The sequence below is a fragment of the Sparus aurata genome, chromosome 22, assembly GCF_900880675.1.
Source record: "Sparus aurata chromosome 22, fSpaAur1.1, whole genome shotgun sequence".
In the NCBI taxonomy this organism is placed as follows: domain Eukaryota; kingdom Metazoa; phylum Chordata; class Actinopteri; order Spariformes; family Sparidae; genus Sparus; species Sparus aurata.
In genome coordinates, this window is record NC_044208.1 from 7,826,534 (window position 1) to 8,052,647 (window position 226,114).

Consider the following 226,114-nt stretch of genomic DNA (forward strand, 5'->3'; position numbering starts at 1 on the left):
TCCCATAATTATTTACAAAACAAAAAACTGATGATATTATTTAGGAGTTTGTTAAATTGATTTTTATCGAATGCTTCATTTCTTGGTGTGCCGTCTGTAGCGTCATCTTTATAATGCCGTGCAGAGAGACTTTGTTCAAACCTTCATCTAGCTTCAATTCTTCACTTCCCTTTTTACATTATTGATCAAATAATCTACAATAAAAAAAATAGAAAAATACCTGCTCTATGTGTTAAAACAAGTTAATATTAAAGACTCTGAGTAAAAAAACAGAGACATACACACATACTTTAGTTTAGTTGTTTTTTTCTTTTTGGTTGCTGGTGTGTATGCTGCTTACCTTAGGTTCTCTGTAAAAGTGTGTATATATGTATGTAGATATATATATATATATATATATATATATACATACATACATATAGGCTGTATTTTTTACTCTTTCATACTGATTTTAAGTTGTTCTAAAGTGCTTTATTTATTTATGTTCTGTATTTTATTTCATTTTTTTTATAATAATAATTATGATATAGCCTATATATAATATAGAATCATTTTTACATCAGGTGTCTTGGTTCTATTACTACATCTTATCGTCTCAAAATCGTTTAACTGTTTACATATTGTGTTGAATGATCAGCTTCTCTGTGCTCTGTAAAGCAGGACAGCACTAATCTGTACAGAAGGTTATGTTGATGGGTGACCTGTGATATACAGCTTGACTGACGGATTATTTCAAATAAAATCCATTAATGAAATTAAAGTTCAGCCGCAGAGGGAAAAGCTTTTGAGGTCGAAAGGATACGGAGGAAATAACATCTGTTTATGATTGAACAAGACAAGATGTCTGATGCAAATCTGTAAGAACGTGAGACATTTTTATTATTCTGTTTCTTTCATGAGAAGTAACTCTAGTAAAACATTTTGTTCTTCCCGGCTTACTGGTTACTGGCAACTTTTTTAAACAAAACATTTCTACAAACGTATCAGAATATGGCTTCTCTTAGCTCTCTTAAACTGGACTGAATACAAAGAAGTGATCCAAAAATGTCAAATTATTAACTGTTAAATTAGTGTTCATCTGACATAAACGTCTCTCTTTACAGCACTGTCTGGCCCTGATGGGCACTCTGCCAAAATGGAGGATTGGACCAGTATGAGAGCGTTTCCCTCTGGACTCAATGGAGTGGAGAAAACCAACAATGAGACCGACCTCAAATATCCACAGCAGGTAAACGGCTTAAACGCTAAGAAAACACCCATTTCTGTTTCCAGTTTTAGATAACGAAGTTAGGCTGCTGAAACTTGTAAAAAGCGTTCTGACTTCACAGTCTAGTCAAACACAAGAAAGTCTTACCTAAGGCGAGTTAAAACAAGAAGACAGCGCAGAAAACGTAAAAACACAAAACGATGACGCGAGTCATCACAAGTAAAAGATAAGGTCAGGTGAGGTGAGATCACAGAAAAAGAAAGCTGGAAAATAGAGGGAGATAAATAAAATAAAAAACGACATCACTTCAGAGGAATTGAGAACATTTAAAAAAAAAAAAAAAACATTATGAGCAGTAAAAAGAATAAAGGATGATAAATGGATTAAAAAGAAACAAACAAAGCAGTGAAGGAGGGAAGAAAACAAGAAAGACATCACATGAGAGGAATTTAAAACAGACACATAAGGGCAGTTAAAAGAATAGAAAGACAGACAAATGAAAAAAACTGGTTAAAGGGTGACTTTGCGTAAAAGGAAATGTTTAAAAGTGGGGTTTAAAGGTTGATTTAAAAGATAATGTTAAAATTAATATATTGATTTATCGATAATTAGATCATTAAAACAGGCACTCATAATTTACTGACAAATTAAAGCGGGGATTTATAAATAAATAAATTGGTACAGTTAATGTAAAAGACAACAACAGCTGAATCCACGAACACTTTTTTATTTTTTAAGGAAAATTATATGTATGGTTTTAATTCCACTATTTAATGTACCGCCTGGTATTTTTATATTTACCAGCTGTGTTTTTATTTTGTGGCACACTGCGGCATGCATGTGTGATGGAAGCAGAGCTCTGATTGGCTGTGATCGAGGCCCTCTTCCTGTTTTCAAGCTGCTTTAATTGTAAGCTTCAAACAGCTGCAGACTGTTAATAAGAAGTCAGCAGCAGCACTGCTACAAGATGACACATGAAGTGTTCTTCCTCTTCTGATATCAGAGGAGCTTCAATGTATTAATCTGTAAAATAAAGTTTGCTTGTGGTGAGTTTAATTCATGGTTGCTATGGTTACCTGCAGTTTAACATACCGTAGTTCTTGTATTTGGTCTTTGGCAAATGGAGCGCCCCGTATTTTCTTTACATTGCATTTACATTTACGCCATTGAGGAGATGCTTTTGTCCAAAGCGACTTCATACATTGATGGCGGTGTCTGCCATGCATGGTCCCGACCAACACATCAGGAGCTGTTTGACGTTCAGTATCTTGCCCAAAGGGACATGCTGACTAAGGGAATTGAACCTTCCGATAACAACACACTGGCCCTGAGCCACAGCCACCCATTGCCACTGGTCTGCGATTCAACAAGCCTCCTCTTCTTTGTCTGAATGTACTCTTCATCATCAGCGCTCATCTCATCATCATTGGCCACCTTGTCAACCTGAGCAGTCATTTCTGCAGCCAGCAGCAGCTTGAAGTCAAAGTGCTGCATCCTCTCCTTCTCTGGATGCCCAGAGACTTGTTGGTCTGACCTGTACTCGATCCAGATGTTTGTGGCAGACAGGTCAAACAAATGCACGACTGTATGGATGGTACATTTTTCTTGTGTGGCTTGACATTGGGTAAAATCTGATCATGCAGTCGCAAATCAACCCCACCCATGTTTCTGTTGTACTCAGTCACAACAGCAGGATTACGCACAGTAACACGGCACCTGTCTTTCGATGACCATCTCATGCAGCTGTCCAGGTGCACTACCCCATGGACACTGGAGGCCACCAGATCTGCCTTACTGTCCTGCCACTTTGTCCCGGCAACCTCTGATGGTTTTCTAACAATCATTTCGGATGTATCTCTTCCTTGGTGTCATCCGACACCTTTGACTTGCACAGGTGCATTGTCCCTGTTCCCAGGAGACCTTTTGTTTCAACATATCCAGTACGTTGACAGAGATGAAGTACCTGTCAAAGTACAGGTGTGTTCCACTTGGAAGAGACTATGCTATCTGAGCGACTACATTCCCTCTGATTCCCAGCTTCTGATCAGTGAACGTATTCCGACCCTTGTAGACTTGAGAATCCAGCACCAGACCGCTGGGACTGACAAGAATAAAGGCTGCAGTTCAGTGGGATTTGGTTTCCCTGACACAAACTGCCTGCGAAGGGAATCATCTGCTCATCAACACAAGCCTTCCCTGGTCTCGGCAGATTGAGGCAGCCTTGTTGCACTCTGTTTAAGATAGGTCTCAACTTTCAGAGGGCGTCATTCTTTTTCTCCTCATCAGAGACATCAAGTTGGAACTTTGATGGACTGCCTCATATTGAAGAATCTGCCTTGACTCATTGAATTGGCTACAACTGGGATCCTCATCTTCATCCGGATCCTAGGGTATCTTAGACATGCCATGTACACAGATATGCGATATGAGAGAAGGTTTTCAGCTTCTCTGGAGTGGTTTTAAGTCCGTCTCCAGAGATGAGCCCCTCCTGCTGGTTTGTGTTCTCTGACTTGATTTTTAAAAAACCGTCTACAGTATATACTGTTAGAAGTAATCAGAGGGCCCCCAGTCTTGGTGGTTGCCAGGGTTGTCCTGCAAAGTGATATAATGGGCTGTGGGTGTCACCGTTTGGTGCCTGCTCAGACCCCTTACAAGTCCTCTTCTGAGCTTTCACCTTCCTGCTCTATTGTCTGGCCCTCCTCCACCTCAGCTCCTGACAGTCTGACTCCCCTTCCACAGTCTGACTCCACAAGTGAAAGCCTCACTCAGCCCTCTGTTTCCTGAAGTATGGACATCGGTAAGACACTTATATTGAAGGAACAATTTGATTATTAGAACCAGAAAAAACAAATCTGTAGAAAATGGATCATTTACCCCTGTTGTTGCCATAAAATGTGGAAGCTGCGATGACAGCTATTTTGAAAAGAAAGTGCATGTGCCCTGTTAGCCACACCGCCACAACTGTGTTATCACTGTTCATTCAATTAGTACTTAATGGGAGTGACAGCAGATAGAAATGATGCCAGGCTGCCTGCCCGACTGGATCATCAGTCAGCTTTCGTTTTCTCAGGAGATTTCGTGACCAGTGGCCAACAGAATGACATCGTGAAAGCAACTTTCTAAGGACCTAAACACAGAGGGTTTCATTATTCTTTAGCCACTACACTGTGAAATCATCATTTTCTTGTAAATCATACAATAAAGCAAAAAACTTTTCTTTCCACATTGGTCAGTCTGTCTAATTCTTAGTTTCAGCATATTGTGTCTCAAACACCTGCTGGCCAGATGTTTGTAAAAGTTTCGGAGAACATTCATGATCCTCAGAGGATGAATCCTAAAGATGTTTGTGACCTCTCTGACTTTTTATCTGGAGCCACCAGTTGGTCAAACTTAGGCTTTTTAAATATTCTACCTGCTATTTCTGAAAAACCTTCTTTATTGAATGAAACCCTGTTTTTTTAATGATTGAACAACCTTTTCTTTCTTTCTCGTCCTCAGTCTCCATCCAGTCTGCCCGGTTACGTCTCAGCTTGTGCGTATTCTCCACCGAACCAGTACGGTGTTTACGGAGGTCCATCAGCCAACTACATGAGCACCGGGCACCACTGGCAGCCCCAGTCCCCCAATATCACTCCCACGCTCACTCCCAGTTTGACTCAGAGTCCGGCTCGTCCCGGTACTGCTGCTCCACTGGAGGCTGCAGACTTTCACACAGCAGCATGCTTTAAACTTCAACAAAGAGAAGGTGAGTTAAACGCTGTTCAAACTGATCCAGATGTTTTGTTTCCATTATGATGACCACCATTATTTAGATGGAAAACAATGCATCTTTCTGACACTGTATATCCAGAGGACTCAACCTCCGTGTTTCTTCACCCACAAATTCCCAATTTTCCCTGCAGCCCACTGTTGATATTCCCAGTTGTATTTCAGTCTTTTTAAGGTTGGATGCTGGAGGGAAAGTTGACTTTGTGGCCTGACTGAAAATTACAAATCTAAAAAACTGTCATTCAGAAAGCCGCAGTACCTCCATCCTGTGTTTTAAGCTATAAAAACACATCTGGCTTTATTTGTGTTGCTTTATTTTCTGCTAAATGCTGCGTTTCTCGACTCAACGACCGCCAATGTTTGTGTTTTTAAGAAACGCTGCTGGTCGTGCTGAGATTTAAATGGTCCCAAATTATACAGAAGAAACAGCTCCAAGTTTTTTTTTTTCAAAAAGTCACATTTTATCTTTAGTTTGTACATTGTATTAGCTTTAAATACAGGTGATTTAATGGACCATATCTGCTGTGTTTTTAGTAATAAATTGTAGACTGAAACAAGGCTGAATTCTTGTGTCACTAAAGTCATATAAATGATTACATTTCAGGTTTTTTACAGACTCAAGTTGGTCTCTAAACAGTCGTAATCTTACCTGGGAAAGTTCAAAATAATGATCACAAATCTGATCTCCGACCAGCAGCTTCAGACCTCATCGCAGCTGCTTATAAACACACAGCAGCAGGCAGAACCAGTTCTTCATGAACAAACAAACAGATAACGATCAGCTCTTAAGTGAATAGAGTCAAACATTCTAACTGATAGATATCGCTACGAAACTCCTGCAGGCGATCACTGACATTAAGACATTTATTCTGAATTATTTGATTCGATCTTTAAAGGGCCAATGTGCCATATTAGTAGCAAAAATTAACACACATTACCCACAGATCGCAAATAAACAGCAGTACTGTCAATATGAAGTGTATTTATTGTGCTTCACAGATTTCTACTGAAATGAGAATGCTAATCAGCTAGCCCAGGCCGCCCCGGTCCAAAGCTCATGTGTAAACCCAATTCTTACATATAGCACCTTTAAAGATACAAAAAAAATACATTAATATCCGATGGCAGTTCTAGGCAGTTTTAATAGGGGGGACAGGTTGGGGCCAACTTTTTTGTTAGAGGGGCACATACAACCCAGGAAAAGAAGACAAATCCCTCATTCAGACAGGGGATAAATGGGACTTAAAGCAGTGTTTACAATTTCAACAATTTTGATTGGGTAGTAAACTGCTGAGACAGCTTTATTTCCACCTTTCCCTTCACTACAAAATCGTTGCAAGAAATCTGTCATTGTATTATTGATGCAGACTCCCTGTCGGGGGGGCCAGACTCAGAGTCACAGGGGCACTGGCCCCTGTCGCCCCCCCCGCCCAGAACCGCCACTGATAATATCTTTATAAAGCCAGCTTCTGAAATTGTGGTTTCATGTTGTTGATGTATTATGGTCAAAGGTTTTTACAGAGGAAATATTAGATATGTCTTATCACTCCATAAATCGCCAATCAACAGGCATTCATTTTGCCATGTTATTTAGGAATAACTGTGAGTGATATAAGAACAAGCACCTCTGTAAACCTTCCGAATGTAGATAAGAATAAACTGGTCTGGTGTGTGTACAGTGAGTGCTGCTGAAGTGGAGATTTCTGCCTTAGAGTCTGTGTTAAGTAGACAGAAAATTAATAGGGTAAAGATTTCAACTAACAGACATCAGCATTACCACTTTGACTATCTTACTCTCTCAAACAACCGCCTTATATTTATATAATTATATGATGTTCATCAGATTCTTATTTATATATAGCTCTTTTTGGATTGTTTCTCCTTAACAACAGCGAGTGCCGTGGCATTTTCGTTGTGCTGCTTTTGTTTTGCGCAGCAGTACAATGACAACAAAGTGCCTTGAATCTTGAATATTAAATATGCACTGATTTGCATTACTCGCGCACGTCCAGAAGAGAAATCTGAACTGAAACTTAAACGAGGAAAACGAACGTAAAATGGCAACATTTAATTCTGCCCACTGGGCTGCAAGAGAAGAAGATTCATTTCTGATTCGTGTACTTGAAATGAAGAGTTAACCTGTTTTGTTTTGATGAAATAATTCAGGTGCTGATACGAGAGTGATGATCCTGATGGCGATGAATCATTCTCTTTGTGTTGTTTTCTCTGCAGAGGACAGGAAACCTCAGAGTCCTCTGTACAAACATCACCACGCTGCTCACAGACTGTCTTCAGCCTCATGACGTCAACGAGGAAGCACAGCACGAAGAAGAAGATCGGATGCTGAGGGATCGAATGTCAGCTTTTAGGTTTCTGAAGAGACTCGTGATGAAGTAACTAACCTGCTTCCGACCTGAAGGAGAAATCTCCTCAGGGTGTTACAGCTCATCCATCATGAACTCCTTTTCGGGACACTATTTCGTGATTTATTGCTGTTTCTCGGGACGAGCAGCACACCGACATGTGGTGAAAGAAAATACACCAAAGGCAGCCAGAAATGTAAAGTAAACAACCAAATGAAGTCTGTTTTTTTTTAGATATTTTTTTTTAACCCCGAATAGAAAAAATTTCCGCTCCTACAAACACAGTTTAAAAAGAATAATTCTGCATTTTAGGAAATATGCTTCTTCTCTTTCTTGCCAAGGGTGATATTGATATTTTTCTTGTGTATGTGCTAGGCAATGTTTTGTGGGCAGGTGAGATTCTTTTAGCCCAGATGTCAGAGTAAAATGTTGGCTTTATACATTTCTGCAATCCACACATACGTTCAACATTGTTCATGTTATTGGAATCAGATCGACATTTCTTCCGTGTCATTATCGCCTTCAGATCACATGTACGAGTGTATTTGTGGTGACAGAACCAGCTATTTTAAGGCAAAACAATCAGTTTCTAACCCTAACCAAGTGCTGTTTGTGCCTGAACCTAACCGGACCATATACACAGCGCTGTGACAAGAGGGAAATTGGAAACTGAACCCTAAACAAACCCACGTTGCAGCAGAAAAGGAATGTTAAGTTTCAAGATACCTGTGGTTTGCAGAAGTGCACATTACCAACATTTCCTCTGGTGATTGAGTTGAGATTTTGTTGTTGCTCCCAGTCTTTGTGCTACGCTAAGCTAACCCGTTGCCAGCTGTTGTTTCAGCATTAATCTTCTCATCTAACTCGCCACCAAAAAGCAAATACGTGTATTTCCCCATCTGTTCAAACTGTTGCATGCCGCTCCACCTTTTTCCATGATTCCGTCTTGAATTGGAATATCTTTAAAGTGCATCGGAGCTGCATGATCTTGTAAACTATATCGGTAAAGCTGTAAGTATATTTTTCTATGAGTGTGCTTTAATAAAGACGTAATGCAATAGAAGCTGTATGTCAGTGGTTCAGAGAGCATAAACGCGGACGGTTTTCCAGATGTTGGAGCCGAGCGGAGAAGAATAACAGATGGCTGAATACGATATAAAAATATATTTGTAACCTAAACTTCAGCTATTAAATATCCACAGTCTTTGTAGGATCCTGTATGTGTCCATGACAAACACAGACTGGACTGTTTGGACATGTAAACACACTGAAGGTAATCCAACGGTTCACAGAACCATCCAAATAACACATCTATTTTTGAACCAATTTACGTATAAGGATCTGAATACTTCACCACGGTTGTGTTAATGATAAGCTGAACAAGAAACCCTCCAGTTTTGGACTCATTATCTGTTAAAGCTTCCTGCAGGTGAGGAGAAAAGGTGTAAGGTGATCCACCAGCAAACAGCTCAGAGTTAAACAGAGACCGTCTGTTAAAACCTGAACAATCCGATTCATGCCGAGACTGACAGAGCAAACATCGGCCCTTTGTTTAAAACTCTCTCTTTAAGAAGCCCGTGAGTCTTTTAGGAAGCCAGCTAAGTCCTCGTTCTCTCCTCAGTGGGTCAGCAGCTTTCTGTCCACAAACATCTGGACTCTCAGGGATGGACGGTAAAGGAAGAGTCTGGTTCTCTGGTGTATTTTCGGTTGTTTTTTTTTTCCATCGTTCCTCTAAGCAGACTAAGATCAGGGAACGCAGTGATGAAACAGGATCAGACAAATCGTGACATTAACAGCTGAATTAGAGTCTACTTGTGCCGCGCCTCGCTTTGTGTTTACACAGGTTGGCAGCTGTGATGATGTTTTGTAATGTGACATGATTCCATCTTTCTGCCTAGTTGGTCTTCACACTCCCCCGTTTATCTCTGTCAGGTCAAACGTGTTTGTACTACCACGTCGCTCCCGCACACGAAGGAAGAAAGAAAGAAAGAAAGAATGACAGAAAGAAAGAAAGAAAGAAAGAAAGAACGAAAGAACGAAAGAACGAAAGACCAGACATAGTTCATATACCCAAAGTAACAAAAAAAACGCACCTCATTCACTCTGACCTATTTGACTGTGGAGCCTTCCCTAAAATCAGAATGTCAGTAACGTCCTGCTGACGGGGGACGAACATGGCAGAATCAGTCAGTGATCAACAGACGTGTTTCCCTCCTCATCATCGCTGATTTCATCTCTTCAGCTGTTAATCATACCTCTCAGATTCGTGACTAAACGCCTGGCTGCCGTGGTGTCAGTGTACCATGGCGTTATACAAAGCGCGTCTCTGGCTAATTACTGCAACGCCACCTCTGCTTTGTGTTGTAACCAGGTATAAATCATGACGGATTAACTTGTCATACACAGAATCTCGCTTTTTTTTTTTCCTTTTTCTTTCCTCTGAGGTGAATTTCCCCTCCTGAACGACTTTGACTGAATTGTGACATGTCCTATTATCCAGCTGTCATCACTATACAAAACCACTGTCTGGTCTCTTTTATTGGATTTGTCTGGAAAATATTCTGTTTATATGAACTCATGAACTGATTATTAAGGCCAGTTTATTAGGTACACTTTGCTGAAATGTATACAGTCTAATACATTTGGACCGTACTGACTTACAAAGTAGACGTGAAGGGCCACAAATTGGGCAGTTCATTGGAGGCCGACTGATGATTGTGAACTGACCTCGGCACAGTGTGCTGCTGCCGCCACCATGCAGTCTTTCAAAAAATTCACCATCAGAGAAAGGCTCGCTCTGTTTTGCTAGCTTGTAAAACAGCACGTAGCAAACTCCCGTTGTTGAAACTGATTAATAGAGGAGTCAATTCAACTGTTTTGAATTATATAGAGATGTTTCTGCTTTTTTGATAAATCAAACCTAATCACCAGAATAATTGTTGACTAAGTAAGTTTCTACAACTTTACGTTTGGTTGAATTTTTTTCATTTTTCATTTTCTCTTTGTCACAACACTGTGCTTATGTCCTAGTTAGGTTCATGATCAAAAACCACTTGGTCAGGGTTAGAAAGCATATCACGGGTTGGCTTCAAATATCTGTTATGATCATGACCATGATCACATATTTAGATGGTTTGACTTCCAGTGAAAAATAACCGATTTTGGTCGCCTATAAAATTGTTGGAAATGTCTCTAGGTGTCCTTGAAAATATCCAGTGGTGTGACTCGAACTGTGGTCAGCTGTTTGGCAGCCATGTTGGCTGTTCAAAATCACGATTTCCTAGCAAAGTGTTTGACATTTTTACTGAAAAATGACTGAAATGACCAAAATAGCGGTTGGAAATAACATTTTCATTTAGTCTACTACTTGATTAATCAACTAACATTGCAGCTTTACTTCTCTCTGTTGGCTGTTGCATAAGAAAAGTGTTCAATAATTCTGGGAAACCTGTTCAAAAAAACCATTAGACATCATTCGGTGTTTCTGTTGTGAACAGCTTCAGGGTGCAGTGAACTTTGTGAAATTAAAAGACGCAGAAAGATTTCCTTCTTGAGGTGCTGCAGAGGACACAAGATGTACGTCTGATAAAAGCAGTGAACTCACCCACCCTGACATTCTAAACACAACTGGCTCATGGTCCAGATCAGAGATGGTTCCCACAGATCTCACCTCGATGTCCTCCTGCCGCCGTCTGATAACATCTCTGGTGAATGGCTGCTTGCGTTCGGGCTGTTGACAGACAGACGGAACAGGTTCCCGCTGAATGGATAATCACAAATACCATCTGAACTGTTCGACTGCCGTCCATGTTGCCACACACCCTGCAGACTGCCAGCTTTAACTTCGCACACTCTGATTGGAGGGTTCACTGCTGCCACCCAGGCACTGCTGGCAGGCCGACACGTCAGCTCAGCTTTGTGTTGCTGTGAAGGTTTTGTGTTGCGGCCGATGGCGGCTGCTGATTGTGCCACCTGAGTGAGTTGTTGATCTTCGTTGGAGGTCTGACGGGTGTCGAGAAATTTTGCCGGGAACAGTGAGCATCCATCCTGTGTGAGGAAACACTGAGATTGAACCAGGATATAAGCCCGTTAAATAAAGTGTATGTTCACAATGGACCGATGATTTTAAGGACGTAATGAAATGCACTCTTTGACCTCTCTTTAAATGTTTTTAATAATGCCAGCCAGCTGACTGATATTCTACTAGGTTACAGCTCTCTTGTGGTGATATATCATCAAAACTCACATCCCATCTGGTGTTTAAAAATACAGTTTCAATGTGTCTTCGTACTCTTTTCAAAATTCAGTAACATCTTGTCTGAATGTTCAGCTCAAATGACGACTTCCTGTTTTAAACCAGGGACCCTTCATGGATCCATCCCTTCCGATCTCCAGATCTCCTGCCCGTGCTGTTCTGATCCGTTAATGCTGCCTTCAGATCTAAAGGAAGGCTCTGAGCTTACACACATCAGCAGAAACTCTCGCAATGTTTGACCTGAGGATTAACACCGAGAGGCTTTTAAAATAGTTGAGCAGAGAGGGAGGAGGAGGTAAAAATCTCGGGTTTCACAGTGAGAGGGAGGTTTCCCCTGGTACCTGAAGGCATCACGCTGCAGATACGTTGCCTATGTCCTGTTATCCTTCAAGCCTTTCGTTAAGAATATAGTTTGTTTGATAGTTTTATCACTGTAGAGAATATTATATAAAAAAGATCAACAGAGAATCATCAGTGCACTCGTCTTGTATGTCGAACTTTCATTTTTTCAACAAAAACTACTTTTTTCACCTGCACAGGTTTCGTCTTTAAAAGAGCAGTGAAGCATCTCAGGCTGCCTCACCAGGCCTGTTGAAACTGGTCAGGACAACATGAAAAAGGAGTAGAATTTACTTTTTATGTCAAGTCTTGTTATTTTTGCAGCTTTGAGAGCGCGATCAGGACCAACTCTGTTGACTCGGAGGCATCTGTGATGCTTAGAAAAGTAATCTGACTTTAACTTCATCGATCACTGCAGAATATGTTCTTCACTCTTTTCTTCTTGGAAAATATATTTCTATAAACTAAAGAGAATAGTTTTACTTAGCTGAACTACTTCCTACGGAAGAAATTGTCTCTATATGAGCAAGACTATCCATCTAAAGTAAAGTACAGCCCTAAACATGTTTGGTTAAAGTGTAAAGCCCTCTATTGACTAAAGTAACTATGCACCTTGTTCACTGTTGAATGAAGTTGTTATTGCTGTAACCGTGAGTCCCCCAACTTCAACCAATTTTGAGTTATGTTTCTACTTTCATTCATAATACAGCCACACTGGCATGTTACCAAAACTGTTACCAGGTGTAGAGATGGTAATTAAAACCTGCTTCAATCCACACGTGACCTGTTCCTGTAGATTCCAGGGCTAGACTGCATGTTTCCCAAATACCATGAAGGAATAAAAGTGCAATAACATGTCTAAAGCTCAGATCTAAAGTCTATTGAAACACTAAGGCACTCAGGCGGGCAGTATCTGAAAAACAAAAGTGTCCTGCTTTGAAAGGTCCAGCAAAGTGAGAAAGAGTAAAGAGTCTGTCCAATCAGTCCTGAGAGCTCCAATCAAACAGGAAGTGAAAACGCCTGTGCAGTACTACAGTTGATTCAGGGCATGTGGGGAATAGGACAGTATGAACATGGTGGAAACCTGATTAATAAGAATATGATAACGTAATAAAACCCATTCTGATATGCGCTCCAGTTCAGAAGGTGGCAGTAATGCACCTAGGAGCTGTTTGTACCAAGCAGTGATCTTTGTAGTAAATTTGGAGGAAATAATCAGATGACAACCACAACAAAGGTTGGACAGCAGCCATTTTAAAAGACAAACACACTGCTTGCCAGAAAGACTCAAACTGTGAGTAGGTCAGACTTTATTCAATATAAAATGATGTGTTAGTTAGCTCATTAAGGCTTGATGAGAGCTACATCAGCACTGTTTCTTTACTTAAGTACAGTCTGACAATGGAATCATGCAAGTCAAGTACAAGTACCTCAAAATTGTGTTTACTGGGCTAGATGTACTTAGTTACTTTCCAAAACTCGTTGTTGACCACAGAATTATGGTTTTTACAAAACACTCTTCACACACGATCAACTTCCAGATCTTTCAGCCCCATCTTTAGCTTCCACCAGTTCTTCATTGATCTACAGTGTTCCATATTTATGTCATGAGATGACAACTGAACAAATTCCGTCCAGTGACAGCCAAGATATGTTGCCGAAAGCTCCAGAAAAACAGGTGCTTATCCAAAACGTTTTTGTCATCCAGCAAACAGTATACATGTAAGTTTTCATGTTACAAAGTAAAGAAATCTATGTCCAGTGAGCTCTGAATGGTCTGAACAGGTGGCTTCTGGAGAAACTAGTCGGCTGCAAAGTCTGAAAAAGATGGAAAACAAAATTTTCCTCATCACGACTCAGATTAACTGAAAACGGCTAAAAAAACGTTTAAAACCTGAATTAAAGGATGAGTTACTGGTGATTACCCTCGGTTAGGTTGGTAGGTGGTCTGCCGTTGACTACTGTTAACAGTTTCCCCTCCATGTGACCTTTAATGGTGCCCGTGACCCCGCCGTGACGTCCCAGGGGTCACCAGGGGAAGGAAACAGATGTCACAGGCCTTTCTTTATGAGGATCTTCATGTACCAATCCCTCAGCTCCCGTTTAACATCGACTGTTTGTTTTCAGAAGATTTTTATTTTTCCGAGCTGTAAAGACATCAGCCGAGGGAATCTGGTGTGGCCGGCAGAGGAGGAGAAGGGACAAAAACACCATCTCTGTTTCCTGCTTTTTTATCAATGTGGAGTAAAAGTAACATTTTCTTTCTTTCCTTTTTTTTTTGTTGTTGTTGTTGTCTGTTCTTTGTCTCTTTGGTTTGTGTTTTATATATTTGATGGAAAACCCTAATAAAAAATTCTTAAAGAAAAAAAAAAAAAAAGCGAGTGATGCAGGGCCATTGCAGGAGGGGTGCAAAGCCCTGATCACTGATACAACTTTACAACAAAATTAGCTTTTTTTTAAACACAGATAAACTATGCATACCTACGAACTACAGTACAAGACACAGAGCTTTTCTAGCTAATAAACTCATATTTGTTCATGTTGCGATTTTACATTTATTCATGTTCAATTCATTTTTGTTATGCTGCCAGGGACGGACTGGCCATTGGGCAATGTGGGCAAATGCCACTGCGGCCGCCTGGTGATGCGGCCACCAGGCTGCATCAATAGGCAAATAGACAAATGAATAAATAGGCTAAATAAATAAATAAATAAATAAAGCTGAGCAGCTGTGTCAAAAGGCGGCCGCAAATCAATAAATAAATCAATAAAAAATTTTAAAAAATGAAGCGGAGCTGAAGGCGGCCACAAAAAACAGGGAAAAAAGCAACAAACAAACAAAAAGGCCTGTTAACTCTGACAAATAATAGGCCTACTAAACTAAATAATAATAATAATTACATGTTTTGTCACTATTTAAATGGATGATCTAATCACTATTTACATGCCACATACGAGTCTCTATATCACAGTCATGGTTACCTTCTACAGTTGCAAACTTTTATATCACTCTGCATTGTTTTGTAGCGAAATGTCTTATTCAGATGTTCAAAAACGTGCATGGTTTGAAATAAAACAAATCTACCTACATTTTTTTATTTGAATAGTTGTTTGCAAAAGTTAAAATAAAGCAATGCCTTCTGGGAATTTCAAGACTGAATCGAGTGGACCGTCTGAGTTGTTGGAAGTTGGAAGTTGGAAGTTGACTGAGTTTAAGCTAAGCAAAAAAATGAATCGAGGTATCAAGCGACACAAGGTGGGAGCGGAGAAAAATAGAGAAACCTCAGAGAGCACTGTTGGTTGACGGTGAAAAATACTGCAAACCGACTGATTTGTTAGCACTAGCGCTAATACTGCCAAGACAGTGAGGAATATGAGCAAGAGGAGGATGAAGAGTCAGACATGGATGACTGCGTGACGGTAAGACACGTTTGTATTACGGAGCGGCTGGCTCTGATGATTTATTAATGTGTTTTATGTATTGCGGTGTAGTTGTTTATAGCTTGGGAATTTACGTTTACTATCACCGGGGCTATCAAAAGTGCCTGTTCTTTACGTGCGTCAAAAATTGCGCATGCGCGAGCGCACCCCCTTTCCGTGGGCCGCTGATGGGTGAAAATGCCAGGGCCGTTTTTTGTTCCCAGTCCGTCACTGTATGCTGCTATCATCTGGTAAGGTTTATTCACGTAAAACACTTTGTAAGTCTCGGGGGGAAAAAGGTTCTGTTGCCACAAACATGACTGGAAAATGTCCGGATGTATTGTTACTGATATCCGGTGGTTTCATGCCTAATGTTGAAACACTGTCTTGAACAGTGGTTTCTGGCTTGGCAGCTTTTTCACTATCGCCACCCCCTGCACCTCCTGACAGGAAAGTCACCCCGTAAAACTATAATTGACACATGGAAAGAAACATATTGTTAAAAGTTTAATATGATATGTATGGCATGTACAAATGTTAACGTATCCAACTGGGTTAAATGTTCAGCAATGTTTATCTCTTCTCATCACTTTGACGTAAAAGCAAAGAAAATAATTCTCCGGAAGTTTTCTGACAGTCGTGTTGGTACGTCGAATATGGCAGCAGTGTGACACATCCTGCCACGTTCTATAAATAAATGCCTCACCGAAGGCTGAATAGAATTAATTACATGATGTCACTTTTCTTACTTTCGTGACAGCAGTGAGATTTGATCTTCTTCTCCATCATCCTTTCAGACTGGTCGAATAACAAGCCCACACAGTCCGTCCTGAGACATTAATACATGCAAATAACTCTTCATTTCGTTCTGCTTTGAAAAGCTGCGCTCTCCTGATGCCCACAGCCGTCCGGACAGTTATGAGAGTACAGTCTGACAGTTGGGAAATGTTTGTCCAGTTCTTCTGAGGTAATGAAGGATGCCGTAGTTGTTTGCTTTGGAGCTCATCCTGCTCCAAGCACCAACTGTACGATGGTACAGTAAATCTCAGGTGATCAGTATTGTATTTTACCCGCACTTAAAACCCGGTCTGCTCTCCCTGGTCATTAATTGCTGTCACCTTGATCTTAAGTCCGGAAAAACAATAAAAATTCCCCATCTGCACCAAAGCGGCACAGTGGCTCTCATTAGCAGAAATAAAACAGATGAATGTGAAAGCGATTGTACAGTATTCTCCACTACATTAACATCTTGTCTGCTGACAGAAAACTGCCTTTAATCAACCATAAATGGAAAATCCTAATGTTCCTGCCCCTTTCTGGCTTTACAAGGTTAAATAAAAGACTTACGGACAATATAACTCACGTAATTTTATTTCATACAGTATTAAGATTAATACGTGACTCCTGAGAAGCATGATGGACTTGTCAGCAGCTACTTGTAACCATAATCTTAAATATAATCAAGATAATGTACTGATTTTATTCAAAGGCCTACGATGAATGACAGGCGTCTACTGTAAAAGCAAACGGCACTAACATTTCTTATGATTCAAACCACAACGATGGGAAAATAACTCTTAATTCTATCAAATAACACACTTATAACAACACTGTTTTCAGATCATCTCATTTGTCTTTGTAACCTGTCTGTAATGGAACATTTCGCCCTTGTTATATCTCGGTTAATACGTTTTGAACCTGTTTACGACCAGCGTGCAGGTGAACCTGACTCCTGGAGGCTCCGCAGGGTGGAGAGCAGCAGTAAAACCTCCGGTCCGACGTTTAAAGAGACGGCTGATCAACAGCAGATGAGGACGAGGGCGCTCCGATGCAACGTAGCATGTCGCTGGTTTTTATAAAGGGCGAGTGAAGCCCAGAGACACGGCGCCGTTGATCTCATAAATCAGCAGGTCAGTAACTTAACTCTGGACCTGGAGGGGGGTGAATGTCTAATGCATATACAGTGCATTGTGATGACGTGAGCTCGAAGAGTCGCGGGGCAAAACACGACTGAAAACAAGAAAATAACTTGTGTTGCATTCCGTCCATCAACATGAACAGAGGCGCCGACCATCTCTCCAACCTGAATGTCCGGAACACTGGTTTGTAGACTGCCGTTATGAAGCCTCGAGTTTGGCATTATAGCTGTCGCCATCTTGCATTTTTGTAGGCAGAAAGGATCATATTTGGGCAAGAGGGTGTAGCTGGGGAGGATAAGCTGATTGGATCTGACTGAGAACCCTGGGACACACCATGGTAGAAACTTGTCAATCACAAGGTAGCCACGCCCCAAATCATACCCTGCTTTATCGTATATTTCACACCACACAGGACCAAAATGTACTAACTGGACATCAGGCTGTGTTGTAGGAGACTTTAAACTAGAGATTGATACTATAAACTTATCAGGAAACTGTTTACCGAGGTCATAAATCAAGTGAGGAGTAGGGACCTTGTCTCATAAGCTTACATACAATCTGACTTCTTCTTGAGGCTAGTAGAGTCGCCCCCTGCTGGACATTAGGAAGAATTCAGGTTTACGGCGCTTCTTCGTCTGTTTCGTCAAACCTCTGTCCGTAATCTATACAGTCAATGATTTAAAGTTTATTTATAAAAGTGAATAAAATTGCTGCGGTTTTGCTGTTTATTTATATTCAGAAATAAGTTTTAGTTGGAGAAGGCAGTTTGGATGTCTCCTTACATGATGCACTTCTGGTCTGTGATGGTTTTTACTGCAGACCGAGTCCGCGATTAGTCAGATTTGCCCTTTATTATTGCAGTGAAACCAGTGATTCATCAGGAATGTTAAATGTCTTCTGTAAAAGTAGTTAATACGACATCTTGCTGAGCTCTGACTTAACCTTTTGCGTTTTATCAGAGCGCAGCCGGGACATGAAACAACCTTCACCTTTAACTCAGCCATCAGCCCTCAGGACGGATTCATCCACAGATATGTTTCTTCATTTGTTAAACACATTGCGATCACTGTAGAGAGACGTGTAATGGAGAAACGTGGACGGACCACCCACCCTGCCGCTGCTGAAACACGGTCCACAGAGGGCAGTTACTCTGTTTCCACAGGTCACTCGTGTCCGACTTGTTAAATTTGTGAACCGGGAGGAGGACGGTGTATTTATGTGTTTGTGCACTCAAACTAGCAGCTTGACGACGAGATATTTGCTGTACAGGAGAGAAAAAAAAAAGAGCTTCTTCATGTCCTCATCAACTATTTAAGTTAGAGCTCGTTGGTTTAACTCCAGAGCTGCGTCTTGCGGACCGACAGCGGAGGCTCATAAATTTCCTCGGAGATGAGTTACTGCAGCTCGGGGACGCTCGGGTGTTTTGGACGGGGGGGCTGGCATGTGAGAAAAGGCCAAGATAATCACGCCATCCCTCGTGGAAAATGTCCAACCACGCGGAGAGATAGTCCCACCGAGGGTTTTCTGACATTCTCAGCCACGTGACGTGAGCCTGAATTCGAGGAGAGGAGAAAGGTTTACGTGCTGCAACTCGCAGCTAAATACACCCAAATTCTGATGATTCACATCCGATCAATGTGAATTTAAAATCTGCACGCAATCACATCTCTACCATCCCTGTTCAGACCAGGGAATTGACTCAAATTATGACATAAACAGGGCTTGTACTTTGGCGCTATAAATGGGATTTTGTTGACGTTTTCTAAAACGTAGGTTTGGTTTCAGACGTTGGGGGTAGGGGTGGGCGGATTGATCCAAATATCGATAGTATCGATACAGAGGTGAGTACTGGTATCGGATCGATACTAGCGTGATGAGATCGATATTTTTGTTGTAGTTTTTCTTCTATAAATTCAGCAAATCACTCGTATTTCTTCACAGAGTTTGTGTGAGCGCAGCGCTCCTCTTTACTTCTCTCACTCCGCTCACTCAGGTTCACTGTAACTGGAACTCAAAAATATATACTTATATTGATATAGAGCCTACCTCAAACCTGAAGTTTGAATATGGCAGAATGTAATAACCTCTTTGTGTATCTGTTGAAGGAACATCAGTATTTCTATTTAGGCTACATATAGATAGGTTATAGATTTAATTAAGTTAAATATAATTTTCTTATTTGGCTAAAATCTTTGTCCTGTGTTTATCGTTATCATAATCATGATCAGAATTTTCAAGTGAAAAGTATCAGTATCGGTATTGGTATCGGCAATACTGGCCCTGTAATTACTTGGTATCAGATCGATACCAAAATTTACAGTATCGCCCACCCCTAGTTGGGGGGTGCAACAGGCATGTTGTGTGGGAACAGTGATGTTGATAGGTATGAGGATGTGTGCTGTTTACCACCTCCTTTATTTAAAAATTTCACGCAGTAACATTTCCTCAAAGTGTATTTTAAGTTTTCCCCAAACTGCAGATCTACACATGAAAAATCCAAAAAAGAGTTGTGCAGTGTTGGACGATGACATACAAACATGAAAAAGACCAGTAAAGTGTTGCAGTGTATGTGTGTATTTTTAACACTCAGTGGAAGAATCAAATTGTTAAATCTGTGACGTGGAGTTAATTTACGATCACCTCACTGTCTGGGCTGTGCACAGAAACAGCGAGTGGACTTGAAGATTATTCAGTCAAATATTTTTTGCATCTGGGTTTGTAGCTGTCAGGGTACAAACAATGATAGACGACTGTGGTATACCTGAGACCGATTATCTCTCCATGCTCTCAGATGTCTCTTAATTTCAAGCCAAATGCTTTAAATCTTTGGTCAAACATGACGAGTGTAAAACATAAAATATAATCAGCAATTAATGATAATCATTTGATCATTTGAGTTGAGAAATATTGTCGGAAAGTAAATATCTTTGGGTTTGGACTGTTGATCCCTCAAAGCTGGTCATTTAAAAACGCCACAGGACATTGAGACAAGCCATACCCCACACTATAAACTGTAAGATAAAACTTGTTGTCCGACAGAGTGTCTGTTTCATGAATGGATAATATGGGACACTCTGGTACCGATGCAAACTCTGCTGTTTGTGCACTCTTCAACACTTTTCTGCTTCCTGGTGTTCTCCTGATGTTGGAAACCTGCTCCAGTCCAGATTTTGATTTGCGTCGCTCTCTAAAAGAAGTCATTTGTTGGCAGGCAAAATCTGACAGCAATTCGAGCAACTACACCAGACGGAGATGAAGAAGCTGTGAAAACAAGATGGCTGCCAAACCCGCCTTGCGCTCGTTGCATCAGCGGTTGTGGTCCTCCGGGGGCTCTGGGTCCATGTCCAGGGGTGAGAGGGGGGGGAGGCCCAGACAGTGACAGATCTGAAGGAGTGGGACTCCTCATCCCTGTGTTTTGTCTACGGTCCTCCTCCTGTACAGTCACAATGGACCGGCGGGTCTTAGTTTGACGTCGGAGGGCGGGGGTGTAGTGTCAGGCCTCGGAGACCGACGGTGCGCCGTGAGGCCGAGATCAAAGACGGCCAATCGCTGGCTGGGCTGCTTCACTGTACACAACAGGCAGAAGTAATAACACACATGGGTGGAGCTGACTGCATGACATCATGGTGGAATCTTTCTGTTCTTCTCTGCTGCAAAAACAACGCAGAGGCCTGTAACGCAGGTTTAAGGACGTCGTCAGATGACTTCTAACAGAGGGCCAAGAAACCATAAAGACACCAAAAGAGATTTTCAGTTCAGCCTGATTTTAATAATCCGATGCTTATTGTTTTTCTCAATCAAGACAATTCTAGCAAATGAAAAGAAGTTAAAGAAACCACTCAAAACCACAGCGGCTCTTTAAAAGAAAAGAGGAATGGCTAAAAGTAGATGAATACACACAGACGCAGTGTTTAAAGTGCCTGATGTGAAAATATTAAAGGTTCTGTAAACAGACAGCAGGAAGTTCTGTGAGACTGCAGTTTGAGTCAACATCTCGATGGATACCTGCTTGTCTTTAGTGTCTGAAATGATTTCGCACACAGTCAAACAGTGTCAGAATCGCCTGCGGAGTGCTGCCACCTAGTGCCAAAACACATACACTGCTCAACATTAGTAAGGGAGACCGGGATATGGATGCACGTATGCAGGTCAAATGAAATGTGTCGCATTAAGGGGCAAAAGTATTCACAAAATGCCAAATAAAAATTCACATATGTCACAGAAGAGACAATCAAGTGAAACAGCAAAATATCCCGCTATCTCTAACTAGTTTTGATTAGTGTATTTACATGAGGGTTAAACATGTGGGATCTGGGCCTTTTTAAAACATTTCCAGGGAGATACAGATAAAAAAAAAAGTTTGTGCTCTTGTCTCCAGGCTACCTACAACCTCTTACCGTGTACCTTCATACACTATATGTCCTAGTATAAGTACCCTGTAAGTATTTTATTGATCTCATGTATACTTTATATTTACATTGTAATTTGTGGCCTATAGTCTGAATATTAATGAATTTCTTTTAAAATTCTCATATTTAAACTGAAGGAGGAGCATTTTACTGTACTCGCCTTTAATCAATGGCTCTGCTTTGAACTAGATATTTTTTAATGTCATTGTCATAATCTCAAAATCACAAGTCTCTTGTCTTCATAGGTGTACACTCGGGACATTGGGAACATGTCCGCCACAATTTTTGAAATAGGAAAAGTTGTCTCCATCACTTTATAAAAATAAGATGGGACATACCTTTATTAATCCCCTGCTGGAGTCTTCTGAAATGTTCTTTACCATGCATCAGGAAATATTAACTAACAAATGATGGTTCTCACCATCAGCACCTTCAGTTTAAACTGGCTGTGGCTGATTCTGGTGCAAAGTTATCCCAAAATCTTAACCCAGGACTTCGACTATAAACTGAACTAACAACGGTGTGCATGAAAAGTGCTTGTTCATTAGATATTAGATGTCATCAGCATATACTGTATAATCAGAATGTAATACATTTGGTGGACTGATTAGCTAGCTGGTGAGAATGGCCTATGGTTAGCACACATAGATGATTGCATCTTATTTGCCGGATTCTAAGGTGCATAAAATGATAGTGACTCAAATGTGTTAATAATGTGAATAATTGTCTCCTCCCTTTTTCATAGGAGCCCTCATAAATGCCTGAAAGTGCATACGTTGAGCACCCTTTAAAAGTGTTTTTTAACATGAGCCTGTATGTTCCCACCACTTTTCAACACAAACTGGTGCACTTGATTATCTTGTTGTCTCAAGAAAATGACATTAAATAAAATAATCCAGGACAAGGCCATCCTCTGCTCCCATACACTGTTCATTCCTCTCTCAGACACATAACTCACGGTAATAAAAAAGGACATTTAACTCTGATTTATGACCTTCACATTCATTCTAAATCTGTCAGAGGCACCTGCAGTAGAAGCGAGCAAACGTCTTGTGAGGGCTGAGCATTATCTTGCTTCACATTCAGCCGAAACGATCCAGCTGGGAGTTAGATGGACGAAGTAAAAATAGTTGAAAAGAAAAACGTTCATGCGCTCCTCCCGGACGACTCTTCCACAGCTGAAAACACCGACTGTGTTTATGTTTGACATCCATCATCTGTTTGAGACACTTTAAGCCCATCAGAGGGCCGATCGGCCAAAGATAGACGGACAGGAAGAGTCACTTTGGAAGCTTCTAATACTACAGTTCATGCATGTTCTGCACACAGAGCAGTAATCTTCTACACAGAAGCTGTAATGGACGCAGAACATGGAGTAAAGATAGAAGCCTGTGAGTCACATTTTGGTAGTAAAAGTCTTTTATTTTGAGTAAGGTTTGGTCACAGCAAATATGTTATGGTAAAACCAACTTTTCCAATTAAAATGGACATTGTGTGTGGATTTCACTAGAGCTTCCACTCTAAATCCTGTGCATGTTTCATTTATGACACTTAATAGAAAGTATGCATGACAGTTAAAACACCTGCATTTCTTTTGCACCACATAAATTTAAATTTATGTAGATATAGAACAGAAATTCCAACTCAGAAAGGCAACATTTACATTAGGGCTGTCAAATGATTCAACATTTTTAATCGTATTAATCACAGGGTAGCTGTAGTTTAATTACAATTAATCACCATTCGTAAACATGTCTGGAAAATTCCTATTTTCTCTGTATATTGTTGTGGGTGTGGAAAGATAAATGACAGAAGGCCGATATATACATTGAACACTTGTTTTTTTTATTTTGTGCTCATAGATAGTGTCGTCTATTTTTTTTATGCTTAAAGTTCCCATCGAGAGGGCCAACAGGTTTTCTAGGTTCTTTGACCATCTTGTTCTGCTCTCCATCAGCCATAACGTGAGAGTGACGACTAGTGAAGAGAAGGCGGAATTGTGGGATATATGGTGCGGTTCTTTCAGTGCACGTGTCAAAAAAATGTATGCATTTATTTCACAAATTAAAGTGAAACTCTCGCCAAAAAGCAACCAAGGCTTTATTTGTGACTGTATATGAGTCAAACCTTCGTGTAAAAGCATTATTATGACAAAAGAGGCACTTTTAAGATTTACCGTACTTTCGTTTTCGGGCAAGCTAATTTTCAATGGAGTGCAGGGGCACTCCTACACTAGCATAAAAATCGCTATTTTTAAAACACTAAAAAGGCTCGACACAACATGAAACTTTGCCCGTAGTATCACCAGGATCTCTACACGTGAACACGAGCACTGAGAACATTGTTTGTGTACAGAGTTTACTAAAAAGAGAGTTTAATGTGAGTTGTCCAAAAACCTTCTTTTCAGTAAACTCTGTGTACACAAACAATGTTCTCAATGCTCGTGTTCATGTGTAGAGACTCTGGTGATACTACGGGCAAAGTTTCATGTTGTGTCGAGCCTTCTTAGTGTTTTAAAAATAGCGATTTTGATGCTAGCGTAAAAGTGCCCTCGCACCCCATTGAAAATTAGCTTGCCCAAAAACGAAACGACGGTAAATCTTAAAAGCGCCTCTTTCGTCGCAATTATGCTTTTACGCAAAGGTTTGACTCATATACAGTCGCAAATAAAGCCTAGGTTACTTTTTGGCGAGTTTCCCTTTAATAATTCCACATTAACACATTTATTTTGATAGCCATATTTTAATTTTTACTTTATATATTTCCATAACTGAATAGACAAACTGTCAACAGAGTGTCATACGATCCCCTCAACGCTGCTTGAAGCAACAAAGATGCCTTCTATGGTCCTGCAAATATAAACAAAGTTAATGAATTAGATTGTGCTGTCATTTGAAGACAGTTTGTTTATTCAGTTTATCATTTGTGATTAAAGTCTGATTAAAAGAAAACTTAAATTCTGCTGAACATTCATCTTATGCTTCAGCTTCGCGGTCAGCTATAGATACGTGACGGCGGCCTGTAAGGAAAATTCTGAGTTCGTACTCGGTCAGAACCAGACGGCACAGTCCAGTCATCTACACAAATATCCTCGCCTTGACCACATGGCGATACCTCCCACTGTATGTTTTCCTTGGCCGTCGAGCACACCGCGGGTGCAATACATTGCACGTTCCCTCTGGAACTATTTAACATATTGACTCCAAAGCTCACAAATTCAGTAACCAAGTGGAATTTTCCGGACCCGAAAGCTGGACCCTTGAACAGACTCTGACCTCAAGAGACCTGAGGAGTATTTTATTCCAGTTCACATCATTGTTTCTGTCCAGTTCGTGGTGAACTGGGCCCAGAATAATGTAAACTGGAGCGTCGCTAACCCTGATTTAGTGATGATTTACAATGAAAACATGCATATAAGAGTAATCAAAAATAATGGACTGAACAATGGGGCGGTGAGGATAAAACCCTGAGGGGAAACAGTTGGGTATGTCTTGTTTTTAATCATTTAGAGGATTCACTGTGTCATCTGTGACAAAAAAGAGTCACAAGAGTAAATTTTGATATTTTTTGTTTGTTTGTTGTGTCGTTTGAGTTATTGGTATTGTTAAGGTCCATATTATAGTCAAAATAACTTTTCTCATTGGTGCAGTAAGAGAAGTTGGACCGGGTCCAAGATGGTGGCCAATTCATTGAAAAGTGAAAGTCGCTAACCTTATGCCAAAAAAAGATTTTGTTTTGTGTCAAGTAGTCCTTGCTTCTCCTCTGTATAGGTGGCCATTTTAGGACATCTCAGACTCTGCTTGTCAGGCTAAACTCTACATTGTCAAACTCTGGATGGGACCATCATCTGTCTAAGATGGACTTTGTCTGAGTGAAATTCTTAAAATTTAGGGGAGTGCAAACGTTAGTATGCTTCTTGCTAATATGTGGTAGCATTCAGCTAGCACAAGGTTTGATCTCTTCCTGTTTGAATGGCATTTTCAACCAGTAAAGATCCAGTCACACTGCAAACAGAAAAAAAAATGGATTTAGTTGAATGGAATCATCTTATTTAAAGTCAATACGTGCAAATTTGTTTTGTTCAATTCAACTTTGGTGAATTTTGACAGTACTGACCTACTGTATGAGGCAACAGAGAAGAGGAGTGTACGAAATGGCAAAAAGCATTGTTGCTATAGTGTTGCACCATCAGCTTTTATCTAACCTTCCTCCAAGTATAAACCACTCATCAAAAGAGACATGATACCTGAAAGTTTTTAACCAGTAGTCAATGGAAAAAGCAAAGGAATCCCCAAGTGGTGCCCGAGTCACACATAATCTGAAGGTGAAGATCTGTTCCAGAGGATGAGTGACCCCAAGAGGGGCAGCAGAAGACCAGGAGAGAGGCCGAAGAGGTCGGTGTGTTTACCCGCAAAACTACAACTAAAATATAACCAAAACCGCACCACCATAGCTACTGTGTAAGTTGATAAAGTCAAAATCAATAACTTCCGGGTCTCACATCAGCCATGTCCAGATTTTAGAACAAATGAACAAAGAACAAATGATACATGGATTATGGCAAATTAATATCTTGTAATTTAAGTTGAATTTTTATTATAAATTATGTGTGTGAGGAAAAGTTGACATTGACATTGACGTTGACATATTTTTTACATCTTTGCATTGCTAACATGACTTTTCTTTCTAGCCTGCTAAAGTGATAGCCTCAGCAGTTTCCAGATGCAGTTGCCTAACATTGTTGTTCTTATGATTTAGCCACTTGAGCACAACCATATGACTTTCACAAGTCCCCACATCGTAACAACAAGCCCAAAAGGTGCCATTTTAGGGCAGCATGCACCATGTAATTATGTTAATTTCTACTGTACATTTGCTTGAATTATTCCTTATTTTTTCTGTTTTAACTTTTTGTGTGTTTCGTGTTCTTTCTGTCGGGGTGTCCCTGTTAGGAACAACAGACTCCTGAACATTTTTATTTGGACCCAGAGAGTCGAATGATTCCTCACATGTGACTCAGGTGAACACTGGTGCGAATGATGTTAACCTCCATTATATTTAGATTTTCTGTACTGCACATATGGTCATGGCGGCTTAGCATGGCGAGACTGACGGCTTTACAGAAGCTTTATTCTCTCTGGCAGAAAATGACTTGCAGGCTTTTGGAACGTTAAGACTCGATTTGGAAGTCTGACACAGCAGCTGGTCGTCGTAACGAGCCGTCTCACCCGCGATCACTTCTCAGGGTTTCAGACTTAAAGGGATTTCTCTCCCAGATTCCCATTTGGACGGCAGACAGAAGCGTCATGCTGCTGAATGCAGAATGAGAGATGAAATCTAAGACTGAGGGTGTGATCTCTTTAAATGTATTCCTCACTGGCTTTCCAACCTCCTATTTTACTCATTCCCTTTTTAAAAACAGTATGATAATAATTAAATAGCTTTAGGGTCTAATTTAAAGAGAGCTTGTTAAGGGAAACATGCAAGTATCACATCAAGAATTTTCTAGGCACTCTGTGGAGTCTTCAGTAAACACAGTTATGTTTACACTCAGCGTTTCTTGCCAAAACATATTGTGGGTCTCCTTCACACTAAAAAAAAAATGTGTTGGAACAGTTTCTTTCACAGTCATTAAATAATATGTTAACACCCCTTGAAAATGCTTAATGTTGACCCCAAGTATTTTGACTTTTCAACTTGCTGCAGAGATGTACAGGTGTGCTCCAGGACAATGGGACGCCCCTGTGGGGTCGTCCTCATCAGAAAACTGTTACGACCCACAATGACGTTAACTGTTCAGAGGCGCCCGCCGGTGGCTGATGTAAATGTTGCAGAAGCAAAGGAGGAATTCAGGTGAGGTAGTATTTAGAGGATGGAGGGAAGGCTGCTGTTTGTCCAGTGTGAAACCAAAAGTCAACAGTGAGTTATTTGAACTTTGTAACATAGTTATGTCACGTATATGTGACGTAGGCCTAAATACATACATGACTTAAGTTTCACAAGTAAATTAAGCCAAACCAAATATTCCTAAACCTGACCAAGTAGTGTTCCTGCCCAAACCTAACCAAGCTCTGAGTGTATGATGAAAGTCCAGTATCTGTTGCTGGTTTGCTGCAATAGTCGTGTTGTTTTAGGAACGGTGCAGTTTTGGGAGTCACTGTAACTCAGCCCTTTCAGTTGTTAGGTTATGAGTTATGTGTTGTTAAAGATGCAACATAGGGCTGGGCAATATAAACAATATATACACCACTATCGTGACTGTACATCGCCTGAGATGTTGGATATCGTTATATCACAAAATGGCATATTATGTTGTCGTTTCCTGGTTTTAAATGTTGCATTACTTTACAATTAGGTAACTTTTGTAACTTACCACACTGTTCTACTTGTTTCAGTGCTTGCCTTTAGTCATTATATACACATGATTATTACTGATTATTATTTATCAACAAATGTGTTAATATTTCATACCAAGTACCAATCCCTACAATATTGATGTATTTGGTCAAAGCTATCATGATTTGAGGATTTATAAAGTTGTTTTGAAGCCATTTCAAAATATATTGTGTATCATGATACAGTGTAAAAATGCAGGGACATCACATGAAACGAGGTGAAACTGGCTTGAAATGAGAGGCCAGCATAATTAATACTGGCAGCTAAACACTGTTCTCCTGTATCTGCTGTACATGACACAGTGCTGTGCTTGTTGGCACACTCATCAATGGAATAGCATGAAACCGAGTGTTGTTCAGTAGAGCCTCCCTTCCATTTAATAGATTGCTCCCTCACCATTACTGCCCCTGTGGTTGGAGTCATGTTTGAATCATGTCTGCTACTACAGCATGAGATATGAACAAGGAATGTGAGTGCAACATCATAACATTGCTTCGTAGCACCACAAGTGTTCAAAACTCTACTTTTAATTCCCTAGTAGCGTACTTTAACTGATGTCTTTGGCCGCTTGGAGCAGTGGAAACAAGTTGTGAACACTAATATCGCAGCATTAACAGAGGCTTATTTACATATATAGCAGACTTTTCATTAGTAGGCATATATACATTTATGATGATAAAATCAAACATCTGGCCAAGTTCTGTCCACCACTTTGTCTTTCTTGTTTTCCTGCTGAATACCTTTTTACCACTAAAGGTTTCTAGAGAAAAAGAGGGGCCTTAAACTTCCGCTTAATTTCGACTTAATTGGAGAAAACCACAAGAGAATTAAAACGGCTTCAGTTTGTTGTTATACTAAAGTGAAACAACAGGGTAACAGAAACGTGTTCTGTGATCTTGTCTTTTAAATTGTGTTAGTGCATTTTGGGCTGTAGATGGCGCCACCTATCTATGCCTCAACCTGTTCATCACTTCATGAGGAAAAGCCTGTATGCCCTCTACTTCTGTTGAATAAGATAATGTCATTCTTCTTCCAGCACATACATCACTATTATCTCAGCACCTTTGTCTCTTAGAAAATGTTTGGACCTCAAGAGACCATCACAAACTGAAATACATTCGATGGCATAGAAGAAGCAGAACACATACAAGAACTTGAATTAAGTTGACCTCAATGCAACAATGAATGACAACAAACAATATATATGTATATATATATATATTTATATATGAGTCAATGTTCTGTAAACTGTAAACAAATATGTAAATAATGTAAAGGATTCAATATTTAGTGGGCACTGTAATAGATTATGTAAGCCTCCATGAGGTGGGTGGGGAGTTTAAACTGTAATTTAATTTAAATATAAAACTCATTAGAGAGCGTATGTAGAGATATTATGAATCATTTGGTGATTGTAGCAGGAAGCAGTCTGGACCTTTATGAAAAAAAAATGTGGATAATACAGCTTTTATCCTCCAATTTAGCATTTATTAGCACTTAATATATTATTTTTAACCCACTGAAAACTCATGGGTGTTTCATATGAGGAGATATTGTTGACAAATATAAGTGTTTATTGCTATTCCTTAAATCTGCTTTCAACTACTGTATATACTGTGTTTTAACCCTTCTATTCATATCCATGGCCTTTTATATGCTGCTTAGAAATGCGAATAATAATAAATAATAAATAAAGTGGGACTCTTTTTTTGTTTAGTATGGTATATGAAATAATACTATTATTATTATTATTATTATCATTATTATTATTAATGTGTAAACAAATGCCTCCCATCTGTAATCAAAATTCTAACTAAACTGTGACCAGACATCACTCCCAAAGTGGCTGACAGCTCTTAACAGGCAGATTAACAGTCAATTAACTCAATCAAAATAATGAAAATATTTTATGGTGGTAAAGGTTTGTTTACGTCTGGTTATAAACACAGCAGGATAACACATTTTCAGCTGTTATCCAAAGATAAACACAAAAATGATCACATTTACTTTTTGTCAATATGTCAAACTCCTCAATCTGTGAACACACCACAAGGTCAGAGTACTGTTGACTGGGACTTTAAAGTTCAGTGTGTGTGTGTGTGTGTGTGTGTGAGTGCGTGCATGTGTGTGTGTGTGTGTTTGTGTGTGTGCTGAATGATTTCCAGCAGCAGCAGATAAACAGACTGTTTGTTGTGGCTCAGTGAGTTGCGGCTCATCTGGAAATCCACTTTCCTTCTTCTTCAGCAAACAGCAGGGCGCTACGGTCCAAACTGCTGATGCTAGCATGCTAACGCTAACTAGCGTGCTTCTTCGCTGATGGAGGGAAGTTTCGTCTTTAAAAGGAAAAATCTGTCAATGCAGGTATTGATAACTAATTTGTGTGCTCGACGTGTTCATTTTGTAAACTGGTACGACTAAATCGTGACCTGAGCATGCTAAGGTTGGTGTTAATCTCAAAGCTAAGCACCTGAGCGCCTCCTCCAGCCGCATCATCTGGAGTCTTACTGACACGTCAGATTTATAAAAACTCTTCAGGGACATCGTGCAGAAAGCAGCTGGTTTCCTGTCATTTGAGATGACAGCTGCATAGATTTTTCTCCCTTTGATCCTTCGAAGATTTTGAGATTTTGAGGGTTAAACCTGAGAAGATGCTCGCTTATCGAGTCGCTGGCACACATTTTCTCCGAAAACTTACAAGAGCCGCCAATTTGAGCTTCACCTTTTGACATGAGCTTGAATTACGTCAGTTTTAATTTCTCAGTTTTGAGCAGGATGGAAAAAATTATCACCGGATTCCATTTGATTTCTGCTCATGTCTATCTTTAAAATGGGGATTTTAGTCTGCTGTTATATCTTTAGACCCTTTTTGGCTTCAAAGTTATGGAAATGAATTATAAGATATATTCAGCACAGTGGACACAACTTTTGTCCAACAACTAACCTTTTATAGATTAGTTTATTTTTTCCAAACAGATTCTGTCAGCATTTACCAACTGGTTATGACCAGTGTGGGATCTCTGCCATTATTTGTTTTCTTTGTAAAGTCACCAGATTTAGCTCAAATGGCTAGATTTGGTCTTGAATAATCTTGTTTTATTGCATGAAAGAGGATCCAAAGTTTCCACCAGACTCCATTTAAAAATTGGCAATTTGTGTTGTTGCTCTCAGTGAGAACTCATTTATAAGTCACAGGGAAACATTTGGAGTCCCATAGTCTGTTGTAAATTCGGGGGATTTGGAAGGAATAACATTTTGTTTCCCTCTCTTTAATGACACAAACTGCTGGATTTCTTTCATATTTAACCCCAGAGGATGCACATTTATCTTCTGTGCTCTCGTTTTCTTTGTTCAGGATTTTTGATAGCTCGCTCAGTGTTTGCCGCCTCGTTAACAAAGAGCCACTAATCTGCTGATAACACACGGCACAGATGTGTTTATCAGTCCGCTGTGTGCTTTACATTGAATGGATGTTAAGTGGAGGTCAGAGACGTGGCAGCAGGGATTTTAGCATGAGCTATATGTTTTAAGGTCTCTGAATGCAGAATGAGTTCTTTACCATGTTGAAATTTACTATTAGAAAAAAATTAAAGTTGTTATTATAGTGCCACTATGAAGTCAGTTGATATACTTATTGCTTTCTGTAGGTTTTTTTAGGTTTAGGTATAAAAACATCCTGGTTAGGGTTAGGATATCATTATGGTTTGGGGTTAAAGTTACTCCTTTGTTAGGTTTAGGGGACCTTTATCACCATAGTTGCGATACAAAATCACAGAGTCGCTATTCCTACACCTGCTACAGAGCTTTATCACTTGAACGTAAAAAACAAATACTGTTTTGGGGCATTTACTGACGTGACTAATGCTGTAGTGTTTCTAAGAAGGATGGTCTGTTCAATGGGTTTGTCACCTTTTGATAATGAATCAAAAATGTATCAAAATGAGCATAAAATTGCGGCGATCGAATTCAAATGCAGTATCAAAGATAACTGGATTAATCTAAACTGCTAACATTGCTAAAGATCATTGAGTTATCTTCTTACTTGAATTGTTAATTGTCGAATCAATGAAGTCTTTACATTTTGGGAACATTATTTGAAGTTATCCAACACGAACCTGCAAATAGCAGCGGGATACAATCAGACTGCTGCTGTAAGATACCGCGTTCTTTTCAAATAAAGAATGTGAAAATGTAAATAACAGTTATCAGGCTTATAAAAGCCTGAGTCTAACAAACTCGTAGCTGTCAGGGCAGATTTATTTCATTTTTTTAATCAAATAGTGAATTCGGAGAATCGTGATACCCCTTCAGTGTACCTCTGCATTATGGGAAGTGTAGGACATAGTCTCTTTGGAGCTTGACCCATACTAGGGTAACATCCTCATACCTGAATTACTGAAGAGGTCGACTGCCAGTGAATATCAAAACAACGTATATCGCTGATGTTCAGAAGCACCCTGAATGCTGCAGGAGGTTTTGGTACACTCACAGTATGGTTTCAGAAAACATTGTGGTTTGGCTTCAAATAAATACGTTAGTAATGTTACTTAAGTCACCGACATACCTACATTTCAAATGTTACTTCTGTTACGTAACCTACGTGACATAATTTTACTACGTTAGCAATTTGAAATAAATCATTATTGGTTTTCACTTTCACCGGGATACTAAAAACGATATCCTGACTGAGAATCACCCCGACGTCCTCCCTATGTGGACTTCACCTACTTCACCTGACTTCCTCCTTTCCTCCTAAGTACTACAGACGCTAAAGTTTGTGATCCAACAATTAACCTAAATATAAATAGCTGCTTTCAGTCGACCTATAAGATCATTTTTCCACCTGCATTAGGGACTACAAGCATGATATCTCAACCACTCTGTCTTGAGTGCACCGACCTTATGTAAGGGCAATACTGAGTTGCCCTTTGAGGTTGCTAATAAGATAAGAAAATGTACTTTTGAGATCTGGATGAAAAGACAGGAGGAGAAGAAGAAACTTCGGGATTCTAAATCCGGATTCATTAAGGGGTGATCGTCATTTTTGATGAGTGTATAAATGGAAAATTAAGAGCCGCGCGATGTTTTCAATTTATCCTTTGGTGAAATGTTTCACTTGATGGTAGTCCATGGTAACCATATACTGCAACATATCAAATTCTCCAGTTTCGCAACATTAAAGGAAAGTGAGCCAGGTCTACAAATCTCTAGATCTTTTTTTCATACTGAAATAAAAGGAATCTAGTGGCTTCTTGAGGTTAAAGTGTATTATTTGTAGGACATTGGCTCCTGCAATTCCTCGGTGTTGTCCTCTGCCACAATGTTTAGTTTCTTGTGTACCTGATTTTCTCTGAAAGAAAGACACAACTAAAATAATCTTTTGACGTAATCCTGAAACACTGTTGACTAAGAGCGAGCAAAACATCCACAATTTTTCCCTGAAATGATTTGAAACCATAAATAAAAGGCTGAAAACAGAGTTGGGCTCTTTCTGCTGCCCAATATTTGTCCACCTTGTGTAGTGGGAAAGCTTTAATAATCTCCAGTAAAACATTTCGGGGAGCGTTTGGTGATGGGTGGCCCGCCCCTCTGGCTTAAAGCAATTAATTCAGCTTTCTGACATCAAACTCTCAGCTCGACAGCTTGGAGCTGAAATAAAAAAATAAAAAAGGCAAGTTCTCCTGGGAACAGAGTAAAGATGGCAGGCTCCTTTCTCCACTGTTTGCTCAGTGGCTCTGAGAGCAATCTTCCCCCCAGCCTGAATGAAATGCGAGGGCACAAACAATGTGCCGGAGGAGAGAAAGGGCCGGCGGGGAATGAACAGTTTGGAGTATTTGCTCAGTGGAGGAGCCGCCACAAAGGCAGAGCCGAGGCGTTCCCATGAATCAAGGCGCCGTCTCAGGCGCCTTTTTGTTGTGGCGGGTCTGCGTCGCCAGTTATTAAACAACACTACATATAACTGGTTTCATGCCATTTAGAGGCTTTTCTCTGTAAAACTGTACAGTCAGGTGACCTGCTCTCACTTGTTTTATTTGGCTGGTTGACGTCGAGGCGGTTGGCTGAGTTTGGCGCTGCGCGTGGCGCTGCAGTTCAACTTTAAAACTGCGAAATATTCAGCCTGATATCCAGTGCTCATCGAGTGTCTCCACACTTCAAACGTGGGAGAATGAAGACGACATTTAGGCCAATAACTCTGACGTTTAGCCGTAGTTGACCGTTGCCCCGCCAATTTTTATCCTCAAACCCCCAGACTCAGAGCTCTCTGGGTGGCCGGCCTGGAGGTCTGAAAGGCATCCAGATTGACGCTTAAGCTCTTTTCACCTTAAGAAAGCGTCATTGTACATCTCCATGAATGGCAAACTGCTGTTTATCTAAGATGGACCCGATTTTTTTTTTAAGTATCTGCGGTTCAAAGACTTCTAGCTGCTGTGAGTCCACGAATTCACCGTTTGTTCTCATCACTCTGACGTATGAGCGCAGAACTATTGCACTTGGCGGGATTTTAATGTCAAAGTCCTGTGATCTTGAAGTATGGAGGTTTAATTCATTTTTAACTAAGGAATCAATATATACATATCCTTAAGTTTTTGGTTTCCTTAACTTTATTCCATAACTTTCAAATCTTGTAAGATCAAAATTAATCTTCAGATCTCAGATCAACTGAGACGGTCTGCTAACATTCTCCGTCTCCTCAACGTCTCAAACTGGCAATATTGCACACTCAGAAAAGGTAACATGATGTGTACAACATGTCCATGTAGGGAGAATCCAGGGAAGATGAATGGGTGTAACATAAGACTTTAACTGAGGAGACAGCCCTTTGTGTCCCTTGTGAAACTAAAAGAAAATGTTGCCTGCCATTCGTCAGATACAGATGCTTTGGGATTGTAGATTGGGTCGGCCACCATCACAAAACATCAGTATTTGATGAGTTCTGAATTTTTACAAATTGGACCTTTTTTCGCCTAAATACAACCAAACTGCAACTGTTCCACAGCGATCACCACCAGTTTTTCCTGATGTCTTATTGAGGGGCCAAAATGGGAGTGAATATTGGACTTTGAGTCATCGGATGGACACAAATACCTGCCTAAATTAATGCTAATGTTGCTCGGCATCCGCTGGATGCAGATAGCTTTTTGCAAACAGGTTAGCCATAACAGGTGATAAGGTATCTGTCAGTTAAAGCTTTCACTGCACTTCAAAAAATCGGTACTGTTGCTTTAAATACAGGTTAATGAACTTTGAGCACTATCCACATTACATTTTATTTTTGGTTTTAAGGTTTTTTTTCTATTCTCTATTTGCATATATCATAGAACATCACCCCAAAGGTACGGAGCTGTGCTTGTGGTCTGGTTAGGTTTAGGTAAACAAAAAACTAAATTGTTAGGGTCAGGAAAAGATCGTGTTTGGCTTAAAGTACTTGGTTTCGCCGCTACAAACACAACAGGAAAATGTTCTGACATCTTGTCAAAAATATCCAGTGGTTTCATGCTTACAAATTTTGAAACACTGTCTCAAACAGCGATCTTTTGCTGCTGTTACGTCACCATTCCATCCTTCACCCCACAAGAAATTCAGCTCATATATACATCATCTTAAAGTAATGACATATTGTACAAATCTCTATATGAGACATATGAAACGTAGAATTACAATGTATAAAAAGTACAATGCCGACATTTTGGGATTGACTAGCGAAGTACTTGTGTATGAAATGTTGAATAAACTTCAGCATATAAACTCTGCCCAACCGCTATTTCAAACACACAAAGTTAATATTACATTTTTCATGATTATGTCATTATTTTAAGTTGCTCAGCAGTTTTTCAAGGGTTTACTAGAGTTGTATTCAAATCCTACAATGCATCAAATCACAGTCAACATGAAAGCTTCTGGTGTTTGACTCATGGCCTCGTGTCTCTCCTGAAGCCAACACAAAACACCACAGATCCTCGGCGTCCACGCTGAGCCGCTGAACAAAGCGGAGCAGAGATGATGATTAACTGTATTAAAAAACCTGCTGCTGCCTCTGCAGACGGACGCAGCCTTGGGTTATCTGGCTGCTGCCACTCACTCTGCCTGGCCGAGGGGAAAGCTGCTTAGCAAACACAGGTGGCTGCAAGTCAGGGAGGACACACTCTGACACACACCAACCCACAACAACAAGGACATTTCCTGGAGACTGTAGGGTTTAACCGATGGTGGGCTTTGAAGGCTGATATCACATTTCAATTGAGACAGTTTGTTGGGAAATTTCATCCTGGATCATTTTCACAGGAAATATTTTTGTTTGTGAAGTGAGGGAAGTGCTTCAGTTTGGGGGAGTTTGGGGTAGATAGCTTTTGTTTTTTCCAAAGGTTTACCTTAAGGAAAGATTATGGTTTCGGTTAAACGTCGACAAACGCCTGTATGACATCAACACAAAAAGCTTTCCCACACTGAATGCTGTAACATATTCGTAAAAAAGTTTGATCATGCTGTAGTGTAGATACATTCATTATCAACATTTGAAAACTCACTAGATATGTTGATTTACAATATTATCTCAATGTGGTAATTAATACATGTAATACTGCCAGTCGAACATAATTAATACTACTCACTCCCACCCCAGTAATTCTCAAAAGGTGTTTGTTTTTGGCACTGTTGAGTAAACTTGCAGATAAAAACACATAAAATTAAGATTTACTTAAGATGGGAGCAGTGTCCCTGACTAAGTGGGATCAAATTATCTTGATTAATTAATCAGTACATGCAATACTGTCAACACGTTTTCTTCCAATTGTATAATATGAAAGTATGATTAATTGGAGACACATCAGGAAGTGATGAGATACTATAAATAAATGCTAAAACTGAAGCCGCACTAGCAGCTCTGTGTGCAGTGCTTTCAGCAGAGGGCTAATGTCAGCAGGAGTCATTCCTTTGTTCTCGGGGTTCTGTATTTCGCAGATGTATAAGGCACATATTGGGAACAAGACAAATGGTCTAGTGTTCTATGTTCCCTAGGTTCTTTGTCTCCAGGGTTAAGTTAGGGTTTTGAGTTTAACACAATAGGAGAGTTATTTTGTTTTAACAGAATATTGAGCTGGGGGAACATAGTACTTGGAAGAAGATAGAATTTGGGAATATAGGATCATTGGAAAATAGGACCTTAAGAGCTAGGACCCTCGGAACACAGGGACTCAGGACCCTAGGAATATATACGACCCAGGGAACTTAAGACCTTGGGACCTTAGTACCTCTGGAAAATAGGATCATAGAACCCTAAGAACATGAGACCTTATGGGAACTTTGAAGTTTGGGAACTTAGGACCTTGGGAACATAGGATCCCGGGAACATAGGTCCATAGAAAATAAGACCTTGGAAACATTGGATTTTGGGATCTTTAACCCTTTGAGCCTAGGACCCGGGTAACATAGGACCATAGGAACACAAAACCATAGGAATATAGGACCTGGGGAAACTAGGGCCTTGGGAAAATAGATACGCTGCTGCTTACATGCTGATGTGTAGCAGGAATGTTGACTATATTTCATCATTATGATTTAGCATGTTAGCATAATAACACTTGCTAATATCCACAGTTGAGGATAATTTCTATGGTGGCCCATGGTTGTTATTGTTCTTGGTCAGATTTTTGGAATAAACGGAGAACATGATTCATTTTTTGAGTTCTTTGTCTTTATCCTGTCTGTTGTTCTTCTTGTAGATTTACATGATAGTATCCATGACTTCAGTACTGATGACAGGCAGAGGACTGTTAAAATCTTACGTAAATAATCCTAATAATGCCAATTAATACTGCTCACTCCCATCCCAGTAATTCTCAGAAGGTGTTTGTTTTTGGCGCTGTTGAGTAACTTACCCAGAACTGCAGCTAAAAACACATAAAATTAGGACACAGATCAGGTGACAGAGTCCCTGACTCAGTTTTCCTGGATGTTGCCGTATCTGATAGCTGTCCAGCTCACATGACCTCACCTTGACCTCCAGCACCATCCCGTCACGTCTCTCTGACATCCTTAAATAAACCAAATAAAAACACTCCCTGCCCTTTTTAGGTGAGAAACGTCTGCTGGGTTTCACCCCGTCAGCAGTGTTTTTCTCCTTCTGGTGAGTTTGCTCCGGAAACCAATCGAGGGCCTGATAAAGCCGAGCGCAAATATGAGGAAGACGTTCATCAGCATGTGGAGGTTTACTCAGTGTACACATACTCTGATGGCAGCAGGAGAGGCTCGCCTGAGCTCTGCAGAGCAACCAGAGGTCTGAGGAGGACAGGGAGGCAGAGAGAGTAACAGCAGCACAGACTCAAGAAAAGTGTTGTAGACTGAGAGTGAAAAAATTATAAAAGAAAAAGTAAAGTTACACACCTTTATTAGTTATGGCAACCACCAGAGACCCAAATCCCAGCACACTGGTGATATTTGAAAACTGAAGTTAGAGGATAGTTTTTTAATGCAGACAAATCTTACAGAATTTCCACCACAATAATAACACTCAAAGGGTTCAAAGGAAGAAAGTTGTCACAGATATTGATAGCATAACCTCCAGAGGAATCTAATTTTATTTACTTTTTTTTTTTCACCAGAAGACTTTTAATTCAACTTTATGCCTAACAAACATGACAAAAGAGTTTCTTATCTCATTAAACAGCTGCAATAATAGTTTTGAAACCTGAATTGTTTGACTTTGACTTGTTCAAAGTTTCAAAAAGATCTATTCTTTTTTTCTGTGGTAATTCTAGGCTCACACTGTAAGACTGGGCTCATTTTTTATCTGTGTTGGAGTTAAAGATACAATATAATATGTACCATTTCTGCATCAAAATGGCAGAAACAACTAGACCTTTATTATATATTTTGTTGAGTTGTGTACTTACATTATTCTAAATGTTTCCAGGAACTAGAGAGATCTATAATGTTATTCAAGGTAAGGGTAGGTTGCATTTTGATCTCATGTCGCTATAACTTTCAGGAGAGAGTCAACCGCAAATGACGTCACATGTATAAAACTAAAACACAACATCATCTGTGAATATTTCTGCCTGAGTCCAACAGATCATCAGCAATGTTGGTTGTTTAACAATGAAGACAACAACTTTCATGATCCCACCCTACCTGTGTCTTTGTTATCTTTTGTGCGTTAAAGCATTTTGATGCTAGCCCAGTGTAGCCCACGTCAGCTGCCGCTTCTTTGGCATAGCATAGCGAGCCGTGAAGTGATCTCATGCATTTCAGTGCAGACTGAGGGAGATGTAGTGCATATATCGAAGAGATAAGCAGTGCAGTTGGTCTACACACAGTGATATATGGACGTATTTGTGTCCTTTGTTTTGTGAAGCCAACACAGCTTGAATTGTCTATATCCTCATTACAGTCCAAAAATGTCATTTGTCACCCTCAGTTGCCGTTTTGAGCTGAAATTGTGCCTGTTAGCATGTCAACAGTTTATCCTGTTAGCATGGTGACATTAGTATGTAACGCAGCATTAAGCAGGTAAGCTTGTTAGCATGCTAATGACGGCGTGTTCAGCATGAGTAATCTGGTGAATTCACACCGAAAATTATCCTGGTGCTGACATCTGATGAAAGGATGACGACCACACAGCGAGCCCCAATGATTTTTTTTAATCTCCTTATTATCAGCATATTAACATGAATAAAACTAGTACGGTTAAGGAAAACATTAAGCATCGTGTGTAATATTCTTAAGTCAGGATGAGTTTCTATTTAAAGGTATAGTACTTTGGTACAACCTGAACTCACCAAAGTCAAACTGATTCATCCATGAGGACAATTTCTTGGTCATTCGCTGAGATATTTCAGCTGGAGCCAAATTGGTGAGCAGACGTTACAGCCTCACTGTCTAAACATGGCGGAGGTGGAAAGGCTCGTGTTGTCAGAGACAAAAGATATGATTTTACTCAGCCTCCGCAAAATCAAGGAAAGTTCTGGATAATAAAATCACAACATGGTGTCAAGAGTGGAGATTAGAGACATTTAACATGAAAATGACGGTTGTGGTTATACATGTATTAAGAGCACCGGTGAGGAAAATTCATACAACACAAGCCAATTTTTGGTAATCAGTCTTATGTTTGGCAATATTGGCACGCATTTAAACACATATTTGTCAGACTACTGTTTGAGTTAAATGTTAAAAGGCTTCTTTATTTCTTGGAGGGTGTATGCAAAGCTCGAGTTAGGACATCCCTCATATGTATGCATGTGTGTGTATGTGTGGTAAAAGCTCCTTGTCCAAACACAGCACCGCTGGCTAAGCTCTGACCTCGAGCTGCTCGGCATGCAGCCTTCCCATTATTCTTGGTCAGAGAGAGGTCATTATTATTCATAACAGGCTGATTGCTTTCTTGAGCAAACAGAGACGCTCAGCGAGTCCAGAGAACCTCCTCACACCTCAACGCAGATCTGTGCCTTTGTTTTTGCCCTTCATTTTCCCTTCAGATGTCCTCGTGACTTACATTTGTCTCTCAGACAACACATATATACTGTGTATATTTAATCATCATGTCCCCGCTCTTAATTAAAGCTACATGATGTTTACACCAAGTGAAATATTCAAATTGTTGGCAGATATCTAATGGATGGCTTTATGGTCCCTTTGGTCCACACGTAACACGTAATCCAATAAATCATCCCTGCAAAATCACAGATAAGATAAAACTGAGCATTTCTTTATGTTGCACTTAAGGTTTGTTTAGGTTGAATTTTCAATTTTTCTATAATCACAGCACTTACAGTCTGGTTAGGTTTAAGCACAAATCCACTTGGTCAGGGTTAGGAAAACAATCAGAGATAAAGCGAGTGTCTGACTTCCAGTGAAAAATTGTTGGTTTTGGATGCCACAACAAGGGCTGGAAATGTCTGCTGGTTTCCTTAAAAAAACAATCAGTTTTATTAAAACATAAATAGCTGGAAATATCCCAAGGTGTCCTTAAAATATCCACTGGTGTGACTCCAACTGCGGTCGGTATCAGACTTTTTGAGCTCCTAAATATCAGTCTCAAAAATCCAGTATTAGTCAGGCTATAATTAGCATGCCGACTTAATAAACTAAGATGCTGTGCATGGTTAAAGGTCCAGTTTTGTTTAGGTCCATTTGTATTTAATTCCATTTACTCATCTAGTGGTGAGGTTGCAGATTAGAACCAACTGAAAACCCCTTGTCTCACCTTCGCCTGTGGGGGAAGGCGAGAACCACGAGAAGAAAAATAACAATCAGAACAACAACAACAACAACAAGAACGAGAAGAACACTGAGAAGAACAACGAGAACAAGAACAACATCAATGAGGAGAAGAACAACAAGAACGAAAACAAGAACAACAACAAGAACAAGAACAAAAACAACAACAATGGGGAGAACAACAACAATGAGAACAACAACAAGGAACAACAAGGGGAACAACAACAACTGGAACAACGAGAACAACAAAGAAGAAAAACAATGAGAAGAGAACAACAACAACGAGAACATCAACAATGAGCACGAGAAGAACAAGAGGAAGAACGAGATCAACAAGAACAACATGCTCAACAAGAAAAGGAATGACAGGAACAAGAAGAAGAACCAAAAAAAGAAGAACAAGAATAAGAACAAGTAGAACAGTACAACAACAAATAACACCAAAAAGAAGAAACGTGATGATTCTTAGTTTCAGGTGATGATACGCTAATAGATCCTATATCCCAGGTCCATTTACATTGTACTGGGTAATCATAGACACGTTAGCATTTGCCAGTGTGAGCATGTTGTCAGACTAGCATTAGCATTTAGCTCAGCCTCACAGAGCTGTGAGCATAGCTTTAGACTCTTAGTCTTGTTTGAAAGGGGAATAAACAAGCTTTAAGCTTTGTTGACTTACAACAGGCCCATTGTGGCTTTAAACCACCTAAACACAAAAACTCATGTCAGAAACACACACTCACATGTAACAGTTGGAGGCAACAAGAGTCATGCTCAGAGATGTTGGAGGTATTTATGTATGAAAAAACAGCACAGTGAGGAAACACGACAGAAGAACTTTTCTGTTTTTGATCCTGTGTTTTTACATCAGCATGTTCAGCCAAATACGCTGGTTGTAATGAGCGACATCTGACTGGATGTTAACGAGGTTTTCCTGCGAACACTCCACCCTCAGAGTTTGAAGTGTTTAATATTCAACATGAGCTGGTGTAGAGGCTTGTTTGACGGTCCTGCATTGATCTCTTGTGTGTAAAGTTAATGAACAACCTGACGTGTCTGCAGACATTATTTCTCATCAGTCTCATGAAAACCTGCTTCACCGCCAACACACAGAGTGTCTCTCAGCAGTAAAGACGTTGTTTTATGAGAGAGTCAGACTGAGCAGCAGGGAGGAGGAACATACCCGAACCGTTTAGGTCAACTTCAATTCCTGCAGCAATCAAACTCTTCTCTAAACTATTGTGTGGTGATGACGGGCCTTAGGGCAAGATTTTTGAGCACCACCGCTAACCTTGAGGCACACTTAGATTTATAGATAAGGGTGTCACAATGCAATTTCTTATGCACAAGAAAGGAAACCAACTTAATTCTGTGAGTAAGTCAGTTTGAAGCTGCTTTTGTTCCTGACGACGATGTTTTACTCATGACCTTCTGTAGAGTGTGAGACTGCAGGATTTAGGGAACTGTGATCCAAGGAGCTAGACCATGACAGGATATTATTAAGAAAATTCAGTTATAAAGTCGATTATTTACCAGAATCATAACAGTTACTGACTGGTGCAGTAGTAGTGTTAAAAACTATTCACAAGAATATTACAGGCTCCCTACATTTCCTCACAGTGCTCCATCACCTACATTTGCCCTGCACCACTGCATTGCTCTGACCCAGTGTTAGTGTTGTTGGGTTATTAACTTTTGATTTTATTTCACTAAAATGTGCTCGTTTCAGAAGTATTCTATTGCAGTGCGCTCAATTTTAACCAAAAACACGCACATTTTTTTTTAAATTTGCATATAGCATTAAAACAGTAAAGATACAGATATTATAAACACAAAACAATATCATAGCGCCTAAACGACTAGTGTCCCAATGTTTTAAAAGTAGCAACACTGTAAAAATATGCTGTAAATTTAAATGTAAATATCCTGTATACAAAGTTTTACCGAGAGCTATTAGCAAAAAAAGACTGTATAGGCCACAGAGTAGCGTAGACATTTGAATATTATACAACCATATAATCATATTTTCTTTTCATTATTAGATTATTCCTGATTTATTTATAAGTAAGCAGCATTTTACAGTACAACTATGATGATATGAATATTTCAGGTTGTTTGGGGTTTTATTACTCAATTGTTACAGTAACTGTCTGTGGGGGAAAATGTGTTGACACTATGAACATGGAAGCCCTTTCTTGATGTTTGTGAGCTACAATATTACGTAAAATGAATTTGGTACATTCATTTGTCTGAAATGACTCCCAACAAGTGCATTTAAATAACAGCATAATCATGAATCAAACTAATGAGCAGCTGAAACAAAGCTGTAGTAAGTGGACATGTTATTAATTTATCACAGGCCTATTTCCACCTTTTAATAAGTGATAATAATTTGACTTCAGTTAGGCCAGACCAGTGTCTAAATCTCTGATACAATAACAGTCTGTTTGTCTGTATATGAGAGATAAACATCAGTCAGTCAATGTGGATTGGCTCTTTGGTTATGGATGGATTGATCATCACTGAAGCATGCAGTTTACGTTTAATACTAATCTTTGTTTTTTTTTTTTGTTTTTTGTTTTTTTAAGGCTGATTAAAAGTGATTTCAACAAAATGACCAACTACTGGTCTGTCTAAACAGTCTGAAAAATAGGAAATATATATATATGTAATCGAAACATTTTAAAAGATTTGGGGGAAACATGTCTTATATTTTCACGTCTTTTTTTTTTTTTTTTAACAGTTATTTACCATAATATTTAATTCAATGGAATCAGTCATTTTAAGTTTTCAGATGTTTCAAATGTAAAAAGATTTTAAAAATCATTAACATAATATGTTAATGATTTTTAAAATCTGGGTTTTTTGTGATTTTTTGTTACTTCCCCTGTCCTGGTTAACTTTACTTATTTGATATATACTGAATGTTCCTGACATATTTCATCTTTTTTTTTTTTTTTGGTCAGTTCTTGTGTCAACAGTATTTATTTATTTATCCATTTATTTATTTGAATAGTAAATAAAAGAGTGTCTGCTCTGTGAGGCTGTACTTGAGCTGAATGCTAATGTCAGTATGCTAACAAGCTCACAATAACAACAGCAGGTATCTTTACCATGATCGCCATCTAAGTTTCGAGGGAAAAAGTATCCTTTTTGTGTCACATCAAACACTAGATGTTTTTCTAATATCTCTGACACTTAAACCACTTAACAGGGTGCTGATAAATATCCTCCTGTCCTCCCATATCTGTGAGCCGTGAGCTGTTATCTGCTGCTAAACATCTCGTCTGTCTGATGTTAATGTGCTGTAAGAGGAGAACAGTTCACCATGTCACTGTGTCATTGTTCTGGTTCTTATCTGCTGATTCATGAGTCTCTCTGTGACCTGCAGCTGATAATTAATCCATTTAGTGCTAATGATGAACTTTTAAAGAAAGACTCTACCTCCTATTATAGCTACAGTGTATTGAGCTTAAAACAGGTTTTCACCAGTGATGGAACTTGATTTATTTCACTTCACTACATTTTGGAGGCAAATGTTATCCCTCTTACGCCACTACATTTATTTGATATCTTTAGTTACTTTGCTGATTACTTTCTGCATCAGAGCCAAAGCAGAGCGTTTTAAAATTACTCCATCTGAATCAACAATCGGATAGAAAACACAAATTCCAGACAATCAGACAAACTTAAGTAGGCTATCAGAAACAATGTTGGCATTAAATGTGTCGAAAGTACGGATACAAGTCAATTACACATGTACTTCTACTTGACAGTTTACACTGCAGGTCGACTGATTTTTGAGACTGATATTCAGCATTTTTCTGATTGTGGGAATCAGTGGTTATAAATTTGATTTCTGATTTTCAAAAAGAAAAAGGAAAAAGGAACTACACTGGCGCCAATGCAGTCTGCAGAGTAACCAGTAACTAAAGTTATAAATGCATGCAGTGGAGATAAAAGTACAATATTTCCCTCCAAAATGTAGTGAAGTGTCAATCTGAAAATGGCAGTGATGAAATGTACATTTACTATTACTAGACTGCATTTATTTGATTACTTTAGTTCTTCGCACATTACATGCTGCATTAGAGCCAAAGTAGAGCATTCGTTACATTAACTTTTTTTATTTTAGATTTTTAAAAAAGCACTGATTCCAAAAATCTGAAAATCACTGAAAATCAGATCCAATAATCATTTGAGCCTTTCTATACATACACGTAGATGTGTGTATAATTAACTTTTACTTGCATGTTCGATACTTAAATACATTTAATATATATAATATAATTAATAATAATAATAGATAAGATTAATGTTTTACCTTTACCAAACAATGAAATTCATTATAAACCATTTATGAAAAAACTGTAAAGGTTTAGAACCATGAGTTAATGTTTATAGATGAACTACACAGTCTGTATTATTCATCTTTCTTGTTTCTTGTCTTGTTTTCATTTTATCTGTCACTGAATCACAGTTTGCCCTCAGCTCAAGATTGAATTTCCTTAATGTTACCATCATTGTTTATTAACTTATGACTAAACTTTAATTGGCAATAAATTGACCATTATTAACAATGGTTATAATCTAAAATATAGATTCAATGCCAGAAAGTTTTGACACTTGTTTTGAAGAAAGAAATATTATTCAGAAGATAAAGACCTTCATTGACTGATTTTTCTTCATGTGTTAACAAACTGACCTTAAAGAACAACACAATTTCATACTGTTTTACTTTGTTTATATGTGGCGGACCCTGCCACCTGTCTATAGCTTCAAACAGTGTTCTAGCTCCTTATTTTCCTCTGAGAACAGCTTGTTAAATCACTTGCAGAAAAAAAATAATATTTCCGCGTTTGTATTGTTACCTCATTAATATTGTGAGTATTAAAATTCGGAGTTCCCAAAACTACATAGTGCTCCTTTAAGTAGGCCTAGATTTAATATCGACAGCCTTCTTTAAGACTTTTGCTCAACCAGGGTGACTAAAGTAATAATTTAACACGATATCTCCACTTTTACTGAAATATTATTTTTGAGTAACACTGTTTTTATTGATAACTTATTTGCATGTGTGTGTTATTAATGTGGTTTTGGTTTGATGCAAACAAATAGATATCTTATTTTAGATAAAGAGCACATGCGTTAAGGCTCAAGAGAAATAAATAAAACATAAAAAGAGGTTTTCATATAAAGACTTTTATCTGTTGCACATGTACAAACACACAAATGACAAATGTAGAATCGTGAAAAAACATTTTTAAATCCTTCAGGCCTTCAACAAAAACACTTTAAGAGCCTCTTATAAATGTTTTTTTACATTATAAAGTCCTTTCAGGTGGAGTTCATGATGGGCCTGTGGGTGTACACGCCGCGGTAGTAGCTGGTGTCGGTGTGCGCCGGGTCCAGGCCGGTTTTGGCCGCCACCAGCGCCCCGGACACCGGGCAGCCGTAGCCTCCGTACGGCTCCAGTCTGTGGTGCTGCGGCTCGGACATGAGGTTGTTGATGGAGAACGGGTGGTTGAAGGAGTAGTGGTGGGGGTGGGGGTGGGCGGGGTAGTGGTCCGGCTTCAGGTGTGCGGCCTCGTGCAGCAGCAGCGGGTGGTGCTGGTGGTGGTGATGGGTGAACAGGTGCTGCGTGTGCGCGTGCGCGAGGGGAGAGGGCACGCGCACAGGGCTGGAGGGCTTGAGGTCGAGCCCGGCCGTCTTCACCTCTGAGGCCGGTGGAGGAGAGGAGGAGGGCGGGGAGTCAGGCCCGCTGCCGCTGCTGGTGCTCACCGAGCCCCCCTCGGAGCCCGGCTTCCCCGCCGCCTCCTTCTCACCTGCCCCGGGATGCTTCCCACACTTGAAGCGCTTCTGCCGCCGGAGGTAGCAGCCGTTCTCGAACATGTTCCCAGAGTCCGGGTGCAGGGCCCAGAAGGAGCCCTTCCCCGGTTTGTCCGGTAAGCGGGGCACCTTGATGAAGCAGTCGTTGAAGGAGAGCGAGTGTCGGATGGAGTTCTGCCAGCGCTGCTGGTTCTGCCGGTAGAACGGGAACAGATCCATGATCCACTGGTAGATCTCGTTCAGGGTCAGCATCTTGCTACCGGACTGCTGGATGGCCATGGTGATCAGGGAGATGTACGAGTACGGCGGCTTGGCGTGCGTGTAGCTCCTCCGGTACGGTTTGGGCTCCCTGGCTCGGAGGCCGCCGCAGGCCGGGCCGTACACCGGGCTCATCACCGGCATGCTGCCGTAGGGTGGCGGGCTAATGGAGCTCATGCTCGGCGGCAGCGCGGCGCCCAGGCCCGTTATCCCGGCCCCCGGGCTCTGAGACACCCCGGCGGGCATCGCCGAGTGGTTGACCCCCACAGGGTTCACGTAGTGCGCGTTCATGTGTCCGGTGCTGGTCATGCCAGGCGCGCTCATGTAGCTGTTCATAGAGTTCATTGAGAGACCGGAAGTCATGTTTCCTGCTGCAGAATAACACTGAAACACAGAAACAACACGAGGTCACACAACTGCTAATGCCCATTGTTTATAGGCTATAGCCTACATAGGCTATCTGTAGCTATATATACACACACTATGTTTTACAGGGATAATTGATGAGAAATTAATTAGATAATTAGCCTAAATTAAAATCACAGTTATAGGCCTATAAATAAATCAAACAAACCAACAGTAGGCTACAAACAAGAACAACGACCGGAAAATTAAATGAAATTTCCTTTTTAATCAACTTGAAAAATAAGATTTTACATAGATGCAAGTAGCTTAGCCTATTGATTATTTTCATTATGGATCTGCTGGTTATTTTTCGGATTATTTGATCAATTGTTTCGTCCAAAACACAAAGCTATTCACATTAACGATCTCATAAGAAAATAAAACGCATCAAATCCTTCCATCTGAGACGCTGTGAGGAGGAAACGTTTGATATATTAGTTTAGAAATTACTGAAATCATCAGGTTATCAAAACAGTTGATTGACAGATTATTTGTTTTTTCAACTCCAGCTTAAGGGCCTAATTGTAATACAGCCTCCCAAAAACAGACTTACATTTTCATGTGGCTCTTTAAACATTATGTTGCTCAAATAAAAAAAAACTTACTAGGTTTTAAATTATTTTGGTGCATTTTTTTCCATTCTCAAAGGACCAGCATCATCATAGTGATCACAGTGTCATACATGTTCTATATAGTTGAGTATTTAAGGCTGCCTTGTGCCTCCAACACCTCCTGTTGTTCACTGGTGTATTGTAAACTCCATGAATGATCTTAACATACAACTTGAGATTTAACATGTAATATATTCAATAAGGTAGAGTGAGTATTACTGTGTAGCCCCCACCATATGTTCAGCAGTTTTTATTTAGATTGAGCATTTCTAACAAACTCAGAACGTTTCCGGTAACCTATCTTTCCAGGACTCTTTCTTTAAATTATTAGGATATTACCGACCTTTCTCCTTATAGATATGAAAGTAAATACTGTTTAACTGCTCAGGGGACAAAAAGAGGAAAAGAAATAAAAGTATTGCATTTAAAATACTGCAATCTGACCAAAAATGTGCCTATAGAAAGAGTTATTACACTGTTATTTGGTTAATACTTTTTGTCTTTTATTCTAATTAATATTAATAATAACGAAATAGGCCTATATACATGCTGATTTTCCTCAACATTGATTATGATGCTCTGATGCTCTTTTCTTCCTGTCTTTTCTCAATATTTGCAGTCTTTGCTCGTCATAATGATGCTACACTACGTTTTATGACAGGAGTCATTGTGTGGCAATAACTAGGCTATATGACTGTAACCAAAAGTCAAATAATCCTTTTTTTTAAACAGAAAAAGTAAGGAGAAGGTGAAGTCAGTTGTTTCAAGAGCAAACAAAGTCTCAGTGACATGATTAAATGTCCGCCTGCACTGGAAATTGGAAGAATATTCTCAAGAACAATTAAAGACTCTTTGAAACTGCCTGCAACTTTCATTGTCAAATTAACATGTTGGTGTTGATTCTAGACGTTTTAAAACATTTACGACGCTTTTTGCTCTAAAATTCGGTTTTCCCATTATCACTGATTTCAATGCACTGCAGGAATTCAAGTTGCACAGGTTAATGGTAATACAATAATTTAAAAATCTATAAACATTAGCTAAACCAATAACAGATAGTGCGAAAAGTATAGCCTATTTTTAACTGCAAAATACAGCTTAAAAATGTCCTGTGAAGTCTATCTGTGGCTTTGGATTAAAACGCGGAGGCTTGTTAAATAAAACGGGCCTATGTTGCTCTGCGTTGTGTATGATAATGTAAGTTCAGCTGTTTATCTGCCTCTTCTGATAGATCCATTCTCCGCCTGCGGGCAGTAAGTTAACATTTCCTCAGGACTAATGTGGCGGTGATCGGGTCAGATCTCTGCGGGTGTAGGGTGCACGGACCTCGGTCTCTCCGTAGTAGCCGCTCCCGCTCCAGTCCGGATGTTCGTGTCCCTCCATTTTAACGGCGCTCAGCATCGTGCACGCTCCAACACGCACTCATCCAAACAGCTTCGCACGAGGCGGGAAAAACACACATGAAGCGCACCTGTCCTCCTCTGGCGGCAGGTACCGGCCGCTGGATCCTGGCTGCTTAGACCCGGGACTGACTCACACCTGAGCGGCGGCTGTGACCGACTGACCGGGACCGACTCTGCTCACTGAGCCGCTGGCACCTGCGCTCGAGCTGCTGCCGGAGCCAGCGTCCAATCAGATGGCTCCCTCGGCACTCCTCGAGCTCGCGATTTAAATATTCAGTCAACACCTCGGCACGAGCAGGAGGAAGTATCGGTTACTCTTATCACACTAAAAATACTCTGTTACAAGTTAGGTATGATCAGGAAAATGTAGCTTACTTAAAGTAGCTTATTAAATGAAAAGTACTCATACTGTGAGAAGTTAAGTACGATCAGGGAAAATTACTAAGTAAAAGTACTCATGTCACACTGTAAAAGTACTCTATTTCAAGTTAAGTATGATTTGGAAATGTATGTATCCTCAAGTGCTGTAAGTTTGAGTAATTCCATCTTCTGGTACTTTACTCCTCCATTCAGCTACATTTTGGAGGCAAATAATATAGCCTATGTTTCACTCCACAGCATTCATATGATAACCTTGGTTAGTTCCTAGTGACTTTGCAGACAACATGCTGCATCAGAGCCAAAGCAAGACATTTTAAAATTAATTTGAAAAAGAAACTGAACGCTGATATTGATCATCAGCCAGGCTGATAACTGGTTGACCCACATATCTGTGCAAATTACATGAACTTTTCAATGGTTGATATCAGATACTTTCACTCAAGCACTTTCACCAAAGTACTTCAACATGATATCTTTACTTTGGCTCGAGTATGACCTGAGGGTACTTTTACTACACTGGAAAATGGAAATAGTCAAGTAAAGGACAATCACTTCAAAACTGTACAACAGTTGAGTAAATGTACGCAGTTACATTTGAATGATTGTAATACATCTACTAAATAGCCTATATTTATGATTATAACTCAGTGTTAAGTATTACTACTCAGTGGAACCACTTATTTTATCAAAGTAAGAGCTCTGAGTGCTTCTTCTGTCACTAACGATCCAAACTATTCACTAACCACAGGCTGTAAATACGTTGAACAGGGTTTGATTTCATAAAAATCGTATCTTTTATAACTTCAACGTTCAAACCCATCGCACCCAGGGGTCCATTTAGAAGCTGTTTTTGAGTGTTTTGTTATTTTTACCATATTGCATGAATAAGATTATTGTCCGTTATTTTGTGGATTGACTTTTTTGGTGAATGTACTTTCCTTTAACTCTCCACTGTTGTCTTCACTGCTTTTCCCAGAAATGACTCTCAAACCCTCCCATGTCTCCTCCTGCTGCAGTGCCTTCTTGTCTCTTTTATACTCCAATAGATGTAGAAATTGATCTTTGTGTTGTTTTAAATAATTTTAAACTCATGAAAACGTCCCACAGTTTGGGCCTCCTTTTGTACAATGCTCTGTTCTAGACTGAGACTGTCTGGGATCTTCTTCCTCCTCCTCCTCCTCCTCCTCTTCTTCTTCTGCAGGTTTTACTGTTTGCGGTCGGACCAAGTGTATTTACCTGGTGATGAATCTGAAAAGACGAGCGGGCAGACGGTACACACAGCCGAGGTGAAGACACAAGAGACGTTGGACCACCATGCTCTCTGCACACACAGACCTGTCCTCCCTGTGTGGACGTCAAACATCCCAAATATTTTCACCTTTTGTGTCCAGTGAGAGACTGAGACTGTCGGGCAGGAGAGAGGGGGCTGAAATTCTTCGGTTTGAGGTCATCTGCTGGTGCGAAAATCTGCTGAAGTGACAAAAGTTAAGACTCTGTCTTTTAAAATAAGCAATAAACACAACAAATGTTACATAATTTTCTAAAAAATACACAAAATCCAAACTTTTCCTGTAGTTCTGATGCAGGAGAGGAAACCTGGACCCTCTACTAGTTATCTGTCTGTTCTAATAACTGAATCACAAGCATCTGTGCTGGTCCTGAGCAGTGGTGGATGCAACTAAGTACATTTACTCGAGTACTGTACTTAGGTGTAAATTGTTGTTCACCGTTACACCTCAGAGGCAAATAGTCACAATTCTGCCTCTGTAGTGGAGCAGAAATACAAAGTTGCATAAAATGGAAATGCATAAGTAAAAGTATAGTTATCTTGATGTAACTGAGTAAATGTATTCAGTTACTTTCCACTTCTCTCCGTGATGTCGATCACACCTAAAAATGTTATCAGATGACAAACACACAAAACTTTGTTGATGTTGATGAATCTGCTGCAGTTGAAGGCAACATGAGACATTTAATTAACGGTGGTGATTATCTAGATTAGTTGTTCAAACTCCAGAGAACACTGACCAATCCTCATTATGATCTGCAGACTCAGAACCTGAAATCATTCATTTTGTTGGCATTTTTGCTTGAAAAAGGGTGACATAATCGATGAATCGACTTGATTATTGTTGCACCAAAATAACAACTTAAGTATTTCCATTTTCTGCTGATTCACTACATTTAGATTAGATTAAATTAGATGTGGGCTTTATTTATCCCACAATGGGGAAATTCACTACAACAGCTCAAGATGCAACAAGTACAGGAAAAGAATCGGACATATACGCATTAAGTTAAATAGAAAATAAATAGAAAGATATTAGGAAAAAGTGGAGTGGAAAGTGATTGTTCAGGCAGTGCTGGAGTTATAGACAGTCTGATGGCTGTGGGGATAAATGATCTGCGGTGGGCAAAGATTTACTTTTACGCAACTATATTTACTCGATAACTTTAGCTACTTGTTACTTTGCAGATTACATGCCGCATCAGAGCCACATTTTTAAAGTAATGAATTTGATCAGCAATCAGATTTTTAAAAACACTGAATCTGACATCAGAAAAATGCTCAATATCAGATCTGATAATCAGTCCACCCAAAGGATGCAGTATATACAGACATGTCCATATATGTGCAAGTTACTTTTACTTGATACTTAACTACATTTAACATCAGATACTTTAAGTAAAAGTACTCAAGTACAATTTGTATGAGTGAATGTCACTGCTACCAAAGTACTATTTAATGCGATATCTTTACTTTTTCTCAGGTGTGAATTTTGGGTACCATTAAAAACATGGAGTAAAATGTAAAATGGTCATAGCTGGTTCTGTTTGCTTACCTTGCCTTTTTTTCTTGGCTGCTGAGGCTCATGGGTAATGTAGCTGTTCAAAACTAAAAGACAACAAACCAACAGTGTTGTTATATTTTATATGAATGACGTGTGTCAGAAACATTAAAGTTATCAGGCAGATTTCCCTTTCTTCTCTCCCACCGCCAAACTTGAACCTGCTGCAGTAAACTGATGTGTTTGTGACTCAGGCGACCAAATATTATCATAGTTTAGCATGTGCAGCTGCTGAGAGTCCTGAGAGAGCAGCACCTGTGAGACTCTCCACATGGTGCAGCAGGTGATCACTCACCTGAGAGAATACTGACTCTACAGGAAGGAAATTATTTTACAAAAACCCACATTTTTTTTCTTTCCCTCAGAAAAATACCCCCAAAACAGAGGGGTCTGCTTGTTAATTAGTATTTTCTTTGCATGTTTTATGAGTTATTTTCACGACATGATTTGGCTTCCTGTGCGTGATTTGCACTGAACAACAACTGCCCTCAGTGTGTTCATTAACCTGCAGACTTTGCTCAGGTGAATCTGCATCTTTTCTTCCAGTTATTGCAAGAAAAGTTTTCAAGTTTAAATGAACTTTCCTCTTACTTTCATCTGAAACCTCTGAGGGCTGCGGTACATTGTGCCCACGCTGACACCTGCTGGTGAGCTGCTGAAACTACAGCCGAACGGAATCTCAACGCAGTGTGAAAACAAGACAAGGGTGGATGTGCAGGGATGTGATCTTTTTGCAGGTGTGAGTTAATGCACCTGTTTGAAAATGACATGGGGAGACGTCTGTCGTTTCTTTAGGATGTTTTAAAAAACAGAAAGGTCCCAAATCACTATGTCGAAAGCAAAGCACTGAGACAAGAATATGCCTTTTATTCTTTTTTCTGTGTCTATTAATTTGTGTTGTTTATATTGTTATAATTGATGTTAGCTATGAATACACATACTTTATCTTTAATTGTTTGAAGTGTAGTGAAAAAAGCTGTTCAACTTTATATTGTAATTTTTTTTTTTAATTCATCTAATGGTACAGCCCTGTTACCTGGGCATGTAATAACCCAATAAATAGCATCGTTTCAGCAAAGTAATTAGAACCAACACATTCGTTCGTTTTTCATTCGGATTCCCTTCAATAACTGTTAACCATCTAACATTTTCGTTTTACATCGTTTTGTTTGTGTTGTCTTTCCTGTCCACACTATTTCAGCTTTGCTAAGTAAATGTTCTTTTTCTGTCAAGTAAAAGTAAAAGTAAAACATTTTTCAGTTGTAATAGTAAGGAGCCAGGAGTGGTTTATTGGTCATTAAAATGAAAATAAGACTTTATTACATGGAACGACTGATAAAAAGAAAAAGTAAATAAATGAATAATTCGTAATTTGTATTACTATTATTATTATTATTATTATTATTATTATTATTATTATTATTATTATTATAATAGCAGTAGCAGTCGTAGCAATAGTGTGAAGAGGCTATAACACGTTTTTTAACAACAGCATAGATCGCCTGTATGACTATAAGAACGCGCACAACACGCTACTTTTGTCGATTTCTTTGTACCAACCGAGCTTCCGTACTCCGGAAGTAGCGTCTGATAGCTGTGCTTGTATATCACAGATGGTACTACACAAGGGCAGAGGGGGATATTTGGCGTTATTTAACAACTTCTAGCGTTTAAATTTATTCATCAGACTGTTTGAGTTGATTTCTTTACCACGAATCTGAAGGTAAGTTTATTTTAGAGACTGAAGAGGCCGTGAGGGTCACTGTTGACTCAGGAAGGTTTAAAATGTTTGCTAACAAATTAGCCACGAGCCTGTAGCTCATGTTCATCATGTCCCTGCTGAAAAAAACAGCATAGAGCAGCACAGAGTCTATGCTGTTTTTTTTCAGCAGGGGTCTTTATGATGGGAAATAGATAAACGTTGTGTTAATTCATTGTTTTTCAAGTTACCTCGTGGTTGACGTGACTGTCATTAGAAATCATTGTTGCTCTGAATGCATGAAAATGTATTTGATGAATAAATTATTAGGACGACCGTTGAATAATGTTCCTTTTAGTAGTTTATCGGGAGCTTCAGTACTTTTAATGACAATAGTCATAGTTTTATGACTTGTAAAGTACTTAAATTTACTTAATTTAACTTTTAAGTTTCAAGTTGTTTTACTTAGGTTAAATCAAGGTTGAAACATTTAAGGACCACACATTGTATCAGTGAGACAGACTGTGTCTACGTGGGAGGCTGTGACATGCAGAGAATCACAATGAAAAAATCTTAAAGCAAAAATCACATCAGCAACAAAATACATCAAGTAATGTTGAAGGCTTGCACATTATAAGTTATTGTAGTAGAACTTAATTTCTGTTAAATTCTGTTGAAACTGGAAGTCAATAGAACGTAATGGAAATCTCCACAGTTAAATTCGGTAATAAGAAGTTTTTCCTCAATGAATTAGTTAATTGTGATCAAATGTGAGAAGATAGAGAAAACACAGCTTATTTTAAGTCAAGATGATATCTTGACATGGCTGACCAACGGGTAAAAAACTCAAATATATTCAGTAATATAAAACCAAACGGAAGAAAGCAGCTGGGACAAGTGACTGCTAAGAACAATTCATCTTCAAAAGTGATAAACAAAAGGTGATCCTTAAAATACCTTTAAACTTCTGTTAATTGACTAATCAATTAATCCACTAATTTGAGCCCCATTAAAATATATATATATATATATATATATATATATATTTATGGGATCTTTTTGGAATCTTTTTAAAATTGTGCACCGATTTTACTATCTGACTCTTCGCAAGTGGATAAAGACATCAAAAGACTCAAAGTTTCGAATAATCTGCAGGGCTCAGTTCGACTTAAATTGCAATGCCTCGTAGTCATTGATGTATTTCAGTGTGATGTATTCAGTGAAACAAATAGGACTGTTTTTGTTGGTGGGGATGAAGTTTTGTGTTTGTGTGTTGATCTGTCCTCAGATGCCTCCCAAACCTCTGGCGCCTCTGGCCAAGAAGCTGATGAAGGGAGTGATCGTTCTGGAGCTGGTGGGAGTCTTCGGGGCCTACGGTCTTTTTCACATGATGAACAACAGTCGAGGTAAAACACTGACAAAAACTATTGTCACACACAAACTGAACACCTCAACCTGTGCGGAGTGACTTTATATCCTCTAAAAAGTTCATGTTTAATTTCCTCCACCTGCAGACTTCAGGAACACCATGAACAGGAGGCTCCCATCAGTGTTAGAAGGTGAGCAGATCAAGATATTTATCCTCCACTGTGGATTTGTTTTTGACTAAATGTAGGGTTGCAAGCTGTTGGTGATGTTTGACATTTGATTTACTACAATTTACTGTTAGCAACTTTCATGAGCCTCAAAACTAGTAAATTATTAATTTCTCATCAGTCAATAAACCAGATTTAGTCACTAAATCTGCTTAGAAAAAGAGCCATATTTATTTTGTGTAGCAGCTCTGTTGTGAGTGAATACAGAGGTCAGTGTTATTTAAAAAGGATCTGATTGTAATCCACGACCTTCTGTAATGAACTCAAGATGCGTCCAACTTCTTCAGCTTCTTAAATGTGAATATATTCTGGTTTATTTCCTCTACTATGATGGTAAACTGAATTCTTTGTGTGTATAGTTAAAGCACAAAGATGTTCGTTATACAAATGTATCACAGTGAGACAAGTCAAAAAACGTTGAACGTGTTTAATTAATCACAACTGTTTGTCTGCAGTCTACATAATTAAACAAACTGCATCAGAAAATATCAATAACTTTAATTTCTGTTTGTTTTCATATAACACAGTAGCAGTATGAATATGAACTCTGTACAGAGTTAAAATAGAAAAAGAAAAATCTGTAATGTTATTAAATTGTACTGACAGAAACATGAAACGTCTTTAATTTTACAAAAAACAAACGAACCCGGCTCTTCTTCAGATCGTATTTTGTCCCGTTAACTACAGAAACTGTTTGTGTCTCTTCCATCAGCTGACTTGATCTGTAAACCAGTTCCTGCTGTGTTTCCTCCCAGTTTACTACCAGTCCAACGAGTGGGCGGGGGTCTACGGCATCCGAGAGGGGGACCACCAAGCCTGGTCTGCCAAACAGGACTGAAGCTGTCAGTCAGTAGAAGCTCACCGATGGTCTACTTCTTCCTCTTCTTGTTCCCGAAGGTCTTCCCTCCTCCTCCTCCTCCCGCCCCTGCTCGGCCGAACGTCTTCTTCTTCTTGAACATTGTCTTCTTCTTGCGCAGCGTCTTGACATCGCGGTCTTGCATCCAGTCGTCACGCTGGGCCTCCCACTTCAGCTGCTTCAGACCTGCATGGACAAACAATTACTTATTGTCAACAAATCCTATGAAAAGACAAATGTTATAGTTTCAGGACTATTTAACAGTAGAGCTCTGAGGGACAGAAGAAGAAGATGTCACACTTGCAAGTTGGTTTTGGTCTTTTAAGAAAACAAACTCATTCTGTGCCAATTCAGTTAGTTCATGTCAAGGATTTTCAAAAAGAAAGTTTTTAAAACTATCATTTTAATTATTTGTATTACTACTTTATAAATGCTATTACATTAATAGCACATTGCAAGAACCTACAGATAGACTCAAAATACTTTTTAAGTTTTGAATTGAGCTTAATTTCAGCATTTAGTGATTCCTTGTATGTGAATTCTGAACCTCACCAATCACTTATTTGTCACTAGATTGGGTTGAAATTTGTCCTGAACATCCAAGAGACCTTTAGGAAACATGGCAACGTGTATTCATTCAAATAGTTGTTGCTGAACGGTTACAGTAAACAAATTAATGACGGGCTGTCAATTTTTAAAATTCATATCTCTGCCGGTTTTCACAATTTTTTTGGTTCTGTGTAGTATTAATGTAGTTAGTATGTTTATATGTTATTTGGTCGTGCATACAAAATTGAGTGCCATAGATAAATGTAGCTTCAGAGCTGAAAAACCCACTTTGACATCACCTATATACAACAAACAAAGCCATTTCAAGCTGCTACTTGCAAATTTCCAGAACCCAATGATAAACAGGCTCAATAAGTATCAGACAGAAAACTCAAAGTCAACACAGTGTCAATATCTAATGGTTAAATAAACCCACTGAATGTGACATTACAGCCAGTAAAGATTTACAAAGAATTGGCTAATTTAAAAACATTATAAACAATGATGGAGTATTGTAACTTATTGACTAAATGACAGATGTTTTCTTCTGGTAAATCATGACTTCTTCCAGTTATTAGTTTGACGACTGTAAACATTCAGCAACAACTATTTTAATGGATATATGTAGTAAATGAGCTCAAAGGGCCAAATTTAAAAAACAACATCTTCAAGTTGTTTCATACATGAATTTTTTGATTTTCAGTGAGTTGGACATAAGAACAGTGGAGCAGGGAGGAGTAGAGTTGCTATAAATCTGACAGATTTTCTCTCCATGGAGAATTTTAAACCTGGCTGGTATCCAGCAAACTGAATAAAAAAAAACTTTGTGTTGACTTGGATTCATCTCGTCTTTTACTTCTAACATGACACCCAGAGCTTCCAGACTTCTACTGGAGACATTTCTACAAACATAAACCAGCGTTGTTGTAGACACATCTTTTGATTCTACTTTTTTTTTTAAACTTCCACAAAATGAACTGATTCTATTTATGTAGAACTTTTAATATAAAAATGCTATGAACGGTGCTGTTTTATACACTTTTAATTCTGTTTCTCTGCCTATCGCGTCTTTTCCCATTTCTCTGTATGTGACTGGTTCACCCAGGTGTTTCCTACCTGCTTTGTCCTTGTTGGCCATGGCGTTCAGTCCCAGGTTATCAAACTTGGAGCCGGCGTTTTCATCCAGCAGGGAACCAAACTGAAAACAACAACAATATTTAAAACAAATATCAAACGTCAACTAGAAAATCTGCATCAACACAATGAAATATGAAACAATTAGCTGATGAACTTAAACTATTTTCAACTGTTTTCAGAAAAGTGCTATAGAGTTGTAGTAATGAATGGACAACATTGGAATCTGTGATTGACATTTTTCATGAATAATCAATACTCAGTGAATAGTTAATGGCAGAAATGGAAAATAAAAGTTCATTTTTCCACAAGACTGGTGCAGAGACTCGGGGTACATTCATAGTTGAACCACTGAACTATTTTAGTAAGACCAGAAAAAAGTTGTCTTCTCATCGTCTCACCTCTTCAGCTGAAGCAAACATGGCCACATCTTTCTTTCCTTTCTTCTTCCCCTGTTTGGATCCTGTGAGACGGGGCAGTGATCAACACATCGACTTTAAAACCTGCGATAAAACTAACGCAGCAGCTGGAGCTTCGTCATTTTACATTACTCACAAAGCCTGGGAGCAGTCAGACTAAAGATAATTTAATTCTATGAGGGTCAGATAAATTATTAATAACTTGTAAGACTGACCTATAAATCCAGAGAAGTCGAGCTCCTCTGAGGATTTCCGCTTCTTTCCTTTCTTGGGGAGAGGAGTTATGTCTGGAGCGTCCATCTCATCGTCTGAACCTGCACAGAGAATCATGTTTTATTTCATTATTTTAAGCAGGAAAGTTTCATTCGTAAAAAAAATCTGTTGAAGTACACATGAGCTGATATATTCAGTAAAGTTATGTTTTAAAATCGATTGACAGGAATAGCTCCTTTTTTTTTTTTTTTACTGTCATTCTTTAGTCAATTTTGAAATAAAATAAAACAGCAGCAGCAAAGTTAAAGAACTAAATGAAAGAATTGTTTCTTTTAATTAATTAAAAGGCTCCTTTTGTGACTGCAACTGATTGTGTCACATTTTGTAGGTGAACTTTTACTCACCATCTTCGTCGTCGTCGTCGTCCTCCAGCTCTGGAACTGAAAGAAGACCAAAAAATTTATCAATTAATTAACAAAAAAGGGAGATATTTAATTTAGAGTTCAGGTCAAACAAACATCTTCTAACTGAGATCACAGGTTCAAACAGTTAAACAGCCAAGATCACTTAACACTCACACTGAGCATGTATGAGATACTGATCTTAATAACACGAGAGTATCAACATAGATACAATCTCAAAACAACAGAAATACAGGAACCAAAGTGACACATTGATGTTCCTTACCTTCATCATCATCCTCCTCATCATCGCCTCCATCAGGATCAATGAACATCCCTCCATCATCTTCCAGCTCGTCTCCAAAGTCTTCCTCGTCCATGCTGCCCAGAGACACCTCCTCGTCGTCCAGGTCGTCCATGTCCGAGTCGTCCATGTCTGACTCCGAGTCCTCTGCAGCTTTCTTTCCTTTTTTCTCCTTTACAGAACTGAGGAGACGTGGAGGAAAAGTGGCAGCCATTGAGTCACGATGTTGCTGAAATTAATCAGTCAACGAAACACAAATAAAGCTGAGAGGTGATCTGCTCACCCTGCAAAGTCCAGATTATCGTCTGCCATCTCAGTGAAGTACGAGTCTCCTTCACAGCTATCTGTTCAAAACAAGGACAAAAGAACAAGTTGTCACAAAAGATTTGTACGTACATTATTAAAATAATTAACTTTAGAGATTAAAACAGAAACCACAAGAAGAAAAACACATTATTCATTCATTCATAGAATTCATCTTGAGTAATAAATGAGTAGTAAGTAATTAAATTATTTTCAGGATATAAAATTTAAAGAATCATCACTTCAACTGTTAGAATTCCATCACCAACATGATACTGACAGACTGACTGATACTAACTGAAGAAGCAAACCGAACTACATTAACTAGAACCAGCTGACATGAAGCACATTGCTGGCGCCCTCTGCAGGCCTTTACACGAACCTGCTCTGACTGCACCGAGTGTCTCAACTCACCCAGTAATTTCTCAAACTCGTCATCGTCCACGTCCTCAACGCTCTCGTTGTCGCCGTCTGGTCGCGGCCGCTTGAGCTGCTTCTCCTGCTGCCGTTTCTTGAAGAAACTGTCAAGGGAATGAAAATCACAAACTTGAGACAGGTTTGGTCCAAAATATGTGAATCTGTGACAGAACGACGCGACGAAAAAAATCTCTAAACCAGAATTATTGTTTGTTTGCCTGATTTTACTGTTTGTTTTGTCATTTTTCCATTTATTCATTTACTTGACAATAAAATTATACTAAGTGTTCCTTATTGTCTTTTTTTGTATTGTATATAACATGCTTTGTAACTTATAAATAAATATATAAATAAATTATTATTATTATTATTATTATTATTATTATTATTATTATTATTGTTGTTAACATAGTGCAGGTGGTCACAGAGACTTCTCTTCTTGTCTCAAAACTCTCACCAAACACAAAAACTAGTTTTGTTCAGTGTGTGTGAAGACAAAAAAATACATTTAGCAATAAAAACGTAATTAGGTTAATAATGATAATAATGTCTCTACGGAAAGGTTTCAGACTCACCGATGGAAGAAGATTTGATCCACGGGGACCTGACTTTCTTCTTTAGACAGAAACTCCTCACCGTTCACTGACAGAGACAGAAAGAAGTTCATGTCACTGATGAGAAACTCACATTTTAAAAACAAAACAACCTAGAGATGTTGGAGATGTTTCACTTAATGATGAAATATTTGATGCATAAATCCTTTGAAACAAGAAAAAAAGCATGTTTTTTGTTGGGACTCACCTGGTAAAACGTTGGCAGGTAACTTCTTCATCGCTGCAGCAACTGTGTTTTCTAAGAAATACAAACATCAAAGCACAAATTCATTATCTTTTTTCATGACTCTACGGCCTTCTGATGTTTTGAAATGTTGTTAATTGTATGGTTTTCTTTCTTTGTATTTGGATGTTTGAATGTTGTTTTATTGAATGTTTTAAATTGATTTTTTTTTTTTATCCATTGTTTTTTTCTGATGTCCCTCTGTAAAGTGTCCTTGAGTGTCCTGAAAGGCGCTTTGTAAATAAAATGTATTATTATTATTATTATGACTGTAGTTGTAGATTCCAGAATATATAAAATCACAGTCTTCTTCTCTTTTAATGTGTCCTAGAATATGTTGTATGTTAACACAGATTCAGCAGGAATCATGGAATAAAATAAAGGCAGTATTTCTTACGTTTTCCCGTCAGCTGTTTGGGGTTTCTGAAGACGAATCGGTCCAAAAATCTGATGAGGGTGAAGTCCTGCAGAGGGTCACCCGAGTACTGGATCGACCCTCCCTGTGGAAACAACAAATAAGACTTGTGATGAGCAAACAACATGTTTTACAGAGAAAATAAACAGCGCATTTAGACCACCACAGAAGAAGAAGGCAGAGGACGAGTTTCAAACCAACTCCACAGGATTAAAACGCGTTTTACCTGCAGGATGGTTTTTGCAAACAGCGACACTGACGGATGGAAGTGCACGGCGAGCTGCAGGCGCAGAAACACAAGAAACATTCAAAATTTTAAAAAAGCTGTTTAGATGTATTCAGAAACTTTTATGAAGAGGTTCATAATGGAGGATTTAACTCAGAAAAATTATTTATGAAAACGTTATTTGTTTTTTCTATTCTTGTGAATGTTACCTAAAATCAACTTTTTGTTGAACAATGGATTGTCCCACAAATAACTGCGATAAACACTACAGTCATTTAATGCCTCTGATATAATGAGTAGAAAAGTACAATCTCTTTCATATAAAAGGTTTTAAATTGTATAATATCCAATGTCTTACATTTTAAACATTTTGTTGTTATTTTTACAGTTTTAAAAAAAAAAAAAACTTTGTAACGTTTGTCTGTTCTCACCATCTGTAGCTCCCATAAAGTGGTGTGGTCGGCGCCGCAGAATAACGGGTTTCTGTGCAGCGGGTCGTAGCTCTGCATGCTCTTCCCCCCTGGAAGTAAACAGGAAGTAAAAACAACATTTAATGGTCAAAAAGAACAACAACTTTTACCTTAAAATGAACTAATGAAACTAATGTTTACTGATGTTGTTCTACAGAATCTAAAGTTTCCAAATCTTGAAATGAAATATGAAAGTGCTCATCAGTAATTACACACAATCTGATAGTTCGCTCACATTTTCAAGATTTGCTAAAACTGTAATAAAAAAATGTATAAACACAGCAGAGATAGAATCTTGAGAATATTTTTGGGTTCTTGTAAAAATATATATCGTGATGTTATGTATAAAAACAAACACACACACACACACACACACACACAGCTGTCATCATGCTAAAATCAGTTTATCCCACCACATCTGTTGACTCCCATCACTACGACTGAACACACAACATGATAAGTGATAAGTGTCAGAGCAGCTCACAGACCTTCCAGGTTCTTGTGATGTACCCATGATGCAGTGGGCTTTGCCTCCTCTGTCACTGCACTCTGTGTCTCGGCTCCTTCCTCTAGTTTGTCTGTGTCCACAAAGCGCTCCTCTTCATCTTCCTCCTCATCCTCCTCTGCGAGGTCTTTGAAGTCTTCCTCTTCCCCGTCCTGAGTACCGACAGGGAAATTACACATTTATTGTACAATTTGAACAAAACTAGTATTTAAGAAAATATTTTAAAGATTTTCAGACATTGATAGTATATTTTATTTACGAAAGCCCACTTCTACCAGGATTACCTAAAAAAATTAGTAAATGTAAAGAATTCCAATGTATAGAACTATTCATTGGGGCATACGGGGAGAAAGAGAATGATCGTCCTAAATGATGCTGACTTGTTGCAGCCTTCTTACCCCGCCCTCCTGCAGCAGCATCTTCAGGCCGGGTTTGGCCTTCATCACCTCCGACACGAGGAAGAGCGCTCCGCAGGCGAAGCTGGCGTTCTGTTCGGCGCTGACGTGCAGCAGCCGCTTCACGAAGGCTTTGACCCGCCGCAGCACGATGTCGGCCTTCAGAGATTTGTACAGCAGGTTGAGGAACATGCTCTGTCTGCAGGACGACGACAGCCCGGGGTCCAGCAACTTCCTGCACAGACGAAGAAGAGAAGATAACATATTCATCCATTGTTTCATTCTAAATATAGATCCAAACTCTTTCTGTGCTCTTAGCTCCTTTCATTTTTATGACTTCTTCACCCCAGTCCTGAGGTGATTAATCGGTTATTGAAATACTAGGCAATTAATTTAATCGATTAATGAATCCACTACAGCTCTATCAGGATGAACTTTTATTTCAGTGTGACTTACAGAGGTGGTTCTGAATTGGATTACCTGGAAAACTGCAGTGATTATAGTGATTGGTAAAGGGACTGTCTGATGCAGTGCAGAGGGGGCTCTCACCTGTACAGAGCCACGTAGTATCTGTCAGAGATGGTCTGCTGAGAGTCCATCACCTGGAACAGCAGCATGAGCGCCTGCACAGCTGTGTTGAACTTCACCAGGTGAACTACTTTGAACAGCGTGTCCAGCTCCTCTTTCACCTTCTCGTCTCCGGTGCCGGCGTAGGGATACGCCCTGTTCACGCCCGACAGCAGCACGCTCAGCATCTTCGACTCAATGTCCTTCTTCTTGACGCAGGCGCGAAAGAACGTGAAGTAGATGGCGAGGAGTTTGGAGGCGAGCTCGGCCTCGTCGTGGCTCAGCTTCACCTGGCTGAGGAAGCAGACGGAGTAGTATTGCGCCTTCGGGCTGACGTTGGGGCGGAACATGAGCCGCTCCACCTCGCAGCACACCACCACCTTCATGTTGGGGTGCTTGTGCAGCAGCGTCTCCAGCAGGTACGACGCCTTGGCCGCTGTCTTGTACTCGGGGTCTCCCAGCTTGTTGACCACCTGGATGAGCAGCGCCCTCTCCTGCTCCGGCCGGTTGCACAGCATCTCGTGGGCGGTGGCCAGCGCCTTCGCCTTGGTGGCCGCCACCGTGTCGTGAGCCATCATGTCCAGAGCCTCCACGAACTCGGCCGTGTGGTGCTTCAGCTGGTGCTCAAAGTACCAGAGGATGAGGCGGCGGTCACGGGCGTCCCGGTTGCCGCTGGCCTTCTCCTCCAGCTCGTTGAACGGGTGCTGGGCGAAGGGGCGGAGCTTCCTGTTCTCCGGAAGCAGGTCAGACAGCAGCAGCTCTCGCAGGGTGTCCAGAGCCATCAGACCCATCCGCCGGCTGCCCTTCTTCTTCACCATGGACACCAGGTTCTCCATGTGCTCCAGCGTGTGCACAGGAGCGTCCTGGATCAGAACCGTCATAGCCGCCATCCTGTCAGCCAGCACGCCGGAGGAAACGACGGTCTTCATCCAGTTGGAGTTGGCTCCTTTCTGCAGGTTCTTCTTGCTCTTGTAGAGCGCCACGTCGGCCTCAAACAGTCGCTGGGCGAGCGTCTTGTACTGGGCCACCAGTGAGGGATCCTGCGGGGACGTGGAGCCCTCGGAGGAGTATTCCAGGTCGTACCACTTCCCTCCAGGTTTGATCAGCAGCACCTGTCGCTGCTGGAACTCAAACACATTCACATTCTGTTTTGCCTTTTTCACAGCGTTTTTCTGAGCGTCTTTTATCTTCTTCGCCTTCTGTTTGTCCTCCACTTCCTGTTTGTTGTTGCCTTTCTGCTGAGAGTTGGAAGTTTGTTCCTCCACTGAAGCCGTCTTGGCCTTGGCCATTTTACTTTCCTTTCCGGCGGCATCTGCAGCGTCGGCCTCAGGCTCATCTGCGACAATCTGTACTCCACTGAACGACCGGATGCCCAGTTTGGTGATGAATTTCTCCAGCTCGCCCTCCTCCAGGTCGTCTATCGCTCCTTTTTTCCCTCCGTCCACAATCTCATTGGAGTCGTCCAGAGCGGCTAGCATGACATAGTCAGCCTACAGAGAGTAATGACTTATTAATGGTTGCACAAGACATGAGACATTTACCTTAAATTTCTTGGTGGGCCAAACAAACAGTTTAATATACTACATTTACATTTGGTTGGACAAAACGTGCCATTTCAAGATGTCACCTTGGACATCGTCAATTTGTGACCTTTTATGGACTAAAAATGTACTTTTAGAAATGTTTTCCCTTAAATAAGTTCTCACAGATTATCAAGTCCCACAGGATTTCCAGATTTTTGTCTTTTCACTTGTTCCATTTTTGCTACAGTCAGAGCTGAAATGATGAAATGATTAGTTCTCCTCTTGGTCCAGCCTCTAACGTGTTTCATATGACGATGTTCTCTGTTGTATATTAATACAAATTTGCCTTTATCTCTGGGAACTTGTGCTGGGCAATCTTTCACTAGTTTCTAGCATTTAATAAACTAAAATATTCATATAATTTACTAGATTACAGGAAGATTTGTCAGTGGACACAGTCCTTCTTTGCAGCCATGGTTATGTATATGTACATGGGTTAGTCAACCCAGTTTAACTTTTGGAAAGATGTTACAGTAACATTGGCAGTTTACACTGACGTCACCTCATGTTTGATAGAAGTTTAACTAAATATCACATTAAAAAATATGTCTCCGTGGGTTTACGTTCGTTAAACCTCGAACACCTCCACGTTTATTAACTGAAGCTGTGCCTGTAGTGAGGTTGTATCTGCTAAACTCACCTGTGTTCCTCCCAGCCGTAAAACCTCCTCCAGGTTGAACTCTTCCTCTTTCTCCATCCTGTCTTCACCTCCAACTGCTGCCCCATCTTCATCTCCCTCCCCGCCGCCGTTTTCAGCCTCCATGTCGTTGTCTTCGGGCTGAAATGTCACTTTTGTGGTCGCTTTGGATTTCTTACGGTGCTTGTTTTTCGCTGCCATGCTTGCTGCAGCATGAGGAAGACGTGACCCGGATGTGGAAGGCGACGTCACGACGGCGCTTCCGGACTTCAAAAAACAAAAAATAATAATCAAACGTAGGCTTAAATAAAAAAACCAACATGAAAATTTATTTCAGATAGTTTTAATTTTTTATACAAATTGTACGCAGCTAATCTGTCTAACCAGAGTTTTACGTAACCAACTTTCGTCCAATCAGAGCGTTTGTCGTGCCTTCGAAGTGTCAAGTTCACTATGACACAGGAAATTCTCGAATGTCTTTCAAAACAAAATAGTACATGCCGCTAGAGGGGAGCGAGCATCTTTTGTAGCTGGAGGATGGACGCATTGTTTTCTGCATTGATGAATTCACCCACAAATTAAGGAAATACACGCACGTATTCAGACTGACTCAGATTTCTGTTACATTAATTTGAAAAACGATACATTTTGTTTTCACTTGGCTGTACAAACATAGCCAACACATTGCTTTATTTTGAAAGGTTAGCCGGAATGAGCATCATTAAATGCAGCGTGCCTAATGTTTATCACTTTGTCAGCGTTAGCATTACGTTCCGGCGCAAGGACTTTGTAGCTTTCAGCTGCTTTAAATGGCCGACAGACACAAATAAACATATTTATGTTTTAATCGTGTACACCCGAAACTGAGCCGTTATTTCGTGCCTCGGTTCCGTTCGTCATTGGCCGCCGACGTACTTGTACCTAACGTGGCTAATGCTAAGCGGCTAGCCGCTATCCTGTCAGAGAACTGAGCAGAGTGTGTCCATGTGGTTCAAGTTAGATTTGAATAACAATTGTGTTTAATTTCATACTATGATATCAGACTTAATATTAAAAGTACCATAGTTGTAGTCGTAGTTACATACGGCAGAATGAGGGCTTGTTTGGGTGCTAAAACACAGCAGCTTATCAGCAGAGTCTTCATTCATCCTGTTGGTCGATCGGCAGCAGGTGAGTGCAGACATGATCTGATCAATACTTTTGATTTAAACATGATTGAATTGAGATTAACAGATAAACATCCCTCACAGCTGTGCCCATATCACATCATTCAATGTATGGGATATTGGATCTATATTTTTGCTAAAGATGTGTTGTTTACCACATTTTAATTTTAGATTCTGAATTGTAAATCCCTGTGATATTTAAATCAAACGTTAAATCAGAGCTCAAGTCACATTTTGAAGGTGTAATTGAAAATCGGGGCACTTAAGAGTCACTTATTTATATGTAGGGACATGTGAACTCCTAATGTGCAATCTGTGTGCAATCAGTGTTTGCAAGTGACTGTACATCTCATTCAGAAAACGTTTTTATCATACAAAGTGTCTGTTTAATGTTTGTGTTTGGCAGTGCGATGGCGAGGAGCTCAGAGCAGACTCTTCTGCAGCCCATCAACAGATGAGAAGCCTCAGCCCTCCATGCTGAGACACCTGACCTCCAAAATAAAATCCACAGGTCCCGTTACAGTGGCCGAGTACATGAGAGAGGTGCTCACCAACCCTGTGACGGTAAGTAATCATCAGTCAGGGCTGTGTCGTCTCAGAGCTCTGACCTGCAGCCACTTTAATGTGTGTCCTCATGTCCTTGATTTTATTTTGGAGTAATACTGAAACACAGATTAAAGCGTAAATCTTTTTTTATCCCCCACTGTTATTATTGCTTTGGTCACTGGGGGGAGACATGTGTAGCGGCCTTAACTGGTCTCTGTCCATGGTGCTTCCCAGTTCGGGGTCCCTCATTCCAATTCTAAAAGATAAATTACTGTTTTTAACCGTTCCTTTATTTGTTTTAGCCTTAAATAGTTTCACACCTTTCGCTGCTGCTCACCGTCCTTCATTCATTCCGATTTGTCTCGTCTTTCAGGGTTATTATGTGAAGAACAACATGCTGGGACCTGAAGGGGATTTCATCACGTCACCAGAAATCAGTCAGATTTTCGGAGAGGTGAGGCTGAAAATTCCACCTTTTCAAAGACGTGCAGCTACATACAACACATACATTTACTGTTGACTGTATGAAGTGTTACTGTACATATGATAAAACCCCATCAACAAAGATATTCCTTAAATACGTTGAAAGCCTGGAAAACGTCAACTTAACATCTAGTTTTCTGTTTCTGAAAAACTTTTTTAAAGTTTTGAAAAGAAAAACGGCTTATTAAAACTGTCCAATCACAGTACCAGATTCATTTCTTTGCTTCATCAAGAATAAAAGCTCCCCAAAACAATTAATACTTATAAATTAATTAAAACAAACTAATATTCTTTGATTGAGAACTGACTGAATTAACTGCACTGATAAACTCTCAACGGTTTGTTTTCCTGCCGACTGAATAAACGGTTAATCATAAAACTGTTGTAGCCCCAGTTTTGCCTGTTTAGGCAACTGCATCCGGAAAATCCTTAAAAAAGTTAAAGTTAAGAAAACAGATTCATTTATTTTTTTTACATCTAGCTCATCAGAAACAGCACACTCCTCCTCAGTTAAGTCACAGAAAACCTGTGAACATGTTTTCTGGTTTGTTTCAGCTGGTCGGTGTGTGGATCCTCAGTGAGTGGATGGGAGCGGGTCAACCCAAACAGCTGCAGCTGGTCGAGCTCGGCCCGGGAAAAGGATCGCTGGCCAGCGACGTCCTCAGAGTATGAACTTTATTTACAGCAGCAGGACTGAAAATCATCAGATCAACAGTCTGTTACAGGGCTGAGAAGTGGGAGGGAATTTTACAAACACATTCGAAGTTTGAGGTTTATTACTTCCTGCTCTCCTGCCCACAAATTCCTCTTTTCAACAAAGTTAGCTCTGGTTCTTGAATCACTTATGTTCAAGGAATTTGAACATACCTAGTTTCATTCCAACAAATGTATTATTTGTCAAAATGCTCAGTACGGTTCAAAATTAGGTGCCCAAACCTGAAAACCATTCAGCTCTAAATGAATTCCTCTCTGCTGTGTCCTTACTGATGCAACATGAACATGTTCATAATAACATTATGATCATGTTCATCTGAAAAATGACGTTCTGTGTTGTTATTCTCTGCAGGTGTTCGGTCAGTTGCGCTCGGTGCTCGGCGGGGCCTCGGTGTCTCTCCATCTGGTCGAGGTGAGTCCGGCGCTCAGTCGCCTTCAGGCCCAGAATCTGACCGGGGACAGCAGCCAGGAGGCCGATGCCGAGGACGAGCCGGTTTACCGCAGCGGGGAAACTGCCGCGGGGCTGCCGGTGTCCTGGTACCGCCGCTTAGACGACGTCCCCACAGGTACAACAAAGAACAATCGAGTGGAATCAGGAATGCAGAGTGCTGCATCACCGGAAATCTAGGGCTGTGCAACACAACGATGTGGCATAAAATAACACATTTCAGTCAAGTGGATAACAATAGAATAACATTTCTTTCAACATTTTTGCATCCCAGGATCTATATTTAAATTACACGTTTTACCAACCAAGAGCACTCGAGGGTGGAGGAAGTTATCATGTGTCGCCGGCTTAAAAAGTTTAAGTAATGAGGAGAATTCTCTTACAATCACTTTCTCTCCTCTTCTTCTTCTTCTTCTTCTCACAGGCTTCAGCATCTTTGTCGCTCATGAATTCTTTGACGCTCTGCCGATCCACAAGTTTCAGGTTAGTTGGAGGCCTCCGTGGGTAGAATCCTGATGTGATTACAGATGTTTTTAAGATTTTCAGTTGACAACTGTGCTCAGTTTTTTTAGTCGAATCATCTCAGTATGCCTGGGTTGTAGACTAGTGGCCTGCCTTACTGTCAGTCACAGTGTGATTATATTATACTACCAGCAGGTGGCGCTCACATGAACTGAAAAAGTTTTACTCCTTTACAGAACGACAGTATCTCTAGAAATCTGAAATTGAAAAAGGTACCAGCAGAGTGATCAGAGGCTTCAGCTGCAGTTTATGAATTTATGGTCTTTTATTTAGATTGTGTCAACATGTATCACCTTCATGTTTGATTTAAGATAAGGTCAGATAAGACGTAACTTTACTGAGATCAGTTGTTTTCCTCCAGATATGACCTTCATTTAGGTAGGCTATTTTAAGACCTGTGATAAATGATTAGCTATGTAAAGAAGAAGTAAGCAGAACCCTCTCTCGGTTGTTCACAGCCAGCTGTTTACGTCTGTTTGTCTGTTCAGCGGACAGAGAAAGGCTGGAGGGAGGTGATGGTGGACATCGACCCGGACAAAGAGGACCAGCTGAGATTCGTCGTGGCGCCGTCTCCCACCCTGTCCTCGTCCACGCTCGTGCAGGTCAGCAGCACCCGAGGGTCTCGGTCATGTGACTCACCCGGAGGTGGTCGAGGGGTTTTAAAAGCGTCACAGCAGTCTTCCTCAGCAGATGGGAGTTACTCAGTGGTCGGGGGTGATTGATGTTTAGATTTCCATTTTTTTGGAGCAGATTTTACGTCTTCTCGTCTTGTTCCAAAAGACAAGAATGGAAGAAGAAGTCCTCAAACTCCACCAGTTTTACATCTGGTGTTTCTCAAAATTGACACAAGGACATTACATTTATATAGGAAGTAGTACAAAATGTGGAAAGTCCCTAAATCTAATCTTTTGCTAGGTTTGACCAGCAGTTTAAAACTTACGCTGGAGCAGCTGGAATCAGAGAATATTTGGCATTTTTTCCACAACAAATGATTAGCAAAGATATATTTTTATGTCTGTGGACTAACAGCATTGAATAATAATAATGATAATACACTTTATTCATGTGGCACTGAAGCTCCAAACACATGAAAAAAGACCAGAACTACTAATGTCGACTCTTTTTTTTTTTTTTTAAAGCAGAGGAGGTTTTTAACTACACTTGAGGACATTTATAAGAGTTGTATAGTTTGAACTTAGAAGTTAAGAATGAAGAGGCTCTGTGCAGTTTGGTGGAAATGAACTCCTCAGATAAACTCTGAGGTTTGTTTTACAGCCTCCATCTGGTTTTTATTGGCCACAGTTCCACCAGCTATACGTTCACAGCCTGTTTGATTTGGCTCTACTGGCTCACTTCAGACACTTTGAACATCCTGCCAGAGGCTGACATCATCATCATCATCATCGTCATCACCATCACCATCAGTCTGTTTGGATGAAGGAGCTGCTCTGAAATCAGAGTTCAGCCTTCCGAGTCATCAAACTACGAAGCTTTAAGAGAGCAGGGAAGAAGAAAAGAGCCATTCATTTCTTATTGAGGTCGTGTGTTTTAAAGTCGAAACACTTGGCCGTTCCAGCTGCCTTTTAGAGGTTTAAAGAGGCATTAGTGAGTGATGTGGCGACTATAAACAAGAGAAATATTCAGTCGAGCAGCGGTTGGTGATGATTAACCGAACATTTCTGGTTTTATTTAAGTGTATATTTCCAGATGACGAGTATGTACTTGGATATTTCCAGGAGCTGTTTGAATGTCCTCTTATTTGATGCCGTTTTGATGCAACATACGCGGGGGAAATCATTGAAGAAGAGACACAGAGGGCAGAAATAGACCAGAATGCACTGCAGCGACAGGGAAGAGTTGAATATGGAATACTGAATGAATTTAATTATTCTTCTGGACTAGAATATGATTCTCTGTCGCCCGTCTAAAACAGTTTTAACTTTCTGTGGTGATAGTTTAGATTTGTGGCTTGGATGCATGATGTCGGTGAGTCGGTCCTCACAGGTATCGAAAGATAATCTTGCGTTTGTGTGCGTCAGGCAGATGAGAGTCGGAGTCACGTGGAGGTGTGTGCAGAGGGCGGAGTCATCGTTCAGCAGCTGGCCCGGCGGATCGCAGAGGACGGCGGTGCGGCCCTGATCGCCGACTACGGACACGACGGAACCAAGACGGACACATTCAGAGTAAGACGGGACGTTTTTTCTTATAGGCGCACCTGCAGGATCTAATGCAGTCAGATACAACAAATCTGCTCATAAAACCTGTTTAAGAAGGTTGTAATGAAACAGCGTAGTGTTTGACTCAGAATTTTTATTTAGAATTATCATAGTTTTACGTGTTTCCTTCCCCTTTATAAACATGTAAGTCTTGATGAGGAACAATGTGAGACTTTGGACCTGAAAGGAGGACGCTGAGGACGCTTCTGGACATTTCGTCTCGTCCTCTCTTCAGTTGTGGTTGAAGGAAACAGATGTAGGAAGCAGTGAAGCCCGTCAGCTGCAGGCGGAGAGGAAGCCAGGGTCCACGGGCTCCTCTTCTGCCTCTGATGGTCTCATTTCCTCAGTATTGACAAAATAATTTAAAGGAACAGGTCACGCAAAAAATGGAAATGCAGTCATTATCTACTCACCTAAAGATGTCTGTGCATTATGAGCACATCCGTAATGGGAGAATCAGGATCGTTAAATCCCGAAAGGTTTAAACTGTCATCGTTTCAAGGAAAAATAGGGGAGTAACATTTAAAGAAACAGGTCATGCAAAAATGGAAATTAGGTCATCATCTCCTCCCCAACATGCTGATGAAAAGTCAGGTGAAGTTTGGTAGTCCACGAAGCATTCCTGAAGCTTCACAGCAAAACAGCGGTTGTGACTTGTGGCTCACAGAACTGAAGTGAACGGCACCTGATGGGAATCTGTTTTTTTTGGTCAGGGTTTTAAGGGTCACCAGCTCCACGACGTCTTGTCCTCCCCCGGCTCGGCCGACCTCACCGCTGACGTGGACTTCAGCTTCCTGCGGAGGATGGCCGAAAGCGACGTGGCCTGTCTGGGCCCCGTCACTCAGAGGACGTTCCTGAAAAACATGGGCATCGACTCCAGGATGCAGGTGAGACTGACGGGCTGACAGGTTCTCCAGAGAAAGCTCAGCATCACAGGAAGTATAATAGCGACAACCATCGATGTCATTTATTTTCAGAGTGTAGAAACGGGCGGTAGCGCTAAATACGAGTTAATGTGAGAGTCCGTCTGAGACTGACAGCTGAAAGTTTGACGACAGAGGACCAAGGTGGTTTTGTTGCCAGGTTTGGCTCCTGGCGACCTAGAGCCTAACGTTAGTCAGCTAATAGGGCCGCTAACGTTAGCCGGATGAATGAAAACGAGCAAGCGGGAAATGTGTAACGCATTCTGCAACAACTATTTAAATGAATACACGTTGCCATATAATCTATAGGATTTCTTAAATGTTCAGGTCAAATTTAAACATTTCGAAACACATTTTCAATCCCGTGCAAAATGAGCAGTCGCCGCTTTGAACACACATGCAGAGAATCACCAAAATGCAGAAATTGATGAAAAAAAATCAACAACTTAAACAGTATTTGGAGTACAGATATAGGATTTTGCACAGTCAAATGAATTAAATAGAAGTTTTTTCATAATTATTAAAAAAAAAAAAAAAAAAAAAAAAAAAAAACTCCATGACTTGAACTGAGGGCCTCGTGAACATTTATCTCCACCTTTTTCTCCACAGGTTCTGCTCAGGAACTGCAGCGACCCGTCCACCAGGAAGCAGCTGATCAGCAGCTACGACATGCTGACCAACCCCAGCAAGATGGGCGAGCGCTTCCACTTCTTCAGCCTGCTGCACCACAGCCGGCTGGCCAAACCCAAAAAAGTAGAGGGGCTGACGCTGGAGAAGAGGAGCCCGGCGCCGCTGCCTGTGGCCGGATTTACCAAGCTCAAGTTCTCCTGATGGGCTGAAACGAACTGGAAACCTCAAGTAGCAGTTCAGAAAAGACTGGAAATGCATCTGAACTCTCGACAAATATTATGGGATGTCTCTGAAGATCATGTTCATGAGACATTGAGCAAGAGAAAATAAGACTGTACCAGATTTTAATGTTGAACATTAAGTGCAATAAAAAGTCAGTTTCTCTTCAAGTCGACTGTAAATGAATTTGGATCGGAAAAAATGTTGTGCCGAAAAAAAGTGCCATTTTTATCTCCCAAATAACTAAATTCTGCATAATGAAGCTGTCGGTCATGAGATGCTGAGCCGCGGGAGAAACCTGCGACACCACTAAAGGTCAGAGGTCGTCCCCGTCAGGGCGATCTCTTCCCCGTCAGCCTCTGTCCACATCTTGAAGCAGTTGGCTGAGCTCACAGTTGTGCAGCAGCCACTCACAGCGGGCTGGCCGCTACTCCGGTAGCAATTAAAAGATTCAGTTACACATGTTTGGGGGGGGCACCGCTGCCAAGACAAGCGTCCGTCCTCCAGAGGAGCGGCGCAACGAGGCGATCGTGTTCAGGATTGGTAATTAAATGATCGTTTCCAAACATCCTGCTGCTGATCGTTATCAGCTCTCCCTCTGATTCTGAGGAGGGTCTGTCTGTTCTTTTTTCCTTTTAAGAGGTTTAATGGGTCTGACGCGAACATTTGGAACAAAGGAGGATTTTATTGAACTCCTCCTCCTTAAAGATGTTTAAAAGGTTTCTCACCTTGAAACTGCCACCAGGTTGACTGAAACTTTATTTCCTTTTAAATGTGACTGTAGCGTGTAAAAACTTACATTCACAAAACTAGTGGCAGGTTAACTGTTAAAACCTGGTGTAGCCAAATGAAATCCACGTGTCTGTTGTATATTAAACATAGTGAATTATTAACTACTCACCAAGACATTCTGCAGGATAAACAAAGAACCCGAAACCTGAGTATAAAGATTTGAAGGAAGTTTTCAGACTTCAAAGTTGCAAAAATAAGAGAACACTTGATTTTTCCTCAGCAGGGCTCCAAGCTAACTTTTTCACCACCAACATCATCAGAATGTTGTTTGTTAACTTTAATCATCTTTAGATGTTAGTTAAAAGCATTAACATTAATTACCTCCAAACTGTACTCTGTAGGTGAATTTGACATTTTACTGTAACTAACTGAAATTCACTCACCAGCATGAGACGAGGGGCTCAGTTGTAGTCAGGGCTCAAATCAGTTTGCCATTTGTTAAAAAATTATAAAACTCCCTTTTATCTCACAGACGGCGATGTCTGTTTAGCAGGTTTGCTTAATATACAGCAGCTGTCTTTTGTCATGAAGCCTCTAAATTCCAAATATACCCACAAAAATGCTAGAGTTCTATTAGAATGTGGAGGATGAGTTGAGGAGTCTGAGGGATGAAGCGGCTCTGTGGTCTGGTGGTCTGCAGCAGCAGACGCTCGTGTATCTGTTGGCAGACAGCAGCAGGGTGAGCAGACAGGCTGGGCTGGGTGACGACCTTTAGTATCCTCCGCTCTCTGCAGATATCTCACTTCAGCAATGTGAATTTCTAATGACTAATTGATTTAATATTAAAACCACAAACTCCTCTGTTGTTTCATCAGCACCTGAAGAAGGTGTTATGGTTAAGTTAAACACTGAATGAGACAGCCAGAATATAAAATGAGATTTTCTCCAAGGTAAACCATACGGCTTTAATATTTTTCCATCAAAGTCACTGACATGACACGACATTTCTTGCAAAAATATAAAAACGCGTGAAATAAATTCTCAGGATCAGCGTCACTCCTCAGCTCAGTCTTTTCTCAGGCAGCTTCCACAGAAAGACAAAGAGACAATAGCAGCTCGGTTCTCAGCTCGTCTTCATCCAAAGGTTAAGAAGAAATCACTCTCGAAATAACTCAGTAATGTGTTTGTCTGCAAAAATATTCCATGCAGCAGCCAGATGTCTGCTTTATAAAAAGAGCTTTGAGTCCTGAGTTTTAAGACATCATTTTGAACAGTTTTTCTGGTTTTAGGTGGCAACATGAGAAAGATTAGCATATCATTTTTCATTCTTGAATGTGATGGTGATTTTCTGACTTTTCCTTGCAAAAATGACAAGTGAAAGATTTAAAATACCTCTGAAACCTGACCAACAGTCTGAACGCTGTACAGAAGATAAACCTGCAGCTCTGTTCTTCGACTCAGATCTCATAAAGCAATCAAGAAGTTTACTTTTGCAGATGAACGAACAAAAAGTTATTATCAGTGAAATTCTCCTTAAGAGTTTCCCAATAGTGCAAAAACATCCCAACAATTAACGATGAAAACATAAAACATGAACATCATAATCACACACAATCGAGACATGATTGTTTCTTCTGGGTTCCAGTTAGCGTCACACAGGACGACTTTAACAAAATACCACATCTCGACAGCTTTAAAACATCTACAATGCAACGACGACTTCATAAAAATATCCTGTTTGGGAGAAAAAGTTTATAAAGTTTTTTTAATTCATTCTTTTTATATAGCCCTTCTGCGACTTGGCTGGCAGTGCAGACGTTTATTTCGTGTTGAATCCTGGGAAAAAGTTTCTAGAAATTTTGGCTCATTTTTAAAAATGTGAAAAATGTAAAATTGTCTGGACCTGAATAATCATCACAGTGTCCTCACAGCTGTCTGAGCGCCATGTCCTGATGATCAGCGGACATGTAATCTCATGCCACCTTAGGGAAGTCTCCCAGTCTCCACGGCGACAGTCTCCATGGACTCCAGATCGTCACGCTGACGAACTTCTCAATTCTGCCGCCTCCTCGTTGGAGGCGTTTACCCCCCTCGGCCTCTAGGGGTCCTCCTCCATGTCGTCCAGGTTGGGAGACATGATGAAGTGTTTGGGGTAGTGCAGGCCTCTCTCGTCGGCGTACTCCTCCCAGCGGGCGTCGTCGCTCTCGTGGGTGATGTAGCGCTCTCTTCGCCGCGTCTCAAACTCCCTGAGGTCCAGCCAGGTCTGGTAGTCCTGAAAGATGAAGAGAACAACAGGAGTCAGACTTAGTCAGCTTAAATTCTCAAACTTAAGACCGCTGAACACACATTTTCTCAATCATCCTCTTCCTGCGATCCATCCACTCCAACATGAACATAACATTTTCGGTCAAAGTTTAAACAGTTTTTTGTTCATTCCCGACAGATTTATAGTTTTGAAACTTTTAATATGCCTTTTCACATGGGTGCAGGTCCAAAACTAGCACTCGCCAAGCACCAGATGCAGGTAGAACCTCAGCGACACTGTTGGGTGAATGTTACAAAACAGTCATATGATTAAAAACTATGCTTAAAGTCTCCTCCATTTTTTTGCTGTTATTTACAGACATGCTTCGGTCTTCTCTGCTGTCTGTCCGTTTCACACACAGCTCAATTGGCCCTGAATGCACCTTGTAGACTCAGAAATGTACAGTGTACTTGGATGGCTGTGAAGGATGTTTGAAATGGGAACAGTTCTTTTTTTCTAATGTTTTGTAACAATTAGACTCTAAAACACTGAAAAAAAACCCCCACAAAAACTGACCTTTAAAAAAAAAATCAAATTCAGACATATTCACACTGTAAAGGAAAGCATCAGCTGGTCCCTTTACTACTAAATGTTTTCCTGCAGTAATTGCCTAAGTTCCTTTGTAATTTGTGGTATTAAGCTATATTAAAAGAGAAAGTCGACTTGATTGGAGAATTGTAGGAATGCCCTCATTTTACACATTCCCTCTCCTGTTGCAGTGTTTCTGGAGGTCCGTCAGAGTAGATTACCTGCAGCCAGGGGTGACTCAGCGATTTGTCCACGCTGTAGCGCTTCCTCATCTTCACCTGCAGCAGGTTATTAATGAGGTCTGTGGCTGAGAGGAACAACAAACACTCAGCGTTAAAATACACACAGGACACCTGCTCTGAATCATTCAGCCAGCGCACTCGTCTCTCATTTAGGTTTCATGAACCTTAAGGTCTTGAAATAAATGTACAAGTCATAATGTACTGAAGCATCTCCAGTCCTTTGCTGTAGAATTACAACAATATTAATCCACAGTCATGTTCCAGTTTCATTGTCAAAGGAGTGTGCAGCTGCAACATTTAAAAAGAAAATAGGTAGCCAATTTTCTTGATAATCATTACTTTCAATCAATCATTCTAGTAAACAAAGTCAAACATTTGCTGTTTTTTTTTTTCGTTCTTTCATTTCTGGCAGTAAATCACGTGTTTTGGGTTTTGGACTGCTGGTTTAATCAAAGAGGTAATTTGAAGACGTCACTTTGTGCCTTTGGGAAATTGTAATTTTTTCGTTTTAAACACAAAACAATTAATAAATAAATAAATAGGGATGTCCCGATCCGCAATTTTGAACGTGGACCTAAGGCAGATTCTTTTTTTTACATCAGAGATTTGCGGCAGAACTCAGACGCGTGTGTAACGTTACTCTGGCAAACCTGTGGATCAAATGTCCACAGAGCAGAAGTAACTATAAAAAACTGTATTAATGAGAAAGCGAAAGCAGTCCAGCGGCGACAAGTAACATCTGCAATATGACCGCTGCGCGAGGGGGTAACAAAAGAGCTGCATTTAATACTACTCATTTGGTACGATAAAATATTACAGAGAAGGTAATTAAATGAATCGCTCTGGATAACCAGCTCATCTCCATGGTAGAGGATCTGGGTTTTCTTCATCACCTGGTAGCTTCTGAATCCCCTGTATGCCCTACCATCTCAGCATTACATTACATTACATTGACTCCACTTTCAAGTTACAACGTGTGGGTATGCGCACTAGTTTGGTGGGTCTCATACAGCAGAGCATGTAAAATAGACATTTGAGGAGATGCTGAACGTGTGTGAAATAGACAAGCAGCGGGTCAATGTCATTTTACGTGACAACATAAGGAATATGAAAAAAGCAGTGGATGATATGGAGGTACCAAGCGTGGGCTGCGTGTCACACACACTTCAGCTGGCTGTACAGGAGGGTCTGCTGTCACAGTGCAGCTTCACACACTCACCTGCTAACACAAGGAAGGTGGAGGCCAATGTTGTAATAGCATATGCAGAATAAGAAAGAACCATCTGAAAGTATAGACTTTGTTTTAACAAAATAAAAAAACCTATTAAGGAACAGCTTGGATGCAGGTACTTTTTTTCTTAATGCAGCTGTATTATCCAGGAATATGTTAGTTAAGGCTAAGTATCGGTATCGGCATTTACTAGATATTAAAGGACTCGGATCGGGATCGGGGTAAAAAAAACCTGATCGGAACATCCCGATAAATTAATCATGAAATTGATCGGAAGGTGTCGAGAGCCAGAACCATCCCTTACCTTCCTCTGAGATCTCCTTCCAGGGGTTGGGTGGGTACATGAAGGCGGCGTTCTGGATCTGGTCGTTGATGTCCTCGTCTTCGTTGAAGGGAAACGTCCCGCTCAGACTGACATAGATGATGACGCCGACTGACCACATATCCAGAGATCGGTTGTAGCCTTTGCTGCGAAGCACCTCCGGAGCCAGATATGCTGGCGTGCCGACGACTGAGCGCCGGAACGACTTCTCGCCGATGATACGAGCGAAGCCAAAGTCGCAGAGTTTCACCTGGAGGACGAGAGAGGTGAATGTTGAAGTCCTGTCGAACATTTAAAGCTACAGAAAGAAAGCTGAAGACAGCGATCCATGAGTTATTCTCACCTGAGGGAAGGGTTCTGCTGAGGCCAGGAGGACGTTCTCAGGCTTCAGATCACAGTGGACAATGTTCTTGAAGTGAAGATGTCTGAGGGCCACCAGGATCTACAGGTACAACATGTACATGCTGAATTAAAGCAACATTATGAAACATTTTTACCTCAAATCCTCGACAGCTCACTGCTGATGAGTTGAGCTCCTTCAGGTTAGAGACACTACTGATCATATCGGTTCCTGCTCTCACTGACCTGCGTGACCAGGAACTTGGTGAGGCGTTCGGGCAGTCGGCTCCTCTCGCTCGATAAAATCATCTCCAACATGTCGCCGTGGAGCTTCTCCATGACGACAAACACCTGCTCAGGTGTCTCGAACATGCACTCCAGGTTTACGATGCCTGGGTGATGGAGGTTCTGTCAGACACAAGACAAGAACAACGACAACAGGTTAAACGTCGAAATATAGTTTTACTACATTTTTCTTTCAATGTTTTATTTAACTAACAAATAAAGAAAACTAAATACTGCACTACAACATGTATGATAAGAAGTAAAAGATGAACACGAGTTAGACTAGATCATATCTTGTAATATCACTTTATTCAATGCTGTGTGTCGCACCTGGAGGATGGCGACCTCGTTCCTCAGCTGGCTCTCCTGTTTGGTGGGAAACCTCATTTTGTCGATGATTTTGATCGCCACGTCCCTGCCCGTCTTTCTGTGTTTACCTGCAGAAGACGAGTGGAAGGGAGAACATTTTTAACCCTCTGCTGACCGAGAGAGATGTGGAGTCAGTAGGTAAAAGGTAAAACGTGATGATTAATGTTAAATGTAGATCTCCATTTTTTCCTGAATCTTCACAGTCATGTGACCGTGTCTCTGTCTCAAGTATAACACTTTTAGGCTGTTTCTGGTAAATTCCGGAGGGTGAGACAGCACAGACAGCAGCAAACACATTTTCATTAGTGCAGTAAGTGCAGTTTAGTTGAATTTTCCTGACTCACCTCCGTAGACGATGCCAAACTGTCCAGAGCCGAGGACCTCGTCAGCAAAGATCTGATACACTGAACTGATATCCTGAACAACAAAGAGATCAAATTAATCAGCAAATCATCTAATTTAACTTTTAACAAACAACGATTTCTACCAATAATAACAAATACTATCTTTGCCCAGATACATCGAGCTCAGCTACACTTTGAGGACTACTGACATAGCATACTAACGCGCTAACTGTACACACATTAACAAGCTAATGAGCTTAAGTTACATTCCAACTGTGAGCACAGTCGCATGCTATTGTTACCTTGTTACATGTGACATGATAAAACATTATTATCGTTGTTTATTTGAACTGTTTTTGGAGGTTACCCTGGTAACCCATGGTGCCCGTATGTTTTACATGACAACACTATGCACTGTGGATAATTCTGCAGAAATGCAGACTTTCAGAATTGGCCATGAAGGGCTTTAAAAGTCCGCCATAGAGCGCCATAGAGCCCTAATTCAAGACTACGAAAGGAGCCAATTTGCATTCACTGCTAAAACAAAGACTAAATTGTCATTCTCCCCTTGCACAACACAAATTCAATAATAAACAAAAGTAAACAAGAAGAAAGGGGAAGATTCAGTCTAAATCTTTCTTGGATATATTCTTAATGAAGTCTCTACCTCAATGTTTTTCAGGATTTAAATAACGGTTGAATTCATTTGTAGGACTCCAAAAGAGTCAAATCTGTTTGATTCAGACTCTTTAGTAAACTCAAATCTTTGTTATCTTTCCCTCCACTTTTTAAAATTCAACACATACCATGTTCGTTATGACATCTGTAATGTAAGAAGATGATCTGAGTGAGGACTTACCACATTCTCTTGTATCTGGGAGTTGGACACTGATATGCTGATTGATAATTCCTCTGAGGAGACACAAGACAATAAACACATTATATAAATGTTCAAGCCACACATACTGCAACTCATAAACCACACACACACACACATACATACGTGTAAACCCCCTCACTTACAGCAGAGACGTGTGAGGTTTTATTTTTCTAACCTTCAAATCATTAAAATCTCATTTCCTCTGTTTCCTTGTTTGTTAAGGAATGAAGTGACAGAGGAGATTTCCAGCTGAGATCAAACCAACACGTTTGTTTGTTCAACACATGATGAAAGAACTCGGAGGATGTTTCCATCTCCGAATCATTTTCCAGATTTCACTAAATTAAAACCTCTGTTTCCCATTTCCTCTCACAAACTGCTGCTAATGTTAATCCAGCCTGGCATTAAAAAGCCGAGGGCGCATTCTGTGTGCGAGTGAATTTCCACTGATGAGCTGATATTGATTTCAGATCGCAGGTCAGGGTTTGATCGGGTCATCCCCTCTGCGATCGATGGCAGCAGTCTGCTGCTGAGGAAGGCAGCCTGTTGATATTCAGGTCATCTGTTAGGTCATCATTCAGAGAGTTTATGTAACTTTATCGACAGAACTGTGGGAAGTCCTGATCTGTAGTTAAAACCCTTAAACAGCAGCGCCTTTATTGATCTAAATGGAAAAGGCTTTTATTTTGAAACAAGACATTACATCCCTGTTTGATATATATGATGAGATTTTGGTAAACATCTGCTTGCTGTTAATGAAAATGCAACACTTCTACCAACTACTTTCCCATTAAAAGGCTTTTACTTTGAAAAACATGCACTAAGTGTTTAATTTATTTTACAGGAGCCATGGGAACTAATTGTTTTTCTTTCTGAGGGTTGGATGAGAAGACTTAAGCACCATTCCAAGTGCTCTTTCAAGGTGGGAATCATGCACTGATATTTTACCTCATTGTAAAATATTGGGAGTGCATTGAGTGCATATCATGACGTTGTAATTACGCTACGCTACTACTCTGTTTGATCCAACTGACCAATAAGAGGTCTGCAGTGTTTCAACGCCACCTTTTAAAGTCAATAGTCAACATATTTCTCCCCACATATATAGGGCAGTTTCTTATTGGGTAGAAGGATAAATCCATGAAATATATCATTTATTTTGAAAAGACAACATTTTCTTGGAAGAGGAGACAAGAGCTAGTTTTCATTGTTAGTTAAGTCATTAAGAAGGTTTTAGTAGAAACGCAGACAAAACACATAATATTATGGTTGGCTTTGTGAACTAAAAACACACTTTTGAAAAAGGATACATATTGAATACAAATCAGCTGCAGTAAAATGTGTTTTCATGATCAGAGGCAGGATGGAGTGACACTGACAGTGACATAAATGCTATTCGTTACTTTATTCCCCCCTACAGTCAAATAACATTATTCTAATTTGACTGAAATAACAGACTGAAAAAACTTTGCTGTATGAATAAATCAGAACATGCTGACAGTGAACGCAGCATTGCGTGCCTGCAGATCACTGTAAATGGAGTTTATATAACTTTATTGACACTACTGTATCTGTATTAGAGCTTCGGTGGGTTTGATAATGTAGTTAAATGCTTTCCCTGCTTTGTTTAAAGTGCAGGTTTTTTTCATTTCCTGCCATACTCTTGATTTTATGTTACTCTGTTGTGAATTATTTCAATGTCATGGGTCCACTGTGAGACTGTTTGTCAGGGAGATGATAAAAAAGCAAAAAGCCTTGTTACATCATCTCTCCATTAACTTATTGATGTGTGTCGCCGTAATTTCATTGCAAAACAAAACGTCTATTTCTGGAAAGAACTTGAAGCTCAACGTTAATTACTCAACAGGTGGAAAACACGGCTGACTGCTTCCTCACAACTGTTTTATAATAATGAAGATATTCCATCAAAGTTAATGGTGATTTATTTTTATTTTGTTTTAATTCCATGAGCTCCATTTAGGCATTTAGTGGAGGAGATCTAATTTGGGGATTAAACTTAAAACTCTTATTTTCAGACAAAAAGACAGTTTAACCTGAGATGAATCAGAGCGGAAAATCCTCTGAAATCCCTTCAATCATGTTGAAATGTCAGCAGGCGGTCAGGCTGTGTGTGTGTGTGTGTGTGTGTGTGTGTGCGCGTGTGTAGGTGGAGGTGGTCGGGTTGTATAACAGTTGTCTCCTGAAACAATATTTGGAACCTTTTCACAGTTAAATCCAAACATCCATTAAAACATAAAAACACATCAGAGTCTAATCTGATTAGAGGAATGAATCCATTACTGTGTCAGAGGGTAAATGCATTCGGTTAAATTGCCAGAGTTGTGGGTTCAGTTCCTTGTGGAAGTTAATGGGTAGGGCTTTCTAATAAGCATGAAACAAAATCTGCGTTTTGTTAAACATTACGCATTAATACGGATCAAAGTACGTGTATGGAGAATGGAAGTTTATTTTTTTTAGTTGTGACCAGGCTCATTTTCCTAAATTCACCAAGGACACATCATTGGGAAGCTTACCATCTACTTGTGTACTTATATTTTATATTTTTCTGTCCTTTCAATTAATCCCATTGAAAGAACAAGACCAACAGCTACCATTCAGTAAATACACCGATGTAACAAATCTGCAGCTAAAATAGTCCCACAAAATGCACTATTTTCACCTGTTCAAGTAATACTTGAAGAAGGAAAATACTGAACCTTTGACCAAATAAAACTTTATATTTTTGAGTCTTTTCTTTAAAGACTTACATTTTAAATAGGAATCAACTGACCTTAATTTTAAGGCCACGGACGGAAAGTATTCTGAATGACAGAAAGTGTTGAGAAACCTACTAAGACTAGTATTATAACAGACATGTACATGGACACCAGACTCTATTATGTTTTTAAAACTCAGGCTAAGCCGATACTCTCAACAGATTGGTGGTACGCAGATGTCCGCATGCGACAATGCGTACACCCAAGGTTAGTTTTAGTGTTTTCATGGGATTTGTTACATGTCATACCCATCTTTCTCTCCCCTTATTCCCTGTTGGCCTCTGTACTATCATCTGTCCACTCAGGGATAAAGAATTAATGTTTAAAAATGAATAAAATGCGCAGAAGCCGAGGCTGTGGTAAACAAACAGTTTTTCATATCTGTGCTAGTGTTTCCCACACATAGACACCAAGGTATATTAACAGCCACCCAAGTATCTCTGGCGACCCATTTTATATTTTTTTTCTTGTTTCATCCAACACCATCCATGATCAATTAACTGGTGGACAAACCTTCCGTCTATTGACATTTACATAGAAAACGAAACAAAACAGAGAGAACTAGAGAAATTGTTTTAAACATCTTGGGCGATTTACACTGCCATTTAAAAGCCTTTTTCTTTGGCACTACATTCCACCTGTGTGTGGGAATAGAGACGATGTACTTTTGAGGGAATGTAGTGCCAAAGGGTAAAGGCTATTTGACGGCAATGTAAAGTGCCAAAAATGTTCAAACATAGCATACACTAAAACAGATATATGTATTTTAGGTAGGACAGGTAAGCCCTGCTTCCTGATGGTCATCTACTGCAGGTAATGCACTGACTAGGAATAAGTACCTCATACAACCCCACATCAAAAGACCTAAACTGTCCCTGTGTAAGTGCCTGGTTGTTGCAATGTCTTTCAATACTGTGTTGGTTTCTCTAGTTTCAATAGGCTACATAACTAACAACAGACTTCCTCCACATTCTGCAGTTACTGTATTTCTTTCTAAAAATCATAGGATATCTGGTGAAGATCAGTAAAATTCCCTTTGAGTCTTAACTATGTGATCATTTTTTAATATTTTAATTCGAAAGGGAACATGAAGTTGGACTAAAGTGGTAGCTTCTGATGGATACTCACTGTGATCCTTCGCCTGGCCCGGCCCGGTGCCGACGCTGGCTTTGGGCGTGACGGGCATCATCGCCTGTCGGATGGCCTTCTCCCAACTCTGGCCCACATCCCGCCCCACGCCGGACGCTGCCATGACGGGGTTGTGATACAGGCCGTTGTTATCCTCCCCGACGTAGAACACCATGTTGCCCGTGATCACCTCGAAGCAGTGAGGGTTGCTGCCCTGGGGGAGGTTGCTGAAGTCCTGCGCTGGCTCCACCTGGAGGATCTCAGACAGGGGGATCTCCTGGAGTGTGTTTAGATAAAAACACCTCATTAAAGATACATTTAAGATTCTTCTCACTGAACATACCACCACTTTCAGCTCAGAAACCCAGACATCTCTCTTCAAATTCTACTCTAAAACCATTTCAAAATAATTCCAGTCAACAAAAAGCATCTAAATGGTTTCGAAATGTTCCTCAGCTGGTATTTGCTCCCAGCTCCCTCCATCCTAAGACCTCTCCTCTCTCTGCTGAACTATGAGACGCTCTTTGGGTCCGAGTGTTTGAAACTTCCCTTCCTTCCTTCTCTGGCAGAGTTCACCCCCCTTCTCCCCCAAAAGCCACCCCACCCCTCCTAACAACCCAAACCCTGCCAGATCAAACACATAAAGGGAGAACGATCGGCCCCGTGGTGTCTTCATGCCCCTCAGTGTCAGCTGAACGTTTTGTGTTTTGCCAAGTCCTCCCCTCCCCTCCTCACCACTAACCACAGACTGCGTTCAGTGTCCATTCATCCTGCCGCTCTGATTAAAAGGCAGGACGTGCCTCGGCTGCTCTGGGCACGAGGCAGCGTGGCAACGAGCCAGACAGACGGCAGGGAAGCAACCCGAGGTTCCCGAAAAAAACCACCACAAATCTCCCCCTCTGCCTCGCCGTCCTCCCTCATCCCGTTCTTGCCTACTCTTCAAAAGAAGGTCTCAGCAGCTCTTTGTGGTAAAGGGCAACAGGTCGCTGGCAGACACGAGATGAAAGGAGGTGGAGCAGAAGAGAGGGAGATGATAGAGAATGAAAGAGCTGTGGCTGCACTGACCTGGATTCATGTCTGATCATTTGATATATCAAGGAAACAAATTTCTCCTCAGTGGATATTTAAAATTGGGACAAAAAAAAGCTGGAAAAGTCAGAGGAGAGGCCTTTTAAGTTTAAACTTTAACCTACTGCTTAGTTAGGTTAGGTTTCTGAACGGTTGGCAGGTAACCACTAAATCTGTAAAGCTCAAACAATACTTTCTTTCACATCCTTATTCTGTGAGGATCCCGTAAGCTGATTTCAGCATCATTTTATGATACCAAGGCACCTCATCAGGCAGGCATTGTGGTGAGTGTCTGAAACAAATCCTGATTGTTTGTTTACGTGTCACTATCAATTCATTGAATTTGGAGTCTCAAAGTTTATTCTTGACTCTGAAAACTGTAACTGACAAAACAATCTCACTACAAAACCCATTTAGTGTCTGAAAATGCTCGTATTCTAAAATCTACAAGAAGAAGGAAGATTGTTTAATACAATAAAAAAAATACTACTGTTACTGCTACTAAATGGATCTTATTGTGGAATCGTTACACAATTCAACCTCCAATTTTGAAGTCAATGGTATAGAACTTTTTCTTTTTTATTTCACTGTCACAGACCAAATATTTCTCTTCTGTTAGCATCACTGCGCCAAGCTCAGTCTGAAGACAAATGTTTTATTGTCACCACATTTATTATATTTTTCTTTTCTAAATATTCTTGTTAGAAGGTTACAACTTACTGCAAACAGACAGACCTGATAAGAATAATCACACCCAATACGCTGGATATAATTATACCTCACCGTGTGTTACTGTCTCATGAATGTTACTGTATGAACCCGACTCCCTACAGTCGTCTCTTCGCGTTGCTGCTTTGTTTGGCAGAGCAGCTGAAACCAGATCTGAGCTCAGCGGCTCTCCTACCTTGTAAAACTTGGCTCCGCTTTCATTTTGAAACAGAGTCAGACTCTTGCTGTCCAGCCTCCAGTAATGTCTCTTCCTCTGCAGACACAAAAGAAGTTCATCAGGACAAACACTTTCGAAATTCAAAAGCATTTTATTTTTATATATGTACATGTATGATTTCAGCCACAGGTGGACGGAGTTCTTCTTTCACAATTTGATATTTGTACTTGATTGAATTTATTTTATATTCTTATTTTATACTACTCCACTACATTTTGGATACAACTTTTTACTCAACTGCATTTCTTATATGTGACAGATATAGTTAAGATGTTATATCCAAACATGCAGTATTTTCTGATCAGTTTGTAAAATATAATGCATTGTTTTAGAATAAAATATGTTGACATATTCGGGTTACTGTATATTTGAATATCCATTAATTCAATATGTAGAGCCATATAAAAGAATATTGGGATGTTGAACTATTAAACAAACTATGGAATGTATCATTTATTTAACATACATTAAAAGTAAAAAAAAAAAAAAACGGCAAACAGTATGTAGTAGTAGTTAAAAGTAGCTCTACCTCATTCAGCCTCAACATTAAAGTACCATTTAGATATCAATGGATTAATAATAGAAGTCATTCTGCAAAGTGAGAACTTTCAAAACTTTGAAGTAAAATCAAACTCCAATTGTGATTCTATTTATGGTCTTCAACAATGTATTTACATTGATTGAATAGTTTTGTATAGTTGTTTTAAATATGAGTGTGCCATTCTCGCCCTGATTCACCGTGCCCACACGAGAACAAGGCACTCACCAGGTTGTCGCGGCTCGTGTAGTGGACCATCCAGCCCTCTTTAACCACTGTGGAGCTTTTCCTCTTGGTGTGTTTGATGGACTGAACCACACGCATCAGAGGGATGTTACTGCTGGTGGATGGGCTGCACGTCAACAAATAACACAGACACAGACATTTAGGGAATTCAACAATGTGCAATATTAACTTTAATAAGCTAACATTAGCCACCATAAGATACTGGTCGTAACAGAGCACGTAAACCAGTAGTAGTAAAATCTGTTGTATTGAACTGAGCAAGGTTGAGTTTTATGGTACTAAACTTTTCATCTGTCAAATGTTGCACAATGTCAATTCAAAATCAAAGCTTGGTTAAAAGCTATGAAGCTAATTAAAATACTTCAAATTATATTACATGATTTAGTGAAAAAAATCTAATATTTTATCTAATCCCAGCTAATATAAGTTTAAAAGCATATTGAAAAAAGCCTGGTGTGAGATTTAAGGGTTGAAACTGGCATTGGTATCCACTAAAAGTTTACACGATAGTAACATAAACTAACAGGCACATAATGTAATCTGTACGTGAAATCCAGAGGTTCAGCCCACCTGATGGCTCTGATCGTCTCGTCGTCCTTCTCGCTGTCCGTGCAGGGACCCTCGATGAAGAAGAGCTTGTCGTCAGGCGTGGACAGCTCGTCCTGCTCGTCCATGCTGTGACCGCCGTCACTGTTCACATCACAGTTGTCCACCTCCATCGTCGCCTCGGAGTCCGGACTGGGACTGACAGGTTCTGCAGAGACACAATGTAAAGAGGCTGAGTGCAACACTTACAACTAACTTTGAAGTGTCTTGCTTTTCATTTTATATTATGTGAAATGTCTTTTAGTAACATGAAATGCGCAATAAAGATAAAATTGAGATTTTTCTCAACATTTTCATCAAGCTGTTGTTTCTCTAATGGCCACTAGGTGTCAGCTACATAATACAAAATGTGGACAAAAACTTGCAACTGCATTGAAGTGAACAGGAAAACCCCATATTCTTGCTCCAGATTTGTTTTACAACAAAATGAGAGAGAAAGGAAAATACAAATACAACAATAGTAAAGAGCAGTGTGGAGTATGATATTAAACTTAAAACTTTTTTTTTTTCATATATATGTAACGATGACAATACCAGGTGGCGAGGCGTGTTGTCTGTACAAAGTAATTGTAAAACTAAGTTGAACACACTCACCTCCATTGAAGTCGACCTCCCCGAGGCAGTCTCGAGGTACTTTGGCTGCACATCTTTTATGGCAGTTAAATTTACAATCTGGAGTAGAAGAGAAACATAGAATTAAAAGAAAATACAATCAAACATTAATCTATTTTTTTTTTTAAATAATAGGTTGATCACTAATTTTGTCAATCATTCTCATCTGGTGACCACAGTGTAATACAGCTAATAGGTTTGGGCAATTGGACAAAATATATCAGCAATTGAGTCGATCGGCAGTTAAGTTTGTAGGCAATTTGTTGGGGCGATTTTTGTCTTTTTTGGGTTTTTTGGTAGTTTTAGTGTTCTACCTCAAGAACAAGCTAGCGCTTGCTGGAACATTTTAACACACTGCCCAACCCTCCAAGCTAATGAATCCATAAAAATAGTTATCTGGTAAGCTGACTTGTGTTTGTTGTCACCTTTACACTGCATCCCCTGGCGGAAGAGGCCTTTCAGCAGCCGTTTGCAGAACTGGCAGATGGTGGGACGGGTGTAGGTGTGGACAGAGAAGGTGTGAGGGACTTTGACCCGACCCAGGACCATCTTCTCCATCCAGATGGGGCGACCGCTCAGCAGAGAGTTGCGCTTTCCGGCACCCAGGAGAGGACGCTGCTTCGACCAGGAGGGAGGGTAAGGAAGAATGACGAGTTTATTTGATTTGTGTTCAGAAGTTAAGATGGCGAACAAACTCTCCAAAGATTACAGTGCAGCTGTTGTTAATTTCTGAATTACATTTGAAGACTTTTTGAATTAAAGACACCCAAGTTTTTTTTCTCCCCCTTTCCCTCTGAAGTGACTGATCGGAAACAAAGTGAACAATCAGGGTTCAGGTGGTTCAGCTGAGACATGAGATCTGCAGAGCTGTTCCCTCGTTGGGAAAGTAGAACACCGATGAAATCTTTTCTATCCACAAGAACAATGGCTGTCCTTGTACAACATGCTGCTAACAGGCCGCCGTGCCTGGCAAGAGCAGGAAGCATGTGACACAATGGGCCTGAATTAGTACAGAACAGTTTGATAATCCTCCTTCTCACATCATCAGTCTGATTGATCGTGTTTGGATAAACCCAGTGGCCTCGAATCAATGTCGAAATGATCGATGACGAGATTCTGACAAGACAGATGTGATAACATGTTTGTGTTATAGATCATAATCATGACCATTAACCCGGCGAGGCCTACCAGAGTGCACATGTTGTTTTTGTTTACATACATGAAATGCCGGAGGGGACGATGAAAATATTTTCACCTTGTTAACTTCTGCCTGTCTGATTTTCTTAAAACAAACATCCTCTTGTCTTCTGCCAGAAATGTAACATTAGTTCCTCTGAAGATGTTTAATTTGATTTTTTGTTGCAAAACAAGCTGAACACTGAGCCTGGTCAATATACTGGTTGGCCGATATTGGCCCTTCACAGATACTGAACATTGGTGTCTGCTTATATGTTGCTCGGTGTGTCCAAATACAAAAATCAAAACAATCTTTTTTTTTAGAGATTAAAGTGCAGAAATGTAAAAAGATTAGACATTCTCAATAGTTACTGTTCAGTGCACTGATGTAATTTAAATTTATAGTTTACTGTGGAAAAACTGGAAAATATCTTGCTTCTGTTACATATGTTTGTCACAACTGTTTGACAATGCAAAGGAAAATTGTATCTCCAACTATTTATTGATATTAAAATGTTTTTCTTCCTGATATAGGTATCGGCCTCAAAAAATAATTATCAGTCGGGCTCTTGTTTTTATCCTTTCCTATTGCATGTTTTGGGCGGTACAAAATGTTGTGAAAAAGACTGTAGACTTCAACGTGTCAAACCCAAACTATCACTGTGTTAAAATGCACAGTGTAACCAGATTACAGTCTATATTTTTACCTTACGTGATTTCTTAATTATGATGATGATTATATGGGGCAGAACAGCGGGTATTATACAGATAATTCTGCACTGTCGCCATTTTTCAACTAGCACGCGGCGAGTCAAACCAAGCCATGCCGATTTGTCTTTCCCGTCACCAGTTTAACCGAACTGAGTGGAGCCGAGCCGCGGCAGTGATGGATCTGCTCCAGAGTACGGCCAAGCCGTGACATCTCTCAACTGCAGCCAACCCTTAACAGGCACCCGTCTCCCCCTAAAATCGATACTGGACTCATGTCTGTGGCTGAAACCTAAGAGAGAGACGTTTTTAAAAGTCTGTTTGTTCAGCTGTCAGTTTCAGAGATTCGGTTAGAGGCTTCAAAAGTACTGAGTTTCTTTCATCTGTTCAGGAGTCATGTTTACTGTTCAGTTAATGCTGGTGTAAGCACAATGTTTCCTGTAATGCTGCTTCATAACAAAAGCTTTTAAATGATCAAATAACAAGGAGCTTTTTATTGACAAGTGTGTCATTGCTTTAAGACACACCTTCAAGCAGGTAGCCCAGCTGTGATGGAAATGCCGGGCTGCCGTGCCAAGTCAAGCAGCCAGACCGGCAGATGTGATGGAAAAATGGCACATGTAACTTCAGTGAGAGGGTAGGATCCCCGTGTTACTTACATCTTTACTACATTTTCAAGACAGAATATTATTTTGATGTAATGAGTTCTCCGACAGGGGTGTTGCACTCAGAAACTGTGTGTGTGTGTGTGTGGGGGGGGGGGGGGGGGGGGGTTGCAGTAATAAGTAAAACTACATAATGTTACTTTAATATCTGATGAAGCACTCAATGACAGCTCTCTATGCTTAACAGTTCTCCAGAAAATGATTGTAAGGACACATGTGGGAACAAATATCCTGTTAGAATAAGAAGACGTGCGTGTGACTCATCTGCATGTGTTGTCTTTTGTCTGGGTTTTCCTCTCAGTGCTCTGGTTTCCTCTCACAGTCCAAACATGTGAAGTCGGCTGAACTGGAAACTCTAAATTGCCTGTAGGTGTTTATATGTGTGTCAGAATGTACCCTGTCCCTCACCCCGTGCATGCTGGGGTCTGGCTGGATGGGCAACCCTTTACCGCTTCACCAGTTTAGAAATCAGATGAAAGAAAAACTTGGGATATTGAAAGAATATTTCACTGTGTGTGTGTTTGTGTATATATATTTATCTACATGTATTTGTGTATATATCATATATACACACATATAAACATATATACACATCTACACATATATACACATTTATACATCTATACACACACATATATATTCTATATTTCTATATTCTATGCTCGTTGTTGTTGCTGCTTTGGCCATTTAAGCATAAATCCTTGTTGAATTGAACTCTTTGAGGTTTCAGGGAACCACTTTCATCAAATCCATGACATTAACTGATTCCAAATTCACAACACACACACACACACACACACACACACACACGCACACACAAACACACACACACACACACATCTGTTCACTTCCCACTGACTCTGACACCCTTTAACGTGTCAAGATCCTTCAAATCGAGTATTTGTAAGAACATCGGTTCCTACTGGCTGTTGTTCAGAGGTTTTTTGTAGAAAATCAGGCACATGCTGTTAGTGAAGTGAAAGTCAATTTAAAGGTTTGATTTATTTCTGACAGATCGTGACAATGACGTGATGATAAAACACTTTCCACGCTTGCAGATCTACGTTGTGCAACCAGTGAGCCATTTCCAGTAGTTTCTCTCTCTCCTTCTCTCTTTCTGTCACACACACACACACACACACACAGACACACACACACACACAATCTCTCTCTTGCTCTCTCCGATGCCTGGAGGCAAACCACTGGATTTTCCATCCCGTTCAAACCAGCGAACAAAATGAGTCACAGTCAGAGCTGTACGCTAACTGGAACAGAGTCTTATCAGCGCCATCATCACGCTGTTATACACACACACACGCACACGCACACACACACACACACACGCTCACACACACACACACAGACACTCACACACACATTCACACACTCACACTCACTCAAATGAGAATCAAATCAGCTGCTGTTAAAATATTCCAGTAACAATACAGTAACTTCATGGTCATTTCATCAGCATTTTAAAGGGTCAGTTCACCCACATCACAAAAATACACCCGCTCCATGATCCATCAGTTTATCAGAGCACCATGTCAGTGTTTCATTATCAAATCCATTCCACTTGCTTGTTGATAAAATGTCCAAATCAACCATGTTTTCGCTGTTACCTTGCACACGTGCAGACTGACACAAACAAATGAGAGCGACACTAACGTTTACTAGTCAGTGATGTCTGAATGCCAGACAGCTGAGTCAAGGTGGGGTCACTCATGGTCACCGCCAAGCCTTGATTAAACTAGGTAGGAAGAAGGGAAACATGACAGGAAAGAGGAAAACAAGATGACAAATCAGACTAAACAAGAGGGAGAGAAAAAAAAAAAATCATCCCAGCAAAAATCGTCCTTCTCCTTAACACAAGAGGTTGGTTAACTGGCGTGAAAGACTGTAGGTGACGGTGGTGAACGTACCTCCTCCTGCGGTGTCTGGGTGAACTCAGTTGAAGGTGGACGAGCTACAGACATGACGGAGCCCGGCAGAGAGACGTTGGACAGCCGTCTCTTCCTGACCCCACTGCAGTTGTTGGGAATCTTGAACGCACACCGTTTGTGGTAGTTCAGTCCACATCCTGTAAAGAGAAAAAATTATTGTCACTGTCATGTCATTTCATTTGATTCTCCAGCTGTCAGGCTTTTGGTTTGTGGTGTTGTCTTTTGATATGATCAACCAGTCCGTTTGTCTCTGTCTCAGCAGTGGCTCAGTCAAGCCCAAGTTGTGCAGCCAAACTTTGCTTAAACTCAAACTATAAAGTTCCAAATCTTTAAGGTAAGGTAAGGTAAGGTAAGGTAAGGCTAAGGTAGGCAATACTGACACGCTAATGTTTACCATGTTCGCCATCTTAGTTTAGCCTGTTAGCATGCTAACATGCAGCAGCCTGCATGAAGGCACGGAGCTCTTTGCAACCACAGACACCACAGCAAGTTACACATCTGTTTACCCTCAGACAAAAGACAGATCAACGAAGCGAGTCTTATTTACACCTCTAGAGCAATAAACATTTATGAAACTGGTTAGCGAAGCCTGTTATCTTGCCATGTAATTACGACATTACATGACGCACTGGGGACCAAAGAAACATTTTCCCACAAACTTGCATTGTGAAAGAAGCAGCGGCAAAATGGTGTAAACATTTCTTTGAGCCTCACTAACCTCGTGAAATGACTCCTTTTATGATATAATTTCAGCTGCTCTGTCCAAAAACATTCAGACGAGCTGCAAGATTAAATATTTTAACTCCTATTCAAGTTAGCCGGGGGCTTAAACGGAAGTTTGCCAGCTCAGTTGGCGGAAGTCTCTAATGTGCGTGCTGTTTGGGGCTGCCAATAAGATCTGGGTAATTCTTATCCCACAAAGTCAAGCTTTTTTGGCTTCATGCACTACTTAACAGCTAGGAATGGACGGGGCCTCCAACACTGATAATGTAAAATTTGTTAGATCTCATTTAAATAGTAGTGAAAGTAATGAAAATATAACAATTCTTTCAGGTGATTACACACCAATAAAAAACATAATTGAGGATATTATATTCCATTTCTGACAATACATGCCCCTAAATCTTACATACTGGACCTTTAATCATGTCATATTACTACCAGTTCCTCTACTGTGACCTTTACCCAGCTGCCAGGAAAAAGAGCAGCGGCGCTTTTGCACCAGACAACTGCTCATTTGAAAAACAGGACCTTGATCGACATCGCTGACAACTTCTTACTTTATATTTGAACTTATGTAAGGATTAAACAAACCCGACACAACTTGTTAATAAAAATAATCAACTCCAAGCTTTAGCTGCACACCAACATGAGCATGAGAGGGATATCGATGTTCTCATCCAAGTCTTGGCAAGATAGCTAGTAAGTGCATTTCCTGAACCATTCTTTTAAGATTTGCAACTTAACCTGTTGACTTTTTCCTAAAGAAACTGGACGAGGACCCAGGTCTGAACCAAGGGCCTGAACCACCGTCTAAAATGGTCAGACAAGTCAAATCTCTCTGTAGAACTTTTCAGAATGCAGGTACGTGACTGTTAAAGAGTTCAGGATGTGGCTTCAGGATACAGAGTTTGTTTTAAAACTGATTAACACAAGTGACAAAAGTCCTTTTCTTCCATCAAGGTTTTCTCGTCCTTCGCTTCAACAGTCAAAGTGAGTGGGCAGATTCTTCTGTCAGAGCGAAAACTCAGCTTTTTAATCGTTTCAACCTCCAAAACAAGTTACATAAGAAGAGGCCGTGTTTCTGAGCTGACAGCAGCATCAAACGTCTCTTTTCTCCATTGGAATCACTACAGTTAAGATTCTCTGGTGCTCTGAGGTTTCCAAAGCTGAGATCAGGACATGAAAGACGTGAAAAATAGAGGCAGGAAGTCACAGAGTCAATGAAGACATCCTGCTGTACAGCCAGGTTTAAAAACCAGCGTGAAAATCTGTGTGTGTGTGTGTGTGTGTGTGTGTGTGTGTGTGTTGGACGTGGGACATGCCGTGAATCAAAGTGGATGCTGAACCCTCACGAGTCACTTCACACAGCCTTGGCGAGAACAAAACCTGATTAAATCTAATGAAACAATCATGACATCAGGCTGGATTTGTCCAAGGAGCTGAACTTTCGATCCCTTGGCTGGACGGAGGTAAGAAGAGTCGAATTTTATGTTTCACGATCAATTTTAAGTGCTTCATCGCTGTGTAGCAACAGTCACTGACGTGCAGCTTCCTACTCGTCTCTGTTATACTCGTTTAAAGTTTGTCTTACGTCATCACACACACACTCTCATAAATGTAATTGCGAGGAAGCCGGTCTGAATTGTTTTAAATGACCAGATATCCTGACAATCTGAGCAGCCTCTCACCTGTACGTATGTTTCTCTATTTCTAGTAGTTGCTACAGAGCTTTCAGGTGACGTCATTTGACCCGCTGAGTGTTTATGAAGTCTGTTCGAATCTGCCATGAACAAAAGTACCGACAGCTGAACACACAGAGATTTTTTTTTTTTTAAATGTCTTTTCCTCCTGTCTACCTCACAAAACAAAACACACGATTGAATGGGGGATGGAGGAAGTTCATCACAGGTTTGCGAGACATCACCGCAGCTCGCTCAGAAGCGGGGCAGGTGTGCTTTTCCCCTACCACAAAGAGGGTTTATCTCTCAAGTGTCAATGGAAAAGCCCCACAGCTGGTCAACAATATTCTTGTTCAAGCTGTTTACACAAAATGTATAAACTGAAACTGAGCTGCATGAGAATGAAAGCCACAGAACGCAATTATGTTCGTCCACCTGATTTGTAGCTCGATACTATACTCGATCTGTACACATTGAAACGCTTCAATCGCAGTCTGAATCTGGATGCATCTCGAATCAGCTCCGCCTCCAACACTTCGGTTTAATGTGCTTCAGGCTGAATAAAGTCATTTGATTCAGGATTGATGTGACTGCAGGTGTTAAGCACAGACTCATCATAACGCGACCCCGGGGGAGTTAAAATCCCCCCCTGGCCTCTTGCCGGCGTCTTGTTTCCACATTCTTACCTTCACATTTGAGGCCCTGTCTGACGAGCCCCCACAGCATCTCCCCACAGTCGTCGCAGAATGCCGGCGCCTTGTAGGAGTGCACGTACAGTGCGTGAGGTCGGATCTGGAAGTCCTCGGCTTTGGCGAGAGCTGAAATGAACAGACACAGAGGAGTACAAAAAAAGCAAGAGACGACACGGGACGCTTCCCAAGCTGCTACGACAGCCTTGTCGTTTATGATAATAAACAGTGTCATTGGGTTTTGGACTCTTGGTCGGACAAAAAAAAACTATTTGATTTGATTTGGTTTTATTTCATTTTACGTTATTTTGGGAAATAATCAGCAGATTACTGGATAATGAAAACAATCTCTGGCTGCAGCCCTCGCTCAAGCTCGTTTTCTCTTCGAGTCTGTTCTCCATCAGGCGTGAGTTATATGTTCTATTACCAGAGGCAGACATACTAACAGAGAAAAAAAAAAAACTCTTGAAGCTCTGCAGGGTTTTGCATCAGCAGCAGCAGGAGCAGGAGGAGGAGGAAGTGGTCGCGGGTTTGAGCCCGATGCGGTTCGAGGCTGCAACTTTGTTTTCTTCCTCCCGTGTAATTCAAACCTGCCGCTGCTCAGCGCCGCGGTGTTCAGCTGTGAAGGTGTCGGCTTTAGTTTTTACAACCCAACCCGTTGACACGACGAAGGAAATGACAATCCTATACACAATATTATGGTTGAAGCGTACGGGGTGACCTGGGGCGATGCCGCAGCGAAGGAAACGAAAACAAGGCGACCTCAGCGCTCTCGCTCTGAGGTGGATTAACGGAAGGAGGGGAAGCTGAGACTAAACAAACCTTCAAAATAAATAAATAAATAAATACATAAACTGCTTTAAGTTGACTTGAGACTTGAGAGGGTGTGCTGTCAAAGCGCAAAAAAAAAATAACTGTTAGACAATTTCATTTCCATCATCATCATTGTTATTAGTCTAATTCTACACGTTTGCTATTCATAAGCTTCACCTATATGAATGGTACCGGAGTAAACATCTCAAAGTGTCTAGAGTTAGCTTCTTACCGGAGAGCACCACCTCAACCAGGTCACCCTCGTGGATCTCGTCCGCCGAGGTCAGGCGCTGCAGGATGTTGTCCGAGTTCAGGTCGTGGCGGAAGAGCAGGATCTTGTCATACATGCCGAAAAATCCACATTCGGGGAACTGAGGAAGAGAAAGAGGTAGTCAGTGAGTCTTAGTGTACCGAGTGAGGTTAGTGCCATCAGTACTTCTAATGGTTCCACTTGAGCACAAACTTGGCAGCTACCTGTAAACGGTGTGACTACACTTCATGAACACATCCAAAAATGACAAGACAGGAGATATAGGAGAAGTAAAAGTATATGTAGGAATAGTACAGGAAAAAAATACATGAAGTTTAAAAATCGGCCAAATGTGAATGTTTTGTTTTGTTGTTTTTTGTTGTAATCCACCAAATGACATAACTGACAAATCAAAGTACTTCATCAGATCGCTTTGATCATCACCAAATAAAAAAGAAAAAACTTTCAATGAAACATTCCTGATCACTGATTGGCTGTGCTGCCCACGAAGACTTAATATGCCTTTAGATATTAAAATTGAGACATACTGTGGTATAGATAGACCCAGTGGTGATAGCGGTGGTGATAACCACTGTGCATCTCAGTGCCCATTACACTGTACTGTTTTGGCCACATCTAGGCTGTATATGTCATATCAAAAGATATTTCCGAGTTAAATAAACTAGCCTAAAATCACTCATCATAAATTTGCCTCAAAAGGCACATAACACCCCACTGCTGAAAACAAATAATCAGTTGACTTGATTCCTGATGCGCGGGTAAAAACAAAATCAAACATAAAAAAAGCCAAAAAAAACAAGAAAACGTATGTGTTTTTATCCTAATCCACGGCTCGTGAGCAAGGCACTTCTCCAACCTGCTGACCCTTGACCCCTCTTATGTTATGTCCTGATGACCAGTATGAGCAGAGTTTTCCACATGACCTCATCTCTGGTGTCAGCGCAGCCGAGTTAACCATTACCTAACCTTTTCACAAGAGGAACACATGATGTGTGATGAAACACATTCAGAGAAAAACCACAGCGGGAAACTTCTAGCGGACAAACTCCAACTTAAATCTGATTTTCTGGTTAAAACTCCAGCTTCTAAAACATGAAGATTTCCCAGCAGCCAGATCCTCTTTATAAAAGAGACCTTACAAACTGTGAAGGTCCGAGTCTGGGTCACTGCCCTCGTCAGGCGTCCTCTCTCGTTCTGTTAAAACTTCCACAGTGAAAGACTCAAATGTTTCAGTCTGAATGTGTGTAGTCTTTTTGCGTCTCTGTGTTTATTTAAGGTCTCTTTCTAGTCGTTTTTGGCGATTCTTTCGAGTCAATTTGTCTCTTTGTGGTCATTTTGGGTCCCTTTGTGGTAATTTTGAGTCTCTTCCTAGTCATTTGGAGTCTTTTCCTAGTCATTTTTGGTTCTCTTTCCAGTTGTTTTGGGTGTTTACTAGTGATTCTGCTTCCCTTTCTAGTCATTTTGCATCTCTCTCTAGTCTTTTCGGCGTCTCTTTTTTTATCTTTTTGGGCGTCTTTTCGAGTTGTTTCACATTTCTGTCTACTCCTTGTTATTAAAGTGTGTGTACTGGATTCAGAATTGAGCAGACTCTGCAGCCTGCAGACAGGCAGATGAAGCAGCTTCCTGCCCTGAGCTGATCTCTGCGTTAGCAGGATGTTAGCAGTGTGCAGGTAGCATGCAGCCTGGATCCCAGAGCACACACCGACAGCAGGAAGCCAGGTGACGAGGCAGAAGCTGCACGGATAGCAATGACTATACCACACGCACACACACACACACACACGCACACACACACACACACACACGCACGCACACACACACACACACACACACACACATCCATCATGAATTATGGCTAAGGTTCTGTCACTGACACCCAGCAGTCATTATCCACGTGGCTACACACCACTGCTCCAACAAATAGACAATAACAGATGGAAATACAGGGATCAGTCTGATCTTTAAGTGAGGACAGACAAGTCATAGTGTTGGTTTTATAATGGAAGAGTTCTCTCAGCATTCAAGGACAAGCTCAGTTCTGCTGGAACTGTCACAATATCCTTCTCCAAACTGAGGCACTTGAATGTATCATTAAAGCACAGACCCATGACGGCCCCCCCACTTAAGAACAGAGCACCCAGACTGAAGAGGTGTGCAAAAAACACACAACAACATCTCTGCGTGGTTGTTTTGCACCTCTTTTCTAGTCATTTTGCATCTCTTTGTAGAAGTTTTATGTCGTAGTCATTTTCCAGCTCTCTCCAGACGCTTTGCATCTCTCCCTAGTATTTTTGTGTCTCCTTGTGGTTGCTCCAAGTCTTTCTGTGGTCATTAGTCTTCTCTTGGGAGTCATTTTACATCTCTTCCGCGTAGTTTTGTGTTCATTTGTGCTCTTTCTACTAGTTGTGTGTTTCTTTATGGTTGTTCTGTGCCCATCTGTGGTGTTTTTGCTTTGCTTCCTAATCATTTTGCATGTATTTCTGGTCAACTTTGGGGTCATTCTGTGTGTGGGGTTGTTTTGTGTTTCTTTGTGGCCATTTTCTATCTGTGTCTTTTTGTGGTCATTCTCTATCTCTTTCTAGTCGCTTGGCATCACTTTATGCTCATTTTATGTCTTTTTGCATCTCTTTGTGTACCACTTTCTAGCCATTTTGCACCCGTAGTCATTTTTAGTCAACTTTGTACAACTCTTTCTGCTTGTTTTGTGTTTTTTTCCTTCCCTTTGTTGTCATCTTATGTCTCTAGTTACTTTGCCTCTGGCAAAACTAGCAAACCATTTACATCTTATCATCAAAGTAATTGATACGTTTGAATGAAGCCATTCCTGGAAACCTATCAGCAATCAACCTTTGTCCTATAATTAAATTCTATTTACGAAATAAGTACAGAAAATGCATCAGGACAAACAGCTCTGTGTCTGCCTGTCCTCTCATTCTCCAGCAGCTATGAAACCATGACAAAGCAGGAAGCTGAAAAAAAAAAAAAGGTCCTTCATGAGGACTGGGTGAGGTCTGAACCAGAAGTGAAAACACTTCTGTTCAGCTGCCATGACGACGCATTTGGGACTCCGTCCAATCACGTTAGAGGCAGTTGTCAGCTGCCACATTCTCTGAGGTGAGCAGAGAAATACACTAAGAGTTCTGTTAATGGACAAGAGTGTGTGTTTAATACACACTGATCCCCTCTTTATGGTTAATCCTCCATCAACCGGGCTTAACCTCCACACACGCACATGCATGCACACGCACAATCCCTTTCACATTCTCTAACTCAACTGCCTCACAGAACTAGAGCCATACTTCTGACGCCTCCAGAGTCTCGTTCTGGTCCTCGGGGTCGCAGAGGCCAAAACCTCCAGGCCCGGTCGTGACCTTTCACCCTGATGCAGGAGCTGGAGCAGGGGGCTGAGAGATGTCTGTGTTTCTAACTTTAGTTGTTTTTACTGACCCAAAAGCATATCCATCACCTCTTACCCTCCCTGATAATGGCATGAGTGCTGCAGAGATTAAGTGTTCATGGAGCCCTTTAATCCCGATTCTCAAAGGAAACATCCAGTCCACAAACGCACACAAAAAACACACAACTGCTTCATGAAGTTAATGTCATGATTTAATCTTCTTAATGCGCACATTTCTTGAATTACTTTCAGAACTTTAAATCTGGAATGTGACGTAATGTAAAGGGTGGACATGCGCCTCGAGTGACCACCTGTGATCAGATCTCACTGACCTCCTCTATATGCGAATAAATATGTATTATATGTATGTATCACTGGGACAAACAGACACTTTTTCACACAAAAAAGAAGGAAGATCATACATTACATTTGCAGATTTAACAAGAAGGCCCAAATAGTTAAGAATTTGTAAGAAAAAGCATTCAAAGTTCCTTACATTTATCCAACTCAACAACTCACCAAATTGAGCAATTTTATAAGGGAGTCTGGCAACAAAGAAGTGGTTATAGTTGACTGTATCTGTATCTAAACATGTTACCATCAATAATATGTTGTCTCCTTTCATAAATCTGCTGTAAATGGTAATGTCAGTGTGTTCAAACAGCTTCTAAATGTGTGCAGGTAACACAGGTTTTACAAGGAAAGAAACAACTTTTGTTTTGTATGTAGTGCCGAATCTACAAGAAAGCTCAACTAATTAAGAATTTAAAAAGTTTCAAAAAAGTTCATAGAGTTTTTTTTTTTTGTCATTATAAGATTTTTTTCAAGGGATCCTGGGGACTTTCTCCACGGGCAACAATGAATTAGCCTATATTGGTTACCGTTTACTGTATTTGTAAATCTGACATGTTTATTCTCAAAAAAGAGTTGTCTTCTTTCATAAAGAAGTTCAAACAGCTCCAAAATGTTGGCATGTAGGACGCCTTTTAGACACTGAGGAAGACAGGCAGGTGCAACAATGCTGCAACAGTTTTACAAGGAAAGAAACAACTTATTGTTTCTTATCTAACGCAGAATTTACAGTATATCTCCTTTCATAAATTTGGTATAGATGGCAAAATCCCGTGCAAAATGTCTGCAGATAAGATGCACTTTATTCGCGCAAGCAGAGAGGCTGATGCAGCGATGCTGTGACAAACTGACATTCAAAGCCAAATTTATGAGAAGGCACCAATGACTTAGAATTTGCTATAGACAGTGTTTCCAAAAGTTTACCAACTCTTTCAAAATTGAGCTATTTTTAACTCTCAAAATTGAGCAATTTCTTAAGGGAGTCTGGGGACTTTTTTCACCGATGAAGAAAGTTCCCAGACTCCCTTGAAAAGAGTGTTTTACAGTATTTGTAAAATTTGACACGCTGAATATGCAAGAAGGCTCGAATGATTTAGAGTTTGCCGTAGGTACTCTGTAAACTTTGATACATTTCTTTTCACTCCACAACTCTCTAAATCGCATGATTTGTTCAAGGACCCTGGTGATGTCGTGGTTACTACTTCAACGGCTGAATCACTTGATACCGACAGTGTGTTCACAACATCTGCTGCCAACATTGGCAGGTTAAGAGACCCCAAACATGTCATTTGCATTATTGTGAACCACATGGATATCGGAATGTGTGTCATCTATTCTGCTTTTTGATGTTTCTTCTCCTTTTTGTTTCAGAGAACAAAGTTGAGTAAGTAGTCCTTCAATCAAAGTCATAAGTGGCGCATACCGACTCTGTCCTGAATGTGTCTTGGGGGCATTCACACCTGTGCAGCTGTCCACTTGTGATCCCAACACCAGGTCTGAACAGCCTCTCCGTGACGTACAAATCAGCAGCTGATCATTTCATTTTTTCGCTAAACATCTGACGGCAGTTTATAACTTGAACCAGCGGCGATGAGAAGAGCGCAAACAGATTAAAACAGCCCTTCCCTTCCGCTGCAGAAAGCTAAGAGCCTTTCAGCTCCAATAAAACTCTTCAACTCTTTCGGCGTACACGTGCAATGAGCCTGCAGGGACGACGCTAAAAGGGACTGATGGGAAATATGAAGGTAAACAGCAGCGCGCCTGTTTTCCCTGCATCCGCTCGCTCTGTCACCTCGTTGAGGAAACAACAGGAAGCAGTGCCGAGTGGGTCAAGGTTGTCAGTGTGTGAGTGCGGGGGAGTTTCATTCATCCACTTTTTTAAAAAGCTCAAATCACTGCCGAACGTTATGAATGTAAAAACATTAACACCTGGATGTCAGAGTGTGAGGGTTCTATAATTAGCAGTAAACACAAAGCGCAGCCGAGGCTGAGAAGAGTCTCACTGATTTTGTCGGTATTTGATCATAAATCAAAGCACTGGACAAACGGTCATTCCACACAAACTCAGCCAGTTCATGTCAGGAATCTTCTAGAAAAATGTACTTAAAAACTAACTGATTAATTGACAAATTGATTAATCAACTAATGATTGCAGCTCTAGCGTCCTGATCTACCTCCAGAGAGAGAAGACAAGAGTTTATCAGCTCAGTGTTGCTGCATTAGGATGACACACACACACACTCAACACAGACAGTACTCGATGTTCCACATCTGTCACTATTACCACAATAACATACAGTACTTCCTCCTCGCATACCTCAGTGTGTGGCTGTGCGTGTTCGCGCGTGCACATGCGTATGTATGTTAAAGTGACCTCCGAGTTTCCTCTGGATTCATTCAGCTGCAACTCCACCATACAGAAAAAAAATCTTCTCAGAGTAGACTGTGATTTTGGACATGTGGCCACTCTGGCTTGTGCTCTGATGTTTCATTGATAGTTTATGTAGTCTTCTCTCAATTTAGGAAGAGTAGTTCTGGGTTCTGTGTGGCTCAAACAGAATTCCTCAATCTTTCTGTTCATTCTGGCCCCCAGACTCCCATCATGTTGGTATTATTTGTAAATAAACATTGATTTTCTTTTGTAAGCTTGTTGCGGCTCACAAGGAGGAGCCGACTGTTTTTGTTGTGTTCACTGCTCAAGAGAGCAAAGACAGTGTCGTGTGTCGTTACTGAGTTCATGCATGTTCCAGCAGAGCGCTCTTAAAGTCGCAGATATATAAAGCATCTGTTTTTCCAGTACACACTTTCTACAACCACTGTAAATGCAGTTATAAGAATATCTGAGTCAGAAACCGAGTCTGCCAAGTACCGAATGAGGACATGATTTCAGTTTGGTGAGTAAATCTCATAAGACTCTCCACCACATTCACAGTTTGTACGTAAAGTAATTAAAGTAATAAAAAAACTCTTCTGAGCATTCTCTGCAGTGTTCTGCTGTCTGACTGTATCAGAGTGTGTCACTCAGATGGACTTCATGACGCATTCAGGTGCACATCTTAAACTCTACATCGTTTGTCACAGCGAAGGATATATGCATCCACCAAGGACAATTTATTTAAAGCTAGACACAGCGTTGGCGTTCGAGCCCTGTTCATTCCTATAAACGCTGCTCAGTTGCAAAAGCTTGACTTCACAGGCAGGGAAATACTCGATCTTCCACCGACTGAGCCAGTTAACTTCTGGTTTAGCAAGTCCACCTTATAAACATGAAAATGCTAATGGCAATTGTCAGGACATAAAAGCCCCCGATAATGACTATGACAAAATGTTAGTGTTGGGCGAATGGACATTCAAAAAATGTATGATATTTCCCCCGATTGTGTGTCTAGCCTGTCCGTCAAAATACAAACAATGCCTCCCTGTCACTGACTGACAGGGCTTCCGAAAATCCAAGAAAACAAGGAGCAAGACAGCTGTTTTTGAAGAAAGCTCACAAGCCAACTTGTTGAGACAAACATCCTGCATGATAAATGACATATTTGGATTGTATTTCTAGAGAGAAGTGGGGAACTGCAGCGTGGGTCTCGTTAAGATGTGCATTCTCTCACCCAAACTGTTAACCTGGACAGATCGGAGGACGAGAGCAGGTCAGAGAAATTAAAGAGGAACTGTAACAGGATTTTAAAAACAAGATTTAGTTTCAGACGGAGGCTGTGAGTGACGTTCGGGATGGAGTTCAAAAAGTTAAGCCGGGATTATGAAAAGTTAAAAGAGCCGAAATAAGTGTCAGACAGACGCTGTTAATGGCTGTCAATGTAACATGTTGGATAAAAGAAAATTAGACCTCGCCATTCAACGATGAATCACATCTAAAACCCACATTAAAAAAGACAAATCCACCTGCCTGTACTAATGCATCATCATTGTCATTAATATAATCCCGTTTCAGTCGTCCTCAATGAGGTCTTACCACCTTTTGATCGCTATCTCTGATGATAACTTGCTGCTGCCAGGAAAATGATTCATCAAAGTTTCATCTTATCTGACCTTTTTAAAAAAGACATCATTTGTACACATAGAGAGAAGACTGGAATGTGGGAGTAAGACAGAAACAGGAATCTGATCATCTGATAAATCATCTGATTCATTCATTTCTCAACCTCCTTAAAGGATGTTTTGATAATCTATTTGCCAGAGCTGGGACCTAAAACGTGCAAAACTGACATTCCCGTAAGTCTGAGCTCTACATGTTGAGTGCTGATTAGCAAATCCCCACACAAGACTGATATACGCGCTGTATGGAGCCGTTTAATGTTTTTTGTAGTTCCCTACGTTTTAAAACAAGTCCTCAGCATGGGAGGGAGGAAATAATGACTGCATTTTCATTTTTGGGTGAACCTATCCTTTAAAAATACAATACAACAGGCGTTTGCTCTTGGTCCATCGCCTCAGTTTTAGGTTTCGCAAGGAGAAAAAAGTTCGGGCACCGCGGTTTCGGAGGTTTTAAAAATACTGATCCAGGTAGTGATTTATGTAACTGAGCAGAACGAAGATAGCAGTGGAAGAGAAAAGACGGAGAAAAAAAGATAGAAACTTATTCACGGTGTGTCCTTGTAACTCAAGCAGGATGTCAGCTACAAGACGAGGGCTGCTTTCAGCTGAAAGCTCAGATCTATAAATGATTCAGCCTGCAAAATGTGAATGTAACTTTATCCTCTCTATACATTTATTTACAAGGTTTCATCTCTGCCAGCGACCAACTGAATAAACTGATTATTTTTCCTTTGTGTCTTTTTGGTAAAATAATAAGTTCAAAGAATGATAACGGGGAAATGTAAGTGCACATTAATTCTTCTTCCACATTCTGGAGTTGATAGTTAAAGGTGGGTCAAGAGTCTATATAACAACACTGAAATCTCTCTCTCTCTCTCTCTCTGTCAATATCATTCATGTCTCTGCCTGAACCGCCGCCTGGCCTTGGTAACCGTGGAAACCGGCTGAGCAGAGAACTCATTGCCGCTTACGACGGACAGAGAAGCTGTTTTATGGTTTAAATGACGGTTCAGGGACCATTTTAATCACTTTTATTTATTTACAGTCTTTTATATCCCATCTCTGTATTTTTTAATCTTTGTGTTACAGAATTTGTTTAACTGAAGTCTTTCTTTAACTTGTTTACATCGTAATGATTAATTATACATTTTAATCTCATATCAGTTAAACTAAATAAAAAAAACATTTCTGAAAAACAGTCATTGTGATTAAATAATCCTCGTTTTTTTTCTCCGATGGAACCAAATGGTTTTTTATTAGCAGGTCCCCTTTCTAACATCTGCAAGAACTTTTACCTGTAATAACACAGTTATATCTTTCAAAAAGAAAGAAGAGACTCCAGGTTCATCGTTACCAGTCGAAACACTTGCCTGCGCTTTTTCACTAATTCTCAAACTTCAAAATTAACCAAGATGGCATTCTTTCCTTAATCACTTGGATTTACAAGAGTAATAATACATGAAAGTCCAGCTCAGTTTCTCTGATTGACTGCTGTTTTCTGGGAGATCAATTGAGTGAGCTTGAATGAAAACTATATCCCTCAACATTAGTACTCTACAACATGTGTTACTGTAAATTTCAGATTCAAAAGGAGTGCTAAAAGGAAACTTTTTTTTTTTTTACGTTTGTTTACTAATGTTGGACTTGGGGGTGACTTACTTGCCATCAGCAAAGCTAAAAACAGCCACAAAAAGTGATGTCATAACGCAGGTCATTCACAAGGTCGCAAATCACCAACAATACATCCCTAAAACAAAAAGTATCATATTGTGCAGGGAAGACAGAGAGCTAGACTATGCCAACACTTGCTGCAATATCTTTAATGCAGAAGACAAAGCTAACTAGGGCAACACCTCTAACCAGGTCAAACACAAAATGTATCTAAAAGCGTAGGATTTTACCGTGTTTGAAATCAACCTTATTAACAGAGAGTCCACCTCTCCTCGTCAAGCTGTAGTCCTGCGCTCTGTCAGCACAGGACAAAGTCCGCTGTTCTTAATCCTAAACACGCGCTTTCTTCTTCAATAATGATGACAATATCTCCTGCCATGGACAATACATGTTTCAGCAATGAAGCCGGAAAAAAGACGCTCAAAGAACAAAAATGGAGCTCAATTGGAAGGAGCTACCGACTGCAGCATCTTCATGTCGCCATAAAATTACAAATACAGCCGTTGCCACTGCTCGCTGGGTACGTTGTTGTTTGAGATAACTTTTTCACCGTCTTAGCTGATGTTTGCTTCACATTTTTCCAGGCATGACACACGGTGTTATTTTAAGATATTTACTTTTTTGTTATCACAAAAAGAATAAAGCTTCGCAAAAAGGAAGCACCAAGTACCATTACCACATTCCAGTTACTGGAGCCAGTATTGGTTCTAATACGAACGGTTCACGACCCCAGTGCTGGGAGATTTTTATTTGTGCCAAGAAGACAAAACATCAAATTTGAAGGTTTGTTTTAAAGCTGCATTCACTTATTTTTACCCACTTGAGGAGCTGTCCGCCACACCATCTTAATGTTCTATCACTTTATAAAGTTGTTCTATCTTGAGTGTTAGCAATCAGCTGACTAGTTCCACGTACAGCAGACACAGAGCAGCATGATCTTCCCTGTGAAGTCTATTCAGTTGTCTTTTTGCTCTGGATTGAAAATGAAAAATATCTAGCTCCTGAACTGCTTCATGTTTTTCTTTTACTTTCTTAACCAACTGGTAAACTCATTTATAATCCCCTAACTTTTTGCTGTCTGGTGGTAGGCAAGTGGTGTACAGCGTAAATAGCTGCCTGCTGCAGCTGGAAACAAGGTAAATGTGCCATTTAATCAAAACAATGAGCTGAAGTAGGCTGAAAATCTCCGCAGAGCTGCAGAGTTCGTGAGAACTCTCTGTAGGTTTGTCAGTTCCACTTATAAAACACACTGAGTCAATACTGATAGAAAAGGTTGAGTAAAAAGTTTCATTACACAATTCAGGATGGGACTGTGTGTTTGTAAGGTGGGGGTGGTCAATGTGGTGACCTACAAGGGAGGGGAACTTCCCTACTTCCTTACCACCGCCCCGACCCCACTAAACACACACACACACACACACACACACACACACACACACACACACACACACATTGACAGCAGTGGCGAGGTGACGTTAACAGCAGTAAATCAGACCTGTAGCTTCCATCCACCCACAGTAAAATCTCACAGCTCCGTGATGTGGACACAAAAGCAGGAACAAGAAAATTCCAGTGATGATGTCATTTTGTAGTTCCACCATGTCGTCCTACTGAAGGTTCCTGCTGCAAGTGTTAAAACTAGAAAGAAGCCGTGATATTCAAATGTTCTGTGTAACAACACTTTCTTTTGTTTTCTTTGAGTTTTTTTTTTTTTTATTTGTTTTCTTGTGTTTTTCTTTACTTGTTTTTGTTTTAATTTAGGATGTTTTTCTCTTTTAATTTATTCCTTTCTTTTCCCTTTTCTGTACAGAGAGTACATCTACTTAAGTACTGTGCTCAAGTTTCAGGCACTTGTGTTTCACTTGCATTTTTCTATTTTCTATTTTCTGTTTCTTTAAACTTCTTCTCCTCTACATTTCAGAGTGAAATATTTAGCAGCTTCAGTTACTTGCAGGATTAAAAGTTGTCCAGTTGCCTACAATATAGAGCTTAGAATTACCATGACCTGGATAACCAAAACCTTCACAAAATACTGATGACTTGCCACATTGTATTATTTTAAAAAAATGTTTAAAGGTTTCAATTCATGCATATGTACTTTTTTCTGGTGGAAAAGTACAAATGGATTTATTTACCCAGTAATTGGTACTCAGGGTGCACTCTCACTAGGCAATCTGTACGGTGCCCAAGAATGTTTGTCCCCCAAAGTCCTGTTTGTTTGACTAGTGTGAGCACTCCACACCATGCTCAAGCGCCCTGGCACGGTTGGAAGAGATGTGCTTCGGCACAGTACGGTTGCTCATGAGCAAGCACAAGCACGGGTGTGCAAAGTGTAAATGAAGTATAATCATGCGTATAACACCGCCTTGCACAATCAAGAAACCCAAGGAATGTGAGAGGGCCGTCTATGACGAAACAAAGCAGAGTAAGTCACAAGTTAAGTTCGTCATGTTCTCTGTGTTGTTCTGCATTGTGCTGCGACCACGTTACAATTTGATGACGTATGTAGAAGAGGTCACCTTGCCCAGGCTTGGTTCCGGCTATAGCAATGTGTGTGCAGGCCAGTGGTACGCCCTTAGGCAACTATTCTGATGATCTATCAAAAGAGATTAACCTGATTATGTTCATTTTAAACTGAATATACTGGTCAGTTTTATCACTAATGAGAGTCATATATCTAGCTGCAGCCATGATTGAGATGAACATTTACAGATAGCATGATGCAACAGCCAATCAAAAATGCCGATATTACATCACATCACTGTTCATTAGATTCATGACCAGCTACCACACCTGCAACTTGGAATCGAAAGAAAAACCACAAAATTGTGCAGTCAGTTAACCTCACCCTTACAAAGTTCAGCTTCGGTAGATCATTTCACTTCTTCTGAAGCACCTTTACGTGTGAACTTCTAAAAAAAAATAACAATGAAAATTATTTATGGTTTTGTGAGATATGTTTGCAACCGCTGACATCACCCTACCAGGTTTCTCAATCAGACACATTCATCTTAGCAGCACTTAGAAACCAACGGACCACCCCGTTGCTCCTCCAACAGAACACACAGCTGTGAAACAGGAAGTGAAGAGCGCTGACAAAGCAACACCAACCAGGAAGTGACATTCCCTGTGAAAAGACCTTTCCTCAGCCGGTGAAAACAGACAACAAGTGAAAGTATCTGACAACAAATCTGTCACGCAATTTGGTTCAGAGCCAAACATCTCAACTAACACTCCCAACAATCTATCAATCAACTCATCAATCAATAAATTACTGGAAGGATGTTAAAGTAAGAACAGTGGGAGTTATTGGAAGGATATGAGACAAGAGCATCATCTGGGTTTTTCTCTCTCTGTCATCATGCCCTGCAAAACAGGTGAATTCATTTGGTTTCCTGTTTGAGAGAGAATGTGGAGGGCTGGGAAATGCATGTGGTGCAGTAGAGACAGGTGGTGGGGTGGGGGGGGGTAAAACCAGTAGATGGTGAGAGATAAAGTGGAGCTGAGAACAGATGCCTGAGCTACATGAGAAGTCTGAGAAGCAGCAGTTTACAACAAAACTGATTGTAAAGACTGGTTCATGTGAATCTAGACAAAAATAACAACAAAATAATTGAAGCACACTGTGTTTCTTAAGTCATCATCAGAGGTTAGAGGTCAAAATAACAGAATAAATAATATAATAAAAACAGTTATATTTACCTTCTGGTCCACGATGGAGCAGACGAGCTCCCTGACAGCCGACAGCGAGTGGTCCCCGGGGTCGAGGGTGACCGTCTCCCTTGTGAGTCCAATCTGAAGCAGGAAGGAGACGCCATGGATGGAGCCTCGCGAGTTTGTGCGGCTGGGGGCTGTTTGGCTGCCATTGGACAGCCGGCTGCAGAGCGTGGCAGGCGGGCTGGGGGACGGCGACGGCGTGGGCGGGGCCGCATGATGAGGGAGGGCAGAGAAAGACCGGGGGGAGGCCGGCGGCGGCGGGCTGTTGTCGGCGGACATCGTCTGTTATCTGTGACGTCGTGCGGGCGGGAGAAACGACATCCAAAAGAGTCTGTCCGACTGCTCAAGTTTGTTCGTCAGCCGAGTGTTTTCTGTCCTGATTCACATTTCTCACCGCTTAAATCCTGTGAGAAAGGTTTCCTCTCACTCCTGAGCATTTCCGAGGTAGAGAGACACCCGGAAAATATATGAAGTTACAGCTCCTCCGAAGTTCAACTTTAAAAAGTTTTATCACACAGTTCAATCGTCAGGCCTCCTGCTGGGTGATGCTGCTGATCGTGTTTTGAGCAGAAAAACGCTCTGCAGGTCTGCGGTTTCTGCTAACTGTTGTCACCACAGGCATCTGTTGGGAATCAAAGACAGCATGGTAAAGAAGTATTCCAAAAAGTTTCTCTCTCCTTTTCTATATATTATAACTGTAGTAGAAATATTCAGCAGTAACTTCCCAAAGTTTTGCCACTAGGGGTCTCTCAATCAAAACAAATCAAAAGATATTAAGTAGTAGATGTAAATATATCTACGTGACAAAGTCATGTTTTAAAGTTTTATTCATGTTACGCTTAGTCTCCTCTGCTGACTTCCTTTCTGACTCTCTCCCGGAAGTTATAGCAATAGGCAACCAAATAAAAAGCACCGTTACCTTGAGTAAAATTACAGATTGCTAAGTGTTTGAACATTGTTGAAATATTTGGGATAATATACGTTACCAACTCGACAAAATAAAACAATGGTCTAGTTGTTTTAAGACATTTTAAAGCAGAATTGTTACGAATTATACCTTTAACAGACACATCATTTTTCAAAATGTTACTACGGTCACATGTCACGTTCCTTTAACATCTTGTGTATTAGTTTGGCATCCTTGTAATAACTTTCATAGTTATAGTTTAGTTATATGAAGATCAGAATATTATCACACACAACTTCACCGATACAAAGTGTCACCAGTGACATGTTGCGAAGCATAAAACGAAAAGCCATGAAAAAAGATAAAGGCAATATATCAGCTGAACATCAGTACTGGCAGCTACTCTCCTTGTTGACTGCTATTGGCCTGTTGGCAAACAAAATGACATTCAATGGCAGTGGTTGATCTTTTTCGGTCGCACATTCATGAGCTACTGGCTGGTGGCAACCCTGCCATATTTCCAAATGTACCAAATAGTTAAACTACAAAAACAACACCATTTATAAAATCAGAGAGCCAACAACTACAATCAACTATACTCAGATTGATGGCAGATATAACAGAGGAAAAATTGAATATAGCGATTTCTACGCTAAACAACTAACAAGTCACCAGGATCAGATGGACTTTGTTCTGAACGGTATAAAACCCTCATGTCCGCATTAAAACTAAGCCAAAAGAAAGTTACTTCCCTCCAACAGGAAAAAAAAGAGGCCACTATATCAGTTATACCCAGAAAGGAAAAGATAAATTAGACTGCGGTTCATGTAAACCAATTTCAGGTCTCAACATTGATTATAAATTATACTCATCAGTTCTTGCAAGAAGAGTCGAAGAAGTTCTTCCCTGCTCATCCATACAGACCAGACAGGATTTAAACAGGGCTGGTATGTCACCACTTTTCTTTGTACTTCATATCGAGCCGTTGGCCCATTTGGACCAGACAAACAGATAGCACCAAAGGAATTTACATAAATAATGCTGACCACAAGGTGCAGACAATGCTTTTGTATATTTAAATGAACTCTGTAAATCTCTTCCTGAACTATTCAAATTATTGGAATCATTTGGTAAATATGTGGGATACGAACTAAACATCCAAAAAACACAAATTCTGAAATCAAATTATGTTCCTCTCAGAGAACTTGAAGATCGGTTTCAAGTGTTGCAGGAAATTCTAAGGCATAAGGCATGTGAATCTAACAAAGGTACTATTTTCAGAATGTGTAAAGGTTTCCTGACAAAAAAACAAAAAACATGTGGTCCACAGACTCGATCAACAATCAATGGGGAAAAGAGAGAGACTCTGAGATAACAGAGAAGGAATGGCACAGCTACTGTCAACCACAATTGAAATGTACTAGCTCACACATATAGAGGGAGTTTGCATGGAAATGTTTAAGGAAGTTTTTTACAACGCCAAAGCTAAAAATTCGATACACGGGTGAAGACACCAACTCCTGGAGAGGCTGTGGGGGTCGGGATGCAAACCACTGGCACATATTTTGTGAATGCCCTGGGTTGAAACACGTGTGGTCAAAGGTGCATAAAACAATGGGAGTAATATTCCACATTTAGATACCTAATCACCTTGAAACATTATATAGGTAAAGCTGACTTTTTGGTGGGAACCATTTATAAGTGTTTATTTAGAATAACGATATTCTACACAGTTAATGAAAAAAACTGTTACGATGCAGGGGTACACTAATAGAAAGGATAGGGGCGATAAGATATAGAGAGAAGGAGATAGATATAGAGAGAGACACACAAAAAAAAAAAAAATAGAGATAGAGAGATAGAGATAAGAACACAAGAAGATATATGATAGTATATACACACATATATATATATAACATATATACAGAGAGAGATACTATGTACACACATATATACACAAGATAGATGTGGATATATATACAATATTATACACACATATATAGATATATATATATATAATATATATTATATACACATACCAATATACCTAATATATATATATATATATATATATATATAATATATATATATATATATTTTTTTTTATCTAAGGGGGGGGAAAACAGTAATTCAAAAAAAACCCCAAAAAAAGAGTACTGAGTTATTGATGGTTAAAAACCATATATATATATTGTATCAAGCAGGTACTTTTATTAGTTTCTGTAATCAGCAAAAAACTAGCAAAGTCACGAGTGTATGCAAAAAAGATGTTAAATTATTATTTTAAAAATCCTTGGTGTGTCCTGCACATATGGCAGAACTGACAACAAAGGTGACTTTAACCTAAAGATTAATATCAAAATACCCCCACACCATGTTTCTGTCAAATACATCATGCTGAATGGTGATGAACCTGGAGTTTAAAGACCACAGACTTGAACCCTTTTCCTTTGAATTAATCGAACTCAAACATAAACCCTGCCCCAACTAACACGGTCGCACGACTGCAATGGTTCACAGACACTGACCTCAGGGATCAATAATGGCTTCGGTCAAAAATCAGTTGTGTGCTATTGATCTTTCTGGATAATCAGCATTAGTTATCACGTCTATATCACTGCAGAGACTGTAGCACATCACTGCATACTATCATTTCAACAAATATCGTATAGTGAATTGAGAGCATTAACGCTGTAAAAAACAGTCTGATTCGTGAAACATCGTCTGAACGCAAATTAAAAGCTCAGGTCAACTAAATTACCTCCCAAAAATAGAGCAAAAAGAACATATTTTCTAATATTTTTAAGCTGATTTGGGTGAATGGATCATTTACATAGATAAGAACAGGGGGGAAGGCCATGTTATATTATATATCACACATACTGCAGCAAGTCTGAGCTTACCTGGACCTACCTAAATCATTCTAAGGGGATTTATTTAGTATTGCAAGAAGTTATCATCTGTTGATCGTGGTAAATTGAGCATGTAACTTTGATGACACAACTATAACCTCATGTGACTCATTATGAAGAACCTAAATCTAACTTTTACCCTGCTTCCCTCAAAACTACTATAAACTTTGAACTTTATAGGATTGTCAAAGTCATGTTTCGGCATGTTAATTCCCTGTGTTCGGTGGGGCGGTGGGGACAACAGGACAACAAATCGGATACTATCATGGATTAATACAATTTATCGATCAGTTGATTTTCACACATGTACCTTATCTCCATCTGACCACATCTGGATTCCGGCTCATTTTCAGCAGTAGATAAAACAATATGTGTGTATAACTGACTGTTTAAAGTTCCCCTTGAAGCAGCGGGCAGGTTGTTCATCCACACGTACAGAAAGTGAACTTAAAGGCATCATTACCTCGGTTTTCCTCTTCCATCGGTGCAGCAACCGAGCGACAGGAGAAAAGTGTCCGTTAAACTCATCCAGCGGCAGCTCGGACCGTTAAACAGCGGAATTAAACGAGCACCGTCCCGGTTGGTGCGCCGTCCTCAGTCCTCCAGGTCCCGGGGAGAGAAGTTAAGCTGCTGTATTAAACCTTGCGACTTTTTTGTCGTCTCGTTTCTCTCCAAACTTCTCTGACGAGCAGCGGTTCGACCGAGCAGCTCGAGCTTCATGCGGATCTGATTATCACAGCGACGATCTCACAAACTACAGCACCGGGAGGAGGAGCGACGGGGAGGAGCTCTCACTCTGACGGAATTTCAAGCGCCTGGACAACCACATAGCTAGAACAAGACAAACCCAATTTGAAAAACGGCCACCCCTGTGACATTGCAAAATGTATTCAAATATTGATTCAAGAATCATAAAGATATTAAATATTGTGGGAAAAAAATTCCTAGCTGTGGTCAAAAGTCAAGTGACAGGAGCAAATGTTTTAGTTTTAGCTGCCAAAGCCACAGCTAATGCTAACGCTCAGCTCACACTAGCCCCAACTCAGAGTTAGCTTTTAAAGATAATTATCTCACTCATTACATTTTTTTTGTGTGTGTGTGTGTGTGTGTGTGTGTGTGCTGTTTTAAACGTATTTCCTGAATATTTTAACTTTTATAACAATTTGGGGGGGAAATGACTACACTCAGTCATGATGCACCATAATAAATAGTTTTCTTAATCTCCCTAATCCCAAATATAGACCTTAGGCTAACGACAATGTTAAATGAAACAGCTCCCTTTACTGGATGAAAATATTTATTTTTTTTAAACTGGTAAGTGTAAATTCCTGTTTTTCAAAAGTCTTCAAGTATCTAAGCAACTTTTTTTTTTTTTTTTTTTTTAGTAAATGTAATGAGTTAGTTTCCGCTTAGTGTTAGCTGAACATAAGTAAACTCATACTGAGGCTAAGCTAACAAATGCTTATCTCTGTAACTCCAATGAATAAGCATGAGTCACTAGTTGGCACTTATTAACACTTGCTAGTTATCTACCTCTGGAAGAAATAAAAAGCAAAAAATTCCAATAGTAGTGTGAGGCAATGTAGAAAATACTACTAAAGAGCACAGGGCATTTACAGAATATTTCTACCTTGTGAGTACAAAAACAAATACATTTTATTCCCTCATATGTACCTCAGAGTGACTGCTCTTTTCAGCTCTAGACAATCATTATCTGGTCCTTTCCATTAAATGTAATCATTAGTTGAATCTGTGGCGCCATCTACTGATGGATACACTACATTACACAAAGAGTTATTCAGGTGACCCAAAGCCTCATACTGTTTTGAAAATTAAAAAAAAGAAAAGAAAAGAAAAGAAAAATGACAAGTAAGGAAAAAAGAACAGAAAAGGAATGAAAAGAAAAGAAAAGATAGAGAGAAGAAAAGAAAAGAAAGCAACCTCGCTAAATGTACCCATTTTTACTGGAGAGTGCTATTGTGTTACTGTAAACAAAGCACAACAAAAAATATTCTAACTTAAGTAATGTTTCATTTATAAGGAAAACATGGACAACTGTTCCATTGAAGATCTACTTTCTACTGAGTTATTTTGCTCAGAGCGAGGTCCTTTCTGGCTCTTCAGCTCCCCCATGCTTCAACAACTCCACCAGGCCTTTTCCTTAGTCACTGTGTATGATAATACATATTGTTCAGTCGGAGGCACCTTCATCTGCACCTAGCAGCACTGCAGCCAGCTCCGGGTAAACACTGAGGATCTGTTACCAAGGTGCTACCCTCCTCTGACAGGAATCTTGACGACAGACCTCTCACATACCAGCAGGAGCACAACGAAACAGAAGGTCAAAGGTCACACAAGGGTCCTTTGTTTTGCCCCTTAAAAATCAAGAGCATTAATTACAATCTTTTATGATCGTTTTCGCGTGGAGACTGAAGTAATCAATGGATCTTAATGCATTGTTTGGTGCTTGGTTTGCCTGGTTATCATCGTGAAAACACTCTTTCAGTACATCCATAGTAAATAAAATATAATCCTAGATTGATTAACAAAATTTCCTGCCAAATTTGAGAGCAATTCCTTTTGATTTAGTAGTTTTAATTGCAAGTCCCTGTGTCCATGACATTTTCACTGAATAATTAGAAAGAAAGCAGTCCTACATGTATTCATTTTAGTGTTTATCTAGTGTTTGGGCCTGCTTTTGCTGATTTGTGTCAAAGGAGGGCGATGTTTCTCTAAAATTGGCTGTAGTGGATCCATGTAGACTGAAAGCAACAGATTTAGGATTTCTTCATATCAGGAAATCATTAAAGCGGTTTAAAACTGCAAGCGTTCAGTAATGATGACATTGGAAGTATTTGTAAGTTTATAAAGACCCAAGTTTTTTATGTTAAAGCCACAGAGAAAGAGCTGGGAATAACAACTTTCCAGTTATTACAGACACTCCTCTTATTAAGTGGAAAGATGTTAAGAAAGCTAACAGAACAAACATACTAATACATGTTTACAGTTTTTTTTTATTCATGAATGTGACTGTAACATATGGTTGATTACATTAACAATACTGCTACTTTTTTTTTCTTTTCACAATAGTTTCCCTAAAACAGAAAGACCAAAACTTTGACTTTCTACACAAAGTAAACTTCCTCTTATTTATCATCCATACACTCCTCTAATCTCCGTCTCCTTAGGTTAAATAAAGATTTATTAGACCCTCCACCACGCTGGGCAGCTTTACAAACTGAATCCAACAGAAAGCCCCGCCCACAACATCTATTTTTTATAATGCTGCATTCAGTGGCTGTTAGACATTTACTTTCTTACATTTGCTACTTTTGAAAGTCAAACGTGAACACAGGGATGTGTCACATCATTGATTATTGTTTTTTTTTTTTTTTTTTATTTCTTGAGTTTAAGGGGGTTTTTTTTGTTAAAGGAGTTTTCCCTCTAAATAACAAAAAAAAATCTTTCATCATGTCAGTGACTGTTTTAATCATCACTTGATGATTTGTTAACCCATTTTACATTTGATGTCCATTTTATCCATTTATTTCATCCCTAAACCAGCCTATGGCACTGATCCTCTACAAGGTGTCGCAGGACACATTATTCTGAGTTTCCTCTCTTCTTTGCTTTTTGTCTTCGGTAAATTTCATGATAATTTTAAACGTTTGCTGTAATTTCAAAGACCACAAGCCAAAACATGCGAACCACAAATCTATGGCAATATATATCAAAATATGTAAAAAAACAAAAAAAAAGGTTTGTTGTTGTCACAGAAAGCCAATGTGTAATTAGAAGCCTATGGATATGCCTTTTTTCCCCTCAACGTTACTTCAGTGTTTGGTGGTTAAAGTCAGGTTGAATGATTTAACTTAATGATGAATGACAGTTTTTTAAATTGTGCTTTAGTGACCTTGTGGTATTTCCTTTACATCCACCTTTAGGACAACCCTCATAGTTTTATTGTTTGTATATCGTCTCTTTGGTCCAACAGAAGAACAGGGAATATTGCAGCCCTGTTTTATACTCCATGTTGATCTTACTTGTGTCAGTCAGCTCGGTTCAGTGTCCTGATGTGCTCTTCCCATGGGAAACATCTGCAGACCCTAAAAAAGCTTTACAAGCCAACACCCAGCACACATAACAGAGCTGCTGTGGAGCTCAGAGAGAAGGTCTGATTAGAGGCTGGAGGAGGCTTTTTAATGTGATAATCGCTCATTTGAAGACTTTGTTTCATACAGAGGCTGAGAGGATGTAAACACTTTACATGCTTCAGTTTTTTATTTGTCTTTTAAGTGCAACACACAGATGAACAAACTGAATCAAGGCAGATGTGAGTTCAACTGATGATGAATGGCAGTCATAACAGCTTAAGTACAAGTAGATAATTAGCTTGATGCTGGTGTGGTCTGTAATGCAGAAGACACATTTTCCAAGATGCTGCTTTTGGGTTGCAAATGCACACATCATATTGTATGAGAATGAAATATTTGTACTATTTACAGTTGGTTAAATATGTTTATTTGGCTGACAACAGGAAAGGGGAGACCTGATGGTAATATGATACTGATTTACATGATCAAGAATAAAAAAAATAAATACAAAAAAAGACAGCCAACTTGTGTATTTTTTGTAGCTTTATCTGTATAATTCTTTATTCATAAATGAAGATAGTTTAAGGAGAAACAAAATAATTGTATTGCAACTTTTAGTTACTTGCTATAACTTGCTATTGTGAAGTCTTAAAGTTTGTTGATAAAGTGTTTTCTCGCGTATCGTCATCAGTAACTTTGTAAGTGTCCTGTTATGAATGAGAAATGTATAATGTATGGTTAAGATAATTTTCCGGTTAATAAAAAACAAAACAATTAATACAACATGATGAAAAGATACAGAAAAAAAATCAACGAGGGTTAATCAATTGTGAAAGCACTAACATAAAAAAGATTATGTACATGGCAGCAATTTATACAGTAAGTTAACATCACGTGATTAAAACACACTGTACAGTACAAATCGTTTATAAACCTCACGAAGCGCCAATTTCCCGTCGTTCCCACAGCACCAAAAGGCAGCATCGACAGGGTGCTTGGGATTGGAGGAGAATCGATAGAGGGGCGTGGTTAATGCCTTTGTAATCTCACACGCGCTGCCCCGCTCGTGTGCGTTGACAGTAAACTTTGAACACGAGCTCAGTCAGTCAGTGAGCGGCGGACCGTCTGTGCGTCAGCTCTTTAACGGAACTGCCCCGTGCTTCAACAGGAGCTTATCATGTCTCACTAACGGTTTAATTCGGCTGTTTGGTGACACGAGAGATACATTTTAATACACCTTTGGAGAAATGGAGGCTGTGAGCAAGTGGAGCCCGCAACAAGTGGTGGACTGGATGAGAGGTAGGGCTGCCAGGAGGATCACTGCTGGGGAAGCTAACGGTCCTGATGTTTACCTTAGCCTCTGTGTTTTAGTATGTGGTTTAACCTTATTAAGGAAAGTCTGAATATTTAAAATACTTTCTCAGCTGCTTATTCCTGCCCTACAAAATGCAACAAATATCATGATATTAAATGGGGCTGGGCAACATCGTTACTGTGATACTGCACATGATATTAGATTTGGGATATTTTGGATACGCCAGATCAGGATCTGGCGTCTTGTCTGTGCTCCATCACAGTTAAGAGATGTAACTTTATTAATTTAACAGACGATTCTACTTGTTCTAACACTTAACTGTCCCAGTTTAGTCATTATATCCACATTATTGATGATTATTAATCAAAAAGTTTTGTAAAAATTTTGTGAAAGTACCAATATTCGTCCGCACATTTTGTCGCAATATCAATATAGAGGTATTTGGTTGGAAATATTGTGATATTATGGTATGGCATGACAATATACAGTCCTGTGTTTGGTGCTTTTGGGGGAGCTATTAGCTTGTGGTATTAGTCTTAAGTTGATTTTGGATATGTTGGATGCATGCCATAATGTGATCTGGCAAGTGTAAACCTTGTATCAACCTGGTTTTTAAGGCTGCATTCCAGTGAAGTAGTTCTCTACCCACATAGTCATTAGATCGTCATTACTGATGATTACTTAGCAAGAAATGTGCTAATATTTTGTGAAAGCACCTATAGTCATTGAAGTATTCAAGCAAAAAAGTTGTGATATCTGGTTTTTGTTGATGACAATATTGCTATATTTATTGTGTACTGCAATATCTATACATACATTTAAAAATCTTTCCTAATATCTGGTTATTGAAGAGATATGTATGTAATGGACGCAGGCTATTTATGGTTTATCAATAAACATAATTGTCCTTAATGTTGCCTAAAACACATTAGTTTGCTTAAAGGACATTGGTCTAAAATTGGCAAGATTCTACTTTAGATCAGGAGCAAACCAAAAAATAAGATTACAGAATCATCAACTGCAAACCATATTTTGGTAGTTTTTACTGTTTATACTGTTTACATCATTAATGTATGATGGTCCAAGTAAATTAGCACTGGTGGTGTGTGTGTGTGTGTGTGTGTGTGTGTTAGTAGATTATTCCCTTGTTTACCTTTTTTTTACTGACAGTCATATTTCTGCCGTCATTGCAGCTGCACAGATAATGACAAAAAAGCCTTGTCGAGTAGCAGCTGGATGGTTTGTACACACACACATTCATAACAGCATGTCATTAAGCAGTAAACAGGCCTGACCAGTTAACAGTTCAGCCATAAAGTGACACTCAAGCCCATAATTCTGGTTTGATAAAGAGCTGTTTTTAATTAGCAGGAGGTTTGGCCAGGCAGCTGCGGGAGGAGATTAATTTCTGCTGCATTTTTTTTTTTGTACTTCTAGAAGTTAAATGTTTTGCACTTTCTCCTTCACCGATGATCTTTTTCCTGAATATTTTTCTTAACAACAATTTTTATATAATTGCAGTCTCGAGTCTTGAGGTTTCCCTTTTTGAATGACGACTACAGACTAAGGACACCTGCTGCTATGGTCCCGGCCCATGCAGGCGCAGAAAGTACGAGTTAGTTGGCTGTTGGCTCTGGTCTTTGCGGTGCGTTCATGTGCAGCATTGGCAGAGACACAGACAACATGATTGAAGTGTCTCGTTCATTGTGGAGCTCTGACAGTCGGCGCTCGTCTCTCCTTTTTGTACAAGTTGAATTTACTGTTGTGAGAAAGTGAGCGTCCATTCAGACCAGTTCTCCTCGACAGCACACACACACACACACACACACACCCCATTATACAAGTCATTTAGCAGAAGAGACAATACAGAGCCGAGTGTTGCTGGCGATCAATAAAGACCCAGACAATCGGAGCTCTTGACAAAGGTCGGCCTCCTGCTGCGTGGAGGATCAGGGGGTCACCGTGACTCTTTACTGCGACAGCCATTTAACCACATCTGACCATCAGACTTTTGTTCTGCATGAAAAGGAGGAGGAACACATGGGGGTCAGTCACATGACCTGGTTGTCTCAATTAGGCACGTTCTCTCCCAGTGTTTCCTGTCAATCGAGCAGGACGATGTGCATTTTATTGAGTCACAATACGCTGATAACCTCAGTCCGATCAGTGAAGTGATGGGCAGAGTTTCAGGTTTCATTTTGAATTTCGGTCTTTGTGAAAGAAACACGAGATGTCATTGATCCAGATCCTGTTGTAATATTTACAGTGTAAGCAGAGCAGCCTCTGGCTATGGCGGTCAGGTGTGTGTGTATGTGTGTGTGTGTGTGTGTGTGTGCGTGTGCGTGTCTGTGTGTGTCTTTGTGTGTTTACTCACATCGTACGAGTCAAGCAACAGGTTCTTTTCATGGAAGCTTCAGTTGATCTCTCTGTGCTTGATGTTGACTTGGTTCGCACAGGCCGACTGTCACTGAGCCGCTCCAGCTGACCACAAATACCAGAAACACTTTCTCCAGGAGCAAAACAGGCTCCTGGAATAATCCTGGGTTGACACTGAAGTCTGAGGCGTATACCAGGAGAGGGGTCATCAGGGAATACCATGAATTCTTTAGGGGAAGTCGGAGAATATGGGTCAACTTCATAATTTTTTCAGTACAAGACATTTAGACACTTAGTGTACTTAACTAGAGAGACCAACTGATTTATGGAGCCATATTAATAAATCTGGATGCTTAAGATCTCCACTAATACTCGTGACTTTTTTTTTTTTATTCATAGTTAATCATCAAGAAGACCTTTAGTTATGACACGTTATCAAGCAGATTTATGAGAATTTTTTCCATATTCAAGATCTCTGCACGTCCTCGGAGAAGGCTTAAAAATGTTTTTGCTTTCTTGTGTGGTGTTAGTCTGATGGCCAAATCAAACCATTAGTCTCTTCTGTAATCTTTCAGTTGTGATGTCTGATTTTCTCATCAAATTGGCAATAAATTGTCTACAATCTTAAACTGAGCATGAAAAAATGATTTTTATTAGAGCTGCAACAATTTTTATCGATTGCTTCTATTATTTTTCAGAATAATCTAACTGTTATTATTTTATTACTGGTTTAATATAACGACTTGATTTACCCAAAATTACACGTTAAAACTTGTCACTTATATTTCAATATTTTATTTTTATAAAAATATTTTTATATATTTTTAAATATTTTTTATTTTATCATCTTCAATCATCAACAAACAGACATGAGAAAGTATGAACTGTGTGGTATTATTCCCCAGGAAAGAATAGCCCAGTCTTTACTGGTAATCTGTGTAATCCTAATATATATCATGTTTAGGTGGGGACAAAAAGTATGTTACGTTGGTGAGTCACATAAGCAGACGATCAGAAGGGCATGTTAATGAGCATGAATGAAGCATAAATACAACAGAGAGAACACAACAGACATTTCCCTGTGTAGTGGTAAGTTTCAGGACATTTTCCAGCCACATTTGTTGTGACAAAAACTGATATTTTATGACGAGATGTTGGGACATATCCGAGTCACATCAGTGATATCAAAGCTGGATATTTTTGACTGGATGGCTGACAAAGGAGAAACCTCTATTCATGATGGCGTTTTTACATTAAGCGTGAAACCCCTGGATATTTTGAATGATATCCATTCAAAATATCCGGCTGTGTTTGTGGTGACAAAAGCGGACAGTTTTAATGAGATGTTGGAACATTTCCGAGTCACATAGGTGATTGTGGTGTGTGTGTTAAGGACAATTTCTAGATGTGCTACCCTAACCAAGTTGGATTTGTGTCTAAACCTAAACTGACCGGAAGCACAGCACTGTCACAACATAAAATTGGAAAATGAAATGTAAAAATGTAACTAGTGAAAATGCAAAATTTCAACATATCTGTGTTTTGCAGACACGTACAATTGCAACATTTATTCGGCAGGCTGGGTTGGAGCATTCAGTGCCAGCTTTTGATACTTTTCCAATGTTATGGACACATTTCAGTCTGTACCCAATCAGCTTGACAGTGTGAACTGTGACAAACAGATCAGGTACAGTCCGTGTTAGTGGTGTAGACTGATCGTACAGCTGTAGCTCGGAGGTAAACACACACAGCTCAGCATGTTCAGACACATCCACATACTTCTCTTCTCGTCTGGCAGGTGCAGTCACACATGTCAACATCAATGACGGCAGGCTGGTTGGAGTTGTTAGCTGGCTGCATAAATAAGATGACACGTCCAGGCCTCTTAATGAAGGAGTGTGTAGAAATGAAGCCAGTAAACAAGGAGATGGATACAGCAGCAGCAGCAGCAGCAGCAGCAGCAGCGGGCAGTTTCTGTACATTACCAAGTTAAGCGGATTAGAAGTTGGACGACCCATATTGTAGATTGTCAAACCCCTGGTCGTAGTAAACTCTTTTTACCTTTAACAGGATTGCAATTTCCACTTCATGAAAAGCCAACAGTTTGAAAGTGCTCAGCTTATGAATTCAGATTGTTATCGTGTACTTTGACTCTTTGACCCTGTTCCAGTGGAGAGCAGCCAAAACTTTGATCATTGTGCTTTCAGTTTGGAGAATTTAGTAGAACAAAGACCTTCCTGGCTGCTCTTTTCTGTTTTTCAGACGTAGGAAGGAAGGTCGCAGGTCTGCGAGACTGAGAAACATATTTTAGTTACACTTATTAAACAATGTGCGATCGATCATTGAAAAGAGGCCCAGACGGCTGTAAATATCTGTTATCTCTAACCTTATAACCAATTACACAGTCTCAGGCTCACCACAAATACTGTCATGTGAGAATACAAATTAGAGCAATTTAAAGTGTGTGATCAAACCTTCACATAATTCTGTGGTTGAGCGGTTAAAGAGGAAAAGGACACTTGGTTTCATTTTGTTTTTAGTTTATTTTGACTCACATGGACCTGGTCGAAGGCAGCAAGAACTTTTTAAGATTATTGTAAATGCAATGTTTCGGTCATCGACTCAAACACACAATGTGAAACAGCTGTTCTAAAGACACGGGATGCAGCAGCCAATAAAAGAGCAGTCAAATCCAAAATACCTGAGACAGTTACGCTATCATTCATTGATTTAGAAAATGAACTGTGTAGGAAATCAAACTTGATTTTGAATTATTTCATTTGTCCATTGCGCCTGTCTACTAAGTGTGGCTCAAAAAGCACTGAATTCATTTTTCTTTGAATTTTCTATTCTTCGAAATATCAGAAAAAAAAGAAGAATGTCTGCCAAAGTGCAATCCGCAGCAATCAAACAATGTGATTTGTTCAGTCATTCATTGATCCAATCTTTACTTAGGGTAGGTAAAGGTAAATTATTGCAGACATCAAATAGTACATACAAATGGTGATTGAAAATGAAATTAATTAAAATCTCTGGCAGAACAAAAAAACCAGTCAATGAAGAGCTTCCTCTTCTGATTAACACGTCTTCCCCAATACTACATGGTGCAACCTGTACATATAGTGTGGTGTTCAAATATATCAAGAAACCTGAGCTGAAACGATCTCTTTCTACCCACAATCCTTTGTGTTTTGCTGTTATTGTCTTCCAAAAGATCAGCAAACAATCAGAAAGCAGTGCTTCCTGTCCTGCCTGCACCTGTCGCTGCGGGATTCACACAAGTGATTTTCCTGTAAGACGAGATAACAGAAACTCTTTGGCTCTGCTCTGATAAGGAGGATCTGAGGTGCACGTGATGAGGTGCGCACTGGAGCCAGAGCAGGAGGGTTGCTTATTTGTTCAGTGGGAGGAGAACTCCTGTCACTTCTGTCACACGAGAACATCGTCACCATGGTCTGATGTAGTCCAGCTGGTAGAGAGAGCGTGAAGTTAAACACTGTACAGAGACACACGGATGAAAAGTCGTGTGAACCACATACGTGTAGGTTTAATAAATACATAAGTAAACTATATAAAATGGTATATGTGGACAGGGGTGTCCAGGTTCTTCAGAATTGAACCAAAATCAATGGCTAAGGAAAAGCAGCGTAAAATAAATCCCTCTGTGAAGGTATTGATGATTTTTTTTTTTCAGAGCTTTAACCCAGATCTTAGAGTCTTCTACAGTTGTCAATCTACTATTTTCAAGGTTCAAATGAACTTAACCAGAGATCTTTAAATGCAGGACTGTTTACAAAAGGATTCAATCTGTAAAGCTAGCCGGTTAACCCAGTTTCTGTCACTGATCCCAGTCATCGCACCGCTTTTAACCACAATTATTCGGATGAAAATGGATCGATTCTCTTGCGAGATGATTTTTGATCTGCCTGATATGTTTGTTTCTCCGCCTTTCGTCTCCCACCCAAACATTTGTCTTATCAGTGAAACTGAGTTCACTGAGGGAGCGCGATGAATCAGAGGAAACATCCTGATCCTCTCCGCTCAGCGCCTCTTCCTGCTTTTTTCCCTCCACTGAGGTGTGACCTCAGTGGGTCAATGTACAGCAACGTGTGTACTGCACTACAGTATCTTTCACCATTGACAGCAAAACAATCTAATTCTGTATGATAAGAAAATAGGTTGATCTCTGGCTGCAACTAACATCTTTTTTATATTTCATTTTTATATTTAAACCGATGTCCCAGAATCAAACAAAACCCTAGACTCTAAAATGGTGTCTTCAAAAGGCATTATACAGAGTGTATAATGAAGTTTTAATATAGTTCATTTTTGATTTCATTAAGTTTTAACGATTTATAAATGGGAATTATTCCTGATTAATAGAATTTGCGATGGAAGGCATGTTTGTGACCAGAAACAACCCTTCCCATGTCCCTGCTGGAGTGAGTCATACGTAGTATTTTCTGTGGGAACTGAGCTATGTAATACATCACTGTGATTCATGTACCGCCTCTTTAATCGATTCTAGTAAAACAGACACGAACAGTCGTTCAACCTGTGTGAGAAATAACGGCTGCAGCGAAGCTCCGAGCCGTGATCAGAACCTGCAGGACTGGTCCTCGTGATGTCACAGAGGATAGTGATGTGACGGCAGCGTCAGCTCCAACTGCAGCACAGCAGGATGTACTCACAAGTTGTCCTAATTTTACCAGTGAGTGAGTCAGTCTGATACTTGGCTCCAAATATCCTGGCAGTCTTTAGGATATACTGAAAGGAGAAGTTGAACATTTTGGAACATGAATTTGCTTTGCAAATGTTCGATCCCGCTCATGTCAGTATGAGGTTACCTCTAGCAGCATGCAAAGTTAGCTTAGCGCAGAGAATGGAAACAGTGAGCAGTGAGTTTCCATGTGACCGAAACAGGCTAAAGGTTTCCCTGAGTAATCCCAACATAAAACAATTTGCGCTTTTATGGGGAATTGCCAAACAGTTTCCTGGAAAGGCATCGAGACGACCAGAGAGATTCCAGGAGGTAACAGGTAGCCACTACGTGAAGCTTCATATTTATCGCACATACTCAAGATTAGTGACAATCTTCTCATCTGACCCTCAGTCGGAATGCAAATAAGCATATTTCCCCCCAAACTATTCCTTTACCATTTTTGGAGGGTTTGTACAAAGCATTGAAAGTTACTTTTCAAGGATTGAAATATGGCTGATGTCCGTGAAAAAAGCCTGATTTCCAACATAATCCTGTTGTTTCATCCAAACAATCGTTCACGTAAACCAGAAATCTTTTTTTAAAGAAATGATCCCTTCATCTGCATGTTTTGTAAATAAGTTTTGTAAACTTTACTTTTTTTTTCGCAACTGCAGTTATAGAAACATTCAGACGTGATGATGAAGGCTTTGAGCCTTTCATTTTAGCTTCTCTGACAGTGCCTGAAAATTAAATCAAATTTCTGTACGAACACTGTTTAACATTATAGCACCTCCCCACCTGGCACAGTTCTCAGACAGTTTTATAACCTTTTAATTTAGACAGTTATTGTAATTCCCCCGCATTACAGTGGATTGGCACATTGGTCTGAGCTGTTGGAGCAGCTTAGCTCGGCTATAAACAGTGAACTCCCACAATTCCTGTTTGTTTGATTTCATAAGACTGCTGGGCCTCAAGGAAATCCTTTTTCCTCTTGAACAGTGTTTGTTCAACAGTGTGTTCCCCCCGCTGCCTTGCACCAGTGAGATGAATGGCCAGGGTGTGAGGGTGTGTGTGTGTGTGTGTGTGTGTGTGTGTGTGTGATATAGTGAAGGGTTTATAGAGGCCCAGTGAAGCTATGAATAGCCTCAGTGCTCTTTTGCCACTTTTCCTCTCAGCTCTCCACCCTTGTCCTGTTGTGACGGAGGTGGGGTAAATATTCCTTTTGTTGCCCCCAGCTGGGACTTGTCGGGCGCGAAGTCCGTCTTTGTGCTTCAACACGTGCCATTTGTTGTAACGAACGGGCAATTAAGTTCCACTGAGCAGGAAAATGTAATTGAGCAGTTTGATCTCATCTGGACTGTTTTTGGTTAAAATCAATACAAAAAAATCTACCTAAAATGTAAAAATTAAGGATTGGAGTTTCAAATAAGATAAGAAATAATCCTTCTGTTGTTTTTTTTTTTTTTTTTATAGCTTTTGAATAAAGAAAAACAAACAAATCAGATCAAGAATGAATTAACCAATTCAGTTTGATAAAAATGTCAAATTCTGAACATTAGTTTCCAACTTTATCAAAGTAACAACTGAGATAAACAAATGAACCATTGTGTATACAGTATGTAAAAACAGTGCAAGTCAAATTATAGTTGTAAGTATGCAACATTGTGAACATGAAATAAAAGACATCACAGACCTTTTTAGTGACGCCATTCTTTAGTCTGGAGATTGATAATTGGATTAGTTGAATCGACAGAAAACGTATCTTTTTAAGCAAAAATTACAAAAACCAACTGATTCCAGCTTCTCAAATGTTAAGTTATGTTATTTACATTCCTCATCAAAGATCAATTATTTCACCCACCCACAGCCCATCTCCTATTAATCGCAATGATTCTGGATGTCTTGTCAGATCAGAGGACTGAGATCCGCGCACCACATTACTCACACAGAGACCCACCGCAGCCCTCCTCCAGTTCAGTAGAGTGTTTTGCTTATGTACAGTTAAACGGAGTTGTCGTCATCATCTTTATTTATTATTGATCACTCTCAAAGGCAGGCTCCATGTGGAATGATGGGACTGTCAGTAGCTGTGCTGGGCTGCTTGTATCCATGGTGCCCCCAGCTGATCAATTAAAAGAGGGCAAAATCGGTGCGCATGGATTTACCAGTCCGAGAGCACGGATTTCAACATCCGTTTGTCTATATACCATGTGGCCCTAAGGGGATAAGGATAACACCAAACCACCTGCAGTGTGGTTTCTGTTTGTCGGTCTGTCTGGGGTTGGTCATTAATTCAGTTTTAATGTCATTTTGTCTTTAACTTCTAGTTTTAACTGTCAATTTAAACTTCATATCGCCGCTTTGTTTGGAGTGTTTGTCAAAAAAAAAAACAAGGCATCTGATGGTGCCACCTTTTTACTATTTTCTGACATTTTAAGATAAGTCAAATGATTTATCAAGAAAACTAACTGCAGATTCATGCAATAATTGAAGTGATCATTAGTTGCAGCCCTTCCTGCACCGGTAAATATGATGAATGTCTGTCAGATGCTCTCTCTCAGAGAGGAGAGGAGGATTTGTGACGTCCTGTCATATCTCTGTGTAAAAAGAGGTCGAACATGTTGTTTGTTTTGATCTTTGTGACAAATGATTAACTGGACTGTTTATGAGAGCTGGAGTTTCGCCTGCAGCTCTTTTTACCGACTGCCTCACATGTTTCACTGGAGCCCGATCACTCACCCACTTTATCATCAGCAGGCCTTATAAATACTTTGAGTTACTGTCAGGCAGGAATTCAGGGGATGGGTAATAACTGTAACCATGTCAACAAAGTCCAGAGTTTTACAGTAGTACAAGAGAGGCTTTCTTCTCTGTGGCTGAAGGACTTTCTGATAACAAAACGGCAATACAATAGATCAAATACGTTGTCGAGATGTTTTAATCCGTATAAGCCACATATAACAATATTTAGATTAAAATCATTTGGCGATCGTTGTAACGTGTTCATCTGTTAACACGTGAGTGCAGGATTGTCCGTATTATACTCTGTGTACTTTGGCAGATCATTAAGTCCATTACAGTGTGTTGAGTAATCCCCCCGTTATACAGCTGAACGAGATCGTTTTCATCCCGTGTGTGTTTGTGATGGATAAAGCTGCAGTAATTGGTCCATTAAAAGAAAATGAGTGGCCAGCTTTTCATGATCGGTCGTTTTAGTCATTCATCAGTCGGTTCCAGCTTCTTAAAAGTGAGCATTCTCTGCTTTTCCTTGTCATTTATGACAGTGAATGAAGAGTCTTTTGATTTGGGCTAAAACAATTAATCAGTAGTTACAGCCCTAACTTGCATAACTATAACCAAAACAATAAATCAAACACTATCATATGCAAGTATCAAGTATTCTGATCCTTTGAGTTATGTATCAAGCAAAATATGCCAATTATTCCCTTGTTTCATCTTTTAAAAATGTAACAATGTACTGCTTTTATATTGTTGTAAATCAAATATCTATCAGACAACCATTACACGATTGATAGCTAAAATAACCAGAAGATTTATTGACAATGTAGATAAGTGTTAGTTGCTGCCCTAGTGATTGTTGTCTTCTGAGTTATTTGTCACACCAAAAAACATAAACGTACACATCAGAAGCATCTGCATGACTTGCTGTCACCAGAGTTTGAGTTTCCTCATGTGGGTCATCCTGCATCATCAGGATTGTCCCTTTTTTTTTGGGCAGTATAACGATCAGCAGACAGACATGCAGGTGTCAGTGCATCTTCGACCAACTGCATTGATATCGTATACCACAGATTATTCAGCAGCGGTAATATCAATTGACGTCAGATATTCATAATCTAATTAGTTTGCAGCATTAGGTGGGGGAAGCACTGACTGTGTCTAGATGGTTTTGAGGTGAAGCGGTGGTTTTGTCGTTGCAGTAAGAAGTGAAACTCTCTCCCCCCACTGCTGTCGGTCGGTACACAGAGAGTTTCCCACCAGCAGCTGAATGAGTGGAGGGCAGAGGCCTCGAGGCGTCTGCAAACACAAGACTGGTCGGAGACGAGACCACAGGCGGAGAAATGAACGTTTGTTACATCGGCGCTAAAGACAACTGTGGAAACTGGGCTTCTGGAAATGTTGTTTCTTGGGGTAAAAGTCTCACCAATCTGCCATCAGCCTCGTCTCAAGATAGTGTCAGTGTGATCAAAAAACTCGCAACGGATGTCAGCGATAAAGTTGTCATGTCAAGATTATCTGTGGACTTTCATCAGTCTCTGTGTGTTTTCATGTTGAATCTGATTTATTCTGTCAACAAACGGGTCGGTTTCAAAGTGCTTTACAAAGAGCAACTGAAGGCCAATGCTCCAGATTCAAACAGAAACCACGTTTTTTGTGGTAAATCACAGAAGGTGAGGAACGGTTCTGCTGTGAATAACTGATATATAATGATGTATAATAGTATGATCATTATTCATACGTTTTGGAAAGCTTTGAAATACTGGAAGTGATTACCAGAAAGAAACATGCCGTAGAAAATATCATCTTTAATGATTATTCTAGTAATGTTCGCCGTTGCTGTTGTCAACTACCCAAGAGCACCAAACCCAGGTCCAATCATTCCAGTGAATTCCTAGAGTAGCCGTTATTTTTTTCTGTCTGTGGAAAGATGTTCTATGATATTCGTCGACAGAAGCACCAACCTTTCTCTATCCTCTACGGTAATATGACTAAATCACATTCATTGAGTAGGCTATATCATATGAAATGTGCAAATAACGATCTGGTAAAAGACTGGATGTTTGTAGGGACCCTGAACTTAAGTTTATTTGGCTTCAGGATTTAGCAGTTATTGAGCAACAGAAACGTGCTCAGCTACTCAGTCAGTCTATATTATTAAAATATAGTGATTGTGAGAATAAAGGAGCATTTCGTAGTAATGGGTTGTTTTCAATCGGTTTACACAGTGCAGATCAGCATGTTTGAATCCTTTTCTGGGTCATCTTAACATGTCTTTGAAAGTGAATCTTCAAAATTTGATCTGATCTCACTCTGTTTCGAGACTAGGTATGTCTGAGGCACAGCACAGTTTTTGATATAAAAAAACAGACTGCTCCAAATACATAATTAAACATTGATATAACACAAACATCTGAATGGTGAAAGAATTAAGTAGGAAGAACAAAGTTTATTCAAGTTCATTTAAACCATCTTAACGTTGCACAACTTGCTCCGATCAGTATTCTTTGCACTGTGTTTCTTTAATCGTTTCTGCTCGAGAAGCGTCTCGGAAGCCAAAATCCGCTCGGCAGTATTTCAGCGCTGTGATCCCGGCTCGATCCTCGCCATCTGCCAGACGCTTGAAGTTGCTTTACCCAGCGCCAACCCAACTTCAACGTTCAAAATGTGGAATGAGAAAAATGTCTCAACTGTCTTTTTATTTCTCACGAGAACATTGGATCCAGCTCTGGATGTTGGGACCGTGCCAGACCCAGGAGGTGTTTCTATTTTATATTTGTTTTGGCTTATGCACTTTTTTTTTTCAGGTTGGATCAAGTATCCTCTACTTACATGGCGTACATTATGTCTTCATACATATTTTTAAACCAAATTGAAAGCAGGGTTACCAGTGGAGAGTTCACCTTTATTTGTTTTACAAATCTGGACCTTCTGCTCGTGTTGAATGAATAATCACACGTAAAGACCCAACAGAAGCTCAGCTCTGCTTGTTGGGGGTTCTGTTCTCCGTGGGGAGGCTTGGACTACCGTTGTCATGCTTTCATTAGCAGGTGATTTGGCTGTCGCGTGACATTTAGCCGGCCCTGCTGTGCAGCTGAGAGATTATCGGCCTCCTCGGGTGTCAGTAATGTGATCCAGGCTGTCGCCAACACATTCCTGTTCACCGCAAACTCTCGCCAACCGCCGTCCAACTCTGACAAACAACAATGAAGGGACTTCTTTGAAATATTTTCATAATTTCATCATTAAGGGGTGTGTTCCAGGCAGGGGCTTTGAATATCATAAAAGTTTAAAACTGGGTATTCCTCCAGGAACGTGCCGAAGAAGAACATGTGTTTTTACTCACATCGCTAATCTGTTGTTGCAGCTCAACTCAAGCAGAAACCAAAACAAACTAGTAAAGACGATCTTCAGTGTAGATGTTCAAGGCTGCCAACATGAATCAATCAATTAGTCATTTTTTTTCATTTGTCGTCCCATCTTGCCTTTTCGCATGATGTGTGACAAAATTGAAATTTTGTTGGGATTGAAATAGAAAATGTATATATGTTTAGATGCAAGGATGCTTCTTCAAAGTTAAAGCTTAAATGAAACTTCTAGATGGACTCACTTCATAGTCTACTTCATCCAGTTAAAGAAAAAGCCTGTTGCAGTTTATTATTTTCTCAATTTATTGCTAACTATTTTTTTTCTCCATAAAATCAAAATCCAAGTTTGGTTAAAAGTTTGGTCCAGTAGTTTTTTGTGTAATCCTGATGACAAACCAATCAACAAAAGAAAAAAAAAAACAAGGATGAAAACACAGGCTTCTTGGCTGAGGTTCCCATAGCCTGGGGAGTCGACGTTTTTATCTGATGAACAGTCCAGAACCCCCAACTACACATTTTAGTTGCATACAGTATAAGACATTAAAAAAAAAGCCAAACATTTCCATTTGTGAAGCAATGACCAGATATATTTCTCTATAGATGACTTAAATGCTTGTCAAAACTGTCATAGGTTATTCAGTTAATCGGTTAATTGACTAATCCTCTCAGCTCCAATAACAGATGGTTTATTTGTTACCCTAACTTTAGCATTGGTAGCTAAAAATAAAGAAATGAATAAATGAAAATCCTCTCTCTGTATGGTGATAAGTCTCTCAGTGTCTCGGGGTGTGTTGCCATTGATGCAGGTCAGTGTCAGAGGTGTTGGCTGGTGAAAGCTCTGAGGTGTCACATCAGCAGTTAGTTAAGGAGGAATTTCTCCTCCCTGCTGGCAGCCTGAGTGTCGGCCATCTGTCGCTCTGTGTGTCCGTCTGAACACAAACAGGAGTGAGAGCTTCTCTGGGACACTTTAATGACCACATGCAGGGGCAGTTGTTTTTCTTCTCCGCTGTTCACACCAGCTCAGGCATTTTGTTGGACAACTGATGTCCGGCCCAGCTCTTAGGGCCTTACAACATCTGCCATTTGGTGGACAAAGCGCTCTCAAACTTGCATGTATTTTTAGTTCAGGATAACACCAAACCATCTGCAGTGGGGTTTCTGTTTGTCGGTCTGTCTGTGGTTGGTCGTCAATTCAGTTTTAATGGCATTTTGTTTTTAACTTCTACTTTTAACTAGTATTTAAGGAAGTTTGAGTTTAAAATTGGATGGATTTTAACAACAAAAGCCTCAAAAAAACTGTATCGTTTATTATTTTCTCTTTTGAATCCTCTCAAAAACGATTGTATTACTTTCCAGAGTCTGAGGTTACATCTTAAAATGACTTGTTTTAGTCCAAAAACCAAAATATATTTAGTTCACAATAAAAGAAGACCAAGAAAATCGGCAAATTATCACATTTGAGAACCTTGAAGAGTAGATTTTTGATCAGTTTTCTGTCAGTTCAATTAATCCGCAAACCATTTCACTTGCAGACGCAACGCATTTTTTTTTACAAACCTAACTCATCCTGTCACCGCCTGTTTTTAAACGTTTTGTCTTCTGGTTCTGATTCGTGTCATGTGGTGGATGGTGGGTGATGGTCCTCCATTGATCCTGCGGTGAGAACTCTTTTATCTGATCTCCCGCTGCTGCCTTTCACACAAAGGTCAGAGGTCACAGTTCAGGGTTGAGAACAGAGTGGCGCCGCCGGAGCTAGCCATGTCTCGCTCAAGATCAGATGAGGTCACAGGGATTGAAGGTGGAATCCTGTGGGCCCAGAATGGTCGAGCCTGTCTCCTAGAAATGATATTACATATATGACTGCATATTTATGAAGTTAGAGTTATTATAGAGTCCAGGGTTCATGTCCAGGCCAGTCTGTTAAATTTAAGTTAGGGAAATTCAAAGAGACCATGATCGTCCTCTAACATTGAGTGGATAGAGATTGCAAGATTGCTTTTTTTGGCAGGAATACATTGTCAGCAAACATTTCACAGATATGTTCAGTAAAGACATTTTTTTTGCCATGTACGTTCATTAGCAGCATTTCCTCATTAAATGAGTAGAAAATTGAATTTGTTTGCCTTTGTGTTTCCCTCAAAACGTATTTGCAGGATGGATTTATTGAAGGGCAAAAGTATGTAAAAATTAATGCTTTTGTTGTTCATTGATTGCAGACAGCTTAATTGGTGTAATCCGCATTTAAATCTTCTCAAATATTAGTTAGAATTCTATTAAAATAAGTGGATTTTAATAAGGCTGCACGGATTTGGAATAAATATAATCAGATGCTGGACATTACAGTTTCCACCAAATGAGCTCTGGTTCCTGAACCAGTTTCATGCTATTTAGCGAACCAGCCCACGTTTCCCACCAGCTGTTAGTGGAACCGTTGTCATCTATGATGCATCATTAACGGAGGGCATTCCACATCGACCTGCAGAATATGACATGCCGACTTTGGTTAAACTACAGGTCTAAAAAAAAGACAAAAAACCTACTGATTTCTGGTTCCAGCTGTGAAAAAAACAAATTTTGGTGGTGGTGGAAATGCTCTGAACGGTTTCAAACTTTTTACTAACAGTCAAACGTGGTACAGTTGATGGTGATGGATGCCAGGGGTCAAAGGACTGTCTGTCTGTATAAACTTGGACTGATCCTGAGCTGAGGTGTGGTGAGGTGGCAGGACGGTGTGAGCTGTTGGCCGTCACACTGATGGATCAGCAGGAAGAGTCAATAAGTGAATGCTGACTCAGCGGCTCTGTTTGCTGTCAAACTTGAATGGATCATAACAGAGGCAACGCTCACTGAAACTCAGCTGCCGAAAAGGGAACTCTGTTTTAGTATCGTTTGCCCTCATATATACAGTACATGTCATCTTCTTTATCATATGCATTCATGGCAAATTATTCAGATTAACTAGAGTAAATGTTCCTATTCCCTATTCCCTCAGGTCTGGACGACAGCCTGCAGCAGTACATCCCGTCCTTCCAGCAGCAGCAGGTGGACGGGGAGAGGCTGCTCAGGATGACCCACCAGGAGCTGCTGTCTCTGGGCGTGTCGCGGGTCGGACACCAGGAGCTCGTGCTGGAGGCCGTGGATCTCCTCTGCGCTCTGGTCAGTAACCCATTCAGTGTACCGGTGATCGTAGCTATATGGGCTTGGTTCGTCTGACCGGCATGTTTACCTAACAGTCAACGACCAAAAACTCCCAAAACTTTCTGGGTGAGAACTACAGTTCAGTTCGCGCATGCTGCGACACAGACAGAAGTCCTGAACTCAGTCCAAACATCTGTTTTCTGTTAAAACCACAGAGCTGCCAGAGGAAGCTTCACACACCTCAGGTTTCAGCCAGTCATCTGACTTTTTTGGAATTCCGACTTCACCCAAACTCCTTTTATCAGTCACCTGCAGTCAGCGGAGTCATGTTGTACCACTAGTGACTACATGCTGTAGTCACTGCTATAGGAGAGTTAAGGGACATTCCCCTGTTTTTACAGTGGCAGAATACATGCACGAGACCAGAATTTGATCATAATGACTCTATTCGAGGCTAATTAACTGAAAGGACTACCAGTCTTCATCTGTCAATGTCTAATAAAGTTCAACAGCTGCAGAGTAACAACATATTTTCCAAATGTGTGAATTTGCCAGTCTCATGGCAGCTGATAGCTGTGGTTTATACTGGCTCTGGCTCTAGTGCCAGAGAATGTGCTGATGTAAATAAAATGCACACTGTTAAATCTTTATCGGATTTGGCAACACGCCCCCACACTGCTGGCTTAAATACCTCTACGCTGTAAAACAAAAAGGCTTGAGAGAAAAATCCTTCAAACCAACGGGATAAACTGAAAAAACTGCGAGTCGTTCACAGATTGAAGGAAAAGTCTTTTAAAGAAAATAGAAAATTAATATCCATATTTCATATTGACAACAATAAAACATGGCATCCTGCTGTGACACTGACAGTATTTTGCAAAAATTGCAAAAAAGAAAAAAGGCAAACGTGTTAAAGTGATGATTTTGAGGTACAGTGTTTGGCCTCAGCTGAAGCCGACCTCCCATGACGAGAGCAAAACATTTGTTTTTAGTCTGAAACAGTTAAAGTGTTGACCCGCAGACAGAAGCCCTCAGTCAGCTGTTTATGAGCTCTGTCCGTCTGTGTCACAGTGAAAAGGAGGATTTACAGTCAGCGCTGAGGTTTACTGGTGCAACTGGGATGAATGGTATCCAGCAGCCTTTTAAAATGGAGCCTGACACTCTGCTGTCACCGCTGACAAACAGTGGAAATAAAAGGACGACTGACGGCAGCAATGAGACAGCCACTGTGTAAAGTTGTGTTATTGAAGATCTGTAAAGCATTTGTTCTTACACGAAATATGAATGAATACAATGTTTATTTCAAGATATTTGTTTAAAATGTCAGATTAGAGAGATGTTCAGTGCGGTGTGGAATTCATCAAAAGAGTGTTAGTCATTTAACCAGTAATTACGCGGAAAATGCAGTAATCAGTTGAGATAAGTTTCATTCTGATGTGACTCGGCTGGTTGGAAATAAAACGGGGACGTTATCTTGAAGTAAGGCAGATCAACTCCAGCGGCTCTGGTTTTCTACTGGGTGTGCAGGCAGAGAGAAGAGCCCCAATTTGAACTTTAGTTTAGTTCAGTGGCTTCCGACTGATCCCTCCTTAGGGCCAGCCTTTCTGCTTAGTCATGAAGCCATGGACCACACATTACATTTTAGTTTGATTTGTCTTTTCTGTCTGCTGCCCATCCTGTTCAGTCTTTCCCAGTGCACACTGAGCAAGAAGCGAGGTCGACCTAAAAACACCTAGAGTTTGCAGTGCCTGGTTACAGAAATCCTCTCAGAAAAGGGAACATCCAAAATTCCCATTAACTTGAAACAGAGCTACATGGAATAAGCTGTCAAACTGATTTCCCCCAAGCCACCAGACACCTTTGACAGAAACAGTAATTTTCCCTCATAGACCACAGAACATACCAGTCTACCACTCCCTCGATCAATTAGGTTTTTGTTTTGTTATGGTCTTACTCTTTTTTTAAGGGTTGGTTTGGCTTCACCAAAGTTACACAATAACACAACAGTAGGCAAACAGCGCCTGTGGCGAGGTAAAATTACTGTTCTAAAGGAGTTTGGTAGGTCTACAATGGTATCAGTACCTCATAAACCCTCACTTCAAATAACCAGAATTATCCATTTAAAGGCCAGGAAAAGATATCTTCTCTATCATTTTCTTGCAGTGACTGACTGAGTACATAAGCAACAGTTTTGGTTATTACATTGAAAACTCTGAAGTTGTGTTTTTAACTGTGAGTGAGAAACTTGGAACTCTTTCGCATATTTAGTGAATATTTACGTTTTTGAAAAGTTTCTGCAAACCATGGATGCGATCAAATTTGTAGATGTCATACAAGACGAAACCAGAGATTTTAAGCCAAAACATGATATTTTTACAAACCCTAACTAATTGTTTTTTCTGCCTAAACCTAACCAGATTTTTTTTTTTAATTGGAATCCAAAGAAACGCAAAGTTGCAACATAGAGAAATTTAAAGTTACTACATGCACTCTTTGCAGAAACATTTATTCTGGTGCTCTCCTTCCTTCTTTCTGTCCTCTCCAATCTCGATGAGCAGGTTGAATGACGTTTGAATGTCGGTGTCTTCAAATGAGTTTTTAGAACTGTAAGTTCACCGAAGCCAGACCACAGCGCCCAGTCCCGGTTGGAATAACTGACATGAAGGAGAGTGATGTATTTGCTCATTTGTGTATATTCTAAACTATTTCACCCATATCCCATGGCCTTCCTCAGCAAATAGAAGGTATAGAACTTTATTCATGTGACAACATGCAGTCGAGGAGAGATCACACCCCTTTTCCCTGCTGTTGATGAATAAAGATGAACTAAATCAACCGAACAGAGTCATGAATAGATCTTTAATCAGCAGCAGCTCGACTGTGTCGGGGAGAGTTTTCCTGTCGAACTGAATTGAAGGTCAGCTGACGTGTTGTGGATATTTTTTGCAGCGCATAGTTTACTGTTCTCTGGTGTGGAGCAGGAAACAGATGTGACCCCTCCCACCTGTCAGAGAGACCCCCCACCCTTCCCCTGACACACACACACACACACACACACACACACACACACACACACACACACCGAGAGCCGTTGTAGTTTTGTTCCAGCAGCGGTTTCCGTTGGCTGTCGATGATCAGCAGAGACTCTTTCTCTGCTCTGACTTTAATATTCCAGACATAAGTGTTTTATCACAGACTGAAGAACAGACAGACTCGTCTGAAGATGTCGCCTTATATTCTGATCAGTCTTTTAATCACATCTGACATTATCTGACATTAAATAGACTAAACAAAACACAATCAGGAGGAATATTAATGATAAAAAATAATTTTTAGCTGCAGCTCTAGAGGAGAGTTTCTGTTCAGCTGTGTGTCTTCAGTTTTTCGATGCAAAAGCTTTTATTTTTTATATAATTTTTTTCAGTTCATTGAAGCAAGACTCACGTGTGTCTAAAGTCTAACTTCACTTCGGAGCTCTCCTCTGATTGACGTATCTGCTGCTGGCGGGATGAGATCATCTTACTTCACAACATGGTTTAAAGTTTGACCTGAAACATGATTATAACTCCTGTCATGTTCAGTTCAGGTGGATTTGAAACATTTTTTTTTTTTTCACAGTGCAGTGAGTCGACAGGTGGAGCGTCAGTTCGGCTGCAGATGTTTTGATTGGCTCTGAGTGCCACAACACCTCAAACATCTGAGCTGCCTGAGGCGAGCCAGCGTGTTCACACGTCAGCTGACAGACAGAATAAATCACAGATCGGTTGAGACGAGAAGAAGAATTTTAATCAACTGCAAGTTATTGATTAGTTGGAAAAAATATGGAAAAATGCGTCCTGATGCACACATGACTTCGCATGGTGTGTGCTGTCTGACCCCTGGTACCTTGTGCAGCATAACATTTGTTGCCTGATTGAGTGATTGATTAACTGATCAACTGATTCATGTGAAGAAAAGCATGATTGAGATGTTCCAGCCGCAGCTTTCTCTATTCTGACTTTGTTGAGAAAAAAAAAAAAAAAAGTTTTGTTTTGTTCATATGTAACTATAGTAATCAATGAGTCCTTATTGAACATTCGTATCTATTGGTCACATTATTGATTATTATTAGTATTATTGTATCAGTAAACCATGAAATGGCTCTCTTTGGGTCTAGTTTGTGTGAGGTTAATGTGGTGTGGAATGTTTTTTTAGTCAGATCATCTCTATGGTGACTGGTCTGTAGGAATGTGTGTGTGTGTGTATGTGTGTGTGTGTGTTGTTGATCGGTTGTCATGAAAGTCTCTCATTCCTGTGTATGACGTGAAGACTGTTGTTTCCCTGACCAGAGCTCATCGAGGTTGTTGGTTCTCTGAATCTTATTTAGAACTTAACATCAGCAAATGATACAAATCATTTTTTTCACAACAGCAGTTTATTCAGTCATGAAAACATAGAGAGTTTATTTATTTAGTTTGTTTAAGCAGAATAAAATCGGTCAGTGACAATCTGACTAAAATGTCTTCCCCAAAACTGCGGAGTGCTCCTTTAACTTAGCGAGCAGTTTAAGTGATATAGGATGTATAAGCTGGTTAGAGCATTGCGAAAATTGTCTCGGCGTCTCAGGGCAGTTGGAGCTTTACAGAAGCAGCACTTTAAAATCAGTTATGAAGAAAATTCAAAGCCAGTGAAGCCTGTCTACAACTGGCCTAATAATAATAATAATAATAATAATAATAAGCTTTATTTATACAACACTTTTGAAGACAGAGTTTACAAAGTGCTTTGACAGTCAAGCAAATGCAGGAAACTCAGGAAGACAGCATTACGGAACAAGCACTCAACAGTGGAGCCAAACCCAAGGAAGCCTCGTCCAAGGTGACTCAAAACAAGAAGGCAGAACCGAAAACGTCAAAAACACAAAAAACCAATATGAGTCATAACAAGTCAAAGGAATAAAAGCGATAAAAGAGGCAAAATTACAGAAAAAGTGATGCGAAAATAGAAACAAATAAAAGTATAGAAACAATAAAGGAAGATAAGAAGACAACAGTAATAATAATAAACAGTATTTGTATAGCACCTTTTATATAGCGGGTTTTAATCAAAATGCTTTACAATAAAGTGTAGATACAAATTTAAACAATACTATGCATTAAAACTGAGCAATCGAATGAATAAGCAAAATTGGTATGCTAAGGACAATAAGATATGCAGGCCTGGACCGGACAGGAGAATTCCCAGTGGCTGGTTGATTGGCCTGGAGGGTAAAATACTAAATTAGATGGGACAACACAGGGTAGCTACAGTCCGTCACTACTTCCGGGATAAAAATTCAGGATGGGATTACCGGTCTACCCCTGAAGATATGAGAAAGAATAAAAAAACACAGCTGGAGAATGACAGTTAGTTAGGGGAGCACTTAGTACACCACTGATGTATGATAGAAGATCGAGACAGCAACATCGATTTCACATCTACTAATAATATTTCACCCTACAGCTTTAACATAATGAGTCCTGTATATTAATGTATTGATGATGTTTAAATTGAATATCTATGTTATATTTGTATTTGTGGTCGGACAGAACTACGGTGTGGAGTCGGACAACCTGAAGACTCTGGTGGGGAAGATGAGAGCGGCGCACCACAGCCTGAACAGCGCCGTGTCGCAGCGCAGGAAGAACCCTGCCTACCACAGCAAGATCTCCCATCAGCCCTCCAATGAATTCCTGACCGCCGTGGTCGAGCTGATCGGAGCCGCCAAGAGTCTGCTGGCCTGGCTCGACAGGTAGACGCGCTCCGTTTATAGATGTCATTTATACATACAAACTATTTACTCTACCTCTCACACGCACATTGTCTGAAATCTTTGATGTGTTTTTGCGTTGGGAGAGGTAAAGATTGAGTTTTATTTGATGTGTCAATCAGTGGGACAAACATGATGATGCAGGTGCATGTTCAACCCTCATGGCAGCCATTCTACTCACTCCAATTTCCTGTTTATATCATATGAACGGGTGGATTTTAATATATTTCCATTTTAATTGTATGATCATGTAAATCCACTGGAGTAATGCGTCAGGTCCCACAAGTGTACATATTGTATCTTCACTAGCTGAATTATTTTGGGAACATTCACTTTTTTGCCAACAGTCGAGACGCTCAGATTGACTGTGCGCAATAAAGCTACAGCAAGTACATCGTTAGCTTAGCTAAGCACAAAGATTGGAAAAGGGGAAACAAACAGAAACCCTTTTACCAGAAGCTCTGAATCTCACTGACTGACATGTTATATCTAATTTGCTAAAAGATGTACATAAACCAAACTGTAAGAATGACCTATTGTGGCTTTAAACTAAGCCAGAATGAGAGATTTGTCAATCTACTTTCCAACTCTCAGCATCAAAGAAAGAAAAAAAAACCAACATATTTTAGAAAATGTAAAATGTCAAACTATTCCCTCAACATCATTTCATTCCTACCCTAAATCCTTATCCTTATCTAAAATAATGTTGGCGTAATATTATTTATTAAACATGTGTGTATACAAAGTATTTGTATTATGTTGACAGTAAGAATATATCAAATACAAAATAAATAAACTTTCAAGAACTGTTTTGTCACCTCCTCAGTTTAACTTTCAAAGAAAAGTTGTTTTGACTGTCTAAAGTTGAGCATTTAATTCAAATGTATGATAACTATTTGGACACTTTCTGTATATCTAATAACCATCCCAGATTGTTCTAAGGACCCCTGACTATCCCAGATATTTGTAAATTAAATTCAGAACAAAGTGCCAAACTGTATTAAGGTTGCCTCTCGAAAAAACATTTATCACAAATCTAGATAACCTGAGCCAATGTATCTGAATCTGTGAAACTGGCTTTCTGTAGGTTGCACAGTATATGAGGACCATACAAGAGAGATTAATGTTAATGTTTTTGTATTAAAATCATTTTGTTGTTTTATGTATATGCACAAAAAACATTATGCATTAAAGGAGCCAAAAGGATTGTGCTTTCGAGATTTACAAAACCCCAAAAAAGGGTCATGAAGACACCACGTCATAAAAAGGAAGTGAATTCTTAATGTGCTAATGAAGAAAACACTTGACGAGTTCAGCATCGATGGAAAACAACAGATATGTGTGATGAGTTTTATGGTCCAGTAGGTGTGTAAGAGGAAAACAAAACAGTGGTAAAAGAGCAGCCTCTCACACACTCTCACTGTCTCACACTCACAGTTATTAGCGCTGGTCCTCGTTAACACGCGCGCTGTCTGTCTGCTTCTCGACTCGTTCGGCTTTTTCTCAGCTTGTATCAGCTTGAACAACATTCCTGCTCGCTGCAGCTGTTAAACACTGACAAGTCACTGCACCAACGCTCATAACGCACCTGACATCTGTCGTGTGTCCGATCACTCAAACGCTCCTCGAGATGAAGCTCGTTTCATTGAATCTGAATCTCATATCGCCTCCATATGCCATTTGGAGTCTGGACAATTGCTAGAAACAAAACTTCAGGTCCGGTTGAGATCTGCAGCTTTTGGAGGCCGCAACTTTGAAAAGACTTAAAGCGAAACTCTCGCCAAAAAGCAACCGAGGCTTTATTTGGGATTGAATACGAGTCAAATCTTTGTGTGAAAGCATAATTACGACGAAAGAGGCTCTTTAAAGATTTACCGTAGTTTCGGTTTTGGGCACATTAATTTTGAACGGGAGTGCATGGGGCAGGACACGCTAGCATCAAAATCACTATTTTTAGAACACTAAAAAGGCTCGACACAACATGAAACTTTGCTCGTAGCATCACCAGGGTCTCTACTCATGAACAAGAGCATTGAGAACATTGTTTGTGTACACAGAGTTTATGAAAAAGAAGGTTTTTGAACTACTCACGTTAGCTGCTGCAGCTCCTGCGCGTTGCCGTCATGCCAGACAAAAAGTTTCGATCCCCGAGTGCGACCTGACAGGCAGGAGAGTAATGGTGAATCGCTCCTCAAGCGTGCCTGTCAGGTCGCACTCAGGGATCGACACTTTTTGCCTGCCATGACAGCAACGCGCAGGAGCTGCAATAAAGCCTCGGTTGCTTTTTGGCGAGAGTTTCGCTTTAAGCAGCGTAAGATAATGAAAGATGTTGAAATAAAATGTATCTCTCAATCAGAACTATTGAGCTGAAGAAGCTTAAAATAGGGATATGATGTTCACAGAAGTTAATATGGGAGATTCTGACTCCTGTAACTGAAACTTTTACCCCAGAAACTCCCCGAGCTTTGGCTGAGCAACCCACTTCTCCAAACAACAGACATGTTGAAACTTTACATTTCTTCCATTTCTCTTTTCAAACTTATATTGTGAGATCGCCGTGTTTATGCTCTGGTTATGTTAAGCATAAAAATGACATGATTAGAGTAAGGAAAAAAGGTCATGTTTTGGCTTGAAACGCCCGGTTTTGTCGCCACAGATAGAGCTGGAAAATGTCAAACGTTTGGTCAAAAATATTCACACTTTCAAGTTTCACACTTACACTACAGTTTGGCAGACATCCTGTCAAAAATATCAGTTATGTTGCCACAAACCATTTAAAAAAAAAAAAAAGTCCCGATGTCTCCTTGAAAAACATTTAGTGGTTTCACACCAGTAGATGTTGAAATGCCGTCTCCAACAGTGGTCTCTCATTTGCAGTCGTCTCATCAAAAAATGTCCAGTTCTGTTGCCACAAACCAGCTGGAAAATGTCCCGCTGTCTCGTTAAAATGCTGTGTCCAACAGTGGTCTCTGGCAGCAATTTCGTCAAAAATAATGATACATGTTTTTTTTTTATTTTTTTTTTTTACCAGAACTAACCCGACATCCAGAGGTTTAATGCTCGCACATTTTGAAAAGCAGTCTCAAACAGTTCACATGTCAACTTTGTTTTGCCACAAACTGTCTGGGAAATGATTTCATGCTTACAGATACTGGATCGCTGTCTTGAACACAAGTCTGGCAGCTGTCTTGTCAAAAACACGCATGTAGTTTTATAACCACAGACTGACAGGAAATGAACTGATACCTTGTTAAAAAATATCCAGAGGTTTCGCGCTAACAAATGTTACCATGTCATTTGACATTATAATCATCAAGTTTGAATGCCATGAATCTGGCTATTTCGTTCCGACCCTTCCAACTGCTGACAGAAGCAGCAGGGGCTCATGGTTTTACTCCAGGTCATCGCACTGTAATTGCATCTATGTTTTGTCTTTTTGCAGGACTCCTTTGACGAGCGCCAACGACTTCACCTCCACCAAGAGCAAAATCATCCAGCTGTGCCTGGAGCTCACCTCCACCGTCCAGAAGGTCAGTGAGGCTCAAACATCCCCGTGGTGGTGTTGATGGTGTTGGGGACGTTTCTGCTTGATTTCCCGAGATTCGTTGTTTAGAACATCGTCTCCGATGCTGGAAGAGATGAGTCCGATGTGTTGTGTGTCGAAGGGACATCAGAGAACTGAAGCAGGTCATGAACTGTCATGTTGTGACCCTCTGGGACTGTTTATTTTCAGGCTTTGATGTTGATGATGATAATGAAACAGATAACTCCTGTTTACATGTACAAAGTCCTTTCCGATGATGAATCTCTTTCAGATATGAGTTTAACCAAAACAAGCAAGAACAAGAGGCAGTTATTACATTTTAACTTGTTGATCCTTTGATTTTGCCCTCGATTTGTATTTCAGAACATTTCTTGTGCATTATTTTACATACGTTTCCTAAAATTAAGTCTTACATATTTGTTATCTTTGGAAAAAGTAGTTAAAGTTAAAGCACGAGAGACATGAGCAGTTCAAGGCCAGGAGGAAAAGTGAAATCATATCCAGGTCCTAAATATATTTGAACACATTTTGTTTGTTTTGTGTCCTCTGGTGATGATTCAGTCTGTAACAGGTTTGTTCTGGTGTAGCTTTCAAACATCCAGATGAGGAATTAATCTGTGACTGGTTTAAACTTGCAGAAGTAGCTGAGTCTGAGCTAAAAAAAAACATTTTCCACAAATGCAAATCTGAGAATGGGCTGAAGGTGAAGTCGGAGGGTGGTTGGTTAGGTTCAGGCAACAAAACTTCTCGGTTGTGTTCATCGTTTGGATTACAATAACTGCTTTATATACTGTATATTTCTCATACGCGTGACGTAACTTAACATTTATGCGCTTTATTTCGCAATGGACACAAACAAAGGTCTCCTGGCTGAAAATCCTGTGCTTCTCCTTCTCCCTATAATAATATAATATAATGTTAGATATACACCAAATAACTTGTATGTATGCTGCACTATTTGTGTGGAGGGGATATTTAAGTTAATTTAAGTTACATCACTTGGTTTGTTAGTAACGGAGGGAGAACTTTGCTGTATCCGTCAAATCATTTGCCGATCAGACGTTCACTTCTTCTTCACCTCTTCTTGTTGCTGCTTCTTGTCTGTTCAGGTTGAACTGTTGTTGACTATTGAGCTGTCAAACGTGACGTGTCGGCCGGCAAAGCGCTCATCGCGTCAAAATACCCTGAATTATAGCAGCTTTAAGAGCCAACCTTCTCTTTTCACAGCAGGTGAACCCTTGTCTGAACATGGCAGTAAACTTGTAAACATTTATGAGACCTTCCTTTTGTTGAGCTTTAGAAGACATTTACTGGAAAGTTGTGATTGTTCTACTTGGTTTAAAATGCTGTTTTGAATTTGTGTTAAAATCTTGAAAAGGCACACGATTCCAGCAGCGATATAGACAGGTGGAATGTGGAAAGTAGTTTTTAGGATTTAAGTTGTTCAGTTGGATGTGTGCTGCAGCGTGTCGCCTCCCGTCATGCGAGCGCAGCGCAGAGGCGTCGCCCCGCCGCGCTGTCATGCAATCATCCTGTCAGCCCGTTTGCAGGGAGCTGTTATTTCTCTGACCGCAGGAGGAATCCTCTCAGTGTCTCTGGGAGGCGTTTGCGGTCGCTCCCTCTGGTTTCACTCTCCTGAAGGCTGTCATTTCTCAAATATTTGTTTTCCCGCTGATTCCCATCCCGTATCTGTTTACCACAGTCACACAGACAGGCTTGTGAAAAGGGAAACTGTGTCATTTCGTGTGATGGGCTCAAAATTGTTTGAATTTTAACTTGAATTTTAATTATTTTTAAAAACAACTAAATTATGTTTTTGTTTCTGGAATGTGTCTGAATGTTGAATGTTGGTATTGACAAGATAAACGGCATAAAACTGCTTTTTAGTCACTATTCTGCATACTTATTTATTTATTTTTCTTTACCAAATCTGCAGTTTTTTACAGTTTGTGCCTCTCATGCAGGCTATCAGAACCATCTGGGTTATAACATAGTGAAGAAGCTCTCCACAGATTGTACTCATGAAGTACAGTTTACTGTCAGGAGGAGTGATACTCAAGTCTGTGACAACAGTTGTTTATTGTCTTCTGTGGCTCTGCAGGGAGCTTTCAAAAGTTCCAAAAATATCATAAATCAAGCTGGGACACGTCTCTTCTGTCAGCCATCTTTTTTTGAGTCACAACAGAAGCAAGTAAAAAGTTCTATCACGCAGCGATTGGAATTGAATTTATTCAGCTGTTAAGAAGTGTCTAAGGAGTTTTGTTAAATGACTTGAATGTAATGATTTTACACAAGAGACAAAAAACTGGAGCCACGGCCACAACATCAGAGCCAATGAAAGCATTCTGATGTTATAGTTTTATTTAGCTTAAGTTTATTTGCACTTTTATATATAAAACAAGAAAAGTTAGAATACAAGTAAAATGCAGGAGGGGTGAGATAGAAACTCATTGTCTGAACAAACCTCACCTAAAATAAATGTACAAAAAAACAAAACACAACAAGCATGTGTATTTATATGAATTAATAATAGTAATGCAAAATAACACATGAAGAAGGTCCTGTGTCCAAATGGCGTTTTTTTTTCCGAGCGCCAGCGTCTTTTTTTAGGAGTGAGCGTCTGTGGCAGCAGGTGGCCATCAGAGAAAAGACGCAGCGTTGATTTTCAGAGCGCTCCATCTTCTTTGTCCTGGGCGAGGCGATAATATTAACCATATTTTTGTCTCCGATGGATCATGTCGTGCACCCACACCTTCCCGATTTCAAATAGAAAACAGAGAGATGGTGAACCACAAAGGGGCAGTGTCGATCGTACAGCGGCAGCTGTCAAGAATCAAGACACACAGGGAGACGAGGCGAACAAACCCTCCTGAGCGTACAGCCTTTCTGCCCCCAAAAAATGCCTAATCACATTATATGATAAAATATGTTTTGTTTAGGGCTGCAACTATCGATTACTTTCATGATCGATTAACCTGCTGAGTATTTCCATGATTAATTGTTTGGTCTGTAAAATGACAATAAAAATGACGTCTTCAAATTGCTTCATGTCCAACCAATAAACTCCTGAGGTTCCCAGAAATATCACTGAGGACGTGACCAATTCAGCCACCGCTGATCTGCATTTATAAACATTTCACCTGGACTCAAATCAGAAGTAAAGTTCTGGTAGTTTGAACTGTGTTTGACTGTACAGTGGAGAGGAAAAGACTTTCTGATCCTCATTTACGAGGATAACTTGAGTCTTATTGTTTTTTTTATACCGTCTCTCTTACAAATAAAAACACAAAATCAGAGGAATAAATCACATCACACTCATTTAACTGTTTTATTCTTTATCTGTCTGAACTGAAACTGGAGTTTTGAAATAGGGTCCACTTATTTCACAGGCTTATGTTGATGAAAATCCAGATGTTTGTGATTCTTTTACAGTCAGTCAATCGGTCTGTCTTTCTGTCTGTTTGATTGCAGGACTGCACTGTTTATGAGATCGAGGAGAAGATTCTTGAAGTGGTGAGCATCGTTTCTCCTTTTTCCCTCCGGTTTGGATGTTTGGAGATGCCAATCGGAAAACACACATGCACACAAACACACACAGATAGACACACAGACACAGAGTCGGTGGAACACATATTTCCTTTTCCTGTCTTCCGCTGGGTGTCCTGTGTCCCGTGGTTGTGTGTATGTGTGTGTGTGAACCTGCAGGTTTGTTTATTCAGCTCAGGACCGTCCACTTCCTGTCTTAGATAACACTTCCTGTTGGTTGTGCTGTTGTTCTCGGAATACTGAATCAGCTGGTGTTAAATCACTTTCACTTGGATTCTGATGCGACCTCACGACCTCAGACTGATGTTTTGGTTTAGTCGCATTAATCAATACATCCTGGTGTTCTTGTGACTCTTCAGGAGCCACTTAAAGGGCTGTTAAGTCACACAGTTTCCTTAAAAATCCTCAAAATGCTGTACACTTGTATTAACTATGTTATTCCTTTGACTGTTTGTTATAAGTGTTTTCTTAACTTTAAAAGTGACATTTTAATTGTTATAATTGTTCAGCTGTAGAGGTGCTGGATAGGCCTTCAGACAGAAATAGGCTAGCTGCTTCCCGTATCCAGTCTTAATGCTAAGCTAACTGTCTCCTGGCTTCAGCTTCATATTAACATGAGAGTGGTATTGATCTTCTCATCCACCTAAAAATGCCAGATTTTTATTAATTTTTTTAACAAGAGCCATGCATTATTTCCCAAGAAATTAAGAAACTTTTCAAAACACACTTAATGTTAAAGAAAGTGAGAAAGTAATTCCTGGATGTGTCCTATATCTGGATCCACACCAAATGTTAATGGGGTCTATCCTGGGCCGAGACACATCCTCCAACTGAGTTAAGTGGAAATCCCTTTCATAGTTTTTGTGCAGTCCTGCTGACAAACCAACCAACAAACAAACAAATGGACACAGGTGAAAAGAAAACCTCCTCGGCGGTGTTATTCACTCATCTTTTCTCTTTTGATATTTAATTTGATTCACTTTACTGTCAGAATCCTCTTCTATACTTTATCTTGTGTCTCAAGACGTCCACTACTTCACATAAATAACAAAACTCAACATTTACCCAAACAATAAAACCAATATTCCAATATATATAACATGGAGTGATGGTTACCATTTCAGCTAAACATTGTCCAATTCACAGATATTTCTGCTGTCAGTCTCTTTCCTGTAGTTTTTCATACTCTTTCTCACTTCTAACGACACTGTGGGTGTTTCGGTTCTGTTCCTCAGTGAAAGGCTTCACTTCAGTTTGTTTGTCCAGGTTACCAAACGGGAAACACTACAAAGAAAGATAAAGTAGCAGGAACCTCGAGCACAAAAAAGCTGCGACAGCCATGAAGTTTTGTGTGACTACAGACATGTAACAAAACTGAAAAAAACGTGCATAAGAATGACCAAAAATTGCAAATCAAAAGACAAAGAAGGGATTAACTCTCCTAAGTAGCATGCTTTCCTGGTTTATTTGTAATTTCCTGTTGACTTCTGTTTTCCTGAGCACCTCCCAGCTTCCCTTGGGCTCAGACCTCCTGCTGGGCTTCAGCGTCTCATCAGTATTACACAAGACTGTGTTCGGTTTGTGTTGAAGATCCTCCTCCTGTCTGTTGTAAACACAAACTACACTGCTGCAGCATTTAGAGAGTTTATGATGTGACCTGCTCTGATTTCTGAGGACTTCATCACTCTATTTCTGCCTTTTCCATTCAACACAGAGAGGTCAGAGGTCAGAGGTCAGGGACAGGAAGCTTTAGTGCTGCACAGCAGGTAGTTCTTCAGCATTAACAGTCATCAGAGGGGAAGCTGGTGTGAGACCACCGTGCTGCCGCTGACTTCCTCTCTTAAAATCTTTAAGAGGTTTTCTGGGTTAGGGAATTTTGGTCCAAATAGGAAAGATTTGACTCAAACGATGCAATGTTGCAATGTGTTTTTACACTAACAATTGACAAAACGTCATTATTGTTAAATCTGCAGATTATTTTTTTAATAATCTTTTAATCTTTTAGACTAGAAGAAGAAGAAAGGATGAAAAATACCAGTACATTCTTGACAAGTCATTAATCCTAGAGCCCAGAGTGACACCTTAAAAATGCTTTAATTTCTTGACCAAAATAATGTAATATACGGTAGACCAAGAATATAGGGGAGCTGAGCATCCAATATCAGGAACTAATCAAAAAAATCAATCAAATAAAAAAATGATAATAAATCCAGAGATAAACTAAAAATGACTAAATTTGTCAATAAAATGTAAAGTTAAATGGTAAAGTTGATACATAGGTGAATATATACAAAAGAAAATTAATACAGAAACAAATTCAAACTTAATGTCGCATTTTAGATGTTGATTAATGCCTATATTTAGTTTGTAAAGCTAATTTCAGTGTTACTTGTGGTGCAGTTTACGGCATATTTATTAAGTAAAATGGTGACTTCTGTCTTTCTTTTTCTTATTTTGGCAGTTTTTAGTCCTCCATACACGAGAAAAGTAGCAGTTCTTCCATTTTGAGAACCTGGAACCATCAACTGTTGACATTGAGCTGTTTGTCTGTATCCTTGCATGTGTTTCAGTCTCGAGCTCTGAACGGCGTCTGCGAGAAGACCGTGCAGGCGACCTCTGACCCCTCAAAGAGCGAGCTGGCCTGTCTGGAGGAGGTGCACATCACTAACGTCAAGCCTGGCGAGGGACTGGTGAGCTGAGAAAATACAGTAGAACAGAGTATATATACATAGGGACATCAGTATTTACATTCAGAGCATATCAGCAGGACGTCACCGTCACATATAAGTGCCGAGTACGGCAAAAAGAAAAACCCAGAATTTAACCCGACTTCCCCTGAGAGACGCTAACTGATATTTTAGTGCTGCGCCATGAACCACAATCAGCGCCGAGGCCAAAACAGAAACATATGGTGGTCCAGAGAGAGAAACCACCACTGCAGCGAGGCATTATAGAGAAACCACGTCAGGGTATTTATAAAGGAGAGTCATATATACATTCTTAAACACTGAGTCCTTTAAATGTGTTTGACCTTTCAGGGTATTTACATCAAATCCACCTACGACGGGCTTCACGTCATCACAGGGACAACAGAGAATGTGAGTGTGCTGATTAAAAAAGTTGTTTGAGAGCATCAGATGGACTCTCAGGTTGCGTGTTGACGCTCCAGACTGTGCTGTGTTTAGTTTGAGCAATTTAGCTTTCTAACGAGAGTAAAACACAGATTCTGCTCTTCAGTCTCCTGCAGATAAAACCCAGAGGATTCACGCTGGAGACGAAGTCGTTCAGGTCAACAAGCAGACAGTGGTGAGTCAGGAGTCTTTAAAGAAAAAGTTCCACATTTTGGGAAGTATTCTTATCGGCTTTCTTGCAGTTGATCGACATGAGGATCGATAGCTCTCTCTGGTGTGTATGCTAAATATGAAGCTAGAGGTGTTAGCGCCTAGCGTAGCGTAAAGACTGACAAAACAAGGAAACGGCTAGCTTTGCAGAACAAAGCAAAAACAGCAAACCTCTGATTTCAAACGGTTGGAGATCTGATTTTCTAAATGATGATGGCTCAGTGATGTGCAGTGTAAACCCACTGTGACTGTTACTCTCTGGTTTGTGGATTACCATTTTGTAGCCTTAAGTCTGGCGCAACAGCTGTCTCCGTCGTGGTTTTTGGAGCCAGAGTGACCAAATTAAGACAAGAGGGAGGATTCCCTGATTGGGTCTGACTGACTAAATTAAACTTTAATTTACGAAATGAGCATAATGTTGTGTGGAAGGAGACTTGAAACTAGAGATTGAGACCATAAACTCGTGAGGAAATTGTTTACCGAGGTCATAAATCAAGTGAGAAATAGGATTATTTTCTCATAAACTTACATGCAATTGGACTTCTTTTTGATACCAGTGGAGTCATCCACCTTTGTGGTGCTGGTCTCAAGTTCGGTTGTGATAAAGATACTCTGTATCTGTGTCAAAGCAGTTTAACTTTACAACAAGGCAAATGAGCATTTTTACATCAGACAGCATCAATTATTAGGAAACAAATGTTGAAGTAATGAAGTTTAAAAGCGCCATCTTCAGAGTTTTCGTCTGTGATTGGTCCAGGTGGGCTGGCAGTTGAAACACCTGGTGGAGAAGCTGAGGGCGGAGTCTGGGGGCGTCGTCCTGGTGGTGAAGAAGAGGCCGGCTGGAATATCCGCCGGCTTCGCAGCCGCTCCGCTGAAGAACCTGCGCTGGAGACCGCCGCGAGTACAGGTGAGCTGCCTTCCATCATCGCGTCGGCACAACGGGTTTAAACATCAAACCAGCTGAAATCTTTTTCAGGAAGACACTGAAAACTGGAAACTGGGTTTTATTGTGAAACCCTTGTCTTCAGCAGCAACAGAGCCACATATTCCCCTCAGGAGTTGTTGGAGACCAAAAACGGAAATAAAATTGGCTAATGAGGCTAATGTACTCTGGTTTATTGAAGAGTTTTGGAGTTTGATGCAGCTTCAAAAATCTCAAAACAACGGAAGTAAAGATGAGAACAGTCATTACTGCCACAGTGCCACTGAGCCAGGCACAGAACCCCCTGCATCACCTCTAAGGTGCGACAGTGTGTGCCTGTATGAAAGTGCAGCAGACTGTCTCAGTGTCCCCTCTTCTGCACAAACAAATCGTTCCTTTGCTCGAATCTCCGTCTGTCATCGAAGCGTTTTAGAGAAGCTGTTTCTGTTTGTGAGGAATCCGACCAGAAGACGCAGCAGCCGTCCGGTCTGCTGCTGCTCCTCTGAGGTGTGTGTGTGGGAACAATGGATCTTTTCTTCCCTTTTCCTGGAAAACAAGAAGAGAGGAAACACTCCAAACATCAGGCAGGGTCGATGTCAGACATCTTTGGAACATGACTCATTCGTTACTGCAACAATGTGACAATTATGAATTCAGCGAGTCGCCTTCAGGGGTTTTGTGTTGACAGAGGTCCAGGATGTGTGTGTTTGGGGGAGATAGGCTTGGACCGGTCGATGCGTTCAGTCTTTAATCTCGGCTATCAAAACAGAAATGAAGTCTCCCTGTGACTCCCACCATTCAGGTCAAATGTCATCACGAGTCAACACTTACGTCACCTGGACTTCTACTCTGTGCGGTCACCACCTTCCACTGTAAAGCACATAATGGTTTGGATGCAAAAAAAAAAAAAATGCTGAGACAACTATGTCAATATTGGTTTCAGATTAACAGTTAGTCACTGACAAAACACAGCAAACATTTTGATTTGCTAAAAAAAAAATCTTCTTTCACTTAACATATAACTCGATCACAGAGAAATGAGCATTTCTGTTTAAGATGATTTCCATTAGTTCCGCGGGAAGACATTTACTTATAACAAGCAAGAAGGAAAGTGTTTTTTTGTCGTGGCATCCTTTCCAGTGAGTCCACGAAGCATTTGAGATGTTTATCAAGCGAAAATGCAAATGTTGTGTTGTTCCAGTGTCACTAATACACAGACTGACTGCTGATCAGACTTTACAAACATTTTGATGATGACACTTTGCACTCTGGGAACACGCGTCGGCCATTTTTCACTATTTTTGGACATAAATTAGATCAAATGACGAACCAAAGGATCAATTGTTAACAAAAAAAAACAATCATTGCAGACCTATAAAAGAAAGCATGTCATCACAGAAGTAATCAAAGTCACGTGTGTTCAGCCGCGTCTTTAAACTCCTCCAGACGTGTTTTTGCAACGTATAGAAGTTCCCGTGTTTATGGAAATTCAGAGGCTACAGAGGTGAGGAAGGAAACAGAAGAGCTTCGTCTGCTGTTTCTCCTCTCGAGCTGGAACGTCTTGTTGTTTTATGATAAACGCCATTACAGGAATCATTACCTCAGACTGAATGTTGTTCAGGCTCAACAGAAAGACAGATGAGAAGAAGCTGCAGCAGGGCAATGTGTAAAACAAACAAAAAGGGTTATTCTCTTTCTCCTATCCTGTCCAGACCTCTCAGGGAGCTCCGGGTCTCTACAGAACTCGACAACCAGAAACCTCAGATGCTCCCGGGACGAGAGGGAAGACCACCATATTGGATGTGCACGTCCCTCCTCCTCCCACAGCACCTTACATACCACTGTGAGTACCTGCGTGTACACCGATTACAGTATCGTAATAATGGTAAAGTAAAACACAGGGTTCATACGGGTGCTTGAAATCCTTGAAAGTGTTTGAATTTGAATGTTGTGTTTTCAAGGTCTGAAAAGTGCTTGGATTTTAGTTTAAGTGCTTAAAAGTGGTTGACATTATAACTCTGTGTCTTTCACAAAATTGGGATCAGACTGGATAATTAATTTCTGAAGTTTTTGCTATTATGAAACATAATTTTAGATGTTTACAGCATAATATAATGTACATAATTGTGATAAAACGTGAAGAATAAAATCATGAGTGTATATATATTCCTGTAGATAAGTACTTTACCCCAGCAATAAGGTGCTAGAAAATCTTGAAAATTACCCTTAAAAGTGCTTGAAAAGTGCTTGAATTTGACCTTGAAAAATGTGTACGAACCCTGAAAACAAGTACTTCCTCTTTGGGTATGGAGAAGAAGTGCTTGGACATTAATTCTGACTTGTTTTTTTATATTTGAGTTTTAATCCTCCTCCCTGTTCTTCTCTGCAGAGACGCAAACATGAACATGTCTCAAGGTGTGAAAATGAGGCCGAAGTCTCCGAACTCGTGTCTGGACGCCGAAACAAGGCGACGCCTCTCTGTTGCCGACGACAAAAGGGCATCAGTCATCCCCCCGCCTGAACCAAACCCATCAGTCCCTGTTCGCATGAGACAGCACTCCTCGAAACGAAGTGAGTGACACAAACAAGCACTCGGTGAGCTGTGCTGTCCGCCATCAGGTGTGAAATCTCCAGGGAAGGCAGCCTGGCACCACTTCTATCTGCTTTTATTTCTCAATTACAGACCGAATGAATGAATAAACTCACATAGTATCCTGTGTTGTTGGTAGCTGCAGCTCTGATAAATACATTTAAAATAAAACCATCCCATTGCCTTTGCAACGGTGGTGCCAACAAAAGTCCGACTCGAAAAATGCTAGAATGGAGGAAGTTGTCTGTTTCCAATTTAAAGAAGCAACTAAAAAAATGTTCATCTCTTCAGAAAAATGCCTTACTGTCAACATCTGCAGCTCAAAATGCTCCTCACAAATAAAAAAAGTACAAGAACAAACCCACACAGACAATAGCTTTCTTTTTAAACGAAGTGGTCCAGTCTTATGGAATGAATATGATGCATTCATATAGATTGGCGTCATCCTATTCACTGGGTCATTTTCATTTAAGACTGAATTTCACCACAAAATGTCAGTGGTTGATGGTGATCAGGGTAGAAAATATAAATGTATTCTTCCTTGTGGCTACTGCAGCTGTTCAGATCAATGGGAACAGATAAGATGAACACAGAGAGAAGAATCGGTCATCATATTTATCAAAATGCACATTATAGCTCCCTGGTCTGTGTTCGCAGGTAAACCTCGACCCGTCTCCATGCCAGCGGAGGCGTTTTCAGGAGTGTCCGACCCGTCCTCCAGGCCCGGAGCCAAGGGAAGGAAAGGTAATCTCCACCTGTCCGTCTGAACCAGCCTTCATTTAACGGTTATCAGTGGCCGCCCTCCGTCTGACTCATTAACAGCTGCAGCAGGACGGGCTGCATGCTTTGAATTTCTACCTCGGCAATCATTTACCCTGAGAGCTGCCGCTGCATCCACACAGCTGATTTCAGCCTCGTTCTTACAGCACTTCACCTTGACGAACAAAACTGTGGATCTGGATGTGTGTGTCTAAGATAGCGGGCTATTAATGGGTTTTAAACAAACACACATTAAGAGTTGGACCGCCTCCATTCAGACTAAGAATTAGTATTAACTCGACTGAGTCATGTTTTATGTTGAGTCATTTACACGTGGACAATCATCCTAGTATAATCTCAGTGTAAAGAGTGCCTTTTTCTGAATTAAGGTCACTTGGTGGTCCGCAGGAACATGGGGGAGTTTGCGTCTCTATACAAAAGTTAAAACAGGAGCTCGTCTGATATTAAACACTCCCAGAACTGGCAGGATTGTTCTAGCTTCCACAAACTTGTTAACTCATTGTTCTCGTCTCCTGAACAGGTCAGAATGTCCTGCACAGATATCTGAGCAATGAGGGGATCAGCACCATCACGGAGGAGGAGCCGTGTTATCCCCTGCCGTACCGAGGACACCCGTCTGTCCGCGGCGTCGACCACATCAGAGGCAGCCAGTGCTTCATCAACGCCGACCTCCACAACAGCGCCACCATCCCTTACCAGGAGGCGGCGTCCAAGAAGTCTGCCGCCTCCAGCTCTGCTGCTGTCCCTCCTCCCCTGCCTGTCACCAAACAGTCGACGTCGCTGCTCGGAGGCTGGCTGGCTCGTCTCAGGCTGCTCAGCCACTGACTGAAGCGAATTCATCAGCCTGAACCTCAAGATGTTGGCAGGAAAAAAGTTTTATGATGTCTGTTCGAGGCCTTCAGCAGCTGTGACTTTAAAACTGAAATCCAACAGTTCATGGAAAACAAACTTCTGTCGTGGATCAAAGATTTTATGGTTGAAATGTTAAAGAGTTACTTGTTTTTCTAGATTGACTGGACATTCTTCATGTCACTTATCACCAAGAACGTTTTACTAAAGAGTGTTCACACTGATCAGTTTAATTATACAAGAAAATCTGAAAATATCTCATTTGAAACCCCAGCTGGACTTTTATCTGATTGGCCGATGGGGCCACCCAGCTCCGTACATAGAGATGGACTACAAGGCAGCTCCTTAAAGTGAAGCCAAAACATGTTGATCGACCCGTGGTGGCTGGCTGAAGTATAGGTCATAAAGCCCACTGGCTCCAAGTCAGCAGAAACCCCAAAGTTTGCATCATATGTCCACATAGTGTTTGTCGCTGGTGGTGCTCTCAGGAGTGCTGAGATGAAACGTTTGTGCACTGAGAGAAAAACGCTGCACGTGCTTCTTGTCATGACATGAAATGTTTCATTCGAGATAAAGAATAAAGAGAATATTATCACTTCCTTTAGGAAAAAGAGCCACAGTGATGTCACTAGAGCCTTTTCTGAAGTGCTCAGCGCACCGGGAAATTTTTCTCTGAGTGGCCGCTTGCTGTTTCTGATCTTATGAACCCAAGCTACAACTTTTTAGCTGCGCTTGCAGTTCTACGACCACTTCGGTCCGGACTGAAGTATCTCAAAAAACAACGGATGGATATTCATGATCCCCAGAGGATGAATACTACAGACTTTGATGATCCACTATTCCTATCACGCCACTGAGGTTGAAATGCGCATTTGTTTTGTTTTTCTGACCAAGACATCGAGACTCCAACCAAGACAAACACATCTGAACCTTACCTCTCTTTTAGCCTTTAAGGTACAGTGTGTGATATGAAGTGGCATCAAGCAGAACAGACTTGGCAGAAATATAATGTATTAAGTTAGAAATTAGAACATCATTTTCTGTCCGTGAGGGCCACCAGAGCTTCTCCAACATCTTCAGAAAGGGAAGGGTGAGCCAGAGCGTGTTGGAATCTAGAGCCTCACCGCTAGATGTCGCTAAAGCCTCGATATCTTGCACACCGAAACTTTTTAAAGATATTCAAGAAGTGAATTTAGCTGCTGAAACCTCAACGTCTTGTTTCGACTTTTTGTAGAAAATTTGGAAACTTTCTTTTTTACTACAGCTAACTGAAAAAGGTAGTTATATTAATCACATCGGAATCAGAAAACTATTGAAAAGCTACTGTAGTTCTGAAGATGAAATGGTTTCTAATGAGAAAACTAGGAATCAAAGTTTGGACCTATTGTGTGGAAAATACGCAACAGCTAACACTCAGTTTTTAAATGGAAACTTTTTTGTTTTGGGCTTAAACGCTTCCGAAACACCCCAAGATTTCTGTTCACAGGGGCCTGAATCTGCTGGAAATGAAGCTGGTTTTCGTTTTCAACAGATGTGAGTAATTTGTTAATTGTTTTTCAAAGCTATAGGACAGGAAAAGTATGATTAGAGTTTTAAAAATCTCATTTAAATTTTAGACATCGAAGGCATGATCATTGATGTTTCAATATAAAGAGGAACGAATCAAACCTTGGAAAGAGTTTCTAAATATCAAAGCTGCAATATCTCGTCTTTCCTCTCAGTCTCAGGAGCCCATAGTGCCTCTCTTCTCTCTCCTTTCACTGTCAATTGTCTGGACAAAACAGTTTGTAAATATGTTTTATAGATTGTATTTTACAGCTGCATATTTCTTTCATATATCTAAGAATAGTGTGCTTTTCAGAGTATAATGAATAGTTTAGTAAATAAAGCTCAGCGTTGTTACTAAATATTTCTGAGGCTTCACAAAGGTCTTGTTACAGCAGTGTTGACAATAAAACTTTTTTTAGGAGAAATAAATCATATTTGAAATAAGCAAAATGTCAGAGGGAGCATGGGACATAAAAGAAATAAGACAATTATACTCAACACAAAGTTTACCAAAACTTTTCTTTTTAATGACATATACATTTTAAGAAAGCAGTCCTAAAATTTTCATAAAAAAACCAAACTAAATGACTTCCTTTAAGAGAAACTTTGATTTATTCAAATGGACATATGAGCCTCACAGCTCAAGTTTTCCAAAACAGAAAATGTGTTCTTTCTTATATTTTGGTTTGAGAGTGAAATGTCAGTGTTCAATTATTAAAAATGCTGAGCTGTCCTGAGATGGTTCCTTCTGAATCTCAAAAGTACACTTGACTTTATTTTTAGTTTCTACTGATAGCTTGCCGCAGATCTGCCGGAAGCAGCTTTACATCTCAGTTCAAACTAACTGATCTGAAGTACTTCAGGTGTGGCTGTAACAGCTTCAGTGGCTCTTTTTCAGGTTTCTTTGAAGAACGCCTCCGTGTTCGAGGTTTCTTCTTGTGCCATTATGTAAAAAAAACATTCTGATGGAGTTCCTCAGGGAAGCGTCATGGATCCCCTGATGTTTACATTCTAAGAAGCTTCTTGCGTTTCCTCACAGAAATTTTTCTTTTTACAAAATATTTCCTGTTCGTGTTTGGTGCCTTTATGCTAACAAAGCATTATGCTGCAGTATGAACGCCTGTATTGAAGACTATGCGAGTGTAATTAAAACTGTAAATATCAGAGATGACCTTTTATGTTCTTTGCCGGATGGAAATGTGGAAATATTAACAATTTGAAGAGTTTTAAGAATTTATAAGAAATCACAGCTCTGCTCTGAAAGATGTGGCTGCTGTTCAGTTAAAGTTACATAGCTACACTTTAAGATGAAACTGATCCTTTGTTTCTCGCTCAGGATGATCCTGTTTGTATCATATCATTCATCTGTTATGTCCCGATGAGTATTTTGTAAGAGTCTCTAAGTTTAACTGGTTCAGTTTGTGTAATGTGTAAATCTGGATTAAGGCTCTGCAGTGTCATGCCTCTGTATTGCTTTGTAACTTGTGAAAAATATAAAAAATAAAGTGCAATTTATTTTGAAAGCTTTCATCTTCCTATCTAACAGCGTAATTTCGACGTGATTTAACAACTTTTAGATCAAGTGGTAACAACATACTTAAAGAAATCAGTTAACAATTAATCAAATATCACCTAGCTTCTGAATAGCTGGAAAGCTACTGCATAAACAAAATGTTGAGATGTAACATTAAATGAGTCTGAGTTGAGTTTTCACACATTCATCTGCTGGTCAAAGAAATCTGATCACTGATATTTAGATCAAACAAATCTGCTTTGTCTCATGAAGCTTAAAATCAATTTATAATCATTATAAAATCTATAAAATAATGGCTAGTTAGCTGAGGATGACCAGTCCCCTATCAGGAACTACAACCACAGAGATAATTAGCACCCCCTTAACTAAATCTTACTTAATTACTTACTTATTTTTACACTTAAATAAGTGTGTATATGCAGATTTAAACCCACTAATAATCCCCATTTTGTGTCTTGTCTTTGTGTGTCTGCTTGTTCTGTTTCTTTGAAGTGGTTTTGTGTATTACTGTGGATGTTTTGTGTAAAGTAACTATGTACTCAGGTTGTGTACTTAAGTACAATTGTGAGCCACCTACACCTTCAGTACTTCTATTTTCTGCACCTTTAAACTGCTTTTTAATTTATAGTTTAATTAACAGGTTTAGTCACCGGTTACTTCACAGATTCATACAATTAATACAAAATCTTGATTTATTAGATTAAGCCAAGGGGAGCTTGGTTTAAGTTTGAGGAGTTCAAGACAACAACAGCAGGAGACGAGGTTTAGCACAGGTATTCAAGTGATCCAAAGGTGAATCAAGTGATGACAGGTAGGAAGTGGGGAGGGCAGAGGAAGCTGTTCAGGAAACAGAGGCAAGGCCGGTGGGAGTGGTCACATGGGCCCGAGCTGTGCTAGGATCCGTTTACAACTCCCCGGCTGGGCCACATCAGAGGAAAGGAAAGGCGCTGCCTAGTTCAAGAGGATGTGAAAGCAGAAGTGGAGGAGACGGGAACCTGCAAGGGAGCACTTGGAGAAGATGGGAGAATGTGGTTGAGAGGAAAGTCAACAGGATCGAGCTTTGGAAGCCACACCACATCCAATGTCTCATCCGGGCAGTGTACAATTTGCTGACAATCCAATAAAACCAGCACACATTAGGCAAAGAACATTCCTTCAGAAATTTGACCACCGAGGGAGAAAGACAGAGGAGGTCAATCACCTGTGAGGCGTCAGAGAAGGCTTCAAGATGGCCGTGGCCTCAAAGACGCCCATGGAGTTATAAGAGACTGTCGCCTCTTCATTTTTCAAAATGATGATTTAAGAACAAAAAACGTTTTGAGATGCATTGAAATATTTATATATAAAGTTTATTTCACATTAAAATAATTATGTCAACATCTAAAATCAGTGTTTCCCAATCTGAGGTTTGGTACACAGCAGGGTGTAAGACAAATCTGAGAGTTCACAAGGTGATTAACAGAAAGAAAACTTCTGAAATACCGATTTCTTTAAAGCGTTTGAAATCAAGTTTGAGAAAAACCAAACGACATTTGCTCATTGATTCAGCTAGCATTATTTTCAATAATCGATAAATCCGATGATCATTTCCACAATTAATTGTTAAGTCTATGTTATGTCATAAAATCTTCAATTTGCCTGTTTTGTCCAACCAAAAGTCCAAATCTCACAGACTTCGTAAACTGTCAAAAATGACAGAAATGTAGCAATGTTTAAGGAGCTGGAACCAGCAAACGTTTCACATTTCTGCTTGAAAATTAACTGAACTTGTGAATTGGTGATTAATTCAATTGATAATTTAGTCAACTAAATGCTGCTTCTAGTCACCAGTGAAAGGATTGGGAACCAGCGGCACGCACCTTTTAAATGAACCCAGTTGAAGTATGAAGCATGGCGGAGTTAGAAGGCTGATGGCGCCATCTGGTGGACGGAGTCAACTACTGCAATAAATACAAGTAAAGAAAAAACTCTGTGTAAGTTATGTTCCTTTTCTGTTAAGTCCTGCACATGTACTCGTTTGAATTACTCCCCTCAAAACTAGCCATGACATTTTAACAGTGACCCCTTGACCCTTTATCCAGCAAGGAACCGTAAATGGTAACATCCGCGGACGTCCAAAATAGCGTTGCTGTGCGGCTCAGTGAGGTCGGTCTAGAGTCCTACAGAGTCTCTCTTTAGGACTCTAGGTCGGACAACCAAGTGACTTCTCTCAGCCAATCGGCGAAGATTAGATAGTGTCATCACGCCATCGGACCAATCAGCAGCGGCCCAGAGCATTTCCAACTTCCCTGTTTATACCGGAACGCGCGAAGTACGGCTGACCGACAGTGTTGCCAGATTGGGCGGTTTTCCGCCCAATTGGGCTATTTTTGTTGACGCCAGGCGGGAAAAAAATACATTGGGCGGGTGAATAAAATTTGGGCTGCTTTTGTCCACATTTGGCGAGTTTTTAATATTGTGAAAACAGCACTCTGAACTGCGGGAGCCTATCAGGAGCGCCGGAGGAGCAAGTTAAATAAAATAAAAAACGACAACCCCACCCCCCGGCTGACGGCGAGGAGCGTTCCCCCCCCCCCCCTAACACACACACACACACACACACACACACGCAAGGGTGTCTGGCAACTTCGTGGTTTGGGCTGGTTTTTATTGGATTGGGCGGGTTCTAAGATGTGATTGGGCTGGAAACTGTCGACAGTCGAAACCAGAACAAGCCATGGTAAGTTGATGAAACTCACACATTGTACGTTTGAATAGCTGTGTTTAATGTTTATATAGGTGTCGTTTGTTTAGGATGAGTGAAACTAGTGACATTTTTGGCGTGAAAAATGGTGACACCATATTCGAGCATACAGGTCAAACTAGTGCGAGTGACAGAATGTCCATCTTTAGACATACGCCCGATGAGTGTAGTAAGCCATACTCTGGGGATTTTTTAATTTTTTTTAATTAATTGTATTTATTTATTTATTTATTTTTACAAATCACGCATTATATTTAGGACATCTTGCCACAGGTTTGTTTAACACTTATGCATTTTAATTTTAGCTGTCTGAGTATTGCCTGACCGCTGTGACTAATCACCATGCACTTATATGACCACCTGACCATACCGAACTCTGACAGTTAATGACTGTGCACTTATATTCACCTGCCTGATTTATGCACCTGTTTGATTTATGCACCTGCCTAATGTGAGTCTAAGTCTAAGACACTGTGTCATTGCCATGCACCAGCAACCTGTTTATTAAAAGTGTGAAGTCTGAGATAGATTAGATACTGTGGTTTAATTGCTATATACCGATACACTGTTTAAAGAGCTGTACATATCCTGTTGATAAATGAAATTGGTTGCTAGCGTTAATCCTTTTTATGAGGGGTGAATACATTGGAGAGAAAAGCCAGGGTATGAGAGAGAGCACAGCTGCATTCATGGTGGACAGACCAAGGTTAAAGATAACACTTGCTTTGCCCAGCAGCATTGAGGTGAGACTTAGGGAGTCAGCCGAGAAACTTAAACCAGAGCAGATGAGCAGGAAGACAAGGTAGGGAGGTTTTTTCTCAACAGGGTGTTGTCCTCATGGAGTGAAGGGATCGTGTTGCCAATGGGCTGGGACCCACGATGAGAGGGCTAAGTCTAAACCACGGCTAGTCCCCACCCGTTTAACCAGTAAAAGTTATTCACATTATCTATCTGCTTTAACCAATGAGAAATTATACATCTTCTGTAACTGAAAATAAAAAATACATTGCAGAGAGAAATTGTGCATCTTTTTCTGGGCGATTGGTTGTAGTTAACAGCTTTGACCCATTTACAGAAATCTTTAAGTTGTAAATAGTGAAATGTGTTATAGTGTCAGCTTTATGACCATGTAACAGTTTTTTATTATACTTAAATGGCATATGTTGCTGTTTATTTTTACTGTACAGTGTTTCCCACACAATCGGCTTAACCGATCGCGTCGGCTAACTTCCGGTTTAGCACCAAGCTAACTTGGGCGGAGATAAAATGTAATTGGGCGGCTCTTCTAGACTCTCCAGATTTTATTTGATCGAATTGCCCACATTCTGAGAGTAAAACAAGGAATTTCGGGACGACTGTGAGGCTTTAATTACCGTTTTACAGACTGTTGTGACCAGAATTGTCACCCCGAATCCTCAGGACCTCAACTCTGTAAACACTGGAGGGAGAGAAGACTGAATGATCACACAGAGTCAAAATTAGTTTCCGCCTTTGCCAAAGGGAGAACCCTCCAGCCCAATACAGATCACGTGATCTGCTCCTGCAGCTGTCCCAAGAGAGTTCTGGATTCTCCGCTTCTTGCAGGCACTTTTTATTGCATTCTTAGGGGCGTTTACATTTCATAAAGCATAACCATATATAGATACAATTTACACTTTGCATCACACTTTGTTACTCTGCTTGGGGTGTCTTAAGCCATAAATGGATATAGTTACACTTTGCTTCCCATCCTGTTGTTCTAGTTGGGGGTATTTTACCTCCCCCCCCCTGTCGTAGCATCCTTCCTGTTCAAGGACGCATATTTTTGTCTCTACTCCTCTGTCTTCACTTTTGCTTTTTGTAACTTTCCACTCTCTCATATACAGGGGTTACTCTCTGTGTGCATAGTAGACTGTCTGTCATCTGAATATCATAAAGCATATCATAAACCATAGCAAATAATCAAAAATCCACAAGACGCAGCTGTCACAATGTTAGCTTGTGGGAAGAAGTCCCCAGTGCATAACATGACGATGTAATTACACGGCTTGGCCACGGCAAAGGTGGCTTCAAGGCCTGGCGCTCTTTGTAGGGGTGTCATCTCGACGAAGAGGCCATACGTCTTCTTTACGAAGGAAGTTACGGTCAAGCCAACTGGGTTAAATAGTCCTCCTCTTCTTCGGAGTATACAACATCATGCTATCCACTGACGGCTGCGCTGTCGTCAGTGAGTGACAACGGGACGCAGCTCCAAAAATACAAAATCAATATGTCACAAATACATGGGTGTGTGGGAAACACTGCCGTAAGCCTTATTACTGCAAAAAAAGATTCAGTAATTCAATATTTATTTAGTTTTTCCAAATGATTAAGTGAAAAAATAAGTGGTACCACCATTACTTATAATGCTATTTTTCACTTTGAATATGTAAATACGCCTCGTTTTAAGTAGACATAGGCCTACACTTCACTCTTATTGTTTTCCTTCACCAGTAACTCAAAGTGGGCTCGATATTGACTCAGATACTCTCTTTTCTTCAGCGGCTGTCTGCTCGAGGTCTTTTATGACAAGATGGAGACTGTTGTGCCAGCTGACCCCGCCATCAGTGATGATGAGGGCTCCGATGAGGAAGATGATGATGTGGCAGGCTGGGACTTTGTCCCACCCACCCACAACCAGGACACTCCAGACCTGAGTGACATGGGCCCCTCTACCAAGAGGAGGAAGTGTGTGTGGCTTGCAGTGGAGGTGCTCAAGGAGGAGGAGGAGGACGAGGGCTACGAACAGCCAGCACCACAAGCCAGGAAAACCACCTTGAAGAAGGTTGAGCTGGACGACCGAGCCCTGCCTGAGTACCAGCGCTCTCACCCTGACTTCATGGAGAGTCCATTCCAGTACTTCAGCAGGTACTTCAGCCCCGAATTGATAGAGCTCATAACATGCCAGACCAATCTGTATGCATCTCAGAAGGACATTGACACCACCTTCACCACCAGTCTAGATGAGATGATGAACTTTGTGGCAATCTTGGTATACATGGGGATTGCTAAGCTGCCTTCCGTTTATGACTACTGGGCAATGGAGACCAGGGTCCCACAAGTTGCAAACCTCATGTCATCGAAGAGGTTCAGTCTAATGAAGAGGCTTGTCCACTTCAATGACAACACACAGATCCCTGGCACCGTCGACCGATTCTTCAAGATCCGGCCACTGTTCAGCCTCCTGAATACTGCCTTCAGGAGGGAGCTACAGACTCCCAAGCAGTCTGTGGATTCAGTCATGGTTGCCTACAAAGGCAAGACAGCTGGTAACCTGAGGCAGTACATCAAGAACAAGCCGCACAAATGGGGATTCAAGTTGTTTGCCAGGGCTTCTGACGATGGCTTCATTCATGATATGGTGTTATATCAGGGGAAGACTACGCTGGAGGCCCACGGTGTCCCCCTCACGCCTGAACAACAAGCCATGGGTGCCACCAGCCAGATAGTCTCCGTCCTGTTGAGCACCATTTCCTCCTCCTCCATGTGGGAGGAGCCCATGTCCTCAGTCCACCAGTACTGCAGTGACGCCAAGAGGAAGGTGCAAGTGAGCTGCCCTGCTATCACCAAGAGCTCCAGTGCAAACATGGTGGGCACTGACAAGAGCAACATGCTGGTCCACCTCTACCGTACCCCCTGGAACTCCAAGAGGTGGTACATGCAGTTGTTTGCATATGCAATTGATGTCAGCCTCACTAATGCCTGGGTCATCTACAGGCGGGACTGCAAGGCTCTTGGTGTGGCTGGCCTGTCACTGAAGAACTTTAGGCTCCAGGTGTTCAAGGATGCCAGCAGCCAGAAGCCAATCATGTTTTGCCCCAGAAGGAGCTCAACAGACCTCAGCACCTCTGTTGATGTCCCGAGGCCTGTCCGGGGACACCGCAGACACACCCCAGCTGATTCTGTGCGGTTCGGGTTTGACCCGTCCAATTTCCATGCCCCTGTCTACACCAATCGCCAGACCTGCAAGCACTGCAGCAGGAAGGGAAACATCAGGCGGTCAAATGTGACCTGCAGGGTATGCAAGGTCCACCTGTGCCTCAATGCTGAGCGCAACTGCTTTATTGACTTCCATGAGTCCGCTGCATAAATGACTGGATTGGATTGGAGTGGACTTTGATTATATTTGTTATTTATGTTATATCATGTTGTTTTTATATTTATATACATATATTATATATATGTCAATATATATGACTTATAAAACATTCATGTTCCATAAAACATGCTAAAAATAAATGTCCCTTTTAAGTTTATGTTTTTTTCTTTTATTTTCTATATACACACCTTTTTATAAATGTTTTACCCTAGATGGAAAAGTAACCATATATGGTAACTTAATTGATCTTGATTTTCAACCAAAACATTTATTATTTTAAAAAGTCTTCTAGTGTCCTGCAATGACACTCTAGGGTTGACATTTTTAATTTCCAAGAATTTCAATGAGTGCCTGATTAAAGGCTTAATCAAATCAAATCATTATTTTTTTGCCATGTTAACAGTTTATAGGAATTTGCCTCAGTGCAGCCCTCACAACAGAAAATAAAAATAATACACACAAGTACATAAAGCAACATCAACATAAACCATTTTAAAATATATTACCATTTTACCCTCTCCAAGAGTTTGTTTACAGTCCCTGTAGTTTCTTTGTTAGTTTGCCTGATAAAAGTTACAGATTTTAAATGAGGTCTGGTAGGAAATAGGCCATGACCTCATATATATGATGCAACTTTTATCTGTGGCTTTAAAGTTTGACAGAGATTATTCAGACCAGTCAAAGCAGATACAAGAACATCTTTTGCTACATTGTAGATGACCAGATGAAAATCTTAAATTTCCTGCCTCCATTTATACAGAATAAAGAAAACAGTGTGACACTGTTGTTTGCTATACTAGGCAGGTTGTCATTGATTAAGGAAGCGGCCAGTCGAAGTAAAATACCCCTAAACCAAAGTTCTCGCCTGATCTCCACTGTGATAATATGTCACAACACCATCAGCAGGATAAAGAATTTATTTTAGGAAAGGTTAATTTTGCAGAAAAACAAAGAGGAAGTCTGTGAGAAACAGAAGAGAGCAGAAGGGCCGTGAAGAACATGTGAAACAGGAAGTGATGGTGTGGGTATGTGCATGCATGTCAGAGTGTGATTTTGACTCTGTGGTCTGTTTGTGGGACGATGTATTAAAGTTTCACAGTCAGTGCTGTGAAACTGCAGTTCCTCCTCTGCTGAGCATCAGTCTGCTGTGAAGACGCCAGACTGCTGGACGTCCAGACTGCAGCAGGTAAGATCAGGAGTGTTTGTTCTCTTATCGAATGTCCGTTTAATGTAGGTAGTAAACAAAAGCCAAGTCACAACATTACACTCGTCTCTGTTTAGTTCGATTAAACATTTAGGCAGAAATGTATCCGAAAATATGGATAAATTAAGTCAAATCCATAATCATGTTTCAAGGTTTTGCTGTTTTTGGTCATTTGGAGGAGGGTAATTACAAAAGATTTGATTTTGGGGGATGTAAAATGATTTCGAAACACTACACAGCTAATCTAAAGTGTATTTACAGCGCAGACAAACGAAAAGACGAAGTTCCTACAGTTCCCTTCATGCTTTTGGGGTTACAAACAGGAAGTATGAAGGTGCTAAAGATTAATTGAGTTACACTGTGGGCTACAACTTCCATATTTTTAGCCTATTTTTTGGCAAATTGGTATCACTTAAAAGTGTGCCAAATGATCTATTATCAGCTCCTGTTTGCGCTTTAACCATAAATGTACTAATAACTACCACTGTATTACTCTGATTAAAAAAACAACAACATACAAATATGATAATTCTCAGGCAAGTTTTGGAGTCCCAGTGAGATTAAAGTTTTCTGGATGTTTTACTATCGATTGCAGCGATTGACTTTTCGATACACCCCATTCCTTGTGGCAAATACTGAATATATGCATAGGAATAATTTAAAAATAAAAAATAAAAAAACAAAACAAAAAGATACAACAAAAAACACTATCTATTGATTGTTCAACTGGAGAGAATATTGTCATTCTTATTGCCAAGTATTCAATTAGTCTCGCTCTGAGCAACAACTTGAGATAAAGCTCTTTAGCCTATACTTTAGCAAATTCACATCATTTAAAGTGAGCGGAATTTGCCTTTAGCAGTTCATGTTATCAATGTGCCCATGAATGTACAAACAACTGTCACTAGATTACTTTGATACTGAAGAAAACTTAAAAACGTGATGATTTTAAGGCAAGTTCTGGAGTTGTGAAGAGAGCATTGTTCTTCTCTGCGATTTCTAAGCAGATTTGAGGATATTAATTAGTGACGAACATCAAGATAGCGGCATCTTCAAGAGGTATTAGTCACACTGACTCTTAATATGTGTTCACTACAGCAGAAACAACAGAAAGCAGAACAAAAAACATCCCCCGATTGAAAAGAACAACAAGGAAAAGTATTATAGTCTTATTATTGTGCCTTGTCTTACATCTATGCAGGGCATAATCATGCTTTAGGTTGAGGAACTACTGTTCCCTTGATGCATTGGGAGATGTACATTCCCAAAGATTAATTTGGGTAGGCTGTGGGCTACAACTTGAATTTTTACGCCTCTATTTTGGCAAATGAGCATCATTTAAAGTATGACGAATTATCTGTTAGCAACTCCAGTTTGCAGTGTGCCTATGAATGTACAGAAAACAATCGCTGGATTACTCTGATACTGATGAAATGTGATGAAAAAAAAATGACGATTTTAAGGCAAGTTTGGTGTCATAAGAAGTGATCAAGATGTGGTTCCATCCTCAGAAAGTGTAAGTCACACCGAATCTAAAAACCTGTGTTTTGTGCCTGTGTGTTAGATTTGACCTATGACCTCTGAGAAGGGGTCCAATTTTAACTAGCTCCAATTGGCTCCGTCCCCTCGCAGCCATGAGTCGACGGCGGGTTTCTGTCAAGGATCTGGGCGTGGCGGACTGTCAGGGCTGGCTCCTCCGCAGGAAGCAGGGCCGCAGCTTCCTGGGTAGCAATTGGAAAAGATACTGGTTTGTCCTGAAGAAGAGCTCTCTGTACTGGTACACCGACCAGCTGGTGAGTCCCGGCCGATCTTAAAGTGCTCGTAATGTGTTTCACGAGTGGGGTTCACAGGTTCTTTCTCTGTTTGAGCACATGTAAGAACAGACTATGTGATACCGGCCTGTCAGTGTTGTTCCTGAGACATCATGTCTAATGTTGCTCTGGGGGCCAGACTTGTTGAGGCGGCGACATGACCTTTCAAGACTGCAAATACAAGCAAATCACAGTTTAGTTTTGTATGCTGACCAAAGTGGCAAGAACACAGCCCGTGACCAAGACCACCAAGCTCCCACGTAACTCAAACAGGACGCCTCAAACAGTTTAGCTAATGAAAGAGACGCAGATCTATGATTTTGAACTGATTTCAGATTTTGGACTGATTGCTGACGGGTGTTTTTTTTTCTCGTCTCTGCAGGCGGAGAAAGCAGAGGGATTCATCAACCTGTCCGGCTTCACCATCGAACAGGCCAAACAGTGCAGGAAGAAACAGTACGGCTTGTTTCCTTTTGTTACTGTGCGTCATGTAGTGAAGGTCGGTGTGGCTGGAGAGAAGAAAAACAAAAACCACAGTCAGTGTAACTGTCTGCAGTCGATCGTTCTGCTGCTGACGACTCCTTCACACACTCAGTCAGGGTGAAGTCACCTCAACATACCACACACATCCACCACTCTCAAAGGCCCCGTAATGTAGTAAAGTGAGACTTCCTGTCTTTTTGATAATGAAGCAGGTGTAAATGTGCTCTAAAAACTGTGAAAGTTTCAAAACACTCAAACAAGTCAACATGTCCTCAGTAAGATTGTGATCAGTTAAACCCCCAGCACAGCGGCGGTTGTTGAAAAACGCTGACAGAGCTGATGAGATTTGTGATGAGATCTTTATTATATGTCACTGAAAGCTCACTGTTGTGTTACAGTGCGGTAACAGCCAGTCATCCCCTGGTTGTGACCATCTTCATCGCTGCAGAGAGCTTCACAGACATGAATAAGTGAGTATTTGATTGAATCTCTGAGTAATTCTGACAGGTTTGTGTGTGTGTCTGTGTGTGTGTGTGTGTGTGTGTGTGTGTGTGTGTGTGTGTGTATTGTGTTTGATTGTCTTTGTATCTATATTTTTTCATCCAGTAATGATAGCAGTCATTTCAGTCATGCTAAGCACATGCCTGTACTCAAGCAACGGTTGGCCAGTAGCTGTCGCCCACTCTTTAGTTAGGTATGGCAACACCACTTGGACAAACCGCACAGAAATACCGTGAAACCAGAAACCAGAAACGACTATTTCAGACCGTTGTACATGGTTTGTCGTAGAACAGCATTTTTTCCAATTCAATTAAAATGACCTTTACTGACACTGAAATAATGACAACAACATTGCCAAAACATAAAAACTCTGACGTCTCCATATTTTTGGACAGTACACAATAACTGCAATATGAACACTGGAGAAAAAAAGCTACGCTACAACACAACCACACACCGCCGTCCAAAATAATCATCAGCAAATTAACTCATAATCACATTGAAATGTTTTAGAAACATTCGTGTTCCCCTCAGGATGAATTGTAACGACAGTGAGCTGTTCGGTGCAAATTAGCAAATGTTAGCATGTGAAACTTACATGGCTAATGTCATACCCGTCAAACCCCAACATCCTAGCATTGTCACTGGGAGCAGGCTGTTAGCATGTAGCTCAAAGCACCGTCTCATAGCAGTTTGAATGGCTCTCATGTATCTGCATGCCGGCATCTACTTCAAACTGGAACGTCTGCTTTGAACAGAGGAGGTGCGCCGACCACATTACTTATCACCCACCTACAGTGCTGTACTGAGCACTCTCCCCAGGCAGCTTAACTACCATACACACTGGGGCTCACCTAGCCCTAGAAACCCACTCTAAACTCAGAGCTCATGTGTCCTTAACGACTCTGTAAGGACACTCCCACACAGAGTTTAAAAGCCTGCAACTCCCCTCAGATATCATAGTAAAACACAGATTTGGATCATTTTAATGTTAAAAAAGTACTTTTACTTTGCATACTTTGATAAAGTTAGCTGATAATGAGTAAGTAATGTTTTGAATGCACTGTACATAAAAAGGTTCCGTCTCTGGGGAGCAGAAATGTGATCAGCAAATTTGAGCAAAATCTGTCCGTCACATTTTGATACCTGCCAGCGGAGGAGATTTTGGAGGGGATCAATCCTCTGAGGACCACGCACATCTAACGAAACTCCGTGTCAATCAAGCTGATAGATGTTACTTTACTGTAGACTTGTCGTCTTGCATTGTATTTATTTTAAGATTTAGTTCCTCTTTCTTGTCTTTCTCAGTATTCACCCACTTCTTGTTTTGTGCTGTAATGTGAAACTGATGAGTCAGGTCCTGTTGAAGGTGGCTGCAGCATTAAAAGGCCTTGCATCTATTTGCAGGTGGATCAGTAAACTGTCAGAAGCAGCCGAGCCGTGTGAGGTGATCAATGCCGAAGGTCAGACTGCTCACACACAGTTTCATATAATTAACACAGGCGATTTAAGAATGATTAACATACATCATGTATACGGGAAACAAATGATAAATTCTGCTGAAATTGAAAGTATTTAACTCTTCTTAACTTCATCTGCTCCTTCCTGTCTTTATTTTTTTCTGTCGTCTCTTCTTCCCTATTTTCGCTCTCCCATTTTCTCTTTTGGTTACTCTTCTCCATTCCCTTTCAATTTTCTCGTCTTCCAAATTTCCCCTCCCTTTCTCCACCCTTTGACCCTTCCTTGGAATCCTTTGAATGAGTGTTTCTTCCATTTTATTGACCTTTTTCTATTGTCATTCTGTCTTCTGTTCTTTCTTCCTGTGAGCTCTTTCTCTTATCTTTCTTAAATCTTTTTTTGTTTCAGTTTTCTTGAAGACGTTTCACCTCTCATCCAAGAGGCTTCTCCAGTTCTAACTAACCGGAGGGGAGTTGCAGGTTTTTAAAACTCTGTGTGGGAGTGTCCTTACAGAGTCGTTAAGGACACGTTATTAAGATTCAAGATTTGATTGTCATTGTGTGAAACAACGAAACAGTGAAGCATCTCCCTGAGCTGATACGTGCAGAATATAAGATAAATTGGCAATGGTAATAAAAAATAGAATGAGACTAGGCGTTAAAGGGCCTGTCAACGTATTTCTTCTACAAAATGGAAGAAAAGTTATCCAGAATAAATAGATCTTTAAAAAAAAACAGAATATGGAGGAAAATAAGAAACTATGCTGTCTGCAGCAGGTCACTTTCTTCTTCCATTTCTTCTTTTCTGTGGCGCTCTGTCTCCCACAGTTCCTCCCTTCACTCGTCTGTCTCTTCTGTGTGCAGACTGTTACAGTGAAGACAGCGATCAGGACGGTGATGAGTGTGAGTCGACTTCCTGTTCTACGGACCCCGGACAGGAAACAGCAGGACCTGAAAGTGTGAGTGTCAAAAGAGTGAAACAGAACTACGACGTTAATTCGAATCCTCCCAACACTCTGTCCTTCTCGTCTTCAGCCTGTCTGTGAGTCTCCGTCCAGTGACTCACCCCCACCTGCTACACCGACCAGTAAAAACAGAACCAGAAGCACCTCGGAGAGCGGTACTTTGAATAGACACAGTAGAAGAAGAACACCTGTAGTTGGAGGTAAACGCCTGTCTTGTCCTGACCTCCCCGGACCAGACGGGGCAGGTAGAGAAGTGTCCCTCCCTCTGATCCAAGTCGGAGAAGAAGGAGAAGAAGACGACGGCCACGGTGAACACCTGGAACCACACCTGGTTACCGTAGCAACCGCTGATTTAAAGGGCAATTTTAACTATTTTACATCTGTGTGGATCTCATCTTCCTTTCTCCAGAGAAGCCTCCCGATGAGATGGAGTGCCTCTACAACCACCTGAAGGCCGCCAGCTTGTCTCCGATCGGTCAGTCCAGTAAGCGGGACTTCAGAGCGTCGTTCATCAGGCGATGTCAGAACGACAAAGTCAACGAAAAGCTCCACGTGCTCCGGATCCTCAAGAGCACTTTAAAGGTGAGCCGACAAAAGAGAAAAAAAAATATAGAAGCCAGAAACATAGGGGCTGCGGAAAGATGCTTTAGGTTAGGAGAGAAAATCCAACAAGAATGGCTGATTGTGTAGTAATGAAACAGGTTCAGATGAGTGAGCTGCAGGGGTAAGTGTTAGGCATTTGTTTTACCTTTTTGAATGTAGCCTGGCAAGCTACTCTCCTGTTTCCAAGCAATATGCTAGACTAACTAGCCTCCAGCCTCTAGCTTGATGGAAAGCCACAAGATTTATATCGATCTTATAATCTCACTTAAGAAAGAAAGCAAATGGGACATATTTCCCAGAATGTTAAAACTTACTTCAATTTCCATGAAAAATAACATTTTTTTGAGGTTGGTTTTAGGTGTTTAAGAAAGAAAGAAATGATTTGTTTGAGACAAAAACTATCTTTAATTATCTCCCATGTAGACTAAGCATGATTGCGAGAAACATTAAATTACACTTTTTTTTGCGTTACTGCCAATTATAATGTGAAAACAGCGATACACAGCTCGTTGTTCAATCATGTTCCCAAGCTGAGACTAAGCCCCTACATGCTAGCATCCCTATCAGGGTGTAGCACAGTGATGCTTTAGGCTACAAGCTAACACCCTCACTGTGCCAATGCTAACATGCTGATGTTTAGAAGGTAATGCCTGCTGGGTTCATGATCATATTATGCGAGTTATCACATTTGTACATCCGTATTCAGATTTGCAGACGTGTTGACAAAGCTGTAAATGTTGACGTAAGTATCAAATATTTTGCTGCACGAGCTAAACACCTACAGATACGTCATTGGCTACAACTCAATCGTGCCTTTTAATTGGCTGTCTTGTGTCACATGATTTACATTTGCAGATTCCTAAACATATTAACGGATTTTAGTACGTGATTACAGATTCTTTTACAAATTTACAAATCTGACGACGCACACAGATTGAGATCCAGTAACACAGCTGCACTCTTATTTGTACAGCATTTCACTACAATAATGGCTTCATGTCCTTCAGGCCAAAGAGTCAGAGCTGTGGGCCCTCGATCAGGTCCTGGCACACCCGACACTCACAGCACCAACATACAGGAAGTGGAAACTGTCCAACCCCATCCTGCTGCAGGAGATCATTCGATCCAGCCAGGCAGCAGGGGGCGCCGCGGAGCTCCGACCTCCAGAGACCTGAGGCCACATCAGTGCAGGGAGCATGCTCAGAGAGCAGGTTTCTGTGGTGAATCTCACTGGGTGCACTGGGACTAAGCAATGGTGCTGTGTTAAAGTACCCTCCAGATGGCAGTGGTGGAAAGTAACTAAGTACATTTACTCAACTACTGTGCTTCAGTAGTATGTTGAGGTACTTTGCTTCAATATTTCCATTTTCTGCTACGTTATACTTCTACTCCACTACAGTTTTGGAGGCAGATTTTGAACATTTTCCACTACATTTAAAGCTCTGCAGATTTGTACTGATGCAAAATAAATGAATAAATTATGATGTACTAGACGTTATATGAGGGGTTGGATACTATAAATATGTGTTAAAAAATAATTGTGATCCATATGCTTTTAATTAAATTATCATTTGATGGGAATTAAATGCAATTTGACTTTTAATATAAAAGCTGCTCATCAATTAAATGTTTGAGTACGGAAGCCCTGAGGGTAAGGTAAAGAGCTTTTTTTTTTCCTGGTGATCTGATCTAAATTGTTTTCTCCCCTGTGTGGATGACCTGACCTCCTTTTAAGTTCCCTTTTTGCCCCCCAACTTTTCATTTGTAAAAATGAGTTCAAAAAACATTTCAGATTCCCCCCATGTGTGAAAAGGGAAACATATTCTTCCCATCATGTCTTGTTTTTCCACCAGATTTTTTTTTTTTTCTCTGAAAGAAGTTGTGTGAAGCTGAGTGGAAGCTTTGGCTGAAGACTTGTTCTGGTGGTGCACGACAGCCTCGTGTGGTCAAAATGATTATTACAAAGACAAACAAAAAATGTTTTTATTCCTGCCAAACTTTCTTTTCACTTTGTTTCGTACATGAAAAAAAAAGGTTTTCTCCTGAAGAAAATAAAATAATTTTCACTTGGTTCAACATGAGAAAAAACATTTGTGAAAGGTTTTCTCTCTCACTGTTTCACACATGAATAAAATGTTTCTCCTGGGAGAGACATTATTTTCACAAATGGAAAAAAAAATAAAAAATGTAAAATGATAATCCTGACTAAGCCAATCCATTATCTTAAACTGCTCATTCTTTTCAGAGCCCAGCTACCATCGGGTGACGCCAGGATACACATTTCATCACCACAATCACACCTACTGACGACTGAGAGTAATCCATTGACCTAACTTTTGTATGTCTTATGTTTGTGGTAGGAAGCCAGAGTACCTGGAGAGAACCAAGGCAGGCACAGTGAGAACATGCAAACTCCACACAGCAAAGCCCTGCTCGGTCTTAAACCCAGGTCCATCTTGCTGTGGAGCAACAGCAGCGCTAACCACTGCGCCGTCGTGCTGCCCATCGTGACAAACTATAAAAGACAAATGGCCAAATTATATTTAGAGTGCTGCATCGAACGTGTCAATCCACCACACCCATCTGTGAGATCTGGGCTTGATTATCTTAATTCCCTCGGTCCTTAAATTATTGGCCACCATGTTGTAATTTTAGTTAGTATCTTTCATATGCCTTTTCCTCACTTCTGGGAATATTTCATGGAGAAATCAATTGTAGATTTCAAATATGGGCAGTTAGACAAAAAGAAATGCCACTTACGGAGCATATAACCCCCAAAAATGTTGGAGCGTGTTTTCCAATTAAATCATTTCAAATCTACAGAGTTGATTTCTAGTGTGAAATATTCTCAAAAGTGAAGTTAGTGAGGAAAAGTCTACAGAAGTTTTAAATTAAACTCCAGTGTGATGCTTGCCCAGACCATGAAGAAATGAGACAAAGAGAGCCCAGAGCTCACTGATGGCATGGTGTTTGACAGTTTAGATGGAGCACCCCAATTTAAAACCAAATTACTGATTTAAACTGTACTAAAATAAGAGCTTGTCCCAATTGAAATGCCCACTGGCTGAAGTTATTATTGCAGAATAACTATTACTCATTAAATTTGAAAAGTTTTATATCAAAAGGTTACATTGCATTTTTAATTAAAAACGAATCACCACACATTTAATGTGTTATAACATCCATATAACCCTCATAGGTTAAGCAGTATAGAAACTGTCAGTGTAGTCATTGGTTTGGATATTAAATTTTGAGTAATAAAAATTGTTTTAACATTTCTACTTGTGCTGTTCATCACCACAACCCTATGGACATTTGCCACCTCTGTGGGATAAAAATAAAGCCTTTGAAACAACTTTAGGATTTTCTGTTCAGTAAAGTAACAAAAGCCACCAACAATGTTGACAGTAAACAAATTTATTTTGTCATCTGCATTTTTTACAGCTGGAATTCTGGGAATTCAAACACGACGTCTTTGCCTGTGAGTTTCTTGTAGACACCAGAGAAAGTCTCCACCTGAAAGACAACAGGGCACAGATTATTTCAACATCCTATTAGTTTATTCAGATTATCAGTATTAACAGGGGTTCAGCTGGTTTAATTGAACTCGCGTTAAGACTGAAAACTTTGATTTTAAATGCAGGCAATTCTGCTGCTTTATTCTTAATCCAAAAATGTTGTCACAATTTAACTTATTTTTGTCTGAGAACAGGGAAAAATCCAATGTAGCAAATTTCCAATGTTATAAAAAAAAAAAATCTCAGATTTCACAATCTTAAAGCAGCGAACGTCCAGTTTTCTACTTCAAATGACAAACTGACCAATCAGTTCAGCACTGATGTACATGTTTCTATACTCCATGTCCCCTTTATTAGGGATTCTATGTCCAAATTACAGATGTTACAGCACTACAGCAGGATGCATTACACTGTACCCAATAAAGTTGGAACTGATTGTACACTGTACTCCTTTAACTAGTTTCTAATTTAACATTTAGAATTCACCACCAGCAACATGTAAATCATCACTGAGGTGAACAGTTTGTGCACTGCATGGTTTAGCTCCCCAGTAACTGCCCCAAAGGACTCTGGGAAGATGTAGGAATATGCAGGACGCCCGTCCTCACCGACCAGAGGCCGGGGACAGAGCTTTGTCTCCGACGATGTGGAACGGGACTGTACGTCTCAGCTCAAGAGCTACGCTCCCATACGCCACCAGGACAGAGCCAGGAGAGCAAGCTCGCTGGATGTCCACGTCGGATAAAACATACACGGGGATTTATGACTGCTGCCCACTGTTTCAACATCTGATCAATGCTGGTCCCAATAAGACGAGTAAGTTTTTAACATATCTGAAGGTGAGCAGAACCATCAACACTAGAAATTGAACGTCACCATGTGCTCTAGTATCATTTTGATGTTTTATAGTCAATAGTATGAACAAAATATTCAGCAGGTTAACTGATATACAAAACAATTGCAGCCATAAACATGTCATTTAAAATTGCCAACACATCTATTCCAACTGTTTTAATGACTTACTTTGTGTTCCACGTTGTTCTGCTGGGCCTTGTCCAGATGGACCTTGATGAGCCTGCTGCAGTCCATTTTGACTCTGATCCTCTTACCCACGATCTCACTAGGGAACACCAGGTCCTCCAAGATGGCGTCGTGGACCGCAGTCAGAGTACGACTGAGGAAGGAAAACAATAAATCACATGAATACTCAAATCATACAGAAAGAGCTGCGAGCTCAGGGATCTGTGCTTGGAACAGTGCCACAACAATTAGTCAAACAGTTATTGCCAACTATTCTGATGATCACTTTTTAAGCAAGAATGTTAAACACTTGCTGGTTCTAGCTTCTTAAATGTGAAGATTTGCTGCTCTCCTTGGTCATTTATGACAATAGATGGAGAGTCTTTGGGGTTTGGATTGTTGGTTGGTCAGAAGCTATTTTGAAGACATCACTTTATGCTCTTGGATATGTGCATTTTCAAATTTTAAAGGCCATCATTAAGATAATCGGTGGATGATACTCAAAAAATTCTAAGTTGTAGACCTAGCGTACATAACTAGAACTGAGCATTTAGTCACTAAATTAATAAAAATGAAATTTGCAAATATTCTGATTTGTTTATGATTTATCAAGCACAGAAGCCACATAGTCCATGCTTCCTTACTTCCCTTTTTTTCCCCCTAAATGTGCCAATCTTTGTGTTGCTTGAACAAAACATTTCAATATATCCATTAATTGTGACAGGCATCTTATTTTGGAGACCCAACACATAACAGATAGAAGGCAGTTATTAGCAGCGGCCTAAATAAAAACTAAATGAATCTAACCTGTACAACTTGGGAAAATGTTATTTGCAATGCATTTTCCATATATTATGCCAGTGCAACCAAATATAAAAACATGAAGTCCATTTCACACTGACACTTGAAGCTTGTGATAAATCTGGTATGAACAGATATTGTGCACTGCATGGTTTAGCTCCCCAGTAATTGCCCCAAAGGACTCTGGGAAGATGTAGGAATATGCAGGACGCCCGTCCTCACCGACCAGAGGCCGGGGACAGAGCTTTGTCTCCGACGATGTGGAACGGGACTGTACGTCTCAGCTCAAGAGCTACGCTCCCATACGCCACCAGAACAGAGCCAGGAGAGCAAGCTCGCTGGATGTCCACGTCGGATAAAAACTGTTTCTACTGAACATGATCACTGATTCACTCGGCACAGCAATTTTAAGGAAACATTTCCTTTAAACTGTTTCATAGATGACTAAACCAGCAAATAGTCACATTTATGAAAAATCAACCCCCCCCCCCCACAATTTTGGCATAAAATGACTTGAATCAAGTTGAAGTCATGTTTTGTTGTGCAACTTTAAAATAATTTCTCATAAAACTGCTTCACTTATTATCCTCATTGGCTAATAAAATGAAAAATGTTATATCAGACAACCCCAGTGTTTGCAGGTTTATTTCACTGAATTATACCACAGCAGCAAAGAACAGGAATACAAATCTATATTGATACCATCCTGACTAACATCAAAATAAACTTATTTTCAGAGTCCATCAACAAATTTCTGCTTATGTGACATTAAGCTGAGAATTTCTACTCACCTCCTGGGACGCTTCTGCTTATGCTGAATGCGGCTTTTCCTGGTGGGTTTGGGCAGAATTCTCCTCTGAAAATGACATCGTCTAATCAATTTCCAGCCAGGATTTACAATCATTTAAAACTTAAATCACCATAAAAAAATTAAAAAAAAAACACCAACTGTCTATAAAGCGCAGGATATTCTAAAGTCAAGTAGGGCACCAAGTAAACCTGTACTTATTTTGCTTTTCTGCTTTCAACACAATGGTCAAAAACAAAATGCACTGAAAATAGCATTTACGTTTCCACAGGACCATAACATTCTATAGTAAAGTTCGAATGTCAAACTATTGTAATGAACAAATCAAAATCTCATTTTGAACACGTTTCAGTCATAATGTGCACTGCATGGTTTAGCTCCCCAGTAACTGCCCCAAAGGACTCTGGGAAGATGTAGGAATATGCAGGACGCCCGTCCTCACCGACCAGAGGCCGGGGACAGAGCTTTGTCTCCGACGATGTGGAACGGGACTGTACGTCTCAGCTCAAGAGCTACGCTCCCATACGCCACCAGGACAGAGCCAGGAGAGCAAGCTCGCTGGATGTCCACGTCGGATAAAACAGACAACAGATCACCATCTCCCTCAATCCTTCCTGTAGCAGGCCATGGCAGAGGTCTGTTTTTAATTGTCTGCATGACTTCATCTTGTCAGTTGAGTCAAATAAGTCAAAACTGACTTCTGCAGGTGATTAAAAATCCATAAAATCTTCAAAAATCTTGACTTGAGATTTTAAGCTTGGTAACAATGCTTGAGATCTTTCCAGAAAATTTAATTGCTTTTTAGTGTGAGAAAACCCATTTACAGAATGTTCCACTAGCACTCAAAAATTTATGATTTACTCAACTGTAACAATGTGCAAGTTTTCCTCAAAAGAAAAGTCACCCCACCCATGACAAGATGGAAAGACCCCTTCAGCTTTAAACAAATCCAGATAGCTTTGATTCTCCACCAAAAGTTTGGTGCAACTCAAAAAGAATAAAATACTATCCCGGTGAGCTGTAAACCTCTAGTTAACTGTGGAAGAAAGAGCCTCACTATAGCACACCAGAGGGTCATCAGCATTCATAACTGCATTGACTGGACAAGACACCTCTATATCTCTGCTTTATCCATCACCATCCTTACCTGTGCAATGAAGACCACGTGCTTTCCACTGAACTTCTTTTCCAGCTCCCTCACCAGACGCACCTGAATCTTCTGGAAGGACTTCAGCTGAGGAACGGGAACGAAGATGATGATGGCTTTCCTGCTGCCACCAACCTCGATTTCCTAAAACCAGAACAACAGACTTAATATAACCTAATCAAAAATATCCTGTACAACAGCCCAATTAATTAAAAACATTAAGCGCATAGACAGCTCATTACCCCAAAGCACAATGAACAATTAAGCTTTAATCAGGAGAATGTTATACCTATAGCGATTCAAGTCGAGCCTTAATATCACATAATGTGCACTGCATGGTTTAGCTCCCCAGTAATTGCCCCAAAGGACTCTGGGAAGATGTAGGAATATGCAGGACGCCCATCCTCACCGACCAGAGGCCGGGGACAGAGCTTGGTCTCCGACGATGTGGAACGGGACTGTACGTCTCAGCTCAAGAGCTACGCTCCCATACGCCACCAGGACAGAGCCAGGAGAGCAAGCTCGCTGGATGTCCACGTCGGAATTTCATTTAAAACAGCAGCTTCAGCTGAATTTTAAAAATGAATATGACCAGCAGCAAAAAGAGTTCTTGATGATTTGTATATACAAATAGAGATACAGAGGACTCCTGTAAGCCACCTTACCTTTGCTGCAGTGATGTTCAGCTCTCTCAGCTGAGCCTTGAGGTCGGAGTTCATCTCCAGCTCGAGCAGAGCCTGCAAGGAGAAGAGGAAAAGCACTCTTGAATGACCATTCTAAAACCCAACTCCTGGACACATTTACATCCACTGCAAATAACTTGTCCAATTGGACAATATTTCTTCAAAGCAGGTTATGTTCCTTACATGTTTGTGTTTACATGCAACCAGCAACCAAAAAGAATGAAATTACTTAAGAGCAACTAGCTCAGTCAACACGTCCAGGAGATTTTGTTAGCATTTTTTTTTTTTAAACATACACTACATATACATCAACATTTCCCTCCTGTTTTCACCTTCAAACTATTAACTGACACTTTGATTTCGAATTAAGTGAATGTTGGACACAATTGAAGTAACTTCAAATTGCATTACAGAGCCCATTTAACAGAATCGGCTCAACAATGTATCATGCCATCTTTGAATGACGTCTGGACATTGAAGTCTTTGGTGGTCATCTCACAAGAACAGCCAGCTGTGTGGAGTACACAGCTTGACAAACGTCTACAGTAAACCCATGAGTTGACGTGATCCTGGTCCTCTTACCTGGGAGATCCCAGACTCGAACTCGTCTGGCTTTTCGCCATTAGGCTTCACTATTTTGGCGCTGGTACTGAACATGGCCTTTGTCTCTGTGGAGAGAAGTAATAAGACATGTGTGTTACAATTACAGGCTTCTTAACTGATATGGATCCTGGAAGAACTCCTTCAAACCAGCATGTAACGCTACCGCGCCAGGCTGAAGACAGAGCAGCTCTATGCTAACCGGGAGCAGCAGGCTAACTCAGAAGGATAGCCAACACGGAAGGTAATTTATGGCAAAAATGATTACCTCTGAATAAAAATACAGACACAAGCTAGACACTCACTAACGTTACATCAGTACAAACTGCATGTTAGCAATAAGTTAGAGCTAGGTTAGCTAGCTAACATAAATTAGCCGGCTGTCACTTGTCTTTGCAACAATTTCGCGGCAGTTTACAGTTATAAACAACACTTACTAGTTTTTATTCAGTAAAACGACTCATACACAGTGGCTCAAGTGTTCGGTCTAACCTACTGCCTTCTCCAGTCGCTGCTTTAGCTGCTATCTGAACACATGCACGGCCTAGCTAGCTACTCCCCGTTACAAGAACCCATTCACCTGAGCTTCTCTACTACGCTGTATTTCATGCCATAAATCTGCCATCCGCCACCCCAAACCTCATAATCTAAGGTATCAGAGACTTAAGAAGCTCTGTGGTGGGCGAACGCACAAATAAAACGACATTAAGGCACATTTTGGATCAGAAAAACCAGTCCGGTGAAAAATAGCACGACTAACCTCTGTCAACGACGGCCAAGGAAGAGGCCGGAACATCGCGAGAGTTGTATTAATCCAATCCGGGCGATGGCTATTGCTATCGCGAGAGGTGTTGAAGTACTCGCTGGGAATGAAAAGAACATCGCGAGAGTTGTGTGAGAACATAGACGGAAGTGCTTTGCTGTGGCTGTCAACTGTTGTCAATAGGACTTTTGGATTTCTTTTTTCGCAGCAGTTTAAAAATTCTAAAGAAACGCTTAGTCCCGGGGATTTAACACCAGAAGAGAGTCATACTTATCTGGAATATTTGCGTGTATGTGTCTTGTCGCTCTTCAGAGAAAGCAAACTAGCTAGCTAATAACAGTGCTAGCTAGCTAATTTTGGCATTTTGACTGTGTAAGTTGCGTATGCCGTACTGTTGAATTTGGCTTGAGTTTCCTCGCAAAACACAAATGACCAGTCAGATTCAATGATACCTCGCTGTTAGAGCTAACGTCACGATGTTAGCCACCTCCGTTTCACGACAGTTTCTCGGCACACAGTGATGTTAAGACTGACTGGCTTTTTCAGAGTTGCACGCAGGGCTGTCTGCAGCGCCGCCGACGACATGGCGAAGGGCAAGTTTTTCTACGCAGTAAAGAAAGGATTCAAACCAGGAGTCTACACTTCATGGTAAGACTGTTTGCATCTTAATGTCAGCGCGTCTTATTGTAAGAAAACCAAAGCCGTTGATTCCTCAAAGCGCTTTCCCTTTAGCGAAAGGAGGCATATGCCAAATTCCATTCAAATATTAGGTGGTTTAATGTCACTTTGTCCTCTGGTAAAATGACACACCAGCTAAAAGATAATTTGAAAGTATTTTGCAATCGCAACAATACACTCTTTAATTCGGCTTGGAAGCCATCTATCTATCTATCTATCTATCTATCTATCGATCTATCTATCTATCTGGGAATGATCACCTGTTTTCACTTTGATGTAGGGATGAATGTAAGAGCCAGGTGGACAAATTTCCATCTGCTTCTTTCAAGAAATTTGCTTCAGAGAAAGATGCCTGGGCGTTCTTCAGAGGAGTAGAACTCTCTGCACCTTCAGTGGAGAAGAAAGGTATGCTGGTAAAGACGAACATGAGGTTGATGCTGTTAAAAGGTTGAAGTTTTGATCCCAGCAGCAAGTTAATTCATCAACGCTCAAATATGTGCAGCTTTATTGTCTGCAGAGAAGATGCTTAATCAAATACTTGATCTGCCTGATCCAGGATTCCATGCTTTGTATATGACAATTTACAACAACAATCAGGAATTTTATGCAGGAACTTGTTGCGTAGTATATGGTTGTGGATTAGGGATAAATGCCTCCTTCGAAACTCTAAAATGGCACTTTGCAAACAAAAAAATAACAGTTTGTGTTTTTGACTTTCAGTGGCTGAGCTTTTGGAGTCAAATGAAAATCTGCTTCCCAAAAGAGGCCCGGAGCCTCTGGAGTACATCCCTCTCGGAAAGAAGAGATGTCACACAGAAGAGCAGGCTGAGTCTCAACCCAAACGAGTCAAACAGTCAGAAAGTTCATCTTCAGTAGGCCCAGACGGATTCACATACATGGGTAAGAAGTCTGGAGAATGAGATAAACGTAAAATATAAACGGTGATATGAAGCTTTCACCTTTTTTTGTCCAACATGACAAGAAATATGTAAGGTTTTTTTTTCACTTAAAAACGTGTGGATGATCTTTCCACTGTTCGCCCTCTGTCCAGGGGATGCTGTCGTTGTTTACACCGACGGTTGTTGTACAGCCAATGGAAAGCGTGGTGCTCGAGCTGGCATCGGGGTGTACTGGGGCCGCAACCACCCACTGTGAGAAAATGCACGCACACACACACACACACACACACACACACACGCTTTATAGACAGCACATTCAGACTGTAACTGGGTTTTATCTAAATTAAAACTTGAAACGGATAACCTTTTTTGCTCTAACTTATTACCAAGTGAATGTTTATTGCACGTAATGGCTATAGACTTGTGACACCATCAGCTTTTAAGATTAGTCCCTAATAAACTTTGCTTTCCCTATGTTGGCTACCAGCGCATACAAAATCTCCATAATAAATCAATTCATGGGACACATTTATCGCTTCTTTCTTGCAGAAATGTTGCAGATCGACTGCAGGGAAGACAAACTAATCAGCGTGCTGAGTTGCAGGTAAGCCACTCAACACAAGTGCTTCAGTGTTAAAAGCCAGATTCTAATCATAATGTTAACAGCGTAGTGAGCAGGAGTTATTTTACTTGAAAAACAGCAATCGTTATTCTTATTAGAACTGAGCATGCCCTTAAACACACACATGCCTTTGACGCTAGAACTCGAATGTACTGAAAGGAGTTTTTAAACCGTTTCAAATGAATACCGCTGCCTCTATAAACTACATAAGACCTACATAAGCAACCTTTGTGATATAGTTATTCTTTATCTGTCACTGGGTTAGATAAGTCACAAGATTAAACCATGTTTGAGTGCTAAGGACTAATTTGCTGGGTCTCAGAACCTGAGGAAAGAAGCTCTTCAGTGGTACAGCATGAAAACAAAGTGGACTTTGCTTCACCCTTGTCATTTTGTCCACAGGGGGCGCCAGAATCAATGAAAAAAATTAATGTTCTCCGCAGTCCAAAGCTCCTTTTTTATTCTGAATGATGGAAGTAATGTGTCCATATTAGAAAACTTTGAATGCTTGGTCTAGTTAAACAGGACGCATTTTCATGTTTTAAATGATAAACTTAAAATTACTGTTTTATAACAAGCATGTCAGTATAACTGCAGGTCTATAAAGTTGTGCAACATATCAATGAACATTTTTGCAAACATATGTCCTTTTTTTAAAAATCATGTCCTTAAATTTTATTCTATAAAACATATTATGTCCTAGTGAAGTCTTACAAAGGTCTCTAAAGTATGCAGACAACATACATATTTTAAAAAAACCCAACAACATGTACAACAGCGTTAATAGCTTGACTTTTGTGTGTTTCTGTGTATTTTCATGTATGGACCAGGCAGCCTGCAGAGCGCTGAAACAAGCCAAAGAGAAGAACATTAAGAAGCTGGTTCTATACACGGACAGCAAATTTACAATCAACGGTGAGTCAAAAAAAATGAAATGCTTTCTGTGCATGAAACCAAAGTGGTGTAACGTTGATCAAAGTCTTGTTCATCTCCAACATGTCACAGGTCCAGGGCTTATGATTTTCATCTGAACAGTTAAGTTTGAAGTCTGTGGTGTTGTTGGTGCAGGTGTGACCAGCTGGGTGAAGAACTGGAAGCTGAATAACTGGAGGCTGAAATCTGGTGGTCCGATCACCAACAAAGACGACTTTATGAAGCTGGACAGACTGAACGCAGAGCTGGAGGTCGTCTGGGTAAATATCAGCCTGCATCACCTCTCACTTCACCCTGATCTCAATCCTTCGCTTTCTTGTTAGTTAACATTTTCAAGAACGAAGAGATGAAGAAGGAAAAAAAAGGAAAGTGCTTAATCTTGGGGACATCATTTCTCTGTCTTCTATTTCCAGTTGCATATTCCCGGGCATGCAGGCTACCACGGCAACGAGGAGGCCGACAGGCTGTCGAGGGAAGGGGCAGCGAAGCCTTTACCGCAGCAGCATGACGACGGAGACGATTCCGATTAAAGCGATCAGCAGCAGGACTGTTTATCTACTCTGTGATACAGAGGTTTGTTTTTCTCTCAGGGTTCTGAGATGGAACCAGAAATCAGTATTTTTTCCGTTTTTCTGTGAAATGTTGATTTAAAATGTGTGTTTCTGCTCTAAATAAAGTTTTAAGTTTCTGCCTCAACCGCCTGTTTTGTATTTCGTGATGCAGCGTGAAGGAAGGTAGGGATTGGAGAGAGAAGGCAGCATTAACAAGTGAGGAAGAGAAGGGAGACGAGCAGGAAGGACGAATGAAGAAGGAAATAACATTCAAAAAGGGACAAAGAATACTGAGGTACATGAGTGCTATTCATCATGTTAAGTTGCACTTTTTCATGTCCTCTCCTCCTATGAAGCACTTTGACATTCTTCTCTTTTAAAGGTGCAACACAAATAAACATTATTATTATTATAATTATTGTTATTATTATGATGACTTGGAGATGGTTTCCCCTTCACTATCATGGAGGAGCTTCCAATCCCTGAAATGCACCCTTTAGGAGACAAGGAGAGAGGAGGCTTCTGGAGGACCTTTAAACGAGGAAACGGTGTCTCCTTTCTTCCTTCACTCACAGGAGACATTGGCATGATGAAATATAGCTCCAAGAAAAAGAAGGGGGCAGTCTAGGATGGGTCTAAGAAAGGATGGGTGATGTGTAAGGGAAGGAAAATGCTTCCCTTATGCTAACATTAGCTCCATACATTCTCTCCTCCCGAACTGAAAACTGTTCCCCCTCCATCATGAAGGATCTTCTAATCCCTTAAATGCTCCTTGTGGATAGAGGAAGCTTCTGGAGAGGAAACGGGTTCATCCATCCTTACATCTTTCTTTCGTCCTCGCAAAAAAAAAAAAAAAGCGTCCTTAGTTTGACTGCTTAAAACAGAAAACGTGCAGAACTGATTCAGAGTAGTTGTAATGCAGTCAGTCGTCCAGCAGGAGGAGCTCCAGGTTGTTGTTACAACTCAGACAAAGCTCAAACCCAGCAGGATGTCTGTTTATTTAAGGATCTGTTTAAATACTGATCGGCACATTAGATTCATATTGCTTCACACACATTGTTGCTTTGGGAAGAAGTTTATTAAAATAAAACTCTGTTGAGAGTGAGGTGGAATCTAATCCGGATCTAAAGTCCTGTTTTTCTTACACAAAATTAAACTGGGAGATGTCTGCGCCCAGTTTGCTGAGCAGACTGTAAACCAGTCAGTGTTATTACTAAAACAATATTGACCCAAAGTGCCCGGCTGAAGCTGCCTGTACGGACGAGTGTTCAATTCAGTATTCAATTCATTTATTCCTATTTCCCAGATAGAAAGCGCCTCAAACATTCTCATTATAAATAGCTATAATTTGACAGACCGGTTCAGTTCAAAGCAGGCCTCCTGTCATCTCACACTGGGCAGGATGAAAACACAACCTCCCAGTGGAAACCGACTAAACATTTAGTTTGCTTTATTAGGATCCCCTTTAGCATCATCAAACGGAGGGATTTCTCTCCGGGATTTAATCTCACACCCAGTTGATAGATAATTCATGTTTGTACACATTCATATGGAAATGGCGGATAAACAAAGAAATAAACAACACAACAAAAACACTTTATAGGTGGAGAAATACAACATTTACCTCACATGACGCTCATAAATTGAGACAAGCTTAACTTTACATGTCTGAAACTATAAGATGAAGAGGGAGACAGAGCCAGCACCCGTCGAAAGAAAACCTTTTCACTCTTTTTTGAGGCTCCGTTTGTAGCCAAAGTCTTCCACGCGTGGCTCTATACATTACATTCATTTTTAATACACCTGTGTGCAGTTTTGTCAAAATAGCGTGACTTTTCTAACTCACCTAATTTGGCAATCTTTGGTAAACTTAGTAACAAAAATTATGTAATAACTGAGCAGAGAAATTCCACAGCTGGATGCAGTAGATATCCAAGGATGAAGCTGAATGAGCTAATGGCATGAAAACTTTGCTGTGCGCGCATTCCAATCCTATACTCAGGTCAGGTGGAGGTCCGACTGTGTAAAGCAAAAAAAATCAGAGAGGGTTTATGTCTTTCAAACTTTATCGGACTCAACAGGCGACATTTCAGCCCTCAGTAGGCGAGCAGCTACCAGGACGAGGAACACACAGGCAGGTCGACCTCTCAGGCAAAGCTACTAATAAAACAGATTATACTTTATTATTGTATTTTATTAATAGATTGAGAGACGAGTGTCAAAGCAGCTGCCGAGCCGAGAGGAGTTGTAGGAAGAGAAGTTCTCCGAGGCTAAGAGACCTGAAGCAGAACTTGAGTTTAATCAATTTGTGCACACACACACACGCACACACAGACACAGACACACACACATCAGAATAACATCTTATCAGTTGCCTTTTACACATCCCGCAGACTCAGAGAAATGCTACCATTGATTCTGAGTCGTATTTACCACCTGATGAATATTCGCTCTTCCTCGCCTCCAAACTCAAACTAACTGAACTGTCCACAGTTCTGCTTTACAACTTCCTGTTGCTCTGCCCTTTCCAACCCGACAGAACTTTATTTCACCTCCTCGCAGAGTTTTAAAAGATGCCTCAGCACAAGTGGTGAAATGTGGATCACTTCACTTTCTCCTCTTCCCTCTCTCTCTCTCTTTCCTCTCTCTCCTCCTGTTTCTTATCACCACCACCTTTTCTTTGTCTTTTTCTTCCTTTTCTTCCTCTTCTTTCCCTTCTTTTCTTCATCCCTCTTCATCTTGCTCCTCTTCTTTTTCTTTTGTTTCCTCCTCTTCCTCTTCCTTTCCTTCTTCTTCTTCCACCTCCTCTTCTTTTTCCTTTTTCCGTTCTTCTTCGCCTTACTTCCACTGCTTCTTCCATTCTTTTTCTTCTTCATCATGCACTTATTATGCTTCTGCCACTCTTCTTCTGATCCTTTTATTTTTTCTTCATCTAAATCCGCCTCCCCCCCCAAAAAAAAATCTCACAGGGCAGTAACGGTATTTCAACCTTTTCTGATCTAGCGCATTTTTAAACAAACTGATTTAAAAATAAAAACTGGTTGAATAGTATTCATACTGCATCGGCAGGTTTTTCCACTCGTTATAGGGGAAAAATACACTTTTTAGGACGTGTTTACACACAGAAATTTATTCATGATATTGTGGGTTTTGAAAAAGAAGTGGTTAAAATTTTCTCAAAGTTCCCTGTCGACACTGTAAAAGGGCTACTTCCATGTAACTGCATCAGTGATAAAAGTCGTATAGTGAATGTGTAACACAACAGCATCAAACTTTTGAGTACTACACTTTAACTTGTAATGGAGTATTTTTACTTTTTGTGTTACCGCTTGTTTTTCTGTGAAGTATCTGCCTCTTGTCTGCTTCCCCCTGGCAGACCTTCTGTACGTCTCCGTAATAAAAAAAATTATTTGTTTCTGCTGATGGAAACACAGAGAAACAGAAATTAGAGACTCACCCCTCCTCACTTGCTCCCTTTCTCATCCTCCTCCTCCTCCTCCGTCCTCCTGCGGCCGGTCGATTGGTCGGTGTCGATGTTGGAAACGGCAGGACGGAGGCTCGGGGTTCCTTGCTCTGACCCCGACTGCTGCCTTGCGGCGAGCGTGGGGCGCCACGACCCCGCCAGAGGCAACCCAGTCTGAGAGAGAGCGCCTCTCGGAGGTCAAAGGTCACCCCGCAGCAGCTTCACCTCCTAGCGGGCTGAGCCTTGTTAGCACTCCTCCTCAACACACTCATTTCTCCTCAGCAGACTGAGCTCTGGCATTGGTCCACCGCTGCCCTGCTGGAGGGGAGGAAGACCGAGCTAACTGTAAAGAAACTTAACAAACCAGACATTAGAAACATCCTGCTCACACTTCAGTGAGAGGTTTTGTCAATTTTTAGACCAACAATGTCTAAAATAAACCAGAATGTTCTGCCGGGGTTGAAGAACCCTCTGACACCACAAACCGTCTGACACCGAGCGGGGGATGTTCGCTAAAGTGCCTCGCAGTCCTGATGGGGAAGAAAGAAAAACTTCATGCTGACGTTCAGCCGCTCGACAGAAAACAAGCCCAGACTGCGCTGCTGTGGAAGCCAAGTCGCTTCAGCCCAAGTTGAGTCCCACAAAGTTGGAGATTGTATCGGGTCATGTTTGGTCACCGAGGTTGGGTGTTGGCTGCTGTGGTCCGTCCAAGGTCGTGTCAAGACTGATGAGCTTCTGTCTTTTTTCTTCAGGTTGCAGCGAAGACATCCAGCTCATGTCCGAGCCACTGAAGTCACGTCTGACCGGCCGGGCTTGTGTCGGATCGGTCGGTTTCCAAGCCCGCATACAAGTGGCCGAGTTAAAGAGTAAAATGCAGTAGCACCTCCTGAAAGTCTTGAATTTGTTGACCTGCAGTCGCTGAACTTCTCACCTGCTGTGGTTATGTAACTCTGTGACATCACTGCTGGGCGTGGTCACAGATGCATAAAAGCAAGTCTGACTACAACCCACAGGCTTTAAACTTAAAAATGCATGTCACAAACCATGGAACTAGTAACCACAGTATCCCCAGACTCCCTTGCAAATCATGCAATTTTAAGAGCTGCTGAGCGAAGGGAAACTTGACTTAATTTAGTTTCAAAATTCATATGATAAATTCTGATTCATTAGTGCCTTCTTAACTGACAGAAACAGCACTTCTTTGACACTCCCCAGACTCCCTTAAAAAAAGAATCACTCACGAGAAAAAAAAATCTTAATCATGAGGGCCTTATTGCATATTCGGCAAATGCTCCACGTTAAATTGTTGCTTTCTTTGTGTAAGTCTGTCCCAGTTTGTGGGCTCCGACTGTTGATCCACTGATTAAGAGCCACAACGCGTTTGGTCTTTACAAACGGAAAGAGGTCCGTGTTTATTTGCATGTAGCGTGGTGAAGTGAGATTCAATCGAGTGGTCACTCAAGACTGGCTGAGATCAGGTCTGGAGTCTCTTGAGTTAATATCCAAGTCTTGTCAAGTGAGCAACTCTGCCCAACTCAAAGACATCATGTCTCCAGTTGCTGAGGTTCTGTGCGAGTCACTGACGGCCAAGTTGGTCGTGTTAAAGGGACGCTCTGTAGTTTTGGAGGAGAAATTCAAACTCAGAATCATTTTTTTATTTAATAAATGAATAAACAAGCTGTTCTCAGAGGAAAATAAGGTCCCCAGAACACTGCCTGAAGCTAGAAAGGTGGCAGGGTCCGCCACATATACACAAAGTAAAACAGTATGAAACTGTGTTGTCCTTTACGGTCAGCTTGTTTCTTCAGTAATAGAAAATGAAGAGAGAGATGTTCCTGTTGTGATTACAATTTCTTCCCCAGAACAACATAGTGCACCTTTAAAGGCCATGTACGCAGTGGCTGACATCACATCTGTGTCGCTGCAGTCACACTGGAATCTCTGAGTTGAGTGAGTCTGGAGTTTCTGCGCTCAATTTTTTCCGACGTCCTCATTTGCAGGTGTCATGTCTTAGTCAACAGAGTAAATACCTATGTATCTGAAGTCTTGCTCGGAGTTTCTGCCATCACGTCACAAGCTTTTGAGGGCCTGTCTCATATGCCCGAGCCTCTGAGTTAATATCCAAGTTTCACCGAGTCACCGAGGCTACATTCGAGTTGACTGAGTCTCAGAGTTTCTGCGATGTCCTGACTTTCCAAGGTGCTCATTTGCAGGTGTCGTGTCTTAGCCGACATGCCCGAGCCTCCAAGTTAATATCTAAGTATCTGAGGTCATGTTTGAGTCTCCAAATTAATGTCCAAGTCCTGTTTGAGATGCTGAGGTCCTGTCCAACCGGCAGGGCTCCTGACATTGTTTCTGAAGTCTCTGAGTTATTATCCAGTTCTCCGAGGTCACATCTGGAATTGATGAGAACATGTCTAATTTACAAAGCTCATGTCTGAGTCACTGAGGCCTCATCTAAATGTTCTGTGTCTTTGTGGTCAGGTCAGGAGTCGCTGATATAATTTCTGATCATGTCTGATCTGATGTCAAAGTCTCTGAGGTCATGTCCGATGCCGCCCGGAAAGCACTGAGCTGCGGACATCAAGTCCAAATCAGAGAGATAATTGATAACTTTCCTTTCTCAAATTCATTGCGAGGCACTCTGGAGGAGGACACCTGCTGATTACTGGAAAGTGAAACCTTGAGCTTGTTTCTTTTAATCATCAGAGCACATCTGGCTTCGACAACGCTGCTCCTGCTTCCCCTCTCCTCTCCAGCGTTTATCAAATCGTTCCTCCATCCACTCCGCCGACTTTGTTTACGCCGGCGCCTTTCTTTCTGATCCGGCATCAAGCAGAAGCTCCGCTCAGCTCTGCACCGGAGGAGGGGAGCGCAGGAGGAGTCGCATTCGAAGATGGCGGGGTGAACAAAGTGGTGTCTGTTTCCATGACAGCTGTCTGCATCTGGCTCTGAAACCAGCTCCCCACCTCCTCCGCTCCCAACATGACGTTTGATATGATGAGAAAGGAGGGCGTCTGAGAGGGTTTTGTGTTTTTTCGGGGGCGATGGTTTGCTAGAGGAGGGCACTGGCTCAAAGAACTCTCTGATTTGTTACATAAGGATCGTCATTCCCAGCAGGTCCCGGGTGAACCTGTGAACTCGCAAAACTGAAACACCACAGCTTGTTCCTCCTCTCCAGCTGAAGATGTTTTAATCACGGATATCAGAAGGCACAAGAGGTCAGAGAGAAAACAAAACCTGCCAAGACTGTGCTCATTAAGAAAACACCAGAATTATCTTTAAAGAAAAAACAGTTATTTCTACATCTGTGTTTCAATCAATTATTCTGAGATAGTGCTGTTGAAAAATAGTCTGTAATTGTAAGTTGTGTAATTTAGTGAAAGCACCCTTATAATAATGTAAATAAAGTCATTATCTCCCCCCAAAATGCTGATGGAGAGTCAGGTGAAGTTCTGCAGTCCACAAAACATTTCTGGGGCTTCACAGGGAAACAGTGTTGCAGCATTCTCCTAAACAACTGAAGTAGCTGGGGACTTCTTAAAAAGGTACCACACGGCTCATCTGGCGTACTCCTTGTCTCTCAAATCCCAAATTGATTTTGAAAATATGTTAATAACCTCTTAACAAGTCAATTTGGGATCTCGGGGCTTGGGGGAACTTGGATTACGCCGCATGAGCTGTATGGAGCCATTTTATGTTGGTATTGTTGTTTTAGTCCCCAGCATTGACTGTATAAAACTGTGGACAGGTACCGGTCGGTTGGTACTGGCCGTCACCATCTGGGCAGTGCCTGACCCTGCCTAACTCCTGGATAATCAAATATGGGCAAAGGTGGAGCCGAAGCGAGCCTAGTCTGCTAAACAAGCCCGCCGAGCTGGAAGCTGCCCGGCTAACTCAGGCTAACAAGCGCTCTGTTCACACACAGAATTTGGCCTCACATTACTCGGGTTTATTTGCCACAAAAGGACAAAATACTTGACTGTACAAGGGTGTATGTGTGTCTGTTTATACAGTTAGTATTCACCAAGTACTTTTTCCTGTCTCCTCTCTGTACGTTTGTGAAAGAGCTCGTTGCTGGTGACAGAGAAGATGCAGTGAAGATAAATCCCCTTTTTAAAACCAAAAAGTTTAAAAAACAAACTCTGTGATCTCCTCGACTCCCAGCGCTTTTCTCCAGAGCTCGCAGGCTCCCGCAGCCGTCTGCCGGTTAACGCTTGTTAACTGGGTCGCCCCTTAATCCAAAATATCGACCTTTGTGCCTCCACACCGAGTCTGTTAGTCCAATTAGCAGCACACAAAGACATTACATTTTTCTGATATTCGCATCACAAATCCTCGAAAGGCATCGACACCACAAACACATCTGAGAGGTGAAGATTGGGGATTCATTTAAAAAATGCACTCCTGTGCAGTTGTCGTGAAGGAATAGATTTGGTACAAAGACCAAAACTGTCTTTTGTACCATGCTGTAAGCAGGTTTATTTCTGCTGTGAAGATGGGCGGAGCCTCAAGTGGCCATTCGAGGAACTGCAGTTTTTGGTTCTTCCTTGTTGTCTTCGTTAAAAAGTCCTGGAGGTTTCTGCTTGGTTTCAGTTGTACAGTAAAAAAGTTTTGTGGGAAATTACCAGACTTTCCATCGCCATTTGGGTGAGGGGATAATGACCAAATTTTGATTTCGGGTTGAACTGTTCCTTTAACTATTGAGCATATGGACAGCAAATGTATCCATGTGTCCCAGATGAACTGCTGCCTGCCAACATATTACGACCTACAAAGACAAAAGTTTGCCCGGACTTGGATGGATGGAGCTGTTGGTCAGTGAGGTAGGTGAACACACCACAGGCCTCAGTCAATCTCCGTGATCAATTTTTTCTTTATACTTAAACGATCAGCGGATCAGCTATTAGCAGCTTGGCAGGTTCCTGTCATCGGGGGCTTCATTATCTCATCTCCCTGCTGATTTGCATCGTGGACAGAAAGCGCGCGAATCAATCGGTGCCCTCGTCGAAAAAGTTTGGTGTGCTCGGCACCCCTGCAGCCATCTCTAAAGTTCCACTTCAAAATGAGATTTCTAGCATGGGGAAATTATGACGCCTACTCTGATTAAGAAAAAAAAGAAAAAAAAAAAAAAGAATCAAATACTGGCATGAAAGTGAAACTCATTATGGAAATACATTGAACTTATTGACTATTCATGGGGTTCGCCTGCAAATGAGGAGACAGTTTCCAGGAATGTAAAGTTTTGATTCTCCAACTCATTATCATCAGTAATTCAGTCAAATGAAAATAATTATTTGTTTTAGATTCATTTAATGAAACCGTGTGGCTCTGCCATGTTTAAAGATGATTCTGGTGAGGGTCTATATTTTGTGTGATTATCTACAAATCCCAGGAGAAAAAGGCCAAAACTGACAGTGAATGTATCTAATAATGACTACTGTGCGTGTAATCAGTGAGCCACACCGTCGCACATGTTCCTTCATCACCACAAACACACACACACACACACACACACACACACACACACACACTGTTGTTTATTTTGACTCGATCCCCCCCCCCCCACACACACACACACCTCATCCTGCTGCTACAAACACTCACTAGAGCACCAAATGTAGATTAATCCGCCACTGAGGATAGTCCCCAACAAATGTGCTTTTTTCTCCTGTTTGCTTTGGAGAGCACTAAATATTTATGAGCCATATTTTAAGATTTACATCCTCAGTTGGAACCAATAATAAGTACAAAGGAATTCTCGGATCAGCAGTCAAACATTACTAAAACAATCTAGAAAACCGGTATGTTATTGCCTTAAAGAAATGTATTTGCTTTTAATTAAAGAAGTGTTAATTAAAGATGAATCTTTTAAATAAGATGATCAATTAATTGCGTAGTTTAAAAAAAACAACCAAAAAACTTAGCGCCACATGTGGATCAATCGGCCACTGAAAATTGTATAAGAAACATTTGAAAGAAACTACAATAAGCAGCTGTTTAAGGAATTTACTGTGCTTTTATGAAATATTAAACATTGTGTTTGTGAGGTGTTTATAAGAAGTGACAACTTCAGCAGTGCTTGGAGCACAAAGCATAAAAAGAGGAGGCACGACATGAGACACATCCACACATTGATTTTTGATTTCGTCTTTTCAAGCGATTTTTGACAATAACCCAAAGGTAGAATATTGCCACGTTCATCCTGTAATAATGACAGAGAATGCAATTACTCCAGTGTTGCAGTATTTTTCTATGAATTACAAATATGTAGTCAGAATATAGTCATAATAATAAGCCATGATAAAATATACCTCTCTGGGTTATATTTGGCTTATTCAGATTCGGGGTCCTGGTATTATGTATGCTGGGACACTTGAATAGAACAGAGCCATGGTTAATGTTGTTAGTAACACCAGTGCTTTTCCCGCTGTAACGAGACAAAATGTCTGCTGTGAAAAAGGCAGATTATCTTATTAGCTAAAGCACAAGCAGGCTTTTATTCAAGAGAAGCTGTTCTCACAGATTAGAGCATGATACTCGACCCAAATCGGTCAGGACCTGTCTGAAACGAAACACCGAAAATTTCAGTGTATGTGTCAGGGTACGGTTGAGGTTTGGCCCAACAGTTGACAACTTATTTTAGTGATAACATAGTGCTGAGATCAATAAATACAGTCATTGTTATTTACTTGATAACACTGAACACAACACGGAGGATTTTTGTGACTTTCCAGGCGGCGTGGGCTTGTGGGCCTTTGTGTGACAGGGGAACTTCGGTTTAAAGGAGAACTTCGGTCGATTTAAACATGCAGCTTCATTGCTCAAGCTACCCTTGACTTGCCAGTACCGAAGACGCGAACAAATTTGGTCCAACCATTACAGAGCTCCGTGAACGGAGACTTAGCATTGAACGCTAACAGCATGGAGTCAGAACTTTATACTGTGTTTTAAGCGTCTTAACATGCTCCACATCTCACACCAAAAGTTATGCAACATCAGCAGACACCTTAGCACACAGCACTGTAGCGTGTATGACTCAAACTGAAAAAAAAAGTAGTTAAAACAGTGTGTTTGTGCAAGCAGCCACGTACCTGTTTGTTGACATCCGTGTGTTCCGGTAGCTAGACCAAACTAGTCAATCCGTCGAGCGTGCACTTACTCCCTCACTGGCGGAGACGGAAATGTATTCCAGCATTTTCGTGTTTATGTTCATAATGTACATGTCCATGTTACAGCCTGTCATGAGCCATGAGCCTTACAATAGCCTGTTAAGCCTGTTAAGTGCACACTTGATGTATATGCTAGTTTGGTCTAGCTACCGGAACACACAGATGTCAACAAACAGGTAAGTAGCTCCTTGCACAAACACACTGTTTTAACTAACACAGTATAAAGTTCTGACCCCATGCTGTTAGCGTTCAATGCGAAGTCTCCGTTCACGGAGCTCTGTAATGGTTGGACCAAATTTGTTCGCGTCTTCGGTACTGGCAAGTCGAGGGTAGCTTGAGCAATGAAGCTGCATGTTTAAATCGACCGAAGTTCTCCTTTAACAGGCCTTTGTCATGTCATAGGTGGAACTGATGTTACATATAAGAATGGCTGCATTTATAATAATGTGCTCAATAGAACGCCTAACTAGATAAAACCATCATCGGTTAGTTAGCATTGTTAGTTGTCTCTTTCATGTCAAAAAAGGTTTATTGAAGACTAAAGGAAAAAAAAACGAGTGTTAGTGTCTTTGTTCTCCATTCGTTTTCTGATCCGGGTTCAGTTTCCGGGCCGTGCAGACCTCAGCCGGGCCGAGGTGAGGCCAAGGTCGACAGGGTGGAGGTGCTGCAGTGCCATCCATCAGCTGCCAGAGCTCTAATTATGCAGCAGAGTCCTAACCAAGCGTGAGATGTCATTACACAGATGGAGCTCCAGAGGAGAGCGAGTGTGCATCTGTTTGTCTGTGAGTCCGTCAGTCTGCATCACTCTTCAGCACTGTGTGTGTGTGTGTGTGTGCGTGCATGCGTGTGTGTGTGTGTGTATATGTTCATTATCTCAGGCAGTATGGCTGGAAGTCAGCTCCCTCAGATTCTATATGAACACAAACACAGATGCTTCGTGCTTTCAGATGATGCTTGATGTCCTGCTTTGCTGCGCTTCTGATATCACCTGAAAACCCAACGATACGACGGACGAAAGCGACTGGGAGGAGGGGCCAGACTCTTCACAGAAAGCAGCGACGTGCACAGACATTTTGAGGGGCCATCGCTGTAACCTGAAACAAAAACCTCATGAAGTTGCTTATTCATTAGCTGGCTGCTGTACTGAGCTAAGATTCGTTCATGCGATGGCGTAGTAAAATGCTGCATTGTGTGAGATGCAGTGGGGCGGCTGTGGCTCAGGGGTAGAGCCAGCGTCTTGTTATTGGAAGGTTGCTGGTTTGATTCCCCTGGTCTGCATTTCAAAGTGTCCTTGGGCAAAGATACTGAACCCCAAACTGCTCCTGATGTGCTGGTCGGCACCTTGGTTGGCAGCCACCGCCATCAGTGTATGAATGCATGAATCACTGTAATGTCGAGACTTTTATTAGCATCCCTTTCGGTTTTACCAGTCGTTGTGAATCACTTATGCACTTTCAAAAGACACAACTGAGGTCGTCCCTCTCTGGCAACAGTGCCAAGTTTGGAAGCTACAGTGTCGCGTGTCAGGGGGCATCAAAGATAACATAGGAACCAGGGCGATGCTAACCTCGGGGCTACATCTCTCTCTACATGGACATCGTAATGTCATAACTGCCCTCTGAAAAATCCCTCGAATAGGCCAAAAGGTTTGGAAGTGTTGCCTCAAAACCATTTATGTCTCCGTCAACTATAGCAAAAGTTATCTCGACTGTGTCTAAATCCACCATTATCAATACAGCCACAACCTTTCCACATGCTGTAGTTAGTCATCACACTTTTGTTTTAAAAGACGATGCCCTGTTCAGTGACTGGAAGGAATTTGAAGCGCCAGAAGCGGCAAAATATTCAGTTGTAAAAGGTTTGACGGATCCAACTCTGTGTGGTGGAACAGAACTCCAGTGTTCTGTACATTGGATAAGTGCTGATGAGTCTGTTTTTTTGTTTTGTTTTATTAATCGCAGATCAGGACGTGTTTCAACAGACAGGGAGTCCAGCTGAGATGTGATCAGACGCTGCAGCGCAATAAAAGTCACTGTGTCAGAATTATCATAAGAAAAGATTTTTAAAAGCTTTACATCTGAGGGAAACACTGACAGCTGACTGCGGCATCAAACGCCACCATCCCGCTTCACCTCACCACCAAAACTGACTCATAAACTTCTTTTAATTGCTTCGTTCAGTGTTTGAACTCTGCACCGCGAGCGCCCGTCGTCCTCATTACGAGGAGAGGTGAATTGTGGGTAGAATCCGCGGGTGGTTCGACAGCCCGCTGTGAGCGCTGATGTTTCAGAAGGCAGGAAACAGGAGGAATGAGACGAAAGAGAGGACAAACGTGATGCGAGCGGGGAGAAAAGAGATTGAGAGCGGGAGAAAGAGCCGGCGAGGGAGGGGAGGGAGAAGAAAAGGAGGAGAGAAAAAAGGGGAGACGGCGACGGTGAGGGAGTCGGAGGACATTTGAGGAAACAGAAGAGGCGAAAGACAAAGATAGACAGAAACGGAGGAGGGGGAGGTGAGGGAGGAACTTCAGGGGAGAGAGAGTGACTCAGAAAGGGAGGGAAAATGAAAAGAGCGAGAAGACGAACAGGAGGGAAAGTGGGGTGGTCGAGGGAATGGAATCGAGATGACTGATGGAGACTGAAGGAGAAGAAAAGGAAAAGTAGAATCAGAAGGAACGAGGAACAACCATCAGGAAAAAGACAAGCGCAAGAGGCGATTTTGAGTTCAAGACCCTCTGCACTCAATAGAAGGAGGCAGCTCAAAGGGCCGAAATCAAGATGACACTTTTCTGTTTAACAAGGAGTTCAAAATGCCAGAAAGTCGATCATGGAGGACTTTTATGGTCCAAGAGACATTTGGTAGAGAAACTGAGCTGGACCCCAATTTCAGGTCACACAACTTACAGTGTGAGGGGTGTGAGGGTCATTCATTTAAAAAAAAAAAAAAAGTACTTATTTAACCAGGCAAGTCTGTCACAATTTACAAAAAATGGGACTCAAGTACATAAAAAGGACAGGTAGGTTGAAAAACTAAACGTGATAATCATTAATACAAAATCCCAAATGTTGTAAAAAGAAGCAGGCAAAAAAACAAAACAATTAACAAATGGAACACAGGTGAGTAGGTCAAAGGGCCAGAAAACAGACAAAGACAGGAAGTGGAATGTAAAACTTGACACATGAAGATATACTCTACAAAATAATACAGGCGAGACAAGTCAAGGAGAACAAATAAGACCACCGTTGCATTTTTGGGTCCTTAATTTACGCGCCACCATCTGGCTGATTTGACTGGTGTTTCTTGGGAAGCCCTGGCACATCCTACTGAATAACTAGAAACATTTTATTTTAAAAACATCATATGTGTTGGTCTGACACAATTTGATTGGGATCGAAAAATAAGTTGTCTCTCTCCAGTCAGTGCCATTCAAAGTTTTTCTGAAATAAGGTCCCATGTGGCCAAGTGGAGAGGGCGTGACTTTGGCTACTGCATGGGGTTGTCTCTCATTATCCTATCTTCTTCCTCTACAGCTGCAATAACGTCTGCAGCCACTGGGGGAAAACGTCAATATGAGTCGAAATCACCTGCCTGCATTTTCAACCTTTATGGTGTTTTTCCTGAGGAGCACTGACTGAATCTAATATAATCCAAACACCCATTTGCAGTTATTCTACAGCCATCGCATTGTGCTGGTTTAATCTGCAAATAAACTATACCTCTCACATAATAGATTTAAAAGTAGAATATTAACCTTTGAAATTAAGCCTTGTGAAGGAAATGTAGGCGGGAAGTGCCTCGCGCTGCATTAAAGTGTAGAAGGGGAGTAAATGTACTCTGCCGTCAGTACTGTCTCTGGTAGAAATGGGACACTGTGGAGCTGTGAGCTGCCTGCTGGCTCTTAAAATGCTGTTCAGGTCTGCAGCAGGCTGAGATCCAGAGAGGCAGCCAGCAGCCGAGGCAGACTGTCTGAATCCCAAACACACACCCTGCCTCCGCTGAATACATCTTCATCCTCACATTCTACACTCACGCGGCGTGTGTTTGTGCTGATAACTCACCACAAACAGGCGGAATCACTGCAGGAGAGGTAAAATCTACTGATGTGCTCCCATCCTCGTCAGTGAGGGGAACGGGGGCCGATGGGAAATGTGGTCTTAATACGACAAAACAGCACCGCAAACATTGACAGGAGACCGATCGTGTGTTGCTGCTGAATCGTTTGATCACAGGCAGCCGAAGTGAAGCCCTCTGAGGTCTGCCACAGGCCAACGAGCGGCTGCATATTTCTGCATAAATTAGCTTTTAGCTTTTGGCTCATTCCTTCCCTCAGTATCAAGAGTTTCACATCGCTCGCTTCGGGGGAACCGGAGCTTCCTCTGTGATTCACTTATAGGAGGAATAATTATTACGTGGGCGTTTCGTAATTGACTAAGAAACAAAAAAGTATCTCCAGTGCTGTTTGCTTAGTGATCTCTCAGCGGTGCCACACAAAAAAAGGGCTTCCTCTCCCTCAGTGAGTCAGAACTGTGGGTTTTAAAGTCCATGGGCGACTCTTACAGGACTATTTATATTTATTTATTATCACTTTCTGAATTCCTTCTTTCTTCGGTTGAACACGCTGCCAGGATCTCAGGATAAATAGAGCAGATGTGTGAATAGAAACGATCCCCAGACTGTACTGTGCTGTTTTGTATTGATGAGTAGAATCTGAAAAATCACTTATCAAAACAGATTTTTATTGATTCTCTCAGCCCCGAGCTCCTGTAATTGTTTTTGTTTCGATTTTTTGGGTGTTGCGCTGCTGTTTTGTCTGCGGCTTTGTTCAAAAGCTTGGTACGGAAAAAAAACCCAAAAAGAAAACAAGAATCGACAAGCGAGAGAGCGCCGTCGATTTCAGAAGTCAGACGTTCTTCCACTAAATGCTTAACGTTATCATTAGAGATCAGGCATGCTTTTTATCCTTTACAAATCAAAAATACAAAACATTACAACTGGCTGGGGGGTGGGGCTGTAAATATCCATAAACAGAGGAGGGCGGCCTGTCTGTTTCCTGAGAGGCAAAACTCAGGGCAAAAAAGATGCCGCAGATGACTCATTCTTGCTAACTGGCTCATTTCTGTGAATGCACAGTTAGAACTGAAGGCAACTCAGATGAGGGAACCACCATTTTGAAACTTTTTTCAACAAGTCTTCCCGTCTCACGGCCAGATTTTGGCAGCTCGACAACCAACTGTCAATTAACAATTAACATTTTTAATCATGTGGTCATTCTTTCCTTTTGTCTCTGTCTGTCTGTCTTTCAATCTCTGTCGATTATTTAAAGATTTTGCATATTTTACGTTATAATGTCTACAAATAACTAGACCGCTTTAAAGTTGTGTCTTAGGTTATCTTAAGTGTTCTGAACAATGTTCAAATGAGAGAAATACGTAATTTTACTCAAGGTAACAGTGAGATACACTTATATACATTTATATACATTTATTGCCAAAAGTATTTGCTCACCTGCCTTGACTCGCATATGAAGTTACGTGACATCCCATTCTTAATCCTTGGGGTTTAATATGATGTCGGACCACTCTTTGTAGCTATAACAGCTTCAACTCTTCTGGGAAGGCTTTCCACAAGGTTTAGGAGTGTATTTATGGGAATTTTTGACCATTCTTCCAGAAGGGCATTTGTGAGGTCACACGCTGATTTTGGACGGGAAGGCCTTGGCTCTCAGTCTCCGCTCTAATTCATCCCATAGATGTTCTGTCGGGTTGAGGTCAGGACTCTGTGCAGGCCAGTCAAGTTCATCCAAACCAAACTCTCTCATCCATGTCTTTGTGGACCTTGCTTTGTGCTCTGGTGCACAATCATGTTGGAACAGGAAGGGGCCATCCCCAAACTGTTCCCACAAAGTTGGGAGCATGGAATTGTCCAACATCTCTTGGTATGCTGAAGCATTCAGAGTTCCTTTCACTGGAACTAAGGGGCCAGGCCCAGCTCCTGAAAAACAACCCCACACCATAATCCCCCTCCACCAAACTTTACACTTGGCACAATGCAGTCAGACAAGTACTGTTCTCCTGGCAACCACAAAACCCAGACTCATCCATCAGATTGCTAGATGGAGAAGCTCGATTCATCACTCCAGAGAACGCGTCTCCACTGCTCTCGAGTCCAGTGGCGGCGTGCTGTACACCACTGCATTGAACTCTTTGCATTGCACTTGTTGATGTATGGCTTGGATGCATGCGGCCATTGAAACCCCTTCCATGAAGCACCCATTCCATGAAGCACTCTACACACTGTTCTTGAGCTAATCTGAAGGCCACATGAAGTTTGGAGGTCTGTAGCGATCAGTGATGGGAATAATGGTGTTAAAATAAATGGCGTTACTAACGGCGTTACTTTTTTTCAGTGACGGATAATCTAACTAATTACTATTTCCATCGCTACAACGCCGTTATCGTTACCGTTACCAACAATTAAATGTGGCGCGTTATAAACTGAAGCTACTCATCGAAGCTGTTGTCATCTGACTTGGCTCTCAGCCACAGGAGCCACAAAGCTGTTTTTTTTTCTCTTTGGTGAGGGAGGAGGGAGGGGCGAGACAACCGCATAAGTGATGATGATTGGCTAAAGTAGAGTAAGAGTTTGTAAGCCAGTCAGAGGCAGTGATCAGTTAACACACAAACCACACACGCACACAGCAGCCTAACACACACAAACTAGCAGAGGTAAGCTGCTGCAATGGCGAGTCTGGAGGGAAAGTTGGTGTTTTCAAAGTGGAAGTACAGACACTACTTTAATCTCCTTGAGGTAAAAGGCAACAAGGTACATGTAAAGTGTACATTATGTCCCAGAGCAAAGTGTTTGTCCACGTCCGTTGTAAGCAACTCTGATCTAATGAATTATCTCTCAGCGGCACACGCTTCTACAAAACTAGTGGCCAAAAACACTGTTGTTGACGCTGTTGATGATGACAGCAGGCCAGGTGTGGCTAACGTGAGCTCCGCTAACAAAGAAGGACACAGAGCTGTCCAAGCAGCTACAGCTGGATGTTTCTGCTCCAGCTTCACAAAAACTTGTGACACAGACTGAACTGAATGCAATGATAGGCAGGTATGTTGTTGAGAACATGCTCCTGTTATCAACAGCTGACTCAGACTCCTTCAGAGCACTCACTAGTAAAATACCGAGGAGAGCAGGAGCCGGTCCGCCATGCAGAGAGACATTTTCCAAATTCATAGATGCCGAGTAGCTAAAATGAATGCTGAGCTCAAAAGGGGGAAGAAATAAAAGTAACGCAATAGTCACTTTCCCTGGTAACTAGTTACTTTTATAGTGGAGTAATTCCATTACTAACTCAGTTACTTTTTGGGAGAAGTAACTAGTAGCTATGTGACTAACGTGCCCAACACTGAAAATAAGTATGATCCACCAAATTGAGGTTTCAAACTCACAATACGACTTGTTTTGCAGGAAACAGCACTCGCTCTTCTTCTTCTTTGTCTTTCAATCGGTGCATTTCCGGCGAGCCAAGCGAACATTCTGGGCTACTGTAGAAAAATGGTGGTGCAACTGCTTTCTTAGATATAAACGGCTCAATCTTAGGTAATGAAAACACGACGACTTCTATTTTCGGCTGATTTATACACTTAATAAAACATGCTTATGAATATTAGATTTCTGCCAAGTCTGTTCTGTTAGATGCCACTAAATATTACACACTGTACCTTTAATCTGATTATTCATGTAAGTCTAGCTAAATCTGTTGTGTTTTGCATTTATCAATACACCGATTTTTCCACGTAAACCAAGAATAAAAACATTTTTGCGCTATTTCAGTATTTTTTCTAATCTGAAGTGTTTCCACTCTGGGTTATTTAATGTTCAATTCGAGAATTCACATTAAAATATGTGGATGGAAATGCATGTAGTGACTATCTACACAGACACAAATATCAGAAGACTTTACACAGCCTTGTTTAAAATCAGCAGAATGACCGTTTTATTTTGGAGAGAAATACTTTCAGGCTCTGTGAATTTCATTTATTTGACGAGACAGGGAACAAAACTATGCTGTCAAAGCAACACCCGTTAATGTAATGTTGATAATCAGACGTTTGAATGTTGTGATGTTTTTCTCTTCATTTAACGCAGCTCATCTGAATTCCTTCAGTAGCACCGACAGCACCATCTCTGCCTGTCTATCCGTCTCTCAGTTGTATTAAATGTTAATCAGCCTCCTGCAGACTCAGCTGCTCTCACCGGCTTTGTGTGTCTTAATTCAGCTCCAAATCTTCCCCTCATTCTTTATGCAGAAATCAGCCCCCCCCCCCCCCCCCCCCCAAAAAAAAAACCTTTTCAAAACCGAGACCCTGCTGAGAGACATGCCACATTCCTTAAATACAAGGTAGATAGAGAGACGGGATGGTTATCTTTAGAAAATCTGTGCAGTTTTTTTCCTGAGAAGGCCACCAGAGGACGGGGAGTGGGATCATCCTCTGGGGAGCTGAAACACTGTCAGTAAGTTTTATGATAATTTGCCGACTATCGCTGCAGTATCTAATAATCCTTGAATGCGGAATATTTGCAGTAATCTTGGTGTTAGACTGAAGGTCAAGGAGTCAACAAAATCACCACGATTCATCCTCTGGGGACAATGAATATCTGCTGAACATTTCCAGTAAGTTTGCTCATCAGCCTGAGAAAAGAATTGTTACTGCTGCTAGGGACCTCTGAATCAAATCAACGAAAAACAAAAAGTGTACTTTGATAATGTTGTGATGTAGCATGGGATCATGGGAGTTGTATCTGCCGCGAGTCGGGCAAATGTTCACGAATGAGGCAATGTGCTAATGTTTTTATTCACATTAGTTTAAGTCACGCTCACCGACTTCCTTTCCCAGAGAGTCCGCTGGATTTGTTTGAGATGTGACGACGGGCATGTAGGGAAGTAACGTTTCTGCAAAACCACAGATAAGTTAACTGAATGTTTCTTTACGTTGCAAATATCTGTTTGTTTAGGTTGAGTTTTGCATTCCTCTCTTGTAACAACGCTGATGGAGATGGAGATGGAGACTTCCTTGGAAAAAAAGACAGATTTGGTCGGAACAAATAGAATTGGAAATGTCTCCAGGTGTCCGTACAAATATGATCTGGTGTGACTCAAACTGTGGTCGGCCGTTTGGCAGGCTTGCTGGCTGTGATAATGCCAGCACCATCCAGAAAATCAGCTAATAAGCATATCATTTGAATGTGATATGCCACATTTGCAAGAAATGTCAACGATGAACGTATTTGTGGTTTGGCCTGCTCTCCTGGAAGTTGTGGCGACAGGCAGCCAAATGAAATGCGCCGTTAATCTGAATAAAAATATTTTTGATTTTCTTTTCTATTACTCTAGTTTATCATGGTTGGAGACATTTGGGATAATGTAAGTAGACAACTGAGCAAATTCCAGAACGATGGTCTAGATGTTGCCCACTAGGGGGCAGTGTGACAAGCAGCCCTGATAATCTTACTTTTGATTTCTTTTAATTCAAAACTGTTGATCAGTGGAGAGTTTTAAGTTAATTTAAAGATAACCAGCAGCTTCATCATCACATCACCATTTTATTTCTCACCTCATTGTCAAGTCTGCACCACTTTCATTCCTTTGACACATTTTTGGAAAACATGTTAACTATATGCATGAACTACATTTTAAAAATGTATATACGGGGAATGTGACATATAACTACAGTGTACCGACTGCATTACCTTTAAATCTACTGTATTGTGTGTGTGTGTGTGTCTGTGTGTCTGTGTGTGTGAACGAGCAGACTCTCACTGCAGCTCGGATCAGAAGCCCCGTCACCACGGGGAACCGCAGTTTGATTGATGGCAGCCGCATTTACGCCATCAGCTTCCCTGTGAGAATCTAAAATGGCTGCCTGTTTCCACGGAGACAACAGACGTCCCCCCCCCCTGCCAAGGAGATGAATGGAAATTCTCCCTTTTTTTTCCACGAGAGACGGGAAAAAGAGAGAGAAAGACAGGGAGGTCACAGTTTTTTTTGGGTTACATTCTACGTTGATCAGGAAGTCCCGTTCCCTCTGTTCGAGGTGATTTTTTTTTGCGGCTACCTGCTCTGCCAGTAACAACAGTTCAAATATTTCTCCACGGTTCAGTGTGAAAGTACGAGTGATGACTTCAGATATGCATTTCTGACCTTGGACAGCTCCACAAAGAAACCAAACATCGAACAACAAACAAATCATCGCTCGTATCTGCGCTTTGAAGTCGTGTTTGGTCACGTCTTTCCATCGTCTTTGTTTGCAGTCGCGTCGCGTCTAAAATCCACTTCGTGTTCCGTCTGAAATCACAGTTGCACGACGTTTGTTTGTATAGACTGAAGCTGGATTCATAACTAACTTTGGCTGGTAGAAAGAACTTCTGAGTTGGATTATTTATTTGTGGGAAAACTACTGCAATTTCACTTAACTTTCGATTAAAAGAGCTTCAGAGAGGGAAGGCTGCACAGAGATCTCGGTTCATTTCATACTCTGGTTAAGGAGTTATGGTTTGGGGAAGAAGAAAAAACCCATGTGTTCCTTTTCATGAAATTTGAACAGACAGTGGTGAACACAATCACCTGGAGAGTGAGGTAGCAAAGCTCAACTGAATATAAGGAACATTTTCAAACACGTCTCTTGCACTGTGCAAACACTGAACAATCCAGAATGAAATGAGGGCACAACAGGCCATAACACACTGAAAAGCATCCGGTTATGCTATGCAACTGAAAATACAAAATAGAACAGAATAACTAAAGACACAACTTGTGCACGAGACGTTGTTCCATCTTGGCTATATTTAAAAACTGAAATCACCCGAACATTTAAGGATTGCTTTGTATTAAGCGTTGAAATCAGCATGTTTGATGTGTTTTAATTCATTAATCTGCTGCGTTGGAGCAACATGGACCCACTGGCCTCAAAAGTTGTCCGAAAAATAAATACTCAAGTAGAGTACAGATACAGCAATGAAGTATTTGTACTTTGTACCAGAACTTTACCAACTGAACCACCAAAGGCAACGAGATCTACCCAATCAGAGGTAGAGTAGGGAGGGTCATTCCAGTTGTCACTCTAGTGTGTCTGAGTCACAGACCAACCAGCATCTTGTGCTAACATCAGCGCATGCTGCTAACGGCAAACAGCTCAAAGTTTCCAGAAGGAACTTAAGTTGGTTATAGTTTTGTTCCACGCCGTGTGCATCAATCTCTATGTCCCGCGGCTGCGTAAACTACACCATGAGCTGCGCACAACGGCGGTTCGACAGGAATATCCAAAATGTTACAGCCCTAGAGGAGACCGAGTATTATTTCTTCTGATTTGCTGCGACTTTTATCTGTTAAATCTGAGTGTTTCTCCTGCAGATTAGTTTATCTGATATAAAAAAAAAACTTTTGAAACAAAAAAGTTAGTGACATTAGAAACAGACATTAATAGACAGTAATGCACCTGAGCGTGTTTGAATCGGGAGATTTGACTTTAAAGTACCTGGGAGGAAATTTGAAAGTTCACGGAGACGTTCGTCCCTCTGAGGAAGAACCAGTGAAGAAGAGTTCGCCGTCACCATTACCTGCACTTCCTGTCGGCGGTGATTGCGTGCGTCTCTTGATTGGCGATTCATCAGCCGGTCGCTTCACTTCAATACCTCCCTCTCCTGCAGCACCGCGGCCGTGCGAGATAGGAAGTGACCTACATAGCGTGGTGGCTCCCTCGCCTCGGCTGTCGTTTGCATTTCAAGGGGCGATGAATAATTTACGCACACACGACTCCCAAATCTCCTCATCCGAACATCGAACGTACAGCCCGTCGCAGCATGACAGGCCTCAGTAAAGTCACATAACTGAATTCAAATATGGATTCAAGTGTGTGTGTGTGTGTGTGTGTGTGTTATGGAAGAGGTGGTATAGGCTTTGAGGAGGTTTGGGGAGGAGATCTTTGTGCCTGAGGCGCCAACGCTGAGAAACCACAGGTGAAAACTTTCTGTATGGAGGAGGAAGAAAAGAAGAAGGCAAGAGTAAAAAGGTGAGGAGGGAAAAGGGGGAGGTGGGAGGTGAGGAGGAGATAAGAGGAGAAGAGAGGAGGGAAAAGGAGAGGAAGAGAGGAGTTAAAATAAAGGCTAGGAAAGAGGGGAAGGTGAGAGATGAGGAGGAATTAAGAGGCAAAGAGAGAAGGAAACACAAGAGGGGGAAAGAGGAGGAAATTGGTGAGGAGTGGAGGAGGACAAAATAAAAAAAAGAAGGGGGAAAGGACATGGCAGAAGTGGTGAGGAGACAGGAGAGGAGGAAACAAGACAGAGTAGGAGAAGGACGGAGGAGAATTAGAAAGAGGAGACAGGAGAAGATAGCGGAAAAGGGCAAAAGGAGGAAACAACAGACGAGAGGAGAAGAAGCAAGAAGAGAGGAGGAAAATGAGATAGGTGAGGAGAAGTAAACGAGAGAAGAGAGAAGGAAACAAGACAGGAGGGGAAGAGGCAAGGTAAAAATGGGAGTGGAGGAAAAAAGAGAGGAGAGGAAACAAGAAAGATGAGAAGGGAAGTGGATTAAGAAAGAGAGGGGAGGAAAGGAGGAGAATTAGAGGGAGGAGACAGGAGAAAAGAGAGGATGAACATTATAGAAGAGAAGAGGTGGAAACAAGACAAGAATACAAAAAAGGTGGAAACCAACGACGACTGGAGAGGAGAAGAGGAAACAAGCAAGGAGACGAAGCATGTGGACAGAAAGAAAGGAATTGAGAGGAGAAAAGGGGAGGAAACAATAAAGAATAGGATACGAGAAGAGGAAACAGTCAATGAGTGGCGAGGAGAAGAGGAAACGCAAGATGAGAAGAGAGGAGAGGTGAATAGGAAACAAGAGAGGAGAGGAAACAAGTGGACAGAAGGAAAGGAAATGAGAGGAGGAAACAAGGGAGGAGAAACAAGGGAGGGAAAGAGACAAAGAGACAAAGAGATGAGAAAAGTACACAGGGAAAAAGACACAGTAAAAGGGAGAAGGACAGATACAAGCAAAGAGGGTGAACAAGAGAGGAGAAAAGAAGATGAGAAGAGGAAATAAGGCAGATGATAGAAGAGGAGGAGGAGTGGGAAGGAGAGGAGAAAGAGGAGGAAGACATGGGAGGAGGAGAGAGGGGAGGACAAAAATGAAGGGGGGGAGGTGGAGAAAGAGGTTAAAGGGAGGTTGGCGCAGGAGAGGAGTCATCCAGATGTTTCTATTACCCATGATGCACCACTGCAGGAGAGAGACACCCACTGTGTGTTCGCAGAAGTTTGGGATGTTTGTGTGTGTGTGGTGTCCTCTCTGTAGGTCATTCAGCTGGCTCACACACACACACGCACACACACACACACACACACTGTTTGCTGATGTGATCAGGGTTTAGCTGATAACTGGCTGCGAGGCTGTGATGTATCTCAGGTTGTGTGACGCCCACTGACCTGAAAACAACTTCCTCCTCACACACAGTCAGGACGCCAGACAAATGGCTGTAAAATAATAAACACACACACATTTTCTGAGAACCATAACCATATGATTTCTTTTTTTTTTTCAAAACAGAACATTTACAGATACAACTGGTGATGTTCTTTAACAAACATCAACAACAAATCCTACAAAAATGACCAAAGCTAAGAAGTGTTGTGTGTGTATCAGGCCTGATATGCGTATGTTCATCCTCTGTTGTCCAGAGATCATTGTAAACTTTTACCAGGGTTATCATTGCTATTTAAAGTACCCTACTATACCCTCCTGTCTCTACATAAACTTCCTTACTTTTTCCTCATTTCCAATTCAAGGGGGAAATTTGAGATTGTCCAAAAAAATGTGATATTCAATATTTCATTTGCAGGAAAATACATGAAAAACATGACTGAATCCGAAAACTGTTAAAACACATCAATGAGCCACACTGTTGTTCCGTCATCACCAGGAAGAACATACACACTGTTGTTTACTATGACACTAACTGTCCCGCAGCAACAAACACCTCCATATGTGGATTAATCCGCCTCTGAAAATAGTCCCCAACAGATGCACTTTTGCATCCTGTTTCAGTCGCGATTGATAAAAACTACAGTGAGCAGCTGTTTAAGGAAATGACTGAACCTTTATATAAAATGTTAACTGTATATTTTCTGAGCTGTTGCAGATTTCGACTGTTAGCACTGACAGAGAGACTCATTGTTAGTTTACATCCTTTCTTAACAAATCCTGCTATAGACATCTGCTAGCCATGTCCTTTAAATAGACTTCTGTTTTCCTGACATCAACCTCATCTGATTGGACTGACAATTGTAGTGTGATGTTGCTATAGCACCACAAACCCTCTCACAGGAGAGCTAGATGAACTGTACATGGTGCAGATTAAACCATGACGACCACCAGCACACAACATCTGTTTCATAATTGACACTTTTCGCTGTTCATTCTTTAATTTGCGTTATTTTTTCCTTAGATCTTTAATTGGGAGACAACTTCGAGTAGTTTACCACCGTGGTGTTGCTGCCAGCTAAAGAATACACCCTGAGGATGCTGATTACTTTTCCTATAATTTATACCCCCTATAGCCTATGTAGGGCAGAGATACCCATCTATATACCCTCATGTTCTCTACCCTGATGTCCTCCCTACTCTAGATCAATGTATCCCAGTTTTCTCCATTATGCCCGCATAGAAGATATCCATTTTATTTCCCACTTCTACCCTTATGAGCATTCATATATTCATTATAAATCCCTTATACCTCACATATAATTAACATGCAGTTACATATCTTCATACTCTCCCACATTCTGAGAGTAAATCCTGATGGTCCCGAGTTCACGACGGTGAAGTTTCTCATTTTTTCCTGCCGATTCGACCAGCAGAGCTGCGGAATTCTACCATCGCTGTTTCCTCTCCTCCTTCCTGTGTGTGCTGGGACAGACCGTATCCCAAGTGTCTCTGCTTCCCTGCTTTATATTCCGCTCCTCACTCCCACTTTCTCACACACACACTGACGGTCTCTGAACGGACGGATAGAAGAAAAGAATGGAAGAGAGAGATCCTTTCATCTACCGTCTCTCCCTTCTTTGTCTCTCCATCCTGCAACATGCTTCTACAAATACGCACAGCTGACGTTCACAGACCTTCACCTGGCTCCTTCTTTTACACTCATCTGCAGGGGTGGAATGTAACTAAGTACCGGTGTTTGGGGTAGTAATCAGATTCTTTTCTTAAGTTTTGAGTCCTAATATCGCACTGTGACATACAGAAGTTGCGCATTGAAAATGTGATACGTAATACAAAATATAAAGATATTATCAGGAAAATATATCAAAAGTAAAAGTACTCAATGCAGAGAAATGTCCCATGTGAGTGTATGCTATAGTATACTCTGTCACTATTATTTAACTAGTTAGGTGAGATATCAATTCAACATATTTAACACCATTATGCAGCAATGATGGATACGGTGAGCAAACAGTAGAAAGAGTATGCATACTTTTACAATTGAATACCTAGCTTTTCAAAGTAAAAGTTTCAACTAAAACCAACTAACTAAACATAACAACAAGTGTAAAATTGCAACATAAAGAAGAGTTCAGTTTAAACTTACGTTTTGCAGTAATGTACCTAGCCAACATTTATTCTCAAGGACAGGTAGCGACTTTTCGCTCACAAGGTAGCCACGCCCTTAATCATACCCTGCTTTATCATCTATTTTACCCTAAATGGGACCATAAATTACAAAGTGAACATCATGCAGTGTTGAAGAACACCCGAAACTAGAGACTGACTCCGTAAACTCATTAGGAAACTATTTACTGAGGTAATAAATCAAGTGGGAAGTGGTGTCATTTTCTCATTAGCTTACATACAATCAGTCTTCTTTCGAAACCAGTGGAGTCGCCCCCAATCTCTCTCTCTCTCTCTCTCTCTCACACACACACACATACACATACAATACTTGTTTATAGATAACATCATTGTTGGTTTTGGTCTTTTCAGGGGATTTGTTAGCGAAAGGAATAATGTTGAAAATCACCAGATTCATCCTTTAAAAGCAGCTTTTATAAAACCACCAACCAATGAACAGACACAACTAGCAGATAATCAAGAGGTACAAGGTTTCTGTAGCATATAGCACACAGTAGCATATTAGTCAGTATTATTCCATGATTAAAAGGTGACAAAATTGTGATGAACTGCGATCGTGAACACTTTTCCATGCTTTATCTTTCATAAACCCCTCTATCGTTACCTAAAATGGCTGCCGAACTCTGACCTATTGATTGACACCTCATTAGACCAGTTAGGAGCTTCTATTCCCACCCTGTTGCCTGCAACAGCCAACGAACAATCAGGAAGACACGGGAACCACCCTCTCTTCTTTCTCCTCTCTCTGGAGCTGCCGGATAATTGATGCATCATGAAGCCAATGCCATTTCAGATCCGTGAATATAAAAGTTAATTCGGTCCTAAGTCCTAAGCCATTTTGTGACATTTTATGCCGTTTGCTATTTGTATAGGCTGTTTTTCCACCTAAGCGCATGTTTTTCACTAATTTATATTCACAAAGTTGTTAATAAGGGAATAAAGAAATATAACGAGTTTTAACACTCAGCCAGGTGTTTTATGAGGTCACACAGGATTTGTGAAGACTGGATATTTCCTCAGAGAAGCACGTGTTAAGTTCATCGACCTTCTTACTAAATTGGAACTTTGACCATGTAAGACTATGTGATTGTGTTTTCTAGTTAATAGGGGCAGTTACAGGTCACCTGTGGCCTATTTTTGCCTTTAAAAAAATTCAGGAGAGAAAATTAAATAAATAAATAACCACATGGTTCAGCAACAGTGTTGAATTCACTCTGAGCTACACGGGGCTAGACATTTAAGGATCATTTTACTTACATTCTCATGAAGGGTCGCAGGACTATTTTTCAGGAGGAAAACACAAAGTATCATTGTGGGAATAAAATTAAGGAAACAAACAAGATGTCACCTAAATGGCAAAAATAACCTCACCAACACGAACCGTGTGGTGATAGGAGTGCACTGGGCTTTTACTGTATCTGAGGGAATAGTCAGATGTGGATGTACAGTACAGCATACTGTAGTTTACTGAGGAGTATATGGGTGTATTGGGAGGTGAATGGGAGTATATGAGATATAAGGCTGTAATCAGCTCACTGCAGGAGGAAAACCAGTGGAGCTTATTAGCTTCTGCAGAGAGAGAGAGAGGGAGGCTGGCTGACATTCGCTCTCTGTTTGAAACGCAAGACTGCTAATCCTGTGCAGCCAGGAGCTTTAGGCTTTCACAAACACACACACACACACACACACACACACACACAGTATTGTATTTCTATGCTTGTGCACACCCTCAGCTGACATCATACATTGTCTCGCCCTGAACTTTCCCGTTAAATATAACCTAATTCTGACTGTAGTCCTGACCTTTAAACAACACTTACAGCTACAACTGAAATATTTCAACGTGTCACATGACAATGGAAAGGACTCGCTCACAATAACGAGGAGCGTTATCAGCTGGATCTGCAGCTGCCCCTCGGCTTCTTCGGAGCTTTATGAAGAGTTTCATCTCGTTCTTTAACTGTCTGACCACGGCTTTACTTTGCTCAGTCTCGCGGCTCTCTCATACCCTTTTCACACTGATCGGTGCGGAACGCGGAGCTAACGAGGCAGCCACCTCCGTGATGAGGGGGTGGAGGCCGAGAAGACAGAGCTAAAAGAGAGTGAAAATTGGACTTACATTCATCAGGTGGCACAAACCTACTGATGAAGTTGCTCCATAGCTGTTGGATTTGTTAGAAACGCAAACGTTTGCTAACAGACTCGCCGTATCGACTTAAAACTTGTTTCGGTTGATGCAGATTTGACGTCTCTGGGCTCTTTTCATTCCTACATTTTTTTGCCACCTCGTCTCCTCTCCCCTTCTGTCCTCCTGTCTGTGACCCAGAAATCGATCTCGGCTTGTCATATTGAAAGATGTCTCAACTTCTAAATCGCATCTCAAGGAGAGAGGAGGGCTCGCAGAAGCTGATGGAGCTGCGAGTGAGGACGGAGGAAGATATCGGCATTATGTCGGCTGTAATGTTTAAACTTTTTTTTTTTTTTTTTACTTTAGAGTGAAAAAAATGCTCTGTGGCCACTTAAACTCCCAGAGAAAGAAATGAAACAGGAAGGACATGATCTGAGTGTCTTTCGTTTGCATCTGCAGCCTTTTCCATGTTCATTGAGGGATTATTTCTGACATTTACAGTAAACTCCCTTTCAGTATTTGATAATGTAGAACTGTCACAAAACTGTTTACAACCTTAATCACCTGACTGCTTGGGTGTTTGGACATCGTTGCAGAGACGTCGCCACATTCGCAGATTTCAGCAATTAATTGACAGATGCCAATAAAGTTGTTATAAACTAGAATTATCCTTAAACTTACACGGGTGAATAGGCCTTTAAATCGATAAAGAACAATCGATAAACAAACTTGCACATTAGCATAGATAATCTTAAACATAGTCACATTAGTATCTCTCCTGTGTTTCAGTCCTTCTCCCGCTGCAGCTCTCCGGCTCTGCGTCTGGAAAGCTGCAGGAGGGCAAAGTGCAGCGCTCGCCGCCCATGCATGCAGCCGGGGGAGCGCTCGGCGGCAGCCATCTTTACGTCCTTATCTCCCTCCCATACGCCCCCCCGCAGGCCAGGCTCAGCCCTGCTGTAATTGACTTTCTCCCACTGAGCCCGGTGGAGGCTTCAGGCTGCAGAGCTGCACTGAAAAACCTATTACACACTGCTGCACACCTACACACTGCAGACCTATAGAGAGAGAGGGAGAGAGGGAGGCAGGGAGAGAGGGAAGAGGAGGGGGGGGAGCGTGTCTCTGAATTCATCCAGTCGACAGCTTGTGTCTGTTGATTCAGATCCAAACAGGTAGGAACGACAGAAATCTGATTAAACAGCTTAGATCAGTGTGAGGGTGACGGATCTGTGCGTGTGTGTGTGTGTGCGTGTCTGTGTGTAAAGGTGTGAATGTGAGCACACAAAGCCAACCTGCAGAGGCTTGAAACCTGCTCAAGTTTCTGTAATCTATCACAGTAAACATCACGTCTGTTTTTATTGTCGGAGTTATGTGAAGTGCCCTGCAGTCGACAGTGAGGAGGACGACAAGGTCACTGCGTACAAGTGCGTCATAAATCCTCATATAAAAGCCTGGGCTCAAATAATGGCCGACCACGACTCGCACAGGAGGCCGGGTTAAAAAAACAAAAAAACAGAGGGGGTGGAAATTACTTGTACACAGTAAATGTAATATAATGTACATTTACACACAAGAAATTCCATCAGTACGACAACAGAGTGATGTCATAATCTCCACTCTGCTGCTCCAGTCATTTCTTCTCTGCTGTACTTCCAATCAATATCAAGCCAATGTCCACAAAACTCTTCGCTAGGACAACTGGCAGAAAAACTGCTGGCACTGTACGTTTCGTGTAGGTTTGTTAAACTGTATACAGTGTCATATGAAAATGTTAAAATTTTTGTTTTGTTATCTTTCAATTTTCAATTTTATTTTATGTTTTAGATTATACCAAATGTTTCCAACAATGTTCAAACCAGATAAATCTATAACTTTACTCAGGGTAATGGTGTGTTTCAGTTGGTCACGTGTCATAAAGCGAAAACTGAACTTTTTGTGCCTGAGTAAAGTCAGACAGAAGCCAAGTTTTGCCACGCGGTGCCTGCAAGTGGTTTTGCCCCAACAGCCAGATGACTTTGCTGTACGTGATCTATCTAGCTAACAGCGGCACACATCAAGGGTGTGTGTTTTAATTCAGGTCAACGTCCCACTGAACTTGGAACTCATCAGAGTCCTTTCTCTTTTTGTCCCCCTTTCCTCTGTGTAAGGATCATGAAGTAAAGTACTTTTTATGTCACCTCCGCAGATCACTGCTGCTTGATAAGCAGGAGGGAAGATTAATCCACTTTTTAATCCCAAAAATTTAAAAGTAATCCCTGAGCTCTCCCCCTGACGGTAAATGGCAGAAGTGACTCTGGGGTGTTTATTCCTCCAGATGGTCTGGATCTGCACCCAATTCGGACTCAGACAGATTACATAATGTGGTACAAAGTTTAGGTAGAAAAAGCACCTGGTTAGGTCTAGGCAAACGTCATGTTTTGTCTTAAAAACCTGGTTCTGTTGTCTAAAAGATGGCTGCTAAATGTCCAATTAAAGTGGTCTCTCAATTGGCACCTTGTTGCCAAAACACCAACAACACTGTCTCCTTTTTCACATATGAAAGTCAGCGTATGTATTGCACATGTAATCTGAACAGAATAATGTGAAATGAAACGTATCGTAAAACTGTTGAGATGATGCGTAGGAAATGTGCAAATAGGATAAAAGGAAGAAAGTTGGAGAAGGATGAAAAGAAGTACGTGAGCAAAAGGAAACTACTTCAGATAGGAGGCAAAAATGTAGACAATGTATTCTAAGTCCTGCTACAGAAAACATGTGAATGAACAAAATCTTTGGTCAAACCATCAGGTGTGAGAAAACTCACTCATGGACAGTCGATCTCCGAGGCAACACTTTCCCTCTATGCCCAGTGATTTGGGCGTCTTTACCCTTGTTTGAACAAATCTTTTTAAAGAAGCTTTTTATTCTTTGACACATCTGTATAATTGTTTATATTAACTTATGTATCATACATTGTAGATATAGGCAGGCAACACAGAGCAGAATTGCTGAGAGCCTATGAGGATTATGAAATCAACACCAGGCATTGTCCTGTGACTGATACAAAACTAACCTCGACAGAATGTCCACATTAGAAGCTTGAAGCCTTTGCCTACCTTTGAGCAAGCCTATTTATGTGGCACAAATCAGACCCAAGGCAATTCAAAGTGCTTTACAGAGACATAGAAACACATTACAAACACGCAGCTGAGAACATTTTAAAGAATGCACCATAAAAACAATTCTAAAAAATGCAAAATGAGCAAATAAAAAGTATAAGATGACCAGAAAAATGCATTTAAGAGACAAAAAAGTGATGGTTGCACAGTTGAAAGTGATGTTGGGAGACAGGATAATTGGAAGAGTCAAATTAATCAACAATATATGAAACGTCAGAGTAATTAGAAAGTGTATATTTCACTCTTTGTGTTTTCTTTGGTTCAGAGAGTGTTGCTGCGTGTGTCTGGGCTGTCTTACACCTCCATACATACTGTATCCTTCTGCAGCAGATTGGTGAGGTGACAAGAAACGTGTTCCTGACCCAACTTGATCGAGGTTCCATTAGGTTCCACTTGAATGCTTCACAGACCCCAGGGTTACCGTGGCAACCTCACATGCATTAACACTGTGTTAATTTTTCAGAATTTTCCATCAGCCTGAGATCTGTGAGCTGTTTTCATTTTCTGGCATTCGGGCAGAAGTTTCTCTAATGCACAATTTGGAAAAGAGGAGTGGATGTAAATGAAGACTGGTCTAAAAATACACACACAGTAAATTGATTCTCACTTAGCAACTGGTATGTGACAGATTCATGTTCATTAGCCCCCCGCTTTGTACCGAGAGGGAAAGACAGAAAAATGTTTTCAAACGGTGAATTTGAAAAGAATGCTCCAAAATTCCACATTGCAGAACATTTCACAGCGAGACGATTATTTAAATCTTTAACTTTTCTTTTCTAAGCTGCTTTGCAACTGTGTACATTTATTTTAATTGTCTTTTACCGTTTTTTACAGCTCAGTTTTCTGTTCCGTTCCACTGTCCATGGAATCAGTGTTACATTGATTTGAGGTGGTGTCATATTAGGGGTTCTCCCTTATTCTTACAGTTCTGTTTCCTGTTTTATTTTGGTGTCTAACTCTCCCATTGTTTCAGATCACCTTCCCGCCCTTGTGTGTTTCCATCCATTGTGATTGTCTGCCCCTCCCTGTTCCTCCTGTCTCTATTATCTCCACCTCCCTTGTGTATTTAGTCTGCTTGCTCTTTGTCTTCTGGCCAGTTCATCTTCGCCCTTGTTGCAAACGTTTCAGCATCTAACTAGTGATAGCTTTTCTCATCCTTGTGGACCTGACCTTAACTTCTGCTCGGTCCCTATTTGTGTATGTTTGTCATATTAAGTGATCTTCCGAATTACTTCAGTAAAGACTTTTGTTTTTGAAAACCTGAAATGTCTCAGGTTGTGCTTTTGGGTCTAGTGTGTCAGATTTTGTCACTACTCTGAATAATGATAACTTTTACTTTTGACACCTGAAGCACATTTTGCTAAGAAAACGTCTGTACTTCCATGCAAGTCAAATTTTGAAATTGTACTTCTTCAGCATTTTGAGACTGTGGTATTTCTACTTTTGTTTAAACCTGCAGTGCAGAATTTATGTCTCCCCCTTCTGGTAGTGAAAGTTAATCTGCAAACATTGTTGACACACTTTGGGTACAGTCAGACCAAAACTGGTGGTGCAGTGTTTTTGCGGCGGTGTGGGAGTGTCACTCTGTGGTCCATGTGTGTAACGTGTTGGGAACCCCCGCTGATCATTTGCCCTCGTTGACGGATTGAAAACAACCGTGAACAACCATTATGTGACGCAGATCATTACTGTTAACCCGGGCTCAAGATCAAACCAAACCATCAATCTGAAGTCTGCCACAGTCGGTTAAGCATGTTGGTCCTACGGCAATTGTCTGGATCCACGGATGTGTTTTAAACCGGTGCACAAATCCGAGCTGAATAAATCCACACGAAACGTTATGTTACAACTCACTGTGTTTTCAGCCATTCATGCAGAGAATTTGCTCACCAGCTTATGTGATTGGCCACCTCAACATGATGCCAGTCTGCGTTTCCCTGAAAGTTGATACTGCATCACCTTTTTCGCCACCGCCAAAACCGACCGCCCTCATTAACAGCCTGTGTTTTTTTTTGCCGCACCACCTGATCCGATGTGAATACAGCCATATGCTGCCATAAGCTCTGCCATACTTCTATTTACTCCACCGCTACTGCTATTCCCCCCTTCAACGCTGCCAAACCCATCTTTGCTGACTGACATAAAACACATCATTACAGATGCGCCACGGGCTCCAGATTTAAACACTCGGGTATACTGTGAAATACGGAGAGACTTCTTTGGCTCGATCAGCTCCGTGTAAACATGTTCGGCAGAGGCTTGAATGTAGCATGTTGATTTATACATAAAATTCTTGAAGGGCAGGTGTAGGTCAAGGATCTGAGCTGCCAACTCCACATTCATTTTCTTTTCACAGATGAAAATGAACATCGGAAACTGTTGAGGAAATGACACGTCTCTACAACTTCTGTATTCAATATTTAGTCAAATTTACCATCTTCAACCTTTGCTCAGACTGACGGAGCTGTAAATGGATTAAATCTTGAACCGAAGAGCGAACTCTCTAAAAGAAGCAAGAGAGACACAGAGACAGAGACAGAAAGAGAGAGAGAGAGAGAGAGAGAGAGAGAGGGACCCGTGTGTTTCTTCTCTCAGTCTCAATGTTTTATTGAAGGGAGAGTCTAACTAGGTCAGCCTGTTTAAGCCAAGCTCGCTCTACCCCTCTCCCTCTGTCTCTGTGTCCTCAGTTCACACCGCTGTCAGAGCAGAGAGACGGAGGGAAGAAGAGGAAGAAGAGATCGCGGAGAGGTGGAGGCGAGAGGAGCGGAACGAAGGGATGCAGAGAGAAAGAGACAGATGACTGGAAGGATATAAACAGCCGGGAGGATGTGGGAATGAAAAGTGATGAGAAAGGAGGGATGAAAGGAGGATGAGGGGAGGAGAGCGTAATCAGAGGAAGAGGGGAAGGTAAGGGGAAGACTGGAGAGTTGGAAGGAAGGACGGAGGGAGATGAGGGATGGGTGGAGGCGACAGAAAAGAGGTGAAAATTGAGAAATGGAATGAAAGGATCAAGGGGAGAGGAGAGGATGGATGGAAGGATGAGGGAGGTAAATGATCAAAGATGGAATTAAAAATTAAAGGAATATGGAGGGATGACGGACAGAGGGGAAATTATATTGAGAGAGGACGAGAAGTGTGGAGGATGAGTCCCGCTGCAAAGACACGTCAATGAAAGAAAACTTCATTCAGACCATCAGGTGTGAGAAAACTCAAACAATCCACCCTGAAGCAATTACTCGCCTCCATCTACTGACCGTCGGTTGACCTCTTCAATACCCATGAGCTCGCCAAAAATAAACAGCCCCTTTTCTACAGAGAAGTGGTAATGCGAGTGCCGTTAACCCGATATTGCAGAAAACAGACCAGAATGACATGGTGTGATTCCATCCACCTGTTTTATGTGCGCTTTCCAATTCATGCATGCGACAAAAACTCGAGTGGAAAACAACTCGACACGAGGCGGCTCCGGCCCGGAACTCTCCGTGGTTCAATCCCCGGATCCCCCAGCTGCACGCCGAATTACCCTGCAGGCAGAGTAACAACCTCAAATTGCTGAGTGTGAATGGCTGAGCAAATATCGTCAAGGCTTGGGGAGTAAAAGGAATACATGTAACAGGATTACATAATTAGGATAGAAAAAGAGGCAACTGTTTTTACATTACAGCAACAGGGGGGAAGATGTAATCAGATTACAAATACATTCAGCAAAAAAAGGGGGATGACTAATGGGGCTACAATATACAACTCTGTGTTGGGTAACGTTCTTTCAGGGGTGACTCATTACGTCACAAGATTACTGCCGTTAAAAAGTAACTTGTTGCGTTGCTGCATTATCTACTGGGAAAAGTAAAACGTGTACTTAAAAATATTTGGAGGTCACAAAAAATGACGGTAAAACCTCTCTGCGACTCGATGCACATGTGGGTTATATTGTCCCTATGGTGTTTGCCGGCTGCACATGTACCTATGTCGTAGCCTTTCTTTACGGCCCACAATCAGTAACTCTGCAGCCTGATAATAGGAATGACAGACCAATATAACATTCACGGCACATTTTGCTAACAATCTGACAGTCGACTGGGCAGAGGCTTACAGTATGAGGCCCAGCTGTTTCTATCAAAACAATACAACATGGGCCAACAATAGCCGAGAATTATGATGTTTAAACATGCAACTAATGAACCTGTAAACTATGAGCGCTTCCATAGAAACGATCAAAGCACGAATGCAGTCGTGTATGGGCTTGTTCTTTTTTTAAAAAAAACATTCCTACACAAAAAAAAAAGTGCATTGAGGCTTTTAATACAACGCTAAAACGCGTCTGACAGTTGCTTGCTCTTGGGGGTAAGGACTTGCTCTTGATTTGCAGAACTACCGCGTTACGTTACTCCTCACAACAAAAAAGTCATCCGAGCAATCAAACAGATTCTTTTGCAACAAGTTACCCCCAACACTGCAGAAGACCTTTAAGATTGAATACAAGTCATCTTATTCTTTTCGCAAACCCCCTGACACTCGATGCGCCCACTCCGGCTTCACTTTCCCCGCCTTGGCTGTCGTTCCGAAAGCTTCAGGGAATCTGCGAATCAATAAAACGCATGGCCAAGGTGCCCTCTGAAGATTCTGGCAAGCCAACGGAGATTTTTTGCGTCTGCCTCGGTGCACCTGGTCATCGAGACGCTCCTGCAGCAACACCTTAGCTTCTCTGTCTCAACATTTGTGTCCTCCAGCCTTGGTCGTGCCTCGCAGTTCCTTTGCAGTATCCCCAAATTTTATGTCGGATGGATTCCAAGTTTGCTTCGATCACCTATTGCAGCCATGGCCTTGGTCATACCTGGGCTCAGTAGTTCAGCTCCACCGTCTCTGAGCCACCATCTTGTGCTGTGTCAGCACTGCTAGCCACGGTGTTCTTCTTTTCTTTTTAGTGGATTAAGCAGCCATTTTACCCCGGGCTCTGCCCCAGAAGTGTGATCGTTTGCAACGAAAATGTGAGAGCTCACACCGAATGCTGTTCCTCGGCCCGCATCACTGGAAGTCCCCTCCGACAGTGCCGTGGCTAACATTCGATTAGTTTGACTCAACACAGGTAAACTGTGTACATATACGTCTTTAATTATTTAAGCTGGAATTTTCCTCTGCCGGTATCGATTGCAAAATCCTCGTCCCTGTGGGAAACAACCTGTGAGCTGGCAATCTACACACTGCGATCGACAAGTTACTCTGACCTGGTTGTCTCCCCACGTACACAACAAGCTCGGGTTTTCAGGGGCTCTGTCACTGCATCCTGGGCTCAGCAGCTGGGATTGAATTAATGAAATACAAAAACCCTGAGTGTTTTTCTCCTATAGCAGGATGATAATGCAGCCGGACGCTTCTCAAACACTGACACAGTGAGGAGGTCTGGCTCAGCATGAACAAAGTTTAATTAACTTTAGGGGAGAGATCACGGTTTGATCATGACTGCTTCATTATCATGGTAATAATAATAATAACCACGTGGTTATTGGGTTCTGGAAAGATCTAGTGTCGACTGTGGAACAAACGGCTTTATGTTGTGTTAAAACGAACAATTTCTTTGGCCCACGCAGACCTTGTGGCTCTATAACAACATCTTCAGACGTCCTCCTCTGATTCAGCCTCATCCTTCAGAGGTCTTTGCCACCTGACGGTAGCAGAATGTCATTTGAGGGCACTCTGAACCAGCCGATGCTGGTGTTCCTCTGGGGAGAAACCGAGTCTCTGCCGGGGAGAGAGAGCCTGCTGCCACTGTGAGTGTTTGCAGACCGAGCTGCATGCTGCTCTGTTCCACGGACTGAAAGAGCCAGCCCTGAAACCCCTGAACGTGTT

The 226,114-nt window shown here is 40.9% G+C and overlaps 10 protein-coding genes and 4 non-coding genes across 22 annotated transcripts in view; 6 read left to right on the plus strand and 8 right to left on the minus strand.

Annotated features, from left to right (window-relative positions):
- The window catches only part of pax1b (paired box 1b), a 12,455-nt gene extending 4,054 nt beyond the window's left edge, over nucleotides 1-8,401 (plus strand). The window contains exons 3-5 of the mRNA XM_030404420.1: nucleotides 1,104-1,228; nucleotides 4,706-4,952; nucleotides 7,208-8,401. Coding sequence (XP_030260280.1) covers nucleotides 1,104-1,228; nucleotides 4,706-4,952; nucleotides 7,208-7,278 — 443 coding nt within the window. The 3' untranslated portion in view covers nucleotides 7,279-8,401. The remainder of the gene's footprint in view (nucleotides 1-1,103; nucleotides 1,229-4,705; nucleotides 4,953-7,207) is intronic.
- Nucleotides 8,402-46,474: 38,073 nt separating this feature from the next.
- On the minus strand, nucleotides 46,475-49,967 carry LOC115573738 (hepatocyte nuclear factor 3-beta-like). Its single transcript, XM_030404656.1, has 2 exons — nucleotides 49,718-49,967; nucleotides 46,475-47,759 (listed from the first exon to the last, which is right to left on the minus strand). The coding sequence occupies exons 1-2, from the start codon at nucleotides 49,790-49,792 to the stop codon at nucleotides 46,626-46,628; spliced, it is 1,209 nt and encodes a 402-aa protein (XP_030260516.1). The 5' UTR covers nucleotides 49,793-49,967; the 3' UTR covers nucleotides 46,475-46,625.
- Nucleotides 49,968-54,586: 4,619 nt separating this feature from the next.
- LOC115574175 (protein CEBPZOS) lies at nucleotides 54,587-58,562 on the plus strand. The gene is made up of 4 exons (XM_030405493.1): nucleotides 54,587-54,747; nucleotides 56,012-56,129; nucleotides 56,238-56,282; nucleotides 57,074-58,562. The coding sequence occupies exons 2-4, from the start codon at nucleotides 56,012-56,014 to the stop codon at nucleotides 57,154-57,156; spliced, it is 246 nt and encodes an 81-aa protein (XP_030261353.1). The 5' UTR covers nucleotides 54,587-54,747; the 3' UTR covers nucleotides 57,157-58,562.
- cebpz (CCAAT enhancer binding protein zeta) lies at nucleotides 56,731-66,793 on the minus strand. Of its 2 annotated transcripts, none has more exons than XM_030405491.1 (17): nucleotides 66,553-66,793; nucleotides 64,312-65,819; nucleotides 63,766-63,997; nucleotides 63,351-63,519; nucleotides 62,824-62,912; nucleotides 62,393-62,446; nucleotides 62,149-62,251; nucleotides 61,716-61,766; nucleotides 61,490-61,556; nucleotides 60,912-61,018; nucleotides 60,478-60,538; nucleotides 60,182-60,376; nucleotides 59,894-59,931; nucleotides 59,492-59,590; nucleotides 59,259-59,320; nucleotides 58,840-58,921; nucleotides 56,731-57,360 (listed from the first exon to the last, which is right to left on the minus strand). In XM_030405491.1, exons 1-17 carry the CDS (start codon nucleotides 66,748-66,750, stop codon nucleotides 57,188-57,190), a joined length of 3,288 nt encoding a protein of 1,095 aa, XP_030261351.1. In that variant the 5' UTR covers nucleotides 66,751-66,793; the 3' UTR covers nucleotides 56,731-57,187. The 2 variants fall into 2 exon arrangements, with proteins under 2 accessions (XP_030261351.1, XP_030261349.1); XM_030405489.1 differs by having other exon boundaries at nucleotides 59,894-59,929; nucleotides 60,177-60,376.
- Nucleotides 66,794-67,062: 269 nt separating this feature from the next.
- ndufaf7 (NADH:ubiquinone oxidoreductase complex assembly factor 7) lies at nucleotides 67,063-74,586 on the plus strand. The gene is made up of 10 exons (XM_030405492.1): nucleotides 67,063-67,719; nucleotides 68,122-68,279; nucleotides 68,635-68,715; nucleotides 69,300-69,410; nucleotides 69,811-70,024; nucleotides 70,331-70,389; nucleotides 70,917-71,030; nucleotides 72,468-72,611; nucleotides 73,358-73,531; nucleotides 74,177-74,586. Exons 1-10 carry the CDS (start codon nucleotides 67,641-67,643, stop codon nucleotides 74,396-74,398), a joined length of 1,356 nt encoding a protein of 451 aa, XP_030261352.1. The 5' UTR covers nucleotides 67,063-67,640; the 3' UTR covers nucleotides 74,399-74,586.
- A 1,496-nt stretch (nucleotides 74,587-76,082) lies between these two features.
- On the minus strand, nucleotides 76,083-116,334 carry LOC115574535 (serine/threonine-protein kinase D3). Of its 3 annotated transcripts, none has more exons than XM_030406128.1 (19): nucleotides 116,053-116,334; nucleotides 111,756-112,392; nucleotides 98,543-98,681; nucleotides 97,495-97,626; nucleotides 94,386-94,543; nucleotides 90,340-90,529; nucleotides 89,897-89,974; nucleotides 89,267-89,450; nucleotides 88,679-88,802; nucleotides 87,871-87,948; nucleotides 85,899-86,175; nucleotides 81,973-82,025; nucleotides 81,114-81,186; nucleotides 80,731-80,837; nucleotides 80,362-80,523; nucleotides 80,120-80,218; nucleotides 79,759-80,026; nucleotides 78,203-78,288; nucleotides 77,247-77,420 (listed from the first exon to the last, which is right to left on the minus strand). In XM_030406128.1, the coding sequence occupies exons 2-19, from the start codon at nucleotides 112,047-112,049 to the stop codon at nucleotides 77,247-77,249; spliced, it is 2,676 nt and encodes an 891-aa protein (XP_030261988.1). In that variant the 5' UTR covers nucleotides 112,050-112,392; nucleotides 116,053-116,334. The 3 variants fall into 3 exon arrangements, with proteins under 3 accessions (XP_030261987.1, XP_030261988.1, XP_030261984.1); XM_030406124.1 differs by having other exon boundaries at nucleotides 90,340-90,532; XM_030406127.1 differs by lacking the exon at nucleotides 116,053-116,334 and having other exon boundaries at nucleotides 76,083-77,420; nucleotides 90,340-90,532; nucleotides 111,756-112,049.
- Nucleotides 116,335-120,771: 4,437 nt separating this feature from the next.
- On the plus strand, nucleotides 120,772-177,289 carry LOC115574580 (CNK3/IPCEF1 fusion protein-like). The gene is made up of 22 exons (XM_030406211.1): nucleotides 120,772-120,982; nucleotides 137,176-137,339; nucleotides 142,889-143,091; nucleotides 146,552-146,639; nucleotides 150,125-150,166; nucleotides 152,770-152,889; nucleotides 153,238-153,297; nucleotides 153,437-153,505; nucleotides 154,298-154,447; nucleotides 156,175-156,305; nucleotides 156,852-157,033; nucleotides 157,710-157,796; nucleotides 158,353-158,656; nucleotides 167,027-168,601; nucleotides 171,413-171,620; nucleotides 172,021-172,094; nucleotides 172,520-172,591; nucleotides 174,030-174,085; nucleotides 174,944-175,038; nucleotides 175,115-175,352; nucleotides 175,454-175,626; nucleotides 176,655-177,289. The coding sequence occupies exons 1-22, from the start codon at nucleotides 120,931-120,933 to the stop codon at nucleotides 176,820-176,822; spliced, it is 4,311 nt and encodes a 1,436-aa protein (XP_030262071.1). The 5' UTR covers nucleotides 120,772-120,930; the 3' UTR covers nucleotides 176,823-177,289.
- LOC115573689 (piggyBac transposable element-derived protein 3-like) lies at nucleotides 164,371-168,663 on the plus strand. Of its 3 annotated transcripts, none has more exons than XM_030404579.1 (2): nucleotides 164,371-164,482; nucleotides 167,027-168,663. In XM_030404579.1, exon 2 carries the CDS (start codon nucleotides 167,058-167,060, stop codon nucleotides 168,612-168,614), a length of 1,557 nt encoding a protein of 518 aa, XP_030260439.1. In that variant the 5' UTR covers nucleotides 164,371-164,482; nucleotides 167,027-167,057; the 3' UTR covers nucleotides 168,615-168,663. The 3 variants fall into 3 exon arrangements, with proteins under 3 accessions (XP_030260439.1, XP_030260438.1, XP_030260440.1); XM_030404578.1 differs by lacking the exon at nucleotides 164,371-164,482 and adding an exon at nucleotides 164,500-164,957; XM_030404580.1 differs by lacking the exon at nucleotides 164,371-164,482 and adding an exon at nucleotides 165,338-165,433.
- Nucleotides 177,290-179,048: 1,759 nt separating the features above from the next.
- On the minus strand, nucleotides 179,049-185,056 carry rps7 (ribosomal protein S7). The gene is made up of 7 exons (XM_030404585.1): nucleotides 184,985-185,056; nucleotides 184,207-184,292; nucleotides 183,607-183,678; nucleotides 182,942-183,085; nucleotides 181,778-181,842; nucleotides 180,189-180,339; nucleotides 179,049-179,163 (listed from the first exon to the last, which is right to left on the minus strand). The coding sequence occupies exons 2-7, from the start codon at nucleotides 184,279-184,281 to the stop codon at nucleotides 179,086-179,088; spliced, it is 585 nt and encodes a 194-aa protein (XP_030260445.1). The 5' UTR covers nucleotides 184,282-184,292; nucleotides 184,985-185,056; the 3' UTR covers nucleotides 179,049-179,085.
- LOC115574697 (small nucleolar RNA SNORA73 family) lies at nucleotides 179,687-179,906 on the minus strand. The gene has a single exon (XR_003982553.1). It is a non-coding gene; the product is annotated as a small nucleolar RNA SNORA73 family (small nucleolar RNA).
- Nucleotides 181,122-181,341, minus strand: LOC115574701 (small nucleolar RNA SNORA73 family). Its single transcript, XR_003982557.1, has one exon. It is a non-coding gene; the product is annotated as a small nucleolar RNA SNORA73 family (small nucleolar RNA).
- LOC115574699 (small nucleolar RNA SNORA73 family) lies at nucleotides 182,150-182,369 on the minus strand. Its single transcript, XR_003982555.1, has one exon. It is a non-coding gene; the product is annotated as a small nucleolar RNA SNORA73 family (small nucleolar RNA).
- LOC115574700 (small nucleolar RNA SNORA73 family) lies at nucleotides 183,264-183,483 on the minus strand. Its single transcript, XR_003982556.1, has one exon. It is a non-coding gene; the product is annotated as a small nucleolar RNA SNORA73 family (small nucleolar RNA).
- On the plus strand, nucleotides 184,341-188,974 carry rnaseh1 (ribonuclease H1). 4 transcript variants are annotated; one of them, XM_030404582.1, is made up of 10 exons: nucleotides 184,344-184,468; nucleotides 185,534-185,635; nucleotides 185,946-186,070; nucleotides 186,386-186,565; nucleotides 186,717-186,816; nucleotides 187,114-187,168; nucleotides 188,017-188,101; nucleotides 188,255-188,379; nucleotides 188,533-188,692; nucleotides 188,843-188,974. In XM_030404582.1, exons 1-9 carry the CDS (start codon nucleotides 184,419-184,421, stop codon nucleotides 188,647-188,649), a joined length of 939 nt encoding a protein of 312 aa, XP_030260442.1. In that variant the 5' UTR covers nucleotides 184,344-184,418; the 3' UTR covers nucleotides 188,650-188,692; nucleotides 188,843-188,974. The 4 variants fall into 4 exon arrangements, with proteins under 4 accessions (XP_030260443.1, XP_030260441.1, XP_030260442.1 ...); XM_030404583.1 differs by lacking the exon at nucleotides 188,843-188,974 and having other exon boundaries at nucleotides 184,341-184,468; nucleotides 186,756-186,816; nucleotides 188,533-188,815; XM_030404581.1 differs by lacking the exon at nucleotides 188,843-188,974 and having other exon boundaries at nucleotides 184,342-184,468; nucleotides 188,533-188,815.
- Nucleotides 188,975-226,114: the final 37,140 nt, after the last annotated feature.

What these genes read in the sequence shown, in the direction of transcription:
- ndufaf7 (XM_030405492.1), top strand. Translation starts at nt 67,641, where the DNA reads ATGAGGGCTTGTTTGGGTGCTAAAACACAGCAGCTTATCAGCAGAGTC. An exon ending in CCTCGTCCACGCTCGTGCAG is followed by an intron (nt 71,031 to 72,467) that starts GTCAGCAGCACC and finishes TGTGTGCGTCAG; the next exon opens with GCAGATGAGAGTCGGAGTCA. An exon ending in GCATCGACTCCAGGATGCAG is followed by an intron (nt 73,532 to 74,176) that starts GTGAGACTGACG and finishes TTTTCTCCACAG; the next exon opens with GTTCTGCTCAGGAACTGCAG.
- rps7 (XM_030404585.1), bottom strand. Translation starts at nt 184,281, where the DNA reads ATGTTCAGTACCAGCGCCAAAATAGTGAAGCCTAATGGCGAAAAGCCA. An exon ending in TGAACATCACTGCAGCAAAG is followed by an intron (nt 183,086 to 183,606) that starts GTAAGGTGGCTT and finishes TTCTGGTTTTAG; the next exon opens with GAAATCGAGGTTGGTGGCAG. An exon ending in AGAACAACGTGGAACACAAA is followed by an intron (nt 179,164 to 180,188) that starts GTAAGTCATTAA and finishes GTTGTCTTTCAG; the next exon opens with GTGGAGACTTTCTCTGGTGT.
- LOC115573689 (XM_030404578.1), top strand. Translation starts at nt 164,926, where the DNA reads ATGCACCTGTTTGATTTATGCACCTGCCTAAT. An exon ending in GATTTATGCACCTGCCTAAT is followed by an intron (nt 164,958 to 167,026) that starts GTGAGTCTAAGT and finishes TCTTTTCTTCAG; the next exon opens with CGGCTGTCTGCTCGAGGTCT.
- LOC115574535 (XM_030406127.1), bottom strand. Translation starts at nt 112,049, where the DNA reads ATGTCCGCCGACAACAGCCCGCCGCCGCCGGCCTCCCCCCGGTCTTTC. An exon ending in CCCAGACACCGCAGGAGGAG is followed by an intron (nt 90,533 to 94,385) that starts GTACGTTCACCA and finishes TCCTGGTCGAAG; the next exon opens with CAGCGTCCTCTCCTGGGTGC. An exon ending in CAGCAGAACCCTTCCCTCAG is followed by an intron (nt 80,027 to 80,119) that starts GTGAGAATAACT and finishes CTCGTCCTCCAG; the next exon opens with GTGAAACTCTGCGACTTTGG.
- LOC115574580 (XM_030406211.1), top strand. Translation starts at nt 120,931, where the DNA reads ATGGAGGCTGTGAGCAAGTGGAGCCCGCAACAAGTGGTGGACTGGATG. An exon ending in ACAGCACCTTACATACCACT is followed by an intron (nt 156,306 to 156,851) that starts GTGAGTACCTGC and finishes TCTTCTCTGCAG; the next exon opens with AGACGCAAACATGAACATGT. An exon ending in TGAGGTGATCAATGCCGAAG is followed by an intron (nt 174,086 to 174,943) that starts GTCAGACTGCTC and finishes TTCTGTGTGCAG; the next exon opens with ACTGTTACAGTGAAGACAGC.
- cebpz (XM_030405489.1), bottom strand. Translation starts at nt 66,750, where the DNA reads ATGGCAGCGAAAAACAAGCACCGTAAGAAATCCAAAGCGACCACAAAA. An exon ending in TACGGCTGGGAGGAACACAG is followed by an intron (nt 65,820 to 66,552) that starts GTGAGTTTAGCA and finishes TACTCTCTGTAG; the next exon opens with GCTGACTATGTCATGCTAGC. An exon ending in GGCCAACAAGGACAAAGCAG is followed by an intron (nt 57,361 to 58,839) that starts GTAGGAAACACC and finishes TTGTCCATGCAG; the next exon opens with GTCTGAAGCAGCTGAAGTGG.
- LOC115573738 (XM_030404656.1), bottom strand. Translation starts at nt 49,792, where the DNA reads ATGCTGAGCGCCGTTAAAATGGAGGGACACGAACATCCGGACTGGAGC. An exon ending in GCTACTACGGAGAGACCGAG is followed by an intron (nt 47,760 to 49,717) that starts GTCCGTGCACCC and finishes TCTGTGTTTCAG; the next exon opens with TGTTATTCTGCAGCAGGAAA.
- LOC115574175 (XM_030405493.1), top strand. Translation starts at nt 56,012, where the DNA reads ATGCCTCCCAAACCTCTGGCGCCTCTGGCCAAGAAGCTGATGAAGGGA. An exon ending in CATGATGAACAACAGTCGAG is followed by an intron (nt 56,130 to 56,237) that starts GTAAAACACTGA and finishes CTCCACCTGCAG; the next exon opens with ACTTCAGGAACACCATGAAC. An exon ending in GCTCCCATCAGTGTTAGAAG is followed by an intron (nt 56,283 to 57,073) that starts GTGAGCAGATCA and finishes GTTTCCTCCCAG; the next exon opens with TTTACTACCAGTCCAACGAG.
- rnaseh1 (XM_030404581.1), top strand. Translation starts at nt 184,419, where the DNA reads ATGCTAACCGGGAGCAGCAGGCTAACTCAGAAGGATAGCCAACACGGA. An exon ending in CAGCAAATTTACAATCAACG is followed by an intron (nt 188,102 to 188,254) that starts GTGAGTCAAAAA and finishes TTGTTGGTGCAG; the next exon opens with GTGTGACCAGCTGGGTGAAG. An exon ending in CAGAGCTGGAGGTCGTCTGG is followed by an intron (nt 188,380 to 188,532) that starts GTAAATATCAGC and finishes TTCTATTTCCAG; the next exon opens with TTGCATATTCCCGGGCATGC.